Below are 226,149 nucleotides of genomic sequence, written 5' to 3' on the forward strand. Positions count from 1 at the left end.
TTCTATCCCACCTTCCAAAGGAGCCCAGTACAGCAAACAACAAGGCAATAAACCGACACAAAAAAAATTTTAGAACACCTAAAAACTTTTTATTATTATTAGCCACCTCCTCAAGATTTCAACAGGAGTGTTTCAGTACCTCCTGCAATGCTGCTGATCAGGGAGGCAGGCAAACCTCACACTGGGGATAGAGCAATTTTGGGGAGCCCCTTTCCTGAAATTAAGGAGTCTGTAAGAAGTGGCCTGACACACCCCTGTAGTCACAACCTACATTTAAAGCACTCTGATGCAGCATTTCTGTGAACTGTAGGAGACCCCATGTTCTGTTCACAGTGCTACAGTGGGCAGTGTTCCCTGTGAAAAGGGGGTTTGTTGCAAAACTGTCAGGCATTTGCAGCTCTTTCAGGGATCTCATAGCTGCTTCCTGTAGGAATGGGTACCATAGTTCAAGGATGTGCTGTGTAAAGTAGTACTTGCTTTTGTATGTCTTGAATCCGTTGACACTTGGCTTTACTGGGTGCCTACGATTTCTAGTATTATGAGACAGAGAGAAAAGTTTTGTCACCTCTTACTTGCCTTTTCCCTACATGAAAAACTTGCAAATGCAAGTTTCCAGTTCTTGCTTTGAAGCCCTGTTCATTAGGGCTTGCAAACCCTGGTGCCATACATATACCTAGACAGATGGTCAGATAGCTTATAGGTCAAGAGATCATGGCAGGGCTGAAATGGCCTCTCCTATCAATTGCTGCCAGAGGCTACACTCAACCTGGGCTTCACATCACCAAAACACCAGGCCACCTCTGTGACCAAGCTCGTCTCTGCCGCTCTTGCAGCCTGGGCAGGAGTTGCTTGATCATAAATCCCTTTCCTGCTGCTTAGAATCTGGACCCAGATCACATTTTCTTGTTGGCTATGCTGTATCTTGGAACTGGGGCCAGCCCAAGACATTTTGGCATCTAAAGCAAACCACAAATAATGCCACCCCCTGGCCAGGGAAGAAGGGTTGAGTGAAGTTCTGCAATCAGGAATAAGTGGAATAAAGATCTACCTTTGGAACAAAGGGGGGGGAGTCAAAGCAACCTTACCCAACTGTTGAAGTGGGACTCAAGGGCCATCACGGGCTGGAAAGGGACACTTCCTGAATCACATTGGCTGGGTGCAGAGCGCGGGAGACCCCAGAGAGCAGGAAGGAGTGAGCCACAGCTGTTGCTCTCACCACAGCAGCAGCAGTGGGAGATTCATTCCTTGAAGGTTGAATCTGCTGCCTCTCTGGATCCTGATGCCCTAAGCGGTTGCCTCACATTGCCTCATGGGCAAACCAGCACTGCTTGGAATGTCTGGGATTATGATGATACTGATTCACTCAATGTTTTCCCTCAATAGCTGTCTGCCTTTGCTCCTTGGTAGATGAAAGCAAAGCACTTTGGAAGCCAGCTGGGCTCTTTACAATATGCCTTGTGTGACCCATGCAGCTAGATTGAAGCTGGGTTTGCTGGCAGCACCTTGGTGCCATTGCAAAGAAGGTCTGCAATCCTTTTTATTTATTTATTAAGATAACATTTATTGCAATACATAAATTTAAAAAACATTGAGATACATTCATATGCAGATAATATTATATAGCTTTGAAAAAAAGAAAAGGGGGGGGAGAAGAAAGGGGGGGAAGAAAAAATATATAAGAAGAAAAAAACCAGAAAGTTGGAAAATTAGAAAAAGGCGAAAAAAGAATAAGAAAAATATAAAAAATAAATTTTATACAAAGTTCAGATCTTGGCGGATACTTCCACCGCCTTCTACACAGTAATTTACACTGTATTCATTAAATTCCCTGTCTTTCCGTAAACTATTACAATTCAAGCATATATACTAATCCACACATATGTTTTTAATTCTCTCATCTTGCAAGGTTATTCTAAACATAACCTTGGGTTTTTGTCATATTAAGTGTAAGTTTCACCAATTCTAGGTATTCACATATTTTATTTATCCATTCTCCTTTTGTCGGTATGAGGGTTCCTTTCCAATTTTTAGCAATTATCATTCTAGCGGCTGTTGAAGCTTATAAAAAGATATTTACCTTGTCATGTGGTATGTTGCTACCTAAAATACCTAGAAGATAGGCCTCTGCTTTTTTAGCAAAAGATGCTTTTATTAATTTCTGGATTTCTGTGTGCACCATTTCCCAAAACTTATGAATTTCTGGGCATGCCCAGAAGGTCTGCAATCCTAAGCGTACTGACAGCACCTAATGCATGGTAAACCAATGGGGCTCGTTTTGAGTAAAGCCATTAGGAATGGGGTTGCTGGATAAAACTTCTCTAAACCCCCAAGTAAGTCCAAACCACAATTCTGGGAAAGCATTGGGTTAAAAAAAGAAATGTTGCTGGAAAGCTGCATACAGATGCCTAAATTACTATTTTTATTTTTATTAATTAAATGAATCCCTCTCCTTTTGGCAACTCAGAGCAGCTTAGAAAATGGCTTGCATTAAAACCCTGTATGTTAAAACCGGGGGGTGGGGGGGAGAGAGAGAAAAAAAAAATACAGTACAGTACATTAAACCATCGAGCCATTGATAGTTAAAAGCTGGTTAAAAAGGAACGTTTTTGCCTGGCACCTGAAGAGATGTAAATATGGTGCATGCAGGCATTTCTGGGGAGAATTGTCTGTATGTACTAAGCTCCACGAAGTGCCTCTTCCTGCCTTCCCAGCCTCCCTACTTGAAGAAGACCAGTGCAAAGAAGACTGAGACAATGAGGAGAATGATGGTCACGGCGAAACAAAGCCTCAAGTTCTCCACAGACGCAGGAGCCTCAGAGTCTCGGGAGGAGGCTGTGTGGGGAAGCTCCACCAAGACAGGGTTCTGCACTTCCTGCACATGGAACCAGCTCCGGAAGCCCGGCCCTGAATGGAAACGCGTTGCTGGATATGCCGGCACAATGCTACTGACAGTGAAGACAGGAGAGCCGGTCCGGTAGTTGAACTCCACGTCCAGAGTCAGGACTGAGTCACTGAGAGGCAGGTCTAAGGCACCCGGGGAGTCTTTGCTGTCTCCCGGTTCCTCTCTGTCATCCAGCTTCAGCTCTTTCTGGGGAGCCATCTCACGCAGAAGGGCTTCGTCGTTCCTCAAGGCCTGGAGCCCTGCTTCCGGCACAAGGGTCACCATGCGGCAAAATGGGCAGACCACGAAGGAGAAGGCCATGTTCTGGCAAACCAGTTTCCTCAGACAGGCCAGGCAGAGCGAATGGCAGCACCACAGCAACTTCGGCACTCGCCCACTCGAAGCCTCCTTGTATGCCTCGTAGCAAATCCCACATTCTGCCATGCGCGCTTCTGGCCGCAAATCAATGGCGGGAAGCAAAAGCGCCAACTCCTCTCTTTTCTACTGCCTTTGAGATGGTTTCTTTCCCAGCTCCCCTGCTTCGGGATTCTGACTGAGAACCCCCAGACCACAAAGCCAGGAGCGCTCTGCCCATCTATCAGCTCAAATAGTTCGGAACCCAGGGACAGGCTCCTTCCAGGTGGCCTTCAGAGCCTTCTGACCCAGCTAAATAGCCCCAGTGTGCTAATTGAGGGCTGCTGGCTGGCAGATAAGGGAGGGATCTTTGTATTCCAAAGCCACACCAAGGCTGAACTTTAATCCTTAATTGATGACTTGTTAACAGAAGCCGGCTTGTTTTGTTTGTGAAGGGATCTATCTCCATGGGGCTGGGGTGGGGTCAGTGCTGGGAACTGGCTGTGAGGCATGCCAGCCTAGGAATATCATTCATTGCTTCACAGATTTTTTTAAAAAAACAACAACAAAACAAGAGTATGCTACAAGAGTATGCTAATGCTTACAACCACATACCCTCCAACATTTCTCTGATGAAAATAGGGACTTCCCATTCCATAATGATAGTTTTACTATTTCTACCCCACACACATCTTACTGGGCTGCCCCTGCCACTCTGGGCAGCTTACAACATGTATAAAAACATAATAAAACATTAAACAAACTTCCCTATACAGGATTGCCTTCAGATGGCTCAGGGGTCGGATAACTCCATCCCCTCCAAAATTTCTCCAATGAAAATTGGGGCATCCTAAGGAAAAGTGGGACATTCTGTGATCAAATCAGAAACCAGGATGGCTTCTCTAAATCAGGAACATTCTGTGGGATGTGAAACACACAGCAGTTCCTAGAATGGACATGCTAGGGGATGCTTTGTGCCAGCCAGGAGAAAACTTCCTGTTTCCTCCTCAGCTGGGACAAACTTCCTCTGCATGTGACTAGAGGTGCGCACGGCCTAACCTAGACAGGGGAGCACACCTCCTTATGTTGCTGCTTCTCCATTTTTGTTTCTCTATGTGAGAGCAGAAGTAACTGCATGTTCACAGTCACTTGGGACTAACTCCCTTATGGGATAGTTCCATCCACAAACACACACACACACACACACTTTTGTGATCTAAGTCTGCCATCAGGGATCCAACTGTGAACTGAATAGATGTGAGTAAACTACTTTTATATTGACTTTAATAATATTGTTGTGTCTATTCTTTTTAAGAGGGACAAGAAGGGATCTTACCAGGAATCTTAAATAGAGAGGCTCAGACGAGCCTGCAAAAAGCAAACCACTATGCATTTAAAGGGGAATATTTAAACTCTGCTAAAATATAGAACTTGCTAACGCAAGTTAGAAAGGATATCATTAAACAATATATCCTCTCCTACCTCCCTGAACATTCCCACACATTCCTGGTAAATATGGACACCTGGAGGTTCTGCAACCAGTGCTATTTTTCAAGAAAAAGATGTGGCAGAACTTACCATAAACACCTCCCTCATTCTCTTAGAATGGCAATGGTCCCCAGAGGCAGAGCTAGCAGGGACGGGGTGAGTGTCTCGGGGGTGCGGTGAGGCATGTCACCCCCCTCTCTTTTACACACACCACCTGTCACACATTCCAAAGTTACACATTAGCAAACATGGGCGTACCCAGCACGGGGCAGGGGGCCAACTGCCCCCTAGAAGCAAGGGGGGGAATGGTATAAAACAGCTCGAGCTGGAGCTGGCAGCTGGAGAGCACGGCACGACAGGCAGGGACGCTGCCAGTTGTGCTCCGCCTCGGCCTGCTCGGCTGAAGCGAAACGGCAGCAGCGGCAGTGAATCTGCCTCCGTTGAGGGAAACCTGGACCTGGACCTGGGCTAACTTCAGCCCACACTCCTTCAAGTCACAGCGAGCACAGCACAGAAAGTGCTGCCCCGTGCCGTGGAGCATTGTGGGGCAGCACTTTCTGTGCTGTGCTTACTGTGACTTGAAGGAGTGTGGGCTGAAGTTAGCCCAGGTCCAGGTTTCCCTCGACGGAGGCAGCTTTGCTGCTACTGCCTCGTTTTAGTCACTGCTGCCAGTAAAGTAGCAGGTGAGGCAGAAGCGCAAGCGCGGGTGGCTCCGTGTGCTGCCTCGGCCAAGGCTGGAAACGGCCCCCTCCCCTCTGGGGTGTGTGGACGTTGACCACGCCTCCTGGGGGGATCCTGGGCACATCATCACCAGCCAGCCAATCGGGTGGCTGGGGGGGCATGGCTGGTGTGCCCCCCCTAGTTTTGATCCTGGGTACGCCCATGTTAGCAAAGGCTATTCACCAGGGTTGCCATTTTAGGAGCATTCCAGACCCTTCCATTTCAGGTGTAACAGGGAGTCCTTGGAGCACCCCACAATCACCTAACCTTGACTCCCATAGGTTCAGGTCAAGCATCACAAGCAAGAGACTTTAGCCAGGAGATGGAAACAAAACAGCAGCCAGAAGACCTGATCTTTCTTGTTGCAACAAAGCTCCCCAATGCCACAAAGACTAAAGCAGCCAGAAGCCCTATCAATGGTTACATCCATATTTCAAAGTTTCCATGATACATCTCAGGATAGATATGTCACAGAAAAGGCATACCCGTCATGCAAATATAGTCTTTCACAAAGGAAAGTATTTACAGTTCCTTGGTCCCTGAGTCAAATCAAATACATCCCTCTGTCTTGTCCAGCTTGATCCCACTATGGGGTGGATAGGCTTTGTGACTGAGATGGTTATCTGTCTGACACTCTTGGGGCAGGATATCACTGGTCATGACTCCTTGGGAAGGCCATGCGGATGTGACTGTACATCTCAGGGATTATGGTGGACTCGCTCACCCCTCCCCTTATACCTCACTTCCCTGGGTCCTAAATGCCATTGGAACTGAGAAGATTGATACAATGAGTTATTTCTTGTGAATTTCTAAAGTTTTCCCAGTGCATAAATACATTTATCAGGGAATCACTACATTTGGTATTGACACTTTTCCTGTTTTCCTTTGTTTGGAGATCTGGGGCTCAGCGGGGAGCCACAGACTCCTGAGCTGAGCTTCCCTTGCAGATGCAATGCCTTTGCATATATTGTATGCTGCTGTTGTTTTCTCTTGACGCTAGAGGTTTTGGTTTGACAGGTGAAAAGGCAGAGAGGTTTGTGTGGTATGTGTGCGAGTAACTCTTTATCTTTGTCTCATGGTGTGGAGAGGCAAGGCTTTCCAATTTCCCAGTAACTAAGGGCCCAAACCTGAGATGCAAAGGCATTCCCTGGTGTGCCCTGGAAATGGAGGTCAATTGAGAGAGGAGAGCAGAGGAAGGCAGGTGGGGACAGGGTGAGAGTAGGCTGAGGTTGGTGGGGCAGTGTGCCATTCGGCTTCATGAACCAGTTTCAACTGCTGGAAAGTTAATTCACATCGACTGGGCTCAAGCAAGGAGGAGGATTCCAGGCAAAATAAGACACGCCTCTTAAGTCAGCTTTATTCTTTTGTGGCTGAGAACATGGAGAGGAGGACCTTTCCCAGCTGCAACTCTGCTGTACCCCCTAAAATTCAGTGGCTTGGCTGGAGGACAACTTTAGCATCTTTGTGTAAACAGCAGTGAGGACCCAAGGCAAAGGGCAGTTGGTGATGCATGGCACCTGGAAAAAAAAGGACAGTCCAGCTTCCCAACCAAGCGTGAAAAACTGGGAGAATGCAGTCAAGCTACTTTGAGGCAGCTTCCCAGCCCCTTCTTTCCTGCTCCCAAGAGATGGGACTCATGATTTAACAGATTTTAAATGGAATTATGAATTGACAAGACACTGGCTTTTTCTGCCATCTATGAATTCCAACTCTGGGGAGTCCAGCTCTCCCACCCACTTTTTCAGATGTCATGCTGGAGTCATGTTGACTTGACTGATATTTTGGGAAATGGTTTGCCCATTTGCCCTCTTTACATTTGGACACCTCTCCATCTATAATACCAAACTTGTCATGAGGGTTCCCAGGCTGAGGCAGCAGACCTTATTGCTGTTTGTATGTTGGGTGCCATTTTGAATCAAGATGGCAGACTGAAATCTCTGTTTGGCATGACTTTGCCCATTCTGTGGCATATGTTCAGCCACAAGTAGAGATACGATCGCTAGGTTGAGCCAAGAGTGCTCAAGGCGTGTGTGTGGGAGGTCTTAATTGATGTGTGGATGTTGGGTGCCATTTTGAATCCTGGACAGTGCCTGTGTTGTTATTAGTGTGTGGGGTGTTACAGGAGAGGTAGTACCATGCTCCTTCTGGGGTAGTTTGTTCTCTGGGAGCCAGCCAGCAAGACATCATACGGAGTAAGAGAAGTTACCTCTATTAGGAAAAAAAAGGCCTGCTCAGGGTGCCAGGCCTAATGAGCACAGCAACTCTTCTCAATAGGTCATGTCCCTATGAGGCAGTTGAGGAGCCTGAAGGTCCCCCACGTTCCCACAGCTGCCTAAATTTCCTCCTTCCCTAGATTCATTTAAAGCAATCTGAGACTTTGCTGACATGCCTGTGCTCCTCCCTCTTCATACCTCTTCTGGTTCTGGTAGACCAGGGAGTTGGGAAGGGTAGCTAGTTCCTCAGCCCTGAAATAAATATTTCTTTTTTACAAGATGAAACTATTTATTAATTTAAGGTTCAACCTCACTATCAATCTCATGGATTATCCCATAAAATGCTGCAGCTCTGAGCCAAGGGTTCCCAAACTTGGGTCCATGAAATTCATTCAGTTGGCCCGTAAAACACAGGTTGAATTCAAACTGAAATCAATAAAATACAACGCAAGAAACAAAAGGAGCAATATAAATACAACAAAAATCGTACAGCACCGTGCATTACAGCTCCTACAGCAGGCAGAAAGACCATTGAGTGGTCCACTGAGACTGTCAGCACTTTTCAAGTGGTCCACAGGGGAAAGTTTGGGAACCATGTCAAACACACCTCTTTCTGCAGTTGCACCCAAAGTAGCACTAGGTAACTAATTCAGCTCGCACAAGGTTCCATACTTGTGCAAGAACTTCTCCCCCTACCCTTGCCCAGTGCCCCCCCCTAAATCTGTTCCAAGGGTTCTGCCAACCATTGGATACCTGCCCATCTGTCTATCCTAAGGGAGCAGGAAGAGACAATGCAGTTTGAGTTTCATACCCCGTTTTTATTTCTCTGCTGGATACATGTGATGCAATCACATAAAAACAGACCAACACTGGGGGAAACAGAGATTCGTGCAGGACGTGTGATGATGGCAAAGGGGTCGTTGCTCCAGCTAAGCCGCTGCCTGAGTCCCTGGCAGAGGCCAATGATCCTTTCTACCAAGGGCAAAGCAAAAGTGGGCCATAGGCCTATATTTCATTCATGTGTACAGTGGTACCTCAGTTTAAGAACAGCCTGGTTTAAGAACAATTTGGTTTACAAACTCCGCAAAACCAGAAATAGTGTCTTGGTTTGAGAGCTTTACCTCGGTCTAAGAACTGAATTCGAATGGTTGAAGGGCACCGGCGGCGGGAGGCCTCATAAGGGAAAGCGCGCCTCGGTTTAAGAACGGTTTCGGTTTAAGGATGGACTTCCGGAACAGATTAAGTTTGTAAACCAAGGTACCACTATAATGGTGTCTTCTTTCCCCAGGGCACCTCTGCGAATTTTGGCTCTGTGAGTGGGTGGAGGGAGAGGGAGAGGGAGAGCCCCTCCACACCCACCGAAAGGGGCAACAGTGTGCAAGGTTCTTTGGGAGAAGTGAAGGTCCTAGCATAGGCACCCTGAACTTGTGAGTAGAGTGATTCGAACTCAGGCCTCAGGGTCAGTTCCTGCTGGGAAGGGAAGGCAATTTTGAAGCACCGACCCATTGACTGGTAAATAGTAATAATTTAGTATTTATTTGCAACCCACCAAACATTAAAAATTTCCCTATAAAGGTCTGTCTTCAGAAGCAAAGCTAATTGGTTTTGTCTTGAGGTGGGAGGAGTATAGGAAGGAGGGGTATGGCTCACCTGACAGGGAGCTGAGGAACCTTTGGCCCTTTAGAGTTCATTGCACTACAATTCCCATCATCCCTTGCTGTCGGCCACGCTGGCTAGGGCTGATAGGAGTGGGAGCTTAAGGTGACCACAGGCTCCTCACACCCCATGGCCTACCACTTGCAATCCCACAAAACTAGACCCCAAGGCACAAGACTGATAAACCCTCCCAGGGGGCCTTGCTGTGCTCCTCACCCCACAACAAATGCCCAGGCAGTGACCCATCTACCCTCCATTGCTTTGGAAGGGCCCAGACCCCCAACTAATCTGTGCTGCCCACACTGCACACCAACTGCCACACAGGTCTGTCTGGCCTTGCCCCTGATTTCCCAGCGGGGTTCTTCGGAGGATGTGGGAGCACAGCAGCAAGTGAAGCCAGCACAACCTCATGCTACAGCCCAGAAACATCAAAGTAGGGTTGGGAAACCTGGTGGTGAGGAACTTTTGGCCCTCCATATACTGCTGAATGAGGTATAGTTGAGGGAGCTGGGTACATTTAGCCTGGAAGAGAGTGAGAGGAGATACTATAGCCACCTGCAGACTGCAAAAGCCACCTGAGATTAGCAGACAAACCGAATGAATGCACATTCTTGCTAGTTAGCATGAGAAGTGGTTAATACCACAGAGGTGTATTACTGAAAGGCAGATACTGTACTCAGAACATAGAAATATAATTGGCTGTGTGGTGTCGTTTCCACTCCTTTACCTGGATAGGATAGGAAGAAGCATATAGTACTTCACGTAGCTCTCTCTCCCCCTTTGATGGATGCAGACATGCTTCTGGTAGCTCAGGTTTTTTAGGCACATGCATGAAGCTGGTTATACTGTAAATATACCGTATTTTGCCTGCATGGTTTTTACTGCTACTGTTGCTGTGAACCTATGCATGATTGTAAAGTAAGTAAATCTTACTTTACAAGTTGCTGCCTGTTTTTTTGTTTAAGAGGGGTAAGAAGGGGGAAGCCACCTTACTTTGTTAGCTGGATGTGCTCAAAACAAAGTTTTATAGACGAATTCCTATGCTTTATTTTGTTTCAGCCCACAAACATGGGTGCCTGGAAAGATAAATTGCAATTAATATACCCTCTGCTACCCATTAAAACCCGGCCCACACAAATATCAGTGGCTTCAAGAAGGGAGACTCTGACTAAACATCAGGAGGAACTTTCTGACAATTTAAGAGCTGTTCAACAGTGGAATGTTCTCCCTATGGACTCACCCTTCACTGGAGGTTTTAAAGCAGAGGTTAGATGGCCATCTGTCGTGTATGATCTAGTCGAGATCTTTGCACTGCAGGGGTTTGAATTAGGTGACCCTCTGGGTCCCTTCCAACTCTACAATTCTGTGGTTCTGTTCTATATTTGTACCCTGCTGTTTCTCCTGACAGGGACTCAAGGCACCTTATCTGGATGGGGCACGAATAACCCTGAGCAAGGAATTGTGGGTAGGTGGGTGGAGAGGGATTACTGAGGCACAGCCTCCATGACCAGGCATAGGCAAGGCCTCCCTTCCATAGGGTTTCCGCCAATCTCTCTTCTCTTGGTTTTCCTTTTAAGTTTTCCTTGTAAGCGTGGGGGAACTTCAGGCTCTCCAGACATAGCTGAACTACAGCTCCTCTCAGGCCCAGCAAGGATGGCCAAAGGCCAGGGATGATGACAGGAGTTGTAATTCAGTCTCATTTGGAGTGGCAAAGAATCCCCACACCTGCACCTGGGACTAAGGCTTCCTGGCAGGCAAAACAGCACTTCATTCCTCTGATGCATTTTACCTTTTACTTATAAAATATTTGCAGATCCTTTTGGAGAGAATTGTGATAGAATAAAGCATTGCACTGTCGTTCACGTTGGCTGACTTTGCTAAAAAGGACAGACCTAACCTCTTGGCTTTCTGGTAGTTCAGATGTAGGGAGCCTTCGGCCCTCCTGTTGCGGCTGAACTACAATTCCCATAATCCCTGGGTGCTGGCCACGCTTGTTGAGGAAGATGGGAGCTGTGGTTCAGCAATGCCAAAAGGTTTCCTCACTCACCTGGCTCCAAGAGAACACAGGACGATGAGTGTGAGCAAGCGGTCAGGCAGTGAAAAAGGCTCAGGGATTTGTTTCTTGGAAGTTGCAAATACGAGTGTCCACTTTCTCTTGGCAGGAAACCTGCCAAGCAAAACCGGGTGGAGGCTGGTTTCTTCTGGAGGAGATGTTGCCTTGGCAGACAATCAAGGTCAATTACTGACCAATGAACCGAGAGGGATGATGACCCAAACACACACATACTCGACTAGCGAAAAACATGTAGTGGGTGGGACGAGACCTCCACCCAACCAGGGCTCTTCCTTGACTTACCCACCCACACTTTGGGGGGGGGGGTCCTTAATGCAGTCATCCCAGCTAGAGGGCACCAGGTTGCGGGTGGCAGCTTTAAAATGCTGGCCTGGAAAGAGTTCAAAGTGGTCTAGATTGGGAGCTGGATGCTGGACAGCTGGGAATCACCAACCACTCTCTCCCAGGGTGACAGGTGAGACAGCTCCCAGGCACTTTTGCTCCACTGGGTGCTGCTACAACTCAGCCAGTAGTGACCTAAAACCCAGCCACAGAAATACATACATGTGTGTGTGTGTGTGTGTGTGTGTGTGTGTGTGTGTGTGTGTATATATATAATATAATATACACAACCAGCCCTGATTCGTTAGGTGGGCAGACAGCAGGGAATCACTTCTCCTGTACTGAAGCCCCTAGAACCCACTCTGCCTATAGGTTGGGACTGGCATCTTTAAATAACCCCAGCTAGGCTGCCAGAGAAGACATGGTGCTTGCCTGTTCCCCAAAATGTGAGGGTAGCTTTTCAGGAACTGCAAGCACCGTTCTGCCCTCAACCCGGAGATGTGCCTCCATCTTGGCCTTAGAGCAGCCACAGCCAACAGCTGAGCGTTGGGGAGGGGGGGGAATTGCAGCCATGCTCTGTGAGCAGAGGATGGTGATGGTTACGCAAACAAAGAGCAAGGAGGTAGTGCAAATCCCGGACTGGCCTACGCAGCACGCCAAAAGAACCATTGACCCCACCCCACCCCTGGCAACCCAGTGCGCAAGGTTGAGGGGGAAGAAGTGGGCACATGATGAGAGTGACGCTATCCCCACGTGGGGCTATCCGCTGTGGAAAAGACGGATGCGCTGGACGATGTCCTTGCGGCACAGCGGGCAGGTGCTCAGGGCCTCGGAGCAGGTCTGGCAGCAGCAGACGTGGCCGCAAGTCAGGAATACCACCTGGGCCTGGAGGAAAGAGAGGAAGAGGAAGAGGCAAATGCTAAAACCACAGCTCTTACCAACAGCAGGGTCTCCTCGCCACCTGCCCCTTGCATACATGTCGTCAGAGATCAGCGTTTTATTCCAAAGCATTTTGATCCTGCGCTTCATCCTCACCCCCTACCTGCACAAAAAAAGCCTGCCAGAGCATCTGACAAACAAAACAGTTTCTTCTCTCAGGTTTGACATCTAAGACATGACACACAAGGAAAAAGGGATGGGAAGGAGAAGGAAAAAAGCAAGTTCAGGCACAAGATAAGAACATCATCAGAGGATCCCTGTTGGATCAGGCCTTGAGAAACATCACAGATTAGGATTGATGGGTTTTAGGAAAGCTTTCTATAGCCGTGGCCTAGAAATGGAGTAGCATTCCATTGTGTCACGCTAAGTCCCTGATGCCTCTTGAGGATCACTGACTCTGCCCGACATGCAGGTTAAGCTTTCAAAGCTCCTGGGTGGAGGTCAACCTACCTCTCGCTCCATGCAGACCACACACTCACATCGGTGCTCTTCTGGTGGTGGGGCAGAAGGAGCCATGGCGGTGGGGGGCTCTCTGCTGGTCCCCGGAGTAGCAAGCTCTGCCTCGTCTTCAGGCTTCAGCAACTCTGCAAGCAATTGGAAGGAGCTGGTCACTGAGAACAAGCAATTTTATGCAGAGTGGATGCTTTGCTGATGAGCTGGGCTGAAAGGGAGTGGAAGAATGCCACCCTGCCCCAAACAAGCTCATGAGAGATGGCGAGGGGAATGGGGCTTGTGCCAAACCTCAATCCCTGCTCCGACTCTGTGCAAGGCGGCTTATGTCCTTAGGAGAGAGGATCCAGCAAGTTACCTGGGATGGTTTCAGCCACGGCGTGGATCTCTCGGGCCTTCCGGATGATGGAGTGCTGCAGGCCTGTCTCTGTGATCCCCAACTGGAAGAGGACATAAACAAATGGCAGAGCGCAGAAAGGAGCTTTCTGAACAGCATGGTTCTCTCCCAGGTTTACTTTTATCCATTTCACTGTGTGTGTAACTTCTATATCAGTACAAATTACGCTCCAGTTCGGCGAAAGGTGGCGGGTGCCCATCGAGACTGGCAGGGCGGAAGGCAGGGAGCCCAAATGGTAGGCGGAGCCAGAGCCAATCGCAGGCAGAGCCAACTCATTCTAAGGTTGTCCCCATCCTTCTCCCTGCAAGGGGCAACCCTGAGACTTAAGAGCAGTGTGAAGTTGAGAGGTTGTGCCACCTCCACCACCACCCCAGACTTGTTGTGCGAAGGTATGCAGGTGGGGGCTGGCTGAGGGAGGGCAGATTGAAGCTGGGGCGGGGAGCACCCCATGTCATAGCCGTCAACTCTCCTGTTTTTCGCGGGAAACCCCCGTATTTAAATCCATTTTCCGCTGTTATCCCAAATTACAAAATATCCCGTAAACCCCCCGGATTTAGAAGAAAGCAGCTCCTGCCGGCCAGGGAGGCTCCTCAGCTGCATAAATGTCCCGGCTCCCGGCAGGCTGCTCACTCACTTGGCTTGCCGAGTGCTGCCGGAAATTGCCTCTGCGCATGCGCAGAAGCGATTTGTGGTGCCCAGACATGCGGACACAGGCAGCCCAGCACCGGAAGTCGCTTCTGCGCATGTCTGGACATGCGCAGAACCGATTTCCGGTGCCGCTATGCCCATGTTTGGGCACTGGAAATCGGGCAGAGTCGGCACCGGAAGTCACTTCTGTGCATGTCTGGACATGCGCAGAAGTGACTTCCGCTGCTGCACCGCTGCTGATCCCTTATTTTCCAATCCGGAAGTTGACAGCTATGCCCCACATGCCCAGCCTCCAGTGGTGCGGCCCAGAGGAAAGTTCTGAGGGCTGAACAGAGAGGCCATAAGGGAAGCATCCGGCCCCTGTACCTGAGGTTCCCCACCCCTGCTCTAACCTTCCCCACATACCTTGGCCAAGTCACTTGGGACCATGGCGCTTAGCATTTTGAGCGAAATCCGGTGATGTGCAAAGACGGGCGTGTACTGGTCAGCTGACAGGTCTGCCAGGAGCTTCACAAGCTGCCGTTCCAGTCCTTCCTCCTTCAAAGAAAAAGGAGAGCAGTGTTACCAGGTGGCCTCTTGACTGGGAAACCCAGACCCAGGAAGCCTGGAACCTGCCACAGGTGAAAGAGGAGGCCAGAACGATAAGGGGCTGCCAGACCCAGTGAAGCCCATGGAAAAGGCGACCTTCTCCACCCCAGCACTTCTGCTAGCCAGTCACCTGCAGCCGGAGTGAAAGGGGTTTCTGGTCCAAAAGCCGCTGGTACTGAATCAGCCAGTAGTTCTCTTGCTTTGTCTCACTCTTAGCTTCCAGCTCCCTCTGCAAGGAAGAGAAACAGAGAGCCAGGGTGGTGTAGTGGTTAGGAGTGTCAGACTAGGGTCTGGGAGAGACCAGGGTTCAAATGCATGCCTCCCTTGAGCTTCTTGGGGGGGAAAGGTGGGATATACAAGCAAACAAATGATCATCATGTGCAGCTTTTGCAGATTCCAGGAGTGTAGCCTGACACTTGGCCTGCTCCAAAGCACCTCTGAGAGGGTAAGAGCCACCAGGTGTGGAAACGGGCAGAAGGCTGAGCCTGTGTGTGAGTGTGAGAGAATCAGCCCCGCTCACAGGTGAGTTGTCTCCTTACCAAGATGGCCTGCAGCTCTTCTTCCCGCTGCCTCTTCTCCTTCAGCAGCTGCTGCAGCAGGTAGGTGAGAGCTTGCCGCTGCTCTGTGATTGCCTCCTGAAATGCAGCACACAGGTATTAGGAAGCATGCACCATGAGGGCTGTGCTGCAGTGCGAAGTGGCTGCCCCCAGAGGAGGCAGCTGGCTCTTCCACTTAGTGCAAGCCTTCCAAAGCAGAGGCTGCTCCAGCCACCTTTTGGGGGATGCTCAAGCCGGCATCCACAATGGGGAATCATAGGCCTCCTGGGATCTGAAGGCAGCCCTCCAGGTGTTTTTACCTGGCCCTTGAGACTCTCCCCAAGGCATGCCCTATTTCCCCAGGTTGCATCCCCCCACCCCAGGCTGTGCCCATGAACTGTGATAATAATGTTTCTTGCTTGCCTTGATGGAGATTGGGGGTGGGGTGGGGAGTGAACCACTGACTTTTCCCGCTAAAGTCATACCTTGGTTTAAGTACGCTTCGGTTTGAGTACTTTCAGTTTAAGTACTCTGCAGACCCATCTGGAACGGATTAATCCACTTTCCATGGGAAAGTTGGCTTCAGGTTAAGTATGCTTCAGGTTAAGTACGTACGTCTGGAACCAATTACTGTACAGTGGTACCTCGCAAGACGAATGCCCTGCAAGACGGATTTTTCGCAAGACGCATTCGTTTTGAGAAAAATTCGTCTTGTGAATCGCGGTTTCCCATAGGAATGCACTGAAATTCAATTAATGCATTCCTATGGGCAAAAAAAGAAATTTCAATGCATTCCTATGGGAAACCAAGATTCGCAAGACGAATTTTTCGCAAAACGAATTGACTCGCGGAACGAATTAAATTCGTCTTGCGAGGCACCACGTACTCAAATTTGGCATACTGAACAAAGAGTCACATCAGTTGCTCCACCCACCTTTGCCTCTGGACCCACCCACCACTGGCACGGGGCCCCTGGAAGGCTGCCCATGAAGCAGTACTGCTGTAAAATGTTCCCCATCCCCAAGGCTAGAAGGCGGCTTGCAAACATCGTCCTAGCTCTAGGGTTTGAAGTTCGACCTGGACCATCCTGGATGCATCCTCTCCCCATCTCCATATTCCACTGCCTGCTCCCCAACCTCCAGATGCAGCACAGATTCAAAGGTGCTAAGCTGGGTCACAAAAGCCCCAGAGGTTCCTTCACCCTCATACAGAACCTTCTGTTTGAGGTTTGTTTAAAGCAGGTGGGGAGGCAATTTGTTGTGGCCCTCCAGATGTTGCTGAACTGCAACTTCCAGCAGCCCCAGCAGCCAGGAGGAGATGGGAGGCTGCAGTCCACCAACCTCTGGGGGGCCGAAAGGTTTCTCCCTCGCCTGGTTCACAACAAGGATGGCTAATAGGGTGATGACTTTTTCATTTCCCCCCCCCCCTCAAAAATTATTTCCTGTAGCACAAATGGATGAACTTTTGCCTATTAATGGCTAAAATGAGATATATTCCATTGAAATATTTAAAAAGGTTACGCACAAACCGTTTTTAATTTTTTTGTATGCTGTTTTACCATTTCATAAAATTGCATTAACAATTCTATATATATTTTGTATCAAATTTGGACACAGCACCACATTCCACAATGGTCAGTGTTCTTAGCAATATAGGGTATACAAATGTCACACCTGCGCAAGGTAAAAGCCCCTTTTTGGGACCTCAAAACTCAGCCAGCAGACCCTGCCGGACATGCTGGGAAAAGAACCTACAGGAGAGGTAGCAAAACATTGTCCTCTAGCGGCGTCTATACTAAGCTTCCCTGTGTGTTTGATGACCCTATATAATGTTGTATGTATGTGACTCTAAAGCTTGGGTTCAATTTTATATCTGCTTACAGTGACTTCAAAAATGGTCAAAAAAACTGATAAATAAATTTTTTAAAATCATTTTGTGTGTGAGGTTTTTTTTAAATCAAATCTCTTTGAAAGTAAGATTTTTTTTCTAATCTTTAATGAAAGCTCATCAAAGCATGATACAGGGAAATGAGGTTGTAAAAAAAAGTCATCACTCTAATGGCTAATCCCAAATCCCAAATTGTTTTTGGCTACTCCCAAATTCCCTGCCCTCACTTGGGTGGATGGAAGCTGAAATTCTGCACCACTCCATTTGTTCCATTTGTTCTGCTAGCCATGGGGCAAAGAGTTGCTCAGTTTGCACAGCTCCCGCCCTGGCTTCAGAGATTTGAGCAGGCTTTGACCCCCCCCTTCCTACTTTCAAACACCTTTCTGCAACCCTGAAAACCATAACCTTGCTTGGATTTCCCCAACCCACCACTTTCCCCCACCTTGCAAAATAAAAGCCGGGTATACTAATTGTGATTAATACACCCTGTCCTCCGCTGGCTGAGGAGAGCAAATGGAGAGGATGGAGTGCTCTTTGGGGATGTTGCTTTTGGAGTGGCGATTTGAGAACAACAACAAAAAAAAAAAACACTGAAGCAAAACCAGCAAAATAAATAAATAAATTCAAATTTAAAAATTTGCAGAAAATGTGGAATGCTCAGCAGATCTCAACCCCTTTTTCCTGCCAGCCCACCCACCACTTCCCCCTCTGAACCCTGCAGCAGGCTATTCATGTGGATCCCCAGGTCTCCAAGAGCAGTAGCGTTTGCAGTGCATGCTAAATGAAGCCCCAGGAGGCAGGAACCAGGGAATCCTCCCGTCTCATCCCCCCAAATTCCTGCCTCAAGCACCAAAACACCTCAGAAAGCAGAAGGGAGAGCGGGGCGGGAAAAACGTGAGCCAAGGGAGAGGTCCAAAAGAGGCTGACGTACCTGCAGCGCCTCTGTGTCCAGCTGCTGCCTCTTTAACTCCAGCTGGGTCAGCTGCAGTAACTCTTTCTCTATTAACTTAATCTAGGCAGAAGATGAAACAAGGAGGGGAGGGGGGAGGTTTGTTTGGTTTTTACTTGCATTGGGAAGGACTTCACTCTCTGCTGTTCGCACCCTGGTCCTATAACTGCATTGCTGTGGTTTCTAGCACTCATTTGGCCCAAGGAGAGTTAAGATGAGCACCTGGAGGTCTCTCCCACAGCACCCTCCTTGCCTGTTACTGGTGTGGGGCCAAGAAGGGTTTCATTCTGGGGAAGGGAGTCCTCATGGTGACCAGCTGGATGCTGTGGTGTGCAAACTGCAGGTGGAATCCTCAAGAACAGCCTTCACCCACCTGGAATCCTCCAGATGCTCTGGACCACAGCTCTTATCAACCCTGGCCAAAGATGTGGGGATAAACAAAGCTCGCTGCAAAGAGTCTTTGGAAATGCAGCTTTAATCCCCTCCCCTGACAAATCACAATGAAATACCCTGCTCTCCTAAAACCAAGGGTAAACCTTATCCTGGGAACTGAGGTGCCCTTTCCTCAAAGGCCAGATGCAAGCCTTCAGCTAAAGCAGGGCCGGGAAACTTTTGGCCCGCAAGATGCCACTGAACTACAATTCCCAGCAGCCCCAGCAAGCACAGTCAGTGGCAGAGGAGTGATAGGAGTTGTAGTGCAGCAACATCTGGAGAGCCAAAAGGTTTCACATACCTGTAAACCTGGGCTGGGCGAAGCTGTGGCTCTCCAGCTGATAGCAGAGTACAACTCCCATCGTCCCTTACCACTGGTCATGCTGGCTGATGGGAATTGGAGTCCAGCAACAGCTGAAGGGTCACAAGTTGCCCCAGTCCTGAGATAAAGACACCCCCCACCTCACTCTAGAAGTGGAGGTAGCTTAGGAGCATAGGAAGCGTCCTTATCCAAGCCAAACCATTGGGTCCATGTAGCTCAGGATTGTCTACACTGACTGGCAGCCGTTCTGCAGGGCTGTAGGCAAAGAGTCTTTTCCCAGCCCTACTTGGAAATTGCTGCTGGGAATTGAACTTGGGACCTTCTGCATGCAAAGCGGGTGCTCTGCCACTCTGCTATGGCTCTTCCCACTAGTTAGCTGGCCAGCCTAGGATCACTCGTGAGCCACTGAGCATCCAGGAGGCTTCTGGGAGAAACTGGATGCAGGTTCCAGAGCTTGTTACAGTTCAGCAAAGCCACCAGAGAACAGGGAAGACCACAAACACCAGCACCTCTCAGGAAACCCTCTCCCTGGGCAGAAGAAAAAGCCTTTGGGACCCCAGCTAGCCAAGTGCTAAGGGCCGGGCGGTGGGATAGCGCAGACAACCTTGCAAACTCTACCACCTCAAACCACTGGCAACAGCTCACTGCCCCCGGTGGGGGACAGCCTGACCTTAAGAAGCAATGTGTTACATGTTGGCCGGAATGGATTTGACAAGCAGGTCAGAAACAAATTAAAATGAATGGAGAAACTTATACATAGCAACCACCGTAATAATGGAGATCATGCTATTCATGGGCTGCCATGGGATGGAAATGCAAATGGAGCCCCTTCCCTCCTGCCCCCAGAGATGAGGCAGACCTTCCTGGGCCTGAGGGAGGTAGGGAGAGGATTCAGCTGCCCAGAGCCCCAGAGAGCTCCCCTTGTTCCAATGGCTTTGAGAAGGAAGCTGGACCAACTGTGAACTGTTCATCCCACCCAATTCCAGTCCCTGCAGACCCATGATTTCCGCTCACCTGGTTTCTGATCTGGCAGTGCATGAGATCCCTCTTCACCTGGAGGGCTTCAAATGCAGCCTTCTGCATATCACTCTGAAAAAATAGAGCATGCAAGTTCAGGAGAGCACACACACCCACACCCACACCCCCGCCAGTTGGGGAACATGTTCCAAACGGAATAACATCAGGCCCCATTGTTGTGGGCCTTGAGAAATAGCCTAAAGATTTACCCCAGTTGCCACAAACCTTGCCTACTTGTAGACATTTTCAACCACAACTCCTATCAGTCCCAACCATAATGGCTTCATAGGAGGCAAATCATAAATTGAAATCATTATTAAGTACAGAACAGGAGAGAAAACACTGTGCATATAAGCCAAAACAGAGTGGTGGGCTGTGATGAAAAGGGGCAAGGGAACTCTTTTGAGAACGCTTCCCACCCAGAAATGCTCCAAGAGTAACCTGGGGCCAAAGCACAGAAAGAGCTAACAACTTAGCTAGATGGACTTGGTATGCAGGGGGTTGGACGAGATGTCCTTTTGTGCCCCTTCCAACTCTACAATTCTGATTCTCCCTCCGTCCATACTTTGCTTTGTTCGCCCTCTCCCATCCTGCATACAGAGGTGCCCTTTTTGCACCCATATCCAGCAAAATACCTCCTGTAGGATCTGGCTGATGGCTTTGTTCTGATCCAGGTCCTGCCAAGCTAGGATTTGCTGGAACTTCTGATCCATCTTGGCTAGGCTACAAGAGAAAACATTCCAAGGGTTACCGCCATTGCCTCTCGGGAGACAGAGGCAAACTGAGGGTGAGAAGCACTTTGGAAGACCTTTCGAGGCTGTTAGGACAGGAGCCACTAGTATCAGTACGTTTGGAAAAAACCAAAGCCCGTCAGAGGATGGAACCAAACTAACTCCAGTGGGTTCAGGGAACAGAGCCAATACCCCAAGCACTCTCTCTTTCCCTCTCCCTCTCCCTCTCCCCCTCCCTCCACTTTTCTGGCTTACTCTAGCAGGGCCAGTGTGAGCATGGTGTTCTTGGGTTCTGGCACATGGGGATGGAGGGACCCCCCCACTCCCATGCACACCACCATGTCACCATCTATTGCCAGACTTCCAATCGCTCTAAATGACAAGTGATGTCAGCTGATCAATGAATGGCATCATGGGCCATAATTAGACTCCCTGAATGTGAGGAGCAAGACTGACCCATGTGCCAGAGGTTTCCCACCCCTGCACTCACATATCTATACGCTGCTGTTATTAACAAAACAGAGGCTCTATTTATGTGGCAAAACATTTCAGCTTCTACCTTTGCCAGCTATTCCACTAAAAATGAAAGCCCGCTGTTTCCAAAGTGGCACTTACAGAGCTTTGAGACTGAACGTTCAGAAGGGCTTCGTTTGCAGAAGCTAAGTGATGCTGGTGTGGTTCTCCAGGCTGAGGGCATGTGGTGGCAAGTGCACACATCCCTCTTTGCTAATCCTGTGGCATAATTTCTACTGCTGCTACTGACAAGTCCAACTGAATGCGGCCCTCAGAATCGAAATGTCTAAGCCAGTGGTTCCCAACAGGTGGTCCGGGGACCCCCAGGGGTCCGTGAGCTATGCCAGAGGGGTCCGCAATATGCTATTAGAATAAAAAATATATTAAATATATTTGGTATGATAACAGATTTTTTGTTTTGGCTGCTTCCTGCATGAGCAGAGTCTAGCGCAAAACTAGAATTAGATAGAGGCAGTAGTTCTGCTGTATGCCGTTAGGTGGCGCTTTACAAACACTACTGTTTTGCAAAGAGGCAGTGCGCACATTCTACTAACGCTCACCTCCCCAAGAGGCTTTGCGCGCGTCAGCTTCATTTGTGCACTACTGCGCAGGTACCCTGTCTTCTCCATTCCCCTCCCTCCTCCCTGGCGCGCGCTGCCTCTTTGCAATACAGTAGTGTTTGTAAACAAAGCGTTGTTTTTCGCGGAAGCTACAGTTCGCGTAGTTAAAAATGGACTGTTGGTTAAAAAGTGGTTCGTTAAAACGACAAAGGCCTACAGATGAAGAGGAAGAACTGTAAAAAACGTATAAATATAAAATATAAAAAGACTCTTAATTTGGCTCTCACTTTTTAATTTTAGGATTAGGAATTAATGGGGGTCCTTGTTACAATAGCGGCTCGATGAGGGGTCCTCGAGAAAATTTTGTTGGGAACCCCTGGTCTAAGCAACTGGTTTCCAGCCAGAGCAGCTAGTGAGGTGAAAAGCAGGAAACATTTCACCTCATGTATAAAACTTTTCTCTTGTTAATCACAGCAATACACACACACAAAATAATAATAACAGCATCAGCTCCCTTTCTACAAGTACAGTGTTGTGGATAGAAAGTCAGCCTGTGGGATAAGAATCGGGATCAAATCACCCCTCAGCCACAAGGCTTGCTGGGTGAGTCTGAGCCACTCACTCTCTCTCAGACAAACCCACCTCGCAGGATTGTTGTGAGGATAAAAAGTGGAGGGAAAGCACATTATGCTTCTTGGATGAAAGGTTAGATTTAAATAATAATAATAATATGGCCCCCTCCCCACAAAGCAGAGAAATGTCCCATTCTCTCTGGGAGTACCTGGAACAGGTCTGGTTGACGAGATCTTGCCGGCGTGACTCGTAAGCCACCTGCAGGAGCTTGTTCTTATAGGTCTCGGCCAGCATCTGCTGCATGGCCGCTGCGGAGGAAAGAAAACGCAGGAAGTCAGGGCCCTGGAGTCTTCTCCTGAGCTTATAGGAGCCTGTTCAAAAACTGCCATCTCCCGCACATTAGAATAGCACCAAAAATTTCCAGAGATCAGGAAGCAGCTCAGGAGGCTTCCAAATACATTCCCTGCCTCCAACATTCCACAATTTAGCAGAGGTAGGAAAACCTGGGGGGGGGGTGTTACAGGAGAGCTCAAAGAGCAGAACAAGGAAGGGGTAGGGAGGGAAGCGTTGTGTCTGCTTCTTGGGAAGGAGGAACCAAAACGGCATACAGAGTGCATAAACCTCAAGAAATACAGAGTGCATAAACCTCAATGGTGCAAAACCCTGGATAGTTTTTGGGGATTTGTGCAGAATTTTGCGGGCAGCGCTCTTGCTTAAGATTGTATCGAAAGCATCCTAACAATCTCTTCCACGCACTAAGCCAGGGGTGGGGAACCTCAGGCCCCAGGGGGCCAAATGTAGCATCTCAGGTTTCTCTGTCTGGTCCTCAGAATCCTTCCCAAGACACAACGCCTTACTCTGGCCCTTACTTTTGCCTGGCTGAAGTGTGTCCTTGAATTCTAAAAAATACCTCGTTTGTCACGATGGAGCGTGTGTGTGTGTGTGTGCATGTGTATGTAAAAAATAGGCTACAGTACAAAAGGAAAAATTTACATTCGTTGTCCTACCCACTTTAGCTTCTGGCCCCACCCACCCTGGCATGTGGCCCCCAGATGGCTGCCCAGAAGAGAATGCAGCCCTTGAGAGGGAAAATATCCCACATTCTTTCTGTAGAAATCAGCATAGCCAGGAGCAGCAGTTCTATGCCTGGGGTGTAGAGGGTCCCACCCATAACTTCCACAGCCGCACTCACAAGCCACTTCCTTCCTGCGCAGCTGCTCAGCCTCCTCCTGAGTAATGGCCATCAGCTGCTCCATGCGGATCCTGGCAGCAAAAAAGGGAGAGGTTCAGCCACTGCATGTCCTTCCCTCAACTGTCGGCCAATGGCAAGGCCTACCCTGCCTCTTTCATTGTTTAGGTCAGACTAAAGGCTCATCAAACCTAGTGTTCCAGTTTCCAGCAGGGGGCAGCCGGAAGCCTCTGGGAAGCCTGGGCATGAAAGCAACAGTCATCTCCCATTTATGCATAGCATGTGAAATTTTTCAAGAGGATAAGACAAACTCTTGGATGAAAAGATGTTAGGAACTCAGGAAGCTACCTTATGCCAAGTCAAACCTTCGGCGCATCTAGTTCACTACTGCCTACACTGACAACGACTCTCCAGGGTTTTAGAGAGGGAGCTTTTGCCAACCTCACCTAGAGATGCCAAGGATGGTACCTGGGACCTTCTGCATGCAAAACAGGTGTTCTACCACTGAGCTATGGCCTTTCCCTGGTGGTGATCAATGGCTGCAAGCTACAATGGAGGCAGCATGCCTATGAATGCAGAGAGTTGCTGGTGGTGGTGAGAAGATGCATCTGGCCAGTCCCTGTGAGAACAAGATGCTGAACTAGACCGTCCATTGTCCTGACCCAGGCAACAGTTTTTATGTTCCCATGCAAAGGCATCATCCTCCCCACTCCTAACCCAGCCAAGAGCATCTGGGACACTCACCGGTCATTCTCCAGAGATTTGAGAATCTCAGAGCTCTGCTTTTGCCTAGAAAGAAAGCAAGGAGGGGGGGGGGGAAATGCCAGAAGGCATTATTAGTCCTTGTTCAGTTCTAAGAGGAGGGGGGAAGCTCATGCAACCACCTGTGTGGACCAGCGCCTGGCTAAGAACCAGCATGGAATGGAACCTCCAGCCCCTATATAAACTCTCCACCTGAACCAAATCATGGCTGAAGCAAGAGGGTGAAGGATCTTGGTAAAAGATAGCGAGAGGAAAAACTCATTCCGCTATGAAGGGCCTGGCATTTCCAGACCACGAATCTTGGGATTTACTTTCAAAGGAAAAATCCTGGACCAATTTTGGTAACATCAGGGATGTCCTGACAGCGGTATTCCTGTTTGACCTCTTAACTTGAGAGCTGGGAACCTCAGACCCAGGGGCTGAATTTGGCCCTCCAAGCCTCTCTGCCTGGTCCCTGGGACTCTCCCCAGCCAACCCCCCTTGCCAGCCCTACTTAAATTCTTGAGTGTTTTTGCCTGGCTGGGATGTGCCCCTGAACTCTGATAATGCCTCTTGGTTGACTAGATGGGAGGATAGAGAGCTGTGAGAGAGAGAGAGTTCCAATATATAATTTGCATGTGATGCTCCACCTATTTTAGCCTCTGGCCCCACAAACCACTGGCAAGTGGCCCCTGGAAACCTTGCCAGAAGGAAACATGATCCTTCACCTAAAAATGTTCCCCAACCCTAACTGAATTCCTTGTCTGGAGTCACACCATCAGATCTGAAAATCCTCTTTGAGCCTTGGTGCAATGAACCCAGCCTGGGAGTGAAAACAGTCAAGAGTTGCAAACGTAGCTCCCTAGCTCCCGAGGCTGTTTCTCAACACCACCTCTGACCTCTTGTTCTCTTCCAGCAGCTTCTTGATCCGGCCGGAAACCCCTTGCTCCATCTGCTTCAGCTGCTCCAACAGCTTCATGCGTTCTTCTCCCAGGCGCTCCTGGTGCCGGGTCAGGCCCTGCTCCAGCTTCACTTGCTCCTGCAAGCAGAGAGGAGAACAGCATCAAAGGACCATTTCACTTGATCTCCAGGACAGCCTTATCTCCCACAGAGGCCTCCCTGGACCTTGCGACCCGAGAGTAAGCCTACATCCGGATTCCTCAGAATGGCACATTTCCCCAACCACAATAAGCCAACGTATGAACCTCTCTCATGGGCAGTGGAGGCTGGTCCATCGGGGTGAATGGGTCACTGCCTCCCCAGCCTACCCTCCTACTTGCAACCAGTTCAGCGGGTGGCAGCACTGCCTGCCAGCTTCTTCCTTCTTAGTTTCTTTTTTATAATAATTTTTTATTGATTTTACATAATAAAGAAAAAACATACAGAACATATTGTCCCCCTTCTTCTGACCCCCCCCCCTCCACGAGCCCCCTCCTGCCACAAGAGAGTCCCATGAACAGTGGGCAGTCGAAGGTGGTCCATTTTATAATTGGGTTTTTCCCCACCCCACCCTCCCTCCCCCCAGAACCCCTCCCTGCCACCAAGAGGCTCTAGTATGGCAGGGAGAGATGCAGGCGAGTGTCCACCCCACTATCTATCTAAGCAAACATTATTGATTAAAATACACAAAAAACACAACAACAAAAAACACACATATCCCATTTTCTAATTCATAATTTGCTTGGCATTGTTTTGATGACTTCCCCAGATACCTCCCAACTGATTTTCATTTTTGACCAAATTATATTTTCACAACAGTTTCATATGACCCAATTTCAGCTCATTTTCTTTAACATAAACCCTCTTACAGCTAATCCTTATTCCTAAACGTTATCTCTTTTTCTTCTTCAACATATTCCATCTTTTCCTATCCCCCCCCCCTTTTGGCCCTAGAATAGAAGAGATGAATAAAGGCAGTGAGCCGCCCAACTATCTACCTAAACCTAAATTTTCTATTTAGCTACACCTCTGCCTATTTTTCAGACATCATATAAACATTTTTTTCCTAACAAATATCATATTTTCTCTAGCCTAATCTTTCTCCCAAGAAAAAATTCATATAATTAATCCTTTCTCTATTCCCATATATTTTCTTCTATCCTTAATTATTCCATACCTCCTCCTCTCCCCTAGATTCCTTCCCCCATTTGATACAGCAATTCCGTAATACAATCTAGATTCCATATTTATTTTTTTTCCTGCCCTGCTTAAAGTTCAGAATTTCCTCATCCCACTCCCATTCTCTTCCTTCTTAGTTTCTGGGTGGCCCCTTGCAGAACTGAGCAGTGAGGATAAGGACAAAAGGACTTAGCAGTCTTTACCTGTCATTGGCTATGGCGCCATCTACTGCTGGGCTCCCTGCCTTCCTCCCTACCAGTCCCAATGGGCGACAGTCATCACTGCCTACAGGGCAACTATCAATCCATCCTAGGGTGACCTATTTCATTTTCTTTTACTTAGAAATATTTTTGAGCAGCTTAACCATGGAGCAACAGGAGGGTCCAGGGTGGTGGTGGAAAAGGGAAACAGGCAAGATACCTCCTTCATGCTCTGGAGGATCTCCCCTTTCTGGGCATGGCTCTGGTGCATGAGCTGGGCTTGACCTCGCTGCTCCAGATCCAACCAGCGCTCAAACTCCAGCTTCTCCTGCATCTTTTGCTCCTGGAAAGGACCAATGAAGCCTCATCAACACACACATGCAAGCATGTGAACATACCGTGGCTTGTAGTGTTCCTCCCGGTGCATGATGAGAGACAGGGCTTGTGTGTTCATAAACAGCAGATGGAAGTGAACAAACCTGTGTTTGGACTACAGACTGCAGGTGGGGGTTGGGGTGGGAGCTTGCCTAACTGAAAGCTCACCCACACAAAATATAATAAGGGTTATCCCCCTGCATGTTTTTTTTTTGCTTGTTGTCAACTAGTCTTACAAATAAAGCTTCTTGGGGAAAAAAACCCTCCCAATAGATAATCCCCATAGATGTAGAAATCTAGTATGCCATGGAAAAGCTAGGCTAGATATGCTACTTTTCTTTGGGGGAGGGGTTGAGCAGAGGAGCATTCAATCGTATGAGCTAACACCTGCAATTTGAAGCGGTATAGTCCAGACATAACTCTGCCACCTCATCTTCCATTGAATTTTCCTCTCTCCTTCAGCTGCCACCCAGTGGGCAATTAATCCATCAAGCTAGAGCATAGAGTGAGATGGGACAGCGGGTGCCCACTCCATCAACTCAGCTGGCAAACCAGCTCACTTTGGGCTCCTCCTCTCTCTTTAAACCCTTTCCAAGCTGCTTGTTACAAGAACTTTGTAAGAACTAATGCATGAGCTTACTTCTTTGCCTCTTCGCTCTTCATTCCTTTTGTGCCATGTCTTATATACCTGCAGGTTAAGGACTGATTGCTACACCTGCAGGTTAAGGACTGAAGCTAAAAGAAATAAGATTCCACCTAATCATTAGGAAGAACTTCCTGACAGTAAGAGCTGTTCGGCAGTGGAATTTGCTGCCAAGGAGTGTGGGTGGAGTCTCCTTCTTTAAGCGGAGGCTTGACAGCCATCTGTCAGGAATGCTTTGATGGTGTTTCCTGCTTGGCAGAGGGTTGGACTGGATGGCCCTTGTGGTCTCTTCCAACTCTATGATTTTACTCATTTTGTATAAGGTGCTCTGGCAACCATTCTGGCTGAAGCATTTTTATTATTTCAATACTTTACACTGGGGGGGGGGAACCTGTGGTCCTCCTGATCTTGCTGGACTCTTAACTGAGCCAGCATGCTCAATGCTCAGGGATGATGGCAGCTGTACTACAGCAACCTTGAAGGGCCAAAAGTTTTCCCATCCAAATGAATTTGCTAACTGAGGGAACTGAGCCAGATCTATTTTTCTTCAGATGGCACTATCATCATCATCATCATGATCATTATTATATGTGAGCCATTTGTGTACATAAATAATGCTGTCCCACAGAAACTGGGGATCCAGTAAACAAATGGAACAAGCTGAGGGAGCCATCTGGAGGGCATAACAGTTTCCCAAAAGGGAGGAGGGCTGAGCAATGGAAAATGTTTCTTACCTTCCGCTTCTCGTAGTCCATAAATTTGTTCTGAAAAAGGAGGAGGAGGAGGAGAGTTTGGATTTGATATCCCGCTTTATCACAACCCTAAGGAGTCTCAAAGCAGCTAACAATCTCCTTTCCCTTCCTCCCCCACAACAAACACTCTGTTAGGTGAGTGGGGCTGAGAGACTTCAAAGAAGTGTGACTAGCCCAAGGCCACCCAGCAGCTGCATGTGGAGGAGCGGAGACGCGAACCCAGTTCTCCAGATTACGAGTCTACCGCTCTTAACCACTACACCACACTGGCTCTCACAAAAGGAGCCTGGATTTAACTGGGTTTAACACAACCCACCCACTCATTCATACACAGACACACACACAGACACAGACACTCAGGCAGGCAGGCAGGCAGGCAGGCAGACAGACAGACACACACACACACACACACACACACACACACACCACCTCTCACAGTTCAGAGGAGCCAGTGACCATTGTTAGGTTGCATGTAAGGCAGGGCTGGGGAATCTGTGGCCCTCCAGATGCTGTTAGGATGCCCAACTCCCATCAGCCCTTGCAGCCGGCATGGCCAATTGGTCAAGGGCGATGCAAATCCAGCGACATCCAGACAGTAACAGGCTCCCCATCCCTGATTTGAAGACCACTGCCTGCTTCTCAGAAATTACCTGCCACTCAGCCTCATTCTCCGCATGTTTCATGACCATCCTGCTGACTCCGTCCACCGAAGTATCACCTCCATCACTTTCCAACACTGGGAGTAAATACTGGGAGGGAGAATTGTACTCGATTCCTAATTCTGGGAGAAACCGGAAGACAGCACGGGCAGGTCAGTTATTGACAGGGCTCAGGCTTCACACCTAAGTCTGATGCACTGGGAAGAGCACTAAAAATGAGTCAGGAAGACCTGAGCCCTGCTTGACCACCAAATGCATCAAGGTGGCTCCAGAATTCAGCAAGTGCGTTTTCATAGGAAGCGGCCTTATACTGAGCCAGACCGTTGGCCCATGTACCTCAGGGCCATCTACACTGGCTAGGCAGCCCCTCTTCCCAATTCCAGACAAGGTTCTCTTCCAGCCCTACTTGGAGATGCCGGGCATTGAACCTGGGACCTACTGCATGCAAGGCAGATGCACTCCAATTGAGCTACAGCCCCTCCCTAAGCCCTTCGTCCAGGAGAGGAAAGAGTCTCTGAGGCAACAGGCACTGTTGGGCTGGTCATCTCCACCCTGCTTGCACTAGGCAGGCCCTCTGCTCTGCTCACCTCCACACAGAAACTGCTGGACGGCCTCTGTGCCAGCGCTGCAGATGTCATTGGACGGGTAGGACATGGACGAAGCATCCAGGGTCAGTGTCTGCAGAACAGACGGAAATGTAATTATTTTAGAACGTAGGAGGAGCCTGGCTACTGGATCAAGGCCCATCTAGTCCAGCATCCTGTTCTCACAGTGGCCAAGCAGATGGCCCTATGGCAGGGATGTCCAACACGTCGATCTACTAGTCGACCGCTGCTAGGTTTTTGTAGATCGCGGTCAATCGCTGGCCCCCTTCCGGCCCCGCCTCCTCTCACTGTGCCGGCCTCTATTGTTGCAGAAGGGAAGCTGAGGCTGTTATCTGGCCAGCGACCGTAAGGTTAGTGGCTGCTTCTGTTCCTCCCCCAAATAGGGGGCTTTCCCCCTCACTCAGAAGAGCTTCAAAAAAAGTCACTGAACCCCTCCCTCCCTTAAAAAAGCTCATCAACTTTGGCCTGAACCCCTAAAAAAACGGGGGTAGATCACTGCCAGATTTTAATTTTGAAAGTAGTTCACAGTCTCTCAGGAGTTGGCCACCGCTGCCCTATGGGAAGCCCACAAGCAGCACCCAAGTGCAACAGAAACACTTCCAAATTCTAGCAGTATGAGAGGGAGGAAACCACTTCCTCTGTCATGCATAATCTTATATACCCCTATCATGTCCCCCTCCTGACACTTACCTGCCTTTCCTCTAAACTAAAAAGGCCCAAACTTTGTAACCTTCCCTCACAGGAGTTGCTCCATCCCTTTTATCCTCCTAGCTGCTAATTTCTGAACCTTTTCTAGCCCTGCAAAATTCCTTTTGAGGTGGACAAAAAAAACACATTCTTTTGAAATGCATTTTAACATCATCCAAAATGCCTTCCTCGAAACGGATCCCAGGGCAGCACACAATAATGATGAAATGCAATAAAAGGGAAAAAATAATCCCTCAGAAAACAAGAAAACTGACTGAAAGGCAGCCACCTAAAACCCAAACAGAACCCCTTTCAAATTGCCCTGGTCAACAATAAAGTCTTAACTAATTGCTGGAAAAATAGCAAGGTCAGTGCCTATCGAGCTCCTCTAGGAAGGGCATTTTAAAATCAAGGAGCCACTGTCAAAAAATCCATGGGTTATCTCCTGAACTAGTCCTACTCAGAGTAGATGCTTTGAAAGGTAACAAATGACTTTGACCCATTGATTTTGATGGGTCTACTCCAAGCAGAACTTAGTGGGCTACAACCTCTTCTCTTTTGTTCAACCCAGAAGTGCAGTGGTCCAGGGTCATGGAAGGCTAAAGATCCATTACAATCCCCCCCCCCAACATGGCCCCAGTCTCCAGTGTCACCCAATCCACATAAAAGGGGGTGTTTTAGCCACTGGGAAGAAGTCTTAGCCTTTGTGTTGATTTGAGCCAATCAAAATGAAAGGAAGGGGAGTCATCTTCTGAGTGCTGGCTCCAAGGATCGCTCTGGAGAAAGCAAATGGGGGAAATTCTGAGAAAGAGTTATGTGAGCTCCACAGTTAAGCATTTAGGAACCCTGAAAACAAAAGCTGCTTTGGTTTCAAGAGAATAGTGTGCAAGTTCTGTTAGGTACAATGGAACTTCCAGGAGAATCACAACTTAGTCACTTTGAGAGAAGATGTTGGACTCCAAATCATTTGCACAGTTCCTACACAGTAAATGGAAGATCTAGCTGAAAGGCAACAAATGAAGATCTGCACTGGTTGCTGCAATGCATCACTAATTATTATTACTGTATAATTATAAAACTGTTGCATTTTAGAAAGGGATCTAGCTGTGAAGGGGTGTGGCTTTGACCATCAAGAAGGGGGCCCTGCACTTCTGAACTGGCCACTAAACTACTGATGTAATCATAACACACTTCAGCAACAGACGGCACTTGGAGGAAAGTCTTAGTTGATGAACAAGGTAGAAGTCTTGAGATTCATGCCCTTTGTACTAGGCTAGATTGGCACACAAGCTTCCCAGGAAGAGAAGAGTTCCTCATCCCCATCCTAGTATGATCTGCATGAAGCAAAGCTTTCATTTCCAGCTCCACATGGACCTCTTCCTTCCACTCAATATGAATTTTGCAACTCACACACACAAAGCAAAAACCTCTTTGGGCACGTACCTCCAGTGTTCGGATGTGAGCCAGTGCCTGCGGCAACTCCTGCACTAGGTTTTCACTGATGTCTAAGGTCCGTAGGCTACGCAGGCCACCCAGGGAGGCTGGCAGTTCCTTCAGCTTGTTGCCTGCCAGAGAAGGCAGAATGTGCAAGACGCAGATATTAATACACTTCTTGGATATGTGTGCTTGTGTGTATTTGTATAATGGTTTGATGATGTCAGAAGTTTCATTTTCCATTCTTTTCCTATCGACCCCTAGAATGCAAAATGCTCCCCTGGGGAAGTCCCGTCTGGTACCAGCCTTGTCACTGCTTGGGCACCAGGCAACAACATTCTTGGTTATCCCGGGCATTTGGGCAGATGCAGGAATTGGATGTTTTTACTACAACTAATTATAAAACTATTTTTATGTGGTTTTATTACTGTGAAATATGTTCCCGTATCCCTGCAGATTGCAGCACGAGGCATTTCCTCCTACCTTTCAGATTAAGCGTCTGCAGCTGGACAAGGTCCCCTATCGAATCTGGAAGGGCCTTCAATAGATTCTTTTCAAAGTTCAGGACCTATCAAGGACAGAGAGCAGAAACAAGAGGGATCGGTCTCCTTCCTGTTTCATTAAGGAGAGGCTGTAGGAGGTTCCTGTGAAATTCAAGTCAGACGGTGCACTTTACAGAGTGCTGAGTCTCTTGAGTTCAGCAGCCTGGTCTGGAGGGCAGGAGACAAAATGTCTTGTTTTGATGACCCTGCTAAAATCTCAAGTGCTAAGGTCCTCAGGTGAGCACTCGTAAGGGAGCCAGCCAGCAATAAATCACACAGAGTAAATTAACTCCTTCTTAGAAGAAACAAGGTCAGCTCAGGGGTGTCATGCCTAATGAGCACAGCAACTCTGCCCCTATGAGGCAGTTGTGGAGGCTGAAGGTCCCCACCTTCCCACAGCTGCCTAAATCTCCTCCTCCCCTAGATTCTTCCCAAGATCCTTCCAAAGCAATCTGAGATTCCGCCAATGCACCTGTCTTTGCTCCTCCCTCTTCGTGCCTCTCCTGGTCCTGGGGGACCAGGGGAAGGGGAGAAGAGCTTGTGGCAGCAGGAGGGGGAGACATCCTGGTATCTTCACCAACCTGACTCCTCTCTGCCTCTTGGTCTCCTTCCTGTCCTGCTTCTACTTCTACTTCTGCTTCTGGACGTCTCTCTCTCTCACAGACTCTCCCTGCTCACTAGAACCTGTTAGTGCTTCAGCTTTCAACACGTCCTCCTCCAGGCTTCTCCCTCTGACCACGCATTGTTGTCCTACCACCAATCCCTGGACTCTGAAAACTTTGTCCCTTGAGTGCCCAGCAGGTGCCTCCCACTATTCCTCTGTGTCCAGCCAGTCCATGGCAGGACCTTCTCATGGTCCAATCAACATTGAAAGCATTGTTTGTGATGACACAAGAAAGAACCTGCACCCTGATTGTAGCATTCCCTCCCAAGAGAGGTTAAACTGGCTCCCTCTTTGCTATCTTTCCGCCAATAGACTAATACCTTCATGTTTGGATGGACCTCTGGAAACTAAGGTGCAGATGATACTGATCATTCAGCTGCTGTCAGGGCAAATTGGATTTAACTGCTGGTTCTAATTGTGTTTTGATGTATTTAAGCTATTTTTAAAAACTGGTCTGATTTTATTTGTATTTTACAATGATTCTTTTGTATGTTGGAAGTCACTTTGAATCCCAACTTGAGAGAATGTCAGGATATAAAAACATTAAACAAACAAACAGGAATGCCAGGCTCTTGGTATTCATAGAGACCTGGCCAATCAGCAGGTTCCACACTGGCAGCCAGTTCCACACAGGTTTCTCTCTGTTTCTGCTCTGTGATAACTCACCCAGCAAGGCCCTAGCCTCAAGCAATAAGGAGGCTCTCTATTCAACCCCTGGTTTCACTTTTGAGGGGCTAGTCTGAGCCTTCAAGGTCCCAAAAGAGATGGAAAAGTTCCCATACTTTCTGAGTCACCACACTGACACTGCATACGAGAAACAATTCAGAACAGGATTCTCCCCCAGGATGTATTTTGTCTCTTTTACCTGGAGAGACGTCAGTTGGCCAATATCAGGAGGAAGTGAGGTCAGCTGGTTGTCATGTAGATCTAAAACCTGGAAGGGCAGAGAAGGAAAATGGCCATTCATTTATCTGGTAAGCCTTCATAGCAGGGCTGGAGAAGATTTTCCCCCTATTGAGGGCCACACTCCCTCAGCACTAACCTGATAAGAGGTCAAAGCCAGTGGAGAGTAGACCACTCACTTCTCTCCCTGTCTCTGACAAACTGCTTCCTCTTTCTCTGTCTGTGGCACCCCCTCCCTCCCTCCCCTCTCTCACACACATTTCTCTGTCCCTGACATCCCCTTATTCCTCTTTCTTGGTCTGCGACATCCTGCTTCTCTCTTCCTCCCATTCTTCTCTGTGTATCTCTGACACCTTCCCCTTCTCTCTCTGAGGTCTCTCGTATATTTAAACAAGGCATGGAACAAAATCACATTGGAATGGGACCTGGTTTCAAGAGTCCCCCTTCTGTCTACACACGCACAAGTGGTTCTGTGCCTTCTTCACTACCAGGTCCAGAAGCTTCCACTCAATTATTCCTTCCTACCTCTTGAGTCATTTGCAAAGAGAGAGGGAGATAGAGAGTGTGTGTTTCAAGTTACCTTCACAGTTATGAGATTCAGGATGCTACAGGATTTAGGGGTCAGAGATGTCAAGCAATTGGTGTGAGCAATCAGCACCTAAGCAATGAAAGAAGCAGAGAGGATATTACCAGAGTGATGCTGGGAGCCATAATCAAGGTTTGTTCTTGGCTAACTCACTTGTGGTTTGCTTGGAGAGAAATAAATGGTGAACCTGGGTTCAGAGGTAGCGCTAACCCAGACTTGTTTCCTGGGAGTGGAGACAGAGGGGCAGAGGGAGTGAGGTGCCTGCAATTTCAGTGCACCCATTTAAATCATGGTTTACTGCTACTACGATTTGGGAAACCAGTGCAATAAGTGATCTGCAGGGGGAGGCAATAAATAAATTGTCCTTGACAGCAAGACACTGTATAGGTTTGGGCTGCTTTTGCTCCCAGAAAAACCTTCCAGGGTGTTTGAGGAAAGTTAAAACACAACAGGGAGAGGGAATCGCTACACATTTAAAAGCACATTGGCCAGGACTCAAAGGGCCCCATTTCTGACTATGGACATATGAGGCTTTGCCTGTTGTTTGAGGCCACCAGCCATTTCTTGCTCTGCGTGGACAAGAGGGTTCTCCAGCCTCATAAATTGTTTAGCAGGGGAGGACACAGGAAAAGTCTGATGTATAGAGATGCCACCACCTAATTTTATGATACTGGCCTGTGTGTCAACATGGATTTTGTCAACCTAATGCTCTCTGGGTATTTTGGACTACAACTCCCATCAGCCCCAGTCAGCAGAACCATTTTGGACTACCACTCCCAGCAGTCGTGGCCAGCACTGCCATGCTGGCTGGGGCTGATGAGAACTGCAGGGCAAGAATGTATGGAGAGCTTTTGCCCATTGGACAAAGCCTGTACTAATCCATTGAAAACATGTCCCTTACCTTCTTCTGCAAGACTTTACAGGTCGCCAAGGCTCCATACGGAAGCTAAAAGCAGGCATAGGACAAAACCAAATGCTGGTCAGATAAAATGTTATTGTGAGGGAGAGGGGGGGGGGTCAGAAAAAACACACACAAAAGAGATACTTTATGCAAGGGCCATTTTGACTTGAGGCACATTACTTTTATTTATCAGATTTATAGGCCCCCCACTTTCTGCCCAAAGGAGCCCAGGGTGGCAAACACAGAAGCACTATAACCATTAAACCATATAAAAGCAATTGAAATGCAGATGAGGAAAGATCTCTGCTTTAGAAGACCCTGCAGCCCTCCAGATAATTGTTGGACTACAACTTCCATCATCCCTCACCACTGGCCACACTGACTGGGGCTGATGGGCGTTGGAGTCCAACAACGTCAGGAGGGCTGATGCTCCCAGTCCTTGATGTCAAGGTACAACACAGATCCTATGGTGATGGGTGTCAACCACAGTTATTTACACATTTCTGCCTCTGAAACAGGCGGAAAGAGGAACCCGCTCCTGCATAACATCTTCTGCTGAAGGATGATAATAAAAGGTATCACTCTTCAGAATGTGACACTACAACCCAAAGATAATGCCCAAAGGATGGTTTTTTTTTTAGTTCCAAAGCAGTGCCCAGAAGTGAAACCAGCAGAGCTTTTTATCCTTAACTATCACTGCAAATAAAGTACTTCTGCATGCAATGCATAGTAACTGTGGAACTCCCTCACACAGGAGGCAGTGATGGCCAGCAACTTGGATAGATTTAAAAGAATATTAGACAAATTCATGGAAGAGAAGGCTATGCATGGCAACTAGCTGTGGGGACTATGCTCTGCCTCCACAGTTGGAGGCAGTAATGCTTTTCGATGCTGCAGGAGGAGTGAGTGCTCTTATGCTCATGTCCTACCTGCGGCTGTCCGATTGGGGCATCTGGCTGGCCACTGTGAAAAGAGGATGCTGAGCAAAATGGGGCATTGGTCTGATCCAGCAGGGCTCTCCTTAGGTTCTGATGTCAACAGCATATCTCCCACCCAACCACTTGGCCAACATCTGGGAGTCAGCATCACCAGAAACGTACCTCTAAGAGTTCACATTTGGATATGTCAAGTATATCATCAGCTCCGGCTTCCTTTGCCTGTTGAGAGACAGACAGGTGAGCTGCATTTGCAAAAATCAGAAATGAGATGGTTGCTGACCTTATCTTAATTGCTCACTGAATGTAATCAAAGTAATATATAAGGTAATATATATTTAGGGAGGGGGGGCGCGAGTAAACCTCACTGCACCCATGTTGCTTACAAGTCTCCAGTTGTCAGCGGTGTGCTCCACCCAAAAACTTTGGGGAAGGGCTGTAGCTTGGTGGCACAGCATTTCTTTTGTATGAAGAATGTCCCAGGTTCAACCAGGTTGGGTTGGGAGCATCCCTTCTCTGAAAACCCTAGAGATCCACTGCCAGTCGGTGCAGACAATACAGATGTGGTGTCCCAACAGGGTGAGTCCCAATCAGAGGTGGGTGTCATGCCTCGACAGTGCGACTCCTCATCAGAGAAGGACCAGGAGGCTCCAGCCTTACACCAAGCCCTGGGTCAGGCTCCATCTGGGGGTGAGGAGCGATGAGGCGTAGGACAGATGACCAGCACCAGGGGTGAGCTTGGCCTCTGGCATTGTGTAATGGTGTTGGTAGCTTCTTCACGAGTCAGCAGCTCCAAACCCCATGCTTGGTTTTTACAGGGTTTTATTATATACATATGTACAAGACAGAGCATCAAAAAGCATGACTGCACTAATCTGATTCAGAATCCGGAAGCGCCTCCCTTCGTGGCTTCTGCCAACATAGCCCCCTGGGCACCCAGAACCTCCTCCGTTGGTCCGTCCTCTTTCCCCGCCTCCTCTGTTGGGGTGAGGGTGCTGGTGGAGCACCTTTTCCACTAGAGGGACTGGCGCTGTAACTCCTGGAGCCCCCCCCCCTCTTGAGTGCTTTGGTCCGCCCTCTGCAACTCTCCCTCTGGAGCTCTTGTCTCCTCTACATCCCTACGGGTCTGCATCTCCTCCTGAGCCCCAGTCCCACCTTCCGGAGGAAGCTGCCAGGCAGCATCCGAGAGCCCTCGCTCTAATACACCAGGCTCTCCGCTGACCCCTGGTGGTCCCGACACATTGAGGCTGAACATGTCTCAAGCCCAATGGAAAGCCTTAAACACCAAGTCCATCCCAGTCCATCTGGAGAAGAGCCCAACTACAGGCAAGGTCTCCTTGGGATGTAAGACCATCTTCTCAAGCAGACTCCTGGACAGAAGGGAGATGATAGGATTCGGCTGAGCTCGAAAACCAGCCCAGGGCTGGAAGAGCTTCTAAGAATGTCTATATACCAGCTCAGTGCCCTGCCTGCTAGCCAGGGCCGACTCTAGGGGTAGGTTGGGTGGAGCGGGGCGCCAGGCCGCGGGGCCGCCCACCAGCCGCGGCAAGAAACGGGGTGGGGCGGGGGCGCCGGAGCGATCTCCGCACCACAGCGCCTGGGCACCCGTCATGCTTAAGACGGCCCTGCTGCTAGCCAAGCTTCTGCCCAGGCCAAAGCTGATCTTGGAGTGCTCTGACATTGCCTCTCACCTGATCCTTGTTGGGAACTCTGCTGGTTTGGTTCCCCACTCCTTTCCACCAATAAGAGACTTTCCACCAATAAGGGGCCTGTTTTTCTGGGTGCCTGTGTGAAGTAGGCACCAGCTGATCCCTGGTGGGTCTAGGGCCTGACCCCCCTAACCCCCCCCTTAGCTGCATCATCCCAGAGTTGGCATAGTTTTATGAAACAAATTATCACATGGCGGCAGGGTTTTATACTGTGGATCTGCTACATCCATTCAGCCTGCTTAGGATTCATCTGTAACAAGGGACAGAAAAGACCAGGTGATGACATTCTTTCAGGGTTCCAGAAGATTCCTCAGACCTTAATGGAGCCCCCGCTAGCCTGATCCCAGCAGCTGGCCCACCTAGCTCTGGTTAACTTACCAGGCACATTTGGTACTCAAGGCGCTTGCGGGCTTCATCGCTGGGTTTCCTTTTACGGAAGAAGAGCGGCATCTTCCTCTTGTCTTCCCTTTATCTCCAATTCAGAGATGGAAAAAGGAAACGAAAGGCAGGTAGGCAACCACAACCTGAGCAACAGGAACTACATCTCTGTTAGTCTGAGAAGAAGCTGCTCATGTCAGACGAGTTCTGCTCAAGGTGCCGCCCTCTGGAGAAGCTGGGGGCGGGTGGGGGGAGAGAATAAATCAAAACACATTTATGAATTTTCTTTTTCATAACCCTTCTGTAGTTCAGGGGTGAAGAAGCCTTTTTTGGCTCAAGGGCTACATTCCCTTGTGAGGAACCTTCCAGGAGCTGCCGTGGTGGATGTGGCCAAACAGATACCACTTGTGACCTCCATCACATAAAATTGGCCAGTGGGTGCAGAAAGGCCTGGCTTAAGGGGTATGTGGCCTGGGATGAGTGCAGAGGGCCATACAGACACCTAAAGGGTAGTATTTGGCCCCTGGGCCCAAGGTTCCACATTCCCTGCCCTGTTGTGGCACCTCAGTTACACAAGTTGGAACATTTGTATAAGAAAGGGGTCAGCCACCGATAGCCACTGGACCAAAATGTGCCTGTAATCCTCCCACTCCCAGTACAATAAAACACACACTGCTGTGTGTGTGAGCTTCCACACACATTCTTACATGGAGGAAAGGAGACAGTGGCAATGCTGAAGACTGCCATTGTTTTATCAACAGCCTGGCAAGGTAGTGGGTCAGGATAGCATGGGGTTGAGGTGGAGAGTCCAAAGCGTGGGAGTTAAACTAGTGCCTTTAACACCTGTCTGAAAGTCAGAAATTCAACAGGGGCAACTTTTCATCGCATGGGTGTGGACTGACAGGAAAAGCTCCCATAATAACATAGGGAGCTGCCTTATGCTGAGTCACTTTGATTCCTCAATCTCATTATTGTCTACACTGACTGACTTTCCAGGCTGTCAAACAGTACACAACCAAACTGAACCATTTCCACAAATATCATCATAAGACCTAAAATAGATAGTGTATTAAAAATTAATATAAATAACAGCAACAAAAAACCCTAAACAACACCCCAGCCCAAGAGTCAGTTCTTCTGTAACTGGAGTCAGTCAGGGCCCCATCCTCTCAGTCCAAGTGGAAAAAGCCCTGTAAGGCAAGGAGCAGGTCTTCCAGGACTCACAGGCAAAACACACACCCCTGCTCCCCGCAGCAAATATGAGCCACAATCCCGAGTGCTACCAGCAGACAGGCATTTAACCAAGTGATTCCTAGCAGTGATAGACAATGCTGGACCTGACCCATCTCCATCCATCATGAAGCAGGCAGCGCTATGCTACTTCAAACTGCAGGAAGGTCCTGACTTTCTCCATTCCGATCCCTGAATATAGGGAACCTGCCAGAACGTTTCTACCAGACTATTTTTAAATGCATTCAGCTTTTGGTTTTTCAGTGGAAGAGCATCACATCGTAAGAGTTCCCAAATACGGTCTAAACTGGCGCAGCAATCTTTCCGGACTCCCCAAAATCTCCATGAGAACTGTGCCCTTGAGCACTTTGTTTAAGGAGCTTTTGCTTTTAATACAAGATTGCAAATATGTCAGAAGAGGAAGAAAGATACAATCTTCCTAGTTTGTATTTACATGAAGAATATCCCCTCAATTCTGACTTAACCATCAAAGATTAATGTACACAGTCCATACATCCAAACTGGTGTCTAAATGAGATGGGCAGTTGTTAAGTTATGGATTCAAATGGGATAAAAGCTGGGTTTCTATCCTGTGGGTTCAAACCAAATTTCGTCAGATCCACTGGCACCACCTCATGCCCTACAAGGACTGGCGCTTCTGCTTCCTAGGGAGCCCCTGCCTTGGGTTGCATGCAGAGCTTGGGCTGTTAATTGAAGAACATAAGGCGAGCCCTGCAAGATCTGTCCAAGGCTGGCCAGAAGCCCCAGCAGGAAGCCCGAAAGCAGGACCCGAACGCAGCAACCCTCCCAGCGCTTGCGGTTTCCCCAGGAACGGGCAATCAGAGCCAGCGGGTGAAAAACAGGGACATGAGGACTAGTAACTTACCTGGGAGAAATCCCTATTGGGGGGGGGAGAGACGAGGGTGTACTGTGGGGTTTACTTCTAAGTAAACATGCCCACTGCCCAGGGCTGCGCTTGTCACTCAAGAGGCGCTGGAAGGCTCGATGGGTAGGCAGAAGCTCAACAGGTGCGGCTTTGCCAAGCCTGTCATGCTAGGGGGTGTGGAGAAGGAGCCCCAATGACAGCCTTGGCTGCTCTCAGGCAACCATTGTAACACGGCGGGGGTGGGGTGGAGGAGAGAAATAGCAGCTCCCTTGGCCACACCCAGAAGTGCAGGAGGGAGGGGGAATGCTGAGGAGCAGCCCCGCCTCCAGCTACGCCTTAAGCCACGCCCACCTCGGCAATGTCCCCTCTCGCGCCCTGTACTCACCGGCTCGTTCCCTCACCACCGCCGTCCGCCGAACTCTTTGTCGTTCTCCCCGCTCACTTCTCTTCCGTAAACGAATAAACAAACATCGAACCGCCTCAGGAAATATTCGCGGTCTGTTCCCGCCAGCCACAGAGGCTACACCCCAGAACGATCCTTTGTGCCTACGGACTTCGGTTTCTCGCCCACATCTAAAATGGAGACTGCAGCCTCGCTCCTCCACAGTGAATGCCCATAGTGGACATGGCGGCAGGGCCCACATCTAAAATGGGGAATGCAGCCTCGCTCCTCCACAGTGAATGCCCATAGTGGACATGGCGGCAGGGCGTTTAGAGTCTCGCGAGGTTGTGGCTGGAAGAGCAACGGTGCTTGTTGGGCGGCGGGAGGGTTGGTGGGGAAGGATGTAGGCAACCCAAAGTAGAGATACTAAGGTGTAGAGAAGCACTACGTACTATGAATTCAAAGAGAACACGGCGGTTTTTCAGTAAAGGACCGGAAGTTTGGTCCGTCCCTCTTGGCCAGGCCTAAGATGACTTCCTTTGACTCAACCTTCAAAGCCGCAGAGGACGGACGAGAGCACTCTCGCGAGATCTCAGATATTATATTCCGCGGAATCGCACGCAAGCGGTCCTTTGGCCACATCGATCTTGCGGTAGAGGCAGGGTTCGCTGTTCTCCTGAATCCGACGCCATCCTCCTTGGATCTTAGCTTGGCATCCAATTCACAGCCATGCCGCCCAAGTTCGACCCCAACGAGATCAAAGTCGGTAAGTCTGTCGGCTCGAAGCGTTTTGGAAGACCGCTTATTTGGGGTTGGGGCCCGATCAACTCGCCTGGGCTGGCCTATGGAGTGGTAACGTCTACATCTCGGTGGGGGCGGGGGACCGGCTGGCACGTGTGAATGATTGCCGCGTGTTCAGCTTGCTTTTTAGCCTTTATTTGCTATGCTTCTCCACAGAACCTCCCATAGCCCGTTTCAAGTTAATGGTATATTTTTAAAATTACATCGACCAGTGTTCCTTCATCTCATTCAAACGGCACCGGTACTTTAAATAGATATAACACGGTTTTTAGGTTTTCCTCCCCGTTGTATTTTTGTTTTATCTATTTTTGCATGCATTTGTATTGGTACCTGTACATGACCGTACCAACAGCGTACAAGCCCTGTGTTTATTTTCTGTACTATGTTTATAGTTTCCTATCTTTGAAAGCAAGATGCCTTGCACCACATGCAAGGGTATTTATGTACTCAGACTGGCAAACCGCACTGTGACCTGATTATTTTAACTTGAAAACCAACGACTGAATATTCTCACTTTCTGCATTAAGTGCATCAACAACACTTACATGAAAATCAAAGAGTGCTATATCATTTGGGAGTGGTAGGATTCATAGACTTGATTAAAACGCTCTTTAAGTTATTCAGCTCTGGTGATACATTAAGAACATAATACTAGCCCTGCTGGATCAGGCCTATTTAGTCCAGCTCACAGGATTGCTTTCTGCTCATGTATTTGCTTCATTTTTAACCTTTCTACAAAGGCCCTGAAGCAGCATATTGATATGGTTCTTTTTACGTGCATACATTATTTTTATCTTCAGAACAACCCTGGGTATATATGCTGTGCTGGAAGACAAGAGAGTGTCAGACTGAAAGTCACCCTGCTTTGTGGCTTAGCTGAAATTTGAACATGGTTCTTAGAATCATAGAATTATAGAGTTGGAAGGACACCGAGGGTCATCTAGGCCAACCCTCTGCAGTGCAGGAATCTCAGATAAAGGGAAGTGAGACCTTGCTTTAGGGTGAAGCTCTTACCATGTTCCAGCAGTTTATCCCCTGTATGAATTTTTGTAATTTTTTGCCATGATACCATAGTGGCTTATAATTGTATTTAAAGTGCTGGTTCCCCCCCTTTCTTACAGTATTCTTAAGATGCACTGGGGGCGAAGTTGGTGCCACTTCAGCTCTGGCTCCAAAAATTGGGCCTCTGGGTTTGGTAAGTCAGTTCTTATTCAACCATAGGAATGCTAAGAGGTAGAGTGGGAGTAGAGAGCCACATGCCCAGGGGCCAGGTGCAGCAATCCAGACCTCTGTTCTGGTAAAACATAGAACCCAAAGCCTTGTGATGAAAACTTTGTCCAGTTCTGCTGCTGAATGCAAGTGGTGATAGTTCAAATTCTGAAGGCAAAGTAGCACTATTGGCCCATTTCCTGTGGAAGGCTCTTCCCATAGAGATTCAGCAGGGTACCTTTTTTAAAGTTTAAACAAGTGCAGAAAACTTTTCAGTGCCAGTTGGCCTAGGCAGGCAACTAAGCCAGCTGCACATTTTCTGCAATGCTTATGCTGTAAATTGTTTGGATTGTTTAAATGAAATTGTGGTACACTGATAAGTAAAACGTTCTCCTTGCCCAGCAGTTTCTTAATTTCTGTTTTTATGCAACTTGATTTGGGGAGTGGAAATACTTGAAGTATACAAGTATACATACCTGCAGGCTTTTAAATTACAGTACCTACTTGCTGGTTTTGGCCACCCCTCTAGGACAGTAGGCAAGGAAGCTCTTCAGAATTTGTTTCCCCTGAAGAAGTGTGCATGCACATGAAAGCTCATACCAATGACAAACTTAGTTGGTCTCCAAGTTGCTGCTGGAAGGAATTTTTTTATTTTGTTTCTCAATGCGACGTATCACCACCTGCCTATGCAGATGAGGCTCAGAAAATATATTGTGGACTAGATAGATATTTTGTTTATATTGTAAACCACCCTATGATTGTTGGGCTAGCATAGAAATTTAATTAGTTAATAAATAATAAGAAATTTTAAAGCTTGTTTGCAAGGCAAGCATTGTATGTCTGGAGTGCAGGTTTCCCACATGTCTTGCTTGGGTGGTGCATGGCTTGAGACTTGAGGCAGAATGTAGTTAGTGAAGCACCTAAATCTGTGGTTTGGCGGGGGGGGTTGGGGGGACAGGACTAAAATATCCCATTGGTTTTTTCTTCTTTTTCTTTTAGTCTCCCAAAAAGGTGGGTGATGACATTGCCAAGGCTACCGGCGACTGGAAGGGCCTGAGGATCACAGTTAAGCTGACCATCCAGAACAGGCAAGCTCAGGTACAGACAACGCCACAAAGGACGTGTCTGTGGCCAAAAGCACTGGCATTTAAAATGCCCAGCTGTGCTGGTGCCGCAGAGCCATGATCCTGGCAAGGTTGACTCAGCCTTTCATCCTTCCGAGGTCGATAAAATGAGTGCCATGCAGCTTGCTGTGTGGGAGGTCTCTGGATCCAGACCTTAAAAACACGGTCCTGGTCATTAGGGGGTTGCAATGTATCCAGATGTTGAACTACAGTTCCCATCATTCCTAGCTAGCAGGACCAGTGATCAGGATTGATGGGAGTTGTAGTTCATGATATCAGGAATGTCAGCAGTTATTCTGCGTTAAAGTATATTAAAATAATTGATACCATGCCAATTAATTGTTTCCTTGTGCTACATTTAATTTTGTGATATCAAGCTGTGGAAAGCAGCTTGTCAAGATGATTTAGACAAGGGATGTGAAACCGGTTGACCGCGATCAACAGGTCAATCCCTGGTTGATAGCAGTCGATCATGGGCTCATTTTCTTCCGCAGGGGCAGAAAGGAGCATCTGACCCCACCCCCTTGCTCTGTTCTTTATTCATGCACGATTTCCATAAGGGGAGACGGGAGTTGCTACTTGTTTTGCTTTTTCTCGTGCTGCCCCGCCCCCCAAAAGCGGCAAAGTGTCAATTAAAGGATTTTAGATAAAATTGCTATAAGGTTGTTTTGTTTAACAGTAGCCTTGTGAGGTAGGCCAGCCGTGGTCGTCCCTTGCTATGCAGCTGTGTACCTTGAGACAGCTCCAAAATGTGATAAACTATGGATCAGAGCTAAGTTCCTGGGGGACCCTGGGCTTTCCTGACAGCCACCCGCCACCATGCCTTTCGTGCAACAGTGACTGGCATGTTCCAGTGGTGAGCTAATAACAAACCCCGGCTTAGGAAGCAGAACTCTTCTATCTTACCCGTGGAGAGTCCTGTGCCGAAAAACTGGGGACACGAACCTCACAGAGGAGAGGATGGTTTTGTTTCATGATAAGTTAAATTAATGTTTAAAAGTTTTAGGAGTTTATATGTGAAATAATGCTTTGTCATCCAGCGTTTACTAGCACAAGTACTTCTGCCTTTGTAACAGAGTGTCTGCTCCTCATGGGCCCCTGAACAGGTTGAGTAGGTGCACAGGAGGCAGAAAGCAAGGAGGGTGTTCTGTTGCACAAGCATAAGTCCTTATGTGAATGAAACAACTTTGTTAGATAACAGCCCTGAGAGTTGGGAGGAGCTGTGGTGGAGGATGGGATTTTTCTTTCCATGTCAGGTTTTCTGTAGTCAGTGTGTTGCTCCTCCTTCCCACCCCTGCCTCACACAAGTCTCAAATCTGGACTGTTTTGCTTTCTAGATTGAGGTGGTCCCATCAGCCTCTGCCTTGATCATCAAAGCTCTGAAGGAGCCTCCCCGTGACCGCAAAAAGCAGAAAAACAGTGAGTGTCTGGTGGTGGTGGTGTGCTTAGGTGGTGAATTGCAGCTGGGCAGTTATGAAAATGGAAGTAGAACCATGGTTTGTTTTTCAAATATTTAGGATAAAATGATTAAAAACTTAATTCCCAGAATCAGGAGGCCCTTTCAAGGAACTGTACTAGTGTCCTCAATCATGCTCATAAAAATCTGGTTTGTATGAAGGTAGATGGGAAATTTGGAAAGCAACAACGCCAAAACAGCTTAAATATATATAATATGGATCAGTGTGATGCTGTAGTTCTGTATGCAACAGCCACCCGCCACTGTACCTGCCTAATTTCATCTGTGGCTTGTACATTCCAGTGGTGAGCTAAGAGGAAACCCCCATTCAAGGAAACAGGGTTATTTCTCTTCATGGGTAACTCTGTGCCGAAGAATGGGAACAGAGCCAGAACAACACTGCCACAGGCCCTTTTTTAAGAAGACTGACTGATGCCTGTGTGTTGCCTTTGGTGGTCTGCTCCCGAAGCCTGACTAATGTGAGTTCTCTCTTTGTTTACAGTTAAGCACAGCGGCAATGTCAGCTTTGAGGAGATCGTGAACATCGCCCGGCAGATGCGGCACCGATCCTTGGCCCGGGAACTCTCAGGTAAAAACAGGGAAGGTGAGGGCGAAGCGTCTGGATGTATGATCAGCTCATGGGTTCCATGTAACAAATGCTGAAGCAAATGTAGCTGCCTTTTATTTAGTTGGCTCCCTTGTACCTCACTATTACAGCCCCCCCCCCAAAGTTTTGCTTTATTTCTTTGAATGTCCTGTGAGACTCAAGTTATTGCCATCATTTCCAGCCAGCATGCCCCTTGGCATCAGGGATTCTGGGAGTTGTAGTCCAACAGCAATGTCTACCCATATTGGCTACCCATGCCTTCTGTAAAGTTGTAGCTGGCGTGATTCAATTCAGGGGGCTCTAATCTGGATGAAGCTATGCTTTGCTGACCCATCTAGCAAAAAGGTCATGAGCACAGCAGCCATCATGACATAATGTACTTTTCTGCCCCATCTGCAGGAACCATTAAGGAGATCCTGGGAACAGCCCAGTCTGTTGGCTGCAATATCGATGGGCGACACCCTCACGACGTCATTGATGACATCAATAGTGGTGCAGTTGAATGTCCTCCAGTAAGTGCCTGCCTTCTCATGAAACAGACTGCATATGTATTTTTCACATTACCTTGGTACCAAATTAAACCATCTTTTTCTAATTACAAACTTAATTTCTTCCCAACAGAGCTAAGACTGCTACCTGAATGGACATAATGCAACTTAAGCAAAAGTTCTGTATGCTGAATATTGGTAATAAATGCAGTTTCACACTTGTGGTGATAATAGCTCTCTTTCTGATGCGTACTTCTATCAAGAATATTTCTCATGTTAGAGATTCTGCGGCTGTTTTTTTATGATTCTGTGTACACTGCGGCAGCCTTTGGCTATGTGCAATAACTGACTGACTACTCCGCACTATAAAAAAAATGCACACCAGACAAGTAAGCCTGTAAAAAAATAGTTACACCCACATGATTTCCTACTTTTTGGACAGTCACATTTCTCCACGGCGAAGCACTGTGGTTAGAAGGTCTTAAGACAGGAGTGGGGAAAAGAGACGCCGCCCACAACATCACTGGTGGCACCAATAGTCTCACTGTTGAACTTCAACTTAAGTTGTGGAGCCTTCCTAGTTATAAAACTGCAGCTTAAGTTAAATGGTATATATTTTTGCAGAGTCCCATCACCCCACTATTTTTTAAGGAGTTGCATGAAAAAGAGTGAAATAGTGTTGGTCATCCAACTGCACAAATAAGATTCCTCTGCTTTGTTATTAAGTTGTTATACCCATGTAGCTTCTTTTTTTACTTAGGTACTGTACATTATTCCCCCTCCCATTAATTTGGGTTAGGTGGATACCCAGATGGCTAAGATAACAGGATTTGTGCTTTTAACAAGTCTCGGCCTGTATTGAAAGTTGCAAGAGCTGCCTGGAATGTTAAACACTGGGCAAAAATGGGGCATGCAGCGTCAGGGCAATCAGGCTTTTAATCAACACTCCTGGTAGAGGGGGTGTCACAGCGTTGAAAATGGCCCTGTCTCGTGCTTCTTGGGTCGCCTCACGCCTTGGATGAAGAAGCTGGGGGAGCAAGGTAGGCGAGCCATGTGCCCTCTCTCCACATTGTAAGTGCCGGGACCAGGGGTGGTGTCTGCAATCAAGGAAGAAAGTGGCAGAAGGTAACTAACTGGATGGCAGTGACCAGAACTGCACATGTAAATGTTTTGGGGCTCAGGCTCAACAAGCAGTCATGGCAACAGCTCCAAGTGAAGCTTTTAACCAGCAGTCAATATAAAAAATGTAACCGCCTTGCAAAGGTTAGTCTGATTTCACCTAGCCTGTCTATTTACTAAACGTCTTAGAACGGGTGGGTAAACTACTGCTGGTGCTTTTGGATTGCAACTTCCATTATCTCTGCTCATTGGTCATGCTGCCTGAGGCTGGTGGGAGTTGGGATTCGGAAGAAAAGTTTCTGGAGACCCTTGAGTTTTCCCCAGCCTGTTCTAAACCACACTTAGTATTAGCTAGTCAGTGAGAATTACCACTGCACCTGAACAGTAAAAATGCAGCAGCAAAAATACAAAAGAACATTACAACACAATCTAAAAGTTTGCAGAAGTCATAAGAGCAGCACTACTGGATCAGGCCAAAAAGCCCTGTCTGGTCCAGCATCCTGTTCTCATAGTGGCTGATCAGATCCTCTGGGAACATGCAAGCAGGATCTGAGAGCAGTGGCACTGGTTCTTAGCAACTGGCATTCAGAGACATATTGCCTCTGACAGTGGAGGGAGAACATAGCCTTATCCCCCATGTATTTGTCTAATTTTTTTTAAAAAATGCTGGCTGGGTTAAAGCCTGGGCCAAAATATATTTGGCTGTGAACCAATTGCTGGATGATTATACACTTGTAGTGGCGCGATGGTCAGGGTTACTGCTAACCCTTACTAATATTCCACCTGCCCCTTTATGTACAGTCATACCGTGGAAGTCAAACAGAATTCCTTCTGGAAGTCTGTTCAACTTCCAAAACATTCAAAAACCAAAGCTCAGCTTCTGATTGGCTGCAGGAAGCTTCTGCAGGCAATTGGAAGCCGTGGAAACCCTCTTGAATATTTGGCTTCTGAAAGAACATTCAAAAACTGAAGTCACTTCCAGGTTTTAATCGTTCGGGAGCCAAAATGTTTGAGAGCCACCAAGTAGGCTGTTTGACTTCCAAGGTACGAGTGTAAATAGTTAAAAGAGTGGTGAGAGGGAACCTGTTACCATTCCTCACCTTTCCTGGTCCACCTGTGCATGGTTTTTTGGGGAGGGTTGATGATTATAGAGGGTGATCTAAACATCACACGTTTGTAGGCCCTTTCTGTGTTGTACCTATTGGGTGCTGGATCCATCATATTATCTAGGGAAGAGAAAATTGGCGTCAGAGATAAGCCGGTCCAATCTGTGGTGCCAGATACTAATGGGGAGGGAGGGGAGAAGTTGGCATTGCCAGGCACTGACTTTGAGAACTGCAACCCTGACAGAGGCACTCCTGGATATGCTTAGCATACCGGTAGCTCTACTTGCTGTTCCTGCCAGGAGCAACTGATTGGAAGGCAACCTATTCTCCTCTTGCCCACCCCCTTGTAGTGTTGAGTGGACCCAAGTGAAGAGGTCAAGTTAAATGGGCAGTGTAGATACCATATGTATTTATGAAACAAAACACACAGGCAACTTCCCCGTTGCACACATTCAAAGAAAGCTTGACCATACACAGTGCATCCCTGCAGCTTGGACATGGCTGGAAAAGGGTAGGGGCATAATGGGTGGAGCAGGTTTACGTGTGGTGTGCCTACATGCATGGTCAGGAATGCTGCCCCCCCACAAAACAGTATTGTCTGAACAAAGGAAAACTGCTAAATAACTTACAAAAACAGTTTTCAACGTTTAAACCATGTAATTTAAAATACTGTACTTAAAATTAACAGTAAGAGATTAGATCAGGCATCCCCAAACTTCAACCCTCCAGATGTTTTGGACTACAATTCCCATCTTCCCCGACCACTGGTCCGGTTGGCTAGGGATCATGGGAGTTGTAGGCCAAAACATCTGGAGGGCCGCAGTTTGGGGATGCCTGGATTAGATCTTGTCGGCATCTATGTCTCTGGACAGGCTGGCCTAAACAATGTTTTCAGCAGGTGGTGATACTGTAAGTATGGCATAGGTGCCTGCCTGGTGTCAATAGGCAAGGAGTTCCAAAATGGGTCCTATAACAAAAGAATTATTTTCTTGGCAAGTGCAGAATAAATGGGTGGCAACTTGGCAACTGTAACAGTGTCAGATCTGCAAATTGAAGCGGTCGAATGGGTTTATATAGACAAGGCAATGTGCAAGTAACTGGTCCCAAATAACTGCCTCATAACAAATCTTTGAGCAGAGGTGTTAGCTACTGGCAATGTCTCACTAAAAAGGGAGGAACCCTACCGAAGACAGATTTCTGGTAAAAATCTGGAGTTTGCACTCAGCAAGTGCTCAGCTTCCTGGCTGGCAATAAAGGGCGAGAATAGAGTCCTGGGGCACACCTTGACCCAGATAAGGCTAATAGCTGGTAGAGCATGAGACTCATAATCTCAGGGTCATGGGTTTGTGACCCATATTTGTCAAAAAAAAATATTGCATTGCAAGGTTTGGGCTAGGATCAGGCTTCCCCAAACTAAGGCCCGGGGGCTGGATGCGGCCCGCGAGGCTTTTTTATGCGGCCCCCGCCGCCCACTGCTGCCGCATGCTCCTAACAGCGTGGCTGCCCACTTCCGGGTCACTGGAGCGTCAGAAATAGCTTGTGTGCATGCACAAGCGTCATTTCCGGCGCACTTCTGGGTCGGAGGAGGCCCATGTGCATGCACACAAGCTATTTCCGACGCTCCAGTGACCCGGAAGTGTGCTGGAAATCGTGTGTGCACACGCATATGGGTGCACGCTCCCATGTACTCCGGCCCACAGCGCAATTGGCGCTGGCAGCACCGGCCCTCAGCAACGTAAGTTTGGGGACCCCTGGGCTACATCACCCCCTGGATCTCTTCCAACACTAAAATTCTATGAAATAAATACCTCTTGATAACTTAACCCATTATGTTCTTACTTTTGCTGACAAAAATGAACTCTCCCTTCTGTCCCATGGTGAAATGGGGGCTGTTTGGCAGGTTGGCTGGCTTGACATCCAGGGGCTGGGCGTAGTGGAAAGGAGAGGGCCACTGCAAATAACAGAGTGACAGCTGAGCTGCATGATCCTTCCTGGGGAAGGGGACCCACATGGTGGAGGAGCATAAAGGCTATATGACCAGTGAGACCCAACAGAGCTACATTTTCCATAATGCTTTGACCATCAATCCTCCTTCCAAGGAAACTGTGGGAGTGGTAACTCTGTGATGGAGTAGGGGGGCTCCTAACAACTCTCAGCATCCTTAATGAACTACAGTTCCCAGGATTCCTTTGGGGAAGCCATGATATTCTAGTGCTTTGAATGTATGGTGTTAATAGGACTCCAAATCTCTGGTTCTCTAAAGCAGCCTTGCCCAACTTTGGTCCACAGATGCTCCCATTATCCTGAGGGATTGGCCTGGTGTCTTGAAATGATTAAAAGAATTCTATGGACAAATTCAAGGAGGATAAGGTTATCAATTGCTACTAACCATGATGGCAACAACTGGAGGCAGTCATGTAACTGAGTTGACACCCCGAGCCAAGGTGATATGTAACTTTACAAACTTTACAAAACATCTGAAATCAGCCCTGTACAGGGAAGATGTTTAATGTTACATTCTGTTTTTATATATGTTGGAAACTGCCCAGAATGGCTGGGGCAACCCAGTCAGATCCATGGGGTATTACTATTATTAAAGGTGAAGGGACCCCTGACCATTAGGTTAAGTCATGACCGACTCTGGGGTTGCGCACTCATCTCGCGTTACTGGCCAAGGGAGCCGGCGTACAGCTTCCAGGTCATGTGGCCAGCATGACAAAGCCGCTTCTGGTGAACCAGAGCAGCACACGGAAATGCCGTTTACCTTCCCGCTGTAGCGGTACCTATCCAGCTGCTGGAAATTGCAGTAAGAGAGTGCACTCTTGTGCTCAGACCCTACTTGTATGAGGTGCTTCAAATGCATAGTGTAGATGGGGCCTTTAATTTCTGGCTGCTTCCAACTACAACAAGGCCACCACTAGCATTTATACGCAGTATACAGCTTGCTACCTGATCTTTGCAACATGGAGACTGACCCCAGGACTTGCATCTCTTGATTCTTTATATTACATTTTATAGATATTTATGGATCTGATGCACTTTCTGAAAGGGAGGACTGTAAATATTCCAATGAATTAATGAATGAAGCATGTGCTCTGTCACTGAACTGTATGAATTGGAGGGGGCATAGCACCAATGGACACCCCCATGAGTGACACTTACATTGGTCTCGTTGCTAAAATCCACTTTCTTAAAGAACGGGTTATTGCTCAAAAACCAAGACTTCTGCCAAGAACGCCGCCCTCCGCCCTCTGGAGAAACAGAACAGGCAAGGTTGAGGCAGCATCAGTGTTGTTACGGAGCCTTGAACTTTGAACCAGGCCCCAAACTGTCATCCCAAGAGACATGGGACCCAGCCTACATAGAGCTGGCCCAATAAACTTTGGCAGCTGAGGCAAACCACAAAATGGCATCCCCTCCCCAACCTGGGATGAAGAGCTGAGTGAAGACTTACATCTGGAACATGTATGATCTCGTTGAGATTCCTGCATTGCAAGGGGTTGGACTAGATGAAGCATGCCACAGTTAGTGACAGCCTCTAAGAAGCATGCCACAGTTAGTGACAGCAGTGGCAACAGAAGTGGGGTTGGACGATGCATTCCTTGGTGGCCACATGTGCTGCCCTTGTGGATCCTGCTGCCTGAAGCGATTGCCTCATCTTCCCTCATGGGTGGGCTGACCCTGAATCTACTTATGTAACAGGGTGAGGTGACAGAAAGCAGGGCTGAACAGACTCTCCATATGCTGGTAGAATAAGCTATTCATTATTATTTTTTGTTACAGCAAGTCTATATCACATCCTTTGCCATTGTGGCCCCCAGAAGGTTGCCTTCTAGAAAATGTGGCCCTCAGGTCCCCCACTTCTTGGAGGAAAGTGTAACTTGTGAATATATCCAGAAAGTAGACCTTGCCTGTTGTAATCACACATGTTCTGCACACACAAGGGTCAGGTTTTGTTTTTTTTGCACACACAAGGGCAGTGCTTTTTTCCTGGGGGGATGCAGGGATACACATACCCCTAAGCATTTTGTGAATCTAAGTTTGGCCTCATTGGGGGGGCAGTATTTCAACATGAGTAGGAAAATGAGAGTACCCCTAAACATTTTTATTTTTCATTTTAGAAAAAAAAGCACTTGTATTAGGTAGAAGGAATAACAATGCTGCTCCTTTGTGAAAAGATAGTGCCTTTCCCCCCTTTTAGACCTCAAGGCAGGGTGGGAAATGTAAGCACTAGGGTGATGACTTTTTCATTTTTTTCCCCTCAAAAATTATTTCCTGTAGTACAAATGGATGAACTTTTGCCTATTAATGACTAAAATGAGATATATTCCATTGAAATATTTAAAAAGGTTACGCACAAACCGTTTTTAATTTTTTTGCCGTTTTACCATTTCATAAAATTGTATTAACAATTCTATATATATTTTGTATCAAATTTGGACACAACACCACATTCCACAATGGCCAGTGATCTTAGCAACATAGGGTATACAAATGTCACACCTGCGCAAGGTAAAAGCCCCTTTTGGGGACCTCAAAACTCAGCCAGCAGACCCTGCCGGGCATGCTGGGAACAGAACCTACAGGAGAGGTAGCAATCGTCCTCTAGCGGTGTCTATACTGTTACTGCAGCTAAAAAAAAGCTTTCTTGTGTCTTTGATGACCCTATATAATGTTGTATATATGTGACTCTAAAGCTTGGGTTCAATTTTATATCTGCTTACAGTGACTTCAAAAATGGTCCAAAAACTGATAAATAAAAATTTTTAAATCATTTTGTGCGTGAGGTTTTTTTTTTTTTATCAAATCTCTTTGAAAGTAAGATTTTATCTAATCTTTAATGAAAGCTCATCAAATTATGATACAGGGAAATGAGGTTGTAAAAAAAGTCATCACCCTAGTAGGCACAACAATATGATAGTTTCTATTGCCTTTGCCCAGAGCGAGAAAATACCTCCTTTCTCAAAGACTCAACCTGCAAGCATGCTAGCTCTAGGATTTTCCCTACTCTCTGCATTGGAGACATTGCATCTAATAAGCCTTTTTTTATTAGGAAGTTCTGCAAATTCATGCAACACTATAAATGAATAGCCTCCTCATCTGTAACAACACACCAAGCGATATTGGTAGATAAAAACAAAGAAGTTGTTTCTAGAGTTTCTAATCCTAAACTAACTAACTAGCCAAGAGGAAACAAAGGCTTGTGCTTTTCTTCTCAGAGGATAGATCCAAGATGGCCTCTCAAAAATGTTGAAAACCTCTGGTCTAGCAGCCCAAACACAAACCATATTGATTCATGCATAGCTGGAAACTGAAAGCATGCTCTATTAATCCCTTCCCTCCACTCGCACCTTTAGAAGGTGACTTCCACCCAAAGGTGTAGGATGGAGCACTGGTTTGCCGGAAGTTCACATTGCAGGCTGAGTAAGCTGCTGGCCCAGGGCTGTCCGTGTTCACTGCCATCGATAAGCGGCCTTCTGGGGTCGTGCGACTGCCTGGAGCAAAGAGAATATCATTCCAGCTGATGCAGGTTGTGATCTGAATGCTCTGCAAGGAGGCTTCCTGGCTGCCCCTGCCCCAAAAGCCTGTCCTCCTGCCCATACGCTTTTAACACAAGAATGCAAAATCTGTGGTCCTGCATATATTATTGGATTACAACTTCTGTAAATCCATGAGCCTTGGCCACGTTTACTTGGACTATTGGGAGTGGGAGAACAACCACATCTGGAGGGCCACAGTTTCCCCAGCCCTGAACTACGATGCATGTGTTACGTATTTGTACTCCATAAGGCCAGCTTCTGAGGCTCTGCTTGCTTTCCTTACCATCAAGGTCTCTCAGCTCTATAAACAGGGCCTTTTTAGTGGTGACCCTGTATTTTTGATCCTAAGAGAAATATGTGACGCTTTACTGGCTACTCATGCCATGCAAGAAATATAGTACTTGCTTCTGTCTGTCCTGCTGCAGGGCTCTGCAGATTTGTCTACCCCTCAAGGCAATAGGTATTGTAAGTGTCTAAAATAAGGAAGACAGAGAGGCCCTGAAATTGAGAGTGTGGCGCAATCAGAGGCAGAGCAAGGTGGGTGTGGCCCCCTGGGTGCCATCCCTGGTGGGGGTTGACATCGCCACACCGCCTCCCCAATGCTGGCCGTGGGCGGCGCCCTCCCAGGACGCTCGAGGCGGTCGACGCAACCCTTGGGACATGTGCCCCGCCCCCCCCTCGGGACGCTATCCACACACACACACCGGGTGCACGCCACTCCGGGTACTGGAGCTGCTAGTTCTGTCTCTGGGCACAATGGCTAGACTTGCAATGAGTAGACTTGCATTCAGAAATCTTCTCAGACATGAAATGCAATGGTTGATCTTTGGTCAGTTACTGTCTATCAGTCTAATCTACCTTGCAAGGTTGATGTTCTACCTTACAAAATTACATTGAGACTACACTATTGGTTTCTCTATTGGGCACCCACAAACCAATGGGGAGAAAGCCTTGGATTGCTCTTTTCTCTCTCTCAGACCTCCTTCCTACTTACTGCTTTGCTTTCCGAACTTAATTGCTGGGAAGAACACTGCTGAGCTAGGTTCCCTGCTCAGGCGACCCCTGAGAACAAAACACAAACAACAAATGAGAAAAGGCTGTCCCAGCAGCTGGAAATGGAAGAAAAAAGTAAATGCCACTACTGCTGCCAGTGGGTGAAATCAGGCATTTCCTGGATCCCACCATTTTTTTTAGTTAAACTGAAATTTATTCCCTATACTCCTGACACTCCTTATGTAAGCACACAAGACAAGCCCAGATGGATCAGACCAAAGGCCCATCTAATCCATCACTTTGTTCTCACAGAGGCCGACCAGATGCTTGTGGGAAGCACTCCGGGCTATTGACAACATTTTAAAAAAAGAATTGCAGCACAGTAAAAATAAATTGAAATAGAAAGAATGCATCAATATTATTTGCACTCAGGTTCTGCTTGTGGGATTCCCCTAGGCATCCGTTTGGCCACTGTGCTGCAGAATGGGGCAGAGGTAAAAGAGGCTAGTTTCTGCACAAACACCCCTCTCTATCCATCCAGGCAGGCAAGAGGCATGATCAGAGTTCAAGGACACATTCCACCCAGGCAAAATCACTGCAGGTGGGTGTGATGCAGGGCTATTGAGGCCAGGTATGGGGAGGGTATTTGTGGCATGTGGGGAGTCCTGGGGTTGGTTCTGGCCCAGCCAGACTCATCTATCCCATTTTAACTTAATGGGGTTAGGTGAGAATCTGGCCTTGCGGGGCATGCAGGCATATGCCTGAGGCCTTCTCTGCCTGCGTTACCGATACAAGTAGTGGTGCCTATTAAAAACCAACTGAGATTTGGGTTTCCTTTTCTGGCTGGTGTCCAGGTACATCTGGGCCAAGAACTTGACATGTTTCTGCTGGAACTCCATTTTCTACAGCCGGACAATGTTGACTGGCCCCATGTTCCCCCTCTGGCGGAATGGTTGCTGCACGTTGTGTGACATCGGTGGGTTCTCTCATTCCATGGCTCCATGCGTTCTGTGCTGTTTGATGGTGGCGTCTGTTTTCCCCAAGGTTGGGGAATAGATAGGCAGGAGCGGTCCAGCTAGGTGCAGACCTATGATCAACAGAGGTTGGTTCTTTGGGGCTAATATGGGGGGCGGGGCGGCTCTACTAACCACAGTTCTCCCCCGGCCACCTGCCTGCCTTTTTGCTTAAAATCAGCCTAGGAGGTAACACTGGCTGGCCGGCTGCTTCCTCCTCAGGTAACTCAGTGTTGCCATTGTAGGAAGGAGGACGGGGCAAAACTATAATTTAGGCCACATTCACATCATACACTGTGATACCATACAGTGGTACCTCGGTTTATGAACACAATTGGTTCCGGAAGTCTGTTCATAAACTGAAGCGTTCATAAACTGAAGTGAACTTTCCCATTGAAAGTAATGGAAAGTGGATTAATCTGTTCCAGACGGTCCGCGGAGTACTTAAACTGAAGCGTTCATAAACTGAAGCGAACTTTCCCATTTAAAGCAATGGAAAGTGGATTAATCCGTTCCAGACGGGTCCGCGGAGTACTCAACCTGAAGCATACTTAACCCGAAGCATGGGTGTAATTGGTTCCGGAAGTCTGTTCATAAACTGAAGCATTCATAAACTGAAGCGAACTTTCCCATTGAAAGTAATGGAAAGTGAATGAATCCGTTCCAGATGGGTCCGCGGTGTTCGTAAACCGAAAATTCGTAAACCGAGGTGTTCATAAACTGAGGTTCCACTGTATTAAATGTTTCCCTCAAGGAATTCAGGGGACTATAGTTTCATAAGGATGCTGAGAGTTTATTGATAAAGACCCCATCTGAGAACCATTCTGAGAAATTGCTTTTTAATTCACTCTTTATTGTTTTTCTATTAATTCAAAATCTACAAACTCAGTCACAAAACATTTTGTTGCATGGTGTTAATGGTTTTTTTTGGGGGGGCACCTAATCCCTAGATGCTATAAATTAATAAATGCTAGGATTTTGATTATTTGGGACATGAAGGGAGGATGCAAGCTGCAGAGGAATTCCTATGGCTGAGCTACTGCCATCAAGGAAACAGAGCAATTGAGGGACATTAACATATAAGAGAACTCCTTCCCCCTTGTCCCGAGGTGTGAACAGAGGCTGGGGGTTTGGAAGGTTGCCAGGGTAACTGCTCTGGGAGCAAGGGTGGCTGGGAGGAAGGAGGAGGAAGAACAGTTGAGATCCATTTTGGGCAGGATGGCTGAAGGCTGCCTGCTCTGCTGTGGGGTACCAACCCCTCTTGGAAGGACCCGCTTGGTAGAGAGAGGGGCAGGCAGCCAACTTTTGTAACAATATATACAAAATATAACAGAATCTAACATTTAAACTGGATCTCAATAGGATGTGGTAATAATTACTGAGAATTGTAGCTCTGTAAGGGTAATAGGGGTTCTCTCAACAACTCTCAGCACTCTTAACAAACCACAGCTCCCAGAATTCTTAGAACATAGAGTGTTGAGAAAGAAAGGAATCTGTGTGCAAGTTGGATTGAATTTGGAAGAAAAATATGTCAAGCTCCTTGCAACAACTCTGGAAAAATAATGGAAAAACAGAAGATGGAAATTTGAATTTTTCATATAAAAAAACAAAGACAGATAAGTATGGTTGACATGAAAAGAGACTGAGAGCCATGGAGTTGGATGTAGATTAAGGACTGTATACTAATCAAATAACTATGGATTGGTGCTCTAATACATAAACACAGTGAAGAAATCTTGGAGAAAATAAAGAAGGCTGATTGAATCTAATATTGAAGGTAACATCATGATGCTGAACTGGAGGAGAGCTGTTGCAAACTATTACTGTATAATCTTATCTAGATAATCTTATTTGGACTTCTTGCATTGAAATAAAAGAATAAAGTATCGAGTCCCAGATCGAAGACTGAAAAATTATAGCAGAGGGGAAACATCTGAATATTAATTTGGACTGAACATTCAAGTATTTAGAAGAACTATTGTATACATTTATAACTGACATATGGATTGTTGGAAGGCCTTTATTCCCTTTTCTTTTTTTTATTCCTTTCTTCTGTTATACCTTTCTTTAATTTATGGGCCTGGGTAGCGCTGTGGTCTAAACCACTGAGCCTCTTGGGCTTGAGAAGTGTAAGGTTTTCAGTTCAAATCTGCATGACAGGGTGAGCTCCCATTGCTCTGTCCCAGCTCCTGCCAACTTAGCAGTTCGAAAGCACACCAGTGCAAGTAGATAAATAGGTACCACTGCCGCAGGAAGGTAAACAGCATTTCTGTGTGCTCTTGCACTTGTCACAGTGTCCCATTGTGACAGAAGTGGTTTAGTCCTGCTGGCCACATGACTCGGAAAGCTGTCTGTGGACAAACGCCGGCTCCCTCGACCTGAAAGCGGAATGAGCGTCGCAACCCCATAGTCACCTTAGATTGGACTTAACCATCCAGGGGTCCTTTATCTTTACCTTACCTTACCTTTACTTTTTAAAATACTTTATTTTATTAATGTATTTTGAAAATATCTAATAAAACTATTAGAAATAAATAAATGAATAAACAAACCATGAGAGAGAGAGAGAGAGAGAGAGAGAGAGAGAGAGAGAGAGAGAGAGAAGACCCTGTGTGAGAGGCAGGGTAAAGAGGATATTTCAAGGTGGGAGATTGAGAGAAGAGGGCAAAGCTTCCACGTGAGAGCTGGGAAGGTCCACCCTCCTTGGAATAAAGGTTAAGATATATTGTTGATATATTGTATATCAAAAATATAAGATATATCAACAATTTATGTTCTGTTTTATGGGTTTGCCCCCTTTTTCTTTTCTCTTTCTTCTTTTCTTCTTTTTTTCTTTCTCTTTAGTTTGATTTTCTGGTATTTTATGCTGAAAACGTTTAATTAAAAATTTTATTTTTAAAAAGGAAGAGGCCTTGCTGCTTCTCTCTATTCCTTGGGAGGTGATGCCTTTTCAGACATGGTACCTTCTGAAACACCTATACACACCTCCCTGGGAGTAAGCAATGGGACTTATTTCTGACCAAATATGTATCTTACCTCTCAGAAGGATATATATGAGAGAGAGAGAAATTTGGATTGGCAGTTGGCATTTACTGCGCAATTCCTCATCAAGGGATTCAATGTCACCCATTATTGGTCAAAGAGAAATACGTGGAGGCAGGAACCAGTAGAACTAAAGCAAGATCTTTATTTTTCTGTTACAACAGCGTCCCATCCCATCAACACCCCCACTCCTTATATGTACGGTAAGTGAAGACCCAGAGAAAGATGTGTAACAGCTTTTAAAGGCTTTACAAATTGCCCAACCCCTTAGCCAAAGGCCACCCAAAAGCACCATACAAGGAGTGTGTGACTTGTCTCCTTTCTCTCAAGATACCTGATAATGCCAGCTGATTGCCTTATCCTGGCCAGGCACTCTTTTGAAATGGTAAATACTCTAGTTCTTGAAACCATTGTCACAGACCTCCCCTATTTATACACAAAATGTAGTCCACCTCCCTTTTCCCCTGACTGGATTACCACGACCAGTGCTGTCACCACCCGGCGGTCATTAATGACAAATGAACTGTAGAAGATAGAATATATGGACTTTTGACAGATAACACAGATAATGAGTGTCCCGGACGCAGACCTGCCATCATTGCAAGAAAGCTGCGACATTTTAACATTGATTTTGCAGCGCTTCAATAAACTCGAAGAGCAGGTAAGGGACAACTGAAGGAAGAAAAAGGAGGCTACACTTTCTTCTGGAAAGGTCTAGCGCTGAACAAAAACATTGAATGCATGGAGTAGGCTTTGCTATGAAAAAAACAATCTTGTGAAGCTATTGTCAGAAGTCTACTGGCATCAATGAGCGACTTTCAACACTTCGAATAAAACTCACTAAAAAACCAACAGCCTATTAGTCTAAGCACTTACACACCAACACTGGATGCCGATGAAAACATTAAAGAAAATTTTTACTCTCAGCTGGATACCATTCCTATCTGGGTGAGATTTTGATCTGTGGCCTGGGACTATTGGGAAAGAAGGAATTGGCAACAGCAACCAGAACAGTATCTTACTTTTGATTATACTGTATGTGCAGCGCACAACTTTGTTATTACCAACACACTATTTCAACAACAACAACAACAACAAATTTTAAACCACTGCTACCTCTGACTTAGACTATGTAATTGTCCAAGCATAAGATTGCTGTGATGTGCTTCTTACCAGAGCTATGACGAGTGCCAACGAATGCTGGACAGATCACCGATTAATATGCTCCACAATGGCTATCAAGCTTGTACCTCAACACAGGCTTCAAAGAAGGAAAAAAAGGTGCAAAATGAATACTCAAGCCCTTCAAGATCCTACTAAGCGGGATTGCTTCCTACTGTTGTTGTTGTTGTTGTTGTTGTTGTTGTTGTTGTTGTTGTTGTTGTTGTTGTTGTTGTTGTTGTTGTTGTTATATTTTTATTCACTTTTCTTTTTCTATCATTACATACCGGTACATCTCATATCAATAACATTTATATTGCATCACCTCTTCCCTTCCCTCTCGGGCTTCCCCCAGCTACTTCTGGCTTGTTTCTCCCTTCTTACATACTGCTGTTTCTTAAAATCTACTATTGTATATCATTTCTTTGTTGTTTTAAATGTTCTTTATTAATAAAGATGTGAGTGTTTATTTAAATCCTGCCATCAAATCAATAGTCTTCCTTTGTTTCTGCAAATATATTATAAATGGTTCCCACACTTTTTCAAAGTCACTGTTGTCCTTTTTCTCGAAGTCTGTCCGTCAGTTATGCCAGTTCTGCATAATTCATCAATTTCTCTTGCCATTGTTCTTTAGTTGGAATTTCTCCAGTCTTCCACTTTTGTGCTATCAGAATTCTTGCCACCGTAGTAGCATACATAAATAATGTCCTCTTCTCTTTCGGCAGATCTTTACCTAAAATACCTAACAGGAAGGCTTCTGGTTGTTTAACAAATGTTATTTTCAACATTTTCTTCAATTCTTTATACGGTATATCATTTCACAATACATTTTTACATTTTTACAATCCCACCACATATGATAAAAAGTACCTTCAGCCTTACACCTCCAGCACTCTTTCTTTTCATTTTTATACATTTTTGCTAGTTTGACCGGTGATATATACCATCTATACATCATCTTCATGTAATTCTCTCTCAACAATATACAATCCGTAAATTTCAGATTTACTTTCCACAATTTTATCCAGTCTTAAAATTGTATATTGTGGCCTATATCTTGTGCCCATTTTATCATTACCGACTTTACTTCTTCATCTTCAGTTTCCCACTCCAAAAGGATATTATATGCCTTTTTAAATAATTTCGAGTTTTCTTCTATCACTTCCTTTTGGAATTTGGAAACCGAATATGAAAAACCTTTCTTATTGTCTTCTTTAAAAATATCCTTTAGCTGTCTATCGTGCAACCAACCTTGAAGATACTCTTTTATTTCTTCATATTCTTTTAGTTTTAATCCCCCCTGTTCTCTATATGTTGGCCATTCTCCCTTTCCCCCCAATGTTTTAAGTGATAATGCCTCAATAGGTGATAACCACCAAGATGATAACCAATTTACAAAAAAGACTTAACAAATGTTAACATAAACTGTAAGTTATTTTATGCATTTGCTTCCCGCCCTCCCCTTCCATGGTTTCCATATTTACTCTTTTTTAATAATAATAATAAAAAGATGAACAAATTCCAATTCTAAAGAAATAAAGTGATACCAAAGAAAAAGGTGGGAGTAGGGGGGGAGAACAATGATGCATATAAAAAAGAAAGAAAACGATATTTAAAAATGCAATATAATATACTCTCTTACATTCTTACATAAATTGATAAAGTGTTATTTACCCTTGAATGCGGCATATTTCACCCATACTATTCAATATATCCATTTTAACCTCCTCTCTTTTTTAAGCCTGATAGTACCCTCTCTCTCTAAGATCAAGGAGTTCCTTATATGTGCCCCAGTTCTTGATCACATTTCTTGACTGGCCCTGCTTCAATGGGGGATCATGAGGACTTTCTTTCTAGGACATTTTTCAGTCTCGCCCAAACATAATAATAATAATAATAATAATAATAATAATAATAATAATAATAATAATAATATTTGTACCCCGCCCAGCTGGCTGGGTTTCCCCCAGCCACTCTAGGCGGCTTCCAACAAAAGATTAAAAATCCATTCAAATGTAAGACATTAAAAAGGTCCCTAAACTATATAAGTTCTTCTGTAGAATACGGTTGAGGAAGCTGTTGCTCATATTTCAAGTCCTGCTTGCGTTTTCACCTTGCTGTAATAACTCTTTAAATACTCTGGGAAAAGTCTCTAAGCCCCAAAGTCACCATAAGGGTGTGGATCAAGGTCTTTGCTGAGCCTCCTTTCCCGGCAGATGACATTCTTGTGTGGGTCTTCTTGTTTCCAGAGGCCTCCTCCCAGGCTCCAGTCAATAGGCCGCCATTTTCCAGCGTGGATTCATCGTTTCATGCAGGAAAGACAGAAAGGAGGTTCTGTTAGAAGGGTACTGAATATCAGTAATGTTAGACCAGGCATCCCCAAACTTTGGCCCTCCAGATGTTTTGGACTACAATTCCCATCATCCCTGACCACTGGTCCTGTTAGCTAGGGATTATGGGAGTTGTAGGCCAAAACATCTGGAGGGCCGCAGTTTGGGGATGCCTGTGTTAGACCCTCTTGTTGCCCCAGAAATGATCGCCGCTGTTGGTGAATGAATTAGTGAGGTGAAGGCGGCTTTTTATAACGGAGAAATGGAACCAAACTGCTGCTGGGGGGTTGCCTGCTCCCCCCACTCAGGAGGACTGCAGAGAGTCCTGCAAGGACCAGGAACCTGGGCAGGCAGGCATCACTGGCGACACCGGCTGCCCCAGCTAGGCATACACCAGCGGCTGGGGCAGCTGCATAAAGCCTCCCTGCTTGGTGGGGGCAACACCAAAGGGGAAACACCAAAGGAGTTTGTCCCTTTGGTGATGGCATTTCAGGGATGGAATGAGGGCATGGGCCAGCCCCTTTGTGTTAAAATTATTGTTTTAATGGGGGTGGGTGCTGTTTGATTTAAAGGGTGGGATTGTTTTAAATGTGGTATGTCAATTTGGATTTGTGGATTTGTGGACTGGAGTATTCTTTAGGGGCTTTTTATGGTTTATCACTGTGTGTGTATATTAGTCTTGTTAATTGTTTTATTTTTATTTTTTTATTAGTTGTTATTATGAATTTTTATGGTTTATCAGTGTGTGTATATTAGTCTTGTTAATTGTTTTTTTTATTAGTTGTTATTATGAATTTTGTGCACTGATTATTTTTATTATGCATTTTGTGCTTCGTATATTGTAACTTTCCATGCAGTTATGTGCTATGGCTATGACGTTCAGTAGAGGATCATAATTAACCTCTACTGGGTTGTTGGGAAGATGAAATGGGATAACCCTGTGCAAAGCTGCAAAGAAAGCAAAGTGACATTACCAGATGCAGTCTATGATGTAATGTGCAATCCAGAAAGCGGTTGTTCCATAATACTTACATGGGCAGCCAGCACCTTCAGGCTTTCAGCCAGCACCTTCAGGCATTTCTCCCCCAATTCCCTGAAGAGGTCGGCTAGTTCTACTGGGTGCATCAGCTCTGCGAGGACATCAGCTTGTCAAGTATGTCACCAGATGCCAAGGAAATAAACAACTACCTGACTTTCAGGAGACATCCCTGTTTAGGGAAGTTTTTAACGTTTTTGTTTTCTTGTGTTTTTAATACCCTGTTGGAAGCCACCCAGAGTCCCAAAGGGTCCTACACAAAGGAGAGAATATTTTCAAAGATCTGAAAAGTCCAACGGTTTTGCTTTTAGCACTGCAAAACTATGTTTGGCTGTGATCCGAATCTAAATCCCTCCCTCTCCCTCTGAACATCACTTGTCATGTCAGCCCAAAAGCAGGGATACCCCTCTAAGGCTGAGCTTCCAGAGTTGCAGGTGATCATGTTGCAGCCAGATGAGCAGGTGGTCCAGTGCTTCTTTGCAGGGATAGACCCACATATGGTAGCTAAGCAGCTCAAGAGACCCAAAGAGAAAGAAACTCTTTGGTGATGGGATGGGATGCTTTCCGACGGGTTCTCGTTTTATCCACCATCTGTAGTCTTACAGATGGAGAGTTGGATCCAACTCTGTTTTGCGCTGAGCAAACCCACTGAAGTGAACGGACCTAAGTTCATCATGTACATCAAATCCAGTGGGTCTACTCTGAAGAGAACTAAAACTGGAGACAATTCGGAGGCTCAAAGTAGCTTTGACATGAGCCACAGAATATTTAGGGTAAACAAGTACACAGTAGGGGTGAGACCCAAATTCTGAAGGGGGCATGTTGGGGAACCCCCATTGAGGTTGCCGTCTAAATTGGGGAGGGAGGATGTCTGCTGTATCTGCATCCAGAGGAAAGACTTTAAATGGGGAACCTTGGGAATAATACTTCTTGGAGCCAGCCATAACAATGTTACTGGAAGGCCTTGTGTAGGAGATTACAATTGCCCCTCCACTGGCAAAGATCTCATCAGTAAAGATGCCTTTGCTACGTTCTATTAGGCAGAGATCTCGCTTGGCTTTGCAGTCTCTTCAATGTAGCCAAAGATGGCATGACTGTGGCATGGGGATCAAGAATGGGGCCTCGGGGGACTCTCTGCTGTTGGTGGGAGAGTCCATACCAAGCAGGGGCCTCCTTGCTCCAGCCATCTTCTCCTGTGTCAGTACCCAATACCAGAACACCAAGAACCAAACTGTAAAACATTTACATCCTTCCATGTTATTGTATAATTATCCTTAAATAAATTTGTATTTTTCGGGGACAGCCAGACACCCAAATATTTCATTTTCTTTGCCACTGTTATTTCTGTTTCACTCTGTAACTGATCTGATTGTTCTGCCTTCATTTTTTCACCATCATTTTTGTTTTATTAATTTTCAATCCTGCCAATGAGCCAAATTCTTCATTAACATTTATCGCTTCCGCTATTGAGGTTTGTGGTTCCTGTAGTGTTAAAACTATATCATAAGTGAAAGCTTTCACTTTACAGTATATTCTTTTACTCCACGTTTAATTCCTATTTTTTTTCTGTCTCTCTTATATTTTGTAACAAAACTTCAAGTGCTGATATGAACAGTAGAGGCGACAATGGGCTCCCCTGTCTTGTGCCCTTTGTGATTTGAAAACTCTCAGTTAATCCATTATTTACTGTAAGCTTTGCATTTTGATCTTTATAGATTGCCTCTATACTTCTCAAAAAGTTTACGCCTAAACCCATTACTTCTAAGTTATTTTTCATTAAAAACCAAGACACATTATCAAACGCATTCTCCACGTCTATGAAAATTAATACAGCTTGTTTGTTTATCTTGGTTTCTAAATATTAAATTATATTCATATATTACGCATATTGTTTTTTAAACGGCGTCCTGGCAGAAAACCTGCCTAATCTGGGTGAATTCTTTGGACCATAATATTTTTTAACCTCTGTGCCAATACATTAGCAAACAATTTATAATCGTTGTTCAACAATGATATCAGTCTAAAATTCTTTACATTTGTGAGGTCTGTTCCATGTTTTGGTATTAACGTGATGTACGCTTCTTCCCATGTCTTGGGGATCTGCCCTTTCTTCATTATATTATTCATTATGTCCCTCAATGGAATGGAATGAAAACAAATTTAGAAATATGGAATAGATTGAAATCATCCTTCTTGGGGAGGATAGCCGTGATCAAGATGCTCTTCCTATTCCAAACTATCCCGATTATTACTGAATTAGGCCAATTTGGAGAATGGCAGAAAACAATTTATAGGTTTGTGTAGCAGGGGAAGAAACCTAGAATAAAATTCACACTACTGACGGATAAAAGGGAAAGGGGTGGCTTCTCATTGCCAGACCTCAACATATATTATGTTATGAAGCGGCATGTATAACATGGCTGAAAGAATGGTTTAGATTGGACAATACGGATATATTGGATTTGGAGGGGTTTGGAAACAGATATGAGTGGCATGCATACCTTTGGTATGACAAGGCTAGAGTACATTGAGACTTTCTAAACCATATCATAAAAAGACCATTGTATGAGGTATGGACAAGATACAAGGATTGGTTTGAAAGGAAAACACCATGATAGCTGTCACCTCAAGAAGCTTTTCAGTAAAAAAAATTAAATATGAAGGGAGAATGGTTAACCTACAGAGACATAAAAAAAGAGGTTTTGAACACACAAAATCAATACTATAAATGGCAGTATTACAAAACAATATAAAAACATTGTCTAAAATCTATGAGTTTTTACTTGAATAGCATACAAAAGATGAAGAAATTAAGGGTGTTTTGACCAAATGCGCAATGGATGTAGGCCATAATATTGAATATGAAAAATGGTCAAAATTATGGAACATGGTTAAAATTCACGGCATGTATATTAAAAGAAAATCTATTAAAATGATGTATAGATGGTACCTCACTCCAATCAAACTAACAAGGATGTATAAAACAGGAAACAAAAATTGTTGGAAATGTGGGGTGAAATAAGGTCGTTTTTTCCCACATGTGGTGGTTATACGACAAGGTGAAAACTTACTGGGAGATTATATACAATGAATTAAAGAATATTCTTAGATACACATTCCAGAAAACAAAAACAAAAACCAGAAGCATTCTTGTTAGGAATGGTTGGAGAAGATATTGCTAAGATTGGTCAAAAACTGTTCCTATATGCTACAACTGCAGCGAGATTATTGCTAGCTCAGATGTGGAAACAACAACAAGTGCCAACAGTGGAAGATTGGCAACAGAAGGTATTGGAGTACGCAGAAATGGCTAAATTAACGGGGGAAATTTGACAACAGGGCGATGAAACATTTCAAAAATAATGGAAAAAAATTATGATATATATACTGTAGAAAATATTTGTGTGAAATAGAGAAACCAGTAGAATTGAATTAAACCTCATAATGCGCATATATTTTTATTGGATTAACAGTAATGACAACATGAACTACAAGGTAATTAAAATATTTAAATGTATCTACAAATAGTAAGATAGACAACAAGATCTGTATATATAGAAGGGTTTATCTACTTACAAACAATTTATAGATAAGTCTATAAACAAACAATAGTGTACAAAACGAACAAAGACAATGCAAATAATTTAAAAGTGACATAAAGAAGTCAGAAGAAGGGAGAAGGGAAGTCAGCTCGTATGAGCAAGCTACAAATGTACAATGTAATGTAATATATATAGGAAGTATGAAGTTTGGAAAACCAATAAAGATTATATTACCAAAAAAACCCCCCACCTTATTTAGAAGGCTCCCCCAGAAGTTGATATTTCCAGAAATTATGAATTATGCAGATCTGCCTTGGCATGCAAACAGAATGAAATTCCTTCCTCATTTTTTCTTCCTAGTAGCCACCTGAAGGATAGTCTCCCTTGGAAAACTAAGCTGGACCGGAAAACCCCAGAGGCTGAAGGAAAAAGGACTCCATTTGTCCCTTTGCGATGCACTACTCACTTGAGGAATGTGCTGCTGCATCTCTGCAGATGGCAAAAAGAGGGGAAACCTGCACCAATCTCCCCCCTTGCTGCCCCTGCCTTCTCGGCTTCTGCTCTGTTGCTCTTCCTGTTAAAGGACTTAATCCTAGCTATGTTACCACAGTGGGAGCCCTCCAGATCCTCTGTCTGTTGCCATGAGGCAGCAAATCAGCTGGGAATCCAGAGGGAGAAAGAGATTTGGAGACTGGCTGCTGACACTGTGGGGACCAGGTTCTCCAGCTGCCTGGCCTCCCCCCTTGGGGAGAGAGTTACCTTCTGAGTAAGCCCTGCAGATTCCCAACCGGCCTCTTAGGCCGGTAGAAGCTTGAGCGCCCCATACACGAAAATAAATTGGAGGAGGTATTCAATCACTTTCTCCAGGTGATGATAAGCTAAGATGGCCACTTCTCTGCCCTCCATTGTAGACCTCGGAGTGATCTTATGGAAGGCCTCCAGCAGCACCTCCTCCTGTCAGAGATGAAGGAGAGGGTACCAGGAAGTGGGGCTGTCTCAGGACCCTTGGCTGAGGTTCTTGTTCCGAAAATGTGAGGCCCCTCTCAACAAACATGTGTTATGGCCACCCAATGGCATGAGGTGGACTCCCCTACTTCAAAGCGAAGATTCTTCTCTCCTACCCTGGCAGCATCCTACCTCACTGCTTTGACGCTGAACTCTTACAGGAAGTGGGAGATGTCCAAGGGCTTGAAGGTGCTCTCAACAGCAACGTCACTGGCCAGGAAGCACTTGGCCTCCAAGAGCTGCTCCGCAGGAAGGAAGGTGTGGCATTTGCGCATTCTTTGGGAATAAGACTATGCAGGCGGAGATAAAAGGGTTAACAAGCTGACCAATAGGAAGCCCGGAGGTGGAGCTTATTGGCTTTAAGACTCAGTGTTGGGACTTCCGGGTTGATTGCGAGCGCCGGTGGCAGCGGGGGAGATTTTCTCCCGATCCTTGAAGGATCCTGGGGGGGGGGGGGTTGCAGAGCGCACAGCCCCCCAAAACTTCAGGTAGAGCGACCTGAAGCCTTGGCGACCTGGCAGCTGTCCTTTTTGGACCTCCTTTCCCCCCTGAAGAGCCCTAATAAGGGCGCGAGAGCGGGGAAGGTGGAAGGCACGGACACGGCAGGCACAGCGCTTCCCTTCAATGGAGCAGCTCCGATTTCTGACGGTGGAACAGCGATCAACTTTCTTCTAAAAATCATCTGAAACATGAAATTGGCCACAGTGAGTAAAGCCTGAAATTTTGAGCAAATCTAAAGCAATTTGGCCATTGGGATAACTTTTAAAACGGAGGTCGGGTTCTCCCCCCCCCCGCGGTAGAGCGGAAGCAAAGACAAGCCTCCGCAGTGAACTGTTTAAAGAGACTTTGTATCCTTTATTTCTCTGACTTCTTGCTGCAAACTAAAAGAGAGCAGGGGCTCTAAAATAACCCTGCAGACTTGAGTTTTAAAATCATAGAAAGATCGCTTCAGTAAGCCTGGGAGCGGGGCTCCGTTCACTCCAGCCAGACACCCTATGTGACGTCATAGAACAATCAACTCATGAACTTCTGTTCACCCTTTGACAGGCTTTGATGTGCCTGCAGCCTTTCTGTCAATGGAATAAAAGACTTTTCAATTGAAATTTGCAACTTTCTACCCTCAAATAAGTAAGGAAACCTATGTTACATTGTTTTCCTCATAAAAATTGTTTCAGTTTCAGTGTTCAGACCAGCTCATTGTGACTGTGTTCCTAGCTGGCTTATGCTGAGAAACTCCAGATAACAGTGACCTTGAAAGTCTGGCTCAACAATTGAAAGGCTGTCTGTTTACAACTGTCTCCTTTGATAAAAGGACATCTGGACTATAGACTGAGAGGCAGTCTTTTGCTTTATTATTGAACTAACTACAAATATGTCAGGAACAGAGACCTCTGCTGGCAAAACGAAGAAAAAAGGCTCCTTTTCCTCCACGTTTGAGGAACAAGTTTTAAATGCTTTATCAACTTTACCAGCACTGAGGGGAGGGTTGGAATGCAATACCCAATAACAGCAGTGCACCACACAAGAAGTGAGGCAGCTTAGAGAAGAATTAGGAGCTATCTCTAAAGATATTTCACAGGTCAAAATTCAAGTGACTGGAGTTGAACAAAGAGTGGTACAACTGGAAGAAGGAAGGGTCCCTGACTTGGAGAAGCAAGCCTATCAGACGCAGGTGGCGCTTGCCTTTGTACAGATGAAACAGAGAGGGAAATCTCAGGATCAGAGCATTTCCTCCTATAGAAAAAAGTGATCTGAAAACTACAATAATGGAAGAATTTGTGAAAGCCTGGGATCTATCGAAGGAAGAATTGGACTCACAGATTATCAAAGCATTCAGGTTTGGTGCAAGACCAAAGAAAGATAAAATTTTTGTCAGTGACTGTATGATATCATTCCAAACCAAAGAACAAAGAGATAGAATCCTGAGCCTACATTACAAGAAGACTTTGAAGGTTCAAGAAACACAGATCATCCTCTTTAAAGATTTGCCTAAATTCTTTCTGGACCTGAGATCTCAATATTCTGACTTGGCAACCATCCTGAAAAGGAAAGGAATCAACTTTAAGTGGGAATTTCTGGAAGGCCTAAATTTCCAATTTCGACAGAATACAAAATCAAGTCAGTGGACCAGAAGAAAAAATTTATCCAGAAACACGAGAGAGAGTTATCACGACCAGGACTTTTAACTTCAACTCCAGGACAACTAAACGACCCAATTGAGCTAGACTCCGATTCTTACTTAGGAGAAGGTGCAACTGCTGCAATCTAAGATGTCGCTGAGGATCCTCTCATGGAACTCAAATGGACTGAATTCAAAACGGAAAAGGAACCAGGTATATCATATCTTAACAAAACAAAGACTGGACATAATATGCTTAGAGGAAACACATGTCACAAGAGCTCATCGAAGAAAACAAAACAAAAAATTGGGAGAAGAATTCATCTCATCAGATGAAGAAGTGAGGAGTAGTGATCTATGCAAAAGAGAAATTAAGCCCTACATTAATATTTAAAGATGAAGAGGGAAGATATGCTGCAGTTGAAATAACATCGCAAAGTGAAAAAATCTTAATTCTGGGAATTTATGCACCAAATGAAGGAAAATCGGACTTTTTAAAAAAGTTGCATGAAAAACTCTTGGACTATTTGGATTACAAACTATGCTTGCTGGGAGACTTGAATGGAGTGGTCTCAACATTATTGGACAGATCACAAAGACAAAAATGTACCAAGGAAGGAAGGCTGCTAAAGTCTTTCTTCGAATTGATTGAGAACTTTGATCTGATTGACACTTGGAGGTTGACAAACCCGTTGGAAAAAGACCAAACTTTCTTCTCTAATGCCAAATAATTGTGGAGTCGTCTTGACTATATTTGGATTACTAGAGAGTTGGGACCAAGGATAAACAACGTGGAAATATGTCCAAGAACTTGCTCCGATCACAATGCGGTATTATTGGACTTAAAAATATCTCTACAGGGTACTTACAGATGGAGAATGAATGATGCTTTATTAAGAAATGAGAAAATAGTGGAGAAGGCCCAAAAAACTCTAAAAGACTATTTTGATACAAATTTGAGGACAACGGTCGGTAAAAAAGTGGTATGGGACGCCAGTGAAGCCGTAATGAGAGGATTTTTGATCCAACAAAATGCAATCAGGAAAAAAGAACACAATGCAAGAAAAGAAAATATTCTGAACCAAATGAAAGAAAAGGAAAAGAAATTAAGATGCAATCCTAAGAATTTACAGGTGCAGAAAGAGATTAAGGCATTGCAAATTCAATTCTCTCAATTGATGAATCAAGAAATTGAATCAAAAATTAAATGGATGAAACAAAAATTGTTTGAATCAGCAAATAAATGTGGAAAACTACTGGCATGGCAACTGAAACAAAGGCAGAAGTTGAACACCATCACAAATCTTGTGCAAGAAGGAAAACATCTGGAGCACCCGACAGAGATTCAAAAATGCTTTCAAAAATGCTTCAAACAATTGTACAAACAAGAAATACAAGATAAAGATGAAGTGGAGCGATTCTTGGACAAACATGGACTGCATAAAATTCCGGAAGACAAGAGATCCCTACTTTCGCAACAAATTTCAACACAAGAAGTTGAACAAGCAATACAACAAATGCAACTGGGTAAAACCCCAGGACTGGATGGACTTACTGCTACATATTAAATACTGAAAGGAGGAGAGCCCCCCCGAGTCTTAGAAAGAAGCTTATATTACGCTGATACCCAAACCGGATACGGATAGAACGCAAGTCAAGAATTATTGCCCAATCTCCTTATTGAATGTGGATTACAAAATATTTGCTAACATTTTGGCCTGTAGATTGAAGAAGGTCTTAAAAGATTTTATCCATCACGACCAAGCTGGCTTTCTGCCAGGAAGACATATGAAGGACAATATTAGGAACGTGGTGGACATTTTGGAGATGTTGGAACAGAAAATAAACAAAAAAGCTGTGTTGATGTTTATTGATGCAGAGAAGGCCTTTGACAACATTTCTTGGTTATTTCTAAAAAGGAACCTAGAAAAAATGGAGGTGGGCCAAAGTTTTTTGAATGGAGTAAATGTGATCTATTCAGAGCAAAAAGCAAAGATAATTGTAAATAATATGGTCTCAGAAGATATTAGAATTGAAAAAGGTACAAGACAAGGGTGTCCCCTCTCCCCCCTGCTCTTTATATCGGTTCTGGAAGTATTACTCGATAGGATCAGAAAGGATGAGGAAATAAAAGGTGTGACTGTAGGGAGGAAACAATATAAACTTAAAGCCTTTGCAGATGACCTTGTTTTGACTTTACAAGATCCAGAGTCCAGTGTTCAACGGGCTCTGGAAATAATTCAAGAATTTGGAAAGGTAGCAGGTTTTAAACTGAATAAATAAAAAACTAAAGTACTAGATAAAAACTTGGATAGTAAGGAAAGAGAAAAATTACAAGAAGCAACTGGTTTATCTTTTGTTAAGAAAGTAAAGTACCTTGGTGTTAATATGACGTCAAAGAACTTGAATCTGTTTAAGGACAATTATGTTAAAATGTGGAGTTAAAATGAAGTTAAGAACGATTTAGAAACCTGGACTAATTTGAAATTGTCTCTGTTGGGCCGTATAGCTACTGTTAAAATGAATGTTTTGCCAAAGATGTTGTTTTTATTCCAATTGTTGCCAATAATTGATAAGTTAGATTGTTTTAAAGAATGGCATGATAATAAATGTTGGAGATGTAAGAAAGAAGTAGGTTCATTTTACCACATGTGGTGGACATGTCCACTAGTGAATGACTTCTGGAATAAGATTTATAATGAACTCAATAAAGTGTTGAAAAACACATTTGTTAAGAAACCAGAAGCATTTCTAGTGGGCATTGTAGGGAAGGAGATTCCAAAGAAGAATGTATCTTTTTTATGTATGCTACGACAGCAGCGAGACTATTGATTGCCAAGAACTGGAAACTACAAACACTACCAACGATCGACGACTGGCAGATGAAGATGATGGAGTTTATGGAATTGGCTGAGATGAGCGGAAGAATCCACAACCAGGGAGAGGAAGCGATGGAAGAAGAATGGAAAGATTTTAAACTGTATTTAAAAATATATGCTAAAGTAACATATTAGATCAGAAATTAAGCTGTAAATAAACTGTGGAATTTAGGAATATGTGATATGAAAGGTAGAAAATAAGGTTAGGTAAGGTGATGAAAATGATTTAGAACTTGCTAATTATAATTGTGCTAAAGAACGACAGGGAGGGAAACCCGAGGAGGTCCCATTATACCATGTGAAGTGATATGAGAATTGTTGTTGTATTGTTATTTGTTCTTTTTCTTTTCTTTTTGTGTGTCTTTTTTCTCTTTTCTTTATATATTGTTGTTATTTTTGTGAAAACCCTAATAAAAATATTATTTAAAAAAAAGACTCAGTGGTGGGGGGAGTTAGCAGTTGGCAGTTGGGAGTTAGCAGTTGGTGGTTGGTAGTTGGTGGTTGGGAGCTGTGAGGGTTGGTGTGTGGATCTTAGTGGTGGGGAGGTAGAGGAGTTAGAGTTAAAGACAGGAATAAGACTGAGAGGATAGAGTGTAACAGTGTATTGAATATCTAAAGCTTGTTGGTGTTTGAAATAAACTCTTAAGATTCTTTGTTAACTTTAATCCTGACCGAGACTCAGTATGTTACCAGGGGATCCTGGTTGGTGGTAATGGAATAGTGGTGTACAGGTCAATAGTCTGTGAAACGACCAGGGGCTCTGTATGGAACGCCACAAAATTGGTGGCATTTTGAGTGAGTGAGATTTGACAGCAAATTAGCGTTAGATAAGATAAAATTTTCCTCACTATTATTGCCTCCGGCTAGGTTTCCTTCTAGACTCTGGCCCCGAAGTTCTGCACTGGGTTTTCACACTACCCCTGCAAGCTCACTTCCTCCAACCACAAGTCTAAAACCTCTGCCAGAATAGCGAGTTCTTTTCCCTCTTTATTATTTTGGCCTCGCTGCGCCCCTTGGGTTTATCACAACTAACTCCCAACTGCTAACTCCCCACCTTGGGCTTAGTCTTAAAGCAAATAAGCTCCGCCTCCGGGCTTCCAATTGGTCAGCTTGTTAACCCTTTTATCTCCGCCTGCACAGTCTTATTCCCAAAGAATGGGCAAACGCCACAGAAGGCGACCTGAAACAAGAGATGAAGGTCAGAGATGTGCACAGGGAAAACCCATTCATTCATAGCATTTGTACTCTTATTTTCAGCCAAAACGTCTCCCAGAGAGGCGGGATCTGAGTTCTTTCCACAGGGCCTGTAAGAGAGTTGTTCCGCCTGGCCTTTAGCCTGGAACCATCTTGATCCCCTCCCTTCTTTCCTTTTTCTGTGATGGAACTCATATTTGGGGACTTCCCTTGCTTTTTTCTGGCCCACATAGGACCAGTGATTAGTTGGCCTGGTGAAGACTTGACATTTTCTTTCCCAAACAGTTTTTGATTTGAGTTTCTATTGAAATGAGGCTGCATTTTAATGTTGTATTTAATATTGGAGTTAAGCTGTATTTTAATCAATTGTTTTATATCTGGTGTTAGCCGCCCTGAGCAAAGTCTTGGCTGGGGAGGTCGGGGTATAAATAAACTATTATTATTATTATTATTATTATTATTATTATTATTATTATTATTATATTATTATTATTATTATTATTATTATTATTTATTGTGTATTATTGTGTGTACAAAGTTAGTATCCATTATGTGGAAATATCAATTAACCCTTTCCAGATTCACATAATATTTATTTAATCCCAAACAGCATATAGAATGTTATTTAAAAAAATTCAACCAACTTACTACAATATAGATGACTAGATTTTCTTTTACAGCATTCATTATTACCTTCTAAGATATTTGCCCAAAAAGTTTCCTTTGACCTTGGATAGCTCTTTGCCAAACTTGGTGATACCATTATTCTACGTCCTAAAGCTAAGTCCCCTGGAAATGCCAACTTTCACCTACCTCCAGGAGTCTTTCAGACGCCATAATCTGATCCAAATAAGCAAGAGTTACTACAGCAAACCTCTTCCAACCTCTCCACACAGAGGATGCCAGAACCTCAGTTCAAACAGTCAGCCTCCGTTGCTTGGTGACACGGAACACACGGCCACCATGCCAAGATTCCAGGAGAGTCCATGTGGCCTAGTGGTTAGAGTGCTGGGCTTGGACCTGGGAGAGCAGGGTTCAATTTCCCGCTCAGCCATGAGATGCACTGGGTGATCTTGGGCTAGCCACTCCCGCTCAGCCTAACCGGCCTCACAGGGTTGTTGTGAGGAGAAGATGGGGAGAAGGAGAAATATGGACATCACCTTGAGCTGTTTGGAAGAAAGGAGAGATATACTGTAAATGTCATGAACAGATCCATAAAATACCAATTGTGAAAAGCTGACCTGCACAGTATTTCTTCACCGGGATTTTGTACTTGATCATTTCCTATGCTAGACTGAGAAGATCCAACTTGCCTGCATTTGGACTCAACCACAAGATTGAATAACCACAAGAATAGTAAAAAGTGAGTAATAATAGAAAAGTGTAAAAATGAATAAAAAAATAAAATTAATATTATGAGTGAAAAATGGGGTTTGTGAAAATAATGAGTGAAAATAAAAATAAATTACACACACACACACACACACACACACACACACATGCCCGGCCACGCTTTGCTGTGGCTCATCCCTGTGACTCACCCCCACCTCGTCCCATCCCGACCCCGTCCTGCCCCCACCCCCAACGCAGGCGAGTCCCCACCTCCATTCCCTGCAAACCTGAGCTGCTCGTTTTGGAGAGGGAAGGGGACGGCAACAGCGGGGTGTGGCTTGCTTTCGGCACGGTGTCGGTGGTGTCAGCGAGGCACAGCCTGTCTCTAATGGTGGGACGTGGGTGGCTAGGGGCAGGATCCTGGCGCGGCCCTTTGTGGAGGAATGGCCGTTGTGGCGGTTATAGCATGTTGGTTCCTGACTTTACGATCTGCCCTACCCTGTGAGACGCAGCTTCTGGCTTCCATTTCCCAGCATGCACTCTGTCCTGCCCTTGGAGACGCAGCTTCTGGCTTCTATTTCCCAGCATGCACTTTTGTCTTGAGTGGTGTGTTATAGCAAACGGGGTTTGGGGGTTTTAACCTGGTGCTGTTGTGATATCTGTCTACGCAAACGGTATGTGGTCACTTGCGTATTCGCATGTGACATTGTGTCCAAATTTGAACGCATTCAGTCAAGCGGTTTTGGTGAAAAGTGGAGACAAACAAACATGGTCGGTTTATAGATAGATGATAGATAAAAATAAAAATATATTTGATTAAAGAAAAAAAATCACAGCAGAGGAAAGTCCATGCTGTGTATACTTTTTCTCAGGGTGGCCTCCGGCGTGCCGTTTTCACCCTGGGGCCCCGGCCTACTCTTGTCATGTCAGCCGCCAGAAAGTTAGGCTTGGGTCTGGACTAAGTCGGACTAGGCCATGCAATTATTTGCAGTCTCCCAGGCCCTCCTGGTACTTTCCTATCATTCTCCTGTTGGTGTTGGCGATGTTGGCCGTGGTAAGCTGTAAAAAAGGTGTAAAAGTGAATTAAAAAATAAAATTAATATTATGAGTGGGAAAATGGGGTTTGTATATATAATTAAAGAATGTATTGGTAGAAATTTTGACTCACAGGCCATTTTAATTTAACTAGTTGTCAGGTCCCTGGGTTAGGGCTAAGGCAGCCTTCCCTTCAATGGTTGAGGCCTCCTGCAAGGATGCCTTTACAGTTCTTCACAGAAAAAGAAAGAATAAAAAGAAGATTGATTTTTTTTAAAAGCAGCATAAATATTATAAAAAAGATATATATTAATATCCACAACAGGGGAGGGCCCATGCTGTGTATGTTTTTGCCCGTGGTGGCCTCTGGCGTGCAGTTTCCCCCTGAGCCCCAGGCCTACTCTTGTCATGCCAGCTGCCAGAAAGTTAGGCCTGGGTCGGGTCTGTGCTACGCCAAGCAGTTCTTTGCGGCCTCCCTGGCCCTCCTGGTACTTTCCTATCTCCTTTTGGTGTCGGTGGCGGCAGCTGTAAGCTGATGTTTGGCTGCTGGGGGACTACAGTGGTACTTCGGGTTAATAACTTAATTCATTCCGGAGGTCCGTTCTTAACCTGAAACTGTTCTTAACCCGAGGTACCACTTTAGCTAATGGGGCCTCCCGCTGCCGGAGCACAATTTCTGTTCTCATCCTGAAGCAAAGTTCTTAACCCGAGGTACTATTTCTGGGTTAGCGGAGTCTGTAACCTGAAGCGTCTGTAACCCGAGGTACCACTGTAGTTTGTTCTTTCTGCTTTGTTTTCTATTTGGTTCCAGGCCCCAGAGTTCCCTGGGCTGTCAGTCGGGTGCTCCCAGTCCCAGTACAGCCAAGGTCATGGGGGGGGTGGGGGCTCCTGATGGCTTTCCTGGCTGACACACAGGCGTCCCCGGCTCCCCTCTGGCGGTGGTGGTGGTTTGGGCAGCTTGGGGACCAGCCAGGCAGCGCAGTTGGTGTTGGCTGTCCTCAGGAACTCCGCACACTCGTGGCGCCTGCCATCTTGCCCTGCCAGAAGTCCTTCCGATATTTTCAGATATACTTGATAGTTTCCTACGCTAGACGGAGAAGATCACTTCCAACTTGACTGCGTTTAGACTCAGCCGCAGGATTGAAAGCATCTGCTTTATATTAACCGCATCCTAGTATGGGAACAAGCCGGCTTGTTTCAAAAAATGCTACCACCCTCCATACTCTCCAACATTTCTCAGATGGAAACAGGGACATCCTATTCTACATGGGTGTCTCTCTCCCCCCCCCCCCAATCCCATGCCCCCTGTGTGTTTCATCAAACTGCTGGTGGAATATGGGGGAAAGAGCAGGGCTAGCTGAGCTGCCCCAGTGGGACTTACTTTTAAGTAAAGTTCAAAGCAAAGTTTGAACTTCAAACTATGCATTGTTCAAGCTGTAGGCTCCACCAGATTCAAATGCAAGTGTGCTCAAGTCTGAAATCTTGTCCCATTCCGGTTAGTGAGCAAACACAAAAGGATCTACAACCCTTTTAAACAGTTAAAAGTGGGAATTTTAAAACCCACAGGCTTCCAAGGAATAACACTCAAAATGCTGGTTCTGACCTCCTGAATTTCTGCTTGTCACACATCAGTTAAAGGGATACCAACTCTGCCGGTACATCAGGGTAGGGGTGGAGGATGGGGAGAGATGCCAGTCTATATGTCCAAGGTTACCTTTGCACATCATGATGGCACACATACTCACATACTAGGATGGGATTAACACGGGTAACCCCCTGCCAAGCAGGAAACACAATCAAAGCATTCTTGACATATATCTGTCAAGCCTCTGCTTAAAAACCTCCAAAGAAGGAGACTCCACTACACTTCTTGGCAGCAAATTTCACTGTTGAACAGCTCTTACTGTCAGGAAGTTCTTCCTAATGTTTAGGTGGAATCTTCTTTCTTGTAGCTTGAATCCATTGCTCCGTGTCCGCTTCTCTGGAGCAGCAGAAAACAACCTTTCACCCTCTTCTATATGACATCCTTTAATATATTTGAACATAGCTATCGTATCACCCTTTAACCTTCTCTTCTCTAGGCTAAACATACCCAGCTCCCTAAGCCGTTTCTCATAAGGCATTTCCAGGCCTTTGACCATTTTGGTTGCCCTCTGGACATGTTCCAGCTTGTCAGTATCCTTCTTGAACTGTGGTGCCCAGAACTGGACACAGTATTCCAGGTGAGGTCTGATACAGTGGTATTATTACATCCCTTGATCTAGATGCTATACTCCTATTGATGCAGCCCAGAATTGCATTGGCTTTTTTAGCTGCTGCATCACACTGTTTACTCATTTGGTTTACGAACTCCGCAAAACCGGAAGTAGTGTCCCAGTTTGCAAACTTTACCTCGGTCTAAGAACGGAATCCGAATGGTAGAAGGGTACCGTCGACGGGAGTCCTCATTAGGGAAAGTGCACCTCGGGAAAGTGCACCCTGAAAGAACCGTTTCAGTTTAAGAGCGGACTTCCACAACGGATTAAGTTCATAAACCGAGGTACCACTGTATGCATATTTTAACTGCTGATTTTATTAATGTTTTGATTCTTTTATGTCTATTTGTTTTAAACTCCTGGCTTATTATTTAAATGTATATATTTTATTTTATGCAGATAAGGGTAGATATTTACAATATAAATTCAGCACAACTAACTAAATAAAAGGTAAATGTAAACAGTATCACAGTTCTGCCAAACATTAGCTTTCTTAGAATTTGTAATCCACAGTTAAGATTTTTTAAAGGGCTGATCTGTACTGTTGTAAACAAAATCTGCCCTTATTCCCTTATGGGGTATAAAAGAGCCCTTATAGAGTCCTTTGTAGGTTCTCCATTGGTAGGAGAAAATAACAAGCCAACCAGAGAATATTGAGAAGCAAAGCCAGCTAGTAAGCCTGATCTTTATTGAACTGTTGCAACAGGGTGCTCCCCTCACACACAGGAGAGCGAAGGACCCAGAACAAAGGTGTGCCTGCCCTTATATAGACATTTTAAATTGCCCACCCTAGAGTCCAAGACCACTCCCGGAAACCTCATAGATACATCACAGAAGGGGTGTAGCAAAAGACCACCCCCCAGATACATCATACCTACATCATAGAAAAGGCGGTCTACAACAGAAATTTGAATGTTGTCGTTTTTCCTGTCTGCCAGGTTATCTGATAATGCCTCATCTGATTGCCCTTCCTGGTTTGTTCCTGTTTAGTCGTTTAGTCGTGTCCGACTCTTCATGACCCCATGGCCCAGACATACCAGGCACTCCTGTCTTCCACTGCCTCCCGCAGTTTGGTCAGACTCATGTTGGTAGTGTTGTAAAATTTAAGCTGGTTCCTATGAACCCAGAGAAATGGATCTTGACCCAGGGAGAGCTCAAGGATCCAGGCAAGCAGACGAATTTAAGCGTCTCCTGCCCACCAAATAACAGAGACCAAACCAGGACGTACGAAGCAAGGCACTTTTATTTTTGCTGTTGCAACAGGGTCCTTCCTCTCACACAGGAGAACAAGGAAGGAACCCCAAACAAAGATGTCTTGCCCTTAAAAAGAAATTTGAAATTGGTTTCAGCCCACCCCCCAGAAGCATCATCCATATGTCACAGAAGGGGTGTAGCCCAAGACCCCCCTCCCTAGATTCATCATAGGTACATCATGAAAGGGGAGGTCTGGTGGCAGTAATCTGAGCAGTCTGGACCCTGCCCCCTGCCCCCCAAAACCTAATCAACAAAATTGAGAGATATTTACATTTCCCTGTTTCCCAGCCAAGTTAATCACACCCTTTTGTCTGGCAGTCAGGTATCAGGATGCCAGGGATTATCACTTTAATTCCTGAGACAATGAGAAGGTTCCCCCCACCCCACTTCTTCCTTGCAGAGGAACACCTGGTCAGAGAGAGACAAAATGGTGTCAGTCAGGCCTGTTTTCCTGTGCTGCTTCAGACATGTTTCTGTACATTCATGTACATGTTTTATGAACAATTATTATTATATATAGATATGACCTCAAAATTCTTATAACAATTCCCCATTTGGGGCTATAATTTTTCTTAAAAATTGTTGCCCCACAAAAGAATAACCAGATGTGTTGTTTTAGTACTTTGGGAGAAGCATTTCTCAAAAATGGTCTATGTATTACACTTAACAGGATGGTCCACCAATATTGACTGGAAAGTGCAGTTTGCTTGTTTACCCTTTTGTGTGTTCTCAGGTGTCAAAAGCTAGCTCTCCTCTGGTTGCACACCTCCAACGTGGCACAACAGCAACAATCCCTGGTGAATCCCCTTAGGGCTTTCATATTGACCATGTCGCCTGGCACTCACCATAGCTGCCACAGGTTTGGACATGTCATGAGAGAGATGCCTTTGCCTTGGGCTTTCTATGGGCCTTTATTATAGGCTGTGGCCTTGCACTGTAGGGAGTTGCCCAGTTGCTCTTAAAGGAAGAAAGCTACTTGCACCTTGGATACACTTGCCCAATTAGAACTGAAGCCAAATTAAAATTTATACAGCCCCATAAAACATGTCCAAATTAGTCAAATTTAACTCTAAAAGGGATCATTCCTGTTAAATCAAGACATAAATACCTTCATTTATCTGGTGTTTCATGGATCTTGGGGCTTATTCTTGGTAAAATGATTTAAAACAATCTAAAATTGTGTAAGAAGGCTGGCACACTGCAGAGTGCCACGTGGGACAAGAAAATGTGGTCATACAATGCATGGCAATAATACAAAAAAAAACATTGGGACACTATACATTAAACATAAAAAAACAATTAAACACAAAATTGGTTCACCCCCCCCCCTCCTCCTTGTGGAAATAACATACTGTCAGACATAGTTCAATGTTTCTGTCGAATATCACGCAACATAAGACCTAATAATTATATATCAGTTGTATGTCTTGAGGCCATCATGATCTTGAGACAATTCCGGCTGCTTTTAAATCCTAGGGCACAGAGTCTTGAGGTCAAGGAGAGAGAATGTCCTTGCAATTCACTTTCCCCCTTTGTCCCAAAGTCATTTGACACATTTCAGTATTCCTATATAACACATAATGCACAAAACCTTCAAATTATTAATTATACGCCATTTGTATATCTTGAGGCAATCAGGTGAACTTGAGATAATTCTTGCTGCTTTTGCATGTATCTCCAACAAGGGGGTTTTCTTGTCTGCCTTCGAGTCACTGGGAGGAAGTTAACAGTACTTTAATAACAGCACTTCTAAACCTTGCTGAAACGTTATAGCTTTCTAGGTCCTCCTTCTTAGGTTGTGATCAAAGAGATAAAATGTCAATTTGATTTCCTGTAAAACATCCTTTTGAAAATAGGCCTGCAGGGGGTTGGGGCCTGAAGATATAATTAGTTAAAAAATAATAATGATAAATAGTCAAGAAAGGGGAGAATATTCTAGAAATTTCTTCTTGGGGAGCTGCAAATAATATAAGATCATAGTTATTTAATTACTGCTGTTATTGTCTACTCAGTCAGTTTAATTTACTTCACCTAGTTTGGCTGTGGAGGAAACAAAGGACAAAAATTTTGTTAATTAGGACACAATCGATAAGTTATTAACATTTTCCTTATGTGGTTCTGAATTCTCTTTGAGGTTCATGTATCTTGTTTGAAAGGGATTATTATTATTATTATTTACAGGAAAGAATGACTTAGATGCTACATTTGTATGTACAGAAAGAAAAAGTAGAAATACCAAAAAAAAGATACAAAAATAAAACAAAATAAAATTTAGATTACCACTCACACAACAATTTTTACCTGGTTATTGTTAGAATAATTTCATAGACATAATGGAAAAACTGATATAATAAATGGAAGCAGATTATTTATAAGCTAAAGAGAAGCGCCAAAGAGAAATGAAATTACTGTTTGTATCTCCTCACTCCTCACTTTTTTTTTTTTTTTGCTGTGGAAGAAAAGAATTGGCAAAACACTCAATCATTGCTACATTAGAAAAGGGAGGGTTATATTAACATAGGGTAATGCTTCGGGGTGAAATGCAAATGAGAGATAAGTATCCATCCTGAGTACCTGCTAGGAAAGAAATGGAGCCTTTTGTTTGCATAGTCTGTCAACTGGTAGACAGCAATTTTCTATGAATTTCCAAGTGTGGAGGGGGCTTGTTTAGGTGGCGTGTCCCCCCCCCCCCATTGGGAGATAATTTTGCATTAAGGTTCTGAAAGAATTTCTCCACACCCTGAATCTCAGTATTCTGCTGGAAAGGGAAAATTATTTCATGTGAAAATCAGTCAGGAAATGTTCCTAAAATGTACAGAGTTTTGCATGTTGAACTGGAATTGGCAGCTTCTAAACAGTTGATGGTTCTCAATGGTTCTTTATCTATTTATTTTTACATAAGGAAATTTAAATTTAAGTTTCATGTGCAAAGCATAACCTTGAACCTCTTAATTAATTTATAAACTACTCAAGAGACAGACTTATAGTAGTACTCTGCTATTTATACCTGTGGAAAGAATCTGGCATGTTAAGATTTTGAAACTTGGCAACCATTTAACTTTGTTGGACCAGTAACATACATGAGGTTGTTTTCCCTCAGTGGTTCAGAGCTTTACATTAAGAAATTACTTCTTCGCCCCTTAGTTAAAACCTCATTTTTCTCCTCTATTTTCCTCTTCAAGCTGACATAGCCTCTGTGCATGTACAGAGTTCATGATTCGGCAGTCTATTGTACCTCTTTTTTTTTAAAGTGCTGTACCTCTTGACAAAATTACCATCTGAATAAAGGAAGGGAAGGGGAAAGTAGATTTTAAAATAGGGTTAGATTTTACACAGAAACCCAGCAATTTACACTTCCACCAAACCAGCAACAAAAGTGGTGAAATTAAATTCTTTGGTCAGTTTAAATCCATTTCTTTAGCTTTTGTGTCCTGAGATATTTCTGACACCTCTTATTTCCTGTTCCTTGCTGCTTAGGAAGCAGGCTTATAAATCTTAAACTTTAAATATATAAAACTTCAATATCCAGGCAACCCAATATTTTTACCAGAAGGCTGCAAGAAAAGTTTGGTCAAATTAAACTCCTTAATGAAGTCATGGCACTAATTAGCCATGTTTACTGTACTATATAAACATCTCATACCCCAGGCAAAATAAATCTTGATTTGCCCCCTTTATCTACAGGGTTCGGGGTGAATTCGTAATTGCAAATGTTTTCGTTTGTTTGTTTTTAATTAATTTATTACAGCCATGGCAGACTAAATTCTCTGCCCCCTTATCTATGGGTAATATGGTCATAGAGCCAGAATTCATAAAATCCTTTGCATTCTCATTGATTTTCAGCCTTACCAATTCCAGACAAAATTTTCTGGCCCTTTATTTACAGGGATGGTCAAGGCTCATTCTGCTTGATTATGAATTTGTATGTGCTTGAACTGTTGGCTGGAGTTTTGCAGTTAAAAAACAGCTGACAATATGGTGGGGGAAAAAACACCAGACATTCATTTTCAATGCATGATATACCATCTCTACCTCTAAGTGGCACCTCAAACTCTTCATGCCAAACTTTAAAAATCTATCTTTCCATCCTTCTCCACCAAAGAGTAATGCTTGACTGAATTCAGGCCATTTCACTATACCACCAGGGTTTAAACTCACTTTTCAGTGCTTACAAACACATTTTCTCTCCCTCCTTTTTGCAAGTTTGGAAAGGGTTGGAAGGGATCTTGAGTAATCTAGTCCACCCCTTCTGAAATATGGGGATCTCAACACTATCACTGCCCTTAGGATACACATACATTTGAGTACAGACGTCTGACTGGGAAGGAAACACAGGCTATGCCCTATCACGGAAGCACATGTGTGTACTAAGGGAAAAATAAGGAAGGGGAAGATTAAAAGTACCAACGTTATATAGAAGCCTTTAGCAAACCTTAAGATTGGATAAACAGTTTAAGAGGGAATTTACTTCCTTACTAAAACCATTCTGTCCATTTGAATCAAGGTTAAAGTGACTCAGATAGACATTTGCTGGCTATGGAGCCTCTACTTTTAATAATATTTCCCTAGAAGGAACACCATATTCCATAGTCACATGGTGAAACATTACATACAGAGCACATGGCTCCCTTGTGACACAGACCTTAAATATTGTGAGTTCACAAACAAACATTTTCAAGGTTACAATCTCCCTTTTCCCTTCCCGCTCCCCCTTTCTGTACAGAAAGGGGTAGGTATGCACATACACCCCTCTTTTACTCTCTAGAGAAAGATTGGGAAATGTTCAAGACTTTCATATGTGCTTAGACTTTAAACCTTAATAGAGAAAGTGATAAAAACTTATATAATCACTCCATAAAAACAACAATTACACTCTTGTTCCAACTCTGAAAACCAATAATCTTTCCTTGCCAGAAAGCAGAGCTGGGCTGAATTTCAACCCATCACCTCATCAGACACATTGCCTTTCACATAGCTCTAAAATGGGGGTTAGAAGGGACCCTGAGGTCATTTAGTCTAACCCTCTAAGATACAGGATTCACAAGATTTGAATGAAATACCAACTTTATATAGAACCCTTTAGCAGATGAGTTTTTTTCCTTAAGAGGTGATATCAGGAGCCCAACACAATTGAAGTTAAAACTAGACTCAGATAGACAATTCCTGGCTAAGGAAGCTCTACTTTTGACAAACAATTCACCTTTATAGGAATAGCTGTTCAATTTTCCTTTAGTCAATATTCCTCTAGTCACTTGGAGGAAGACTCCCCTTTAGAGCCTCTCTCAATAACAAACATTTGCACACCTCATGAAGTGAACATTTTCAAGTTTCAAAATATTTTCAAAGCATTGAGCAAGCATTTTCAAACTTACTACTCTTATTTTCCTTCATCCTGCCCCCTCTTTTTACTTTTGGAGAGGAAAAAATGGCCTTCTACAGCCTCTTTAAAACAAACCTTTACACACTACCTCCACTCTTTTAAATATTTGCCATTGTTTTTGGGTTGATCAAGCCCTTACATAAGATTATTTAAGCAAGCTTGCCTTATTATTATATTATTTTAAACTATGCATGCTTTAAAAAAGGCAGTCTGTGGGTGTCATGGCCAAATTTTACACAAACCCCTAATTTCCTAAACCTGGATTATATCTCTCATTTACTTTAAGGGGAACAATGAACTATAGCAGACACAAGGATCAGACGCACATACACTTCACAGACAACACAGACAACATGTAACATGCAAACATATATAATTTTATACCATAACATACTTTGTAGGATTCCTCACAAAACTTTTCTCATTCAGAGTTCACCAGGGTTAATTTTAAAGCGGAGATTCACTGTATGTTAAAGGAACCTCCTGGTAGCCATTTCCCCTCATCTGGGTGGTCCATAGTAAAGCGGACCCAGTGTTTTTTTCTTACAAAGTTTTTGCAATTGGTTCCCTTCAAGCTTGTCCGCCCCGGGGATTTCGTGCCAATTTAAGAGAACGAATTGGAGTGGACTTTCATCCTCAAAGTCCTTACCGGAGCCAAGCCTCAGTTGTGCTTTGCCTCGGTTGGGAGTCTGGGAAAGGAATTCCTTAGAGTGGGTTGCACCCATTTTACTTAAGCCTTTTTATACTGCAGTTCGGGTCCCCGACCCTGTTCCTGGACACTCTTAACTTCCCGAGTCTATGACTCACCCCCACGTCCTAGTGGTGTTCCTGCCTGCCGTTCGCGTGCACTAACTACTAGGCGGCCTGGTGCAGCTAGATACCTAAGGACCCCCTTCTGGTCATCAATTGCCTAGGGTCCTGCAGCAACTTTCCTGCCTCTTACAATCTAATAGAAAGACTACCTGCCCTGGACGCTTGCCCACGCAATGCCGGGTGGTTAGCCTTGGAAGGAAGGTTTTTTTGAAAAGAACGGGTGACCTTGCGATCTAGAACAACCCCGTCACTTCCCGGTGGGGATCGGGGGTGTCTAGGGGCGGCTTCACCCGAAGATTAAGAGCAGAGGAATACGGAAAAAAGGTTGGGTAGATTGCTCAGAACTCCTGCGCAGATTGGCAGGAGCGAGCTGGGTCCGTCCTTCTGGGTATTTCGTTTAACGAAAGGACGGATCCCAAAGGCTCTAATTCTTCTTTATCCCTTATGCCTTTACAGCTTAGCTGCAACTAGAGCCCAAGATAAGAAACAGAAAAGGAGAGAACAGTGAAGAGTGAAGTTTTAGAATTTTAGTTGCTGCAGTAATCAGCCCACCGCGTGTCCCCTTTTAATACTCACGACCGATCCTTTCAGTCGAATCCCGTTGTCTCCAGCTTCCCACTGGTTCCTGAAGAAAAAACAGCCTTGTCCCTTTAAACGTTGCTTCGTCCTGGGGGTCCCGCTTGGACTCTCAATTACTACCAAGCGCCTCGGGTCCTGAGGTTGGTTTACCCCCCTGCAAAAGAGGCAAGGGCGCGCTGGGCTCCCCTTCCTCAGTGAACCCGGAGCTCAAGGCAAAACTGGGTCCCCGAAGTGGTCGCCAAACTGTTGTAAAATTTAAGCTGGTTCCTATGAACCCAGAGAAATGGATCTTGACCCAGGGAGAGCTCAAGGATCCAGGCAAGCAGACGAATTTAAGCGTCTCCTGCCCACCAAATAACAGAGACCAAACCAGGACGTACGAAGCAAGGCACTTTTATTTTTGCTGTTGCAACAGGGTCCTTCCTCTCACACAGGAGAACAAGGAAGGAACCCCAAACAAAGATGTCTTGCCCTTAAAAAGAAATTTGAAATTGGTTTCAGCCCACCCCCCAGAAGCATCATCCATATGTCACAGAAGGGGTGTAGCCCAAGACCCCCCTCCCTAGATTCATCATAGGTACATCATGAAAGGGGAGGTCTGGTGGCAGTAATCTGAGCAGTCTGGACCCTGCCCCCTGCCCCCCAAAACCTAATCAACAAAATTGAGAGATATTTACATTTCCCTGTTTCCCAGCCAAGTTAATCACACCCTTTTGTCTGGCAGTCAGGTATCAGGATGCCAGGGATTATCACTTTAATTCCTGAGACAATGAGAAGGTTCCCCCCACCCCACTTCTTCCTTGCAGAGGAACACCTGGTCAGAGAGAGACAAAATGGTGTCAGTCAGGCCTGTTTTCCTGTGCTGCTTCAGACATGTTTCTGTACATTCATGTACATGTTTTATGAACAATTATTATTATATATAGATATGACCTCAAAATTCTTATAACAGTAGCTTCAAGAACACTGTCCATCTCGTCCTCTGTCGTCCCCTTCTCCTTCTGCCCTCAATCTTTCCCAACATCAGTGTCTTTTCCATGGAGTCTTCTCATGAGGTAGCCAAGTATTGGAGCCTCAGCTTCACAATCTGTCCTTCCAGTGAGCACTCAGGGCTGATTTCCTTCAGAATGGATAGGTTTGATCTTCTTGCAGTCCATGGGACTCTCAAGAGTCCTCGGTTTAAGAACAGTCCTGTTTACGAACGATTTCATTGAATCATAGAATTGGAAGAGACCACGAGGGCCATCCTGTCCAACCCCCTGCCAAGCAGGAAACACAATCAAAGCAGAATGGATAGGTTTGATCTTCTTGCAGTCCCATGGGACTCTCGAGTCTCCTCCAGCACCATAATTCAAAAGCATCAATTCTTTGGCGATCAGCCTTCTTTATGGTCCAGCTCTCACTTCCATACTGGGAAAACCATAGCTTTAACTATACGGACCTTTGTCAGCAAGGTGATGTCTCTGCTTTTTAAGATGCTGTCTAGGTTTGTAATTGCTTTTCTCGCAGGAAGCAGGCGTCTTTTAATTTTGTGACTGCTGTCACTATCTGCAGTGATCATGGAATCCAAGAAAGTAAAATCTCTCACTGCCTCCATTTCGTCCCCTTCTATTTGCCAAGAGGTGATGGGACCAGTACTCTGGCCTTTTCTTTGAGCTGGTTATTACTTAATTCCTGAGAAATTGGGAAGGTTGTCACCCCCCCTCCTTGCAGAAAAACATTTGGTCAGTTTGGGAGTCAAAATGGTTTCAGGACTGTCTTCCTGTGCTGCTCCAGACATGTGGTTTATATATTTATTTATGTATGTGTTTATTTGGTACATTTATGAACATTTATTATATATCTAAGACCTTAAAATTCTTTTAACAGTAAAAAGAAAACCACCTCCCCTCCCCACCCCTAGTGTGCATGACTGTGGGTTGTTGTTTTTTTGTCAGCATCAACTGGGTAGGTCCTCTTTCTATTCGCTTATTACATTTCCTTGGTAGTAAGAGGAATTGGGGGGGGCATTTCCTAATTTTGAAGGTTTTCTGTGGAGTGTGGCCAATAAAATTATAACAAGGTCACAATATATACACTAAGATATTTGGTGTAAATTTTATTTGTTATAGACACGCAGTACTGTAATATGTACAGGATTTATATAAACACACAGAAATATAGAATATATCTGAAGAAGTGTGCATGCACACGAAAGCTCATACCAATGACAAGCTTAGTTGGTCTCTAAGGTGCTACTCAACATGAGCTACTGTACTTCTCGAAGCTACCAGCATGAGTCTGACCAAACTGCGGGAGACCAGTGCCTGGCGTGCTCTGGTCCATGGGGTCACGAAGAGTCGGACACGACTAAACGACTAAACAACAAGGTGCTACTGGAAGGATTTTTTTTATTTTGTTCCGACTACGGCAGACCAACACGGCTACCTACCTGTAAATGAAATATACTATACGCGCACTAATACGGGATACCCCACCTCGCACATAATGCTCTCTCTCTCTTTATATACATATATATGGGACGTGCCCTTTAAAAGGCGGAATGGAGGTTCTCATCGCGTGCTCAGCCGTGCCCATTCGCCGGACGGAGGAGAGAGAGAATTCCCGCGAGTGCGATGTGCGTCATCGGCCGCCGCCGCCGGACACGTGACGCGGCGTCGCGGCTGCGCTCGGTCGCGCCGGGCGGCCCTCGGGCTGCTATCAATGACGCGTCACCGCGGCTCGCGCGCTGATTGGCGGGTCGCGGCTTCAGGTTGGAGGGGGAGGGGGGAGGAGTTGGTGGCGGCGGCAGAGGAGAGCGGCAGCATCAGCGGCGGCGGCGGCGGTGCGCGCTGCCCCGCCCCCCGCTCCCCATCCTCTTGCCTAAGGCGTGCGCGAGGCGGCGGCGCGTGGCATCGGGGTGTTCCTCCCGCCTGTGCCTCTTCCTCCCCTCCTCCTCCTCCTCCTCCCTCTTCCCCCTTTCCCCCCTCCTTTCCGATCCCTGCCAGGCCAAGGCCATGACCGACTTCAAGCTGGGCATCGTGCGGCTCGGCCGGGTGGCCGGCAAGGTGCGCGTGGGGTCCCGTGGGGCGTCGCGGAGTGGGAGAAATAGGATTTGCGCGTCTGTATGTGGTGTGCGTGTGTTTCCGTGCCCGCGCGTGTTCTGTGTTGGGAGATCCGCGCCCCTTCCTCTATCACATAACCGCCCCCTCGCGCGTCTGACCTGCTCCGTTACGTCACACAGGACCCCTCTGTGACGCCACTGGGTTCATGGGGTTCCATGATCCCTTTATTATTATTATTTTTAAAGATAGAAGGATGCGGGAGGCTGGTTTTAGTTTAGAGGTCCCTTTTCTCTTTTTTACTCCCCTTTGCATCTCTCCCTGTAGAGGGGCAGTGAGCTGTTCTGTGGAGCACTTCCCGCTGGTGGACCTCAAATGGGGAGATTTTTTCTTTTTTTATCCTTATTTAGGCTATAAAGGGGCCCATAGTTTACTGCTAGAGCACACGGAGGTGGCACCTGCAGTTTCAAAGGGTTACATAGCAAGTGATCTGAGAGGCTCCTTTCTGCTTTGGAGTGTGCCTACTGGTTAGAATAGGTGATACTGGTGGATTTATAGTCTTACTTGATCCTAAGTCAGACCTCACCTGGAGTACTGTGTCCAGTTCTGGGCACCACAGTTCAAGAAGGATACTGACAAGCTGGAACGCACCCAAAATGGTCAAAGGCCTGGAAACAATGCCTTATGAGGAACGGCTTAGGGAGCTGGGTATGTTTAGCTTGGAGAAGAGAAGGTTACGGGGTGGTATGATAGCCATGTTCAAATATATAAAAGGATGTCATATAGAGGAGGGTGAAAGGTTGTTTTCTGCTGCTTCAGAGAAGCGGACACGGAGCAATGGATTCAAACTACAAGAAAGAAGATTCCACCTAAACATTAGGAAGAACTTCCTGACAGTAAGAGAGCTGTTTGACAGTGGAATTTGCTGCCAAGAAGTGTGGTGGAATCTCCTTCTTTGGAGGTCTTTAAGCAGAGGCTTGACAGCTATATGTCAAGAATGGTTTGATGGTGTTTCCTGCTTGGCAGAGGGTTGGACTGGATGGCCCTTGTGGTCTCTTCCAACTCTATGATTCTATTATTCTAAGTAACTTCCTGTTTTCTTGTGCAGATTTGATACATATTTCTTGATACATATTTGCTGTAACTTGCTTTTGTTGTGCTTTTCTGCTTTTGTTTTTTGGAATAATCAACATGGACCACAAAGGATATGTACCAATAATTGGTGCAATGCTTGCTTTACAGGTTGTTTGAGTTAAGTTTTGTATGTTAATCTGTTATAGCAAAAGCTGAAGCACAAAGCTGCCTTTTAAAGGCTAACTGATTTGTGGTATAATCTATATTGTGCCAGAGCTGCCCCTCTCAGTTGCAGATTTTGGTCTCTGAGCAAGAACTTACCTTTTACAGTTCTTTCTTCCTCTCCTATCCTACTTCCAAAGGCAAGAGAAAGGCAATACACCCCTTTCTGGCATTTGGACTTTCCAGAAGGCTTGTGGACACAATGGTAGGTAGAGAACCAAGAATGCTCAAGGCTAACCCTGGAGCAGCTTTCCTCTGGTTTAGACAAGTTTAGAAGTATGCCCGGTCAGATGAATGACTTATTTAAGGTGTAAAACTTCTCTTTTCAGTGTAAGATGTGCCCTGGAATAGCTTAAAATGTTGTTGTGCTGAAATGAATGAAGAGTGGTTTGCTATGTATTGGAAAAGTATCTGCAATATAAAGTATTTAATTACCCTTCCCTTTTGATTCTAGACAAAGTACACACTGATTGACGAGCAAGACATTCCACTTGTGGAGAGTTACTCTTTTGAGGTAAGAACCTTATTTCCACATTCCAAGTGTTGAACTCAAATTCCCATCAGGTCCAGTCAGCATATCCAATGGTCAAAGAGCATTGGGGGGACCACATGTCAGCTATTATTCCTCTTGATCAGGGATGGGGAACCTGTGGCTCTCCACATGAACCCTGACCTGACATGGCCAGTAATTAGGGTAGATCAAAACAGGCAGGTTGACTGTCTAAGGAACCTGCTTTAATCAAACTCATGAAAGTCGGTGGTCTCATATAATGACTATCTGAATAAGTTGGCAGAGAGAGAAGAGGAGGCATTTCCCCTTGAAACAGCATGTGGGTCATAAAAGGACTCAGCCCGATCCAGACATCGGGGTTTGGGCAAGGACTTGTATGAAAAGTACCAAGATCTCCAAAGACTCAAACTGTTCTCTGAAGTAGGATAATTAGGCAAGTTGTCCTTCCCTTGTAGAATCAGGAGTTGCTTTACTTTAGAATGAATTTTCTTTTATATAGGCTTCATGTATTTTTAGATTGGAGTTTGGGGAGCTTAATAGAAAATGTATTGCTCTTGGAAAGGGGGCAGATTTGAAATACACTGACATCACACTTTTACCCATTCATTTACCTGATATCAACAGGTTCTGTACAGGCTTTTGAGGTGTCTGGGGAAAAATTAGAGACTCATCATGGTTTATATATATGCTCAGGCTCGCTGAAAAAGAAGGCTATTATATAGAGTGTCTGTTAATTCACCACAGAGTGACTCAAGCACAGAAGTTGGGTTTCTGAGGCAGAGCATGCATCTCATCTGACATTTCCCATGTCCATTATTGACCCACTTTCTCTCGTCTGATATAGACCTGGCTGATTTTGAACTTTAGAGGCTCTACTCAGAGTACTTCTGCCTTCAGATGTTAGGAGAGTTCCTCCTCTGGTGGCACCCTTTTTCTGAAACATTTCCCCTAGTCATAATTTGCATAGCACCACCATTTAATATCTTTTATGTGACAAGAGAAAACTTTTATTAACCCAAGTATTTAATATTTTGCCATTTCTTTGTTTATTAACATTTCTGTTACTTGGGTTGCAGTTTTCTATTTTAATGACCATTACATTTCTGTCCATTAATAGTTTTACTTACATTTTACTGTGTTTTGTATTATGAAGCTGCTATGATGATTAGACGAGCATAGAAATATTTTAAACAAAATGCATGAATAGATGTGTTCTCTGTCTTTGGCCAGGCTCGAATGGAGGTCGACGCAGATGGAAATGGTGCTAGAATATTTGCCTTTGCGTTTGACAAAAACCGAGGAAGAGGGTTCGGACGCCTGCTGCATGAGTTACTGTGGTAGGTATCATTGTGCAGGGGATAATATAGCTGCAGGTTTCCAGACTGCTGAGGCATGTGTATGTACCATATTTCCCCTTTTGTTAAGGCACTGTCTTATAACTATTTGCATGGTGGCTTATTTTCAGGGGGTGTCTTATTTTTTTTAAAGTGCCGGTACAGCTGGGTCCCACTGGTTCAGGAAAATCGGCGCTCTCTTCCGCGCGCTGCTGGGCGCTTTGTCGGCGCTGCCAGTTTCGAGCGCCTGCAGGGGTGGGGGTGGGGTGGCAGTGCTTTAAACCCCTAACCCTGTAGAAAGCAACAGAAGTTATGGATCGTAACAAACCTTACGAGGTGCAGATCTTAAAAAACCCCTGGCAGCACCCTTGAAGCATAGCCTCCCAAAGCCAGGGGAGAAGAGGTCCGTTTAGGCAAAGGAAAGGATCGGGGGTGATGCTGCGCCTGGGACCCACAGAACTACTTTTAAAATCCCGACCTTGGGGGGGGGGAATCAAATAGTGAAGCCCCACAGCCCCGTAGCAACAGAAGGCACGTTCCGAAGCGCCCAAGCTGTTCAGTTCCATAAAAACCCCAGGAATGGCAAAATCAACAACAATAATTGGGAGGGGGGCGCTCTATCCAAAGAGTTAAGAAGGAATGGGAAAGTGTAGAGTTATATATGGAAAAATATGGAAAGGAAAGTTAGTTAAAGATAAAAAATAAATAATACTCGCAAGGGATAAAATATCATCATAAAGGGTAACAATATTGAAAATAAAATAGTCAACACAACAGAAAAGGCCAGTATATGACTAAATGAGATTGCACAGGGGTGAGGGAAGTGGGGAGAGAGGGAGGGGGTAAGGAATGGAAGGAGGCAATGATTGGAGGGGGAAATTGGAGAAGGGTATAGGGGGATGAATTAAGGTAAATTAAGACTGAGAAATTGAGTAGAATATTATATGTAATAACTAATAAGTAAGATGCAAGTAAGATGTAATACAGGATGTAAGTGTGGTTTGTATATTTTATTTGTGTGTGTGAAATAACTGTAAATAAAAATTCAAAAAAACCCAAACAAACCCAGGAATCGGCAAAGGGAAGGTAGGGGAATGTAAATTGGGGAGGGAGGGGATTGGCCACTGCAAATATCCGACGAGAGAAAGCGCATGGTTTTTGTTTTTTGTTTTTTAAAGATGCAGAGGAAGCCCAACTTCCAGGAGACTGCGATCTACTCGCGGACTTATAAACTGGAGGTGATCTACCCCTGTTTTATTGGGGTTCAGGTCAAAGTTGTTTTTAGAGAGAGGAAATGTCCCATTTTTGAGGTTAAAGTAAAAGTTCCTGACCTTTTTTTATAATGAGGAAATGCTGCTAAAACTCCGTTCTTCGTTCCACGAAGGGGAGAGGGGGTGGGGCCGGGTGAGCAAAGACAAAAGAAATGGAAAAGGAGCCAGCGATCAACTGCAGCCTCCTGGGGATCAACCAGCCTCATATGTGACACAACGACTGCTAAATTAAAAAGCAAAAACCCCTCGCCATGCCCCCAAGTGCGTGTTAGGGGAAATGATGAACGACTGCCTAATGCTGCCAGGCGTTTATTAATGCAGCCGCCGCAAGAGGCAGGGGCTGCAGCCGAGTGTTGCTTCGCACACAAACAGGGTGGAAAGCGCTAATAACCCAGAGAATCCCTCTGAAAAACGCGAAGCGGCAACAGCAATTGCACGCACGCTGTCCCAAGCCGGCTTATTTAATGACTACGTCTTAAAATAGGGGAAACACCGTATAGTCTTTGGAGATGGGCACTATAATGGCAACTCTCACATGTCAGGGTAAGCCATAAGCCGTGGTTTGCTGAGCATGAGCAGATAGCGTATGTCTTACCTCTCCCCATTCATGGTGGGAAGAAACAAACCACAATCCCTGGCTTAGCATTGTGTCCAAATCAGGGGTTGTGGTTTGATTTTCTCCTGACAACCCAGTGTGTGTAGCCAATGTTTGTTTTTAGCTTTCTGATTGTGATTTGTTGGAGGTGAAACAAACCATAATCCCTACTTGGGACACATTTTCTAAGCCCAAGGGATCATGGTTTGTTTTCTTCTAGTATGAGCAGAGGGGAGACAAATACATTCACAGTAAACCATTAGCTAAGGTTTACTGTGATGTACAAACTGAGCCATTATGTAAAAGGAAAGTGGAATGTGTTGTGTGTTGAAGTATCTTCTCCCCCTCCCTTTTTCTCTCTATAATTTGAACGTACAAAACTGCCATATATTTAGAAGGACGTTGATCCATCTAGCTCTCTGCTGTCTATGCTGAATGACAGCAGCAGCAGCAGCAGCTTTCCTGGGTTTCAGGCAGGGGACATTCCTGGTCCTACTTGGAAATCCTGGAGATTGAACGTGGGACCTTCTGCATGCAAAATGCACCAACCCATCCAAGTGCCACAGGGCTACCCACAACTTGAAGGCAGGGTTCCTACATCCAGAGACTCTACTGCTGAGCTATGATCCTTGCCCTTTAACAGCTTGAGTGACTTAAAAGAAAGAAGAATTTGCCTGCTACCTAGAAGATGCCAGGCGTATTTCTAAATCATTCACCACCCAGTTTATCTCTAATTGCAGGGATGCCTGCAGAAGATCATCATAATCAGATCTTAAGAACTGGATAGGGGTGTGTGTGTGTCCTTTATGCCTTGGGTCCTAAGCTGTGTAAGGTTTTAAATTTTCAGACCCAGCACCTTGAAATCAAAGTAAACTTGTTAAGCTCTTTTGCATCCATTGAGATGTGTTGTCTCCAATGACCTGCCCTGGTTAAAACCCTGCTAGCAGTTGTCTGTGCGTGTTGGAGTTTCCATGCTGCCTTCAAGAGCAGTCCATGATGTATTATAGGAGTCCAAGCAACTAGAAGCATCTGAATGCTTCCTTTCGGGAATTGCAGGTGGCTCGTCTTCTCTTTCAGGGAGAGGCATCGAGGGGGCATTGCCCCTGGCTTTCAAGTTGTGCATTTGAATGCAGTGACAGTGGACAATCGTCTAGACAACCTGCGATTGGTTCCATGGGGATGGAGGCCCAAAGCCGAAGAAATCTCTAGTAAACAAAGGTAAACTCTCCATAACAGTGTCACAGGCAAGAGCAGGCACCCCAAACTTGGCCCTCCAGATGTTTTGGGACTACAATTCCTATCATCTCTGACCACTGGTGTCCTGTTAGCTAGGGATGATGGGAGACAGTCCCACCAGAGGTCAAAGAGAACAACAATTACCAGACCTTTAGAAGGCATCTTAAGGCAGCCCTGTTTAGGGAAGCTTTTAATGTTTGATGGATTTCTGTATTTTGGTGTTTTGTTGGAAGCCGCCCAGAGTGGCTGGGGGAACCCGGCCAGATGGGCGGGGTATAAATAAATTATTATTATTATTATTATTATTATTATTATTATTATTATATTAATTTATTTATTTATTATTTAAAACATCTGGAGGGCCGAGTTTGGGGATGCCTGGGCAAGAGGGACAAAAGGGGCTGGAAGTCAACTAACCCTAGAACTTTTTTTTTTTGCATAGCCCCTTGATGATTTTTTATGTGTGTTTCTTTGCATCTGAAGAAACTGTGGTGCTATGTTCTCTGTGGCCTGGCCCTAGAGGGGAGGATATGTCTCCCACCCTAGGTTTTTTATTCCACTCACACAGCAACTCACTCAAGAGTTCCCTTGAATGAGGAATCAGTTGTTAAACTACTCTGGTAATTGTATGTCTGCTAGTGAGAACCGGGGCCTTATAACAACTTTCAGCACCCTTAACAAGCCATAATTTTCATAATTCTTTAGGGGAAGACATAACTGTTTAAGGCTGTATCAGAGTACTTTAAAGGTATGTTGTGATTGTGGCTACTGTCAACTCTGCTTTGAGAGGGGTGGAGTTTTAACATGTTGCAACGGTGCAGCATAAGCTTGCTGTGGAAATATTTAATTTGCTGTTTTTTTCTTGAAGGGAACAAAGCTTATACTGGCTGGCGATCCAGCAGCTTCCCACAGACCCCATAGAGGAACAGTTTCCGGTGCTGAATGTGACACGCTATTATAACGCTAATGGGGATGTTGTGGAAGAAGAGGAGAGTTCGTGCACATACTATGAATGTCACTACCCTCCCTGCACAGTGATTGAGAAACAGGTGCGTTCAAAACCAGAAGCAAGTCATGGATAAGACCGTCCCTGTTCTAGGCTGGCTGCTGCAAGTTCACCCTCTTCAGTGTGGTTGCTTCTTTTTAAAAAACCAAAAAGTCCTTAGGCACAGCTAGTGTGATCTTTGTACCCCCTGCAAGGAATTTCTCTGCACCGTTTTTAGCCTAAATAGTTATCCTGGCCAGCGGCTTCCAAGCTTCAGACATGTCTCTCTCTCAGTGGTGTTCTGTGATGTACAACTGACTTTGTGCTACCATTCTATTTGGATAACCCTTCATCCTACCTCTCGGTGTGGAAAAGTCAGTGTTGCCCATAGGCCCAACCCCCCTTTTCCTAGCCCACTTTTTATTAGGACGGGGTCATGGGGAAACAAGATCAGAATGAACAGCTCTGGTTTTAAACCTCACTGAAGTAACTTTGTTATATAGAAGGATGGATAGAAGTCACCCAAAAAGATAACCTGTACAAAGGGAACCTGTTCCTCTGAAGATAGTTTTGGATGCTTTTGTGGAGGAAAATATGTAAATAGGTCTGTGGATATAGAAGGGTCTCCAACTTAGCAGGAGCGCATCGGTTTAGAATCCCAGGTTCAGTCTCTTGCTACAGCTGCGAAAGACCCCTGCTCAAAACTTTGGAGCACTGCTTCTGTGCAGCATAGGCAGTACGCTGAACTGGGCCATACTGGTCTGATTTGGTGTAAGGTAGTGTTTTATGTTCCAAAGCCATAGTTATAAACCCAGGGGTGGGGAACTGCAGATCGAAACTCCCTCAGCCCCAGCCAGCCTGGCCAATGCAGGAGGTGGGGGTGGCAGGCAGTAAAGCTCCCTATCCTTGTTGTAGAGCATGAAGGAAAGAAATTGAGAGTGCAGTCCTGTACATGTTTACTCAGCCCCATTGAATTCAGAATGTGAAAGATTGCCCAGTGAATCTTGGGTGGGGGTGGAGCAAAAGAAGAAGATACTCATAATGAGTCCTTCAGTTTCATAAACAAGAGATATGCACCAGTGGGGGCTGGAGAATTACCCACAATGAAAATCAAGGCAGCATTTTGTAGGGTTCCCAGGCTGTTCTACCCAGATACAGGCCTGCTTTAGTTCCTACAAAGATTGCCCTGGGACTGGCCACCTTAGGACCCTTTTGGTTGGCTTGCTTTTGGGAGGGGTGGTTTTCTTTCTCTAGGGGCCCTGAAAAGGGATACTGATTTTTGTCCCGTACTCCTCTCTCCAGTTACGTGAATTTAACATCTGTGGGCGGTGCCAGGTCGCACGGTACTGCGGCTCGCAGTGCCAGCAGAAAGACTGGCCGGCCCACAAGAAGCACTGTCGGGAGAAGAAGCGAGTCTTCCAGCAAGAGCTTGGACCAGAACGATGACCAGCTGGCTGAGGCCTTAGCCCCACAGGGCACCTTCCCAGAAGGTTAAGGAGGAAGTGCCCACTTTGCACGGACTGCTCACTTGAAGCCAGAGGCACTGACAAAAAGGAGAGAGAGAGGAGAGAGATTTTTTTATATATATAAAAAGACAAACCAATCCCTGTGATGCTTGAGGAAAGGGACTGACTCTTCCCTTCCAGTGTTAAAAAAAGAAAACGTCTGAAGCAAAAAAGACTACTGGGGAAGCTCTCCTGCTTGGAAGCTTTCTTTTATTTATATGTTAATATGTTTGTAAAGTTGTGTACAGAGGTTTTTTTGTTTTTGTTTTTGTTAGAAGTTCTCTTGCATAGGACTCATTTACTGTAATGTTCAAGTGAGAACACATTGTTGGTTGAAATAACTGTCCAGTAGCAAAAAGAGAAACAAAAAAAAGCTTTTCCTCCCCCTGTGGCTAGGAGAAGGCCTGGGGAGCTAGCTCAGAACATCAGCAGTTAAATCTGAACAACTCTGCATGGAAAGTTGTGTTTTCAAGTAAAGGATTGGAATGGATTGGCTGCCTTTTTTGCTCTTTTAAAAACTTGAGCAGCTGTGGATGATTGTCCAGCACCATCAACCGCATGTTGCTGGTCTGTTCCCCGCCCCCATGAGTGACACTTTCCTCTGAAGATTGCAAAAGCCACTGAGCTGCTTAGCTGCTTCCCATCACCGTTCTTCCCCATCTGTTTGTAGAGACAACCATGCCCCCCTGCATCCCGGTTGTCATAGTTCCTAATGATATTTCCACCACTCCACAAGGAACCATGGGCAGTAAGGTGAAGGTGCAAGCAGGCTTCCATGAGCAGAGGTTCAGGATTGGTGACTGATGACCCTGTTTCTCATTGAAAGGCATACAATCATGGGAAAGTCTATTTTGGCATGTCACTCTTGAATTTAGGCCGGTACAGCATTATTGTTAGTCCTCCCCTGCCCTTTTGTCCTGCTGTAATCTTTTAAGATGAACAGGGAATAGTTTCTTATTGCAGCATCTATATGCCAAACCATGACACTCTGCCGTACTCTTGCAGACCTATTTGGTCATCTCTCATCTGTTCCCCCACCCTGAGTTTAGTAGTTGGGACTCATCAGCTTCAATCAGCATAGTTGGGGGATGATGGAAGTTGTAGCCCAACAACATTTGGAAGGCAACAGATTCCTCATTCCTGCCTCTGGAGACCTAAACCTTTTAAAAGTAGTGTAAGATTTTTTTTAAAAGGCAAACTTGCTTTGAGTAGTTTAAGTAGGTAGAATAATAAGCTGTGTATTCTCTGAGACAGGCCAGTGGTCCAATGAAGGGGTGCCACTACATTTGTATTTTAAAGTTGCAAAAACTAAGTGACACTGCATGTATGTATGAGTGGAACTCCATGAGACACTTGACTTAAAACCAGGTGTCTGTGTGACAGGTTCTATTTATTCCCATACCAATATATGGCTCAGAATTGGAGATGGGTGGAAGAATGTAATGGTTTGCACCATCAGCAGTAAGTGGAAATAGACCTGATATTTGACCCTTAGTGCAAGGTGGACTTGATTTCTTGTGTGCAAACATGAGAAAATGCAAATCATCCATGCAAATCATGGGGAGAGCATGGTTCCTGTTGAGACTACCTCCACCCAGCCACAGTGAGCCCATGTGTTGCTGTTTGCTATCTGGATCTAAGGCAGGTAAGTCCAGGTAGCCGAGTTTCTAAGTCCAGAGGAGGAACCTATCCTTTCCATCTATCTATAGTGTAGGGATCGGTAACTGAAAAGCCCATCACCAATTCAGTCTCCATGAACAGTACCTTGTGGCTCTCCTAGCAGCAACCTGGATGTTAGACATGTGGATGGAGTGACAACTAGGAGGGCTTTTGGCAGTTCACTCTGGGCTGGGGTGGTGGCATAAACATGTGACCCACCAATAAAAGTGGTTGCTGGGCAGGCCTGTACTGCAACCTTAGCAGAGTGGTTTATAGGCAGCTTTCCATGATACATCATCTAGCTGTTTTGGACTAGAGCCTAAATCAACTGAGCCCTGCCTGCTGGGGCTGATGGGTGTTGTAGTCCAAAGCAGCTGGAGGGCACGAGGTTAAAAGCATAGGAAGAGACTGCTGGATCAGGTCAGTGACCCATCTACTCCAGCATCCTGTTCTCACAGTGGCCAACCTGATGCAAGCAGGACTTAAATACAAAAGCACTCTGCCCACCTTTGGTTTCCACCAGCTAGTATTCAGAAGCCTTCCTGCCTTTGACAACAGGCAGAGCATAGAGGCATTGTGGCTAGTAGCCATCAATAGCCGCCTCCGTGAATTTGTCTCTAATCCTTTTTTTACACATTTAATTGGTGGCCATCACTGCCTTCTGTGGAAGCAATGCTGTGGAATGTTAGTTTAGGCACTCCTGGCAGTGGCCAATATTTCTCTGCCCTGAAGCGTCCCCAATTTGAGCCTGTTTTTCCAGACTGACCAGTCAAAGGAAATAATTGCTTCTTGGGTATACAGTGCTTGAATCTGGCCAGTTATTTCTGTGTTTTGCCTGTGGCTATACTGAACAAGGGAAATGTGTCTCTTTTCTCTCCTACCCTTTACCAAAGGGATATTTGAGTGGCTAACAGGAAGAGCAGGATAAGCAGAGAAAAGAATAGCTGCAGCTAACAAAACTCAAAATACGTACAATAGAGTTCTGAAGTCTAGACCTTTTTGTTTTCAGTGCATCCACCCGTACAACTGTATTTAGTATGTAAACATCATTGTCTCTTCCATCTCGTTTTAAAATTGTTCCACATAGGCTTTGTGCCTTCCCGGCAGGTGCCTTCATATCTACACTTCCAAGCAGCAGTAGTTTGCTCCACCTCATATGTACATACAGTAAGTCAATCTTTATTGATTGACCAACCTGTAGTGGTTTGTTGAATTTTGTGTTAAAGAGACTGAACGGAGGCCTGTATTAAGGGTGTGGCATTTTTTGCATTTGTGAACTGGTGTATTTAATGCAACCTTTGCCAACCTGGGAGTTGTAGTCCAAAATGTACTTAGAGAACACCAGGTTTGCAAAGGCCGATTGGTCTTTACCTGTGCTCCTTGCAGAACATGTGCACCACTGTCTTTCTGCCCCATGCCTGTTGTGGGTGGGTAAGGAATGGGTTTCTCCTTTTGCATGTGTATTTTAAAGCACCTACAACCATCACCGCCACAAATCTACTAAGCACTCACACTTGCCTTGTTTAGTTTGGACAGTTCTGCCGCCTGAATTCTTCCCATCCAAAAAATGTTCCCATGGGACTGCTTCCTCACACAATTGATTTAGGAGGTTTGGGATGCATGCATGTTCTAGTTAAGTGTGAAAGCAGCTCCACCCTGTAACATGTTTTTTTTAAATGGCTTTGGTTCATAGGGTTGCTCTCCCCATGCCCCCACAGCTCCTCTAAATTTTTAGGATTTGTGGCCAGTGTGGTGTAGTGGTTAGAGTGTTGGGCTAGGACCTGGGAGACCAGGGTTGAAATCCCCACAGTGGGTGTCACAGTCCCTGCATCTCAGCTGATCTACCTCACAGGGTGGTTGTGTGAGGATTAAAGGAAGAAAAGGAAAGCCATGTAATGCCACCCTTCACTCCTTGGAGAAAAGGTGGGATATAAATGCAATACAATTATAGAAACCACAAGTAAGCCGCTGTGAGCAATTCAGGTGAACACAGTAAGTACAATATGGAAATAAATACGCGCATTTGCTCATGCAAAGCAGGAATTTTCCTATTCCACTTTTGATCTGATTTGCATCACACACAACAATGTGAATCTTTACCTATTCACCATATTTACACAGTGCCAGTGTGGTTAGAGTGTCAGACTAAACCTGGACCAGGGTTTGAATCCCCACTCAGCCATAAAGCTCACACTGGGGTGACAGTCACTGCCTCTCAACCTAACTTATCTCGCAGGGTTGCTGCATGGGGATTAAATGAAGGGGAGAACCATGTACACCACCTTGAGCTCCGTGGAGAAAGGGGGGGTTATAAATGCAATCAATCAAATTAAATTGTCTGCAACATTATTTGAAATTAATGGGGAGTGGACTCCTCCTGAAACATTTTGCAGATGGGCTGAAGAAGCCGAGATGCCAAAACTGTCCAAAATAAACAAGACCTATTGAAACAGGTGGAACATGTGGCTCCAAAACAGTGGTGGCCAACTCCCAAGAGACTGCGATCTACTCACAGAGTTAAAAACTGGCAGTGATTTACCCCATTTTGGGGGGTTCAGGTCAAAGTTGTTGAGTTTTTTAAAAAAGGAAAGCCCCGTTTTTCTAAGAGTGTAGGGCAAAGATGCTGAGCTTTTTTTTTAGGGGAGCCAAAGTTGTTGAGCTTCTTTGGGGGAAGCAGATGCCTGCTCTAAAACATCAGCACATTGATTTCCACAAAAATGAAAAAATGAAGGACCCCCCGCCTCACTATAACTTAAGGAATATGGAAACTTACAATATGAACTTAAGGAAACTTACAATATGAGAGAAACACAATAGATAATAATAAAACAAATTCATTTGAGCCTCCCAATGTGGAGCACGTGAAGTATGGCCCTTTTATTGCTTCTATCCTTTTTATTTAAAAATAATTTTTATTGATTTTTAAAATAAAAATCTAACAATTCAAGATGCAGCTCACTCATAAAGATCAAGAATCTATAGTAGAAAAATATCAGACCCTCCAAATGTCCCTATTTTCCAGGGACAGTCCCAAATTTACAGAAGCTGTCCCAGTTTCTAATTCGACCTCAGAATGTCACGCTTTTCCGTAGGACGTTCCTATTTTCATTGGAGAAATGTTGGAGGGTATGGTAGGATGTCCATATTTTCATCAGATAAATGTTGCAGGATATCAAGTTATCTGACCCTCAAGCCATCTAAAGGCAGTTCTGTGCAGTACAGTATAGGGAAGGTTTTTTAAAAATTATGTTTATATATATATATATTGGAAACTTCCTAGAGTGGCTGGGGCAAGCCAGTCAGATGTGTGGAGTATATATAGTAAAATTATTATGTCCCTAGTTTCATCGGAGAAATGTTGGAGGGTATGAAATATGCAGTAAAATAAAAGAGTGGTTAGGGATTTGGGGGGGGTCTCATTAGAAGCACATTTATACATTTATTAGCAAGAAGATGCCATGTTTTGGGATCAGACATTGGTGTATAGTGGGATTTTCAACTGTATTTCCATTCAGTCGGCAGTAGACTTCTGAATGCTAGATGTGGGTTCTAAAATTGTGCGAGACATCTGCTATACACTTAATTTGAAATCCTGCCATATGACACACACAAAAAATGTGTGTCCTTTTGTCCTCCTGCTACTCTTTAAACAGGCAGGTTTCCCCCCAGTAGGGTTACTCCCCACACTTCACTGTGCCATGTTTGAGGGTTGTCTCAATAAAAGGGCCGCTCTCTGACCAAACTGGATGGCAGTGCTCCAGGTCCACATCATACCCATTTCCCACATTTGCTTAGTACTTGATCGCTTCGGGCGGGCAGCGCCATCACTCGGGGAACTCCCTGCCTTTTGAGATCAGGCAACCCGTTCGCTCTTCCCTTTTCTTCAGCGCCTCCCTGTTGAGGCAGTACCGTCCCCAGTCTCTTAAAAAGTTGGCGCGAGTTTTTTTTTTAACGTGTTGCACTGTTGTACTTTGTAACTGCGTTAACTAGGATTGTGAATTTTTCCTCGATTTCCTCTGCCGTTACAACTTCTTGCAAACCGTTTTGAGGGATTATTTTTGTGTGTAAAAAACAAAAAAAACACGACAACATAATCAGGTGGTACATTCAATTTTATTAAACAAACAACAAAACAAATAAAAAGAATTGTTTTAAAAATTGAAACCCGCCCTAGGGACCTTAGGGTTAAGGACGGATAATAATAATAATAACGATGATGATGATGTGGTGACGACGATGGTGGAGAGAAAGGCGGCCCAAGTAGCCGGGCGAGTGAGCCCTCCCCACAATGGCCACCTTCCTAGACCGAGGGAGAGGAGGAGGAGACTCTTCAGGTCGTCTCAGGCCTGGAGAGGAGGAGGGAAAGGCCGAGGGGGCGGCAGCGAGCGAGCGATCGTCCTGGCCCGGCCTCGCCTTCCCTTCCCCGCCGCCGCCTCGCCTCATCTCATTCACTCCCCTCAGAGGCGGGGAGAAGATTGTGGGGTAGCTGCCGCGTTTCCGCTTCGCCTCCGTCGGGAATCGGGACGGCCGTTGGGGGCCTGAGGTGGGGCGTGCTGTGGTGCTGAAGGGGAGGCTGAGAGGGGCTTCTTCACCCTCGACCCACGGATAGCCTGTGTGTTTTTGTGTGTGAGGGAGAAACGGGGTGGGGGCGGAGGATTAAGAGACGGGCCACCCCCCCCCCGCACACCTTATGTGGGGCTTTCTTGATGTCTAGTCATGTGCGGGGTGTGTGTATGTATGTGTGTTACAGTTTTTGTTTGTTGTGTATTTTTGTGGTTTAATATTGCAAAAGCGCCCTGTGTTCATCGGATGAAGGGCAGTCTAGAAATGTCATAAGTAAAAATAAAATTGTGCGGGGATCTGCCGCGTGAGGAGTGCGTTGAAAGAAAAGGAGCTTTAACGTCTCTCGTGGATTTCAGGGTGACTGAAGTAGTTGTGTCTCCTTGTGTGTGAAGGATTAAGGAGTGTGTGTGTGTGTGTGTGTGTGTCCCATTATCCATGGGGCTTTATTTATTCATAGCATAGGGTTCTGCTGTGCTAGGGTGGATTAGGAGAGGGACTTTGCAAGCCCTCGTGGATTTGAGGACGATTGTCAAGTAGTTTGTGTGTGTGTGTGGGGATTAATTAGGGGACCCCCCTTCCAAACACAACTTCCCCACCCACAATATTTCAAGCTTCTTTATGCCCAACAGATGGGGGTGTGCTGTGTTGAGGTAGGTTAAAATAGGGAGATTGTAAATCCTCATGTCCTCCAGGAGATGGCTTTGAGGGTGACAGCGAGGTAGTTTGTGGGGTGGGGGAGTGTTAATTTTCTTTTTTCTTTTTTGAGGGGGGTAAGGAGTGTTCAGAAGGGGACAGAGCCTCCTTCCAAGTGCCTCTTCTCCCAAACATACTCATGAACTTCACAGTTGCCCTCAATCTATTTTCTGCAGGGTGTGGAAGAGACATAGGTGTGTGTGGGGGGGGCTCCCTCTTTTAACCTGTTGCTGTTGGGGATAGAATGAGTTAAAAAGTGGGACTTCTCCCAACCACCTGGAGATAGATTATATGGAATTAAGTGTGAAGTTGATGCATTATGTGTGTGTCTTAATTCAGAATGTCAGCGTTGCTGATTCTGCTTTTCTTGTGCTTCCCTTCCTTCCAGACCAGGATGAGTGTCCACTAATATGGCTCTGCAGTGTAAGATTCAGACCTTGCAGGTGGTTGACACAGAATACAGTGCTGATGCTGTAGAGTGGTGCCCTGTGGAGGGCTGGCACAGCATCCTGGCATGTGGCACCTACCAACTCAAGAAACCTGACAGCAATGTGAGTGGGACTTCTTTCTGGTGTTGCCTATGCAGTGAAAAGAGCTCCAGCAGTTTCAGGTTAACAGTTCCTTGAGGCATATTTTGGGGGGTTTGTTAAGGTGCTTTGATGTTAAGGCTTAGGATGGATTGTCTATAACTTGTTTTCTCATTCTTCCCACTTTTGGCTCATCTACCTCAACACCATGCAGGATGAAAAGCTGATTTTGTTTGCATACAGCAGTACTGTATTGGGGAAACTTTGGCTCTACTGCTGAACTACAGATTCCAGCAGCCCTAGCAAGTGTGGGATGATGGGAACTGCAGTTCCAGCAACATTTGGTGGGCCAGATATTTCCTATGCCCAGGATACTGTCCTTCTGATTCAAAACTTGCTTGAGTCAAAACCCCATTTATATTTCTTCATTTATAATCCAACACTACTAAATAGTCCAACAAGAACATCAGATACTACAGTATTAAACAAACTTACCTGCTGCTGCATTGTTTTAAACAGGATCCAACTAGATAAAATACTGTAATGTTGAAGATAACCAACCTTTCAAAACACATTAAGATTGTAGCTTAAGGCTTTCCCCAAAAAACCTGAGGCTTTTTATTGGGATTAATAGGAGATGAGATTGCAAAAGGAGATCAAAAATTATTTATGTATGCTACAACTTTATTAGCCGCAAAATGGAAAATATAGGAGTTACCGACTTTTGAGGAGTGGCAGACGAAGATGATTGACTATGCAGAGTTAGCAAAGTTGACCTGTGGGATCTGAAACCAGGGAGAGACAAAGTTCCAAAAGGATTGGAGTAAATTTGTGGACTATATGGAGAAGAACTGTAGAAGTTTAAAGACACTTGCAGGATTGAAATAAATCCTACGAATTGGTTTTAATTAGTTGAACTAAAAGAAACTGTGAGATAAAAGTGGGAAAGAAAACCGAATGATGGGAGGGAGGGAAGTCAAAGCTCGGTGGAGCAAAATGAACCAAAATAGGGGAATAGAAGATAAAATGTAAAAATCTATGTTTTTTTTTGTTGTTGTTGTTATTTGTTGTTTTTGTTGTTGTTTGATGTTGTTTATTTGGAAATTTAATAAAAATTATCTTAAAAAAGATTGTAGCTTAAGGTGCTCTTAAGCAAACCATTCTTCTTTCATCCCCTCTTGAATAAGAGTATATGTGATATTGAAGTTTCTGTTACAGGGATTAATGAGATAATATTGAGATAATGTACAAGAAAAGACTTGAACGCTGTAGATATGCTAAGTTTTAATCATTTTGACAGGAAGTGTATAGCAGTAGTAGTTTTTATTCAGGCCAGAATAAAATCGGTTTTCCATCTCAGTTGGTTTTCCATCTCTTGGCTTGTGCCAAATACCAGTAACTCCCAAATGTGTTTAAGTGAGCTGTTCACCTCTCGTTCCCATCTGGGTGTGACAGTGGCTTATGCCTTCTTTAGCAGAGGTAACAAGAGCAATGGGGCAAACTTCCTGAGGGGATGGATGCACAGGAATCTCTTATGTTCTCTAGCTGTGCAGTTGATGGGCAGTTCAGGGACAGCATGCTGTTGAATGTGGGAGAGAGGAAGAGGTGGGGTGAGGCAATGTCTCAAAGTGATAGCTTTTGATTTTGCTTTTCATTTCAGCCTGGTGAGAGCCCTGAAGGGAACAATGAGCCCCATGTGCGCCTGGGCCGCCTCTACCTGTATTACTTCGGAGAACAAATTTTCACACCACTGACTGAGATCCAAAGGCTGGAAATGGCTGCCCTGCTGGACATTAAATGGTAATGCCGGAGATAGAGGTCTAGACCAGCACCTAAGCAGTTCTTCCACATGTTGTTTGGTAGCATTTGCAATGAGTTTTTTTCCCTTGGAGGGGAGGGGAAGTGACAACTTTCCACTGAGGGCACAATACCCTTTCACCAACACTGGATTTGTGGCTCGCTGAGCCACCATTGAAGAAAGTGTTGGATGTGGACTGAAGGCTTGTTTTTCCCATAGACTCTAGCTTATGGCTTTGGTCATGTCATCCTGGTTTGGTTCCCCATCTATAAAATGGGAAGAGCAGTGTCCAACCTTGCAATATCATGAAGGCAAGCCTGTGGCTAAATCAAAGTACCCCTTTCTATTGAACCCGTGTCACCACTACACAGTGCTTTTTTTAAAAAAAGAAAAAGGTGCCAGTATTCACCATAAAGTAAGTGCCACACTTTTAACATTGGGGGGGGGAAGGTGCCAGTACTGCATACCCTTGAGTACCCTCAGGGGAGAAAAGCACTGCTGCTACACCTTAAAAGTGATGCAGATCAGTGGTCTTTTTCAGCCTATTTGCTCAGTATTATATCTACTGAGCTCAGGACATGAAAAATTACCACAATCCAATACAACTGATCATAAATACTAAATTACAATATGAAAATTATATAGGCAGGTTACAAAAATTAAAATAAGTACGATTCGTAATAAAACAGGAGGAACAAGAAGCTAGACTAAAAAATTAAAAAATTAAATGTATTACTGTATTTTTCCATATATAAGATGAAGCAATCCCCCCCAAAAAAAGCTTAACAACTGGGCAATCTGCCCCCATTTCCTCAGTTTTGAGTCCCCCCAAATAGGAGTCATCTTATACATGGGGGTGGTGTGGTGTGGTGTTATACACGGTATATACGATATTGACCTGAATATAAGCCATACTTTCCCCCCCAAATTTCGACCATGAAAAGTTAAAGTGCGGCTTAAATTTGCGACCTTACAAAAATTGGCTTTTACTATATCACTGCTGAAACAGACATATGGTAAAATGGAACATAAATGTTTTATTGCTGATTTGCAAGCTTGAGACTGTTGTGCAATTAATTCTAATGTCATTCATTGCTTTCCCCGTATTTTACAGTGCAGTATTGATTTAATATTTGTATTTATGGTGCTAAGAACAGATGTTTAACCCACTTGTGGGTCCTCTCTAGTACCCATAGGATTTTCTTCTACATTTGCCATTCACGGGTGTGAGTGCCTGCGGAATTTTAAGGGAGCGGCTTATATTTGGGTATTGTCTTTTTTTCTTTTTTTTCTTTGAATTTTAAAGGTGCGGGTTATATTTGTGTGCAGTTTATATTTGGGCCAATACGGTAGATCTTTTATTGTACTGCATTTGAAATGGAGTTCTTAAACACATGTTAATATTTCTTTTCTAAAGAGAGGGCCCAGGGACTTACTCTTTTGAGGTATGGTAATTATTATTCATTCCTCTTCAAGGTGCCACGTTCCCATTGCAGAACATCCTGTTCTGGGCACTGCAAATGCTAAGGGAGCAGTGGAACTCTCCCGCTTAACAGGAAGTGAGGTAAGTGAACCGGAATTGAGATTCATGGTTAGGGTGTGGGCCATAGCTATGCAAAGCGGTTCCTTTTGTAGATGGGAGTAGGATGTAGCTCTGTGTAGTCATTCCACTTCAGCCTGAGTGTATTTTCATGTTAGGAAAGGTAATACAATTGAGGGTACTGAATTTATGTTGCAAGCATTGAATAACTGGGCATTGTATAAGCACAAGATTATTGAGGACAAAGGGACAGTAAAGAGGGAGAAGCAAGGGACAAATAGAAATGTATTGTTATTATTTATTTAAACAAAATACAAGGGTAGTTGAAACTACTGCAAAAACCTTGGACGTGAAGGCTGGCATGTGAATAGGGCTTGAGAGAACAGTCTCTTGGTCACAGTGACTGAAATTGTACACATGCTCTGAATTGCCTGAAGAAACTTAATCTGCAGTGGGGTCCAGCTGTATTTTCTTAATTGAGTGTTGGATCTGATGCTCCTCCTTGGGCCTGTCTGGCCTTAATCAGTTTTCTTTTCCCTTCAGTAGAAGAGCTGCAAGCTGGAACCATTGTGCAGCGCTGACCTGGGAGCCGAATGCCTTGCCTTATCTCTTGATTGGTCCACAGGACGGGAGCAGCGGTGAGCAGAGGCCAGTTAGTTAGACATTGGCCCAGTGCTAGCATTGCTGTGTTTTAAAAGTTGAACAAAATCCCTGCTGTGGGAGGACTGCCTGACAGCTGTGTCTAATGGGAGTCTGCATAAGTTTGTGCCTTGAGTTTGCCTTTCCATGCTCGGTTTTGGGGCTTTGTAAGGGATCCATACCCAGTTACTGAGGGCATATGTATTTCTAGTCCTCTACTCCCTTCAGCCTATTTTCTGCCCACGCTGAGCAGAGCAAGGCCTTGCACTTCTCAGAGTGCATTGCCCCATTGCCTTTATCTTATGAATCAGGAGCCTTTATAGCTGCTTGCATTTCTGCTTGGGCTGTGGGTACCTTGGGAAAGGCACAGCTGTTTGCCTCACCCCTTATCCAGCTTGCAGATGTTAGAATACCCTGTTTTCCCCCACAGCGCCTCATAGTGTAAACATTATCAGGGTTTTAAACTGAGTACTCTGAAATACAATCCAGTTCTCTTCTTTTAGTGATGGTTGTTACAGTTTCTGTGGAAGATTTGAAAAAGATTGGGCTTGTGTACAGGAAATTCCCCCTCCTGCTAAAGATTAACCTGTCCTTTCTATTTTGCACTATTTCCCTTGTAGTGGCTGCCCACTGCAGTTGATCAGCAGTGATTCAAAAGGGAGGCTGAACTTGCTGTCCATTGATGAATCTGCCTCCCTCCACATATTGGAACAGTGGAAGGCACATGACTTTGAGGCCTGGATTGCTGCATTTGACTACTGGAACACATCTATTGTATATTCAGGTCTGCATCCCATGGCGGTAAATGAAATATGGGAAGTGCTTAGATTTTTCTCTAATGCTCACCAAACCACTATTGCTGGCAATAATGTGGGGTGATTTTTATGCTTCATGTGCATTAGCAGTAAGGCTTGAGCTGGGAAACAAAACATTTCCTGCCTTTGGAGGTTTATCTTCTAGCCTTGTGGAGTGGCTCTGTGTCACAGGAAAAAGGTGTCTCATCTCCAGCTATTTATACCGTCATGCAGCTTGATCAGTTATCTCTTTGTTTCAGGTGGAGATGATTGCAAGCTACGGGGATGGGACATCCGGAGCAGCCCGAGGTCTCCCATCTTCACTAGTGAGAGGTAAACAGTAGCCTGCCAGATGAGAGTGCATTGCTCATCTCTCCTCACTGTTTGGGTAGTTGTCTCAAGCACATTCAAACTGGTGCATTTGATTAAGGTTCTTCCTGCCTAACCTTTGACTTGCATTCTGTGATAGGCATTCAATGGGAGTCTGCAGTATTCAGAGCCATCCACTCCGTGAGGATCTGCTGGCCACAGGCAGGTGAGTTTCCTTGAGAGATATCTTGCTATGTACATTTGCCTTGATTAGCCAGGGGTGTCTTACCCATAGAGGCTAGTGGCGTGAGTTGCCAGGATGCCAAGTTCTGGAGGGCGTCAGGGAAGAGGCAGAGGCTGGACGCAGCGCCTCCCAGCATCAACTTGCTGCCCTTGCCCGCCTCTACCATGCCGCGCCAAAGCAGCGCCGCACCCGGAGCCCCCGTCTGCTGTGGCCACCACAGCACAAAGCCGTGTCCAGCCTCCACCTCTTCCCCACTGGAGGAACCGCCCTCCAGCTGCTGCCCACCTCCTCCAGCCCCACCAGCAGTGCCGTCCTCCCTAAAAACAGGTTGACAAATCTGGAAATGGGGGCGGGGCGGAGGGAGCTTTGCACCATGGCGCCGGATATGCTTAAGACGGCCCTGGGGTTAGCGATAGATGAGTGAGCCAATGGTTGTTTATGCATGTCTGTGCTAGGGACTGTGGCAACTTATGGATGGGACCCTGGGTGCCTGATAAAGAGCATAGCTTAGTTCTAGCTTGGCCTTTGTCTTTATTGATAGCCCTGCAACAGTTAAGTAAGGGTTAGCTAGGAATCTGAAGTCCTCTATTGTTCCCTTGAAAAACTCCCTCTTATGGTTTTCTGAGGCCTGTTTTTGTTTCTCTAGCTACGATGAACATGTCATCCTGTGGGATACCCGGAATATGAAGCAGCCACTGGCGGACACCCATGTGCAGGGTGGAGTTTGGAGGTTAAAGTGGCATCCAACACAGGAGCACTTACTGCTGGCAGCCTGCATGCACAATGGCTTCAAAATCCTCAACTGCCAAGGCTGTATGGGTGAGTGCTTTGATTTCTTTTTTTGCCCATGTTGTTGTTGTTTAGTCGTTTAGTCGTGTCCGACTCTTCGTGACCCCATGGACCATAGCACGCCAGGCACTCCTGTCTTGCACTGCCTCCCGCAGTTTGGTCAAACTCATGTTCGCAGCTTCGAGAACACTGTCCAACCATCTCGTCCTCTGTCGTCCCCTTCTCCTAGTGCCCTCCATCTTTCCCAACATCAAGGTCTTTTCCAAAGATTCTTCTCTTCTCATGAGGTGGCCAAAGTATTGGAGCCTCAGCTTCACGATCTGTCCTTCCAGGGAGCACTCAGGGCTGATTTCCTGAAGAATGGATAGGTTTGATCTTCTTGCAGTCCACGGGACTCTCAAGAGTCTCCTCCAGCACCATAATTCAAAAGCATCAATTCTTCGGCGATCAGCCTTCTTTATGGTCCAGCTCTCACTTCCATACATCACTACTGGGAAAACCATAGCTTTAACTATACGGACCTTTGTCGGCAAGGTGATGTCTCTGCTTTTTAAGATGCTGTCTAGGTTTGTCATTGCTTTTCTCCCAAGAAGCAGGCGTCTTTTAATTTCGTGACTGCTGTCACCATCTGCAGTGATCAAGGAGCCCAAGAAGGTGAAATCTCTCACTGCCTCCATTTCTTCCCCTTCTATTTGCCAGGAGGTGATGGGACCAGTGGCCATGATCTTGGTTTTTTTGATGTTGAGCTTCAGACCATATTTTGCGCTCTCCTCTTTCACCCTCATTAAAAGGTTCTTTAATTCCTCCTCACTTTCTGCCATCAAGGTTGTGTCATCTGCATATCTGAGGTTGTTGATATTTTTTGCCCATAGGAACACATTAATTAAATTTCAATGCATTCCTATGGGAAACCGCGATTTGCAAGACGAATTTTTCGCAAAATGAATTTGCCTTGCGAGTCACCATCAGATCGCAAGACGCATTCGTCTTGCGAAAAATTTGTCTTGCAGGGCATTCGTCTTGCGAGGTACCACTGTATATGAAACATTCTTATTCTGTTTGGCTACCAACACTCCTAACTTCATCTTGCTGATGAGATCAAATGCTTAAATAGTACTCCCAAGGAGCTGGTTTGGTGTTGATCCGTGCTGTTTGCTTGGAGATGCTTGAAAAGGAAAATGCAAATAGGTTGAAAAGAGGATGTCATTTATACATTCTACCTGAGAATAGAAAGCTGGCAAGAATACCATTTCATAAAAGCATGATTTATTTTTCCTTAATCAGTGGAAGGTAATATGCAGTAGCCATTAAGTTGTTCCTCCTGCCCAGCAGCAAGAAGAGATGAAAAGTTTAATTCCTGCTAAAACAGTAATTCAGAGATAGATTATTGCCTATTTTATTTAATGTTTGACTCATAATGTAAGCTCTTAAGAGCACTGTGGTAAACTGGAGTAAAAGCTTATTTAATAAAATTTAAAATTGAATATGGCTACCATTGTTGAAAACGGTGATTATTTATGCAACTTAATTGTCATCTAACATGCACCTGTCCTTTTCTTTTTTGTCCAACAGTGGAGAACAAAGAGGAATGCACTGTTCTTTCATCTTATATCTTGCATAATTCCCTGGCTTATGGAGCTGATTGGTCAAGGCTTTCTCTGAGCGACCCCTTGGAGCTATCTGCAGTGATGCCTGTAGTTCCTATGGAGCAAGAAGCAAGGCGAGTGGATCTCAAAGTCCAGAACCTGAAGATAGTTTATGAATCCCCTACGGCCACCTTTGATGTGGTGTTGGAGGAAGAGGATCAAACCCCTGGCTTGCCGATCCAACCAGAAAGTAGCTTTGACCTGCTCGGACCACATACTGATGAAAAAGATTCAGAAACCAAAGCACACAGTGAAACTGACTTGGTCAAAGTCAAAAAAGAGACCAGCCTTTTAGCAACATGTTCTTTTTATGACAGTGTCCTACATGTTTGGAAATGGGAGGCTAGTCAGACTGCCACTTTGTCCTGAACATTGTGTGCTAATTAATTGTATGCCTGCCTTTTTCAGTAGCAGGCCTTTTTAGTACTAGGGTTTGAAAGACAGATATAGATTTTTGGTAGGAAGGCCCTGATGGAGTTCCTATCACCTCTTCTATATCAGATTTCCAGCTTTATTCCTGGGAGTCTATCGCTCTGAGAGCTTTGAAGACTCCTCAGACACTTCAGGGATGTGTTCTCTCCCTTCTCCATCCATTTTAATCTTTGCTGCAGAAATAAGATTATTACACTGATGAAGTTCTTATTCCACTGTATATTTTACAGACAGCAGTTCTTCTTAGTTTGGGGTTAAAGTAGGGTTTCCATATTTCAGAAAGTGAGAAATCAAACAGAAAAGTTGCTGAGCTTTCTTCGGGCCAAAGTTGTTGAGCTACTTTTAATGAAATTGCCAAAAACAACACTGCCAACTTGGGTTGCCATGCGTCTGATTTTCCTGTGCGTTTAAGCGATTTCCACCTGGACACTGTTTCCGATAGCCAATTACCGTCTATGTCCGGGAAGTTCTGGATGTATGGCAACCCTAGTTAAGGTCTCTCTCCCTATGTGATCAAGGAGATCTGAGGATGAGCAAAAAAAGTTATGCTACCAGCTATTCTCTCCTATTTTTCCAGTGAAGTAAACTTGACTTGCTATCTATTATGCAGCAAGGAAAGCTATTCCATACTACTTTGTCCCTCTTGGGGTAAACACATCCAGGCTACTTTTCTCTCGACACCAGCTGAAAATAAGTGGCAGCCTGTGTGTGTCTCTTATTTTGCCTCATTGTTCAATAGCCATCTAAATTGAGAACTCTTCTCAGTTAGGAACTTGAGGAGGGAGGGGATATGCTAAAATACAGAGCAGCACTTGTTTCATGCTTCTATTGTCTACCTCCCCCTCACAGGAAAGGCAAAGTATCACTCTGGCTTTATGCTTCAGGTTTTGTTGAATATGTTACTGGGAACACATAAGCTAAGGAGAAAATGGATGCAAGTTACTTGTGCATTTCCATATCACAGAAGTGAACAACACCAGCAACAATCAGTGCTAAGAGTGGGGGTACTTGCCTAAAACCCTGAAATGGCCCTTGCAAGTTCCTCAATGCTGCATAAACTCACGCTGCAGGACAGACTTGTAGTTTGAGACACTACAATGTAGGGTATTTGTGTATAAATACGCACATCAGTATTGTAAACAAAATCCTCTTTAATTAAATATTTTTGATCTTTTTAAAATAAAGAGTGATGTCTTTTGTTGGTTACAACCTTCCAGTTGTTCATTTTTTTTTTAGTCTTTGGGTGTAGGACCCAAGTTACTGTGGGTGTTGGGGATATGTTTGTATTGTTGCTTGCCACCACACGTCTTAGGAGGAGTCAAATTAATGCTATAATTTTTATTTTATACATTTACATCTTGCCTTTATCCCATTATAAAACCCAAGGTGGCATACTTATTTCTACTCCTTCAGGCCCTCACCAAAGTCTTGTGTGTTTTCAGACAATGTCTCATGTGAGGCATTAACCTGCAAACTAGTTCCTTGCTGCTGCAGAAGCACTCGCCCTTTCCTCCCTAACTAATGGAGCAATGCTATTAGTGTAAGGCTTGTATGTTCCTCAATGAACCAATGGTGTAGCTGGCATTACTGCAACTGTAGTGGGCATCCGTTTTGATACCACGTTTTAAAAAAATGAATAGCTTTTTTGCAGTTCTCCACTTAATTCTAATTTACATTCAACAGTCTACTTACTATAAGATAGCTCTGGTATTTTAACTGTAAATGATAATCAACTATATTTGGTGATGCCAATGCTTCCACATTAAAAATAAGTCCTCCCATAACAGTAATAATGGACTCACAAGAATTATTTTCAGGAACATTGCTTCTAGAGCAGGATTATCCCATTGCTACGTAGATTGTATCACTTCAATCAATTCAGTGGTCAGGAAAACATATCTTGAAGGGCTTTCCTGAATAAGCAGCTTACCTAGTTGAAAGTTTATTGCCTGCTATGTAGCAAAACAAAGGTTTAGGGACCCAGGTGGCGCTGTGGTTAAACCACTGAGCCTAGGGCTTGCTGATCAGAAGGTCGGCGGTTCGAATCCCTGTGACGGGGTGAGCTCCCGTTGCTTGGTCCCAGCTCCTGCCAACCTAGCAGTTCGAAAGCACGTCAAAATGCAAGTAGATAAATAGGAACCGCTACAGCGGGAAGGTAAACGACGTTTCCATGTGCTGCTCTGGTTTGCCAGAAGCGGCTTTGTCATGTTGGCCACATGACCTGAAAGCTATACGCCGGCTCCCTCGGCCAATAATGCGAGGTGAGCGCGCAACCCCAGAGTCGGTCACGACTGGACCTAATGGTCAGGGGTCCCTTTACCTTTATGTAGCAAAACAAAGGTTTAGAGCCTCAAAGCCATTTTGTGCTGAGAAAAAGAATGAGCCTCCACATTTTATAAACTCTTTATTTAAACAAAAAGATGATCAGTGTTTGCTGCCTGCTTCCTCAGCCTCTTTAATCCATGATAGGAGGCCTAGATTCACAAGCTATACATGCCAATTTCCAAACAATCCAGTAAAATTGTTCCACTGAGTAGCATTTCCAAAAACATAACACAAATGCAAACAAAAACCACCAACACTTGGGACTTGCATAAATTCTTCCTGCTCTGCTTGCATGACTGCGTCCACAAGATTTGGTATGTGTATGATGTATCCCTTACAGTCTTCTAACACAGCAGCTGGCAAAATTGATGTGCTCCTCTGGCTTTCTACATTCCTTGCTTGCTCGCCCAGACCTCTGAGATGACTCTTGAGATTTTCATCAATGAAAAGAAGGCAGGAACTTCTTGAAGATACCCCAGAGTTTCCACTTAGCTCCAATCCTTTGGTGTCTTGCTGATTTTTTAAGAGCTGAAATGTTTTGCGAAGAGTGAATACGTCAAGTGTTTTTTTTTAAACTTTTCTTAAATTTTTTGTTGCTTAATAAATGTGTGGAAGTTCTCCCCTCCTCCTCTCTCCACACCAGCTTTCCTTCCACTTGCAACGCCGTCCTAGCGCACGAAGTTTTTTGGGAAGAGCTGAAAGAGTTTGCCTTCTTGGGTCGGCTCGAAGCCGTACTTCTCCAGCTGCTGCAGGCTGAAGGTACCGGCCTTGACGTCCTTCTCGATCTTGGAGGCGACCGTCTGTTGGAAAAGGGCGCGGGCCGTGAGGGGCTGCTCGCTGCCGGCGGGGGCCCGGTAGGAAACGTAAGGCCTCAGCTTGAAGCCGCTCAGGTCCGGCACCACCAGGCGCGGCACCCTCTCTGGCACCAGCTTAAACTTCCGGTTGCACGTTAGGAAGCCTAAGCGCTGCGAGCCGCGGCCCTTGTAGAAAGTCCGCGGGCCCCGCTTGCTCGTCCAGGCGGCCGTGCGGTCAGCGCCGCGCACCAGGCCCCGCGTCACTTCGCTCAACAGCCCCATGGATAGATAGGCGGGTGCTTGCTAAGGGGAATGAAAGGACCTGAGCCTCGTTGATCTCTGGCCTACTTTACCTCACAGCACTACTCCCCCTTCTCTCAGGCACACATCAATGCCGCTTGTTCTCATTGGCTAATAAGCACATAGCCAATCATTGTCTTCCATATTTTCATTTCACCAATTAGGGGATTGGAGGGGGAGGTCCAATTCTCTGGCAGATTATTGGAGGGGAGGCTCGGGACCAATCAGAGTCAAAATTTACTTAAAAGGGTCTCGGCCTGGAGGTTTCTAGGAGGGAGGGGACGCACAAGGATTATAACTTTAAGGATGATCGCTATTTTGATTGGCCAACGTGACTGCTCTACTTGGGCTGATGGGAAATGTAGTCCAAAAAAGTCGCACAAGCTTGGGAAAGGTAACTGTAGTACGGAACCTAGACGGAAATGACGTTAAAACCCACAAACGGAAGTAACCCCTCCTGACCTCCCCTGTGAACTTTGCCCCTTGACACCGCCTCCGCCCTCAGGGCTCTCTCCTCAGGGAAAAGAACCGTTAGCGCCTCCTCCCCCTCCCCCCCACCTTTCCATACTCCCCTCCCCGGAGGCTGCCTTGGCTGCCTGTGGAGACCCGGCCATGGAGAGCGATGACATCTGCTCCTCCCCTCCGCAGGTACGTGGCCCCCTCCCTCAGCGCGGCGCCCTTGTACGGGCTACATTTACCTCCCCGGGCTTCCCCCTCCCCTCTGCACCCGCGCGGCTTTAAAGGGCTCCCTTGAGAGAGCGGAGGAGGGCAGCCGTCGTCGAGTTTGTGGTGGTTGTTATTTAGGAGCGTGGGACCGGGGAAAATCTGCGTTCAAATCCTCACTCAGCCGTAGCCGCTCAATTGGGCGTCCTTTGGCCAGTCGTTCTCTTTTAGCCTACCTCACAGGGTTGTTGTGGGGATAAAGTGTGCGTGTGTTTGTTGGCTGAAAGGTGAGGGGAGATCACTAGTTATGGAAGTTACTTTGTTGTTGCTTTATTTATATCCTGCTTATTTCACAAGATTTGTTTGTAGTAAAATGAATAAGGCAATATTATTATCAGTAAAAACATTTAAAATGACTGTTTAAAAGCATTGAAAAGATAATTGAAAACCATGATAAGTTAAAAGGCAGATATCATTCCCTTCCTTTCAATGAGTCCACAGTGACAGACACACCAGCCTATTATATAAACAATTAAACAATATAAAAAAGTTAAACCATTCTTTGAACTAGTGATGTTTGGGTTGCTATGAATAACATCATTCAGTATCATTCAGCCATAGGCATTTTTGCATATGTTTTAAACTCCTCCTGAAAGTTAGTTACAAGGGAGATAGAAGCACCTCACCAGAGAGGGCATTCCACAAATGGGGAACTGCCACAGAGAAGGCCCTGCTATGGATCAATGCCAACCAGGCAGTCCCCAGTGGCTGTATAGTACCTATACCTACAACTTATGCTCATTTAACTTGTGCCCATTCAGCTTTACATGTGTGGCAAAAAAATTTTTTAGAAAAGGGCATGGGGTTCTGCGAAAAATGACTTTGGCAATCCCGCCTGTGATTGAACCCAATATACAATTTTGGCTTTAAGCGAGATCGCTGGAACTAACTCCCATGTAAGTTGCAGGCTTACTATACTATTGTATACAGTTTTCAAATTCAGAGGCTGTATGCTGCTTAATGCAAGTTATTGAAGAGAAGCAGGAAAGGAAGTTGCCTTCAGGCAAGCACCCTAACTTGGTGCTATAGAATGTGAGTTATATCCAATATCCTTGGGACCCAGGTGGTGCTGTGGGTTAAGCCACAGAGTCTAGGGCTTGCTGATCAGAAGGTCGGCGGTTCAAATCCCTGCAACGGGGTGAGCTCCCGTTGCTCGGTCCCAGCTCCTGCCAACCTAGCAGTTCGAAAGCACATCAAAGTGCAAGTAGATAAATAGGGACTGCTCCGGCGGGAAGGTAAACGGCGTTTCCGTGTGCTGCTCTGGTTCGCCAGAAGCAGCTTTGTCATGCTGGCCACATGACCCGGAAGCTGTCTGCGGACAAACGCCGGCTCCCTCAGCCTATAGAGCGAGATGAGCGCCGCAACCCCAGAGTCAGACATGACTGGACCTGATGGTCAGGGGCCCCTTTACCTTTACCTGTATCCAATATTGCTTCTGTTCAGAATAGGTTCATTGATTTCCGTGGGTTCACTTTGAGTGGCTAGTTACAACCTTGTTGTTTGTATGCAGAAGGTCTTAGGTTCAATCCTCGGAATTTCCTGTTAGGCTGAGAAGGACTTTGGTCTGAAACCCCAGAGATCTGTTGCCACTTACTGTAGACACTACTGAACTGGGTGGACAGATGGCCTGACCTGGTGTAAGCTTTTCATGCCTCTGTGGACTTTAGATCTGATTCATGATTCTCTTAGGTCCTTAAAGGGTGGATCTATCAACTGCCATTAGCCATGATTGCTAAATAAACCTCCATGTTTCATGATGGTCTAACGTGGAGTAGTTCAACTCAGAGTACTTAATTCTGGGGGCATAAAACTGGGGAGAATATTGCATTGAAGGCATTTGTATGGTCTCTGTTAGAAGGAAGCCAGTGCTCTAGTTGAAATCTGGATCTCATACAGCCAGAAAGTTGTCGCTTCCCATGAAGTTGTTTATTTCTATAACACTGCTTAATATACCAATTCCGTTGCAATTATATCACTTATCCTGAGGCACCCACACTTGGCTGCCCATTCACCATTGTGAGAGCATAGAGAGTAGCCACTGTCTTCGGTTCTCACATTTGAATACTGTCCAGAGGCATTTCTGCTGTCCAGGTGTGCTTAGAGTAGGGAACCTGTGGCTCTCCAGATGTTGTTAAACTCTTAATTCCCACTAGCCCCTATCAGCATGGCCAGTGCTCAGGGATGATGTGGGCAATAGGCCCAACATAATTGGAGGGCCACAGCTTCCCCATCCCTTGCTTATTGGTTCCACTGTTGATATCCCTGTTTTGGTTCTTGCCCCCCGCTTGTTTCCACCTACCTTTCAGATGGTCCTAATCCTTTTGCTCTTGTATTTTAATATGTCAAATGTCCTATGTTTGATCTGTTAGGGACTACTTTTGTTTACACTGAAAATGCTCCCCCTATGCTGTATGAACCTGCTTCTGATGTGTATCACATATGAACCTAAAACTGAAGTTTGCTTTCTAACTGTCCTGGTGTGATGGCCATAATGTCTTGCCATCCAAGAAAGTGGAACTCATAACTTTGGTTACTGATGGTTTGCTTACTCATGTTTTTTCAAACAACTGTACTTGCCCCTTTGGTGCTCTTTGGAACTGTCTTTGAGAATGCCTCTGACTGGCCAATCTCTTACCTGTTTCATATTCCTCTTCAAAACCCACTTCTGTGAAGAATTTGGTATTTACCTGCTAGTTCTCATACTATTCCTTATGCCTGGTGCATGTAACTTCAATATTTGCTTATTCTTCCCTTGTATTCAGTACATGTAACTGGAATAATTGCCTATTCTTCCCTGGTTCAACGCTGCTTCCATCCCCCCCCCTCTGTTGTCTCCTTTGTGTGTCTTTACAGATTTGTAAGCCCTTTAGGGCAGGGACCTGATATCTCACATTTAATAAAGTGCCATGCACAGAGGTGATATTGTATGATAATAAAACATACAAATGAATGAACCTAATGGTGTGAGTGTGTTTTCTGTGTGTTATCTTTTAGAGCCAACTTACTGCTTGAGGAATATTTGGTTTCTAAATAAACATCCTGGTAAATAAAATCTTGAGGCTTTTCTCCCCCTCCCCTGCTACTTGCTGTTTGCCATCTTTTAGATGAACTTGAAGCTGTTCACGCTGTGTTTAGTACTATACACATTGAGGGTTAGTGTGTATATTTACCATGCAAATTTGTACCAAGTCTTTGGGTGGGTCTAAAATAGCTATTTGGATCTTGTCCCAGGTCTCCATGCTGGAACAGTGACTGTTCTAAACTCCAAGCCGGCTGAGTACCAGCCATCATTAATTTTTTTCATCCTGGCTCCAGCATGAGAGGGGGGACAATATCATTTAAAGCAGATGGTTCCCTTCTCTCCCTCCCTAACACGACATTAAAGCAACTATGAAAGCATTAGCACAGGATCTGATTTTCCAAACTACTTGGATTCTTTTACTTTCAGGGAATGGCTCTAGTTCTCTTTAACTAGAGAGCTCAGCCAACATGTGCTTTGTAAACTCTCATTTAGACACATCTCTGGGGGATGGGGAGCTGTTGCCTTCAATATATGTTCTTGTCCTTTAGGTCAACTCCTCAAGTTTAGACCTAAGAACGCAAGTTCTTCAGTTCGTACAAGATCGAATGCAGACTACTATGGTAACGTTTGAGCCTGTGTGTTTGTTTAATTTGGATGCTTCTGAAAGGCACCAAAGAGCTTAACTGGGTCTTGATCTGGCTTCAGGTTTCTTTTATGCAGTGTCTTGCACTCCCCATTTTTTGTGCCATCTTACGTATTAAGGTAGCTATGTTGCTTTTGTGTCTCCTCAAGTGGTGTAGTGGTGGCTGGTGCCCATTGGAATGGTAGAGCAGAAAGCAAGGAACCCAATAGTAGGTGGAGCCAGAGCCAATGAGACACAGAGCCAACCAATTCTAGTTTTGTCCTTCTCCTCCTGAATTGGTTCTAAAAGCGCAGCACTGAGACTTAGAAGGATGAGATAGCTGACAGGCAGTGCCATCCCCTGGACTGGTTATAAGTAAGAAGGCAGGACACATGAGGGCTGTCTGGGCAGACAGAGGTTCATGAGGCTGTGCCTCATTTGCTCTAATGCAGTGTTCCTCAACCTTGGGCCTCCAGCTGTTTTGGGACTACAACTCCCATCATCCCCAGCCACTGGTCCTGCTAGCTCAGGATGATGGGAGTTGTAGTCCCAAAACAGCTGGAGGCCCAAGGTTGAAGAACACTGCTCTAATGGACCAGCCTTTACTATGGTAACCAAATTAGAAGTTCTTTTGTGGGGAAGCTGAGGAATGTTATAATAACTTGCTCTTTTTTTGTGGCCCACATTGTAACTGGGCTTGGTGGCCAACTCAAAATGATTAAGTCATGACATTCTACCAAGAGGAGGCGTGTGTGCGGCCTCCAAGTTGGGGCTTTCAAAATGTAGCACAGGGTCAGGGACAGCCCTCTGAATCACATTCAGAACTAACCTAAGAAAATTGCTGGATCAGACCAAAGGCCTATCTAGGTCAGGATTCTGTTCTCATGGTGTTCAGATGCCTGTGGGAAGCCCGCAAGCAGCATATGGGTAGCAGTGCCCTCCTGCTGCAGTGTACCCCCAATCATAAATATTTAGAGGCATACTGCTTCTGATCATGGTGGTGACACAACCATCATGGCTAGTAGCCATTGCTAGCCTTATTCTTCATAAATATGTCTAATCATAAGAACATTAGATGAGTCTGCAGCCAGATCAGGCCAGTGGTCTGTCTAGTTCAACATCCTGTTCTTCCAGTGGCCAGCCAGATGCCTGTGGGGAATCCCACAAGCAGGACCTGAGGAAAAGAGCAATCTCCCCTTCTGCAGTTTCTAGCAAATAGTGTTCAGAAGCATACTGTCTCTTATCGTGGAGGCAGAACATACCCATCATGGCTAGCAGCCATTGATAGAATTATCCTCCATGAATTTGTCCAATCCCCTTTTAAAGCTATCCAGGTTTGTGGCCTTTGCCACCTCCCGCAGGAGCACATTTCATAGTTTAATTATACAGTACATTGCACGAAGAAGTACTTTCCTGTATCTGCCCTGAATGTCCTAACATTCATCTTTATTGGATGTCCACAAGTTATAGTGTTATGAAAGGAGAAAAAAATTCTCTGCCCCCTCTTAAAGCTATCTCAAATTGGCATCTTGTGGTTATGAAGGCCATAATTTCACACTGTGTGAAAAAGTGCTTCTTATTTTCTGTCCTGAGTAAACCAACATCCCTGCTCTGCCCTCCAGTTCCAAGGCTGAGGAGGATGGCTGAAACTTGTCACACTCACCAAAGCACAGCAGCACAGTCAATTCTGACAGTCAGTTATGGAATGGTATTTAGAGGGGAACCACAAAACTCAAGATGACAAAACAATAAATAAAGATAGGGTTGTATCCAATAATGGTCTAAGTGTAGCATGTCACTGGCATTTAACCCCCAGAAGGTTGCCCAAAAGGGAATGCAACCCTCTGGATGAAAAATGTTATCCACCATGTTTCAGAAAGACAGATGTGTAAATGACCCTGACATCTCTCTTGATGAAGGATGGTTTAAAAACCACACTTTAAATAAATGGAACAAATAAAATTAGTTGTTTGGTTGACTTTGCCAGCTGCAACAGATGTTTTCCTCCCCAGAAATGTTGTGTTCCTAGTATGGCTTAGGTGGAGAAGAATGTCAATGCCTAAGACTCCTCTTGTCTCTTCTTCCCACAGTTAACTGGAATAATAATTGGTGCAACAGTTGCCCTGCTGCTCATTGGGATCGTTGTGTATTTTGTTTACAGGAAGGTGAAGCAATCAAGTAAGTCTGATCACTTTGGTTGAGAGCCAACGTGCTGTCATAGAATTTGGGTGTTCTTGTGCAGTGTGATCCCATATTAATGCTCAAAAGAGCATGTCAATAAAGCACGGAGCTCCACCACCCACTTGTTGAGTTAGTGTGGGATGGAGCCCAGCTTCTCTTCAGGCCAGAGGAGGTTTCAGTGCTCCCTTCCAGTGCTTTTTATCTATTCAAGATGTGCAGCTAACAAAAACATGCTGTGAATTCTTATATAGGGGTAACATAAAAAAAGCAAACAGTATACTACTTCTTACTTTCTTGTCTTCCTATCTACTCTCCCTTTAAGATCAAAAATAGAGGTGGAGAACTTGTAGCCCTCCAGATGTTGTTGAACTACAACTCCCATCATCCCTGACCATTAGCCATCCTGGCTGGGGCTGCTGGGATGTGGAGTTCATACCTCTGGAGGTAGCATTAAAAACCATCCTATTAGGAGCATGCCCTGGAAGTGTGCTTTCATCATAAACTCTGGAAACGTGGTGGTGGGTCTGGCCTCATTGGGCACCTGGAGCTTGGCTCATGACTCCTCCATGCTGATCCTTCTGCCTCTTTGCCTTGCTGATGGCACCTGGTCATCTGCCCTTCTCTGAACATGTAGGTGGTGACAAGAGTGAGGAAACAGCACCCTCCATTTGCCTTGGTCTCTCCATCTGGGCAGTTTTATAAATTGGGTCCAGAGGAAACAAACAAGCAAATGGGTGGTAATGTCAGTGGTGAGTAGGATGTCTACTGAGGGCATCTTGTCAGAAGCCTCCCACCCAAATGTTGGAGCTTACAAACATCTCAAAACATAAATGAGCCTCCCAACATTCTGCCCCAGGGGGAGAGGTTAGTGCATTGGCCTGACATTTCTCTCCATCCAGGGCAGTGGCTTAGCTGTAAAGGGGCAAGCGGGCAAGCTTGTGTTTTAGGCTCTCGCTCTTCACAAAGGGGATACAGGATGTTGAGCCTTCTCTCTTTCAGAGCAACCTCAGCCACATGTGCCTCAGTACAGGTTCCGCAAGAGAGACAAAGTCATGTTCTATGGCCGCAAGATCATGCGCAAGGTAAGGTTGCTTGTTGCTGGAGGCTAGCACTAAGCTCAGACTGATGGCGCTCTTGTCTTGACATGGGGCTGGCCTTGGCTGGGTTCATCATGCATGCGTCTGTGCCTACCCCATATCTCTTCTAGAGGTAAAAAAATGTGTTTGTGTGCTTTCCTGGTGAATTGCACTTTGCTGTCTATTGACTCTGCTATAATACTTCTGCAAACAGTCCAGCACCCAGCCCTGTAAAGTGCTTTTCTGTAGGACACCTCTGAAAGGAGGGTGGGGAGAGTTTTTTGAGTTTATGTTCAGCCCTTGTAACTTAACTAGGGAAAACATCAAAGATAACTCTTAGAATTATGAAGGGGAGGGAATTTGTAGTTGCTAAGTAACCAGCAACATTATTAATCTGATTGCACACATACAGTGGCACGGGGAGAATTCAGGAGGATCGTGCACAGACATGTATCCCTGGGATTCCCATGAGTTCCCAGGCCCCTCTGAATGCAGAATCTGATGGAACTTAAATTGGCAGCTAGAGGGAATGACGGCTGCTTCAACTACTAAATCCGCCAAGTTGTTAAATCTGGGAGCTCAGCAGTCAACCATGAAGCGCTTCTGAAATCCACATCAGTGTTTCTATTGGTAGATATTTTTTATTAGGGCAGAATGAGCCTGGGAAAATAGGTTAGTAGATCTGGCATGGCAGCCTGCTTTCATTTGCAGTACACATGGCACTCCAATAGATGGTGCTCAATATATTGCCATTGTTGCAGTTGCAAAAGGACCCCCTTCGCAGGTACCGTAACAGTTTGCCAACATGCTGCTGAAATATCATTTATCAATAATGCACACGAAGGAGAAATGTCCTCTAATGCTGGAAACTCAGTTATGCTTCCAAAGCCATGGATAGAGAGCATTGTTTGGGAGGAACATGTCAAAATCAAACACACTGCAAATATAATGCCTTAATCAGCCTTGGTCAACCTGGTACTCTCCAGAGGTTTTGGATTACAACTCCCAGCAGCCACACCATTCACCAGGGAGTTATTTCTTGAATTATCACAGCTGTAAAACTTTTAACATTCCGTCGCTGGGCTTCTCATTCTTTGGAGAAGGGCTGTACCTCAGTGGTAGAGCATCTACCTTGCATGCATGAGGCCCCAGTTCAATCCTTAGCGGCATCTCCAGTTAGGATTTGGATTAGGCTTCCTGCCCAAAACCCTGGGGAGTTGTTGCCAAGTCAGTATAGACCAGGCATCCCCAAACTTCGGCCCTCCAGATGTTTTGGACTACAATTCCCATCATCCCTGACCACTGGTCCTGTTAACTAGGGATCATGGGAGTTGTAGGCCAAAACATCTGGAGGGCCGCAGTTTGGGGATGCCTGGTATAGACAATACTGAGCAAGATCTACCAGTAGTCTTTACTGGCAGCTTCCTATGTTAATTCTTCCAGTTTGCTCCACTATCTCTTCTTTCTGCAGTTTTCTGCCATCTCCTTTTTCCTTTTTCTGTTATAACTTGGGCCAGGTTGTGCATATCTCAGTTATGCCCATTCCTTTTAGTGAGTGAGTAGAATTGAGTTGGATGCATTTCTGGAACTTTAGATCAAGGAAGTGTCCTGTTTTCCGTTTTTTTTGCTTACCACCATTGTTTCAGTCTTTTCTTTATTTGTACCGGGGACAAGCTGAGGCTCTAATGCCTTAGGGTTAATTGGAGAACTTAATTGAAGTTCTACTTGTGGGAGACACATTAAAATGAATGGATATTAGCTAGGCCTACTTAGGGTAGATTTATTGAAACTAACACTGAATAGAACCCGTAATAAAATCCCAGCTTGGTTGCCTTTTCCCTGTTTGTTCCTCTGTGGGTTGAGATCTCTTTCCTTCAGGAAACCTTTCTTCCTTTCCAGGTTACAACTCTACCAAACTCTCTGGTTGGAAACTCGGTCCCTCGGCAGCGGATGCGGAAGAGGGCCAAAGTATTGTCCTTGGCAAAGAGGTATTGGGGGATGCAGGGACCTGTGGGTTGTATGAGTTTAAATGGGGAGGAAAAAGATGAATGGACCTCTTTTTCCCGATTGCCATCTTGTGAGGTGAACCAGTTCTGCTTTATCCCCTATAGGATCCTGCGCTTCAAGAAGGAGTCCCCCACCCTGCAGCCGAAGGAGCCTCCACCCTCTCTGCTCGAGGCAGATTTAACGGAGTTTGACGTGAAGAATTCCCACTTGCCCTCTGAAGTCCTTTACATGCTTAAAAATGTCAGGTAAGGGCAAACGTGCTGGGCTGGTGGGGGCTGAAGAGTAGCAACTTCCCTACCATTAAATAGTTTGCATAAAGATTGGATTTGACATGTCCTCAGTTTGAGGAGAATAAGGATTGACACACTGGGACCATTTAACCAGCTTGCCATGTTTACCAGTAATGAGCAAGCCAGCCCCTCTAAGAAGTTCATTAGTGAGGCAGCAATGTTTGCATCTTAACCCCTTGCATCTGGTTTTCACAGTGGCAGCAATGTTTGCATCTTAACCCCTTGCATCTGGTTTTCTCCTTCTAAAAATGGGCTTTGGGCTGATCTCTAACTTAGACTAATAGAGGCCGCTGGTGAATCCTTCTGCTCTTGCCCCTGTTACAGGCAACTCTCTGTTTGCACAGGGGTTGCGATTTGGGTCATCACACATGTTGGCAAAGCATGTGTAAGGCTGCCCCACCCTTCCCTGCCCTGTACTGCCCCTGCCCTCTTCTGGGGTTAAAAACGGTGCACCCGTTGGCGGTCGCTCACCAATCAAAACACATGCAAAATGGTCACCACCTGTACTTTTAAAGTAGCAGCTGCAGCAACCTCCTGTAGCAGTGAGTTTCCCCCCTCTGGACTCATTGCTGGTTTAGGCCAGGAGTAGGATGCCTGGTGCGCAAGCTCTCCTTATCATCTCTTTCCCTGCAGGGTCCTTGGCCACTTTGAGAAGCCTCTCTTCCTGGAGCTCTGCAAGCATATGGTTTTTGTCCAGCTACACGAAGGGGAGTACATCTTCCGCCCGGGGCAGCTGGACAACAGCATCTACGTGGTGCAGGATGGAAAGCTGGAAGTCTGCATCCAAGAAAGTGTAAGGAAAGCTGTCAGGTCATCAACATCCATGGCCAAACACAGTATTGAACAGTAAAGCATATAGGATAAGGAACAAATAATAACAAAGCCCCCTCTTTGCTTGGCAGAGTCAGAGTAGACACTACTGGGCTGTGGCAGGTGGAGGCATGCTCTGACCTAGTGTAAAGAAACTTCTAATTTTTCTGTATGCTCAGTAGCTACCTAAGTTCTGCCTGTCTTGATTTAGATCTCATATAACCCCTGTTTTAAAACAGCTGCACTGGTTGCTAGTTCATTTCCAGGCCCAATTCAAGGTATTTAGGTTAGTGTTTAAAACCCTAAATGACTCAGGCCCCAAATACCTGAAAGGCCGCCTTCTTCCCTACAGAACCTCTCGGGTGATAAGATCTACAGAGATGACTCCCATAGTTGCTCTTTAGTTTTGGCCTGCAAGTAGGGTTGCCAGACTCAATAGAGGACAGGACTTCTGTGCCTTTAATTGCCCTGCTCTCTTTTGAGTCTGGAAACCTTAAAGAAAAACCAGCAGACCCTTTGCTTAATTTCCAGGCAAAGGGTCTGCTGGTTTCTCTTTAAGGTTTCCAGACTCAAAAGAGAGCAGGGCAGTTAAAGGCACAGAAGTCCTGTCCTCTATTGAGTCTGGCAATCCTACATGCAAGAGGGTATTCTCTGTGGTAGCCTCCCCACAGAGATGTGCCTGGCACCTTCATTATATAGCTTTTGGCAAAGACTAATAAGAATGAGGCATCTTCCCATCCTTGGGGTGGTGATTATGCCTCCTAGGTCCTGCAGAGTGTGGGTGGTGGGAGCCAGTCCCATAAATGTATGCCAAAATGAGCTTTGTGTTGAAAGTTGCCTCAGCCACAGAGTGTGTCTGCCTTATTTCTTTTGCTTATTTATTACTTGCTTTTCAAGGCCAGTCACTCCCAGAGACACACACAGAGGTCTTTGAACTTAGCTTGTAATTGTGTAGCTGAAATGTGGTCTCATTATTCTCCCCCCCCCCCCCACTGCAATAGGATGGCACAGAGGTGGTGGTCAAAGAAGTCTTAGCAGGAGACAGTGTCCACAGCCTCCTCAGCATATTGGATGTCATCACGGTAAGCCACAGCCCATGACTCTGGCTCCTGGATGTCTTTATCCTTTGATACAAAGGTGGGAAACTATAAGCCCAGGAGCTGAATATGGCCTTCTAAATCTCTCTGGTTCTGGGGACTGTTTCAGGCCACACCCCTCACCAGCCCTGTGTTACCCTCTCATTGAGCATCTTTGCCTGATCATGCTTTTCATTTGCTTGAATGGAGACTAGAGAGGGGTGTGTTTGTGAGTGAATTCCCCCCTCCTTTTTCTTCCTCCTCCTCCTCCTGGATCACTTAGGAGGTTTATTTTGACTTTGTGTGTTAATTTGCAAAGCAATGTTAGACCACTGAATGTTTTTCTTGCCTAGATGTAGTTATCGGGTCATTTGTGGCTCCTTTTTGACTTGAAAGGGAGAAGATATACCCAGTTTCTTTAACTGTGTGCATTTCCCCCTCATAAATTTGCCACAAAGCAAGTCTGGACTCGCCATAGGCAAGTGATGCTCTTCCAGTCTACATCACATAGCCCGAATGTCTGCCTGGTGTGTTTAAGATAAGTGCATTACTTTAAGCAGCCCTCTGCAAGCCAGAGTCTTTCGCCTCTTTCTCCCTTTGGAGCTGCCAGCAGGGCTTAAAAACTAAGCCTCCCAAGTTGTGCTGGGTTGTGCTTTTTTTTAAAAAAAGAAAAAAGAAAAAACCTTCTGTAATTAATAATCCATCCACCAGTTGGGAGCTGAGCAGGATTACTCAACTGGATTACTTTTTGTTTCCCTCCACTAGCTGTGGGAAGAATGTGCTCTGAAGAGAGTTTCTTTCTTGGTGTGGGGTGTGATGGTAGGGGATTCAGGGGTTAGATGCTAGGAAGGTCAGATGACAGTAGGGGCAGAAAGGAGAGAGGGCTTACAAATAAGTACAAAGGAAGTTGCTTTCAAGTAGTGCCCGCTGGATTACAGTTTTTGGGTTGGGGAAAGGGATGTTGCTATTATTTGTATTATTATTCTGTTCCTTATTAATTTATATACTGTTTATATACCAAAATGGCTTCTAAGCAATTAGTTTTTTGTTTTGTTTTTACAACTATAGTATCAATTAAAATGTTGTTGTTTAGTCGTTTAGTCGTGTTTGTTTATGACATTTATATCCCACCTTTTCCCTCCAAGAATCTCAAGGTGGTACACGTGGTTCTCTCTCTCCTCATTTAATCCCCACAGCAGCTCTGCATCTCCCAGGTCCTATTCTGATGCTCTGACCTCTGCACAACACCAGCTCTCAAAATCCATTCCTCGATACATAGACTCCACATGGACTGGTGGCAGCCCTCTAGAGTTTCAGGCACGGGCATTTCCCAGCTCTACCTGGAGATCCCATTGGGGATTGAACCCGGGACCTTCTGCATGCAAAGCAGATCCTGTAACCACTGAGCTATGACCCCTCCCCAGTTATTTCAATAATGATAATTATGATTGTTGTTGTTTAGTCGTTTAGTCGTGTCCGACTCTTCGTGACCCCGTGGACCATAGCACGCCAGGCACTCCTGTCTTGCACTGTCTCCCGCAGTTTGGTCAAACTCATGTTCGTAGCTTCGAAAATACTGTCCAACCATCTCGTCCTCTGTCGTCCCCTTCTCCTTGCGCCCTCTATCTTTCCCAGCATCAGGGTCTTTTCCAGGGAGTTTTCTCTTCTCATGAGGTGGCCAAAGTACTGGAGCCTCAGCTTCACGATCTGTCCTTCCAGTGAGCACTCAGGGCTGATTTCCTTCAGAATGTATAGGTTTGATCTTCTTGCAGTCCATGGGACTCTCAAGAGTCTCCTCCAGCACTGTAATTCAAAAGCATCAATTCTTCGGCGATCAGCCTTCTTTATGGTCCAGCTCTCACTTCCATACATCACTACTGGGAAAACCATAGCTTTAACTATACGGACCTTTGTTGGCAAGGTGATGTCTCTGCTTTTTAAGATGCTGTCTAGGTTTGTCATTGCTTTTCTCCCAAGAAGCAGGCGTCTTTTAATTTCGTGACTGCTGTCACCATCTGCAGTGATCAAGGAGCCCAAGATCACTCCTTGATCACTCCTTGATAATTATGACAACAACAATTAAAGGTTAAAGGACCCCTGACTGTTAAGTCCAGGCGCGGACGACTCGGGGGTTGCGACGCTCATCTCGCTTTACTGGCTGAGGGAACCAACGGTTTGTCTGCAGACAGTTTTTCCGGGTTATGTGGCCAGCATGACTAAGCTTCTGGCGAAACCAGAGCAGCGCACGGAAACCCCGTTTACCTTCCTGCCAGAGTGGTACTTGCACTTTGACGTGCTTTCGAATTGCTAGGTTGACAGTAGCTGGGACCGAGCAACGGGAGTGCACCCCGTCACGGGGATTCAAACCGCCAACCTTCTGATCAGCAAGCCCTAAGCTCTGTGGTTTAACCCAGTGTTTCTCAACCAGTGTGCCTCCAGATGTTTTGGGACTACAACTCCCATCATTCCTGACCACTGGTCTTGCTAGCTAGGGATGATGGGAGTTGTAGTCCCAAAACATCTGGAGGCACACTGGTTGAGAAACACTGGTTTAACCCACAGTACCACCCATGTCCCATAACAACAATTACACCAGTTGAAAAACACATACCGTATTTTTCGCTCCATAGGACACATCTGACCATAGGACGCACCTAGGTTTTTGAGTAGGAAAACAAGAATTTTTTTTTTGCTTTCTTGAATTGTCCTAGGCATAGTAGCCAACTCCTAGAAATTTGTGCAGCTTTTTTGCAAATGGGAAAGCCCTGTTTTTTTTGGGGGGGGGCAGCTCACAGTTGTGCATCTTTTTTTGCAAAGGGGGAAAGCTCGATTTTTGAGGATCAGCTCAAAGTTGTTGAGCGTACCTTGCAAAGGGAAAAAGGGACCCATTTCTACAGTTTCCAGACAGATAATCTAATCAGCCAGTCACATGTCGCTGGGGGAACAAGCAGCCTCTCTCTGCAGACAACAATTGAGGCCTGGGCAAGGGTCCTGGGCAGGGCAGGAACGGAGCTAGCTTATCTCCCTCCCCGATCTCTTGCAATCAGCTGCTGAGCGGGTCCTTTCAACACTCTCTTTCCCTCTTGTTAGCCTTTAGCTCTTTCTAAAAAAAAAAAGCACTATCTGCTTTTCGCCCCTGGGCAATTTGGCTCCAGGTACCACACATTCGCCCCATTAGACTGATGTGAGAGAGGCAGCATGGTATAGCAGTTAGCGTGTTGCCACTAGGACCTGGGAGGCAACCTAGTGGGCTTCATGCCACTCAGTCATGAAGCTCACTAGGTGACCTTGGGTTGGTCACTGTCTCTGAGCCTAAGTTACCTACCTCACATAGTTGTGAGGAAAAAATGGGGATGAGGAAAGCCACATAGGCTAGCTTGAGCTTCTTGAAGGTGAAGTGAGATGTAAATGCAATAATAAAAGTAAATAAAACAATAGTCTTTTGAGGTGTGGACATTTAATTTCAGCCTACAAGGACTGCCTGAAGAGTTTTTTTCCTACTTTTATTTATGATTTCAAGGAATGGTTTTAATGTTAATGCTCTGATGTTTTTAAACTTACAGTCAAACCTCTACTTACCACCGCCTTTTCTTACAGTCGTTCCAAGTTGCGACCATGGCAAACCCGGAAGTAAACAGCGGATTTGCCGCCGTTTGCGCATGCGCAGGAGCGCAGAAGCAGGCAATCGCTGCCTGCGCACAATTGCATAAATATTTATTGTTACATTTGATTTAAATGGTACTGAACCTGTTTCCCAGATTTACCAAAGTGTTAAGTGGAATACTTGCTAAGGGAATACTACATTTTAATTAGAGTTCTCTCAAAGTCCTGGAAGGGCAAGGCATAAACTTTGACATGAAATGTCTTCCTTGTTAGGGTCATCCTGCCCCATATAAAACAGTTTCTGCTCGGGCGGCGATGCCTTCGACGATCTTGCGCCTCCCAGCCAATGCATTCCAGGACGTTTTCCAGAAATATCCTGAGACCCTTGTTAGAGTTGTGCAGGTGAGGCTGGTGCTGTTACGGGAGGGAGTCCTCTTAGCTTTAAGGCAGGTATGGGGAATCTTTGGCCCTCCCATCATTGTTCCTTAATTGCTGCTCCCATCAACCCCAGCAAACATAGCCAATAGCCAGGGATGATGGGAATCGTACTTTACTAACATTTGAAGGACCACAGGTTTTCCACACCTGCTTTACAACAATGGGTGTGGAAATGGCCTGAGGGTGAGGCATGTCTGCCATAGGTGTCCGGATTGGAGGCAACAACACAAAGATGTACTGTATTTTTCCTTGTATAAGACGCGCCCCCATGTATAAGACTCCAATTTAAGAGAATGGGGGGAGATGGCCCAGAGTTGTTCAACTTTTTTGGGGGGGGAGGGTTGCCTAGAGTTGTTGAGCTTTGTGGGGGAGGGTTGCACAGAGTTGCACGCTAAGGATCTGCCTGATCACCACCAACAGCCGGCAAATGCACACACAATTGCCACAGCGGAAGCCAATCCACAGCAGCCCTTGCTGCAGCCACCAATCACTAACCCAATTGCCAAAGCAGCAGCCTATCCAAAGCAGCCCTTGCCACAGCCACACATCCACAACCTCCTGCTCGTGGCTGCAACCATTCACTCGCCCCCCACCCCTCTGTACTATTCGTGTATAAGACAAGCCCCGATTTTGAAGATTATTTTAAAGTAAAAAACCATCGTCTTATACGTGGAAAAGTACAGTAAGTTCCTTGGGAAGTTCTATCCCCCTTTCCTCTTGGGGGCAGGGAGGTGAGATATGAAAATGCCCATGTGCTCTTCTGAGCATCCACCTCAATTCCTCTCTCCAGGAACAAACTTTGAACCTAGCTATAGTCAGGGTTCTTCTCGAGTCCAGGTGTGACTAACCATTTGTCTGCACTTGATCCTCCTGCTCTTAGATCATCATGGTGAGGCTCCAAAGAGTGACCTTCCTGGCGTTGCACAACTACCTTGGGCTGACCACCGAACTCTTCAGCTCTGTAAGTGAAGACTGTTCAATTAGAAGCAAGGAAAATTATATACTTCCAGCTAGGCAAACATGGTCTCACTCAGCTTGGTCTCACTTTTTGTACTGAGACCCAGCATGATTCAGAGGTTGTTATTTGTTTTTTTTTAGCATTTTTATGTAAAACCAGCTCCTGAAAGAGCTTGCCTAAAATAAGTGCAGTCAAGACTGTGCCTGCCCACAAACTTGCATTTTAAAAAACACAATGCAAAAAGGAAATCGGGGCTGGGGGTGGATGGGGAGGATAAGATGCAAACTTGGAACCTGTTCTTAGAATTAGTGTTGGACTCGGGTGGAAGAGACTTTGGTTCTAATCACTGTGACCCTGGAGACACAGTGGAGCTGTACCATCACCACCACCACCACCCAGAGGATGTTAAGGAAATAAGGAGAGCCTTGCTGGATCAGAGCAATGTTCTAGCTCACCCAGCATTCTACTTCCTGCAGTGGTCAGCAGGAAGCCTCTGAGAAGCCTCTGAGAAGTCCACAAACAGGGCAGGAAAGCAACAGCCTTTCTCACTTTTGCTCCTTGGTAACTGAATACTACATCAAGGCCATGATCATCTTGAAGTCTTGTGGCTGTGAGTTCCATAGATTAATTCTTGCTTATGTGAATAAGTCCTTTGTCTTTTCCATCCAGAACCTGCTACCAAGCAATTTCATTGTTTGATGATGCCAGGTTCTGGCATCCTAAGGAAGAACACAACTTTGCACTTCACATGACACGTGCTTTTAGGAAATGCTAGTAATGTCCCCCCTTACCTCTTCCAACTTACTGGGGGTGAGCAAGCAACAAACCCATGTAGAGACTTGTGCTAGTAAAAAGGTGTTAATGAGCAGTTTTCTTCCATTAGTGAGCTACAGAGCCCATAATGACTCCTATATTTCCTTAATCCAGGGGTGGCACAACTGCTGCATGCGCTCCCCTCCTTGGCCTAGTTTCTTGCAAGTGAGAAAAGTTCCACTTCAAGCAATCATTTCAGACCCCTGGCAAGAATGATCTGCCTCTTCCCCTGGCAGCAAATTGGGCAGGGCAGGTGAGGGAGAGAAAGAGCACAATTCAAAGTGTTGGTGCTGACCTTTAAAGCCCTAAATGGCCTCGGTCCAGTATACCTGAAGGAGCGTCTTGTTCTGCCCGGATACTGAGGTCCAGCAGCCCTGTTTAGAGAGGCTTTTAATCTTTAATCAATTATTTTATTCTTCTGTTGGAAGCCACACAGAGTGGCTGGGGAAACCCAGCCAGATGGGCAGGGTATAAATAATAAATTATTATTATTATTATAAAAGGCCGTGGTTCCCCCTCCATCACCAGCAAGCAGATTACCTCCAAGGGACCCTGACCCACGAGAGAAAAAAGACCCCCACCCCCCAATTTGTGTTACAGTAGCTTTGGCTGAATCTGCTGCTTAGCCCAGAGAGTGATGTAGGCACCCATTCCTCTGAGCACAGGCCATCAACACCTGTGGGACATCCTACTGGTGTGAGATGAGGAGAAACATTTTCCATAACGGTTTTAGTAGTGGCATTGAGTTTAGGAACACAGCACAAGAGCCCATTAGGTGCAATACTGACCACCAGGAACAGCAGCTCTGTGGTATTTCAGACCAGGAGTTTTTCTCCAGGGATTGAGCCTGGAACCTTCTACATGCAAAGCAGGTGCTCTATCCCTAAGCTCTTGGACTGTGGTGCTTCCTGATCTGAATGGTACCTTCTTAGGTCTCTGCATTCTGCCCCTGATAGGAGAGCCAGGCCATCCCACTGGTGTCAGTTGCAAGCGTGACCTCTGGTGCAAATGCCGGCAGAGCAGTGAAGAGGCAGCTGTCCAATCTGTCAGAGGAGGACCGGGTGGAGAAGCTGGAGAAAACGGGTTCTGCAGAGACCGGTAAGGATTACCTAAGTGGGAACTGCTCTTGAGAACAACCTTGAGGGACATGGTTTTTCAGCTCTGTGTCAGCAAATACTCCCTTCTGAGTTGGGAGTGTGGAACCTTAGGCTTGGGGCCTGAGGACATTCAAGCCTCTTTATCTGGCCCTCAGGACTCTTTTCAGGTCATGCTCCTCGCCTCATGCCACCCCTCTTCACCAGCCTTCCTCCATTCCCTCCTTGAGCTGCAATGTGTCCTCGAGTTCTGATGATAATGTGCCAACTTCCTGGGGCCTTGGTTGCCAGAGGGCCCACAAATTTCCCCATGAAGTGGCTGAACACCCACAAATTTTAGTGCCAGGGCCGTGCATGCTGCATGGCACCCACGGTCTCGGGCACCCACGGCCGCAGGGCTAAGCTGGCACTCCTGGCTCTGATAATGCCTCTTGTTTGCCTGGATAGAGAACAGATTGTATGTGCAGAAACTAGCCTACTATTAAAAGGTAAAAAATTTTAAAAATTTTTATTATTCTTTATACCCCGCCCATCTGGCTGGGTTTCCCCAGCCACTCTGGGCGGCTTCCAACAGAGATTAAAAATACATTAAACAATGTGACCTAGGGCTCAGAACTGTACCACACAGTTATTGCTCTGCCCACTTTGTCTCTGGCCCTACCCACTGCTGGCATGTGGCCCTCGGAAGTTTTTCTCAGAAGGGAATATGACCGTCAGGCTGAAAAATGTTGCAATTCCTCAGTGGTAGCAATTAAAACCATTCTGTTAGGAGCAGGCCCTGGGAGTGTGCTTCCACCATAGACTAGGGAAGGGTGGAGCCAAGGATAGGCATCATCGGGCACCTTCCGAGAACTTTGCTTTGTCAGGGGCTCCGCATGTGACTCTTCTGTGACTCTTAGTTCTCCTCCCCTTCCTCAATGCACCTGCGCGTCAAGCCCACACAGCTGACCATGGAAGCAGGGCAAAAAGCAGTTTGTTAGTATATTGGCTATTGTTTTGTTCTGTATTGCAGATGCAGGGAAGCCTCCCATATCTGAGAACCCTCTCAAAAGGAGCTTGTCCTTGACATCATCCTCTGGATATTCTGAAGGTAAGTGTGAACCACTGAGGGGGAAACAGTGGGTGTGGGGATCTGCACCATGGCACAGATGCCCCCTAAGTTCACTTCTTTTTTTCTTCTTTTTAAAGTATTACAATTTTACTATTTTGTCATATTACTAAGCGACAAGATACAATATAGATCAGGGGTCCCCAGACTTACCGGCGTTTGGGCCGGTTCCCACCGCGCCGATCGCGCGGCGGGCCGTAGTCTGGGGACCCCTGATATAGATCAAAATATGCACATTTTCTGTAGATTTGAGGTTGGCTTACATAGGAGTTCAAATTGCTTAATTTGTCACATTTCCAGCTTCATGGCAGTTCCAGTTTCCACAAAGAATCACAGCAGCCAAAGAACTTTGCAGTGCGGAGGAGCCCCACCCTCTCATTTTTTTGCAATGAGCATAATAAAAATCTACCAATTCACAAACAATGTGCCTTTTAGTTTCATGCCTTGCTATTTTCAGTTTAGTGGTTAATTTTTCTATCAGCGCTAATTCCCAGATTTTTAAATATATATACCCTGCGGTCAATGCTTCACCCTCTAAGGATTTAGAATAACTGGTTATTAGTAGCCTGGCTGTTCATAATAGATGGTCAGTACAATGCTTACAATAAAGTTTCATATTGTCTCCTTGGTTAAGATTAAGTGCTGCCAAGTCTGGACCTTTTACCACGTTCTGCCCAGTTATCCCTCCAATTCCTTGGAATACTTCCTCCCAGAACATGGGCACCTTATCACTGATCTGCCACATGTGCTGAAGTGAGCCCAATGCCATGGTGGGCAGGGTCAATGTGGGCCTCTTTTCTGATACCAAGATCATCCTAAAATCACTGCCACAGCCTTTAGCAGGGCGGGCCAAGATGCTGTAGAACCATAACTCCCAAAGTGGGCAGTACTGCCCCCTGGGTGATGGTGGGTTTACCTAGGGGGCACTCAGAGGCAGGGGGGCACTGAACAGGGTATGGGGCACTGGGGATGGGTCTGTGGAACCTAGGTGGTGGTGGCCAGAAAAAGTTTGGGAACCACTGTGGTAGAGGATGATGTCTTCCCTCTATCCTCCCTCTGCAGGAAGCCTGACTAGCAGCAAGCTGGACTTGGACATGGCCTACGAGAGAGCCAGAGTTGCCTCTTCTTCCTCCTCCTCAGAAGTGCTTTCCAGCAATGTCACATGCAAGGTAGGTTTTCTGAGCCTTCCTAATTTCTGCTTAATTGGCAGCGGCTGAAGTAATGGATCTGAGCAAGTGGCATTTGCGCCTGGCTGTGAACTTGGGTCATGTCTACACAGCTGTTTCCTGTTCTTGTTCTGGCAGCTTTTAAATTTTTATTTATTCACTTCAGAAATGCACACCCCACTTCCCTTTATGAAATACACCTCAAAGGGTCTTAGAAAATGCACGAAGCACTGCAAAAACAGCCCATGTTTTTAAATCAGCAATAAAGCCAAGAGCAGGTTAAAACAGTTCAGCATGAAACAAGGGGACTAAGCTTAAACCTTTACTGAAAGCTTTGCAATATGAAAAGGTTTTAGTATTTCACCTGAAGCTTAGAGAGGGAGTTAGCCAAATCTCTCAAGAGCAATCTGGTGCTCCCCAGGTGTTTTGGACTACAAGTCCCATCAGCTTCAGCCAGCCTAGTACTGATGTCTGTCTCATCTGCAGGGCAAGGGCTTCTTGCTTTTGCTTACTCAAAGGTAAGTGTATGGGGAACCTTTTTTAATCCAAGGGCTGCATTCCCTTCTGGGCGGCCTCCTTGGGGGCCTCATGCCAGTGATGGGCAGAGCCACATAGTGTCGTGGTTAGCATGTTGCATTAGGACCTGGGAGATTACAGTTCAAATCCCCACTCAATCATGACGCTCACTAGGTGTGATCTTGGGCCAGCCACTGCCTTTCAGCCTTCCCTACCTCACAGGCTTGTTGCGGTGATTAAATGAGGAGTGGGAGAACCATTTTAATCATAGAGCTGTAGAGTTGGGAGAGACACCAGGTGTCATCTTGTCCAACACCTTGCAATGGAGTGATCACAGCTAAAGAATCCATGACAGATCTCCATCCAGCCTGGATGAAAATAGGTGCTATAAATGCCATACATTTTTTTAAAACGTGAAAGGAACAATGAATGTAAACTTTAACTTCGTACTATAGACTTTAACTTACATATGTTCTTATACACCTCTTCATATCCTCCATCCTGGCAGTTAAGAGGTGGTGTCAAATTTCAGGGCCACATTGCAGTCAAGTAAAGACACTTGGGGTGCATAATGGGGCTGCTGAAGGTGTGTCCTGGAGAGTTCTGAAGGCCAAGTAGGGAGGCCCTGGGGGCTGCATTTGGCCCCTGGGCCCGAGGTTCTCCAACGCTTGCTCAGGGTTTGTACAAAGAAGCTGCTGCCAGCAGTGCCTTCTTCCCATCCTCCCAGAACTGTGGGATTTCTTCTGTGCTGGCTCCTCCTCCTCAATTTCTTGAATTTTAAAATTTACCTCATCCTGAGCACTCCAGGTAGGTAACCCTGCCTTAGGGCTGGACAGTATTTGGTTTTCAGCATCACAATGTATCACCAGCTAAATATAATACACTGATATATCATGGTGCCTGAAATAAGGATAGAGAATGTAGAGGCATTGGCTAGCTTCACAGTTTTTTCCCTGCATCATGATTTTTGCATACCACACACACATATCATGATTCACGATATATTGCCAGGTCAAAAATTATGAAACTGATATCATGGTATGGACTTCAAACCAGTTTTGGACGATATATCAATAAATCACGCAGCCATAACAATAGCATAACCTTTAAGCTGCACTCCGTATTTGCACCTACTGGAAAGAGCCAGTCCCTATGTGTCCTTCACAATGTTTGGTGAGAAATTTCTGTCATTGCCTCTTGAATTGGATTGAGTTGAGTGAAAGAAAGATTGAATCCATTTGCCATTAAGTAGGGTCGCCATACAATGGTACCTTGGTTCTCGAACGTAATCCGTTCTGGAAGTCAGTTTGACTTCTGAAATGTTTGAAAACCAAGGCGCGTCTTCTGCTTGGTGCAGGGGCCCCGGAAACAATAGCCGACAGCTGCATCGGATGTTCGGCTTCCAAAAAACGTTCGAAAACTGGAACACTTACTTCTGGGTTTTTGGTGTTTGGGAACCAAGGAGTTTGAGAATCAAGGCATTTGAGAACCAAGGTACCACTGTATTTCAAAAAGTAAAAACCAGTACATCACGAAAGTTGACTTGCCTAAGACCCAGGACAAAGTCCCACCCTTCAGAAATCCCCCCCCCCCGGATATCAATTTCTGATAATGTCTGGGAAAATCCAGACATATGGCAGCCCTACATTAAGCTTTTTTTTGGGGGGGGGTTACATGTAATGGGGGAAGTGGAGGTTAAGGAATGAAGCAGTTGCTAAGAAGTCCCATGCAGGGTTTTTTACTTGTGTGGCCACAATGTGTCAGGTGGTACTCAGCACAGCACGGAAAATTTAACTTTTGGTGTTTCTGCTTTTTTAAGTCCATCTTGAAGAAGACTGTGACAGTGACAGAAATGCCCTCGGCCATCTTCCACTATACACAGGACCACCTCTCAGCCCAGGAGCCCAGTGCCAGGAAGCAATCCGAGGCCATATTAGAAGCTGCCAAGATGGATCTTTTAACCTTGATGAAGTTGGATGTGAGTCGTGGGGAGGGCCAAACTGGGTTTGCATATTTCCTCACTGTAATGAAAGGCAGTCCCGAGCGCAGCCATGAAGAAAATGTTTATCCAACCTCTGCTGCATGGGGAAACGAGCTTTGTCAAAAAGTGGCTTTTTTAAAAAAAGGGGGGGGGGAGAGAAATATTTTCAACATCCAAGAAATGTAGGGTTTGCCATGCTTCATCCTTCAACCTCTTTTTGAAACTTTGTAAGAAACAGGACCTGCAATAAAATGTTCAGGGTTTCAGCTTTTTCATGCCCTTTTCCAGTATACTCCAGTCCTTCTCTTCCTCCAGCAACACACAGTCAGCATTCTATGCCACTGAGCATGCTCAGTCCTCACTGACATGCTTTGAGTTTTCCTCCAGGCCTGCTGATACCTCAGTCTCTGCACAATGTCAGGGTTTTTTTTTTTTTGCCTACATCATCCAGAGAGGGAGTTTGCACTGGTCTTCAACTGGTGGATTGGGACCCACTAGTGGGTTATGGCCTGATCCAATGTGTGGGTCACAACAGGAGGGCAATGTATGGTGGAATCTCAGCATGGCTGTGTAGCCATCAGTGAGGAGAATGGAGCAGGGCCTTTGTGCTCAGTGTTGCATCACTCCCTGTCAGTATCTGAGCCAGCACCCAGAACTTACTCAACTTCCTATGGCTTTTTATGCCACTGTCTGCAACAATCCCAGATTAAAACTTCGTGCCTAGGAATGTTGAATGTGGGTGTTCCCCCCCCCTCTTATATATGAAAAGTCCACACTTTTATCCAAGTTTAATCCAAGTCCACACACCACAGCGAGCAACCAGGACATCTTGGGAACTTTACTAGCCAGGATGTTGTTACCTTTCCACATCACATCTGATTTGCCAGCTTTCAATTTGACTGTGTATGTCTCTTTTCTCACCCACCTAGGACCCCTGCCTTTTGCATGGGAAAGTGACCCTGCATCAAGTTACTGCTGGGACAGTGGTGTCGAGGCAAGGTGACCAGGTGAGTCCCTGCATGCCACTTTCCTATGTGAGTCAAAATGGGGCTTGTGGGGAGCGTCACCTTCTCTGATCTCTTGGGTTCATTTTGAGCTGCCACTGTGCAGCCACATGAAGCTCCATTCAACCAGATCACATCGCTGCCCCATCTTGCTTGGTATTTGCTACTCTGACTCGTGGCCTCTCTCCAGGGTCTTGGAAAGAGAAAGGGATTTCTGTCTGCTGCCTCCTGGTCCTTTTAATGGAGAGACGGTGGGAACTGGACCTTCTGCGTGGAAAGCAGATGCTCCACCACTATGCTTTGACCCTTTTCCGGAGTACATAAGAAGCTGCCTTGTATAGGGTCAGACCATTAATCCATCTAGCTCAGTATTGTTTACACTGACCAGCAGCAGCTCTCCATGGTTTGAGGCAGGGAGTCTTTTCCCCAGGCCGACCTGGAGATGCTGGGGGTTGTACCTTGGAATATCTGTGTGTAAGGCAGATGCTATAGCACTCAGCTGTGGGCCTTGGCCTAAAGATGAAGTAAGAATTTAGTCCTCATGGTCCTGTATTGTACGTAGGAACCTCTTAAGCTGGCTCATCTCGAGCCAAGAGCATTGGTCCATCTAGCTCAGTTTTGTTTATACTGACTGGCCGCAGTTCTCTACAGTTTGAGGCACTGGGTCTTTCCCCAGCTCTGTGTGGAAATGTTGGGGGTTGAACCTGAGTCCTTCAGCGCATGCAAACCTTGCACTTCTTCACAGAGCTATGGCTCTTCAACTCTTAGAATAGATATGGGGTAGCCTTTAGCTCTCTAGGTGTTGCTGGACTGCAACTCCCACTATAAGCATAGTAACATCACTCCCCCCCATATAGTCCACCTCTGGCTTGCAAACAAAGAAACAGGTGGTACCTGATACAGAGGAACATACACTGCTTCTGCCCTTGCAGGATGTCAACATCCGATTTGTGATCTCAGGAATGCTTCATGTTTATCAGCGGAAGATTGACTCAGAGGAGGAGACCTGCCTATTCATCACCCACCCTGGGGAGCTGGTGGGGCAGCTGGCTGCCCTTACGGGGGAGCCCCTCATCTTCACCATCAAGGCCAATCGCGACTGCAGCTTCCTGGCCATCTCCAAGTCGCACTTCTACGAGTGAGCCCTCCCCCCCATCTCCTTTGATGTGTTTGCAAGTATTGGTGGAGGAAACTAGGAATTCTAAGCCTTGGTTGAATGAATCATACCTCTACGCCAGTGCCCTCCTGATGCTTAAGACTGCAACTCCCATCAGTCCCAGCCAGCATGAACAGGGTTGGGGATGATGGGAGCTGAGATTCCTGCAGCATCTTGAGGGTATCGCAGTGGCTACATTAAAATCTTAAAGGCACAGAAGAATCAGTGTCAAGGTTAACAGCAGCACAGAACAGCAGGGCAGGAATGAAGAAAGTCACCTACGTGACCAAAGGCAGGGGTAAAGAGTTGTGTCTTGACCAGTTATCAAGAACCATTCAGTGACGGTGCAAGGTGCACTTTGGAGGGATCCTGGTTGCTCCTATGCACACAGCACTTCTGAGGTTTTTGCCGGGTACTGCTTAGGCACTTTCCAACCTATCTTTCCAACCTTAAGGACTAGTACCTTGCTTTTATTTATTTAAATACCAGGATGCCAGATTCTGTATGCAGTGTTGTTTTCCATGCGTGTACTGAAGGACAACGCATTTCATATGGACCTGATCAGAGCTTTGCTTGGCTCCCCTTTTTGTCTAGCTGCAGTCAATGCTCTGCCTCCAGAGCTTGAACGATGACTCATTCCTCTCCCAGAAAGCTTCCCCCTTTCCTCTTCCCCCAGTTGAGGTGATGCCACGAAGGCTAAGTGCTGTGAGGGGTAGTGAGAGTTCAAAGCCAGCCCTTGTCTCCAGCCCAGCTGTGGGACCAACTAAGGCAGCAGCCTGTTAGCAGTACCATGCCCCATCCCACCCTCTTGTCAGGGAGCTCTGCCACTGGGTGTGCCCCTGCTGTGGGATTTAAGTACTGGGCAGATGCCAGCTAATTACACAGTTTCCCTGAACTCACAGCTGTGATGCAATAAATGCTGGGTAGCATAGGGCAGGGGCTTTTGAATCCCCCCTCCCAGCATCTAATTAAGCCATCACTAGGGTGTGTGGGAGCCACCAGTGAAGGCGGGAAGTTGTGAGATGTGTGGTGAGTTGCAAGCAAAAGGACCAGGAAGCCTTGGATTATGCCTTCCCCAGAAACCGACTGGTGGGAGCTTCGCCTTTTTATTTTTAAAATTCTTTTTATTTAACAACAAAAACAGACAATATGCAGAACAGGAAAAACAAACAAAGCATAAACAGCATCATAATAATAAATTAAACACAAAGAGCTTTTGATGCCATTTTTGTTTTCTTTTTTCCTGTTTCTTTTAATGTAAGTTGCATTTTTATACCTCATTTATTATTTAATATTTGCACCCATCTCATTTACTCCTGATTTTTTCTTATTCATTGGAGACTGCTGCTCCTTTTTGTGAATTGAGAATCATGACCCCCCACCACCACCACCCGGGGCATCCTTTTCCTCTCATAATTTGAGCACTGAGAGTGTGGTGCATGCCCAAATCTCTTAGTAGCCAGTGGCCATGAAAGGAAGCTGACTTGTGTGGAGTCAGACCATTAGTCCATCTCTAGCTCTGACCAGTCTACCTTGACCAGTAGTGGTAGCAGCTCTCCAGGGAAGTCTCTCCCAGTCCTGCCTGAAGATGCTGGGAATCAAGCCTGGGAACTTCTGAATTCAAAGTGGACCCTCTGTCACTGAGCTGTGGCTCTTCCCATATCTCCTGTGGTAAAGGATGCTGCAGCCTTGTTTTCTAGTATGTGTATGTTTACAATCTTTAAGGCCACAACCCTTTTTGCTTTTCCAATTAATATAAATGGGTTGTAACAGAGTGAAATTTGAGACAGGCATACTTAAAAGGATAAAACAAGCCCCTGAGTATTTGAAATGTTTGTTGGCTGGTTTCTCATTCCATTCTGTATGCTTGTCCTTAAAAAACAACAACAAAACTCTTCTTGTTTTTTAAAATGTTTTATTACTGCATCTGCCTTAAGGGCCCCATTCAGTTTGAAAAGCAGAATAATAACAGGGAAAGGAAAGGAAAATAAATGTAGTCCTTTCCAAAATGGTTCAGAATGCACTTGCCTCCCAAGCAATCCAGCAAACAGAAGTCAGGGTGACTCTGCCAGAGTTTAATCTTTTTGAGGGGTGGGTGAATAGTGGAATCCAATTACCCAACAAAGCTAGCAGAAGAGTTTGGGACTGGGTTTTTGGACCTTCCTTCCTTCTCTTCCCTTCCTCCCTCACTGCCTCCCTCCCTTCCTTCCTAGGCAAATGGTGCAGTTAGCCATCTCTGTGCCCTCAGGCCCAACACTCTTCCTAACTACCAGACCTTGCCTTTCAGGATAATGCGGGAGCAACCCACTGTCGTGCTAGGCGTGGCTCATACAGTTGTGAAGCGGATGTCATCTTTTGTGAGGCAAATCGACTTTGCTCTGGATTGGATGGAAGTCGAAGCGGGGCGGGCTGTTTATAGGTAGGGTGCATGCAAAATGGAAAGCTTGTGTACGCCTTTGCCCCCTCCCCTTGCAAAATTGAGGATGGGGCAACCTACCCAGCGGTCAAGCTTTTCTGTCCCTTGAAGGAGGCGATAGGGTAGATGTGAGGAAAAGCTGTGCAGAATAGGAGCATTTCCACATGAAAGTCTATAGAGAGGGGACTGCTATGAACACAAGCATGTATTGAAATGCTTTCTTGCTTTAAAACCTCGAGCAAATTTGGCTAGGGATATGCTGAATGCCAAAAGGTGCATTAGTTTTGGCTTATTTTTGCTGCTGTTTTTGTTTTCAAGCCTTTTGCATTTTGTGCATTTAAGGAAATTGTAATAAACATTGTAAATTAAAATAAACTTGTGGGTGGAAAGCTAGTCTGTTTGCAGGATTCTGCCTGGGTCTTTTCTCTGACATCCAGGTTTTCCATGTGCAGGGAGTTCAAATACTCCTATGTATGTTTTTAAACAAAAATAGGAGGAGGGAGAAAAGTGACACAGACACACAGTGGTCAAAAGCAGTACAGTCCCTGCAGGTTAGCTTCCTGTGACTTTTCTGGCCCAGTCAGTTTAACATTCCAAAGACCTAGACTGCTCTGGGCCGGCCAGAAATCAGGCCAGAAATGGAGATTGTGCTTTTAGGGTCTTTCCCTCCTGTAACTGGTGTGTCCTTCCACAGGCAAGGGGACAACTCAGATTGCACCTACATTGTGCTGAACGGGCGGCTCCGCTCTGTCATCAGGATGGATGATGGGAAGAAGCAGCTGACGGGGGAATATGGCCGCGGTGACCTGATTGGCGTGGTAAATTCCTCCTGGCTTGTGAATTAGATTGGGACTGAGACATGTTTGAACCAAACCCATTTTCTGAGTTGTTGATGGCACTGGAGGCAGCAGGTTGCAGTAGGAGCCTAAGCAGCTTGGCCTTTCCCTAAGGAATGAGTTGTTCAGGCTGAGGAGCCTAGCCAGCTTTATAGAGTCAAACGGAATCCTATTGGTTCCCTTTGGGCCACCTGACCAGCCCCCAACAATGATGGGGAACCTGTGGCCCTCTAGATCAGGCATCCCCAAACTGCGGCCCTCCAGATGTTTTGGCCTACAACTCCCATGATCCCTACCTAACAGGACCAGTGGTCGGGGAAGATGGGAATTGTAGTCCAAAACATCTGGAGGACCGAAGTTTGGGGATGCCTGCTCTAGATGTTGCTGGGCTACAGTGCTCATCATCCCTGACCATGGGTAGTTTTGCATCATGTACGATTGGAACATCCAGTCATTTCCAGAACAAATGGGCAGCTGAGTAACCTGCCTTGAGAGGAGGCTGCTTGTTGTATCACTGCATGGCTTGCTGTTCCGGGCTTTTCTTCTCCAATCGGGCATTCCCAGAACAGTGACATAAAGAAACCCAGGGCTTGCGCCAAGTAATAGCCTTCCTCTTTTGCGTTTTAGAGGTGAACCTCTTTGGGTTGTAAGAGTGAAGTCTCCATTTTGTTTGTAGGAACAATAGAAGCTGCCTTATACCCTGTTTCTCCGAAAATAAGACGTAGCCATAAAATAAGCCGTAGCAGGATTTTTAAGCCTTCAAGGAATATAAGCCATACCCCGAAAATAAGACATATTGATAGGCGCGTAGTGAGTCAGACAATTGGCCCATCTTGCCCCATAGTGCTGACTTGGCAATTGCTCTCCAGGGTTTCAGACAGGATCTCTCCCATCACTACCTAGAGGTGCTGGAGATTGAACCTGTGGCTTTTTGCATGGTTTTAAAACATTCTTATTTTATATTTTAAAATCATACCTCTTATTGCCTGTGTTCTCAGATGTGTGTTAGACTTCTAGAGATATATCCAATTAATGTTGCTTGGCTGCTGGAATCTACGATTAAACTTTGGTTGTTTTTTTTTAAAAAAGGCATGCTTCTTACATCTTAATAACCCCTTTTCAAAAATAACAAGCTCAAGCCTGACATTCTGGCTATAATATCTGTTCCAACAAGAGGTGTGCAATCTTTATAATGCGTCATGATCTTTTAAATGCCTCAACTCTGCTGGTAGCAGAATTAATTATGCACTGGAAGCAGGGATGGCGATTTTGCTTTTGCTTTAGCGGGCTGCAGAATTTATTGTATACTGCTGTGGAATTTTGTTGTGTATGTGTGTAAAATGCATATAATTCCAAAGCACAAAGTCTTCCTGTCCCTGACAGCAAACTCTGAAGGAAAACAAAAGGTTTGAAAGGCACTTCCAGAGCAGTATTCAGCCCAGGAGCTGGTGATAAACTGTCACAAAGATTAAATTAAATTAAATTAGCAAATACTGCATTGAGCCAGCTTGTGAGGCAGTGAATTTCATTTTACGCTTCAAGAGGTAGAGGAGTATTATAGCCTGCTCTAAACATTCTGGTTAATTCAACTCATAAATATTAGCATGATGGGACAGCACAGAGAGAGGAAGAACTGGCGGATCAGGCCATTCAAACTTGTTTTGGCCAGGATGCAAAGATCCACACTGCTAGGTCTACACCCTGAAGATGAGGTTCCTTAGCTCATCCAGCGGAGCTTTTGCCCCCTGCTACCACTGAAGTGGGATTTAAGAATCAAGTTTGAGTCAACACTGTTTGGGTCTAATATAGTGCATTGGAGCCATGCTGTGGAATGTTTTTGGTTTTTTTTAATGGTTAAATTAAAGCATGCACCTTTCATCCGATTACTGCTTTTATATCATTTCTGAATGCACCTCTCTTGGGCCATATTCACACCATACATTTAAAGTGCTGTTGTTTGTTCAGGGTGCTAAGAGTGTTAGGAGATTCCTATACCCCTCACAGAGTTATAATTCCAAGAGTTCCCAGGAAAGAGGGATTGACAGTTAAAACAACTTTGGCAATTGTCCTCTCGCTGGCTTCTGGTATAGCAGATACAAAATGATCAAGTTAGCTTCAGCTTAGAACTATGACATCCTAACAGAAGTGCAAATGTACAATGTATAAAACATTTGATGATCTTGTAACTCATAAACTGATACAAAAGTTGGATCAACCATACTTTGGTTATTACAGCAATCACAGTAGCAGATCTCACCCTGAGGGTCAGTCAAAGCATCACAAACTCTAAAGCTAAAAGCAGAAGGCGTGGATATGCTTTTCTACATCTGTTAGCTAATTATCTCAAAAAATTGACAATCTTTTTCACTATTCAAGAAGCAGGGAGGGCTATTAGCTGATTTAAAGAATTTTTAACTGATTGGTTTTATTTCTGTAGTCTAAATAAACTAGCATAAAGCCAGGACTTCAGTAGAGATGGTACTTTTGAGAAATGTGGGAGGACATTAAGATAAGCACAAGCTACTTCTAATTCTAGAGAGATTTTTTTTATTTTAATTATTTTTTCCAGTAATGGCCAAGAACTAATGTAGCCATCAGTATTCAATAGGACTTTGCTAAAGAAGAGTTGACCCTGCTGGTTAGTCAGCCAATCCTTTAGCGGACTGGTTTGCTGATCTTACCTTTTAAAAAAATAAGTTTTAAAGGTGTACAGCCTTAGAGATAATCTGTGATTCCAATTCAATCCATGATAAACTAATTGTGGTATTAATTCATTTTTTCTAATTCAGACATCCCCAGACTTCGGCCCTCCAGATGTTTTGGACTACAATTCCCATCATCCCTGACCACTGGTCCTCTTAGCTAGGAATCATAGGAGTTGTAGGCCAAAACATCTGGAGGGCCGCAGTTTGGGGATGCCTGTTCTAATTTCTGATGAAACCCAAGCAGGACCAGTAGCTCAAACAGTCAAATTATCTTATTCATGAAAGGATGGGGAGATTAGCTCAACCCTCTATGACAGGGGTCAGCAAAGTTTTTCAACAGGGGGCCGGTCCACTGTCCCTCAGACCTTGTGGGGGGCCGGACTATATTTTGGAAAAAAATATGAGTGAATTCCTATGCCGCACAAATAAACCAGAGATGCATTTTAAATAAAAGAAAACATTCTACTCATGTAAAAACTTGCTGATTCCCGGACCGTCTGCGAGCCGGATTTAGAAGGTGATTGGGCCGCATCTGGCCCCCGGGCCTTAGTTTGGGGACCCCTGCTCTATGAGCCTATTTAAAAATATATATTTATCTTTCTGTTTTTGGCTTGGCACCCAAGATTGCTGAGCAATGAGCAGAGTTGATACTGTAGGCAGTTGCAAAAGTTGTTGCCCCTGCTATCCAAAGAACAGGTTTGTTTTTAGGGTTTTCATATTTTAAAAAATTGCTTCCAAATTCATCCTCTTTGTCCACTGCCGTCCTGATTTCAATGGAGAATCATAGAATTGTAAAGTTGGAAGAGATCCTGCAGGTCATCTAGTCCAACCCCTTGCAATGCAGGAATCTCAACTTAAGCATCCATAGCAGATGACCATCAAACCTCTGCTTAAAAAACCTCCAAGGAAGGAGAAGGACAGGTGGGGAATTTCTGTGTTCCTTCAGATGCTGTTGTACTGCCAGCTCCCATCATCTCTGACAATCAGCTGTGCTGGCTGGGCAACAACATCTGGTCTTGCTGCCCCTGTCACAATTCCACAGGTGTGCAAAATACTACTACGTGTGTTAGTGAGAGAATCAGTGTGGGCTGTGGCTGCTCAGAATATGGTTCTGTGCTGGGGTTTGTAATGCAGGAAAGCTGTGGGGGTCATTTTTGAGGGGAAAATGCCTATACAACTGGAGGGCACCAGGTGGGCAAAGGCTGGGTTAGGATTTTGAAATAGCGTATGTGTATAATAAATCTAGTTAGTCTTCAGCTCCTCTTGCAACAGGGGAAACAGACCCAAATGGCAAGTGACGTCCATTTACTTAACGGAATCCATTAGTTGCTAAGCACTGGACTGGCTCAAGTGTTCTTTCTCTCCATTCTTTCTGGGCTGCTGCCGCTTCTCATAGGGCAGCTTGCCACCAGAAGCCAGGTCAGGTTCCTGCACTGGAAAATGTCAGCACTTCCCTCAGGGCAGGTAGCAATGTCACTTCACTCAGTGCGAGGTCTCATTAGATGATGACTCACTGTGTTCCTAGGTTTGAAAATGACAAACAGGCAGTGGGAGTGCCACTTTTTTGTTGAAAGAAGGCATGACCATACCTCTTCATTTCCTTAAAAAACAACATTGATCCATTTGATCTAAATGTTGGGTTCTTGAAGACCTCTTGGAGGAAAGAGGCCTCCCCAAATGTGAGGTGAATTAGGCAGTTCCCCTGGCTCCTGTCAAACAGAGGCTCTTGCTTGTGAGTAAGAAATAGATCTTTATTCAGGAACGTAATGGTGTGGGTTCAGTGGCAGACACAGTCATGATTCAGAAGCAGGGCAAGAAGTTAAGAACTGGACAAATGTGACACAAAATGTCCCATCAAGTTCCATCCCTCTTTCCACCAAGTTTTGAAAGACGAAGAGGTTCTCAATAGTGAGGCTCCCACCTTTCAGGAATGTTGATCTTGCAAGTGTGTTCTCTGTCAGGGTGGATGAGTCTGCTCCCACCTGCAAAGGTGGTACCAGGTTCTAAGTGACAATGCTTCACACTTCGGTTCAGTCATAACCACCTCCTGTCCAGCCCACTTCCCCTATCGACTAGCAGGTGCTTTACTAGCCACCCCCCAGGGGCTAGTATTCCTGCTCCATCTTGTTTCTCCTAACTTCAGAACATACAGTTTCCTACAGTTTCCTGCAGGTATCTTCAGCCTTCTCAGACCCAGGACCCACTGTTAACCCAGGAATGCATTTGGAGTCCCATTTCTTAATCTTTGACCATATATTTGCATGGTGGCAGTGCTCCTGTTTTGACCCAGCTTGGATCAGGCCAAAGCCCCTAGTGCTTCCTGATCAGTTGAAGACCTGTGGTTTAGGGCATTGCTTTCCAAACTTCTGATAGTTGAAGGATACTCACATGCATTTGGGGTGGGGGGTGTTTCTCCCATCTCAGTTCAGCTTCCAAGTCACATTTTGCTCTTACATTCAAGATGGTTTATCTGTAGAAATTGTGCACTGTATGTAGGAAGTGTACAGAGAAATTTCTCCTATAATGATAAAATGCGCAGGAAACCACTTCTATACTGAGTCAGAACCATTGGTCTATTTAGCTCAGTATTCTGCACTGACTGGCAGCAGGTCTCTTTCAGGCCTACCTGGAGATGCTGCTAGGGATTGAACTGGGACCTTTTGCTTGCAAAGCAGGTGCTTTACCTCTCAACTATAACTCTACCCCATGAAATAGTTACCCCATGAAATGTGATGAGAAGGAGGATTCAGGACAGCCAAAAGAAGTGACATCTTCTTACAATGCAAAATAAACGTATGGAGTTTGCTGCCCTCAGATGTGGGGTGACCCGTGGCTTTGAAGCAGACATTAGACAAAGGAGGAACAGCCCATCAGTGACTATTAATCACAATGACTGTAGGCAGTATTCATGTCCAAGGGCAGGCAGCCTAAAACCAGATGTGTTGGGGTAGGGGGCGACAGCAGGAGTGCATTGCCAGGGTGCTTCTGAGTTGGGTGGCTATTATAGGAATCAGGATGCTTACTGGATTGACTTTTTTGGTGTGATCCAACAGGTCTCTTCTCGTATGAAACAGGAAGAACTCTGCACTCAGAGGAGCCATCCTTGCATTTTTGTGTGAATCTAAAAGTTCTTTACTTATTTTATCTTTGTAAATTGCCTCCCAATTTTTGAAGGAGCAGTGACTCAGAGGGACTCAATAGGAAGTTTCCTCTAGGCCAGGGTTTTCCAAACTTGGGTCTCCAGCTGTTTTTGGACTACAGTTCCCTTCATCTCTGATCACTGGTCCTGCTAACTAGGGATGATGGGAGTTGTAGTTCAAAAACAGCTAGAGACCCAAGTTTGGGAAACCTGGCTCTAGGCAATTCTGCTGCAACTCAGGATGGGGAGCAATTCTTATACTTGATGTCATGACAGGGCTCAATTACCCATCTCCCTGCAGAGGCTGATGAGAAAGAGGCAGGGCCAGAGCAGTGAACTATGTCAGAAGACAGCAGGCAGACTACTCTTTTAGGAAAGAGGAGCATTGGTTTATTAAGAAAGAATTACTTAAGTAAGTCCCCGTCCCCCCTCAATACACTACTTGAATACTTTGGGCTTGGGAGGTAGGATAGGGCTGTGCATATTACTGAAATCAAACAAAACTTCACTTCCTGCTCTCTTATGGAATCAATCAAAGATGGGGCAAATGAAAACAGAGAATTGAACTAGTTCAGCTACAAGCAGAGGTTACCCCTGCTTTGTGCTATGTTTTGGTTTAGCAGTGCTATGGCAGTACTGGTACCACAGCAGCGCTACGGCGATTACCAGTGCCATCCTAGCAGAAACTTTCTCTTCTCTCTATCTTAGGTTGAAGCCTTAACCCACCAGCCCAGGGCAACAACAGTACATGCAGTTCGTGATTCTGAGCTTGCCAAACTTCCAGAGGGAGCGCTGACTTCGATCAAACGCAAATTCCCCCAGGTAAGCTACTGGGCAAGAGGAGACTCTATCATAGCACAAAACCATTTTGTCTTGTGGGCATGGCTTAGAGTAGCCTGGTTTGCCCTTCTTGCCTCTAATGCCTTCCAACCTTTTTTTTGCTTTTATATCCCACCTTTCCTCCAAGGAGCTCAATGTGGCACACATAGTTCTCTTCCTCACCATTTTATCCTCACAACAACCCTGTGAGGTAGGTTAGTGCTGACAGGCAGTGACTGGCCCAAGGTCAGCTGAGTGGGGATTTGAACCAGGGTCTCCCACCAGGTCCTAGTCCAGCGCTGTAACCACTACACAACACTGGTACTCTGGATATCAATTGTTGGGGAACCTAGTGGGAGAATGAGACTGCTCTTGTGTCCTGCTTGTGGGCTTCCTAGAGGAATCTGATTGGCCACTGTAAGAACAGGATGCTGGACTGTGATGGGCCAGGGCTACTAATTAATGTACTGTATTTAAATGCATGAAGTTTGTGGAATCCAGGTTTTCTAGAGCAGAATCTGAAGTATCTTCTGGACTGTAGAATTTATTTATTTTTACCTTTGCATTACCCACAGTTTATTAATCCTACTATCCCACCTGTTTTCCAAGCAACTCAGCATGCCATCTAATGATTCTTCACCCTCACTCCCCCCTTAACCCTCATTACAACCTTGTGAGGTAGGTTATATTGGGAAATAGTGACTGGCCCAAGATAATCATTCATTGACGTTTATTAGGAGGTCAGTACCTGGTGTCACTTGGGAATTCTAAGAAGGCCAAAAAACATTCACTTTTGAAATCAGTGCAGTTTTTGAGAGGTCCAGCCTGCCATGTTGATTCTAAATGGCACCCAGTTGTATCCAAATGTAGATGAAAACCTCATCCTTGCTCTCAGGGACCATAATTTGATTCTGATACTTTAAGAAGCATCCAAATGTGTAACAAATAGAGAACTTTCCAAAACAAATTGCAGAAGCAGGAATTTGAACCATTGTCTCCCTGGGCCTGGTTTGACGCTTGATACCGAAATGCCTACATCCTTCTGGCAATGCACCTTTTTGTTCGGCTTATTTTAAGAGTCCATTCCTTTGGCTTGCCTGTTCCTTTGAATTTTATTTCTAAAAGGTGACTTGGTGGAGGCACACTTGTGCTTTTCAAAAAAAAGGAATCCAAGATCTCCCCCTTGGGTCTAGTGTGCGCCTTGTGCTTTTAAATTGAAGCGTAACTTACTGTGAAATTCAACAGCTGGGCTTTCAAAAACCACCTGCTTGATGTGATGATGTGGGCCCAGCCAACCTTGCCAGGAATGCAAAAAACATTCCAGCTCAAGGTGGGTGGTCAGGCTCCTCCTCCTCCGCATCCCGGCACAGTGTGTTACACAATTGTCAGACAGAATAAAAACACATGTGCACATGTATCTAGTTCAGTATCGTCTGTGCCAGAGTTGGTCCTCCAGATGATGTCTGATTCCAGGGCCACATTCACATGATACATTTCAAGCACTTTGGTATCACTTTGAAGAGTCATGGCTTCTCCCAATGAATTCTGAGACGTATAACTTATTAAGGGTGTCAATAGTTGTTAGGAGACACCTTATTCCCCTCCCAGAGCTACAGTTCCCAACTTTTCCTGTGAAGTAGGATTCTTTGTGAAGCCACTCTGAGAATGGTATCTCTGGGAGTGGAATAGCAGGGTCTCCTGACAACTCTCAGCAGCCCTGAACAAACCGCAGCTCCCATAATTCCTTGAGGGAAACAATTACTATTTAATTACTTTAAATGTATGGCGTAAATGTGGCCCTACCCCCATCATCCATGACCATTGACTACACTGACTTGGACTGATGAGAGCTGGAATCCAACATCCACTGTAGGGCCACAGATTTCTCCACCCTCAGTCTGTGCAGATTGGCAAGAGCTCTCCAACATTTTGGGCATGACTCTTCCTCAGTCCTTTCTTGAGATCCTTGGGATTGAATCTGGAGACCTTTTGCATGCACAGCCGATGCAGTAACCAATCAGTGATGGGCTTTGTGGACATCTCCGAGGCCATCACTTGAGTCGTGGGCAGGAGGAGTTGTTGAGATCATCTGCTTTGATGCCAAAAAACTTTTGACTTTTTCTCCCACTGCCCCCATGGAATTAGCTCATTTTGTCTAACAATACAGGCATCTTCCCAGTTACACGCAATCGACTCACACGCAACTGTGCAGTGCTGGGAAATCAATCAATCAATCAATCAATCAATCAGTTTAAAGCAATTCAAATCTGGAAATGGCTGGAGAGAGCTGGAAAGTCCTTGTGGCTTGAAAGGAGACCTTCCCCAGAGCACAAAGAGGCTATAAAGGCTTTTTTTTAAAAAAAGAAATTATGAGCTCCAAAATGGCGCACAGGAGCTCTTGCTGCTTCCTGCACTACCCTATTCAACAGCTGTTGGGCGAGAAGCTGTATTAGAGTGGGCTCAAGTGAGCTGTTCCCTGCCCTTTCTGGCGATCTTGAGGCAGTGGTACAGTATGGGTTGCTTTTTGTTAGGCACTGTTTCGAAGAGCTCTGAACCATTTTTGTTGTAAAAGAAGAATAAATCGCCCTAGTTCCCCACTCTGATGTGGCTCCCTATTTACGAGCATTTACATAACCCCTGCATAAGTGGGGAGTCGCTTGTGCATAATTATGTGTTGGTTTTAAAGAGCTGCTCTCTGTTGGTCCCCTCATTGATGAAAGGCTTATTGATCACAGTATGCAGGACCAGAATGGATTATATTGGATCTGGAAGGTAGTAACCTTTTGACTCTTGTCTCTTGTCTCATGTCCTGTCTTCTTCCTGATCCCACTTGATGGCATTTTCCCTCTGCTTTCAGAGTTTCTGCCTGCTGCTATCCTGACTATTAACTTGCAGACTTCCCTTTTCTTCCCTTCTCTTCTCTCTCTCTCTCCCTCTCTGTCTCCCCCCTGCCTTTGTTTGTGTTTAAAGGCTCTTTTGCTCCTCTATATTTAGAATATAGCTCCATCTGTGTATTATTTGCCAGCAAGGCTGTTAATTGTCTTGATATGGAAATGGGGCCATGGAACTAGTTTTTTGGGTTGTTGTTTTTTAGCTTAATAGGCAGTGGAGGTTGGGGAAATTCTTCGCCCCAAACCAAAGCAGGTCTGTTTTGGGTTTTTAAACAGTAGGTGAATTACAGGTGCTATGAAAAGCAGGCTGTCAATCAGGATGTTTGTGTACTGACAAGCATCTGAGATGAGCTTAGGGGCAGGGGTGAGCAGCCTTTTGTCTGTCAGGGCAGGGGGACTGAATACCAGTGTGCACAGGGCTAGAATCAAGGGTGGTGGTGGACCAAATTCAAAAATAGGTTGGACAACCCCCCTCTCTTTAAACCCCTTTTCTCTATTTCTCTTTTACCCCTTAGCACCTAAAGGAATGTGAGGGCCATAGGCAGCCCTAGGGTTACTGAAAGGGGAGTTGGGTATTGACTTCCATGCAGAAGGTCCCAGGTTCAATGCTCCAGGAAGGGCTGGGAGTTTCTCATGCCTGAAACCTTGGAGAGCTGATGCCCATAGATGGACAATACTGAGCTAGATGGACCAGTCGTGTTGCTTGGTAATAGGCAGCTTTCTTTACTCCCATGTAAGGGATGTGTAATGTTTGAAATAAAACGCAGTTAACTGGTTAAGATAAAACTACATCGGTCATAACCAGGACCCAAAACATTGGACAATATCCAACAGTGGACCCACTGAAATTGATGTATGTTGTTGTTGTTGTTTAGTCATTTAGTCATGTCCGACTCTTCATGACCCCATGGCCTCCCGCAGTTTGGTCAAACTCATGTTTGTAGCTTCGAGAACACAGTCCAACCATCTCATCCTCTGTCGCCCCCTTCTCCTAGTAATCAAGGTTGTGTCATCTGATGTATGTAGAATCATAGAATTGTAGATTTGGAAGAGACCCTGGGGGCAATCTAGTTCAACATGCTGCAGTGACTAACTTTGGTCAATTAATTTCATGGGTCTAATCTCTTAATGTGCCTAAATGGTGGTGGTTTAGAGCATTGCCTTTGGATTTGGGTTCAAATCCAGACATGGAACATATTTGGGTGACCTTGGATCTGTTGCACCCTACTCCTGTCTTCCCAGGGTTTTCAGGATAGTAATAAGAGACAGCTGTTGTGCTTGCTGCCATTCCGTGGAGGAAGAGGTTGCAGGAGTGCACATGGGATAAATAGTTTCAATAAAATTCCCATCATGGGCTAGGAAAACTAGAAGGAATCAAAGGAAACAAAAACACAAAACCCTTCTGCTACCAATTGATATCCCCTTCCTCACAGAGTGTGTGTGTTCTACCATGCACCCTGTATGTTAATGGATCTTTCCAAAGCAATATATTTTTCTTAAGGGCTTAATTTATCATTTGAAAGCTTACAAAGACATATAGAACGAGTAGTAAAGTTTGCTGGAAATGTAAAGACAAAGATGGTGAATTTTACCATATGTGGTGGACATGCAAAAAAGTTAAAAGATTTTGGGAAATGATATACAATGAATTGAAAAAGATGTTTAGGTATACTTTTCCCCAAAACCAGAAGCTTTTCTATTGGGATTAATAGGAGAGGAAATAGCAAAAAGAGATCAGAGACTATTTATGTATGCCACAACTGCGGCTAGGACTTTATTAGCCCAAAAATGGAAATTACAAGAGATACCGATGATTGAGGAGTGGCAGACGAAAATGATAGACTATGCAGACTTAGAAAAGTTGACCTGCGGGATCCGTGACCAGGGAGAGACAAAGTACTAAAGGGAATGGAGTCAATTCATTGACTATATGGAGAAGAACTGTAGAAGTTTAAAGACACTTGCAGGACTGAAATAAATCCTACGAACTGGTTTAAAATGTGGGTAAAAAGGAACTGCGAGATAAGAGTGAGCAATAAAGCCGAATGGCGGTAAGGAGGAAAGTCACAGCTCGGCAGAGTGAATTGAACTGAGATGAGGGGATATAAGAGGAATTGAAACTGTGTTTTTTGTTTATGTGTTTTTTGTTTATTTGGAAAATTGAATAAAAATCATTTGGGGGAAAAGAAAGCTTACAAAGACAAAGAAACAGTAATATGACAGTACTACCCAGAACAGAGAATGGAAGCAAAAATAGGATTTGGAAATCAGATGTACTGAAATCATGAAGTCCCAAGCAGTATGAACGAATTTACATTGTCTCGAACCTTGTTATACCAAATTGCTTATTATAGGATTCCGTTTTTCTATTAATAGGTTACAAATTGCCTGCCTTCTCTGGTTCTCACAACCTTGGTAAGCTTTATCACATAGACAGCATCCCAGATTTTAATTGCCCAGTCCTTTATGGGTGGTGTCCTAATTTTCTTCCAATTACTCCAAAGCAATATATTTTCTTTTCAAACAAGTATTGCTTTCATTTCATGGTCATTTCATTCATGGTCAGTACAAGAGGGGTTTTTGGTGCAGAGCAAGCCCACCCTCAAGAAAGCAAGGAGAGACATTGGGTCTGGGGGCTTGACAGGTCACGTACTTTCCGCTTCACAGGGCGATGTGCTTTGTCTCTCAGTTGGAGTGATGAATGGCTTGTCATCTGCAGTATTTGCATTTTTCTGAAGCTGGGGACTTGACCCACCTCTGGATCATCTGTAGGGCGGGCTGCTTAACAATCTTTTTAAAAATTACACTTTGAGCACTTTGTGGCTGCTGTGCATGAGTCCAGAGACCTCTCTGGGGATTGTGATAAATTACTTCTGCTGTGCCCCACCCCCGGACGAGGGGCCATGTCCTTGAAGTGCTGCACGGTTGCTTGGGTCTCACAACATAGGCACTGTGGTTGCAATTGCAGCATCAGTTTTGGCACTGCAGACATGTGTGGGAAAAGTGAAGCTTGGCTTCAGAGTGATCCATTGCTTCCAAGCCACCCTTAACCCACCCTTAATGAAAAGGGCGGCAGAAACTATGAAGGGGTCAGAGCACTGTTACTGCAAAGGAAGCAAATAGAATTGACACTTCTTTCCCACACTCAGCCTGTACAATTGTAAGGGACTAGAAACTTCATTTTGATTTTTAAGTGGGAGTAAAGATAATCAGAATGTGGGTGCCATCCAAGGAGCTCAGGAATGTGTGTGGATGAAAAGAATGAATGTGGATCTATTCTTGTAAGTGGCTTTAGGTACTAGGCATATGTTTATGAAGTTATGGATGCTAGGAGTTATGGATTTCCCGCTCCTACTACATAAATGCTAGAATTTGGAATTGCCCAGATTGAAGCTGATCAGCGCTTGGTTCAGGGCCAGACAGAAACAACTACAATTTCTGTTGAAGCACCAATCCCTTAAAGCTGTTTGTCTTCAGCTGGTGGGTCAAAGCCCACTGAGTTGTGACCTGAGCTAAGGTGGGTCTCAGCACAGTACAAATATAGCATTCAAGAGTAGGTCCTCAAATGTATGTATGTATTAATACTAGATCATTAGTTGAAAAGGGTGAAGTATTTGAGTAGGTGTGAGGAATCTTTGGGCCTCCAGATGTTGCTGAACTGCAACTCCCATTGTCCCTTGCCATTGGTCATGCTTGCTAAGGCTGATGGGAGTTGTAGTTCAGCAACAGAGTTTCTCCACTCCTGACATAGAGAATCCAGTACCATGAGATGCATTTGCTTTTTAAAAAGCGTAGTGAAATGCAACCTACATGAATAGCAGCAGTGTACTACTGAATTGTTGGTGGGTGGGGGGGTTAAGCAGCAGAGGCAAATAATCTCCTTTGTCCCCTGCTTATGACCTTCCCAGAGTATCTGGTTGGCCACTGTTTGGTTTGGAACCCAATTCACAAACTTTCTTGCATTCTGCTGTGCAAAAATGTGCCGGAATTCAAGCGAGCAGCTTAGTTGGAAAGATTTGTTTGTTTTAATAACTTCTAATATTGCCAACCCCCAGTTTTCAAAGGAAGCTCGAGGCTGCTAGCAAATCCAGACATCACGTAATATTAAATATATATATCTCAGCCTCCATTCCTAGTTCCATTCATAAGGCCTAAATAATGAAATACTAAAAAGCCTAAGCTGCAATAATGATGATCAAAACAGCCATAGGAAATTTAAGTGACATCAGGTTGGGACTCTCTCTTTTCCAATTGGCTTTAGATTGTTCCCCCGCAGCTTTGCCTGAAGACATTACTTGCTTCAGTGGGAATCTCTCATGCCACTATTTTGGCGTTTCTTGCCAAAATCAGAAGAGCTCAAGCAATTTGGTTTGTTTTGGTTACTGGCATCATAGAAATATAGTAGAACTGCATTCTCTCTCTTTATATAGAAAAAAACCCTGTGTTCCCATATGCGTGTGTGTGTGTGTGTGTGTGTGTACGAGCGAAGTGCTCAGCATGCTTTTAAAACTCCAAGGAAATCGTATGCTGCTCGCCTTGTTCAAATCCGAAATTGATGTTCCTGGTGCGTCGGCATGGCAGCGCCGGTGTGACTCAACCAGTGGCAGTAAGCAACCTGCTGTGTGCTCACTCAGAGCTGCATTTGGGATTTGTGTGCATGCCTGTTTTTATAGCAAGTCACATGAAGGAGCGCAGCTTCTGGCAGAGGGCTGCAAACTCCTTCCTCCATGACCCCAAGGTCATGCTTGGGAGGTTAATGGGCAGGGCTGTGAATATGTTGTGCTTTTAATTCTTTGCCTACCTACCAACATAAAAATATTAAGGTGAAAAGTGAGCTAATAAGTAGCATGGGGTGGAAAGAAGTCCTAGGGGGTTAATGGGGAGGAAGGGTTAATATGGGAGGAATGGCGGGAGTGGGTGGGTTGGTGAGTAGAGTGAGCAGAGGCACAACTGTGTGTGCATGTGTGTGTGCGTGCACACACACACACACACGTATTTGTGTGTGTGTACACACGCACATGTCACACACCTTAAGAGGTCTATGCACCTACGGTATATTATTTCCAGCTTTGTCCTGTATAATTTAAGCTGCTACCTCTCGGGAAAGAACAAGGGCAGCTCTGAGAGTATACAGAATGGGCTGTGGCTCAGTGGGAAAGCATCTCCATGACATGCAGAAGGTTCAGTCTCCAGCATCACCAGGTGGGACTGCCTGAAGCCCTGGAGAGCTGTTGCCAGTCAGTGCAGAAAATATTACGCTAGATGGGGCAGTGGCCTGACTTGGTATTAGGCAACTTCCTGTGTTCCTGGGAAGGACCATAGTACAGTACAGTGGTACCTCTACTTACGAATAACTCTACTTACGAATGTTTCTACTTACGAATTTTTAGATAGGGTTGCTTCTACTTACGATTTTTTTTCTCCCAATGCATCCCAATGGGATTCGACTTACAAATTTGTTCGACTTACAAATGTGCATTCGGAACACATTAAATTTGTAAGTAGAGGTACCACTGTAGTACCTTGGAAGTTGAACGGAATCCGTTCCAGAAGTCCGTTTGACTTCCAAAACTTTTGGAAACCAAAGCACGGCTTCTGATTGGCTGCAGGAAGCCGCGGAAGCCCCGTTGGACGTTTGGCTTCCCAAAATAGTTTGCAAACCAGAACACTCCCCGGTTTGCAGCATTCAGGAGCCAAAATGTTCGAGAACTAAGCTGTTTGCAAACCAAGGTACAACTGTATAGTGATGGAGCATCTACTTTGCAGGCAGAAGGTCCCGGCCTTTCATTAATAGGCAGAAGGTCCCAGCATCTCTAGGCAGAGCAGGAAGAGACATCCCTACCTGGGAGAAATCCGGAGGAGCTGCTGCCAGTCTGTGTAGAAACTATATACTGAGCTAGGTGGACCAGTGGTCTGATTTGGTACAAGGGAGCTTCCTTTGGCCACCATAAGTTTACCTTGACCTTCTCTTCCTCCCTCCCTCTATGGTACAATGGAAGAACTATCAAGCCTAAGATCCAGGTTCAAAGCCAGGTTCAAATTACAGCCACAAAGCTGACTCTGGGCCAGATATTTCATCACAGTTTCTCTGCCTAACTTATACCATGGAATTGTTAGGTTAGAATGAGCAATGCATCTCATGTGTGCTCCATATGAACATAAGAAGAGCCAGTGGCCCGTCTCATTCAGTTTCCTGTTCTCACAGCATCAGAGCTCCCTCCCCTCCTGCAGTTTTCAGCAACTCGCTTTCAAGCATTACTATCTCCGACTGTGGAGGCAGAGCATAGTTATCATGGCTAGTAGCCTTAACCTACACAATTTTTTCTAACTCCCTTTAAAAGCCATTCAAGGTGGTGGCCATCACTGCCTCCTGTGGGGGAGAGTTCCATAGTTTGCACTGTGTAAAGATATGCTTTCTTGTCTTCACACACACACACACACACACACACACACACGGATAAATGCCCTTTGAACAAAATTGAAAGGGTTAAAACAGAGCCTTCAAGGCAGGAAGAATGCATTTCTGGGGGAAATCAACTTACTGCAAAACTTTAGCAAAGAAACCATTGTTTCCCTTGAAGCTTTTCTTTCGTATCAAGGAGCCTCCAGCCTCCGAGCATCTTGGCTATGCTCCATTTACAATCCGCCCCCCCCCCAAATAAATCTCAATATGGCTGCCTGTTAAAAACACTTCTGCCACCCCTCAGCACTGTTTGGTCTGATGTTTGTGTGTCTCTTGCCAGGTTGTGACTCGGCTTATCCATTTACTTGGCGAGAAGATCCTTGGCAGCCTTCAGCAAGGGGGTAGGACAATGCATCCTTGGCTCCCCTTTTTCCCTTTCCCATGCATTGGGGCTTGGCAAAGTGGAGAGGAATTTGTTGTTTCCACTTCCACACTCTCCTTGGGGGGGAAGAACCAGCCAATTGGCTGTTTCTTTAAGGTGATTAAGTGGAGTGCTGCTATTGGCTGGAGAGATGATTGCACTGCTGGAACTCTCCTTACACTGTAGTTCTCGTTCTCTCTCTCTCTCTCTCTCTCTCTCTCTCTCTCTCTCTCTCTCTCTCTCTCTGTGTGTGTGTGTGTGTGTGTGTGTGTGTGTTTGAGCTTTGAACAGTCCAGCATTGACTGATCCATGCTTATTACATTTCCATCCACCCTACCCATTTTTCTGCTGTTTCTATTCTTCCTTTTTCTGTAACTGGAAACTTGGAGCAAAAATGAGCTAACCTTCTGAACAACAGACCCTAAATATGTGGCTAAGAATATTCCATTCAGGAATTTATTTCCAGGCATTGACATTGCACAATAATTGTTACAGAGGCTGGACTGGCCCACAAGCATAAATCAATCATTTTGTGTTGCCAGTCCAATTCTGTAGAACACACTTCTACCAGAGATGTGACAGGCCCCCTTGCTTTTGACACTGACATCTCTCGAAGACTTGGTTTCTGCCAACAGGCCTGAATGATTGCATGTATTTTTTAAAATAAAATTATGTTGTAGCAGTTCTGAAGTATTCCTATAAATAAATAATGGTAAATTCAGCAACCAACAGCTTGTCCCTTTCATGACACTAGGAATTAATTGCCTGATGTTTGTATTTTCTTATACACTTGTGGAAACCAATAAAATAAATAAAATAAAATAATAAAGCAGCCACCTACGGCTTCACCCTGCCCAAACAGTAGGGCCAGCCCTGGCAAGTGCATGTGTTTGTGTGTCTGGGGGTGGTGTTGATAATGTGGAGCTTTCTGAAATGGCTGTTCTTCACAGCGGGTCACCCACTTGGACTGCATGCCTCTGGGAGCAAATGGGATGCCAACAACCCTGCTAGTAACCTCTCCACGGTCGCCATCATGCCTGTGTCAGAAGATGTGCCTCTATCCACCTTCACCCTGGAGCTCAAGCACGCCCTCTGCGCTATCGGTAAGTGCTCCCAGCAGGTGATGTTGGCCCCATGTTTTGGATCTCTTTTCTGCATTAAATGGTTGGGAGGAAGGGGCAGGCGAGCATTGAAAGGCTGTATTTGTTTATTTATTTGATTTAAAAACCTTTGTATATGACTTAACTCCAAATAAAACCTCTAAGCAGTTTGCAAAACACACACACATAGAATATACATTAAAACTATCAATGAAAGCCAAAGTTAAATTATCAGATTAAAAGAAATGTTGGCATTTGCATGTCTGGGTAGGATTGGCTAAACAAAGACTGTTTTAAGCAGGTGATGAAAGTAGTACAGTGAAAGTACTTGCCTGTTATATTGATAGGCAGGGAGTTCCGGAGTGCTGCCATGCTGAAAGTTCTCTTACTTACCAGCACAGAATAAATATTTTGTGTTAACCAGAGTTACATTCTGTTGCATCCAATGTACATCCTACTCGGAGGAGGCCCATTTGAAACTGATGGGTGTGACTAACATTAATTTCATTGGGGCTACCCTGAGTAGAGCTTAGTTGGATACATCCCAAAATATTTGACAGGGGGTCTCATATTCTGGCTTCTAAGACCCAAGGGTGAATTGGATACTGTGTGTGTGTGTCTAACTTGAACTTTTCTCTCTTCCCATCATTTTCCTCTCCATATTCAATCCCTTTCTATCCCTTGATCTGGGTTGGGCAGCCCCCAAGTTGTGGAACTCCCTTCCCACAGAGTTGCATCTGGCACCTTCATTATACATCTTCCGGCAAATGCTGAAGTTGTGCTTCTTTACCTTGCTTGGCCTATAACACTTTTTAAAGGACTCACTTTATTTCTGTGATTGTAAGTTGCTGTGAACTATTTTTAATTCTGCATTTTAATTGTTGTGACCCACCCTGTGAACTGAGGGTGAAGGGCAGGTAATAAATTATTGAAGGAGGGGAACGTTAGATGGACAAAGGCTGGGCTGATATATTTAGCCACATTCAAATCCCAACTCAAAGACTCCAGCCTTTCTCCTTTATCTTATTCACCCACTCCGTTTCGTCCAATTTCTGGCTTTCTGACGGCACTGTCTCGTTTCTGCTTTTCCCACAAAAGAGCCATAGCTCCTGTCCTGCAGACCTTCTACCCGTCGTTTTTTTCAAAAGGCTGAAAGGCTGCTTTGTTTAGTGAAGCCATGCAGGGGTTCCACCCACCCACACCTTTTGAGTGTTGTCTGGTAGGCAGCACAGTGCCATTCTCGTGCAGAGAGTGGCTTTGTCATCAGCACTGTTTGCGTGGATGGATGACGTCTTTTTTTGTGAGGGGGTTGCAGCTGGTATAGCACCGGGGGAATGTGCTCCCGTGGCGAGGACCCCATAAGGAGTCTTGCCATGGCATTCTGCTCCCGCTGGAGTTTCTGGGTTAGTTTCAAGGGCAGCCCCACATAGAGTGAGTTACAATAATCAAGCCTGGAGGTGACCATCGTATGGATCACAGTGGCGAGGTTGTGGCGCGAGAGGTAAGGGACCAACTGCTTACCTTGGTGGAGATGGAAAAAAATGCCGTCTTTGTTATAGCTGTAACCTGCGCCTCCATAGAAAGGGAGGCGTCAAAGATTACACCCAAACTCCTGATGGAAGGCGCCGAAGGATTTAACTTCAACCGGCTCCCACGTAACCATCCAGCCAGTTGAAATAGCTTCCTTTTCAGCCCATTTCCTCTGGAAGACCTATTATTATTATGGGAGACTCTCACAAACCACAAAATGGAGAGTTGGGGGGGGGGCGTGTGTCACGTGTTTGTGGTGAGAGGTGTTTGAGAGTTTACCTGCTTTAACAAATCTTATGAGAATGTGGAGGGGAATATAAATTTAAAATGCAGCACATAGTTAAATTATGGGACTCACTTCCACAGGGGGCAGTGATGGCTTACCAACTTTAAAAGAAGATTAGACAAATACATGGAGGATAAGGCTATCAATGGCTGCTAGCCACAGTGACTATGCTATTCTTATGTTCTTAAAAGAGGGTAATGGTCAAAACACCTAAGAAATAATCTTCCCTGGAGCAGTTAACTTCACATACCCTGTATCTCCTTTTTCAGAAATCGGTGTGGGGTCCTAAATTCTGAGTCAGGTTGCAGACCTGGGTTTCCTTCTAACGAAGCCCCGGAACAGCAGCCAAAGCCGCCTCTGCACTGCAATGAGGATGCAGTTGAGTGTATGAGAGGCACATGCACCACTTTGCTTCAAGCATCAGGATATGTGACTCATCCCAGTGCAGGCTCGAGAAGTGTGTTTGTGTGTGATAGAGGCAAGGAAGGTTGTTAACTGGGAAAGGATGATTTCTGTGTCCTCTAGATGCTGTTAGGGGAAGAGTTGTCTGCTGCGTGTTGTCGAAGCTGCTTGGTGTCAATGGCCAAGACAGATTCCCGTCTTTCTCTTTTTGCTGATTAAGAGCTTAGTGACTAAAACAGCCAAATGGATGCTATGAAATGGGTAGAGGAGGTGCCTGTCCTGTTGTGTGTGTATGGTTGGTTTTTAAAAAAAGAATATAGGTAAAGGTAAAGGGACCCCTGACCATTAAGTCCAGTCGTGGACGACTCTCATCTCGCTTTACTGGCCGAGGGAGCCGGTGTTTGTCCTCAGACAGCATGACTAAGCTGTTTCTGGAGAACCAGAGCAGCGCATGGAAACGGCATTTACCTTCCCGCCAGAGCGGTACCTATTTATCTACCTGCACTTGACGTGCTTTTCAAACTGCTAGGTTGGCAAGAGCAGGGACCGAGCAACGGGAGCTCACCCCGTCGCGGGGATTCGAACCACTGACCTTCTGATCGGCAAGCCCTAGGCTCTGTGGTTTAGACCCCAGCGCCACCCGCACCCCAAAAGAATATAACTTCGCTGCAAAAAAGGCTGGTGCTTAGTATCTTTTTGGGAGTGCTATTGCTTTCCTAATCTGCTGCTGAGAGCCATTCTGGGTTCACAGAATGTGTAAGAGGAAAGTGACATCATTTCATGCCATTCTGTTAATGTGTGGGATTCAGTACTGTAACAAAGGTGATCCTGTTGCTTGCCCATGCCTGCCTTGCAGCAAATCTGCCCCAGGAAATTCCTGTCTGTGATGGGTCTTGTGGAAAGTGCACCAGATTGGTGAAAATGAGCTGAAAAGTTGCAGTGCCACCAAATCTAAAAGCAGTAGCAATAGCATAGAAAAAGAGGAAGCATGAGAAGAAGGGTGGTGAAGAGGAGTAGACCAGGCATCTGGTAGTGTGAAGGCAGCAAAAGTGTGGTGTTTTGATGGTTGTTGATTTATAAATCACTTTCTCAAAACAATTTACACATGAGGTAATTAAAAACAGTTAAAAAAAAGCAAATACAAATTCAGCAATACATTTGAGATGAGACTAAAAACCTAACAAGTGGGACAGTTGTAGCAAAGACCCATTTATACAGCTGGGAATGCCCTGTTAGGACAAAAAACATACTCTGTTGTTTCCAGAAAGTGCGGGTAGTGGGCACCTGTTGTTTCATGAGAGAAATGCTGTTCCAGAAAATAGGGGCAGCTACAATGAAAGCCTCACTGGCTTCTAAGATCTTTGGAACTTGAAGGAGAAATTCTCCCACAAATATATTTTGCATCACACATACACCCCAATGCAAACATTTACCTACTCATTTGTGGCTAGGGTGTCAGACTAGGACCTGGGAAACCAGAGTTTCAAATCCCTACTCAGCTATGAAGCCTGCTGGGTGTGTCCGTAGGGGCCAGTCACTGCCTCTCATCCTAACCTCCCTCACAGGGTTGTTGTATGTGGATTAAATGAGGAAGGGGAGAACCATGTACCTCTAGCTCCTTAGAGAAAAAGGGGTGGGATATCAGTGCAATAATTAAAGTCTCCCTTTCCTGCTTGTGTTCCTCGGCAACTGGTATTCAGGGGAATGGTGGTAGATCTTTCCTGTTTTGATGTGGTGACACATGAGCATCAGAAACAAGTTTTCAAAAGAACACTGCTGCACTATGGCCAGGAGACCATCACTTTCATGGCCTCATGTGCCCTCCTCTTCCCCCTGCCGTCCACATCCCATACGCATGGTGATCATTCAGGCGCTGAGCAACTTCTTCCTCTAATTCGTAGCTGGGCTGGCCTTTCATTAATAGGAAAATGAGTTATTTTGCTCTGTGCTGTGATTCTGGCAGGGTTTATATTTCATACTTTCCTCAGCGCGAGCACTTCTGTCAATACCACCCGTGACCTTTCTCTTTCTGGCATGACATTAATCCCTTGCTTTGTCTCTCTCTCTCTTTCCCTCCCTCACTTCTCACCCCCACCCTCCCATCTGATGTGCCTTACAGCCGCAGTTACTCTGGCGGGGAGAGCTTTGGTTCTTTGTTGACATTTATAGCAGCAAATAAAAATAGGGCCGAAAGGCAGCTGCAGCAAGCAAAGCGGCTTTGGGCAGGAGGTGAAGTTGTTTTTTTCAGAAGCAGGGTTCAGGGCCTCTGTGGAGTGTTCAGAAGGGTAAAAAAATATATCCAGAGGCCTGTGTCTACAGAGTCAGTGAGCTGAACAAAGCTACAAGATAAAGAGCTGTGTGTGTAGCTTTGCTTCTTTGTGACTGATTTTCAGGTTTACTAGCTATGAGGGTGTTATAAGGGGCAGGGTAAGAGGAATTTGCCCCCATGCATTACGAGACTACCAATGTACAGAGAGGGGACAGTTTAGCCAGAGAGAAGCCATTTTCTTGACTTCATGGTTCAAAAGTCAAGAGAAGCCTATTCTGCAGTATCAAGGTAAATTAATCCCCTGCTGACCCAGACAGTTCCTCCAGACCTCTTGGAAAACACACGCACCCTTTTACATAAGCCATCGCTAAATCCTGTCTCACACCCACATGGAAACTTGCATAATCGCACCTCCAGCCAGATAACCAAAAACGATCACCCATTCTCGGAACTTCCACCCTCCCAAATCCCCGCCTGAGGTGCCCTCCCTTGTACTTTTCATGACCCAGATTCAGCTGAACCATGGACCTTTTTAAGATATATATATTTATCCCTAATAAACTATTCCGTTGTTCCTTTAGTAATGTTATGGTGTCCTCTATCATGTTACCCGATGCATCTCCCTATTCTCTACTCTGTATGAAACTGTATCTATTTACGAAACCGCAATAATATAACCTTGCACTGATACCTTGAACCTTTCTATCAAATTGTACCTGTTTAAAAAATCCTGCCATCCTGAAGAATTAATTGTTTGACTCTACTATTTGCAAAGGTTTCCACTTATGCACCCTTCTAAGCTTTTAGTTCGTTGTCCTTGATAAAATGTTATAAGCTGTCAAACATCGCTCTGAACTGTGAACGTTTTACCGCTGTTAGAATTGTATCCTCTCTGTGTATTATTAGTTACTGTATAATATCTTCTTCTTCTTTAACTTTAAGTGTAGTCTTTTCTCTCTATTGCAAACGTTGAATATTTGTATAAACTTTGTTGCAAGTTAATAGGCACCTCTGTGGCACAACATATTTTACGGACTGTTTCCACTGTTTCTTGATACCACACTGCCACCTAGCCAGTCTAAAAGAGCACGACTCAAATACACACTTTCAGTGAGAACAACAATTTTATTTGATAAACAGGTGTTATCAACAATCTTCCCACATCCGCAGAGTCTTCCTGTCAAACAATAAGGAGACATGCATAATCATTACCTGGACTATCACCATGATATCTTACATCAAGAATTCCATCAACCCCTTTGTCCTCTCGCGATTACCCCCTCCCAGAACCCATTTCCCCACCTTTTATGCAATTCTGTACTATTGGAAATGAAACCTATAAATTTGTGAAGCTTCCTTTGTTCGGGGTCCCTTCACTTCAACTTGCTTGTGTGGACGGATCGCTATTGCAATAGCTTTATTATTTAATTAATAAAGTACCTTGCTTCGTACGTCCTGGTTTGGCCTCTGTTATTTGGTAGGCAGGAGACGCTCAACCTTCGTCTGCCTGCCAGGATACCTGGACTCTTCCTGGGTCAAGGATCCACTTAATTCTAGGACCGTGTAGCTCTGCAAATTTTTACAACAGTTTGGCGACCACTTCGGGGACCCAGTTTTGCCTTGAGCTCCGGGTTCACTGAGGAAGGGGAGCCCAGCGCGCCCTTGCCTCTTTTGCAGGGGGGTAAACCAACCTCAGGACCCGAGGCGCTTGGTAGTAATTGAGAGTCCAAGCGGGACCCCCAGGACGAAGCAACGTTTAAAGGGACAAGGCTGTTTTTTCTTCAGGAACCAGTGGGAAGCTGGAGACAACGGGATTCGACTGAAAGGATCGGTCGTGAGTATTAAAAGGGGACACGCGGTGGGCTGATTACTGCAGCAACTAAAATTCTAAAACTTCACTCTTCACTGTTCTCTCCTTTTCTGTTTCTTATCTTGGGCTCTAGTTGCAGCTAAGCTGTAAAGGCATAAGGGATAAAGAAGAATTAGAGCCTTTGGGATCCGTCCTTTCGTTAAACGAAATACCCAGAAGGACGGACCCAGCTCGCTCCTGCCAATCTGCGCAGGAGTTCTGAGCAATCTACCCAACCTTTTTTCCGTATTCCTCTGCTCTTAATCTTCGGGTGAAGCCGCCCCTAGACACCCCCGATCCCCACCGGGAAGTGACGGGGTTGTTCTAGATCGCAAGGTCACCCGTTCTTTTCAAAAAACCTTCCTTCCAAGGCTAACCACCCGGCATTGCGTGGGCAAGCGTCCAGGGCAGGTAGTCTTTCTATTAGATTGTAAGAGGCAGGAAAGTTGCTGCAGGACCCTAGGCAATTGATGACCAGAAGGGGGTCCTTAGGTATCTAGCTGCACCAGGCCGCCTAGTAGTTAGTGCACGCGAACGGCAGGCAGGAACACCACAAGGACGTGGGGGTGAGTCATAGACTCGGGAAGTTAAGAGTGTCCAGGAACAGGGTCGGGGACCCAGAACTGCAGTATAAAGAGCCAGAATAAACATGGGTGCGCATAATTCAAAGGAATTCCTGTCCCAGACTCCCAGCCGTGGCAAAGCTCAATGGAAGCTTCGCCAAAGTGGGGACTCTGAGGATGAAAGCCCATTACAATTCATATTCGAACATTGGCATGAATTACCTGGGGTGGAAAAACTTGACAAAAATCGGCTAAAAAGACTCTGTCAGAAAGACTGGATCCGCGTCACTGCGGACCATCCAGAGGGGGAAAAATGGATCCCGAGAGGTTCCCTTAATGCCCAGCGAATCTCTGCACTAAGAATAACACTGGAAGACCAATACCCCTTGCAAATTCGATACCTAAACTTATTTGAAAAGGCAAAAATCCTTCTTAAAAAGACTGAAGGTCCGACTGCCCCACAAATGCCAGTGATAATGGAAAGAAACCCGAGGCCCCCACCTTATCAGGAAACAATAATAGAGGAACCGGTAGACCAGCTCTGCAGCCCTGCCGAAGCCTCGGCACCGCCACCTCGAAATCCAAATGAACGTCGGGGGGCGGAGGTCCAAAACCCCTTAAATGCAGCGGAGGGCAGGTCTGCGACCCCCGCCATGCCTAACCTAAGTCCAGCACCCCACGAGGACCTTGAAGTTCAAAGCCCTGCTGAAATGCCACCCCAGCTCAGTCCCGTCGCTAATAGGACTCGCAGTCACGATCCTGAAATTAATCTAGTAAAACAACTAGTAACAGTATTGGCAGAGTTAAAAGGACCGTCCGCCGAAATAAAGGACCCCGCAGAGAAGGAACCAGAGACAGCCGAAAAGGCCCCGGGACAATATCCTCTAAGATCAGTCCCAGTTTCAGATGGGACAAGCTTTGTCTACTCCCATATTCCCTTCCTAACTTCGGACTTATTGAATTGGGCTCAGCAAATGTCAACCTTGAAAGATAATCCTGACATGTGCTATCGTAAAATCGCCATTATTTTCTCTACTCATAACCCCTCCTGGGCGGATGTGCATATGCTCTTAAATGGCCTCTTTAATGAACCTGAAAGGGAGGAAATATTGGAAAAAGCAACAGAAGCACTAAAATTGCCCGATGTCCAGCTCAACAAACCTGTAGGGATTGAGCCACTCACTGCAGCCCAACTTAGAACCGAACCAGAATGGGACTATAACACCTCCTCCGGGATTTGGTATCTGAAGGCGTTTCGCAAAGCCATTTTACATGGGATAAGGCTTGCAGGAAAAAAATCAACAAATTGGACTAAAATCAGGGAGGTCACCCAGGAACCTGATGAAACTCCCACCGCTTTCTATACCAGGCTAATAACCGCTTTCCGGACATGGGGGGGAATAGATCCCGATACCCCAGATAACCAAGTAGTGGTAAAAAGCTTCTTTAAAGATCAAGCTTGCCCGGACATCAGAAAATTCCTCTCCCTCCAAGTAGCCTATGAAGGGAAACCCATGAGTGAGATCCTCGGGCTTGCGAAAACCATTTATGATGGAAGGGATGAGAAAAAGAAAAAGGAGGCAAGGAAGGAAAAGGAGGATGATGCTAGAGTCCTCGCCTTGGCTTTGAGTGCAGCCAGTACCGCATATAACCCCCAACCTAGTTACCCCTTCAGAAATTCAAAGGCTCCCACACAACCTAGAGGGATGAACGCACATGCAAATCGACAAGCCTCTCCTTACCAAAGGGCTAACAATGTCCAGCATCGAGAGACCACCTCTCAATGCTTTTTCTGCAATCAAATAGGGCATTTCAAGCGAAATTGTCCATTATTCTTAAATACCGTGGCACCAAAACCAGCTCTAGGGATGGGATCCAATGCAGCACAAAACCCTAACCCGATAGCGCCAAACCCTTTCCAGAATCAGCGCCCATTCCAACTACCGCTGGAATTTAACCAGGAGCAAATGCAACCCACTCTTAATTCAGAGACTAACCAATGACAATTAAACGGGGATCCTTTGAACCTTGCCCTGGTATGCCCGACAATTGCATTATCAGCCCATGACCCCATATGCACAATCACCATAGATGGCCATGAGTATCAGTGTTTACTAGATACTGGGGCAACTTTCTCAACTTTAAACGACAGTCATCTGAGGTCCAGTCAGCAAAAACAACGTATAATGGGCATTGATGGGATCCCCAGGACATGCGCTCTTTCAGAGCCAGCGAAAGTAACGATAGGGCCCCTGACTGCTGAGCACTCATTTCTACTGACCCCGAGCCCTGTCAACCTACTAGGGCGAGACCTACTATGTAAATTACAGGCAACTATAACTTGCAGCACTGAGGGTATCTACCTCCACATGCCAGAAGAGGCGGCAGTCTCCTTTCAAGGCATTTTAAAGGAAGAAAACCTGACTGATTTAGAAATACCAACCCCTCTGATTGACAAGGTACCAGTTCACCTATGGGGAAATACTAATACCTCTGTGGGACTCTTAAAATCGGCAGATCCCGTTGTTATTAAATACCGCACCGATGTCCCATACCCCTCCATCAAACAGTACCCCTTGCCGCAGGAGGCAATAGAAGGATTGAGGCCAATGATACAGGATTTTATGGATCAAGGCATCCTTGTTCCCTGCGTCAGCCCATGCAATAGTCCACTCCTGCCGGTACACAAGCCATCACCCCCGGGTGCCCCAGTTAAATACAGGCTTGTCCAAGACCTCAGAATTATCAACAACTTTGTGATACCCCGCCACGCCATCACCGCCAACCCTAATACAATTTTGACCGGAATCCCACCAGATAGTACATATTTCAGTGTCATTGATTTATGCTCCGCCTTCTTTTCCATAAGAGTGCATGAGAAAAGCCAATTTCTGTTCGCCTTTACGTGGGAAAAAGGACAGCTGACTTGGACTAGACTCCCACAGGGATATGTAGAGAGCCCAACAATTTTTGCTTGTGCATTGCATAGGGACCTACAAGACCTCTCCTTTCCTGCTGGCTCCTCCCTTTTAATATATGTAGATGACTTGATAATTTGCTCCACCTCCGCAACTAATTGCCACATGGACACCGTCCATCTACTAACCGCCCTTGCCGACAAGGGCCACAAGGTCTCACCAAAAAAACTACAATATTGCCAAACTGAAGTAAAATACTTGGGCCACATAATTGGCCACGGAACAAGAGCTTTGACAACTGAAAGAGTAGATGCTATAGCTAAGGTTCCCCTGCCAAAGACCAAGAAACAGCTCCGCGGGTTTCTAGGAATGAGCGGATTTTGCAGGTCATGGATCCCAGGGTATGGAGAATTAACCAAACCCCTTGTAAAGATGACTAATAAGGACGAACCAGAACCCCTTGAATGGTCCAAAGAAAGCCTACAAAATTTTGAAACTATCAAAAGGGAACTGAGGTCCGCTCCAGCCTTAGGATTGCCAGACTACCGTCTCCCCTTTTCGCTGTTCGTGCATGAACAGAAAGGGGTAGCCTCCGGAGTTCTGACACAAACCTTCAGAGGCCAGGAACGTCCTGTCGCCTACTACAGTATTCAATTAGACCCGGTAGCTAAGGGGACTGTAGGTTGCCTCAGGGCGATTGCTGCCGCTGCGGAATTAGTGGACAGAGCTCTAGAAATCGTTCAAAATCAAGAACTAATCCTAAATGTACCACATGCTGTAGCCACCTTGTTAAACTTACGAAACTGTCAACATTTTAGTAACGAACGACTAAATCAGTACGAAGCTGCCCTGCTCACACCATCCAACGTGCGCATTAAAAGAGTCAATACCCTAAATCCAGCCACCCTACTGCCTCTGCCCGACGACGGGACCCCCCATCACGATTGCACCTTAGCAGTCCGCTTGGCCGAAAGGCCACGGGAAGATTTAGACCACCTTCCCTTGGAAAACCCAGATATCTCAATCTTTACAGATGGAAGTTCCAAGGTCGTGGCTGGAACAAGACAAACTGGGTACGCTGTGGTAACACACGACACCATCCTAGAAGCTGCACCTATAAACCCGCGCTACAGTGCGCAGGCAGCTGAGCTTATTGCCCTTATCAGAGCTTGCGAATTGAGTGAAGGCAAGCGCGTAAATATCTATACTGATTCCAAATATTGTTTCGGACTGGTACACGCTACGGGTACCCTCTGGAAACAGAGGGGATTCCTAACAGCTGCAGGAACACAAATCTCTCACGCACCGCTAGTGAAAAGACTAATGGACTCCATACATTTCCCGAAGGCCATCTCAGTAATACACTGCAAAGCACACACAAATGGCACGGACTTTGTCTCCTTAGGGAATAGTATTGTGGACGCCGCTGCCCAGAAGGCAGCGGCCATGAGAGGGGAAATGTATGAAAATGAATTTCAAGCCATCTTAGTTCCAGCCGATGTAGACTTCAATCGAATGTATCACACCGCTAGTGTAGAAGAAATAAGCTCATGGCAACAACTGGGGGCACACCAAAGGGACAATGCGTGGGTTTTGCCGGACGGACGTCTAGCAATGCCTAAAGCCTGGGTACCCCGCCACCTCCGGGTTTTACACAATTTCACACACTGGGGAGCAAACCGCCTAGCAGACAGCATCCTTAGGCATTGGTATGCCCCAGGTGCACACCAATTTGCGAAGGCAGTATCCAAAAATTGCACCATCTGCGCCGGATTCAACCCAAAACAAGAACCACGCAAACCACCAGGGTCTAGACCTTGGGCATATATACCCTTTGAAAGCCTACAACTAGATTTTGCAGAACTCCCGAACTGTATGGGGTTTAAACAATTACTTGTCATAACAGACCGACTTTCAGGTTGGCCAGAAGCTTTTCCATGCAAACGAGCAAATGCTCAAACCGTTGCCAAAATCCTCATGCAGGAAATAATTCCCAGATACGGAGTTCCACGTCGATTAGACTCTGACCGTGGGACACATTTCGCTGCAGAGGTAGTTCAGTCTGTCACCAAGGCATTTGGAATTAAATGGGAACTCCACACCCCGTACCATCCGGCCTCTTCAGGTCAGACGGAGCGGATGAATGGACTTATAAAAACCCAATTGGGAAAAATCTGTAAGGCTACCGGGCTAAAATGGATAAATGCTCTTCCGTTAGTCCTACATAATATTCGTAGCCAGCCGAGAGGACTCTTGAAACTATCTCCCTATGAACTCCTGTTCGCCAGACCCTCCCCGACTCATACCACCCAACTCCCCGTCTCTGAGCTAGAGACTGGGGAAAACGAACTGACTGTATATGTTACACAATTACAACGACAACTAAAGAAACTACACCATTATGCAGCGACCTGTCAGAATGTTCCCCTTGATGTCGATGCTCACTCCTTCACGCCTGGACAGTGGATTTGGGTTAAAACTTACAGGCGAGCCACCTTACAACCCCAGTGGGAAGGACCCTACCAGATTCTCCTGACGACCCCAACTGCAATCAAGGTCTCTGAACGTTCTGCCTGGATTCATCACACCTTCTGTAAGTCCGCACCAAACCCCAACGACCTGGGTGACGTTGCAAGGACCTCCCCATCTTCCATCAACTCCACCGAAGACACCGTCCCACTCGACAATCCCGCGCCAGCCATCGAATCCCCCCAAGACCCTCCCGAGGAACCCACCTCGATCTCAATAACGGCCAAGGAAGGTGACCAAGGAGACCTGGAGAAGTGGATGTCAAAGATCCTTGTAGTACCTGAACCAGACGACCCAGATCATCCACCCATACGAATGCAGTTCCGGAAACAGAAATGCCACGACACCGGGAGCGGGACCTGAAACCCCAGTTTTTGTTTTACCTTCCCTTTCTCATACCACCTTCCCAAAACCCAACCCAGTTTTCCCACCCTCCTCCCTTATCTTTCTCAAACCCAAAAACCACCACCCCCTCCCTTCCCTAACTGTATCGTGTCTGTCGAGTTTCTTTCTTTATTTTTATACAGATTTTCGCCTCTGCCAACCCGTGAGATGGACCGGACCCTGCTCCTGGGATACTGTCTCGCCTTCATCACCTACGTCGCAGCCCAGCAGCTCAATTGTGGAGAAAATCCTTCTGAGTTCTTCTTCCTGGATCATCGGACCGTCGACTCCTCTGACCCTACTTCCTTGAACAACCTTGGAGACTTCAAATTCTGCCTTCCCGGAACTAAGAGGTGGCTACCACATGCCTTTCGACCCCAACTGCGAGGCACCCAAACCTGGGAATTACTTATAAGGTCTGCCTCCTTCTCTATATTGGGACGTGCTTTCTTTACCCTTGACCATTCCTGGAACCGGTTAACTTGCCACAATGGAACTTCTCATCAGACCCAATGGGGCACCACTATTAAGACTTTTGACCCTGCAGAACAAGGACAAGGACTTTGGGGGGAATACACGGACTCTATGCATTATGACTTTTGGACTTATGGATTCATGTGTACCAATCCATCCACTGCTACGACCATTCAAGGTATCTGCGTTCGAAAATTTTGTTGTATATGGGACATAGGGACGGCATCAACCTGGGAAGGAAATAGGTATGTCGAGGGATGGTTACACTCAGTTGGAGGTGGGGCTAGTACGGAATGGGACCATGTAGGACCCCAGAGATGCGGGGGAGTCTCAACTGACCTACACTTACTCCACCGACAGGACCCTTTACAGCCCCTCGGCACTGCCCCTAGAAACGTCAACCTTACAGGACTTCCCTTGCCCCCGCGCATTTCCGATATCTCTGCATGGCAAAGTAATACGTACGTCCAGCTCCTTCAGCGGGCCGCCCATGCCACGAATTTAACTGACTGCTGGATCTGCACCCATATCCCATCCCACATAGAGCAGGGAGTGCCTTTCGTTGCAAACCCCCTCACCCTCCAACAGTATAAGAGTACCTACCTCCTGAACCGGAACCTTACTTTCTTAAAGCCCACTTCACAGTATATATACCTGAGTGGTGAGTCCCAAGGACCCATTTGTAGAGAATTTACAGGAACTGGAAGCCATGTGGGTTCTAGCAAATGCCCCGTTACGATCTTAATAAACCCCGGAGAGGACCTCACCTTAGTCAGGAATCACACGCATTCCCGTTCTTACCCTGATCTCAAGTCTGCCCTGACAGCCGTCTTGTTCCCGTTCATTCAAGAATCACCCATTGACGGTCTCATAGAAGCCTTTAGCACCGGACGAATTGGGAAACCCCTCAGCGGGCTATTCTGGCTCTGTTCCTCCCGAGGTTATACGTGGGTCAGTATTCACATGAGAGGATCCTGCTTCCTCGGCCACATACACCCAGGGTTCCGGGTAACCCAGGACTTACCTACCGGCCGCTTGAGAAACAGGAGGTCCCCGACTACCCCGTTAAAACCTAAGGCAAAGGCAGAGACCTGGCTCCGCGCAGTGTTCCCAGCCTATGGGGCTTTCTCGAACCATATGGACATCTTAAAACTAACGGATATTTTGTTGCGGTTCATCAATGAATCTGAGGCCGCCACGCTAGCAGTGTTAACAGAACTCACTCAGGTCCGATCCCTCTCTATTCAGAACCGCTTGGCTCTTGATCTCCTCCTGTCAGCGCAGGGCGGGACCTGTAAGCTCATCGGGGCGGAGTGCTGTATGTATGTATCCGATCAGACCCTGAATATAACAGCACACCTCCGAGCCATCGATTCCCTAACAAAAGATCTCCACGAGGTGCAGAATGAAGGGGTCTCAGACTGGGATATCTGGTCGTGGCTTCCCAATGCCTCCTGGCTCAGGGAAATCGTGAAAGGCACCCTTTTTCTAGCTCTATCTTTGATCCTCCTCCTTACCTCCCTTTGCTGTTGCCTCCAATGTTTCCCGGCTATGTTAACTCCCCACAGACAAAAGCCCTCCCCAACCTCCTTTCAAGCTCCGTTATGTCCTTCCCCTGAGTTCCCCGAGATAGTACCGATGTTCCACCTTGGGAGTGGGGAGTACATTACCCCGGTGTGCGGAAATAATTTTTAATTACTTAAAAATTAATCCGCAGAGAGGGGAAATGTTATAAGGGGCAGGGTAAGAGGAATTTGCCCCCATGCATTACGAGACTACCAATGTACAGAGAGGGGACAGTTTAGCCAGAGAGAAGCCATTTTCTTGACTTCATGGTTCAAAAGTCAAGAGAAGCCTATTCTGCAGTATCAAGGTAAATTAATCCCCTGCTGACCCAGACAGTTCCTCCAGACCTCTTGGAAAACACACGCACCCTTTTACATAAGCCATCGCTAAATCCTGTCTCACACCCACATGGAAACTTGCATAATCGCACCTCCAGCCAGATAACCAAAAACGATCACCCATTCTCGGAACTTCCACCCTCCCAAATCCCCGCCTGAGGTGCCCTCCCTTGTACTTTTCATGACCCAGATTCAGCTGAACCATGGACCTTTTTAAGATATATATATTTATCCCTAATAAACTATTCCGTTGTTCCTTTAGTAATGTTATGGTGTCCTCTATCATGTTACCCGATGCATCTCCCTATTCTCTACTCTGTATGAAACTGTATCTATTTACGAAACCGCAATAATATAACCTTGCACTGATACCTTGAACCTTTCTATCAAATTGTACCTGTTTAAAAAATCCTGCCATCCTGAAGAATTAATTGTTTGACTCTACTATTTGCAAAGGTTTCCACTTATGCACCCTTCTAAGCTTTTAGTTCGTTGTCCTTGATAAAATGTTATAAGCTGTCAAACATCGCTCTGAACTGTGAACGTTTTACCGCTGTTAGAATTGTATCCTCTCTGTGTATTATTAGTTACTGTATAATATCTTCTTCTTCTTTAACTTTAAGTGTAGTCTTTTCTCTCTATTGCAAACGTTGAATATTTGTATAAACTTTGTTGCAAGTTAATAGGCACCTCTGTGGCACAACATATTTTACGGACTGTTTCCACTGTTTCTTGATACCACACTGCCACCTAGCCAGTCTAAAAGAGCACGACTCAAATACACACTTTCAGTGAGAACAACAATTTTATTTGATAAACAGGTGTTATCAACAATCTTCCCACATCCGCAGAGTCTTCCTGTCAAACAATAAGGAGACATGCATAATCATTACCTGGACTATCACCATGATATCTTACATCAAGAATTCCATCAACCCCTTTGTCCTCTCGCGATTACCCCCTCCCAGAACCCATTTCCCCACCTTTTATGCAATTCTGTACTATTGGAAATGAAACCTATAAATTTGTGAAGCTTCCTTTGTTCGGGGTCCCTTCACTTCAACTTGCTTGTGTGGACGGATCGCTATTGCAATAGCTTTATTATTTAATTAATAAAGTACCTTGCTTCGTACGTCCTGGTTTGGCCTCTGTTATTTGGTAGGCAGGAGACGCTCAACCTTCGTCTGCCTGCCAGGATACCTGGACTCTTCCTGGGTCAAGGATCCACTTAATTCTAGGACCGTGTAGCTCTGCAAATTTTTACAACAAGGGTAAATGCTTGCAAATGGACGCACCCATGGCGAGTTAGGAGCCTTCTCCAGGCAACCAGTCAGAGGAGCATATATTAACTGGAAGGGAACTGTATGCTTGTCCCAGGGGCGGCCCATCCTGTTTTACCACATGAGGCAAACCAGGAATGTGTCGCCCCTTGCCCCCCCCCCCCGGCTGCTGTTTCCCTTCTGCCTCACCACTTCTGCTGCTGCCAGAATGTCCCTTGCTCCCCCAAATTCCTCAAGGCCTTGTTGCTCACCTTTTCTGCCACTGGGGCATGGAAGATGAGCAGTAACACCACCCACCAGAAATGGGATGAGAGCTCAGTACTGCTAGTATTTGCCCTGGTACGCAGAATCCAGAAACTGTCAGTAAAGGGGGTGAATCAGAATGCGTGGTCCAAAGAAGCTAGAAAATCTCCTCTGCTGAGGCCCTCCAGGACGGTCCTGAGAGCCTCTGTGTGGAAGCACCACTTTCTGAAAAACCACCCACTTCAGTCCAAAGTGGTACACCAGTCTCTTGATTTAGGGGAGCAACTGATGAGCAGTCAGTCAGTCAGTTTTATTGCACATAGCCAAAGGCTGCCGCAATGTACACAGAATCATTCAACAATTAAAAGGAAATAGGCTGGGTTAATACAAAAATTTAAAACATTTATATTATTGAAACATTACCTAATCTAAACACAGCTATAAAAGTATCTTAATATACAGGTTAAGATATTAAACAATAAAATTTATAGGCTAAAATCACTACATGGCCACTAATATATTAAAAACAATGTTAATTAATACAGTGTACAATTATATTCGGAGTTTGGTAATAAAGATAGAATATAACTTGGTGTAAAGGTAAAGGTAAAGGGACCCCTGACCATTAGGTCCAGTCGTGACCGACTCTGGGGTTGCGGCACTCATCTCGCGTTACTGGCCGAGGGAGCTGGCGTTCAGCTTCCAGGTCATGTGGCCAGCATGACTAAGCCGCTTCTGGCAAACCAGAGCAGCACACGGAAATGCCGTTTATCTTCCCGCTGTAGCGGTACCTATTTATCTACTTGCACTTTGACGTGCTTTCGAACTGCTAGGTTGGCAGGAGCTGGGACCGAGCAACGGGAGCTCACCCCGTCACGGGGATTCGAACCGCTGATCGGCAAGTCCTAGGCTCAGTGGTTTAACCCACAGCGCCACCCGCGTCCCCATAACTTGGTGTAGGTAGGGTCAAATAAAGTCATCTCCTTTACAGTTGGTGGCTATCTTGGCTATATAATTTGCTCTAATTTTCCTAGCAGCAGTTGCAAAGAGTGCTACACGCCAGGTCACATATCTATTTCTGTGAGGAGATATAAAGTCATGTCAGAGGGGTTCTGGCCAGGGGACCTTGTCATTATGGGTGCTATCGGTCTCTTGCTTCATTATATAAAGGACAGTGCAAGATATAATGCATAAGGTCCTCTACTTCAGGACATCCCCTAATCATGCAAACGCGTTCGTTTGTTGGTATGCCTCTGGTGTTTCCCATCTCTATAAGCAGAGTTTATTGTATTTAATCATAACTCTGTCAAAGCTTTTCGAAGTTGTACAAAAGTCAGTTCATTGAAATAAGGTGTTTGTTCATGGGCCTCTCTAAGTTTAAAATATAATGGGGTGCACATGGATGTGTACATAGAGTTTAGGTCAATTTTAATTGCCACTGCCCTTTTGGTTCGTTTAAAAATACTTTTCTGGGAATATAAAGGAAGTTCTTTGATCTCGGTCACTGAGAGGTCATATTTGCCCATCAGTTGGGCAGCGTGATGTACCCAGTTTTTACGGGGTAATCCATTTGAGAGCTCAATCAGGCATTTTTTGGTAGCCTAGTTTTGTCCATATGTTGAATTCTAAACCAGTAACAGGGGATTCTTTTATCTATTTGGCTCTCTATGCCCAGCATGCAAGTTTCCAACCTGACCATGGCAGATTGCACATCTTTGGGTAAACCTAAAAGGACGATTAAAAATAATTCTGTGGGGTTTCCAAACCAGAGACTTTGAGGTACCCCAAACCTCTGCATCATATAAAATCTGGGCCATTGATTTTGCTTTGTACACAGATAGAGCTGGGTTAACCAGATTTCCACCTTTGCAAGCAGTGAACTTCAAAATAGTGTTTGCTGATTTAAAGGCTTGCAATTTAATATTGGATAGCTGTATATTCCAAGATGCCATTTCTGAATAAACCAATCCCAGATATTTAAAAGTTTTTATTTGGTTTATGATGTGTTCATCCAGGTGCCAAACATGCTTTTTATGGTGCTTCCCAAATACAATGACCTGTGTCTTATCGGAGTTTATAGATAAAGCATTCCTCGTGCAATATGAACTTAATTTCGCAAGCAGCTGTCTCAGTCTACCTGGGTTCTAGATACAAGTACTAGGTCATCAGCATACACTAAAACTGAGAGTTTTTGGTCGAGAATTGTGACAGGGACAAACTGTAGGCCCTCCAGTTCTTAACCATGTCATTAATATAAAAATTAAACAAGAAAGGCGCCAAAATGTATCCCTGTTTGACTTCAGTAGTTGTCTTAATTCTAGTAGTAAGATGCCCAGCCAGATCCACCTTTACTTGTATTGATGTGTCGGTGTATAATGTTTTGATGAGAAATAATAGACAGCAGTCTTTATTTGTCTTTTCCAGTTTCTGCCACAATGCATGTCTAGGAACCGTATCGAAAGCTGTCTTTAGATCAATAAAAGTGACATACTGTACAGTTTTTGCTTCAAATTATGAATGTATTTACATACCAGAAGGTTCATCACAAAGCACTGGTCCAAAGTGGATTTCTCTCTTTGGAAACCTGCCTGGGCTTCATATTTGTATCTGCCCATTCCTCCAGTCTCCCAAGAAGGAGCAGTTAGCTGATTTCTGATTTCAACTTTTTATAGGGTTCTTATTGCATGAGTTTATGTACAGTTGCTGTAAACCACTCTGATACATATTTTTGATGAAAAGTGATAAATAAATATATTCTCTACTTCTAGGTCCTGCTCTGCTCCTCACCAGTGACAACATCAAACAGCAACTTGGTTCTGCAGCTTTGGACAGGTAACTCCTGGTGTTGTCTCTTTAGTGTTGTGGAGGATGTTTTGAGCTTTTCAACCTTCTAGCACCAGACAAATATTTTTTTTTATTCACCTGGGCATTTGGATAGCCCTAGCAATCTGTCTCTTGGTGGTTTATTTTTGGCATTCTTATGTGGGTGGGATGGGCATTTTATAGTTCTGGGTAATTTTTGTACATGATTTTTTGGGTGATTAAAAAAATATTTATTTTGTTTTAATGTGGTTTTTCTCCCCTCATTATATTTAATATGCTGTTGTCCCAACAATGTAAAATGATACATAAAATTGATTTGAATTCAATTATCCTTCCCCACAAGGATGTTGTGTGAATAAAACAAGGTGGAGCCCACCAACACAGTATACATCAGCTGAAGTGCAAACGGGATTTTAAAAAATGAAAATAAACCCTAACTGCACAAGTTTAGGATTCTCCAGCCTGAGATTGGCAGGGAGCTTGAATATTTTAAACTGCCATTAAACTGAGAAAAGAAAAGGGGAGGGGGGAACACCCTTAATTTCCTGTGGGTTCATTTTTTGCTCGTCAAGCCCCTGAAAAATCAGGCAGCTGTCAGGTTAATTAGCCCTGCTTTTGAAGGCGTTGGATGTTTTTGCCTCCTTTCCTGAAAAGTTGTCATGAAATGTCTGATTAATGGCTGGCATCTGCATATCCTGTGTCTATTGACACAAAGTTCCTGGGTGGAATGGAAAGAAGGCAGAACCCACACAAATAGGAAGTGAGCTGGGGAAACCCTCTGCTGAAGGGGATGGGTTGTGCTAAGGTAGAAGATTTGGATCCTGAGCTTAAGAGGATGAATAGCATTGGGTCATATAGAGTGTAGGAAGGAAGCTTTCTGACAAAGCCAAATTACACTGCTAGTCCTATTCAGAGCAGACCCATTGAAATGAATGGACATGACTTACTTTGGCCCATTCACTTAAGTAGATCTGCTCTTAAGAGGGCTTAGTTGGGAATGAAAAATACAGTCACCCAGAGAGAACAGATGTCCAAATGATACAGCGCAGTGCCGTGATTCCTGCTCATTCTGATGCAGATTTTTTTCCCTTCTGCTACCCCTCTCTATTCTGAAAGAGCTGCTTTTAACGGGAGAGGTGGCAACTCACATATCCCAAGGGATAGGCTATGAAACAGGGGAGCCGCATTGACATTACTGCTCCTCCTGCACAGACCCCATTTATTTCAGCACGGATCATACAGGAGAAATACTGATAGAGGTGCCCCCAGGGTGGGACTTTGAGGCAGATGTCCTGGGTCCCTCTCAGCAGAATGGACAAGGAAGGGGGCCAAATGCAGCAGGCTTTATCACTTGCGGGGTGGGGAAAACTGGTGAGCCAAATCCCCAATTCCTCCACCTGCCCATTGACCAGCTCTTACAGGTAGGCAAGAACATCCCCATCCCCATGTCAGTTCCCTAATGGGATAATGACATCAGGGGACACCTATAAAAGGTCAAAGGGTTCCCTGTAACCACTGATTGACCCTTGCAGCAATCTTCTTTTGAATATGTGCTTTCAGCACCAATCAGCTGATTAGTGCTTATAGGGAAACCCTTTGAAGTGAGACAGGTGCAGGGAACTGAGCCAATGTGTGTGCTCTAGGTGCTCAAGGCATGAAGCTGAGGACGGATGAGAACCTGTTTACTTCATGCCCCGCTTGTGGGCTTCCTAGTCAGCAATCTAGCAGGCTGCTGCGGGAAGGAGGATGCTGGACCAGATGGACATTTAGTCCAATTCTTTTGTCCCAGAATCCCAGCACCTGCCTTTCCCCACCCTTGCTACATGCAAAGAACCTGCTGGGTCAATTCAGGGACCTGTCCAACCACTTTGAGAACCCATGCTGTTCTCAAAGTGGTCAACTAGATGCCTGCGGGAAAACCTTACGAGGACTCCTAGGGCCAGGGGGTGGGGCAAGGCAGGTGGAAGAAGGCCTTGCCCCACTCCCTAGCCCTGAGAGTCCTCATAAGGAAGCTGTGCCTGGAGGAAGAACTGTGAGGGGAGAGACTTCATCTGGCAAGGCCTACTTCCATCTGCCTAGCCCCACCCTCCAGTCTCTGCTTCTCAATTTGTATTGTATTATTTTATGCACTGTGGCTAGCAGTTGTTTTATTGATTGTAAAAAGGTAAAGGGACCCCCTAACCATTAGGTCCAGTCGTGACTGACTCTGGGGTTGCGACGCTCATCTCGCATTATTGGCCGAGGGAGCCGGCGTACAGCTTCCAGGTCATGTGGCCAGCATGACAAAGCCGCTTCTGGCAAACCAGAGCAGCACATGGAAACGCCGTTTACCTTCCCGCTGTAGCGGTACCTATTTATCTACCGCGGCCGGCATTGCTGCTGCGCCTATCACTATGTCTTATTTTCAGGGTATGGCTTATATTCTTTGAATGCTTAAAAATCCTGCTATGGCTTATTTTATGGGTATGTCTTAAAATATGAGAAACAGGGTACTTGCATTTTGACGTGCTTTCGAACTGCTAGGTTGGCAGGAGCTGGGACCGAGCAACGGGAGCTCACCCCGTCACAGGGATTCGAACCGCCGACCTTCTGATCAGCAAGCCCTAGGCTCAGTGGTTTAACCCATAGCACCACCCACGTCCCCTTTATTGATGGTAGTTTAGAAATTATTTATTGTAATTGTTAAGAGTAGATTTCTGTTTAATTTTTATATGCTGATATTTAATATTATTCTATATTATTCTAATGATTGTTGAATGTTACTTTATTTGATGTAGGTTGTTCATTTTAAAGATAAGTTTTATCATCACATTTTTGTTTTACATTAGATTGTTATAAGGTGTACATTCTTTGTTTCTTTAGCTTGTAAACCTCCTTGGCTATTGTAAAAAAGAAAGACAGTATACAAATTAAAAGTGATGGAGGAGCAGAAGAGCACTCAACCCTCCCCCATTGTTTCCAGCAGCCGGTATTCCGAAGCACCACTACCTCTAACTGTGGAGGTAGAGCACAGCCATCCTGGCTAGTAGCCATTGCCATTGCTCTTCTCCCCTGCTGTCCCCACAATCATGGGTTCTGACTAATGCTTCAAGACCAAGGCCTTTGGATACAAAGAGCCCCCTCATACCGGTTTCTTCCTCTTTGTGTTTCTCCCCTCTTCAGCATCCATGAGTACCGCTTGTCCAGTTGGCTGGGCCAGCAGGAGGACATGCACCGCATCGTGCTCTACCAGTCTGACAGCACTCTCACCCCCTGGACTCAGCGCTGCATCCGGCAGGCCGACTGCATCTTGATTGTGGGCCTGGGGGAACAGGAGCCGACGGTTGGAGAGGTGAGGCTTTCCCAAACCTCTAACTTCTACCATGTCATCCCACTTGGCTCAGTATTTTCTACTCTGACTTGCAGCAGCTGTCTAGGCTTCAGGCAGGGGCTCTTACCAGCCCTTCCTGAAGATGCCAGAAATTGTACCTAGGACCTCTTCCATGCAAAGCAGATTCAGTATCACTGAAATACTGCCCTTCCTCTAAACATAAAGTAAGATTCTATTCATCATTATTTTGAATAATAGAGCAATTTTGCAACTGCCTTAATATTGAGCCAGACCGTTGATCCTTGGCAGTGACTCACCAAGTTTTCAGACCATTTCCCCCCCAGCCCTAACTGCACATGTCAGAGATTGAGCCCTGGTCTGCTGCAGAGCTGTGCTACGTATCTGGAACCTCTAGCCAGCCTTGCAAACCACCATTGTATCTTGCAAATCTGTGGATATGCTCTAGTCTGTCTGCAAACTAGCTGCACAACATACTGAAATGTCATCCATCCTGCATTCTATACCACTTAGTAAATGAAATCACGTACAGTATACAGACGTCTGAGAGGAAGGATTTAAGAGAGCAGCTTTCTGGTTGTGGGCTGCTTTCTGTGTCAGCTGCAACCTGCTTAGCCCCACTATGCAAGCAAGTCAACTTTCTGCCTGCTGGAGCTTATCAACTTGTGCTGAGGGTTGGCACTCCCGATTAAACTGCAGGCACCGGATTTACCGGGATGAGATTCAGGCCATGTAAGCTGCTTTTGTGTTGGATTCTGAGGTCTGCTGCTTTTCTCTCCCCTTTCTTCTGTTCTGATTATGGCAGAGCCTGGCAAAATGCATCCACAAGCCTGTTTTTAGGACTGCACCACAAACACCTTCCTCATAGTGACACCCCTGCGCTTTCCAGTGTTGCACGATGTGACTATCTGAACTCAAGATACACACTCTTTCTTATGCAAAATGTAGGAAAACAAAATAAAACCCCCACACCAGTCATTCATCCAGCATAGATAGGGTGCTTGGGAAGGATGGTGAAAATGATCGAAATGCCCTGGAGCTTCTAATTTATAGAGGCAAGATAATAAATAGGCTGTGAGACACAGAAGTTATCAACACCCAGATACATTAGCTGCTCCCTAGGATGATCTTCTTGCCTCTCCCTTTCTTATGACTATTATGATTATTGCTTATTATTACATTTTCTTACTTTTCACCCTAAGATCCCAGGGCAGGTTACAATTTAAAATACTGCAAAGTATACACAAAAAGTATCAGGTGTAATAACAATTATTAAACAACAAACCAACAACACCAGAACTGGCTTATGAATATAAAGGACAATTTTACTAGAATAAGTATATAAACTCATAAACCTACTAAACAATGAGCAAACTAAAGTGCAGTGTGCATAACCAAGCCTGAAGATACTCATAAACATAGAATGAACTAATGTCTCTCTCGTTGCTATACCGGTTGTGTATGCAGTAAGTATTTCATTACACAGCTGGATCAAACAAATTGTTCTTCAAATAGTTGTTCACTGGAAGCGCGAAGCCATAAACGTAGGAGTGGTTGCGGGAAAGCGTTCTTCACAGGGTGGATTTGATTTAAATCAAATTGATTTAAATCACGATTTAAATCACGATTTAAATCACTAGTCAGTAAGGCTTGATTTAAATCATAGTCGATTTAAATCACATGAAAAACTTAAATACTGTCCACTCCAAACAATCAGAAAAATATTGTTTCTATTCTATTCACTGAACTTCTTGAAACTTAGCACTGAAGGGGTTGTTTCTGTATTCATAGGTTTGTAGAACAATAGGATTAAGGTCTTTTTCTCAACTCTGTTCATGTTATAACATTTTTGCTGTGAAGAAGAGGCATGTGATCTCTGTTGAGTCAAATTCAGTTTTGAGAACTGCAAAAGTAAACCAAGCATCTGTGATAATATCTTGTAGGCAGAGAATCTGCCCAATAATCTTACAAAAACCTCTGGAAGAGCATGACATTGTGAATGGATTAATGGCATTTATTTACCCCAAAAAATAAACATATACAACCTTATTCTACATAATTAAAAAACTAATCTTTATTTCATGATGGAATAACCTTTGGATGGTAATATATTTTCCTCAAAAAGCATTTTATTTTAAAAAATCAGATTTAAATCAAAAAAATCAATTTAAATCAAAAAAATCCGATTTAAATCAAAAAAATCCGATTTTTTTGATTTTTTAAAAAAAATCATTGATTTTTATCCACCCTGGTTCTTCAAGTAGTCGTTTGCTGGAAGCGCAAAGCCATATATGTATGAGCGGTTTGCGGGAAAACAACTCCACACCACTCCCACGGTAAAAGTGATACAAATGGACAATTGAAGGCAAATTGATGAGACCTGTTCTCCAGATATTATCCAGGTTTCGCAGCAAACTTCATCAGTTAATAATGCTAAATAATACAAAATGGCAATACACATCTCATGTTGTGTCTTACCTAATCACTCAACACAGTTCGCTCCAGACAAAAGGTCACACAAAATACTCACAGGCACAGCAAATATAGAAACTGGTAATATCAAACATTTAAATACATTACAGGTTCATTGAATCAATCATCGCATTCATACATGGTTAAAGGTACAGTAACACCTTTCTGTTATTGCTAAACGAACAAAGGCACAAAAAAATGATTTATACTGTATATAACATCCAAGGTCAAATTTGGTATTCAAACCTTTTGGAAACAAGGTTCCTAACTGAAATATTAATTTGTACTCTTTTTGTAACAAGGCTTTTTGTACATCTACAGATCTAAAAGGTAGTTTTTTAAAAGTCCGCAGAAAGGAAAAACTCAGGTGGATCAGGCTAGTGCAGGGATCAGCAAACTTTTTCAGCAGGGGGCCGGTCCACTGTCCCTCAGACCTTGTGGGGGGCCGGACTATATTTTGAAAGAAAAAATCAAATTCCTATGCCCCACAAATAACCCAGAGATGCATTTTAAATAAAAACACACATTCTACTCATGTAAAAACACCAGCCATGTCCCACAAATAACCCAGAGGTGCATTTTAAATAAAAGGACACATTCTACTTATGTAAAAACATGCTGATTCCCGGACCGTCTGCGGGCCAGATTGAGAAGGCGATTGGGCCGACTCCGGCTCCGGCTCCTGGGCTTTAGTTTACCTACCCATGGGCTAGTGGCCCATCTAGTGCAGCATCCTGTTCTCGCAATTGCTAATCAGATGTCTCTTCTAGGAACAACCCTGTGAGGTAGGTGAGGCAGAGAGTTGATGTTTAGCCCAAGATCACCCAGTGAACTTCGTGACAAAGGGGGGGATTTAAACCTGGGTCTCCCAGGTTCTAGTCCTGACAATATAGCCACCACATCACCGAGGCCCATTAATTACATGGGGTCTACTCTGAGAAGAACACAGTTGGATACACACCTACTTTTTTGTCCTTGCATTCCCTCCCCCCATTCTTTTGCTGGTCATGGAGAAGTGAGGGAGGGAAGAAACCTTGTTCTAGGCACCCCAAATTGTATTCAAACCACCCTTTGGCCCATGAGATTAATCAGTTGCTGCCCATCCATTTTCAAGTGCATGCTTTCTTTTCTTTTTTTAAAAAACAGAAACTGGTTTTATGCAGAAGCTGATTCTATGGTAGTGCCGAATTCACACCATAGTCACTAGGAGAAATGTACCTTTGCTGTGTAGCAGCACAGAATTCTGAAGGTCATGCCTCACTAACTATCCCCAGTGTGCCTGTTGCAGGCCAGGGGGCAGGAGCAGGCAACTAAATCAGTGTGCTAGCACATGAAGTGTGTCTGTGAATGATGTGGGATGATTGCTGTAGGACTGGGCCACTGGCAGCTGTGCTTACCTGGACAATCCTTTTCTATCGTTGTTCTAGCTGGAGCGGATGCTGGAGAACACGGCTGTCCGAGCCCAGAAGCAGCTGATTCTACTTCACAGGGAGGATGGCCCCCTTCCCTCCCGGACTGTGGAATGGCTCAACATGCGTAGCTGGTGTTCAGCCCACCTCCATCTTCGCTGCCCCCGGCGGGTTTTCTCACGGCGAAGCCTCCCCAAGCTGGTAGGTAGCTTCATGGGAGGGAGGTGGGGAATCCCTTGTTCAACTGGAGGCTGGTTTAGCTCCCACCTGTCTCCCTTCTTACAACCAATCATGGTGTAGCTCTTCCTGTCATTGGCTCTGGCATCACTTATTTTTGATCTCCTTACCTTCAGCCCTACTGTTCGCAGTGGTCACCAGTCAGCACTGCCCTGTTCCATTGCCAAGTCACTATTGGTGGTTACTACACCCATTTCATTTCACCCATCTGCCAACAGTATTTCTCAGAACCCCAGCAGTTGGTGTGTGCTTGACCCATGAGACCTGGATTTTTATTTTTATTGTATTTATATCCCACCTTTTCCTACCAAGAAGCTTAAGGTGGTGTATTTGGGTTATCCACCTCTCACGTTATCCTCACTGTACTCTGTGAGATCAGTTAGGCAGCCAGACACTAAATGACCCAAGGTCAACCCAGTGGTTGAATGGGAAATGGAACACTAGGTCTTAGTCCAACACTCTTAGCTGATACAGAATTCCGGCCCAACTGTTCAACCCAAAGCATCATCTAACATGCTTTAAGACTTCTGGTTAGCTGTTCTGATACACAACAACTTTTGCCCAAGAGGGAAATTCTGAAAGCCTCTATCCTGTTTTCCAATGACTCCTAAGATTGGCTGTCATATAGGCAAGCAGTGTGGGAAAGTGCAGCCACAAGCTACAAGCCACAATGGCTACTTCCGCTAAGAACATAAATCAGCCCAATGGCTCATCTAGTTCAACATCCTCTTCTCACAATGACTAATCAGGTGCCTTAGTGGAAAGCCTGCAAACGGAACCTGAGCACAGCAGCACTCTCTCCTCCAGAAGTTTCTAGCAACTGGTATTAGAAAGCATACTGCCTGGGGTGTTAGGGGACATGTACGTACTACATCTTGTGGGGGACATGTTGTGCTCCTTCTGGGGTAGTTTGTCCATGTCCCCCCGCCCCACACTCAATTCTCACCTGTAGCTCCTTGAAGCTGTCAGCATGCGGCAGTGGCCATGTCACAGGAAATGGCTTTGACAGGCCAGCCAAATCAGGTGAGGGTAGTCGATGGGTCTCAAACCCTCAGTGAGTTAGGGACGTTTCCTGCATGCAAAGTCAGTATCTGGTGGATTGAGTGGACAAGACCAAGAGTGCGTCCAACAGTCAAGAAGGAGTTTCTGCATGTGCTGTAGAGCAGTGTTTCCCAACCAGAGGCCATATGCCCCTGCCCACCCCCCTGAATATTCCAAGGGGGCCACAGGTGAAAATCACGTAAATGAGGGAGCCATAACACAAGGCTAGGGGTCCACAGAGGGAAGTGAGAAATGAAGAAAACAATTTTTTTTAAAAAAAAATCCTGATTGGCTGGCTATCCACTGGACCAATCACAAGTGGGTAGGGGGCAGCCCACGAGGGGCCTAATGCTCCTTTTTGCCACATGCATTTTCTTGCACCAGTCCTGGTTTGTTTCCAGTGGGAGAGGTCGATTGCTGAGGCTCCTGTTTTGACCAGTAGAGCCTGCGATGCAGAACCTCAAGGTCAGGTAACTGCGGTAGTGGGGTGGCAATGGGTAGAGCTGGGCGGACTGGAGCTGCTTGTTGCTGCTGCCAGTGCTGGGCCCAGTGGCAGCCTGGGCCTGACTCTGCATGGCGCAGGGTGCAATCCACCCCAGCGCCTAGCGGAGCAGGGGCTTTGGATGTTGCTGAGGGGCGCGGGGCCTGTCGGCAGCATTGACTCAGCTCTGCAAGGCTAGGGGTGAAATCCACCCCAGGGCCTAGTCAAGCAGGGTTGTTTGGTGCTGATCACTTGCATCTAGTAAATAACTGTCTACTCAGAAGAAAGCCACACTGAGTTCAGTGGGCCTTACTCCCAGGTAAGAGTATGTGGGGCTATAGAGGTTTATCTAGGCAGCCAGGGCTCCTCTGATTGACAAGATCTTTTTGATCAGGTCAGTGAGGACCACTTGCTTTTTAAAATTCTTCCATATATACAGAAATCCGTGTGCACCTTTTGGACTGTATATGTAGGTTTCCCCCTGTATGTCTAATAACTTGGGTCAAATAAGTGTTTACTTTTTATAATACATGGAAGATGGATCTCCTTTAGGAGGTTGTGGACTCTCCTTCCTTGGAGGTTTTTAAGCAGAGGTTGGATGGCCATCTGTCATGGATGCTTTAGCTGAGTTTCCTACATTGCAGGCGGTTGCACCAGAAATATGACCCTTGGGGTCGCTCCTAGCTCCATGATCATATGTTTTTCTGCTTCAACAATATTGCATCATGTTCCTATCATTTTATGTAATTGTATTTTGTATAAATTATAAAAATTATAAATGAAACCTGTTCTATTTACAAACAAAACATTTAAATAGCTCCCTTTCTACCGGTAGGATGAGGGGGATGGGCATAGCCAGGATTTTTGTTGGGGGAAGCAGAACCTCAGATTTGTATTGATTTGTGTTGATTTTTACTTACTTGGGGGGCAGCTGCCCCTTGCCCCCCCTGGCTACGCCCATGGGGGGAGCCACAGGAAGGAAACAAAGTTGGAAGGGGGCCACAGTTGGAAAAAAGTTGGGAAACACTGCTGTAGAGGAAAGTGAAGGGCGGATGGGACTCATCAACCTGGGAAGGTAGCCCATCTAGGAGAAGGAAGACTCTGATCCTAAACCTCCATTGCCTTGTGGGATATCTTCAGGAGAAGAAAAGCCTAAGTGGAGACCCTAAAGTGATTGGATGGTGTCTTGTATGCCTCCTTCCAGCAACTCATGCAGCCAAGCTGGTGCCTAATGTATTGCTCTGCTTTCCTTTGGTCTATACAAGTCAGGTCGAGAGGGCATTCTTGTTGTCTGGGCAGCCCAGGACCTCTCTCTACACATTGCCCAGGCTTGTGCTCCAGAGAGGTCACTTCAATGCTGCTAACGTAGCAAAAACAACGCGAGAGGCAGCAAGTGCTGTGATTCTCCAGTAGTTTGGTTTCACCCCCAGGGGCACACTCCATTGTCTCTCGAGACAGACGGATGCCAACAACAACTGCCTCCACCGGTAGAGGGAGGACATTGCTGTCAAGGCTAGTAGTCATCGTGGCTTGCCCACTGTCTGAGGCTCTGAATACTAGTTTCTGAAAAGAACAAGCCGAGGGAGTTGCTGTTGCATTCATGTTTCCTGCTTGCAGGATTCCCATTGGGCCATCTGGTTGGCCACTCTGAGAACAGGATGCTGAACTAGATGGGCCGTCTTTGGCCTGATCCATCAGCTACTTACTTAAGGTGGGCATCATAAGAGCAGAAGGAGCTGCCTTATAACAGTGCAGACCATCTTCACTTTGGCCAGTAGTGCCTGCTCTGACTGGCTGCTCTTCAGGGTCTTAAGAAGTTAAAAGCTCTTTCCTCTTCTTTTTGCTGGAGAAGGGAGGGACTGAATCTGGGACCTTATGCATGCTAAGCATGTGCTCTGTCACCGAGCTCTGAGTGCTCTTTGGGGAAGCTTCCCCATATTATGTGTGTGGGAGGTGGAGTTTGTGCACCTGGATGCTTCCTCTTTCGCCCCAGACATTTAACAAAATGTATCCTTGTGGGGGTGGGGGTGTTGTTTTCTTCACTCTTCCTTCCTTCCACACCCACCCTAGGGTGGCCTTCTGTCGGGTCAGGCAATTGCATAGTGTGAGATGGTCAGACCAAGCCTTGCACTCTCCCCACCCCGCTTCCCCCGGCATCCTTGATGAGCTGTTTTATTTTCTGCTTAATTACTCAGAAGCAATTGACCCCCCTTCTCCTGAATAACGTATCGTCCCCTTTGTATGTTTGTTAGCTGGCCTGATTATAGCAGCCATCAAGTGGGGGGGGGGCACTTATAAACGCCATCTCCAACTCCTCAAAAGATTCCATCAACAGTATATCTGAAAAATTTTACATATCACTTGCCAGTGTACTGGAAGAAGCAAACATCACCAGTGTCGAAGCAATGATTCTTCAACATCAGTTTGATATGTTGTTCGGATGCCTGATTATAGTCTTCCAAAGCAACTACTCTATTCCAAACTTGAAAAGGGAAAGCATAATGCTGGTGATCAACAAGAGAGGTTTAAAGACTCTCTCAAGGCAAATCTAAAAAAAAGTTGTATAAACACTGACAACTGAGAAACACTAGCCTGCGAGTCAAAGGTGTCGTGGACTTTGAAGACGCTCGAACTCAGGACAAAAGGGAGAGACGTGCTGAGAGGAAGGCATGTTTGGCAAACCCTCACCACGATCAACTCTCTCACCCTGAAACATATGTCCCCAACTGTGGAAGAACGTGTGGATCCAGAATTGGCCTCCATAGTCACTTACAGACTCGCTGTTAAGACTGTGTTCTTGGCAATCTTACTCAGCTATGAGTGATTGCCAAAGAAGAAGTGTAGGGATCAGTCTTCATGGCAAAAAATGTTGGCAGTGTTATGTTCCTATGCTGTTGAGTTTAAAACCAATAAAGAAATTGCAAAATACCAGGGGTTACTATGCAATATTTGTTCAGAGTAGATCCACTGAAATGAATTGTCCCAAGATAGTCATGCCTATTAATTTCAGTGGCTCTGCTGTTAAGTAGGATGATCACTAGGTCCAAACTCATGCTTTCAAGCTGATGTAGGTTCTGTCCTTTATTAACAGGTGCAAAGAGAGCACTGAGAAGAACACAGAGAAATGATATATGATGTGCTTAGCATGGATTTTATATGACAGATGTTAGTGATTAGGGTTATATATCCAGTGTAAGAGAATGGCAAACAGGCGAGGTGGAAAGTGCTGAATCTGCCAAGTTTAACAAGCTATATTTGGATTCAATAAAAGAGTACAGTAATTCATTTTCAGTAAATCAGCATTATTGTACAGTATTGCTTATTTGGACAATTTTACTCATGTAACTGAAAAGTGTGTGTGTGTGTGTGTGTGTGTGTGTGTGTGTGTGTGTGTGTCATAGGCTCTGAGTGTGTGGAAGAGGGCAGGGTGGGGGGCTGGCAAGGGCAGGACAGAGAAGAGCAGTGGCCAACGGATGACTCTGGGAAGGATCTAGTAGGCTCGGAAGGCTTCTCCCCAGGCTGGGATAGCCCAAGAAAGAGGAACCTAGGTAAGGTCTTAGTATGTGGGGGGAATTTCCCTTGCTTCATCCCATCTCTCCACCAGTCCTCTACTGTGTGAGGCACTGGCTTCATCTCTGGAGTTTCTAGAGGCTGGTTTGGGCTCATTGTCTTTGCCTGTTGCCCCACCAGCTCTACCTCTGGAGTTAGCAGAAACCATGTCTAGTCCCACCCTTCATGTGTGTGCATGTGTTTTACTGTTCCTGTCCTGTCCAGCTCTGAGGAGGCAGTAATGCCTCCCCTCTGTCACCCAGGTCATGGAACTGCTAGCACAGGCATGGAACAGATGGGTCTGGTTCCTTCTTCTTGGAAAAGTGCTAGGCTGCCTGCCCAGTCTAAGGCTCAGAACCGCTGGCTCCGCTAAGTTGTGCCCCTCCCCTTTCCCTCATAACAGGGTTCCAGGGAGCATGCCATTGCTGGATCAAGGTCTTTCCTTGTGCCTTTGAACAGTGTTTTACCCATGTATCGCACCAACCTGAGCATTAAGCGTTTGAATGGAAACCACACTCTGAGTTCAAGTTCTTCAATGGGGTCGAGCCAAGACAGTCCATGTGTGGTATTGTTACTGCTGGGTTTGGAGACAGAGGAAGGAGAGATTGAAAGCTTAGGAATGATGCAAGATAAGGTGCACAACAGCAAAGACTGAGCTGTGAAGCATAGGTGCAAAATCTCATTTTGGCTGTAAGCCCAGTAGATACATTAGTTGAACTGCTCAATACATTTTTGAGATATGTTGCTAATAACACCAGCCTGCATCACTGTAGCTGTTGCAAAGATGACCTGCAGTGTCATACATAGAACAAAGTTCCCTCTTCCTAATGCTTGATCTAAGATGGCCTTGACCACCTCTCTCTTTCTCACCTTCAGAAAGAACTGTACGAGAGAGTGTTTCAGAAGCTTCCAGACAGACACTCGGACTTCTCCCGGCTGGCCCGTGTCCTGACAGGGAATGCGGTCGCTTTAGTGCTTGGAGGAGGTGGAGCTCGGTAAGACTGGCCAAAGCGGTTTGAGATCCTTCTGGGGCTGGGCTACTGGGAGGCTGCCAGATCCATTGGGCCATTTTGCTTAGTGGAGGGTATCTCTCTGGGCCCTCAAGATAACTCACTGACTGCAGCAACTGGCTGGATTTTGTGCCCCCCCCCCCCGTCTTTGGTTCCACCTTTATAACTACTAGATATTCCTGGCTTGAATTTATTGACTTAATTCATACATATTAATTTAATTTACTATTTACAAACAATGCTTCCATAGAAAATATAACAAGGCAGCGTACATTCCAGGGGGTTGGACTAGATGGCTTTTGAGGGTCCTTTCAACTCTACAATTCTATGATTCTACAACATTGAATATACAGTGCCGCAGTAATAAAACCTGTAAAAGCATCACTATCATATCATTAAAGCTTGTTGATTTTTTAAAAAGGAAAGTTCCCAAGGTCTATTGGAACAGTACAGTTCTTTAAAAGACGTTGAATGGAAAGCAGAGGTGTTTTCCACCATACTTCTTAGGGCAATGAGTTCTGCAGTGCCAGGTTTTCCAGGCCAGTGTGGTGTTGTGGTTAGTCTTGGACTAGGGCTTGGAAGACCAGGGTTCAAATTGCCACTCAGCCATGAAACTCACTGGGTAACCTCGGGTCAGTCACATTTTCTCAGCCTAAGCTACCTCACAAGCTTGTTGTGAGGATAAAATGGGGAGGAAGGGAACTGTGTTTGCCACCATGAACCCCTTGGAAGAAAAGGTGGGATATCAGTGTTACAATTAAATAAAATAGCCCTTTGAAGATTAACTCTTGAACCTTGAACCTAGCAAATCCCTCCCAACACATCTTTATGACACCTGATCCTAAACAATGCCTCTGTGTGCAAGCAGAGAGTTCTGTACTGGTGTGCAGGTTATTTTTGGAGAAGTCTCTTCTGGCATTGAGACATGCAAGGGCAAATTCTGGGCTCCTGCAACTCCAGGAACTGCACGCCTTCCTTTTGTTCTCTGCACACCCCGTTCCCCTCCCCATGTCTTTCAGCAACTATGCCGTGTGCGGAGGTGATGTTTGCCCCTGTTATATCCTTGGTGGACCATTCAAGATCATTTAAGGCTGCTGGCTCTGGATTGTAAATGTCACCCCCTTTTGTCCTTGGGGGAGGAGGTTGCGGCACTTGCAGAAGTGGTGTGGGGGGTGTTTGCTGATGCATCCCGCCTTAAATTGAAATGAACCTTGGAATTTTCTTGTCTCCTCTCCTTTCACATGGGTAATTGCCTGGCTGCCAGCCCCTCACTGATTGTTCCAGGGTTTGGGAGAAATGCCATAAGTAAAAAATCGCCCACACATTTGTTCCAGCCCAGATGTGTATTTATACCTCCCCTCCTTTTGTTAAATGTTCTAAATATCCCACTTTTCCTTCCCTTCTGGCTTCAAACTGATGGGAGCGGGAGAGAGAGGGAGACAGCGTGTGTAGCTTTGTGGAATTGGGGGTGAGGGTGGCCCTGAAATCAACCTGGGAGAACATCATAATCTCAAAAAGACCTGGAAGGCCTTCCTCCCACATCTTGTGGTACCTCGGTTTGTGACCGCAGTCCATTCCGCGGAGGTTTGCAAAGTGCTAGGTTGTGTACGCACCATACATTTAAAGCATACATTTAAAGCCCTACTCCCCAGGAAGAATCGTAGGCACTAGTTTGTTAAGGGGGTTGGAAATTCTAAGCTCCTTGAGGGTTAAACTACATTTCCCAAGACTCTTTGAGGGAAACTATGTACTTTAAATGTGTGGTGGGTCTGCAGCCCTTGCCTTGAATAGGTTTCTGATTTGAAATTCAGCACAGAGGAAGGGTAGAAAAATGGAGTCCATGTAAGCAGGAGGAAGAATAATTCAGGACGCAGCTAATTCAGTTCCACATTCTTGGGCTTAGTGACACTAGGGTGAACCTCAGTCCCCATAAGGCAAATTAAACCCCCAGGCCTCTCTGCCTGACCCTTGGGACTCTTCCCAGGCCCCACATCCTTCTGGCCCTGCTTCCTATTCCATGTGTTTTTTGCCTGGCTGGGATGTATCCTTGAACTGAACTGATGGTTGACTGAGGTAGGGGGAGTGGGTTTAAGCAGCCTGCTGTACAAAGGTAAATTCTGCACTCATTGCCCCACCCATTTTATTGCTGGCTCTGCCCACCCGTCATGCTGCCCCCTGAAAGTTCCCCAGTCCCCAGACTGAAAAAGGTTTTGTTTAGAAGTATGGCATATAAATCTTTGATAATAAATCTCTGCCATTGTGAGGGCTAGGAATTTTCTTCTTAAAATTTAAAGCACAGACTCTTGTGAAGCGGACTGTACACCCAGCACCACATTCTGCTCTGCTCAGAGAATCAAGCTCCACACACAGCCTCAGATGACAGCCTTAACCCTCCCCCAGTTTGTTTGTTGTTGTTTTTTTGCATTTGGGATGAGAGGGGGGCAAATGTTTTAAAAGCCATTCGTGGGCCCTGAAAGGGAGGTTGCCTGTTTCTGACAGGCACTTGACATTCATGGTGAACTGTGGCGTTTCCCTTTTGTATGGTTTCTTTTCTTGCTGAACCATAGCCAGCGGCACATAAGACAGGAAAAGGACAGCCTGTCCGTGGTGATGGGGGGGGGGGCTGCTTTATGTTCCCGAAACAGGCAACTTTGCCAGGCGTCTCAGGTAACAATTACCGTTGAGATACTTTCTTCTGTTCTTCCTTTCTTCTTCTTCCTTCCAACCAGCCACTTCATGGTAATTACCTCTTTTCCCCCTTTTTGCAATTTGTCATGAGAGAGAACAGAAACAACTCTCTCCCCCCCCCATTGCTTTCCCTGTCACAGTTCCCAACACATAACTGTGCTCAAATTGGAACGTTTCATGTCTGCTGAGCGAAAACAACTATCCAAGGGGGGAGCGAGCTGGATTTTGGTGTCTACCCAACTCTACTGTTTGCAAAGCTGTGAGGGGTGTGTGGTGCAGAGGGGAGCACGCTGACATGGCCAGGCCAGAGGTCAGCTTGGGTCAGGCCAATCTTGCCAGTAGGCCTGTTGGGGCTACTCTAAAACAGGATGAGGAGGAATAGGGGCATGTTCAAGACTGGTCCTTCTATGAGGCAGCTGCCTTAGGTGGAAGGGCCATAGCCCAGTAGTGGAGCTGTGGCTTTGCATGGAAGAGGTCCCAGGCTCAATCCTAGGCTTCTCTAGGTAGGGCTAGGATAGACTACCTACCTGATTCACAGCTGCTGTCATTCAGTGTAGATAATACTGATCTAGATGGACCACAGAACTGACTTGGTGTAAGACAGTATCTTACTTCCTGTTTAATTTGGAGCTATGAGGATTAGAATGTGTAGTGGCAGAGCATCTGCCTTGCATTCAGAAGGTCCCAGGTTTAACCCCCAGCACCTGCTGTGTATCCATCTTGGGCCTTATGGCACAAGAGCTGGGCTAAACCTGGTGTGGTGTCTTTTTTTAAAAAAAATATTGGACCCAGGATGGCTCAAAGCTCACCACAGCTCAGCCTTGTTGTCCATCTTCAATGTAAAGACCTAGCGAGGATAAACTGAGCATATACAGGGGGTCCCCACTCCGCCCCACTGAGTTAATTGCATCCTGGGCTGGATTTTTTGTATGCCACTGGGGCAGAGAAGCAAAGCCTAGGAATCTTGTGCAGGATGTGGATTTCATCTTCTGAGTGTTGATCTCAGCAAATTTGATTTTATCAAAATTTCAAAGTTCTGCTCAGAGGGCTTGTGCACCTGCTGAAATCTCACAAGCCAGAGAAGTTGCTGAATAAGGGTTCTAGTGATCACGAGAGCAGGGCTGTTGCTTTCTTGCCCTCTTTTTTTGGTTAGCAGGATAAGTCAATGCAATATTTTTAATTTTTATAGATTGAGATTTATTTATATACTACCCTATGCACAACTCACAATGTGGTTTTCAAACAAAAGAAGAGAAGTAATACAAAAAAAAGCTATGGGAGGAAAAGAATCTCACAATCTTTAAAGAAAGAACACAACAATTTATAACAAATCACTAAATAGCAAATGTCAATATCAGTGGCAACTGATCCAGCTGTCAAATCCAGTCTCTCCTAGATTGAACCCAGTCAGTATGAGCTTAGCAGGTGGGGTTCCTGAACAGAGAATAGTTTTGTGCAAATCTTCACCATCTTACACAATTTATATGTGTGAGTGTTTTGCATAATGTTCTTGAGGTCCTGGAGTAATGCTTTTTGTTGTGCTGAAATAGCATGTATTGGGTGTCAAATTTCTTTTTTAAAGTGGATTGACCATAGGCCTAACTTTTGAAATCCTCTCCAGCCAGAGGAGCCTCACATTTCTTTTGACAGCTGCCATTTTAGGTTTTCTCTACAGTTGACTGGTTCCTCTATTAATGTACATTTTATCTCTCCCCCTGCTACTCCCATCTTGCATTGCTCCAGAGGATGTTCCCAAGTGGGTGTCATTCGAGCGCTGAATGAAGCTGGCATCCCAGTTGACATGATTGGTGGCACCTCCATTGGCTCATTCATGGGTGCCCTGTATGCTGAAGAGCGCAGCTACACCCAAATGAGGATCAAAGCCAGGCAGTGGGCAATGGTAAGTGTTTCTCATTGGCTGCATGAGACCCTAGAGAGGGTGTGTGTCCTGAGATGTGTATGCTTGGTTTTGCTGAACCCCCAGGAGAGCAGTGAGGGAACTTTTTTCAGCCCAGGGGTTGCTTTTCCTTCTCATAGCCTTCTGGGGGCCACATGCTTCCCGCCCAGCCCACCTTCTCTCACTAGGAAAACGGAAGTGTGGCACTCAAAATGGAAGTTATTCTCAGAAGAGAGCACATTCAGCTTCCAAAAAACATTCCCAAACCGGAACACTCATTTCCGGGTTTGAAGTGTTCAGGTTCCAAGTAGTTTGAGAACTAAGCTGTTCAAAAACTGAGGTACCACTGTATTTATTTCCCCCAATTTGAACTGTATTTATTTTTCCCAATTTGAGCTGTATTTGCTTTTCCCCTGGTGGTGATTTTCTTGATTCTATATGAGAGTACCCCTAAACATTTTTTTAAAGAAAAAAACACTGAGTTATACCATAAAATTATATATCAATGGGAATATCATTTAACGAAGAATGTGTTGCAAGAACGTTTATGAACGTTTATTAATTACAACAGCAGTCATAAAGATGAAACATGAAAAACACAGAAAAAAATGAGATATTTAGGTTAAATTGCCGTGTTGGCACTTTGCGATAAATAAGTGGGTTTTGGGTTGCAGTTTCGGCACTCGGTCTCTAAAAGGTTCGCCATCACTGGTCTAGGCAAACATTGCTACATATCTTATTAGTTGCCTCCATCAATATCCTTTGTGTTGGAGAAACCCTGCCCAAACGCTTCCGCTGACAGGTTGCAGCCTACCTGCTCCCATAGGTAGCATAATAATCAGGGGATTATTATGACGGCAGCCGTTTCCCAGAATGCAGGAGTGTGCATGAGATTTTGGAAGTTAGTTATACAGAATAAAGCATTTACACACCGTTTTAAACAGCATTTCATTCATATACTGTATATACACAATTTCCTCAGTTAAACAGTTAATTGTTTCCGGTTAAGATAGAAACTATCCCCATCCTGCTGAGCTGCTTGTTACATTGGTGCAGTGAGTTATCTTAATCTTAGAAACCAGAGGTATTGCCTGCTATTATGCTGAAGTGACCTCTAGGGGCGCTATGGCACAACAATTTTGACAGCAGAGGTTTCGACAGCTTGCCCCTTTAAATTTAAAGCTCTGTCGGACGTGAGTCTTTATTGACGAGTTCTAACGGTATGTGCTATGTGCCACTCTGCTTTGGAAGACATATAGATACATTTATGGGCATGCATCTGTGGATTAAATGAAGTGAGGGTCAGCACTCATGCCCACGCTCACGTACCAGTGTCACCATTCTGGCATGCCAGAGGCACAATCAAACCTGAGGGACACATTTCAACTAGGCGAAAGCACCCAGGGAGGGTGCAGTGCAGGGCTGGGGAGAGGTATGGCCGTGGGGGAAGAGGGTGTGGCCTCTGTTCCCTCACCCCTGACTTAGATCCTTAGCTGGAAGAAGGTAACACAGTTAAAATATCTTTGTCTGTTTTCACACCCCTTCAAGGTGGAAAGCTACTGAAGCCATAAATAAGCTGGCAGAGAATGAGAGGCTGGTGGTCAGACCCGATGGGGATGGGGTTGGCAGGGCAGTTTCCCAGGGGAGCTGTTCATGCCACACATCAATAGGAAAGCTTTTATGGCAGTGTCTCTTTGCTGAGCCTCCTGTAGGAGAATATTTATTTATATACCGGTAATTTAATTTAATTTATATACCATCCTATACCCAGAGGTCTCTACTATCCTTTTATTGGAAGGGTAGTGGGATGTTTCAATCAAGCCTTTAGTACTGCAAAAGCAAAGGATTGGCTTAGATATGGAGAAAGGAAGAAGATGGTAGAATAAACTAAACTAAATGAAGATAAAATCATCGAAAATCCGAGAGCGATCAGGAAGAATTTCCAGAAATTTTGTAAAGACTTATACCTGGAACAGAACAAATTACAGAACATTCTGAATGACAAAAAGGACCAACTGAATTCTTTAATAATGAATATGGAAGTACAAAGAGCTATAAAACAAGTGAAAAGTGGGAAAGCACCAAGCCCGGATGGACTTGCGGCAGCATATTACAAAAAAATTGATTGAACAACTGGCATTACCCTTAAGAGAAGCAATTTATAATATCTTGATGAAAGGAAAGATTCCAATGACATGGAAGGGTGCATACATAACATTGATTCCAAAGCAAGATACGGATTTACTTCAAGTTAAACATTATAGACCAATATCACTGTTAAATAATGATTATGAGCTATTTGCTAGTATCTTAGCACAAGGATCAAGCGGCTTTCTTCCTGGTTGATAGATGAAAGATAACATAGTAGAATATCTGGAGACCAGGAATGATAAGCAAGCTGCTTTAATGTTTATTGATGCTGGAAAAGCGTTTGATAGTATCTCTTGGTATTTTATGAAGAAAAATTTGGAATTAATGGACATGGGGCAATATTTCCTTAGAGGAATAGAAACTATATATTCAGAACAGAAGGCAAGATTAATAGTTAATAATGTTTTAACTGAAAATTTTGAAATACCAAACGAACAAGACAGAGACTTGAAACAATGAGATCCAAGCTGGAAACAGACTTGCTGGATGATTATCGAAAATGTATAAATTATAATTAGAATGACATACTAAAGATGAATAAGTTAAAGTGGTTATGATACAATGGGTTAAAGATTTCGGTTATAATATTCAATTAGAATCATGGGAAAGGTTATGGAATGAAGAAATTAAATTTACTGCCTGTAGTGCATTAAAAAAGAATGCGATGAAAATGATGTATAGATGGTCTTTGACATCAGCTAAGCTTGCTAAAATGTATAAAACAAAAAATAAGGAATGTTGGAAATGTAAAGAAAAGGAGGGGAATTTCTGTCATATGTGGTGGACATGTAGTAAGGTGAAAGCTTTCTGGTAAATGATATATAATGAGTTAAAGAAAATGTATAAAAATACATTTGTTAAAAAACCAGAAGCATTCTTACTGGGTACAGTAGACGAGGAAATTCCAAAAAAAGATCAAAAAATGTTTATGTATGCAGCAACAACAACAGCAATAACTCTTTTAGTCCAAAAATGGAAACTGCAATAAATACCAACGTTAGAAGAGTGGCAGATGAAGATGATGGAATATGCAGAATTGGCAAAGCTGATCGGGAAAATCCAAAACCAGTGTGATCAAGCTTTCTAAAAAGATTGGAGTAAATTTATACAATATTTGAAGGACAATTGTAAACAATTAACAAAACTAGTAGGGTTGATATAAAAAGACTTGTAATGACAATGATTATTACCTTTTTATATGTATTTAAAAATTCTGATAATTGGAATAAGTGAAATGTAAATGGGAAGAGGTACAAATGCTATGTCTTAGAAATGAATTATGAAAACCATGAGGTGGGAGGGAGGGAAGTCGATTAGTTCATATGAGCAAATAGTAAGGATAATAAATAAGGATGTATTTAAATATTATAAAATGGTAACTTAATAAAATATTATAAAAGGAAAATAAACTAAATGGGGCACCAAAAAGTTGTTATATCCAAGTGGTGATGGTTGGTGTCCATTTGGGATTGGTAGGGCAGAAGGCAGGGAGCCCAACAGTAGGTGGTGCCAGAGAGCCAAGTTGGAGGCCAGCAGGTTAGGGAAGGAAAGCTGGGCTTACGTCTGTCCACATCTGTTTGTTTTCTTCTTTTTGTGACGTTTCTTATAACTTTCTCTTCTCTTTCTCATTCCACATGCTGTCATTTTGTGGGTAGGAGTGATTGACAGAGGTAATTCTTTGTATCTAGTAGTTTTTATTTTTCTTAAAAGAAAACTCTTGGTGAACAGGAGTTCCAAGAAAAAAAAGGGGGGTTGCTGAGAACATGCTCTGTGGGGGGGATTTTTTTGGTCTCTCAGCACCATCAGTCTTTGCTGCCGAAATTAAGAGGTTTCATACAAGGAACCTACGTCTGATAGCTCCGAACTGGGAGTGTTGCTTTTCCACCAAGCATTGTGTCTGGCTCCATTGAGCATCCAGTTGCACTATGTCTTCCTGTCACTTAGAAGCATTTCCCCTTTGATTTATCTAGTAAGCGAGTATTAGTTTCTAGGGGATTTCCAAAAGAGACTATCAGGCCTGCCTTAAATGAGAGGGAAAAGAGAGATCTGCACCACTCTCTCCTCCAGAGTATTATTTTATTCTATTTTATTCAGTTCTATTCTACTCCATTCATCACCTCTGTATCTTGATTAATCAAACTGGAGCATCTCTAGCCCAACAGTTAAATGATTTGGGGACCAAAGAGGAGCCAGAGAACAACCTCTTGGTTTCCTTTTCTTTTTTTTTTCCAAAGAGATGGAGAGTGGCAGGGGAACAGAGCTCAAACGTTTTTGGGGAATTGCCAGTGACAGGATCTTCCTCCTTCACTTCTCACCATTTCCCATCTTGTAATATTGGTGTGGAAAGGAAGGGGGGCACTCAAGCCCTTCCTACTTCTGCTTTGCTTTAGAACTTTTCTGCATCTGATATAAATGAGCTCTAATTAGCAACTCTTCCCCCTCCCCCCTTTGGTTCAGGTGTCCAAAGCAGGAGTGACTGGGATAGTCCCAGGATGGTCATCCCTGGTGTAGTTGTTGTTAGATTTAGTTTTCATTATGAAAACTTTTTCCAGTTCAAAAAGGGAGGTTTTTCAGTAAGTGGTAAGTTCTACAAAAAGACACACACACACACACACACACACACACACACACACACACACACACACACACCCCAAAAATTTCTTACCTTTTTGGCACTGTTTCACCCTTCCCAGTAGCTGTGGTTTGGTTTGGTTTTATAAAAGAGTGTTCTTGCTGGCTACTTTATTCAGCGTATCAAGAATCACAGAGTTGGCACAGTGACATCAGCCAACAGGTTTGCAGCACCATTGCAAAGCCAAATTGCAGTGAGGACGGTGCTTTCTAAGCCTTACACTGAATGGGTAAACCTTTCCATCACACCAAAACAGGTGATCACACAATGAGGGTGGTGAAAAATTTTGATGAAAAGTGTCCATTCATTTTGTCTCTGCCTTAGAGAGAGGACTGAGGGCCCCCAGCAGGTTTCTTTGTTTCTGCCTTTAATTTAATTTAACTTAATTTAAATTTTAAAAGAAATAACCCAATGTATCTTATGCAAGCATTTTAAGAGAATCAGTCCCAAGAGACCTATAGAGGGGCATTGTTTTCTGCTCCTGCTTATTGACTCGCTTGTTAGGCACACTTTGGCCCAGTAGCTGAATGAACAACAGTAACTCTCCCTCTTAGCTAAACTGGAAACTGACCAGCATGTCATGCATTGCAGAAGCTTTTCTGTAGGGGATGCAAACTACGTGACAGGAGCAGGGCCCAAAGGGAGCCAGTTCCTGACTTTACCGTATTTTGGGTGCTGGATTCTCTTTTTTTGGCACTTAGCACTCCTAACACTTCTGTGGAGGTTTGGCAGCAGAACAGGGGCTGCCAGCCAGAGAACAGCCTGGCCCTCAGGTCTCCACACTCTTTTGTCTTTGCTAAATAGCTCCCACCTGTTGCCCCATTGCTAAAACTGCCATGAGAAATGACTGCAGGTTGAAAAGGCTTTTAGATATTTTTAGAAATGCTTCCTCCCTGCCCCCCCTGCCCACTTGTGAGGGAACAGCACAAACCAGGTTGACAGGATCACTGAATAACAAATGGAAGGGCCTTTTCTGACGCTTTTCCAGGCAACGTCTGTCATCTGGGTTTCATTTGTCAAGCCTTGAGTGCTCAGGGCTCAGGAACAAAAACACAGTGGTTGGATAAGCTGAGCTGAAGCACTCACTAAGCCCCCAGGGGACAGAAGCTCTGTACATGCGGATTTGTTCCAGTTGCAGAACTGGACTTAAAACTCAGCTGGTCCAGAGGAAAGAGGACCCTCCTTTTCTGGCTCCATTAAGGTTGACTCCAGGGAGTGACAACTCCAGTTTTCTTGAGGGGGGTGCTGTGTTTTCCCAGCTACTAGTTAGAGGGCCTGAAAAGATCCAGTCTTCCCCCTTGTGAATGGCCCAGCATTATATAGTAAAGCTGGCACCCCCTGTCAGCATGGTATGGAACATAAGTGCTTAGAAGGAGGAGCATTCTTCCCAAAAGATGCCCCTCAAGAGTTACATCAGTAATAAGGTTTTTTTTTCCTTTCTAAATTTCACATGAAGCAGCAATGCGAACACACAGGGGGTCTCTTTGCTGTTTTTTCCTTTACAAGTGAAACTGACTTCATGGGGAAGGGTTTTGTAATTCAGAGATTGAGTATCTGCTTTGCATGCAGGAACGCCTCAGGTTTTCCAGGTAGGGCTGCAAATGTCCCCTGCCCTGAAACCCTGGAGAACTGCTTCTGGTGGTCAGAAAATACTGATCTAGATGGACTCAATGGTCTGACTTGCTATAAGGCAGCTTCCTATGCAGCGGCGGAGCAAGCCGATTGGGTGCCTGGGGCAGTGCGCATGCCCTGTGTCCATGGCCCCACGGGGCGGGACAAGCCAGGACAGGATGCCCTACAGCTGAGGGGGAGGCGGCGGATGGACTGTTTGGAGCAGCGTGGAGCCTGCGGGCACCCAAGCCACCGCATTACTCCCAGGAGAGATGCGTGGCTTGGGCACACTGCAGGCCCCGTGGTGAGTGCCGCCCGGTATTTTGTCGCACCCCTCAGTGGTAATACCCGGGGCGGTCCACCCCTACCACACACCCCTTCTTTCGCCCCTAAATCTGCTGTGCTAGCTGGGAGCCGGATACCATGATCCTGGGAAACAAGGCCAGGATCTACCCTGCAAGCCATCATTTTTTGGGGAAGATTCAGGGCAGATAAAATAAACTTCCTATTTCTTCATACAACATATAAAATATAGAACTTGCTCCAGCAGGAAGCCATGATGGCCACCTACTTGGAGGGCTTTAAAAGAGGATTGGACAAATTCATGGAGGACAAGACTATCAATGGCTACTAGGCATGATGATATGTTTGGCTTCCTATCAGAGGCATTACGTTGTTGAGAATCATAAGGGGGGGGGGAGTTGCTGTTGTGCTCAGGTGCTGCTTGTGGGCTTCTCATTAAAGCATCTAGACATCTATGGTTGGCAGCTGTGAGAACAGGATGCTGGACTAGATGGGTCATTGGCCTAATCCACCAGGTCTCTTCTTATATTCTTATGTCCAGAGCTCTCCAGAGTGAGGTCTGTCCCATCCTCTTAACTGCATGCAACACATATGCTCTCTACCTATGAACTCTATAGTAATTGTGTTTGGGAGTGGGGAGAGGGGTTTGTTCTTGTTTTTATTATGTATTTTGTGTTTCTATGTTGTATTTTTATGCTGTGAATCACCTTGAGATCTATAGTTGAAGAGCGGAATACAAATAATAAAAAGTAAACGAACTATAACCCTTCCCTTAATATATCTGATGTGGGGAGATAAATCATGTTCCCCAAAGGGGTGTGTGACTGTGGATGCTGCAATTCCACCTCCCAACTGCTCAACCTATCCTTGGTGTAACAAACCTGATACAAACCACTTAGCAATCCCCTTTCCTCTTTCTCATATATCTGGGGGAAGGGCCATAGCTCAGTGGTAGAGCATCTGTCTTGCATGCAGAAAGTCCCAGGTTCAACCCCTGCTGGCACCCCCAGATATAGGGTTAGCAGAGATGCCTGCTTGAAATCCTGGAAAACCGCTGCCATTCAGTGCAGACAGTACTGAGCTAGATGGACCATTGGTGTAACTCAGTTTAATAGAGCTTCTTATGTTCCTTTCTCTCCCTTGACTATTACATTTGTAATGTTTTGTTTCACAGATTGCTTTTAGTATTGTTTAAGACCTGGAGTTTTAAAACAGCCTTCCAGAGATGCTTGGGTTCTTTGGGGAAACTTTCACAGTGTCTCCGATGGAAAATATCTGTAACGGAGAGCAAATTTCTCCAGATTGTATCAGCTTGCCAGGCATTCAAGGGGTGATGGTAGTTGAGTGTATTCTGGGTGCACTAAGTTCACATGCAGGGGTATTCAGATGTCATAGGCTGCCCCTCTAACAGCATGGATGCTCTGAAATGTGTCCCAGAATCCTTTGTAGACTCATCAGTACCTCGTGATTCTGTTAGGGTAGAATGTTTCAAACTCTTTGCACTTCATTAGTTTAGGTGGAGGGGATTTTATCTCAGCTGGGTTTTTGGTGTTCTTTCTCAATATAAAAGGTAGCCTTGACTTCTCTTTAGAATATGAATTCGGTGTTCCGGACGATCCTGGACTTGACTTACCCAATCACCTCCATGTTCTCCGGAGCCTCCTTCAATAATGGCGTCTGTAACATCTTCAAAGACAAGCAGATCGAAGTAAGTGACGTGTGCTGCAAGCGTGGCAAATGGTGGTGGCCAACCAGAGTGTGAACAGAAGATTGCAACAGGCTTACGAGGTTGGGTTGGCATCTCCCAGTAAGCTATTGTACAAGGGAAGGAGCCATAGCTCGGTGGTAGAGCATCAGCTTTGCATTCCAGGTTTAATCCCCAATGGCATCTCCAGGTGGGGCTGAAAGAGATTCCCTCTCTGAAACCTCGGAGAGCTGCTGCTAGTCAGGGTAAACAATACTGAGCTAGATGAACAAATAGACTGACTTAGCATAAGACAACCAGCCTCTGATTAATCCAACTCACTTTCCAACCAGTCTTGGGAGTTGGGTGTTCTGAACTGCAAGCCTGTGTGGGTGGTTTAATGCAGGGATACCAAAGAAGAATGCAAAAATGGCCAGTTCTAGTGCTTTATTAAAGAAAGGTGCAAACTTACAAAGCAGCCTGTAAAGCCCCACTGCTGTTTCATACGCGGGTCGGTCACCGCAGCAGTGAAATGTCATCTTGACTTGTTTGCAAAGTGCTAATATGTTAAGCATTACTTATACAAAAGACAGAATTTGTCAGTTTAGACAGAATCTTCCATCAGTCCACCTGCTGATGAAGGCAAAGGTGGCAAGCATCCAAGTCTCACAGCTAGCTCCCTTCCCTAGGCCAAGAACCAAGCTTCCGAAGCCCACTGATAAGCACGGCATCAAAGCACGGCAATTAGTGTTTATCAAAGCAAGTAATGTGAGCTAATCCTTGCAACAACTACCAATTATTTTCAGGATTATCCTGACCACCAATATGGTGTTTGCAGGGCTTCTGGAACATTTTCAGCTTTGATTCTACACAGATGCCACTAGTGAAAAAGCCCACCACTGTGGCAATAACCGTCCCGCCTGTGATGGAAGTTGTATACCCAACAGCATCTATGGACCTGATGTTGGACAAGTTTGTTTTAGAACCACAGAACCAAGTGGTTGCTTTAGCCTCTCTCAACAACACAATATGATTGCAACACACCTTTCAGGCACTGCAGCTGATCCCCTCCCTGAGCTGCCTCCCCCCATATTTTATTATTTGTTTGTTTGTTTATTTATTATTGCATTTATATCCCATCTTCTCCAAGGAGCTCAAGATGGCACACGTTTCTTCCTCTCCTCATTTAATCCCCAGAACAACCCTGAGGAGTAGGGGTTAGACTGAGAGGGAGTGACTGGGCCAAGGTCACCCAGGGAGCTTCATGGCTGAGTGGGAATTTGGACCCTGGTCTCCCAGGCCCTGGTCCAGCACTCTAGCCAATATGCCACACTTGTCATCGTCATCATCATCATCCATTCGCTCTTTGACTTTTTACCCAAGAAAGCCCAGATTCACCCCTGCTTTAGAAGCTTTCCTTACCAAACAAGCAACACTCATCAGCGTGTTGCAGACCAGTCATTGTTTCCGGGGGAGGGGGGGGGTGGATGAAACTTGAGCCCTTGTTAAAATTATGGGTTTAACCCACTTTATGTTCGGAGTTGTTGCCTTTGCAGCAAGCTGGGTAGTAAGTAAATTACACTGTGCGTGGTTATCAGTGTAAGCACATGCAACTCAGGTGCATGTGCAGGACTGGGGAGGAGACACACCACTCCTGCCTTACGGTTGCTGTTACAGATGTGCCCTGCAGGAGCATCTGTGGTGTTTGAAACATGCCTACAGATAGTATCCTCCATTTCCGACTTTTTTTCCTTTTTGTTGTTGTTGCTGCTACAGATTATGTAGCCACTGCCAGTGCTTAATCAGCCCAGCTTTGAATTTCTTGATCCTCTCTATAGCTGTAAGGAAGAATCCTTATAATATATTGGTGTGTGGTCTTGGAAGGGAGCTAAAGTTCATCATGCCGGGATGGATTTAAGTTGTTCCAACCCAGATTGTGCCTCTGTGATGTGCACTAATCCAGCTCTGTTCTGATGTTCCTTTATATATGTCCTCCCCCTCCCCCTGCCCCAACTGGCTCTTGCTTAAGGAGATTTTAAGCAGTCAGCATGCACATTCCCAATGCTTCTCCATCCAAGTTTATTTCAGGATCACATTTTAAGTCCATCTCCTCTTGTCAAGGATGCTTTCCTGTGCCTTCCAGTGCTCAGTTGTTCATCTCTTGCAAAGATAAATGTTGCTTCTCAGAGTCCCATTTAGAAATGCCAGCAAATGTCAAGAGGATTGTTTTAATCATCCTCCCTCTATTTCTGATGTTCATGTGTGAGTACCAAAGTGAACATAGCCGGAACTGCTCCACCCATGTGCAAGAGGGGAAGGCTCAGCAAGGACCCAAGATTCACAGATACAACAAAATCTGGTCGGTGGGTTGGGGACAAAAAAACAACAACAGCCCAATAAGGCCTAAGTGTACTCAGTGGCTACCGAATACTGACTGACAGAAGGGTGGTGGAAAACATGGGGGATGGGATAGAATATCCCAGAGGAGATCATAGTTGGCTGCTGGAGCCCTTGGCAGGAATGCTCCCCACTGTTTTTGGTAGACACACATTTCTCCTATAGAATTAAAACTGGAGGTGTGCTTTTTATACTTGGAAATAGTTTACCAACACTCAAAGGGCATGCTATTTTTCTGCATGACTCTCTAACCTAGGTGTGCGTCCAGATTAGAAGGCATATGCAGACATTCTGAAGAGACAGTGTCATGCTCGTCACTTTCATTTAATGATGTTGATGCTTTGGGGGGGGGTTGAGTTTATTTGCTGGATATCCCCACTGGAAGTGATTAGTCAGTTGTACCCAGTCCCCAAAATATGGAAGAACAGTTTGACTTTGGCAAAAGCTTCTCCCTGTGACTCATGCAGAGGTACAACCAACAGATTCCTGTGTGGTTGGGTCTGTCTGCCGCTTTGGGTTTTTTAATTTTTTTTATACTAATTTATTTCTCATGGTGCGCTCACACACACAGTTTGGGAATTGGTGTTTTTTTTAACAAGTTGCTTTCTGTGCTGTAGGATCTTTGGATTCCTTACTTCATCATCACAACAGATATCACTGCCTCAGCAATGAGAGTCCACACAGATGGTAAGTATATCTGTGAAGGACCCACAGTGCTTGTCTCATTTAAAGCAGCTGAAGTCCTTGGGCCATTTTCCCACTGTACTTACAGCATAGGTTTGAAGTTCCCACCAATGTATTCGAGGGCTGAGTCTCAGGCTTTCAGCACACTACAATAACGATGGCTATGTTCTCTCTCCACTATCAGAGGCAGTGCGCCTCTGGGTACCAGTTGCCAGGAATCACAAGTGGGGAAAACAGCTGTTGCACTCAAGAAGTGGGGGTGGTTGTGTTAGAGAGGAGCAGTTTGGCTGCTGCTTTTCCTTCGGAGAAGATGGAGCCTTTTTCTGACTTCCCCCTGGCAGGCTGCCTGTGGCGGTACATCCGGGCCAGCATGTCACTTTCCGGCTACTTGCCCCCCCTCTGCGATCCAAAAGACGGGCATCTCCTGATGGACGGAGGCTACATCAACAACCTCCCAGGTACTGATGTAACAGCAACCTATTTTCTGTTTATTTGCAGCTGGATCCTACTTCTAGCCCCAACTCCTGAATTTATTTGGGGGGGGGTTGCAACTCGTGGAGGCATAAATTCAAATTTTGAGACTTACATATGGTGGGAAGAGAAGATCAAACTGTACAGAGGCTCTAATTGCATCCTTTTTTTAAAGCTGCCTGGTTCAGTGTGCGGGCTATGTGTTCCTGCTGATCCCCAACACCACAAATATTTGTGATAGATGTCCCCATTAACCTTCACCCACTCCCAGTCTTTTCAGAAACACGTTTGCAGCCAGGAACATGAGACCAGGTTCCTGAATGAGATAGAAGACTGAGTAAGGAACAAAATAAAAAAAATCCTTCCAGTAGCACCTTAGAGACCAACTAAGTTTGTCATTGGTATGAGCTTTCGTGTGCATGCACACTTCTTCAGATACACTGAAACAGAAGTCACCAGACCCTTATATATAGTGAGAGGGTGGGGAGGGGTATTACTCGGAAGGGTGGTGGGAATGGGTGATTGGCTGCTAGGTGTGGTAAACCTGTGGACAGTTGGTCTCTAACGTGCTACTGGAAGGAATTTTTTTTATTTTGTTTCGACTACGTCAGACCAACACGGCTACCTACCTGTAATCTGAGTAAGGAGCGCAACTGGACACAAAACACACACACACAAGTTGAGTGTGGTACCTGTGCCCCTCCAGCCCAAGGATGCTTCCTTGCCCAGTTCTCTAACTCAGAGGACTCCCATCACAGAAGCCTCAGTACAACCAGAGTTTCCCACGGGCACCAGCTTGGCCACTGTGAGAACAGGATCCTGGACTGAATGGGCCATTGGCTTGATCCAGGAGGGCTCTTTTTGTGTTCAGACTTCCCCATGCCATCTGACTGGAACAGGATAGGCCCCCTTTACCCTCAAAATGCACCTTTCAACGAAGGCAGGATTTGCAGCTGGGACTGAACTGCTGCTCCTTTATAAGGCTCAGCCAAAGGTTGGCTATTGCTGATGTATTCAAAACCCTATGGAAGGTTAGCCGAGGAAAAACTGTGTGTTTATGGTATGTGAAAGTCTGGCTCTAGATCATTTAGTGAACTTTATGATTGAGTGGGGATTCAAATGCAGGGTCCCCTTGTTCCTATTCCAACACTCTAACCCAGCCATCACCAACATACCAGTCGTTGTTGGTCTAGAACTCCCATCAATGCCAGCTAGTACAGCCAATGGTCAGGGGTTTATGGGAGTTGTACTCCAATAACATATGGAGGGCTACTGAAGCTCCCAATCTCTCCCTATGGGCTCCCTCTCTTTCCCTGTTTTATCGTCACAACAAACCTTGTGTGGTGGGTTAGGCAGAGTGATTGTCTCAAGGGTGCATGCTATGAGCTTCATGTGTCCAAGTGAAGATTTGAACCCAGGTCTCTGCATTACCTGTCGTGACACTTTCATCACACCAGCCCTCAACTTTGTTGTGGTTAAGAGAAATAAATAGCAATGCTGAGTGCTCTTGAAACATGCCAGTATGGAAGCATCTAAAATTAATACTTTTTAAAGTGTTTCCTCCTTTTTATATAAAACTCGATTCCCACCCGCCTCCAAAAAAGGGAGCAGGGAAAGGGAGGTGAAGGAAGTGAGGGTACAAGAGGGTACAGTCTCCTGACTGCTCACAGTGATGTTCCAGGTACATCGTACCCCGGCAGCCTTTAAACCCTGCTGAGCATCTTCTCCACCAAGTGGAATCGAAAATGACATACCTGTCACGATTTTGTGGGCCTCTTTCACTTCGCTGTTCCTCTTTGTCTTCTCACCCTCGCCTCCCTGAGGGATACTGAGTCACTGTTCTCTGCAAAGGGCCTTTTCTTTCTCCCGTCAGAAGGAGAAATGCTTTTTCATGTTTGGGTTTAGAAGTGAATTACTGGAACAAAGAAGGCCTATAAATTACCCTAATTCTGCTGAGAGGGAAATAATCTTCTGAGAGCATTTTGGAAGGTAAAATTACCCTCTTTGGAGCAGCGCCCACAAATGTCCAGTGTGGATGATGTGTGGCAAAGACCCTGCCAGAAATAATGAACTCGTGCCAAGCAGTAGGCTGCCCAGCAAGCAGAGTGGAAGGTGTTCTAGGAAGGGGGCAGGGGATGATTCTTTGCTTTTGTCACCTTGACAGCGGATGTTGCTAGGTCTATGGGGGCAAAGGTGGTCATTGCCATTGATGTGGGCAGCAGGGATGAGACAAACCTCACCAATTATGGCGACGCACTCTCTGGCTGGTGGCTGCTGTGGAAGCGGTGGAACCCTTTGGTGGAGAAAGTGAAGGTATGCCTAGGGTAGAATTGCCCCTAAATAGCTGCTAGCCCAATCATCTGTGGCAATTTGTGGTTGATTCCAGGGGATCAGGCAAAGGTTTGGTGGTATGGTGGTTGTTGTTGTTTTTTTAGTGTTATACCTGGAAAGGTTTTTAACAGCCTGAAAGAGAACTATGCCTTTTAATTTTCCTAACACAGATTTGGGCTGGTTGTTGTTATTTCTTTCTGAGCTAGTGACCATTTGTGATAACCTATTTGCAAGGCTGCATTAGAGTTCACAATGACTCTTCAAAGCTTTGATTGCACAGATGGAAAATAAGGCCATACATACTGTTTTCCTCCACACCATGCCATGATGAGGCCAGACAGACATGGTTGTAGCCTGTGTATGTTGTGCCATGGCACTAAATAGCTGACAGAGTAGCCATGTCTTCACCACCCACCCACATAAGCCAGTTTCAAACCTGCTTTAAATGTCATGGCTCCATGCCTAGAGTTGCAGTCCTCTGAGAATTACTTTCATTAAAGGGATTAAGGCTCTACCACAGGCATCCCTAAACTGTGGCCCTCCAGATGTTTTGGCCTACAACTCCCATGATCCCTAGCCAAGAGGACCAGTGGTCAGGGATGATGGGAATTGTAGTCCAAAACATCTGGAGGGCCAAAGTTTGGGGGTGCCTACTCTACCATGACAAATCCTGCATAGATAAACTGCAACACCCATCATCCACAGCAGGCATAGCCAGGAATGACTGGTTGTCGTTTGGCAACATCTGGAGGGCTGGTGTTCCCTATGCCTGATTTATAGCACACTCACTAAACAAAATCCCAGGATTTGGGGGATGTGAAGTTAGAATTTTGGTCAGCCAAGATGGGTGCTGCTGCCCATTCTCTTGTGGGAGCTTAATGATACTTGACATTTTTGGCAGGTGCTGAACATGGCCGAGATCCAGACCCGGCTTGCCTACGTGTGCTGTGTCCGGCAGCTGGAGATGGTCAAGAGCAGTGAATACTGTGAATACATCCGGCCACCCATTGATCGCTATGGCACCTTGGACTTCGGGAAGTTCGATGAAATCTGTGTGCGTTGGGGTCAGAGGAAGCTAAGGCAGTGGGGGAGAAGGGTGCCTTCTGGCTTGGAGGTCTCAAATTACTGTACTTGCTTGTCACAAGATGGTGGGATTCCCCCTCCCCCTTATGCCATGCCTTTTTAGATTATTAGCCTGATGAGAGGGAATGCCCCTGCTTTTTATTTTAAAGTGATCTTTAAAGTAACCCCAAGGATCAGGATTAAAATTCTTTAAATAGATTAATCCAATAAAACCAGTCTTCTTAGCTGAAAAACATTCCAGTGAAATACTGGCCAGCACCTAGTTTTTAAAATAAAAAATTGAGCTATTTTGAATTCAGCAAAGAGCCATCAGCAAGCATTGGAGCCACCCCACGTGTCCCAGCCCCGTGCAAAAGACACAGGCAAAAGGGGCTTATAGCAACATGCTTGTGAGCAAGAGTCTTTGCAGCAGAGACTTATTATTATTATTATTATTATTATTATTATTATTATTATTATTATTAAAGATTTTCTTGATTTACAGATACATCTGCAATGTCTCTCATAACATTTTTACAAATCAGTTTCATTTGTTGAGACATTGGGGCGAAAGGGGGGAAAGGTAGATGGGGGAAAGATGGGTGGAGGTGGGGTGGGGTGACGATGTTTCTATTCTAATTGGTATATGTGGGGTTTTTTTGTCAGCCTTGCTTGTGCTGGTTCACCCCGGTATGGACCTTTTCTTCTTAACATAGTTCAACAACATATTTTAGAAGAGCCATGAGGTGAATGGGCTCCATTTCTGTCCTCTGGGGCTGCCACAGGAAACCAGCTTCAACTATAGCGGCTGATGATTTCCTTCCTTCCTTCCTTCCTTCCTTCCTTCCTTCCAGGAGGTGGGCTATCAGCATGGGAGAACAGTATTTAATGTCTGGTGCAGGAGTGGTGTCCTGGACAAGATGCTGAAGGACAGACAGGAGCTCTGCAAATCCAAGCTTCCAGGAGTGAGTATTCCAATGGCTCTTCCTAATGTCATTTTTCAAATTATTGCTCTCCTAACATGATTGCTTCACAAAGCTCATAGTGGTTTTATGGCAGAGGGTTTGTTTGTTTTTAAATATGCCTCTTGGGTCCTCTGGAGAGAAGATCCTGGATTGCAATGGTGACTGGCACCCCTTGGGAGTGGTAGCGTAGAAGGCAGGGAGACCAACAGTAGGTGGAGCCAGCCACTGATTCGCTGTGAGTAAGAAGGCAGGCAGGTGAGGGCTGCCGAGGGCTGATTGCTGTTTGTGGGGCAATGCCCCATTAGCTTTAATAGACCAGCTTCAACTGCTGGACCGTGCCACTACCGCGTTTCTCCGAAAATAAGACACCGTCTTATATTTATTTTACCTCAAAAAACACACTATGGCTTATTTTCAGGGGATGTCTTATATTTTTCCTCCTCCTCCTGCCGCGGCCGGTATTGCTGTTGTGCCTATCACTATGTCTTATTTTTGGGGTATGGCTTATATTCCTTGAATGCTTAAAAATCCTGCTATGGCTTATTTTATGACTATGTCTTAAAATATGAGAAACAGGGTAATTGCCATAAGAGCCTGTGCTGAACCAACGCACTAACACATCCCTGACTTACAGAGCCAGTGTGATGCAGTGGTGTTAGAGTGTGAGGCTAGGACCTGGGAGACCCGGGTTCAAATCCCCACTTGTCCATAAAGGTCACTGTTTGACCTTGGGACTGTCATTGCATCCCAGCCTAAGCCACCTCCCAGGGTTGTTGTGGGAATTAAATGAGGAAGGGGAGAACTCCTTGGAGAAAAAAAGGTGGGACATAAAAGGAGTAAGTAAGTAAGTAAGTAAGTAAGTAAATGTTACCACAGTCATCTAATTGCAAGCTACCTTCTGACATGGTCTTGTTTTGAAAAGCAGGCAGAGATTCAGAGTAAACAAACAAATAAATTCTTCTTTGTGTATTCCTGCACTATCTCCAGAGGCTTACAGCAAGTAGCAATAGATTGTGTTTAGAATGATGAGTGGGGTGGAGATCTCATTTTAAAACTGAGTTTTTAAAATACAAAAGATAAACACCTCACCCTTCTCTTGATTTAGCTGCAGGTCTTCCCTGCAGAACTCAGGGCTCTGAATCTCCATAGGGAGCTGCACGCTTGAGAGGCTGCTGTTGAGAGCATCTGGCTTTACGCACCTCCATTAATTGAACATGGTGCACAGGAGGTGCTGTGAAGAGAGAGCTTTCATTCGATCTCTTTCAGTCATGGTAGGATAAAGTGGACACGGAAAGAGGCTGATGCCCCAAGTGATCTATTTTCTCTGTGGGTTAGAATAGCCTAGGGTAACATTGAAAACACATGGCTCCCCCCCCCCCCCCGAAGAATCATGAGCTGTAGTTTACTCCCCACAGAACTACAGTTCCCAACACCGTTAAGCTACGGTTTGCAGGATTCTTTGGGGAAAGCAATGTGTTTTAAATGTATGGTGCATATCTCAGTGAGGCTTGAATGTCTTGTGGATTCCCCACTCTTCCACCCCGTCTCTCCATAGCTGCTTCTGGGTTTTGGGAACATACAGTGGTACCTCGGTTTAAGTACACAATTGGTTGCGGAAGTCTGTACTTAACCTGAAGCATACTTAACCTGGAGCAAACTTTCCCATTGAAAGTAATGGAAAGTGGATTAATCCGTTCCAGACGGTCCGTGGAGTACTTAACCTGAAGCGTATTAACCTGAAGCGAACTTTCCCATTGAAAGTAATGGAAAGTGGATTAATCCGTTCCAGACGGGTCTGCGGAGTGCTCAACCTGAAGCGTACTTAACCCAAAGTATGAGTGTAATTGGTTCTGGAAGTCCGTACTTAACCTGGAGCATACTTAACCTGAAGCGAACTTTCCCATTGAAAGTAATGGAAAGTGGATTAATCCGTTCCAGACGGGTCCACGGAGTACTCAACCTGAAGCGTACTTAACCCGAAGTATGAGTGTAATTGGTTCTGGAAGTCCGTACTTAACCTGGAGCATACTTAACCTGAAGCGAACTTTCCCATCGAAAGTAATTGAAAGTGGATTAATCCGTTCCAGATGGGTCTGCGGAGTACTTAAACTGAAAGTACTCAAACCAAAGCGTACTTAAACCGAGGTATGACTGTAATTATTTAAGTGATTGCAGCATCTCCTGTGTGCTTCCCTCTCTGCCGGTTGTGACTCATCCAGTTGCCAGGGGTCTCCTGCAGGCTCAGCCTCCTGCCACCCCTTTGACTCTGAAGGGCAGGCCCCAGACAGAGTGCTATGGAAACGAAATGGAGACCTGGAAAGTCATCCAATATACAACTAGCTACACACACAGCTGGGAAATGGGGGCTGCCTTGCACCAGAGCTGATCCAGTGGCAGCTGGTTCCATTTGCTGTGTGTTGTAGGGCATGGCACAATTAATGTTAAAAATAATTTTAAAAAATAAGTTCCATGCCCAATCAGATTTTTACCCCAAGAAATGCTTAATTTTATAACATATTATGCAAATTGAGCAACTTTGTAAAATTTATCTTACCTTGCATAATTTATCCTGAATAGTTGATGGAGGGAGGGGCAAGGCAGACCTCTGGAGCCCTACCTAGTCACTAGGAATCTCTTTGAGATACCCTTTGGCTTTTGAAATGCCTCACGTGTTTCCCAGCTTATCTTCACAGCCATGAGATCTAGAAAGTTGCCCCTTTTTTTAAAAAAGGAGATGTTAGAAGCTGCTGAGTTGGGTTCTCGGGAAGATGAGAATCTGCTTTCAATCTCCCATGCCTTCTTCTACATCAAATAAGTAAAAATGTCGTGACTTCTTCAGAATTGCTGAATAACACAGCCCTGGATGCAGTGCATGAATGTTGACAATCCGAAATAAATTTAATGACAACTCAAACCTAGATATGTAAAATATATCCTCCTTCTCCCACACCCTTCATGCTTGTTTTCCATTTTTTTATATGTGCAAGCAAATGCCGTTGACTGTCAGCATTCTCCGACATCCCTCTGAGTTCTTGACAGTGAACAATGTGCCCTGGATTGGAACGTTGAGTCACCACATTTTGGACATCCGCTGCAATACGGAGATAACATATCTCATTAAAGGACCTGCCCTTTGTAGCAGGGGATTGATCTTACTGCCTTGTGGCTCAGTTCAATAGCTCTTAGCCAGCCAGCGGAGTGGCCTCTGTAACTATTTTTAAGATTTAGTGACTCTTGGGCTGGCAGCCTTTAATTAATGCTCCTCCAACCAGATGTTCCCTTCCTCTGCTGCAGGGCATCTGATCATGGCCCTCTGGCATTGCCATAGCTCTGTGTGGCTTGGCTCAAGCACTTCCTCTTCCAATCTCCTAGATAGGGGCAGAGAGGAGCAGCTTGGTCAGAGTACAGCCTTCACCCAACCTGGTGCCCTTCAGATGTTTCAGCTTGCAATTCCTATCCCTTGTGCCTTGCACCCGAAGCATCCTAGTGAGATCATAGCAGATTATATTATTCATGTATCACTTTCAGTCTCTTAGCCCCTGCACTGCCCCAGCCCTCCCTGTTAAGCTTCATTTTCCAGCATGAGGTTGAGCATGCTATTATAATTGCAGGGGGCCTATATTCATATGAGGCCCTCCCCCAGGTGCCTCCTCTGAGGGAGGTTCGGAGGGTTTATCATTTTATTTTCATTTATTGCCTTTATATCAAACCTTTTTCTCCAAGGCGCTCAAGGTGTCATCCAGCATTCTCTGCTCTCCTCATTTAATCCCCACAACAACCCTGTGAGGTGGGTGCAGCTGAGAGGCGGTGACTGCCTCAAGGTCATACTCGGTGAGCTTCATGACAGAGTGGGAACCCTGGTCTCCCAAGTCCTAGTCCAGCTGCATCATCACACTGGGTTGCAACAAGGGGAAGGGCCTTTTCAGTTGTGGCTCCCGTGCCTGTAGAACTCTCTCCCCAGGGAGGTCGGTGTGGCACTATCACAAACACCTTTTTGGCTCCAGGTGAAACTTCTTGTCTCACAAGCACTTGACACATCATAATATTTTGCTGCCTGTTGATGCTGTTGTTTTTGCTGCTGCTTTATCAGCTTCAGACTTTCTTTGGGTTATTTTTTTGTCATTTTATTGTAATGCAGTACTCTTTCCTTGCAATCTTATGTCATGCTTTCTGCTTTTAAAATTCTGAAAGCCACTTGGAGGCTCTTCATGTGTGTCAAGCAACTAATGAATTGAATTAATAACAATAAAGAACATAATGGATGAAGTTACAGGTAGGTAGCCATGTTGGTCTGAGTTGAAGCAAAATAAAAAAAATTCCTTCAGTAGCACTTTAAAGACCAACTAAGTTTTTATTTTGGCACACGAAATAAAAGTTTTTATTTTGGCACACGAAAGCTCATACCAAAATAAAAACTTAGTTGGTCTTTAAGGTGCTACTGAAGGAATTTTTTTATAATGGATGAAGACACCCTTGGTGGTGGCGGCATGAACAAGTGTCAGCGGGAAGAAGGCTGCTGCACTCAGGTGCCCCTTAGGAGCTTCCTCTTTGGGGCATCCGGTTGGCCTCTATGAGAACAGGATGCTTGATGAGACAGGCCACTGGCCTGACCCAGAAGCCAGGCTCTTCTTAGACATCCATCTCTTCTCTTCCAGGTGGTGACGTGTCCCACAACTTCTTTCACAGACCTGGCAGAAATTGTCTCCCGAATTGAGCCAGTCAAGGCTGTCATAGTGGATGGTGAGTTGGGGGTGGGCTGGCTTCACCAAAAACCAAAACTCCAATTCCTTTGTTTGTTGTTTTTGTTGCTCAAGGATCCCCAGGAAATCTGTTCAGGTTTGGGGTTTTTTTTGCAGCAGGTGGGCGATGCCCTTCCACGTAGCCCTTGGGTTCCTGCTTTTCCCGCTGTCCCCTCCCCCAGAGGTGACCCACCCATCTTGCCGCCTGAGATGAAACAGGAATTGCCACCTCCCGGCCCACTAAAGTGCACCCCACTTCTGCCACCAGCACTTTCCAAGCTCAGTGGGAGCCCGGGTGCTCCTCAAAGTGTTGCCACTCATTTGGCAGGGAAGACAAGTGGCAGTGCCACACACTGGAACACACTTGGTGGCAGTGGAAGCAGTTGGGCAGGCTGAGGGATGCCTCTTGCACTTCCATCACCTGAGGCAGGTGCTTCACCCCACATCATGGGGAAACCAGCTGCGCCTTCCCCCACCTTTGGGCTGAATGAGTCTCTCCCCCTTACCTGCCTTCTGTTCAGATGAGTCCGACTATCAGACGGAGTATGAGGAGGAAGTTCTTGGCAGCCACAAGGACGACTATGTCAATTTCCTGAGCAACCACACTGAAGACGACTCCGACTCCGTAAGAGCTCCCCTGGGCCCTACTGGTTTGGCCACTGTCTTCCCATTATGCAGTGGAGCCAATGCAAGAGGGAGGTGGAGGTTATCTTGCCAAAAGGGGTCTTAGACATCATTACGTGACTAGAAGGCATCCACTGGCTCCTCAGTTGCAAGGAAAAAGTACTCTGTAAACATTCAGGGGTAATCTTTATTTTATATCTTGCATCTTATAACATGTTCCAGGAGTGGGATTCAGAGATGGAAAGGGTAGAATTCTGTTCCTCTTATGCTGCTTTATGACCCTTAGAGCTGTGAAGACACACTTGCTACTGTGTGAGCTATATCTAGTGAAAAACTGCACACACGCACACCACTCTAAACCTATAAGTAGAGGCAACGGTAGGGTAGCTCAGATGTGGTTGCATTTACCTTTGCAATTATGAGGACTAGAAACTCATGTGTACCTATGAGAGATGTTCTTTTTTTACAAAAATGAAATCTGCATTTGTGGGTTGGTTGAAGTACGTTCCCAGTGACTAGAGGCTAAAACAAGTTTTTTGAACTTGGTAAAAGATATCTGACAGGGAAACATGATAGAGATGGTAGGTCTTATGTGTAGTAAGTGGAGAGAGACAGAAGTTTCCCCCCTTCTCCCTCTCTCCAAATTATCCCTGCATCACCCACTGAACACAGGTTGATATACCGTAACAGCTAGAAAAATCAGGATGCTGACCTAGATTGGGGACAGGGAGCTGCCTTATGTTGAGAAATTTATTCTGTCAGGGGAAACATACCTGGGATGCTCATGGGCAGAGGCAAAAGTAGGCCACCTTCGTACCACCACCCTGTGTGCTCTCCCCCCCCCCCCGTGCCCCGCTCCCCTCTGCTGTGCTAGGAGAAATAGGCTTCTCTTCCTCCCCACTCAGCAAAGAAACTCTGCCCCTTCTCCTCCTCTGGCAAGTTGCTTGGCTCTGGCAGGGTAAGACCAAGCAATAGGGCTTTGGCAGGGAGACCACTTCCCAGGTGAGAATGTCAAATGAGTCAGGTTCAGCAGCTCCTTGCTCTTGGTGGGGGGGATGTGATCCAGCAGGGTCCTGCTTTTTAGAGTCTTAACAATGCCAAATTGCACACAGCACACTCCCAGGAAGCTCAAGAGGCATACAGCTCATGCTTGCTCCTCCCCCTTGCATGTGAACTTTTGGCCCTGGACAGCAGAGCCCAGAGGGGAGCCCTTTGTCAGTGACCTCTGGGGCCTGACAGTCCGAATGAAAACCTTTTGTCTTCTTTTCTTGCTCCCAGCAGGACCAAGAAGTCCGGCGCAGAAAGCGTATCAGCATCATCAGCCAGGACAGCCAAGGAAGCAGCAGTACGGAGCTGAGCTGAGCTGCTTTGGGGGGGCTCCCAAGTGGCTCAGGAAATCCTTTCCCATTCACTACAAAACCTCCTCTCTTTGCCATTACAAAGCTTCCTTGTTCTGAGATGAAAGTAGTGCCTTTACCCCCCTTTCTTTCTTGCCTAAACCCAGCATGGGTAGCAAGAGTGAAAGGGCTCCTGACCATGGCTAAACTCTCCCCTTCCACCATTTCTCAAATGCAGCTCTGCAGAAACCTTTCACCAGCAGCTTGGCCCAAACAGATCCCAGGGCAGCATTGAATTCCTGCAGGCTGGGTTTGTGGAGTGAACGGTGCATTTTGTATGCCTGTTTGTCCTATGAACAAGATGGCGACAGCAGAGAGAAAGCGAGTGTGCATGTCTGTATTTTTAAAGGGTGGGTGGAGAAGTGGGTTTCAGTACTCTTAAATTACTGTTCCAACCCCCCCCCTTATTTAGTTCTTGAACCAGCATCTGCAATGGGAGGGGGGGCATGTGTGAAAGGTTCTGCCAGCAATTAGTAAGAAGCCTAAATGTGAGCATGCAGAATGAGTCTGGATGTTCCTTGCTCTACTCTGACACGGTGTGAAAACGAAACCATCTGTTGGGAGCTGTGTTGCCCAGCAGTGGTGGTGGCAAGCAATCTCACTAAGAAGACAGCACTGATTGAGATGCCTTAGCTGGTCCTGCTCTCCACAGCAGATCAGGGGGAAGGACTTTTCTTTCCCTTCTGCCTTTCTCTGAAGCTCCATCTGGGAGTCCTTGGCTCACCTGACACTTGTGGCATTTCCACACAGAGGGCACTCCTGCCTCTGGCCATCCAGACAACCTTGTTCCATCTCAGCAATGTTGGGTTGTCTTGTCGCTCTGTGTGTTCAGATTTTTTTTGAAAAAAATAAAATAAAAATCAAACAACTTGAACCTCTTTTGTGCTGTTGACCAAATTCACTCTCTGCCCTGAGCTTCGGGTGGCAAAGCATGTTGGTGAAAGGGGGCGTGTCTCTGTGGGTTAAGGTGATATTGTGGGGGTTGCTGTTAAGGGTAGCAGCTTCAGGGATTTATCAGACCCACAGGGGCATTCTCTAGGGCAGGGGTGTCAAACTCAAATTCATCGGGGGCCGCATCAGCAGTTTGGTCACCCTCAAAGGGCCGGTTGTATCTGTAGGACTATGTGTCCACTCTTTATTATCATAAATTAT

The 226,149-nt window shown here is 45.3% G+C and overlaps 7 protein-coding genes and 2 non-coding genes across 15 annotated transcripts; 6 read left to right on the forward strand and 3 right to left on the reverse strand.

The window, feature by feature from the left end:
• Positions 1 to 8,453: 8,453 nt before the first annotated feature.
• Positions 8,454 to 40,627, reverse strand: LRSAM1 (leucine rich repeat and sterile alpha motif containing 1). The gene is made up of 25 exons (XM_035112671.3): positions 40,387 to 40,627; positions 38,271 to 38,505; positions 36,349 to 36,405; positions 35,249 to 35,293; positions 34,342 to 34,419; positions 33,724 to 33,792; positions 32,136 to 32,220; positions 31,662 to 31,783; positions 29,514 to 29,604; positions 28,918 to 29,048; positions 28,250 to 28,279; positions 26,718 to 26,840; positions 25,079 to 25,218; positions 24,183 to 24,227; positions 23,442 to 23,512; positions 22,458 to 22,557; positions 20,508 to 20,595; positions 19,870 to 19,944; positions 18,084 to 18,164; positions 15,269 to 15,364; positions 14,860 to 14,958; positions 14,547 to 14,678; positions 13,455 to 13,536; positions 13,097 to 13,230; positions 8,454 to 12,592 (listed from the first exon to the last, which is right to left on the reverse strand). Exons 2-25 carry the CDS (start codon positions 38,340 to 38,342, stop codon positions 12,467 to 12,469), a joined length of 2,172 nt encoding a protein of 723 aa, XP_034968562.2. The 5' UTR covers positions 38,343 to 38,505; positions 40,387 to 40,627; the 3' UTR covers positions 8,454 to 12,466.
• A 785-nt stretch (positions 40,628 to 41,412) lies between these two features.
• On the forward strand, positions 41,413 to 46,686 carry RPL12 (ribosomal protein L12). The gene is made up of 7 exons (XM_035101513.3): positions 41,413 to 41,534; positions 42,691 to 42,764; positions 43,778 to 43,876; positions 45,240 to 45,321; positions 45,861 to 45,947; positions 46,365 to 46,477; positions 46,587 to 46,686. Exons 1-7 carry the CDS (start codon positions 41,498 to 41,500, stop codon positions 46,590 to 46,592), a joined length of 498 nt encoding a protein of 165 aa, XP_034957404.3. The 5' UTR covers positions 41,413 to 41,497; the 3' UTR covers positions 46,593 to 46,686.
• On the forward strand, positions 42,886 to 42,954 carry LOC118077787 (small nucleolar RNA SNORD38). The gene has a single exon (XR_004691682.2). It is a non-coding gene; the product is annotated as a small nucleolar RNA SNORD38 (small nucleolar RNA).
• On the forward strand, positions 45,615 to 45,746 carry LOC118077788 (small nucleolar RNA SNORA65). The gene has a single exon (XR_004691683.3). It is a non-coding gene; the product is annotated as a small nucleolar RNA SNORA65 (small nucleolar RNA).
• A 1,825-nt stretch (positions 46,687 to 48,511) lies between the features above and the next one.
• On the reverse strand, positions 48,512 to 56,110 carry STPG3 (sperm-tail PG-rich repeat containing 3). Its single transcript, XM_088665426.1, has 6 exons — positions 55,998 to 56,110; positions 55,213 to 55,280; positions 54,030 to 54,173; positions 51,841 to 51,929; positions 50,518 to 50,629; positions 48,512 to 48,798 (listed from the first exon to the last, which is right to left on the reverse strand). Exons 1-6 carry the CDS (start codon positions 56,108 to 56,110, stop codon positions 48,659 to 48,661), a joined length of 666 nt encoding a protein of 221 aa, XP_088521552.1. The 3' UTR covers positions 48,512 to 48,658.
• A 33,859-nt stretch (positions 56,111 to 89,969) lies between these two features.
• ZMYND19 (zinc finger MYND-type containing 19) lies at positions 89,970 to 99,444 on the forward strand. Of its 3 annotated transcripts, none has more exons than XM_088664843.1 (6): positions 89,970 to 91,722; positions 91,972 to 92,031; positions 93,259 to 93,365; positions 96,306 to 96,446; positions 97,333 to 97,513; positions 98,752 to 99,444. In XM_088664843.1, the coding sequence occupies exons 1-6, from the start codon at positions 91,720 to 91,722 to the stop codon at positions 98,893 to 98,895; spliced, it is 636 nt and encodes a 211-aa protein (XP_088520969.1). In that variant the 5' UTR covers positions 89,970 to 91,719; the 3' UTR covers positions 98,896 to 99,444. The 3 variants fall into 3 exon arrangements, with proteins under 3 accessions (XP_088520969.1, XP_088520968.1, XP_060126103.1); XM_088664842.1 differs by having other exon boundaries at positions 89,970 to 90,929; XM_060270120.2 differs by having other exon boundaries at positions 89,970 to 90,227.
• A 5,518-nt stretch (positions 99,445 to 104,962) lies between these two features.
• Positions 104,963 to 118,102, forward strand: DPH7 (diphthamide biosynthesis 7). 2 transcript variants are annotated; one of them, XM_035101796.3, is made up of 10 exons: positions 104,963 to 105,156; positions 106,258 to 106,420; positions 108,057 to 108,196; positions 109,671 to 109,758; positions 110,281 to 110,372; positions 110,994 to 111,157; positions 111,428 to 111,500; positions 111,637 to 111,702; positions 112,367 to 112,539; positions 114,082 to 118,102. In XM_035101796.3, exons 2-10 carry the CDS (start codon positions 106,280 to 106,282, stop codon positions 114,522 to 114,524), a joined length of 1,380 nt encoding a protein of 459 aa, XP_034957687.3. In that variant the 5' UTR covers positions 104,963 to 105,156; positions 106,258 to 106,279; the 3' UTR covers positions 114,525 to 118,102. The 2 variants fall into 2 exon arrangements, with proteins under 2 accessions (XP_034957687.3, XP_088520972.1); XM_088664846.1 differs by having other exon boundaries at positions 105,145 to 105,225.
• MRPL41 (mitochondrial ribosomal protein L41) lies at positions 116,979 to 117,988 on the reverse strand. The gene has a single exon (XM_035101795.3). It carries the CDS (start codon positions 117,986 to 117,988, stop codon positions 117,581 to 117,583), a length of 408 nt encoding a protein of 135 aa, XP_034957686.1. The 3' UTR covers positions 116,979 to 117,580.
• A 381-nt stretch (positions 118,103 to 118,483) lies between the features above and the next one.
• On the forward strand, positions 118,484 to 225,871 carry PNPLA7 (patatin like domain 7, lysophospholipase). Of its 4 annotated transcripts, none has more exons than XM_060270399.2 (35): positions 118,484 to 118,654; positions 122,300 to 122,371; positions 124,464 to 124,551; positions 125,554 to 125,636; positions 127,530 to 127,618; positions 127,742 to 127,882; positions 128,561 to 128,720; positions 129,739 to 129,819; positions 133,690 to 133,818; positions 134,735 to 134,815; positions 136,582 to 136,723; positions 137,732 to 137,809; positions 138,890 to 138,996; positions 141,329 to 141,487; positions 142,420 to 142,497; positions 143,427 to 143,632; positions 145,938 to 146,069; positions 146,761 to 146,884; positions 153,455 to 153,568; positions 163,200 to 163,260; positions 164,231 to 164,383; positions 183,780 to 183,843; positions 186,997 to 187,165; positions 191,062 to 191,244; positions 197,228 to 197,346; positions 201,793 to 201,949; positions 210,235 to 210,351; positions 213,342 to 213,411; positions 213,750 to 213,866; positions 216,044 to 216,192; positions 217,112 to 217,264; positions 218,127 to 218,237; positions 222,893 to 222,977; positions 223,498 to 223,601; positions 224,879 to 225,871. In XM_060270399.2, the coding sequence occupies exons 1-35, from the start codon at positions 118,619 to 118,621 to the stop codon at positions 224,960 to 224,962; spliced, it is 3,996 nt and encodes a 1,331-aa protein (XP_060126382.2). In that variant the 5' UTR covers positions 118,484 to 118,618; the 3' UTR covers positions 224,963 to 225,871. The 4 variants fall into 4 exon arrangements, with proteins under 4 accessions (XP_060126382.2, XP_060126383.2, XP_060126384.2 ...); XM_060270400.2 differs by having other exon boundaries at positions 118,489 to 118,654; positions 224,882 to 225,871; XM_060270401.2 differs by lacking the exon at positions 122,300 to 122,371 and having other exon boundaries at positions 118,489 to 118,654.
• Positions 225,872 to 226,149: the final 278 nt, after the last annotated feature.

Source organism: Zootoca vivipara, chromosome Z2, assembly GCF_965207765.1.
Source record: "Zootoca vivipara chromosome Z2, rZooViv2.hap1.1, whole genome shotgun sequence".
NCBI lineage: Eukaryota > Metazoa > Chordata > Lepidosauria > Squamata > Lacertidae > Zootoca > Zootoca vivipara.

Excerpts from the sequence above, each read along its gene's own strand:
- LRSAM1 (XM_035112671.3), bottom strand. The coding sequence starts at position 38,342 with ATGCCGCTCTTCTTCCGTAAAAGGAAACCCAGCGATGAAGCCCGCAAG. Across the intron at positions 34,420-35,248 it reads GTAAAGTCTTGCAGAAGAAG|GTGCTGATTGCTCACACCAA; the intron begins GTAAGGGACATG and ends TTCATTGCTTAG. Across the intron at positions 13,537-14,546 it reads TCCCAAGTGACTTGGCCAAG|TTGGGGATCACAGAGACAGG; the intron begins GTATGTGGGGAA and ends GTCCTCTTCCAG.
- RPL12 (XM_035101513.3), top strand. The coding sequence starts at position 41,498 with ATGCCGCCCAAGTTCGACCCCAACGAGATCAAAGTCG. Across the intron at positions 42,765-43,777 it reads AAATTGGGCCTCTGGGTTTG|TCTCCCAAAAAGGTGGGTGA; the intron begins GTAAGTCAGTTC and ends TTTTTCTTTTAG. Across the intron at positions 43,877-45,239 it reads TCCAGAACAGGCAAGCTCAG|ATTGAGGTGGTCCCATCAGC; the intron begins GTACAGACAACG and ends TTTGCTTTCTAG.
- STPG3 (XM_088665426.1), bottom strand. The coding sequence starts at position 56,110 with ATGGAGTTCCAGCAGAAACATGTCAAGTTCTTGGCCCAGATGTACCTG. Across the intron at positions 54,174-55,212 it reads TAAGTTCGGAAAGCAAAGCA|GCAGTCGCACGACCCCAGAA; the intron begins GTAAGTAGGAAG and ends TCTTTGCTCCAG. Across the intron at positions 51,930-54,029 it reads GTGGAAGTCACCTTCTAAAG|AGGGCGGAGGGCGGCGTTCT; the intron begins GTGCGAGTGGAG and ends CTGTTTCTCCAG.
- ZMYND19 (XM_060270120.2), top strand. The coding sequence starts at position 90,177 with ATGACCGACTTCAAGCTGGGCATCGTGCGGCTCGGCCGGGTGGCCGGC. Across the intron at positions 90,228-91,971 it reads TCGGCCGGGTGGCCGGCAAG|ACAAAGTACACACTGATTGA; the intron begins GTGCGCGTGGGG and ends TTTTGATTCTAG. Across the intron at positions 92,032-93,258 it reads TGGAGAGTTACTCTTTTGAG|GCTCGAATGGAGGTCGACGC; the intron begins GTAAGAACCTTA and ends GTCTTTGGCCAG.
- DPH7 (XM_035101796.3), top strand. The coding sequence starts at position 106,280 with ATGGCTCTGCAGTGTAAGATTCAGACCTTGCAGGTGGTTGACACAGAA. Across the intron at positions 108,197-109,670 it reads GCCCTGCTGGACATTAAATG|GTGCCACGTTCCCATTGCAG; the intron begins GTAATGCCGGAG and ends TTCCTCTTCAAG. Across the intron at positions 111,703-112,366 it reads GATCTGCTGGCCACAGGCAG|CTACGATGAACATGTCATCC; the intron begins GTGAGTTTCCTT and ends TTGTTTCTCTAG.
- MRPL41 (XM_035101795.3), bottom strand. The coding sequence starts at position 117,988 with ATGGGGCTGTTGAGCGAAGTGACGCGGGGCCTGGTGCGCGGCGCTGAC.
- PNPLA7 (XM_060270399.2), top strand. The coding sequence starts at position 118,619 with ATGGAGAGCGATGACATCTGCTCCTCCCCTCCGCAG. Across the intron at positions 124,552-125,553 it reads CAGGAAGGTGAAGCAATCAA|AGCAACCTCAGCCACATGTG; the intron begins GTAAGTCTGATC and ends TCTCTCTTTCAG. Across the intron at positions 137,810-138,889 it reads ATCCTCTGGATATTCTGAAG|GAAGCCTGACTAGCAGCAAG; the intron begins GTAAGTGTGAAC and ends CTCCCTCTGCAG.